Below are 288,358 nucleotides of genomic sequence, written 5' to 3'. Positions count from 1 at the left end.
CAGAACACTAATCACCCTAACATAGTCTACAATTCATGGATATATTGTTATTATTTCTTATCTGTCTTCTTTTCTAAAATATGAACTTCATGAGGATAAGAAGTTTTGTTTGTTTGCTTTATATGATGTATCTCAAGTACTTAGAAGAGTGTCTGACATGTATAAGGTTCTCAGTGACTAAATAAGTGAATTTCAACCCAAACCTTGGCTTACACAATTGTGGAGGCTGATAAGTCCCAAATCTGCAGGGTGGGCCAGCAGATGATGTTGCAGTTCAAGTACAAAGGCAGTCTGCTGGCAGAGTTTTCCTTTGGGAAAGCCAGTCTTTTCTTAAAGCCTTCAACTCATTGGCCCATACACACTATGGAGAACAATCTACTTTATTGAAATTCTACTAATCAATTTCATCCAACAACAACAAAAAAATACATTCACCACTATATTTAGAAGTGTTCTGCAAGATATCTGATTATATCAGCTTAATCAAGTTGACACATGAATTTAACTATCACATCTTCTCTCTGTGTTCATTTTCTCAGTGATCAATATAATTTTCAACTAATTCATTGTCAGTACCCTTCATTTTCTCCATTCTAATTATTTTTCCAACTTCGCGCATTTTATCTACTAATGGCATTGATGGCTAAATTGTGTGCATTTCCTTCCCCTCATTTCTCAAATATTTCTTTTCTCATCGTTCTCCTTATAATTTCACGAGATCACACTTGTATCTTTTCCTTCCTGAACCATTTTAAGTTTCTGAATGATCTTCCTGCTTCTCAGTCACCTCCCTTCACAGTGCCAAAATACTTCTTAAAACACATGCACACACACGCACACACACGCACACACACACACACACACACATAATCTTTGCTCTTTTTAGCTGAAATCTTTTAAAGGCTTGCTAATATCTACAGGATAAAAGCCCCAAATTATAGCATAATATGTGAAGTTTCTTACAAAGAGAAATGTTCTCACCTGACCCTTGTTCAAACTCATCTCTTGCTCCTTCGAAAGGCAAAGACATATTGCCCACATCCCCAGTCAATAGAAAGGAGCTGTTGCCAAGCTACCGGGAACTGACAGTCCTTTATGTGTTTACCTCAGCTTCAGAGGGCCATCTTGCCTAAAAACATACCTTTCCAAGGTGGCCTTGTCTGATGAATAATTTCATTGGAATATAAAAACCTACTCTTTCAGCCCAAAGCTCATTATGGGCCTGGGCAAATCTTTGATCTTCATCTTCTCCTCTATCCATACTAAACATGACTCTTCCCCTTTATAAATCTTGATACTTAATTAATACCCTACATGCAAAACTTGATTGCTACTTCTGCTTCCTGAGATTGCAAGTTACAGGAGTTCCCACTGCTTCTAATGATCACCTGTTCTAGATCCCAGAATTTGATGTACTGTGCTTTCATGGTCCCATGTTTTTAAACACATGCTGTGATTTGCTTGATCAGCTCCACCTACTTCCTAAGATTGAGTTCACTACTATGTCCAATGTGCAGTCTTCCTTTGCTCCTTTGAGCTCAGTTATACTCTCCTTTGTATTCCAGTGACACTTTGTTTCTATTTAATCATCTAATAAAATATACTAGATTAGTCAGTATATTTCTTTAAATTGAAGAAGACAGAAACTTAGTTTCAATCTGATTGAAACAAAAATGGGACTCCACTGGCCTTAGGTACTGGGGCTGATTCTAGGCGTGGCTGATAGTAAGGGCTCAAAGAGTGTCATCAGAGTGCTAGATTGCTTTCCACAGACAGAACAAGTTTTTTCCATGTGAGTCCAAAATGCCTGCCTAGCCAAAGACTCACTCCATGCCAGCTTTCTTTCTCAGTGGAAAGAACAAGAGTTTTCATTCAATAATTTTGACATGAACGCCCCAGGGAAGACTCCAGCTTGGGTCACTTACTTACCTTTCAACAAATTGTTATGATCAGAGTCCTGAGACAGATGATTTTCCAGGACTAGAGAACAGGGACAGCTCAACCAAACCACATGGAGTATGTCTTCATAGAGCAGCAGCAGAGGAAGGAGAGGCTCCTCTGTAGGTAAAAATAGCACCTATTTGCTACACACTGTGATTGTGATATTTGGTGAAAACGGAGAGGCAAAATTCTACTGGGCTATCCTTAAGATTCTGGGCTTTCAAGTCATTTATATCCATTGAAACATAAGATAGATTTCCAGTGGATTGAAATGAAATGCAGAGAGAATACTCTTGTAGTTTATCAGGCAGAATACAACAGAGAAAATTGATGGTACCCCTGGGGTCGTGAGAACAAGACACATGCTCTCCTTGAGAGAACGTAATTTCCATTTTGCAAAGCTCTGCTGAACAAAAACAAAGAGGATGATAAGTTTTAAATATAGAAATCACTACACATTAGACCTCCCCTTGATTCACTAGCAAAATATTATGATATATAAGTACACATAAGAGAAAATCAGAGAAATAGTGAAAAAACAGATATAAAACTGGAGAAAAGAAGGCATGAAAGAAAATTATATAAGATTTAACTGCTGGGGCAGGATTGTGGCTCAGTGGTAGAGCGCTTGCCTAGCATGAGTGAGGCACTGGGTTCGATCCCCGGCACCATATACAAATAAAATAAAGGCATTGTGTCCATCTACATCCAAAAAGATATTTTTTAAAAAAAGATTTAACTGCTTACTTGATAAGGACCTCCTAATCATATTTACCTGACTAATCATTGGACCATACATTAGCTAGCATGTTAATTAGTACACACACATACACACACATACATATAATAAAATAATAAGAGAAAATACTAGGAAGGCAAGATCAAACCAGTGATTTAATCATATAAAACTCCATTCACTGGCATGGAGAACCACCAATTTGATTTAGAGTCTACAAAAATCCTAAAAGAAAGGCAAAATACAACTTCTAGCATGCAGTTATTCAGAAGAAGCATAATCATGTGTGACACTATCACAATAGTGAATCACCATATTATCATAAAGAGCTGAATGCTATAATAGTCACTGTCCTAACTGACAGCATCCTTAAACACTCCCTGTGATAGCAAAATTATTACTGGCAGCCCCAGGTTCACTCCACATGAAAGTCCATGTAAGTACTGATGATGATAGAGAACTTTGGTGGATGAACTTGGTCTAAACTTTTTTTTTAAAGAGTCTAGCATTGTTTGGGAATCTGGGGACCTTGGTCTGAAACCATGCAGTTGGAGGGTGTTAATTACTTCCCTAACACTTACCAGTGTGTAAGGTAGAATTGATTTCATTTTCTCTTTTCAGAGACGATGCTTGACCCAGCTAGTCAGAGCATCATACAGAGGTTTTGTGGCTACTTCCTACTATATAGAATTCAGGCTTCATAATACTGAGCCTCTTTACTTATTTTAACACTAAATCATTTAGTCAAAAACATTTTCAAATAATCATTCCAAAACATATATGACTCTTTACACTTATTTGTATAATGGTTGGTTATTTTTTTTAATCTTGAAGTGGAGGAAAACAGTTATCAAACATGGCTATGCATATTTTGCCATGTAAAACACGCATAGCAGTTTCTAAGCAGGAAAGTAAGAAACTAAGAGAATGAGCAGGGAAGGTACAACTACTTTAAGAATTGCATCTCATTCCTTGGAAAATTGGGAATGGAACCATCATTTGACCCAACTATCCCTCTCCTCTATTTATACCCAAAAGACTTAAAAAAAGAGCATACTCCAGGGACACAGCCACATCAATGTTTCTAGCAGCACAATTCACAATAGCTAGATGCTCTTCAGAGGATGAATAGATTAAAAAAATGTGGCATATATACACACCGGAATTTTACTCAGCAATAAAAGAGAATAAAATCATGGCATTTGCAGGTAAATGGATGGCATTGGAGAAGATAATGCTAAATGAAGTTAGCCAATCCTAAAAAAACAAATGCCAAATGTTTTCTCTGATATAAGAAGGCTGATTCATAGTGGGATAGGGAGAGGGAGCATGGGAGGAATAGATGAATTCTAGATAGGGCAGAGGAGTAGGAGGGAAAGGGGGGGGACAGGGTTAGCAATGATGGTGGAATGTGACAGACATTATCATCCAAAGTACATGTATGAAGACACGAATTGGTGTCAACATACTTTATATACAACCAGAGATATGAAAAAATGTGCTATATATGTGTAATAAGAATTGTAATACATTCTGCTGTCATTTATTTTTTTAAATCAATAAAAAAAGAAAAGAATTGCATCTCAGTTATGCCTAGTCTTCAGAATATCCTAGAGAGTTTTAAAACTATCTATGTCTAGGCTCCTCCCAAGAGTAAATTACATCAAAATCTCTGTGAATAGGAACCAGGCTTTCATACTTGCTGAAAGTTTCCAGATGATTCTGCAGTACAGTTTGAAATGAAAAAAAAAAAAAAAAAAAACTAGCACAAAGCATGTGCTGAAGCACAATGCCATCCCATATGACCTCATAGAAAGAGCTAGGAAACCCCTTCACTGGAAGATTTCCTGCCCTTGAAGACACCTTGAATCTGAAGGAGGGAGAAAATCACAGCAAGCAGCCAAAGTAACTGCAAGCTTGCAGAACAGGAAACAAACCCATGTTCTGACTATCTTTGCATAATACATATAGTCTTTAGATGTTAGGTTCAAAGACAAGAGCCCTGGGTTCTGTTCAACAACCAGCACTTACTAAGTGCTTACAGTGTCAGACTCTGTGTTGCACTACCTAAGTCTATGATCTCGTTATTAAGTTACTTATTGTCTTTAGGAATTGAATTTTGTGGCAGAATTTTAAATTTGTTTGACAAGTTCTTCTTCAGAAGTCTTTTCCATTTTGCTGTGATTATCTCCCTCTTGCTTTGAGAGGACTCAAATGTTTCTCTTACAAAAAGGCAAAGCTAGAAAGTTTAAAAAAAGATTAAAATCTGGAAGTCTTTTATTGGTACTCCCAATGGGAAAAAATAGTTTTAGTGGTCTATAAAATCTGTAAGTCTGGGAACCACTCATTTGTAAAATAACTAATGTCTGTGTTTGATGAATAGCTTAAGAAACACTAATCCCAATTACTCCAAACAAACAAATTACTACAAACACCACAAGTGTTTGTAAAATATTGTGGTTTTAAAAATGTGAAATGTCAGATACCTTTATTTTTCCCCATCATGGCTTATAGAACAGGACAAGTTAAGATTTCTTTTAAAATTTTTAACTACAATTTTATTTTCTTATTTTTATATTTTCTTATTTTAAAAAACTAAGAGTTAGAAATAGTCTTACCTAATACTGCTAGTTGCAAATCTACTTTGCCTGCACAAAACCTTTGCTTCTTAGAACTAAGCTAACTGAAAAAAAAAAGTTAAACATTTTCTTTGGAAATCTCTGGCTTCTCAACTGAAAATCCTGTATTGAAATGTTAGTCTTTATTCTGTATCATGAAAAACCACTTGGAAACATTATAATAATTTTGTTAATTGGGGCAAATATTATTATATTTGGAGTCCCTGTATGAGGTACCTATAGAATATACTAATCTGTTGTGGGAAAACCGAATGTGTATATTTATATGTGTATATATAATTATTATTACTTTTACGCATACTTTTTCTATAATCAGGCCTATCTTAGATTCAGAATGGAGGCTCTCAAAGACCTTAGAAGATATATAGGAACATATCACAACATTGTAAAAGCTATCTATGCTAAACCCCAGGCCAACATGATTCTAAATGGAGAAAAATTAAAAACATTCCCTCTGAAAACTGGAACAAGACAGAGATGCCCTCTTTTACTGCTTCTATTTAACATAGTTCTTGTAACACTGGCCAGGGCAATTAGACAGATGAAAGAAATTAAAGGTATATGGATAGGAAAAGAAGAACTCAAATTAGAACTATTTGCTGACCATATTATTCTATACATAGAATACCCAAAAAAATTCCACTAGAAAACTTCTAGACCTAGTAATTGAATTCAGCAAAGTAGCAGGATATAAAATCAATACCCATAAATCATAGGCATTTCTGTATATCAGTGACAAATCCTCTGAAAGGGAAAGGAGGAAAGCTACCCCATTTACAATAGCCTCAAAAAATAATAAAATAAAATACCTGGGAATCAACTTAACAAAAGAGGTGAAAGACCTTTACAATGGAAACTACAGAACACTAAAGAAAAAATTAAAGAAGACCTTAGAAGATGGAAAGATCCTTCTTCTTGGATAGGCAGAATTAATATGTCAAAATGACCATACTACCAAAAGCACTATACAGATTTAATGCAATTACAATCAAAATCCTAATGACATTCCTCATAGAACTAGAAAAAGCAGTTGTGAAATTCATTTGGAAAAATAAGAGACCCAGAATAGCTAAAGCAATCCTTAGCAAGAAGAGTGAAGTAGGGAGCATCGCTATACCAGACTTTAAACTATACTACAGATCAATAATAACAAAAGCAGCATGGTATTGGCACCAAAATAGGCTGGTAGACAAATGGTACATAATAGAGCACACAGAGACAAACCCACATATCTACAGTTATCTTATATTAGATAAAGGTGCCAAAAACATACATTGGAGAAAATATAACCTCCTCAACAAATGGTGCTACAAAAACTGGGAAATTCATATGCAACAAAATGAAAGTAAACCCCTCTCTGTCACCATGCACAAAACTCAACTCAAAGTGGATCAAGAACCTAGGAATTAAACCAGAGACTCTGCACCTATTAGAAGAAAAAGTAGGCCCAAATCTCCATCATGTCAGATTAGGCTCCAACTTCCTTAATTAGATTCCTATAGCACAAGAATTAAAATCAAGAGTCAATAAATGGAATGGATTCAAACTAAAAAGCTTCTTTTTAGCAAAAGAAACAGTCACTGAGGTGAATAGAGAGCCAACATTTTGGGAGCAAATTTTTTCCTGATTGTTTTTATTTTGCCTGCCTGCCAGTCTTGCCTATATAATAAGCAAGGTAAAGAATAAAGTGTTTAGTTTTTTCAATATATAGAAACAGAAATAGTCACCAAACTTAACAGCTTAACCATGCAAACATCAAGTGAAGTCTATCAGATAAAAATATTTATGTCCATAATTTAAAAAGTGCCTGGCTTAGAATAGGTGCTTCACATAGTTCAAAAACTGCCTGAGCTAGTCTCTGTGAATTAGACAGGTGTGCAATGCCTTATCAGTGTTTGTTGCTGTACAGCAACATTATGAACGTGATTCATGTCCAGTATTTTCTTCTGTTCATTTCTTTGTCTGATGAACCAATTAATCAGAGTTTTCCATATTTTGTTAGAGGAAAGAATTATAGAGACAAAGGTTAAAAATGGACCCAGCAATTCTTACTCCAAAGCAGAAATTCTGACTGAATTCACACAAATGCCCCAACAGTCCAGTCTATCAAAGAAGATAAAGTTAAAAATCTATTTATCTCAAATCCTGGGTCTCCTGGTTTCTGGTAAGTACAGAGAAAATCTGTCTCTTAGCTTATGAATTGTAAATCTATTTTATCATTTTGATTACTAGATGAACAAATCAAACTTTGTGTTTTGAAGGTCAATCTAATGAATGTTAGTGACATTTTTTGGCAGGTTCATGGATTCAGGGGTCAAAAATACATATTTTCTAAGTCTGGTTTCCAAAAATTAGTTGTTTGTTCATGTTATTTGCTCTCTGAATTAAACATTTATTTATGTACAAATAATAATACCTACTGTTCAAGGTTACTGTAAAGATTAGTTGAGTTATTGATCTGTAATATTCTGGGTACTCAGAATTAGTTTACTTTCCACTTTTTCTTGTCAATGACCTCTTGATGATAGATGCTTCACTGTAACAAGAACGCTGTGACCTATTTCAATGAAACAGAAGCACTGATTATGAGGGAGAGTTTAGAGAAAGCATTTAGTATACTTAAAACAGAAAAAATGCAAAATAATTGTTGTTTTGCAAATTTGGCAGTGAATCTTTTTAGCAATGATGAGTTCTATGTTCAGACCTGACCCATGTCCTCTAGTTTCTACACATAAAGCTAACACAAATCTCCCACTTTCTTCTTTGCTCTCCACTAGAGCCCTAGACCAAATAACCAAATAACCATTATGTCTCATTTGGAGGATCCTAACTGTAGCATCTTGCAATATCCTTGCTGGTTACCTGGTTTCCACTCTTGTCTACCCCTCTGAAATCTATTCTTCAACACAGTAGCTACAATGCTTTTTGTAAGGCATAAATAAATTATTGGACAAGGAGTACTTTCATTGTCCTTAGGAGAAAATTCTAACTTTCCTCCAAGGCAATAAGAGCCTTACATAATCTGGCCACTACTGCATTCTTTGTCTTCACCTTTGAGTTTTCTAAGGCTGACAAATGACTACACACTCAGTGACTTAAAACAACAGAAATATATTCTTTCACAATCCTGGATCCTAGATGACCACATGAGGTGTGAATATAGTCATGGTTCCTCTGAAGGCTCCAGTAAAAATCTTTTCTTGTTTCTTTCAGCTCCTCATGGCTCCCAAAAATCCTTGGCCAGTGTCTGCATATTTCCAATCTTTGCCTACCTCCATTTTTCATGTTACTTTTCTGTCTCTGTCTTATGTGTTCCTTATAAGTTTATATTCATTGAATTCAGGGAGCATTTTAATTCAGTACGATCTCATCTTGATCCTTACTTTAGTTATAACTTAAAAGACCTTATTTCCAAATAAGGTCACATTTTGAGACTCTGAGTAGACATGAATTTGGGGGACACATTTCAACCCACTATAATTTCGTAGGATGCTTTCTTTTAGTTATTGTATTCTAGCTATTCTGACCTTTGAAATAGACCCAACTCAATCACTTCCTCAGGATTCTTCTTTTTCCCTTTTCCTCCTAAAACATCTTTCTCTCTGAATTTTGCAATCAGCTCTGCTTGACATTCTACTTAAATATCATTTTTAAGGAGACCTTCCTTGCCCTTCACTATTTAAATAACTCCTATGTTAGGAGCGCTTTCTAGATAACAACTCACCAATCACTTGTTATCACATTAGCTTGTTGTTCTTTGTTGTAATTACAACTTTCTAGAAATTTTTTAAACTTATTTTTACTAATTTATTTATTGATCTGTTTTACTAGCTTTTTTAAAATCTTACACCATTCTGTTTCAGTAGAATACAAAATACATGATTAAAAAAAAACTAACACCACAATTTTCTTAATTGTATCCCTTATATTTGTTTCAGTAATAGAAGAACATTTGTTGAAGGAATGAATGACCAATGAGGAGAAAGTATGAATTGTGGGTTAATTGGCCTGGATCTTAATCCTGACTTTACCATACACTGGTTAGGTGACACACAGCCTTGCTGGTTATCAACTCATCTATTTATTAAATGATGGGCTGATTCCTGAGTAAGCATCTGATTATAAGATTTTGTTACTACAACCATCAATAGGTATCTGTCTATGTTTTGTCAAATACACAAGACTTACAAATAAAAATAGGAATTATACATTTGAGAAAAGCTTTTTTTCCTGTTGTTAAATTATGAATTAATTAAAAAGTTCTAATTTCAATGTAATGGAGAAAAAAATCTATTTTTTCCTTAAAAGTTGATTATTTGTTAAGGTAACCATTAATTCTGTTTTCTATTTTGCCAGTTGTTTCCTGAGCATATTTCAGATACTTCTGATTTATTAATAACCTAAATCATGGGGATACAAGTGGGATATTCATTTGTCCAGCCATACCATCCAAGAAAGAAAATTTCTGAGGGTGAAACATAGTGATTATAATAAAATTACTAATACCTTTGTGAATTAAAAAGATAAAATTTGAATTATTCTCCTACCTGATATAATTTAACAGCAATTCAGGTTTAAAAAAAAAAACTGTAAACATACTCTCTAGACATTTTGTTTCTTCTTTTTCTTCTTCAGAACTCTATGCAATGAAGACTACCTTAGTACAGATTCAGAATTTGCTTTCCAGAGAAGAATAGAAAAGAAACTATTTTCTGCCCTAAGTTGACCTCCTCCTGGAACAAAACATCAGTAACCACACTCCCCAAAGGCAGAAGAGCATCAGTTTCAATGACTATTTCCATGTCTGCCACTGTGCTCATTATCTGACTAATAAAACTAATTTTATTGCAGCCATTGAGAAGAGATAATGTAGGGCCTTGAAACATAATAGCTGATCCTAAATCCAAATGTGTTTTATATCCAGAGCAGCTGTGACCCTCTTGGCTATCTCTGAGATGTATGAATTCGGAAACTCTATTTTTTTACATAACATATTGAAATTTTCATCTCAACAATAACAATTTATAAATATGCCTCATATCCTTGGTGGAAGAGCATATAATTATTCAGCTTACATATAAATAATGTGACTTGTCCTAAACTGTTCATACTCCTTCATCCAGCCTCCATTTGACCCATGGTGTTTGACTGGACATTAGCCAACATGCTGAACGGTGTTTGATCAGGCAAAGAAGCTTTTTCTTTGTGAATTGATCCGGTTTTGATATTTTCATTTGTTCTTAGCAACCACATGGCTGTATATACTACTTCAACATAGTGATTAGAGATTAATGACACAGTTGTAGACATACCTAGTTATTCTCTAGAATCATATTTTATAACATCATGGTGAACCTTAGAGACTGAAAAGAAATATTTTTCAGTTATTTATTTAATGATTAAAAATAACCTTCATGAAATGAGAATTGTAGGAGAAGAGGAACATACAATTCCATATATTGAATGATTTAATTTTTAAAGCAAAGCATTAAAGTGGAAAAAACAAAATTTTAAGAATCATAAAACTACAAATCTATCTGCACCTTCTTCCTCCTTCTTCTCTCTTTTCTGCCCATCTTTCTTCATCCTTTCTTCCTATTTCATATCTACATAACTAAATATTTTTTTTTACCCTTTGCTACTACTTAGGATGCATTTTTTGAAGTGAAATTACTTGGTCACAGAGAAAACACAAATTTTTTGAAATTTCTAATCATTGATTTTACTAGTTTGGTTGGCAGCGACTATGGCTTATCAGCCATGGAACCTACACAGAGAAGCCCAGATCCTTGTTTTATAAAGTCTATATCAATAAAAAAAATCAGTTACTGAGAATTATTTGGGGTCTAGCATAGTCAAGGTATTGTGGAAATGCAAATGCTCCTGAAGGAATTTTGATTTGTCTATTTGAGACCAACTGAGAATATCTCATTTGAAAATTTTTAGCATGGTATGGATTAGGCAAATCAATACCCACATTCAGTCCAATGGAGTTTCTGACTTGATTATTAATAGAATCAATACTTCTTGAAATATGCTTAGGAACCAGTTTAAAAAAAATTTTAAAATGGGACTGATGATCGCCTTTTGCAAAGAATAGACATAGATTAAAAATCAGTGCAAGTATACTGATGCATCCACCCTCTTAATCTTACAACTCTGAGGACAGAGAGATACTTGCTTGCTGAAGGTAGCAAAAGTTACTTTTTTAGTTATTATTACGACAGCTAAGTGGGAAATCTTAGGGCCATTAGCCCTATCCATGACCACTTCTATAACCTAGCAGAGCAGAGCACTCTGACCTGAATTGATCACTGTACACCATTTCTTCTCTGAATCCTCTACCAGGAGGGAAATAGTTCCAAAACCCTAACTGGAAAGCTTGCCTCTGTTTTTTCCTCTCTTCTATGTATTTGTTGCAAAAACGTTTACTATCTTTCTTCTATGAACATAACCTTCTATTTTCCCACACTCTATTATTCAATTTATTTAATAATTACCAAGATAAAAACATTATATAATCAGGGCCTACCATAGGTAGTAAAATATCAATTTATATATATACATATTCAGAAAATAAAAAGTCCGTGAAGGTTGGAATCATCCTGGAAAGCTGAAATAAAAGTGTGAGTCTGTCTAGAGTCTGACATACAGACAACTCCTAAGAACAAACTGTTAAAAACAATGAAAGGGTGAATGTTACCGAAAGTAGATAGTACAGGAACACTGCACACATAGCCCACATTTTCCTGAGGAATGAGGAGCTACAGTTAAATGGTATGTATACATATAAGAATAATTTCATTGACTTAAATGAATAATAAGTTAATTTAAATTAATTTGAAATTCATGCAAAATTTGATTTGTTGTTTAATGTATACACAATATACAACAGTCAATTTAGTCAAAAGACTGAAAGAAGCCAGTTTAACAGAAAAACATAATCTCAATTTCTCGAGTCAGAATTCTCATTTTTTTTCACACAAGGGAATAAAATGATTAACATCTTTTAGATTCTAGCAGTGTAGCAATCTCAAATAAATACAGAGTATAAAGGATGTTCAGCTTGGCCTTTGACAATCTAAATGGATTTTTAACTTACTTTGCCTGTAATGAAATTTTTTATTACCAGTTTAAAAGACTATTTGCTTTATCAAGAATTTGAAGTGGGATTTTTATTCACTTTAAACATTTTATCCATTCTTTGAGTGTTTTATTTATAGTAAAATTTATTAATTGCGAGTATGTGATTTGATAACTTTTTAAAAATTAATTTATTTATTTTAATTAGGTATGTATGACAGCTGAATGCATTTTGATTCATTGTACACTACTGCAGCACAACTTTACATTTCTATGGTTGTACATGATGTGACATCACACTATATGTACAGTCATATGTATACCTAGGGTAATGATGTCCATCTCATTCCACCATCTTTCCTGCTCCCATGCATCCTCCCTCACCTCCCTCCCCTTTGCCCAATCAAAGTTCCTCCATTTTTCCCATGCCTCCCTGTTATGGATCAGCATGATTTCATCTCACACCAGTCACGCAGCTATGAAGAATACAGACAACAATAAATATTGGCAAGGATGGGGGGGGGAAAGGCACACTCATATATTGCTGGTGGGACTGCAAATTGGAAAAGCAGTATGGAGATTCCTTGGAAAACTGGGAATGGAACCACCATTTGACCCAGCTATCCTTCCCCTTGGTCTATACCCAAAGGACTTAAAAACAGCATACTACAGGGACACAGCCATATTGATGTTTATTGCAGCACAATTCACAATAGCTAAACTTCAGAACCAATTTAGATGCCCTTCAGTAGATGAATGGTTTAAAAAATGTGGCACATATACACAATGGAATATTGCTAAGCATTAAAAGAGAATACAATTATGGCATTTGCAGGTAAATGGATGGAGTTTGAGAATATCATGCTAAGTAAAGTAAGCCAAATGTTCTCTGTGATAAGTGAATGCTGATTTGACAACTTTCTAATACAATTGTGTAACTACCACCATAATCATGACATAAACACCTTCACTATGCATAAAGATTTCCTCATTTACTTTTTCAGTCAATCTTTTTCACCACCACTCCCAGGTACTTGGAAACCACTAATCTACTTTTCTTTCATTGCAGTCTCACCTTTCCTAGAATCAAACCTAAAAAGAAACATATGATGTGGGATCTTTCATGCTTGGATTCTTTCACGGAGCACCCTGATTTCATTGTTCACTCATATTGCTGCATGGTCAGTCAAGTAACTTATTCTTTTCATTACTGAGTAGTATGAAGACATGAAAAAAATACTTAAACTATATATAAGCATCATCATTATGGTGACAATAAGCATATTGAAGCACCTATATTAAGTCTAAAAGAATTAATTCATAGTCCTATTTGCAACTAAATCATCAAGAGATGAACTCATTTTTATGGCAAGGAAATCACCAAAAAGATTACTTGGGGCTAAACAAATTTATCTTAATTTCTATTACTCCTCTAGCACAGACATATCTGGGTTTTGATATTGAGTTAATCTGAAAAAGTCTCTAGGGCTTCCAGTATGTTTGTTTTACTTCTAAAATGGTTTAACAGCTTTTAAGAAATTCTTTGGATTGAATGAAAATGCTTTTCCTAGGAATAATAACAAACTCATTTATCTTTTTAATTGTTTATCCTGCTGTTCATGTTAATTAGCAGAGACATCTATGCTTACCTACTGTTTTAGTCAGCTTTCTGTTGCTGTGAAAATATACCTGACATAAACAACTTAAAAAGAGGAAATATTCATTTTGGTTCATGATTTCAGAGGTTTCAGTCCATGGTTGATTTACTCCTTTGTTTCTGGACCTGCAGAGAGGCAGAACATTATGGCAGAAAGACATGGCAGAGCAAAATTGCTCAACTCATGATGGCAGGGAAGAGAGAGGAGGAGGGGATGGGGCCAGGGACAAAATAAATCCCTCAAGAGCAAGTCCTCCATGACCTACTTTCTCCAACTAGTTCCCATATTCAACTGTTTCTGCCTCCTCCCAAAAGTGCAATCAGCTGAGAACCAAGCCTTTAGTGCATGACCATTGGGGAGACACATAAGATCCAAACCATATGTACATTTTATTTTCCTTTATAGTTTAACCTTTTCTTTTGCTAATGAATTTGCTTGTAGTAAAAGTATATGCCAAGATTTCATAGAGAATTAAACTGTTAGGCAGCTCTGACATCATGAAACAAGAAATACAAAATAAAAAATGCTTATCATGAGAAAAAAAAATAAGCAAGTTTCAAGTGATTAGTACCCTTTTAGTGTCCCTTCTTTGAATTTAAAAACTTTTAGATTCAAATACTATTCTGTATTGTAGGCTAAAAGAAGGATGTAAATACTGAGTTTTATTTCATTTTACTAAAGCTATTATAAAATCTAATACCACTCATTTATAAAATATGTACCACTAAGAAGCTGATAAATAAATTAAAAATAAAATAAATATTCAAATATACCAAAAGGTGACAGAAAATTGGACACAAATAAAGAAAAAGCAAGGGGGCAAAATGCAAAACAAATAATAAAACAGTAGCTCTAACTTCATAAGAACCAATTACTAACTTCATAAGTACCAATTACTAACTTCATAAGTACCAATTACTTGGTGATCAGGATAGCTGAAAATGACAAATTCAATAATGCTACCCAAAAGATATAGACTTTAAATGTAAAGGCACATAGAATTGGAGTAAATAGGAAAGCAATATGCCATACAAATATCAAGCAAAAGAAAGCTAAAAGGCTATATTACTATAAAAAAGTAGGCTTCAAAACAAAGAGCATTATCAGAGAGAGAGAATTTCATAGAGATAAAGAGATCAGTTTAGCAAGAAGACATAGCAATCATGAATGTGCATGCACCAAATAATAGTTTCAAAACACATGAAGCAGAAATTAGCAAAATTAGAGAAGTAGACAAATCTATAATTTGAGAGTTTAGTGTTTTTTACCTCAAACTGATGAAACAACAAGACAAAAGTTTAATGAAGACATCAATGATATTATCAACACTATTAACTGCCTGATCTAATTGATACTTAAAGAACAAAACACTGTAATTATAGAATACATATATTTTTAATTACATATAGACTATCATGCACAAAATTAACTCAAAATGGATCAAGGATCTAGGAATTAAACCAGAGACTCTGCATCTAATAAAAGAAAAAGTAGGCCCTAATCTCCATCATGTGAGGCTAGGCCCCCACTTTCTTAATAAGATGCCTATAGCACAGAATTAAAACCAAGAATCAACAAATGGGATGGATTCAAACTAAAAAGTTTTTTCTCAGCAAAACAAATAATATGTGAGGTGAATAGGGAGCCTACATCTTGGAAACAAATTTTTACCCCTCACACATCAGACAGAGCTCTAATCTCTAGGGTATATAAAGAGCTCAACAAGATAAGCACCAAAAAAAACCAAATAATACAATCAATAAATGGGCCAAGGACCTGAAAGACGCTTCTCAGAAGAGGATATACAATCAATCAACAAATGTACAAAAAAATGCTCATCATCTCTAGCAATCAGAGATGCTAATGGTATCTTAGAGTAGTTTTAATGTAAATTAAAACTACTCTAAGATACCATTTCACTCCAGTAAGAATGGCAGCCATTACGAAGACAAACAACAAAAAGTGCTGGCAAGGATGCGGAGGAAAAAGGTACGCTCATACTGCTGATGGGATTACAAATTGATGCAGCCAATTTGGAAAGCAGTATGGATATTCCTCGGAAAGCTGGGAATGGAACTACCATTTGACCCAGCTATTCCTCTTCTCAGACTATACCCAAAGGACCTAAAAACAGCATATTACAGGGACACAGCCACATCAGTGTTTATAGCAGTATAATTCACAATAGCTAAACTGTGAAGCCAACCTAGATGTCCTTCAGTGGATGAATGGATAAAAAAAAATGTGACATTTTTACACAATAAAGAAAATTACTCAGCAATAAAGAAGAATAAGATCATGGCATTTGCAAGGAAATGGATGGCATTAGAGAAGATTATGATAAATGAAGTTACAAATCCCCAAAAAAACAAATGCCAAATGTCTTCGCTGATATAAGCGGGGGAGGGGGATGGTTCAAAATGGGATTGGGATGGAGAGCAAAGGAGGAAGATTACTTCTAGATAGGGAATAGGGGTGGGAGGGAAAGGGAAGAAGAAGGGAAATAGCATGGATGGTGGAAGGAGAGGGTCATCATTATACAAAATACTTATATGAAGAAGTGAATTTGATGTCAACATACCTTATATACAATCAGAGATATGATAAATTGTGGTATAAAGGTGTTTTAAGAATTGTAATGCAAAAATAATAAAAATAATAAAGCTCATTTATAATGGCATAAAATGGCGTGAACATACTTTATATACAGAGTTACGAAAAATTGTGTTGTGAATGGATAATTATGATTGTAATGCATTCCACTATTATCATGTATGTAAGAAATTTTTAAAAAAAGAAAAAAAATTATATATGGACCATTTCTTAAAATAAAACACATGCTTCAATTAAAATCAAACAGGACAATTCTCTACTTAATTACATAGGTAAAGCAGAAATCCCCACCCCCTCTTCAAATACCAATATTAAAGTGTGGATATGGAGTAGCTTGAATTTTCGAATATATCTGCTGGTATTAATGTTAAATGGTACGACTATTTTGGCATGTGTAAAATTTAAAATATTCAAGTTGGTCATTTAATGTACATAAAGATTAATCAGACACCTACTATCAGAAGCAGCCATTCCTTCTGAATTACTTGGGAGTAATAATGTTGGTGAGAACAATATCAACTCTTTTGGCTCTTGTCTTGCTGATGCATCTCTGGGTTACTCCTTTGCATGAGTGTATCTCTATCCCTAGTGGTCTCTCTGCAAGTAGGAGCAGCATTGAGATCTTGGGACTGCAGCATACCCAAGCCTGAGGTATCTGAAGCTCAGATAGGTGGGATAGAGACTGGGTTTGCAAGGACTGATATGGGTTTGGTGATCCCAAAAGATGTCAGAGACAGGGTTGAGAAACTGTTGAACTCCGTCCGACAGAGACAGTTTGTTTTTCCAGCATGATTTATTATATTTTTTGATTCACTAATCTCTCTACCATATTTGGAACAGGATGTTTTTTATGCATCAGTGTGGTGTGGAGGACAATGGTACATGAATGAATGGTGTTTAGCATCTTTGTTATAGTCTTCTGTCATTAATTTTTTTCCTCTTTGTTTGTGTTCTTCCTCTCTATTATCTATTTTCTTTCCAACTTTTTTCTGACCAACAGCCAATCTCTGTTGGCTCTTCTTCTACTCCTCCTGTGAATTTTTTCTTCTAGCTTCTCTCTTCCTCCTTCACAAATATTGCATACTACTCTTCTCTGTTCTCTCATCCACCATTTGAAATTTTAAATTGTTTTAACAAATATTCTGTTTGTACTATAGATAGTTATTGAACTCATCATTTTGGCTTAATGAGAGAAAGCTGTAGATGCCTTAGTGGGAACTATTAGATTTAAAGCTATATATTGTGTACACTGGGTGCTGTTGATATTGTTCTCACCAGTAAAGGTGAAGTACTGAAAGCCTTCAGGAACACTATAGGTCTACAGAGTGGAATTTACCTGGCCTTAGATCCATACTTTTAGATGGGAAAACACACTAACAACATGAAAAACTAGGGAATAAAGCTCTCCAAACAAACCAAGATGCTTCAACAACAGAAGCCACTGATAACACAGTAGAAAAAATGTCCAAAAAGAAGTTCAGATTGCATATAGTTAAATGCATAAGCGAAGTAAAGGATAATATAAGGAGTAAAATCAAAGAAAATATGCAGGAAGTGAAAGACCAATAAAGAGTTAGAGATCATGGAAAAAAAAAAAACAAGCAGAAAACCTCAAAATGAAGGAACCAGTAAACCAAATTATAATTCAATAGAAAGCATCACCAAAAGACTAGACCACTTGGAAGACAGAATATCAGATAATGAAGACAAATATATAATCTTGAAAGTAGGGTTGAACATGCAGAGAAGATGGTAAGAAACCATGAACAGAACATCCAAGAATTATGAGATAACATGATAAGACCAAAATTAAGAGTTATCAGAATAGATGAAGAAAAAGAGATGCAAACTAAAAAAATGCATAATCTTTTCAATGATATAGTAGCAAAAATTTTCCAAAACCTAAAGAATTGAGTTGAAAATCACGTTCAAGAGGCTTACAGTATACTAAATGTACAAAACTATAGCAGAGCCACAACAAGACACATTATAATGAGAATGACCAACACAGAGAAAAAAGATAAAAATCTTAAAGTCTATGAGAGAAAAAAAATCAAATTATGTATAGGGGGAAACTAATTTGGATCTCAACTGATTTTTCAACCCAGACCCTCAAAACTAGCAGGTCCTGGAATAATACATTTAAGGCTCTGAAAGAAAATGGATGCCAACCACAAGTTTTATATCCAGCAAAACTAAGTTTCAGATTTGAAGATGAAATTAAAACACTCCATGATAAACAAAAATTAAAAGAATTCACAACTAGAAAGCCTACACTACAGAACATCCTCAAAAAAACATTCCATGAGGATGAAGTGAAAAAAAGAAAAAAAGTGAAAACCAGCAAAGGAAGGATCTATACTAATGGGAAATTCAACCAAATGAGAAACTAAGACAAATAAAAAAACCAGAAATAAATCAAAATGACAGGGAATACAAATCATATCTCAATAATAACCTTGAATGTTAATGGCCTAAACTCATCAATCAAAACACAAAGACTGGCAGATTGGTTTAAAAGCAAGACCCAGAAATATGCTGTCTTCAAGAGACTCACCCCATGGGCAAAGACATCCACAGGCTGAAGGTGAAAGGATAGGAAAAAAACATATCAATCATACAGACTGTGTAAACAAGCAGGGGTTTCCATCCTCATTTCAGATAAAGTAGAATTCAAGTCAAATTTAATCAGAAGAGACAAAGAAGGACATTTCATACTTGTCAATGGAAGTATATATAAGCAGGACATAACAATTATAAATATTTATGCCCCAAACAATGGAGCATCTATGTACATCAAACAAATCCTTCTTAATTTCAATAGTCAAATAGACCACAGTACAATAATACTGGATGACTTCAACACACCTCTCTGACTACTGGACAGATCTTCCAAACAAAAACTAAATAAGGAAACTAGAACTAAATAATACAATCAATAATTTAGACTTAACTGACATATATAGAATATTTTATCCATCAATGAGCAATATACTTTCTTCTCAGCCGCACATGGCTCCTTCTCTAAAATAGACCATATCTTATTCCACAAAGCAACTCTTAGTAAATACAAAAAAAATAAAAATAAACAGAGATAATACTCTGCATTCTAACAGACCACAATGGAATAAAATTAGAAATCAATGATAAAATTAAAAATGGAAGCTACTGTAACAAATGGAGACTAAATAATACATAATTGAATGGTGACTGTATAGTAGAAGATGAAATAAAAAAATTTCAAAGATGAAATAAAAAATTCTTAGAGGTAAATAAGAACACTGATACAACATATTAAAATCTCTGGGACACTATGAAGGCAGTACTAAAAGGAAAGTTTATTGCATTGATTGCATTCATTAAAAGAATAAAAAGTCAACAAATAAATAACCTAACACTACATCTGAAAGCCCTAGAAAAACAAGAACAAATCAACACCAAAGGCAGTAGAAGAAAGGAAATAATTAAAATCAGGGCTGAAATCATGAGATTGAAGCAAAAAAAAATTGAAAAAAAATTGACAAAACAAAAAGTTGGTTCTTTGAAAAAATAAAATAGATAAACCCATGACCATGCTAAAGAAGAGAAAAAAGAGAGAGAAATCAAATTACTAAATACAAGACGAAGAAGGAACTATCACAATGGATACATCTAAAATACAGAAGATAATTAGAAACTATTTTGAAAATTTATACTAATAAAATAGAAAATATCAAAGACATCGTCAAGTTTCTAGAGACATATGACCTACCCAAACTGAATGAGGAGATCATACATGATTTAAATAGATCAATTTCAAGTAATGAAATAGAAAATGACATCAAAAGCCTACTAACCCAGAAAAGCCCAGGACCAGATGGATTCTCAGTTGAGTTCTACAAGACTTTCAAAGAAGAATTAACACCAATATTCCTCAAAGTATTCCATGAAATATAAAAGGAGAGAACCCTTCCAAACTCATTCTATGAAGCTAATATCAAAACTAGGAAGCTAATACCATTCTATGAAGCTGATACCAAAACTAGACAAAAACACATCAAGGAAAGAAAACTTCAGACCAATATCCCTGATAAACATAGATGCAAAAATTTTCAATAAGATTCAGACAAATCACATACAAAAACATATAAAAAAGATAGTGTACCACAATCAAGTGGGATTCATCCCAGGGATGCAGGCTTGATTCAACATATGGAAATCAATAAATGCAATTCATCATATTAATAGACTTAAAAGGAGAATAATATAATCATCTCAATATATGCAGAAAAAGCATTTGACAAAATACAGCACACCTTCATGTTCAAAACACTAGAAAAACTAGGGATAGTAGGAACATACCTCAACATTTTAAAGGCAATATATGCTAAACCCAAGGCCAACATTATTCTAAATGGAGAAAAATTGAAAGTATTCCAGCTAAAAAGGATGTCCTCTTTTACCACTTCTATTCAACATTGTATTTGAAACTCTAGCCAGAGCAATTAGACAAAAGAAAGAAATTAAAGGGCTACAAATAGGTAAAGAAGAGCTCAAACTATCACTATTTGCTGATGACATAATTCTATACCTAGAAGATCCAAAAAAAAATCCACCAGAAATCTTCTAGCACTAATAAATGAATTCAGCAAAGTAGAAGGATATAAAATCAACACCCATAAATCAAATGCATTCCTATAAAACAGCAATGAATACACTGAGAGAGAAATTAGGAAAACTACTCCATTTACAATAGCCTTAAAAAATTTAAATACCTGGAAATCAATCTAACAAAAGAGGTGAAAGACCTCTACAATGAAAACTACAGAACACTAAAGAAAGAAATTGAAGAAAACCTCAGAAGATGGAAAGATCTCCCATGCTCCTGGATAGGCAGAATTCATATTATCAAAATAGCTATACTACCAAAAGTGTTACATAGATTTAATGCAATTGCTATTAAAATCCCAATGAAATAGAAATAAAAAAGCAATCATAAAATTTATTTGGACAAATAAGAGACCCAGAATAGCTAAAGCAATCCTTATCAAGAAAAGTGAAGCAGGAGGTGAACTTAAACTATACTACAGAGCTCTAGTAACAAAAATGGCATGGTATTGGCACCAAAATAGACTCTTAGACCAATGGTACAGTGCTGAGAGCCACAGCCGAGTCTGTATGGCTCCTGGGCATTTTGCCAACAGTATTGATTGACAGGCGAGGCATTAATATCCGCCTCTGCCACTAGTTTTGCGTTCTTGCGCTATTTTGGACTTCTTGCACTATTTTGAGTTCTCATGGGGATTTCCGGGGATTTCCGGGGATTCCCCGGGAGTTCCCATTGGTTGGCGAAGTGCAGGAGGAGGGATTTCCTGGGGAGCTATTTCCGGCTGGGGGTTCCTGCAGGAGCCCAGTGGCTTTTTCGGGAGGATTCCCCAGGAGTGTGTGTGAGGTTTTTTCCTGCAGTTAAAAAATAAAGTTTGTTCCTGCTTCAGTGGCTCGTGATTTGTGCCCAGCCAGACTGCGGCAGTACAGAATAGAGGACACAGAGACAAACCCACATAAATACAGTTATCTCATACTAGACACTGTGACCAAAACATTCACTGGAGAAAAGATAGCCTACTCAACAAATGGTGCTGAGAAAACTGGAAATCCATATGTAGCAAAATGAAATTAAATCTCTTATCTCTCACCCTGCACAAAAATCAACTCAAACTGGACCAAAGACTTGGGCAGTAAAACAGAGACCCTTGTGCCTAATAGAAGAAAAATAGGCCCAAACCTTCACCACATCAGCTTAGGATCTGACTTCCTTAACAAGACTCCTAAAGTGCAAGAAGTAAAATCAAGAATCAATAAAAGGATGGATTCAAATTAAAAAGTTTTTTTTTCTCAGCAAAGGAAACAATAACATGAGGAGAGAGCATATAGATTGAAAGAAAATCTTTACCACATGCACCTCCAATAAAGCATTAATCTCTAGAATATATAAAGAACTCAAAAAACTTAACACCAAAAAAACAAATAACCCAGTCAATAAATGGGCTAAGGAACTGAACAGATACTTCACAAAAGAAGAAATATAATTGATCAACGAATATATGAAAAAAGTATATAAAATTTGTAGCATTTAGAGACATGCAGATCAAAACCACTCTTAAGATTTCATCTTACTCCTGTCAGAATGGCAATCATCAAGAATAATACAGGCAACAATAAATGTTGGTGAGGATGTGGTGAATATGGTGCACTCATACATTGCTGGTGGGACTGCAAATTGATGCAACCACTGTGGGAAACAGTATGGAGATTCCTGAGAAAATTGGGAATAAAACCACCATTTGACCCAGCTATCCCACTCCTTGGTTTACACCCAAAGGACTTAAAATCAATATGCTATAGTGATGGACCATATCAATGTTTATAGCAGCTCAATAAATAGACTATAGAACCAGTCTAGACTAGGTATCCCTCAATAGATGAATGGATAAAGAAAATGTGGTATATATATATTCAATGGAATATTTCTCAGCTTTAAAGAAGAGTGAAACTATGGCATTTGCCAGTAAATGGTTGGAGTTGGAGAATATCATGCTAAGTGAAATAAGCCACTCCCACAAAACCAAAGGCCAAATGTTTTTTCTAATATGTGGAAGCTAATTCACAATAAGATGGAGGGCACCAGGGAAGAATAGTGTTACCTTATATTAAGTAGAAGGAAGTGATGGAAGGAAAGGGGAGGGGATGTGAGGATAGGAAAGATAGTACAATGAAACAGGCATTATTGCTGTATGTATATATGTGACTACATGACCAATATGATTCTGCAATACGTATACTCAGAAAAATGAGACATTATATCCCATCTAAGTATTATATATCAAGGTGTATAAATGTATTCTACTGTCATGTATAACTAACTAAAACAAAAAAAATTAAAAATATAGTAGACAGTGAAATATTCAACAAATAAAAAATATGTATATTTAAAGAAAGTTTTTAGTAAGCTGTTAAAAATCATTTGTGAAACATTCCAGAAATCAAAGAAAAAACAGTAGCTAAGAAAGATGACTACCTACTTGGTAGTCATCCTCAAAGATCAAAAGTACTCCTCACAAACATGGAGAGGATTTCCAAATTCTTTAAAGTATGGAGCGAAAGTATTCAAAACTATCCCTCGGATATATTCTGTATGTGTCCTTATATATGGACAAAATGGGGTACTTTAAGAAAGGGAAGAAATTACTCAAGGTGGAGGGGAAAGAAAGATAATAATATTTAAAAAAAACTAAATTAAGAGATAATTTGTTAAGAATGAGAGGGGTAGATGGATCCTTATGTGTTCCTGGGCTCAGAATTGATCCATTTTCTCTATTTAACACCCCTCTATGAGGTACATTTATATCAATTCATCTTTACTACTGTCTACATCATGGTGATTCCTCTATTTATATGTGTATAAATTCTCATACACATATACACAGAGATAGTCCTGTTTATATTTTTCTGTATTTATATATGACTTTTTCTCTAAGTGCTGGACATGGCATCTGTTAGTTTCTCAGGTAAACCTGGACTTCTTAGAGATGTCTCAAATTTAATATGTTCAAAACTGCATACTTAAATTCTGACAAGTGTCTCTCCAATCATTCTTGTTCTTCCTCATCTTTTTATGACACTATTGGTTGATTTTTTGAGCCCCAACTGTGGACACCCTCCTTCATTCCTCTCTTTGTTTCACTACCACTACAACATGAATTTATCAGTAAGGAATTGGAACTTGCTTGCAAAATCTGCCCATTTTTCTCCTCCACCACTTTTATGTATGAGATTACATGGTAGATATGGGATTAAGCTGCTAATATCTCTTATCTTCACTCTTAACAACTTTGTTATTCTCTCAGATTCTATTTTTGCATTTCTTACATGCTCTACACAGCAGATAGCTACTTTAAAAATACCAGTCAGATCTTGTGTCTCTCAGGCTGATAATCTTCCTGTGTCTTCCCATTTCACTTAGATTCAAATCCACAGTCTCTACTATGGGCTTTTGATGTTCTGCTTGACATCATCCATCCCTGACTCTCCACACTTGTCTCTTACTCCTCTGTCTTTTCTCATACTCCTGAATATTTAATCACATTTTTCTACCTCTATGACCCCACAAAACTCTTTCCTCTTTGTATAGGCTGCTTCCTCAGGAAGACAGGCTCTCTCCACTCTCTCCATGAGACCCAGCTGATTCTCCCAGTCTCAACCTAAATTTTCACCACCCCCATCTTTTCTCTGACATTGTTTTTTTCTTTTAAACATTTATTTTTTATTTGTAGGTGGACACAATACCTTTATTATTATTTTTTTTAATGTAGTGCCAAGGATCAAACCCAGTACCTCATGCATGCTAGGTGAGAACTCTTCCTTTGAGCCACAACCCCAGCCCCTCCAACATTGTTTAAAAGAGCACTTCCTTATTGTTTTCTGTGTCAATCATTAGTATTTTTCTACAGTAGCATTTATAATCTTCACTATTGTAAATGTGTGACTTTGGCTTTTGGTCCATCTCCCCCTACCTGCCTGTAAGCTAGTGCCAGAGGACGGTTACTCAATCCACCTCCAACCTGATATGGAGCAAGCAACTCATACATGTTCAGCAAGTAACAACCCTGGTTATTTAGTCATGCTGTAATTGAAGAAGAGCCTGAAATCCTGGAATCAATAATGTTCATACTAATTTTAGCTGTCTCATAACATCAATGACCTAAATAAAAAGATACATTTGCTTATTCTGAAACAAAATTATTTTAGTAAACTTGGGATAACAAAATTTCTCTGAAACATTTTTATGAAACAAAAGACTCTTCAGCATAAGGACAATATTAAGAGTGAAAGACACTCTAGGATACTTAGTGATCATTTCTAGGAAGGAGTTATTCATCTTCAGTGTAGAAAGGACCTGACAAGATCCTTGAAGACATAAAATTATGCAAAGTGAAGCCATTAGGTTGAATTCAAGACATTAAAGCAATATTTAAAAATGGCCCTATTTATGTGTAGGAATAGCAACTTCAGGTTATGTGAGGTGATGGGTAGAATGGCTTTCTCTGCTGTCTCTTTTGGGATTTTGGATAGAATGGGGTCGTGGGAGTGGGTGTTGTGTTTCAACCATTGAAAGCAGTTCCAAACTCTGAAACAATACATTTGAAAAGCCCAATTTTTTCTTGGCAGCTCCAAAGTTAAAAGAGTGTGGGTGGCAGTCGATTTCCCATTTTCATTTAGTGCCAAATTCCTCAGGGTTTGATTTGATCAAAATAGCAGGTAACTTTAGCTAAGTGATAAGTTTAGATGGGGAGGAAGAAGAGAAGGAAAGAACCATATTTTTGTTTTTGTATTGCTAGCAAATGTAGACATCAAAAAGCTATTGATTTGACTAAATGCTTTATAATTGGTTTTGTTAGTATCCACAACAGCTAAGATGCCTGGTTGAACATATGGGTTCTTGTAAAGAAGCCATTAGCTCTGATTTATTCCTTCATGGGTTTAGTTCAGGGTGATAGGACTATTATCATAGGTAGAAGACCTGATTATCTGATTACTCAGACTTCTAATGTGGGGACATTGATAAGGGCACTTCTGTAGCTAGAAGATACTATTACTGAAAGGAGAAGGGAAAAAAAACTAAGTATGACAAAGTGCATTAATGGCCCTACTTTTTTTTTTAACTCTTTCTTATAAATTTTTCCTTTGACATTGCCCTCCAATGACTCTTGTGACTTGTTTTGACCAATGAGAGAGCAGAAAGTGTGGCACAAAGGGGGACTGGAAAAGCCCTCACACAGCAGAGCTGGCACCCCTGATGCTCTTGATCCCTGCCACTACACAAACATGCCCAGACCAGCCTCCTGTCACTCGAAGACCATATGGAGGAGATTCAACGTCCTCCAGACAAAATCGACAGATCTCCAGCCTAATCAGAAACCAAGAAAGAGGCCACTGCAAACACATTACTGACCTAGGTTGACAGAATTGCAGGGTTGAGCCTAGCCCAAATTTTGTGTCTGCATCACGATAAATTGGTGGCTTAGACATGAATGTTTGGAGTGGTTTGTTTTGTAGCAAATACTAGCTGATACATTAAAGAAAATAGATTCATCCTAAGGAGGAGAAAAGAAATCAAGATCCAACAGCTATTTTATCTCTGACTGCAAACCACCAGAATAGTAGGTGTTCTGTCAGTTGTAAACCACATTTGTCCTTAACATCTCAAGGGCTTTAGTACTATTGGAAACTCCTTTGTAAGAGACCTCACTAGAAGTGAGGTCTTTACTGATTGTGTTCTATGCAAAGAAGTCAGGATGTTTCAAGGTTGTTTTAATTAAAGTGCTTTGGTACTTTTGAAGTTTAGGGAAAGGCTATTTACCAGGAGGCTCTTTCCTTTGTGGTCAAGTTCTTGTGTGGCATATTTTCCATAGACTCCCTAGGAGACCGCACTCCAGATTACAGAAATGGCTTCGACTGAGAAAAGAAAACATTAAACTGTGCCTTAAAATTTGCTGCAATATTTCTCAAGGACCATTACTTTTCTTTTTTAATTCAAGAAAGCAGGTGTGAGGTTATGGAGATAACTGGATTTTAAAAAAACAAAACAAAACAAAAGTCTATACTGCTTCTTGGAAAAGTACCTTGAAGCATGCCTTCTAACAATGCAGCAGAGCATGGGTGGCTGGGAGAAAGCAGCAGATGATAGACCAGCCTGGTACCCACTAAAAAGAATCCTGCAAAAGGAAAATAATATTCCTCAAAAAACTATCCTGGGTGAGCTACAAGTAGTAATTTGGTATTTCTGTGGAATTAAATACAAAACTTTAAAGAATTTCTAAATCCATGTAAAGGAGTCATACCCAAGAAAGAGGCTGCTGCAGACATGAGATACTGAATCTGGGATGTTTTACACAATGCAGGGAAGGCAATCCAGAAATGATAGATATTCTCCAATAGCCCAAAAACATAGTCTAGGAGGAGATCAAAATAGCAGGAAATACTGCAACAACATCTGCTGTGCAGAGCACAGGGATGAATGTATGTGGGCTCAGAAGCCTCCTCAGTCACATTTGCAGACACTGTATAAAAGTCAAATGTGTTAGAAATTCCATTAATTATGCAATCGGGCAAGTGTCTGGATGGTGACTAATAAGACACAGGAAATTGTACAACTATCTTATGCACAAAGTGGCCATGGAGGGATTCTTCTCAGGCAAATTTGTTTAAAACTTCAGTTTCAGAGACACCAAAATGACTGGAATGATTTCTATCCCTTTTCCAGGCCATGAGAATTACTAAGATTCATTGCATTCATATTGTGTGTGCAGGCACTCTTCTGGCCTTCTCTGTGAGGGGATTCAAGGGTGATGCTGCCATCATTTTCTTTTTTTTTTTTTGCTGAGATTTTCCCTCTTAGTTTCCCTTACTCATTTAAGTTCTGTTTTCCAAATAACTTCTGAGTTTTTGTTTTGTTTGTTAGCTTTGCTTTTTGCTGGTGTCCTTCCTTACACATGGGCCTCATAGGGACTTTCATCCAAACCATAGAAACTGCTTATCAAGATATGAGCTATCAGGAAATAATTGAGACCAATGCCTTGGAGATGAGAAAAAGAAAAAAAAAAAGCAAATTCTTTGATTATCTTGCTTACCGCTCAGAGAATGTTCCCAGGACACAGTGTATCAAAGAAGACGGAAGAAGTAGCCTGATGGCATCCAGAGATGAGAAAAAAAAATCTCGGATACAAAAGAACAAGTTGGATGAGAACAAAAAGAAGATCAGAGAGAATTATGTAAAGCTCTAGGAATCTGCAGAAGTCTCCTTAAATTAACCAATTCAGATTAATAGCAATCAACATATATGGGTAAGGAAACTAATCAAGGCTAAAGGAGGAGCCATGCCAAAGGATGAGGGAGAACAGTACCTGATGCTCAAATAGGGAAGGAAATATTACCTATTCCCATTCTTTTAACACTTTAAGGATGACCTCATAATTCTAAGGGCACGGGGAAGGACTGGAAATGAAATATACCAAATGTACCAAATTGTGTTAGGTCTATGTACAAATATACCACAATGAATCATGAATCATATATATACACATACATATCATATAGAGAGACATATATGTAAATTATATATATTATATGTATATATTTATTAGAATGTAATAGTAATAACTGAAGGGAGATCAGTGGAGGAGAGCGAACAGATCAGGAGGAAGAAAGTGGGGAAGGAAAGGAACATACTGGGGCATGAGTTTGATCAAATTATGTTATGTGCCTGTATGAATATGGCATAAAGAATCCCACTGTTATGCATAATCATAATACACCAATAAAAAATAAATAAAAAATTATTCTAAGCTTATGAAATAGAACACTGAGCCCTGCTTCAGTAAAAATAAACTGTAGAAAAAAGACTGCTGTGGTCTTACCCCAAAAATCTTTAAAGCAAGATTTGAAAAAAGCAAACTATCTCCAAATAACTATCTCCAAATAACTAAATGAATTCTAGATAGGGCAGAGGTATGGGAGGGAAAGGAGGGGGCAGGGGATTAGCAAGTATGGTAGAATGTGATAGACATCATTATCCAAAGTACATATATGAAGACACGAATTGGTGTCAATGTACTTTACATACAACCAGAGATATGAAAAATTTAGCTGTATATGTGTAATAAAATTGTAGTGCATTCTGCTGTCAATTATTTTTAAAAAATTTAAAAAATAAAATAAAAAGAATGTGTAAAGAGCGAGAGTGGTTATTGACAAATAAAGACAATACAATAACTAGAAAAAAAATAATTTAACCATGTTTTTTGCCCTTCATTTCTTTGTGAAGATTTAGATTTCCATCTATTAACATTGTCCTTTCACCTGAAGGACTTCCTTTAAAATTTCTTAGTGTATAGATGCAGTGATAGTAAATTCTCCTCATTTTGTCTTTATTTTTAAATTTTTATTTGGTTTGCTTTTGTATGTGTATTGGGGGGACACTGGGCCTCGTTGGTTTTTGAAAGATTTTTGAACTAGATGAGGACTTCTAGATTGACCTCTGCTTTCAGTACTTTAAAGATGTCCTGCAATTTGCCATGTTTCCAATGAAATGTCATCCTTATCTGTTCCTCTATACATAATATGTCTCTACTGGTTGCTTTAATTTTCTTTTCCCTCAGTCACTGATTTTAAACAATTTGATTATACTATTCTTAGTATGTATGTGTATGTGTGTGTGTGTGTGTGTGTGTGTGTGTGTGTGTGTGTGTGTGTTATTCCTTGTCTCCATCTCATCTTCCTCCTTCTTTGTATCTTTCTGTGTGAGTATATGTGTGCGCATGTATTTGGGGTTCTGAGCTTCTTGGATCTTACATCATCATTATTTCTTCAAACATTTGTCTGCTTTAACTTGTGTCATACCTCTTAGGTGCTTTGCTTGATTTTTTGGTATCATTTTTCTGCCTTGACTTTGTGTAGTCTCTATTTGAATATCTTCACACTATCTTTCCTTCTACAAGACCTACTCTGCTATTAATCTCATTAACCTCATTCAGTGTAATCTTTGTCTTATACATTTTGTTTTCATCTTTTGATATTTTACTTGGATCTCTTTATATCTTCTACGTTTCTGCTCATTGAGTTTTTCCTATACCTTCTTGAACATATGGAATATAGATATATAATTGTTTTAATATATGGTATGCTAATTCTATTTTCTGTGTACTTCATGGGTAAATTTCAATAGATTAGCTTTTCTTCTGAGTTTTTTATGAGTTATATCTACACAACTGTTAGAATAGAACAAATGAAAAAAGATTGATTAATTACAAGTTTTTATGAAGATATAGAGCAATTGGAACTCTCAAACAATGCTGGTGGAATGTAAAATGATATAATTACTCTGGAAAATGACTAGGCAGTTTCTTAAAATGTTTAACATATAACCACTATGTATTTCTGATATTTCACTTCTAGGAACAGACCCCACAAAAAAACACATATGTCCAAACACTCACTTGTATGTAGAAGCTTGTGACAGCTTTTATTTTTATAAAGGGAAACTGGAAACAACTCAAAGGCTCATTAACAAGTAGGATAGGTAAACAAATTATTATATCAATAATTGGAATACTCTTCAGCAACAAATATGAATGCTGCATGAAACAAGATAGATAAATCTCAAAAAAATCACACCATGTATAAGAAGTCAAATAAAAGTAAAATATTATATGAATCTATTTATAGTAAATCCTGGAGAATGAAAGCTGTTCTATGATCAGCAGACCTATGGTTTGCCTGGGGATGAGGTAAGGTACAAAGTTGTGAATGAGTGGAATGACAAACTTTTGCAGATGGTAGTTTAACTAATTATCTTGAATGTAGTAACAGTTTCATATCCATGTAGACATATGTCAATATTTATCAGATTGTATAATTTAAATTAATAGGGTTTATTTTTACATCATTTATATCTCATAGCTGCTAAAAATGTTTTTTTTTTAAAAAAAGACAATACATTTTTTTTCTGTCTTCTTGTTATATGCTCAACCATCTGATGCATATGATTCCTGATTTTTCCTCACCAATGCTCTTAGGATAGTAAGAGAGATTGGTGAGATTGAAAATTCAATTGATACACTGTCTCTACCCTCATTATAATCAGTCTTGACTTTGTCTTCAGCCATATCTATCCCGTTACTGTCAGAGATGATAAACTTTTTCTAAGTCACAGTAGAAGTCTTCTGGTTCTCCTTTCATATTCTTAGTTGTACATTCAAAGTTTCTAATTTATCTTTCCCCCCAACCACACACTCACTAGGGCCATAGTTGGAAGGCAGGTGAATCCCAAATCTGTTACCCTAGAGGTTACATACCACAGCCACCAGTTCTTCTTCCACTTCTCCTCTATGTGCATCTTGTTAAACATTACAGTAGTAATAATTTGAGTATTTGGGAAATGTATCTGGCAGTCATTTTTCTTGGGGAACTTATTGGAATAATGGTTTAGTCCAGCTACCTCTGAAGGTACTCTCTTGATCAATAGGATTTTCAAACATCCAGAAGAACTAAATTGCAAAAGTCAGAGTTCTATTCTTAAACAATTTAATAAAAATACTTTTAAAAACCCCACGAATGCCGGGCACAGTGGTGCATGCCTATAATCCCAGTGGCTTGGGAGTCTGAGACAGGAGAATCATGAGTTCAAAGACAACCTCAGCAATGGTGAGGTGCTAAGAAACTCAGTGAGACCCTGTCTCTAAATAAAGTACAAAAATGGGCTTGGGATGTGGTCAGTGGTAAGTGCCCCTGAGCTCAATCTCCAGTACAAACAAAACAAAACAAAACAAAAAACAGACAAAAAATAGTTACAAATATAAAACGTTTACCTAATTACAAAATTCATTTATTTATTTATTTTGCCTTCTTTACCCTGAATTAATTGATAGCAGCAATGGGAGCAAATGATATTGATAGTTTATAAATATCAATATGGAAATTTTGAGGAGGTTTGTCCTAGGAAAATAAGTTAAATATCAGTACAGAAAGTAAGTGAAACAAAAAATTTAAGTCAAAATAATGTAATTACCTCTTCACAGTCATTTCTACCTCATTTCTAAGGCAAAATGATGTGGACAATAAAGATCATGAGAAGATTCAGGCAATAGCTTGGATATTATTTCCACAGACAAATCTGGAGTTCCTCTTAAATCTTGTTACAATAAGGTCAATTGAAGGTGAATGTCAGGAGGAAGATTTTTGCTTTCCAGAGTAATGAAAACAGGAACTCAAATTCCAGATGTTTTTGGAAAGCTAGATAATAATCATAGATTTTGAGCTTCCAAAAGTGTTGCTCAGTCTCTGGTTTTGTGCTTTGCTTGTAATAAAAGAAATCCATGTGCACAAGGTATATACATCTTTAGCAACTAGCCCCAAATCAAAAGGAAATGTTTTCATTAACATGTGTTTTCCTTGAAGTCAAGGTCATGCCATCTTCTTTGTGCTATGGGAATTCTCAGGATGCCTAGAGACTGATCAGGAATATGGGGTTTTCAATAAATAATGACAGTTGATAATGGTGGCAGGCTGAATAGAGAACTATTCTTGGATTTGCACCTGACAGCCCATGGGTAGTCCAAGTAGCTGTGCTAACTGCACGTGTCTCTTACCTGTTTTTTATGCTCTTCACTCCTGGAGGTGGAGGTAACTGGTTCATTTATCACTTAAGAGCTCAGGTTGTTATGAAGATCATCATCTTCAAGTTGTAGAGGAACTTCAGCTACTGTTTTAGTTAGCTTTTGCTTCATTGTAACCAAATACCTAACAAGAACAGATTAGAGGAGGAAAAGTTCATTTGGGACTCATGGTTTCACAAGTCTTGGTTCATAGACAGCTGATTCCATTTCACAGGGCCTAAGGTGGGGTGGTGGAAGGACCCAGTGGTATTGCTCAGCTCATGGAGGGGTCAGGAAGAAGAGGGCAGGGAAAGGGTCCACAAGGAAGAACAACTCCTCCAGGGTAAACCATCAGTGAGGCACCTCCTCTAGCCATACCCCACCTGCCTACAGTTAGCACCTGCTGCAGTCCGGCTGCAGCAAAATAACCAGGAGGGTGACGAACAACTTCTGTACATTGATACAGCAGGAGTAGGAGCCGTTTATTGTAGGACAGGAGCAGTATTTATACATTCCACACAGCTTATCTTAATTAGCATAAACTAGATACAGCAGTCAACCAATAAGAAATCTCCACACTTAATGGCTCTCTGGCCTTACTTCACAAACCACTCCCTCTGGCATTTTGCCAGGCGCCAAACAGACTTGTTTACAGACTCTAACATTCCCCTGGCAAAATGCCAGGCGCCATCCTGACTTGTTTACAGACTCTAACAAGCACCTAGTCAGTTCAAGCAAACTAGGATGGACTAACTAGGTTACATATCTTGTAATCTAATAACTTTACTTCTGAGAAGAAGAACTTTGGGGGGGACACCTCATATCCATACCATAATGGTTACCAAAAAGGCTTAGCATTATCTTAGTTCAAAATTCCAGAGAAGATTTTGGAATACAAACATTGTATAGTGCTCATCTCTCTATTTTTTATTATGTATTAAATTTGTTTAATTTGTATACCTATACAGTTCCTAATGCCTATTTTCTTATTCTGGTAGTCTAAGTCTCTTCATGTTCTCATTCCACCTAACAATTTCAGCTTGATCTTCTAGTTCTCATTATAAATACCCTAAATCACTAAATAATCTATGGTGATATCATTTCATAATCTTGGTCTTTATGATCTTCCATAGGATGTGTTACCCATTTGATTTGAATTTAGCAATGTGTCCATTAAGTTCACTGGCCATTGCCAAATTTCTCTTAGATTTGCACTTGTGACTTCTTTCCATATCCATCTACTATCTTTATTTTGGCATTTCTCAGAATATATTGGGGAAGCTGTTGTCACATCCATAACCACATCAGTAAAATAATATCTATCTTATAGAGTTGTTTTGAGAAGCAAATGAGTCAATGTGTATAAAAATCCTAGAAGGTTACTATCTTGAGAGCGATTTATAAATATTGGCTATGTATAAAAACTATATAAAGTTATAAAGTAGTGAATGAATATTAATGAAATATATACATCTATACAAAAGAATATATATCTTATGTAACTTTCTACTTATTATGATTTAAATATTTGTTACCACAAAATCTCATGTTTCAGACAATGCAAGAAAGTTTAGAGGTAAAACAATTGGGTTATGAGAGCCTTAACCCAATCAGTGAATTAATCCTATAATAGGGATTAACTGAGTGGTGATTATATATAGGTAGGCCATGGCTGGGTCTTTGAAGGAAATGCCTTTGGAATATATGCTTTGTCATTGTTGAGCAGATATTTCTATCTCTATTTCTTGTAACTGTGTCTTGTGCTGCTTTCCTCCATCATACTCTTTTACTGTGAGGTTATGCCTCAACTTGGGCCCCAAAGAATGGTGTCAGCCTTCTCTGGACTAAGTAAGACACCTCTGGACTAAGTAAATCTGAATCCATGAGCCCCCAAATAAACTTCCTCTAAAATTGTTCATCAAGTCTTTTTTGTCATGTTAGCAAAAAAGCTGACTAAAACACTACTTAAATATTCTGGAGGATTTTTTAAAATTTATTTTTTCTTTGCATTTAAGTTTGGGGCATTTCTATGTACATATCATTAAAATTACTGATTTTTCCTCTGGCCATGTTAATGAAATCATCAAAAGCACTCTTCATTTCAGTTACAGTGGTTTTTATTTCTATCATTTTAAAAAAAATTTTCCCTAGAATTTCCATTTCTATGGACAGAATTTATGTAATGTTGTCTACTTTTACCATTCAAATTTTTAACATATTAGTCATAATTTTCTTAAATTCCCTGTCTGATAATTACAAAACTTTTATCATCTGAATCTGGATCTAATGTTTTCCTGTCTCTTCAGGCATTGTATTTCATTCATTCTTTCTTTCTTTTCATGTGTCTTGTATTTATTTTCTGAAAGTTTGATATAATTTTTCAGGTAAGAAAACATTAGGTAAATAGTGCTTTAATATGATATTTTGTGTTAATCTGGCTAGACTTGGGCTGTTAATTTTATTGTAATGTAGTTATCTGATACTACAAGTTTCTGGTGTTTTTGCTTTAGTCTTCCCAGTTGTCTTTGGGCTTCACTCCAAACTCTGCCTGTTCTTCCAGCTGTAATGCACTGCTACTCTGGATCCTTGTTGATTTAGTGTCATCTTGTGGAAGAGAAAAATTTTTTGTTCTGTAGTATTATGATTAAATCCTAGCTTTTCAGTAGAACTGTGTTCCTGATTGTGACCTTCATAAAATTTCTCAGCTCCATTCTATCTTAGATGAGACACAAAGGATAGAAAGGGCTGTGATTGGGTAATTGTCCTTTTCTTAAATGGAATAAACCTCTGCTAAATTGTTTCCCTGCACCATATGCCTTTATTATGAAGAAAGCTCTGGTCATATTTCAATATTCTTTATTTTCCCCCTGCTCTGCTAGAAGCACAAGAGAATTTTTCTGTTCTTTACTATGAGAACCTGGAGAGAGGTTCTTGGTTGAAAAACCCATGAAAATGATGTTGCTTCTCCAAGACTATGTTCTCCGGGAGTTTCTCATTCCCATGCTAAATTCTTATTCTCGGTTTTCACAGTTTGGAAAAATTATCTTTTCAGTTTCCCTGCAATTTGTGTCTGCTGCAATTTCTGCTTCAAGTAACCAGGTTTAATATATTCTTCTGTCTTTCCAGATTTTGTAGATAATAGTTTTCCCTGTGTCTTCAGTTCTCTGAGAGATCCAAAAAACAGTCTTTGATTTTCAGTTTGTTGAATAAGTTCTCTAGTTATGGGGACAAGAGTGATGACTTCCAAACTATTTATGTGTCAGAGTTTGGTAATTGAGACACTAACTGAATAGATATTTGGAGGTTCTTCCTCTACCATTGATTTTAAAGAAGAGTTTTGGTACTTTGTGATATCTCTTTAGTGGTAATACCATGAAAAGTTCAACTCAGGTCTTTTTTTTAAAAAAAATTAGTATATATTTACTGTGTTTTATATTTCAGGCTCTATTTTATGTTCTGGAGATATACTGTGAGCAAACAGATATGACCTTTTATTTTTCCTTTGGGTCCAAAATTCCACATACACCTGTTCCTGCCAGCTCCTTCAGGTTGAGATTTCTTTACATTATCACGAAATATATCATTTATTCACACCATCCCCTCCCACCAGGGAATTCCCCTTACTATATTCTTCACAACCTACCCAGACTTTGGGGCCTAATTTAAAGTCTACATTCCTCAAGAAGACACAGTTTTTTTTTTTTATTTATAGTAACCAGATGGTAACCTTCTCTCTCTTTGTGTGTATTTATACATATCTATGGAGATAAAATTCAGGGTTGTCAACTTATAGCTTAAGAGTATAATGCTTTGAATTGGGAGATTTCTCAAAGTATCATCTATATTTCAAAACTTCATATATTTTGTAAGCAATTAGGATTCAAGAACCTGATTCTCCTGTTATTATTTATAGGTCAAAAGCTTACATTAGTACAGAGGACATAGTGGAATACCACTGAAGAATTCAGTTACATCCATCACTAGAATCCATAAAAAGCAAAGAATCATGCATGATAATGGCCACAAGTATCAGCCTCTCATTTGTTAATAGTATGTGCTTTTATAGAGATCAAGGTCCATGCTTATTAGATTTTTTTTTTTTTTGCACAATGCCCAGACCTTTGTCATAGTGGTAAACACTTGTCTGTAAAGCTATTGGATGATATCTGAAAGTGTGGATTGTATTACAATCAATCATTTTATCTGTAAAATAATTTATGCTTCTGTCCTAAACAACTTGAACTCTTTATTGTTAAAAATAACTACATGTTTAATAGACATTTCTATAAATAAGTCCACTTTTATAATGCTTTCCATATATAACCAATGTGGTTTCTGCACTATGAACTGTGCAGACACATATGTGACTTGTACTGTTAGCTTAAATTTGCCAAGAAGCGTTCTTGAAGAATGTATGGAATTCCCTTTACCCATAGTCAAACATGTGGATTTGGCATCAATTTTCAGGCCGGTCATATGCTCAGCATAATGGTAGAGGAATGTACCAGATTTGCTTGGGTAAAAGTTGCTCATGCAACATGCATTTCCAAACACCAAAGCGTTTGCAAAATTTACTTAAGTTCATTTTAGGTGTGACAGGAAATCAAGAACAGTACCCCTTCTTGCCTCCTCTAGATTTTGCTAGCACTATGATTCTATGGTAATCATTATGCTATAAACTTCTGTGTTATAAGGGAAGAACTAATTTATCAATGGAATCAAATAAGGACTAACTAGAAATTTCCACATTTGCAATCCAGAGAAAACCTACATATTTTTAAAATTGCAGCAGTAACTGAATTTAACAATTTTTGTTATTATTATATTCAGATGTAAAAATTTAAAAAAAGATAACATGGGGATTTATGTTTATGTGTACTCTCTATGTAATAAAAGATTGTTCATTTATATAGTATTGTTATTAAACCCTCTGAATCAGATTAAATGCTAATGTTAGACTGTGAGACTCTGCCCATATCCTAGAATTCTTGCCATTTTCATTAGTGGTGCATTTTTCTAAAAAAAAAAAAAAAAAAACAAAAACAAAAAACAAAAACATAGCTATTGAGGTCTAACTGTGGGTCAGTTGCCATAGTAGGTGAAAGGATATGACCAAAGCACAGCCCGTACAAATAATGAGCCAGGATGAGTAGAGACTATGAGAAAAAGAACATATAAAATACATAATAAATAAATAATGTGAACTAAAATAAATAAGAGTAAAAGAATAGTGACAGATAAGGTGACATCTAAGTATAAACCTAAATCAAGTGAGGAGAGAGCCAGACAAGCAGAGATGGGAGAAGTATAGTCTGCATTGAAAGAGGGAAAATAAAATACTCTGAGGCCCAAACTTCTTTGATTTTTTCTGGCCGAGGGCAGGGGAGCCTTGCTGCTTCAGGCAGGTAAGCAAGGCAAAGGAAGTAAGCAATAGGATCAGAGAAGTAGCTGTGGTGAGGTCCCTGGAAATCAAAGAAAGGAATTGTGTCATCCCTAGACCCTAGCAGAGCAAAACAGATTTGGCCTGATAGCAAATGTTCATTGAAATGGAAAAAGGGAAAGATATACTCAACCACTCTGTATAAATGACGAAAAACTCAGTGTATAAAATTATCCACTCAATAAGAACGTTAGCAGGCAAAAAAAATAAAGAATGAAATTATAATATCTTGTTCTTTTCCCTATGTTCTATGCATCTATTTTGAATATGCTTTTTATCCTTCCATGTTTGTAGCAGCTTTTACTGTCTGAATAATCACATTAAGCTCTTCCATGATCTACATACAACAGTGGACAACATTTCATCTGCATCGTGATGGATGACTTGCTGTGCAAGGGCTTAGACTCTGTTTGTATTGTGCTTTGACACTGGCTTGTGCTTCAGTCCCCTACTTCTAGAACAGAACAGAGGTGTTTCTGGAATCAAAAGGGAGCAAGCTGTCCAGTTTCTTCTTGCTCAACCTGAGTGTGTGCCTGTTTCATTTATGTAATCAAGATGATTTTTTTTTTTGAGTTCTAGTTTCACTCTGGGTTTTTAAAACAGAGGACGTAGCCAAAATGTATTTTGACATTCTTTCCAAACCTAGAGGGAAAAATATAGGCTTATAATTTAGACAGACAGAGGCTGTATTCTGAATTGTGACTCTAGTTCATGTGGAAACAACGTGCAGGCTCTGAAGTCACACCAGGGACATGCATCTTACAATGTCACTTTCTAGTCATGTGACTGAGAAATTTACTTACATTTTCTGGGCTCCAGATTTTTCATTTGTAAAGCATGAAAAAAATAATATTTCTCCCACAGAATTTATGTAATAATTAACTAATTAATGCTATTTATATAGAGTACTTGAAAGTATCTAAAATACAAGGGTAAAATAAAGATTGGTTAATATTATCACTACCTTACTCACACATGTCCTTAGTCTTACTGTCTGTGACCCTTATCTGAAAACCAGGGGCCATTAATACCTACTGCATAGTTCTAAAAGAGAAACAAATGAGATGAGGCATGTGTTATGATTTGAATATGAGATGTTCCCCCAAATTTCTGTGTCAGTGCAGGAATGTCCAGACATAAAATTATTAGAGTAAGAGAGGTGTGACCTAATCAGTGGACTAATCATTTTGATAGATTAATAATTTGAAAGCACTACTGTATTGAGTGGTAGACATTGGCAAGTGGGGGTGGTTGGAGGAAGTAGATCTCTGGGGATGTGGCCTAGGAGGTTGTATCTTGTTTCCCTGGCTCCTTCTTCTCTCTTTGTAATCTCTGGCTACCTTGAGGTGAACATCTTTCCTCCACCATGCCCTTCTGCCATAATGTTCTGCCTTATCTCTGGCTCAGAACTATGGAATAGGCCAACAATGGACTGAAATCTCTAAAATCAGAGCAAAATAAACTTTTCCTCCACAAAGTTGTTATTGTTGGGTATTTTGGTCACATTGAAGAAACTGAAATTTGTACTGAGAAGTAGGTTTGCTTTTACGGCTAACCTGATCATACGGTTCAGAAGTAAGTTTGTTGGAGGAGTTTGGAAAAGTTTAGAGATGCAGAGCCTGAGAATGTAAGCAGAACTTAATGGGTTATTCTGGTGGATGATCAAAAGATCAGAATGTCAATAGAAGTATGGACAGTAAAGACTGTGCTCATGAGATTTCAGAAGGGAATGAGGATTCTATTGGGAATTGAACCAGAGACAATTTTTATTATATTGTTTCAAGGAAGTACATTTTTTCCAGTGTTCTGAGACTTTCTAATAGGGTGAATTTAATGATGATAGACTAATTAATAAGGCAGAGAAAATTTCAAGGCAGCATATCATTTGTCAGTGGCATGGGTTTTGGGGATCTTGTTTTAGGTACAGAGATATTAAGTCAGCTGACCAGGGACTGAGATTTCTGATATAGTGAGCCAAAATATAAATTTCATCCTCTAAGTTGTTCTTGTCAGTTCTTTTGGTCAAAGTGATAAAAAGCTGACTAACACAACATGTAAGTCACATAGCATATTACCTGACACAAATGGCAATGGTAATACTGAAATTGTTATTATTTGAGGTGACTTTTAAGAATGTGCAACTCAGAATACAGCTCTTTCTCCCTTGTATACATTAAAATTATTCTTATTTGTAATTTCTCCCTTTGAATATGATAAATACTAGATTCTACAAACCAAACTTTGGTCAATTGCTTCCTTTCAATAACATATGTTGAAATGGCAGACCCAGAAACAGCTAACACACCTGTTTGCAAATAAAAATTTCTGATTCAATATATAAGGGGAAAATTTATTACCTATTAGAAGTGGCTCTCCACAGGGAAGGGAAGTTTCAGTGTTACTGCCAGTCAGTGTAACTCAAGGACACAGGGTCTTTCTGTCCTCGACTTGGTATTTGTGAGATTTGTCTTCTAAACAACTGTCCTCATGGTTGGAAGAGGAATCACAAAGAAGCCTAACAATGTCCAGAGGCAAAAGTAGGGACTGGGAAATACATTTCAGGAGTCCCCCCAATAGACGTCCCTTTAGATGATTTTGGCCAGACCTGGGTCATATATTATCTCCAATAAACATCTCTAGCAAGGAGAAAGGTCCACTTTGGCTTGTTAACAGAAACCAGGACTTAACTCTAGGTAGAATCATTCTCCTTGGAGTCCTGTGGGTAATGGGTATATACTAGAACAAAACCAAGGAAAAATAGAAAACCAAAACCAAGGGAAAAAAATAGGATATAGGGTTGACAACAAAGTATCTGCTATAGATGACCAATCAAATATTGCAAAACTACTCATATTATTCTCTAAATATCATTAATGATGAGATCCTATTTTTGCAGGTTGAAAGCACTGACAATCAGCTTGGACAGTAACATGCTCGCATGTTTTAGCCAATAATAGTAAGTACTATATACCACAGAATGGGTGGTTTCCAAGCCTTGGATATTTACAAAATAACCCTGTCTTTTTACACACCCAAAGACAATCAGAAGTTGCAAAAACTCTCCCATGGACATTTCAAGCCTTCTGTGTCAGAGAATTTTGCATTGCCAGTTAAGTTTGGTCTTGCCCTGGAACCAACTTTCCACCTACCAGGATGCTAGTAGAACGTGGGGAGAACAATGCAAGAGGAAAAATTTGTTCCTAAGCTTGTCCTTTCCGAGTAGTAATATTGTTAGTGCTTTAAGAGGGAGGAAAATGCTAGCATTTCTCCTTGCTTATTGAACACAGCCTGTTGTAAATCCATTTTATTTCTCTCATAGCTGTATTTTATTTTCATCTGTGTTGGTGCCTTAAATAAACGTCTGGCAGAGTCAGCTGGGTAGGATTTGATACCAACAGGAATCAATTTTTAAAAAGTAGTTGAATGTGAGGAGTAATACAAAGTAAGAAACTAAACAGCAGGGTACTTACCTTGATGAAAGTACAAACTGTCCCATCAGCATTGACCATACACTGGCTACAAGGACACATTTAGCAACATAGAGTCCAGGCACCTCAATTTGAAATCTGCATTATAGAGTCTTTTATAAAAGTTGTCGTGTGTGTTACTGTCATGTGTAACTAATTAAAACAAACAAACAAACAAAAGTTGTCAAATCATAGGCTGAAGAAAACTCACCTTAAATAAGCATTTACTTACATAGACTGAATTTCTAAAGCAGAAAAACCCATTCTTCCTCATGTTCTTAGGATCTTTTTTTCTGCTATCAATAGTTCGGTATCTTCAGGTATCTGTTATTCATTACCAAATCCAAGGATCCTTTCTGTATTTTCTTTCTTAGCTTCTCTGCAAAATCTCATTTAATGCTTGCATATCATTTGCCTATTGAAGTCTGGACTAAACATATTGGGACTAAATATCAATTTTGCATTCTAAATGGATTGATGGAGCCAATAGACATTGGAAATATGGGGTAGCTGCTGATTTAACACATGGGCATAAGCAGGGGGATTCTACCATCAAGTCCATGGTCTTAAGAGATGAATCTTATTAATTCAGAAGAAAAGGTAGAGATCCACGTGGTGATACTGGAGTTTTATAGAACTCAATTCTGAAAGAAATGACAGGATCAATGTACGGTTTAAGTCATCGGGGTGAAGACACAATAAAAGGGAAGAAAGTAGATGAACCAAAGGAATTAGCGGTAAATACTACAGCAGAAAATTCCCCCAATATAGTTAGAAAATTATGTTGGGGGGTTTGGTTATACTCCAATTCATAGTCAAAATAATCACTTCTCAAAATACAACCACCAGTCTAGTGTTTGAGAAAAAAAAATTCCCCTTTCCTCACAATCTAAGAGTCCCCTTTCCCTCTACAAGTTGGTACCCAGGTAAATAGGAAGGTTCTGAAGAGCTCTATGCCTGAGGCAGGTAAGAAGTGGAGGGGCACAGTCAGGCCCATGCTGCATGGCTTCTATGGTACTGCCCACTCCTGCTATTCTCTTCCTGTCTTTCTTGAGGGCCTTGATATCTTCCCATGCTCCTCTCCATCTCTCCTATGATATAACAGGAGGTCTTCCACTCTCTTCTCACCTTGACAATTTCATTCACTTTTCTGGAGTCAAATCTATTTATCTCATGGCAGCCTATCATCTATGCTGCAGCCCTGCACTTATTTTAAATCACTTTCCCAATGTCTCCACTGAGGTGTGTCTAGATGTTACTGTCATCTCAAGTTGCAATTTTCTTCATCAAAATCAGACTTCCAGATATCCTTATTTCTTCTGACAGTGCTATCTTCTGTCACCCTGTCTTGACACAGCATAGTCTTGGAAGGTACTCCTTTCCTTACTTGTTGTGCAAGATTCTGCTTAAATCTAGATATTCTAATTATTCTGCCTCTCCCATATGCATTTCCTGCTCCATTCCCACAGTCATTACCCATGTTTGGGACCTTACATCTCATGTAGTCAATTATAATTTTCTCCAAACTCATATTACAACCTGTGGTTGCTTTCCTTTCTACTCTGTCCAATGCCATATTTCTGATCACTTCCATCACTTTTCAAAAACAATCATTGTCTTTCCATCTTCACTACCAATACTCAAGGCCATCATCCATTTCTCATGTGTATTATTTAAATAGGCTTTTAATAGACTCTTTACTACCTCTAGTTACCTTGACGCCAATCAAGTTGGTAATCTGTGTCTGAAGTGAATGTTGCCTAAAATCAAGTGTGAACACATGGGTTCCTTGCTCATAGCATGTCAGTCAATCTCTGAATTCCTTATTATAGTTTCAAAGGCCTTTCAAAATGGGTGCTTCTTGAATCTTTGATCTCACCTCTTGCTATCACTCCTAACCTTTCCAGCTCTCCACAACCCTCTTAGGATAGGAACAAAGAGGTAATTAAGAGCAGATGTTTCCTCTTATCAGGCAAGCAGTTCACGTGGGTAGGCACCAGTTTACTTTTTAGCAATTGGCTTGGGGCCACTGTGTAAACAAAACCTCATGCTCTGTTTCCATGATGCCAGAAACAACGTTAGTTGAAAATGAAAAAATTCAGTCAATCATCTGGAGACATCCCAAATATCCAGATGTTTAGCATCCTGTTGACAAAACAGCCAAATGATTGAGAAATAAATTTTCACTTTTCCAGTTAAACTGTTTTGGTTTCCAGTAGTCATCAAAAGGGGCAAACATACCCCACAGATTTTCTTGAGAATATGACTTCCAGGTGGAATTAAAAAACACGAAAGAGCTAAGGAGGAGTATGGACATGGTAATTGTACCTAGAGAACTTCAAAGACAACAAAATCCTCTGAATTGTTGTAAATCTTTAACAGTAATCTGCTTGTTATTGATTAGTGCTGTTTTTATTAGACAATGGAACCATGTCTAGAATCTTCCACAGATACCATGACCTTCGTTAGGCATGAGTCCACAGAAACTGTTCTGAGAAATGACCAAAGTGTCTTTTGTATATGAACTAATTTAGCCACCAGGAAGAATCAGCATTGCATTAAAAGTTCAAAGTTAACATTTCTTGACCTGTACCATATAGCCAAGACAAATTGAAGAGCTAAGGAAAAACTGATCCAACGGCAAAATTTTCTTCCAAACACAGTAAAAGTTATATGTCAATGTTCAGTAACAAAATTTAGTTTTGAGTCACCTGAAGAGAAAAAAAATCAATAATGATTTAACTTCTCAAAATTAACAAGAAAGCAAGAAGATATATTATATCAACCCCAAGTGCTATAGGAAAGAGCCTTAAGAACTATAACAAGAGAGTTATAGGAAGCACTGAGAAGTCATGTGTGAACAATCCTCAGGAGAACCTATGGAGGTAGTTGTAGAAATTGTGTCTGAATCTATTAAAAATGAAGTTAATTTAATTTAATTTTATTTTATTTTGGAACTAGGGATTGAACCCAGGGGCATTTTACCACTGAACTATATCCCCAGCCTTTTAAAGACAGGGTCTTACTGAGTTACTTTAGGGACTCACTAAGTTGCTGAGGCTGGCTTTGATCTGGCAATTCTCATGCCTCAGCCTCCTGAGCCTCTGGGATTACAGGTGTGTGCCACCACACCCCACTAAATGAAGCTTATTTTAAATTGGAATTTACAGAGTCTATCACTGAAGCCTTGCAAGTGCTAGAGACATTTGTTAATGATTTAATGTTATCTGGGCAAACATTACCATAAAGAGAGTCAGCTATTGTGACTTGAGGAATGTTGGTTAAAATTGTCTGCTGCCTTAAACGTGTACTCTCCCATCAGTACATGTGCCATTACTCAATATTTAAATATGGAAAAGTTTCCTTTGCAAAAATTATCACCAGTTGGTTGAAGTTCATGCAGAAAATATTTTCGTTGAACAGAAGAAAGTACTGGGAACATTTTCAAGGTAGGTGGTTAGTAAAACACAATGTAGTAAAGGAGCAGCCTCAAACACACGACTCTCTGTAAAAGTTGAGCAACAAAAACTCATCAAAGTCGGACACAATCTAAGTAGAAAAGTGGTAACTCATTACCTGTCTTCTACTGTAAAAATGTTGTATCCTGTTACATTTTGTGGAAAATCACATTCATGTGTGGTTTAAAAGAATACAAGATTTATTGCCTTCATGTATCCTTTCAGTTCTAGAATTGCCTGATTGTGGTGTAGAATTGTCAGGTCTGTCTGATCTATGCTCAGGAGAGAATTAAGCTTTGCAGGAACAGAACACTTTTCTCTGAAATCACAATGGTATTAAGTTTTAAAGAATTTTGAAGAATTCCAAGAAAGAACATGTGGCCCTGCCTCTATGTAGCAGATGAGGGTAATTTTATTATTTTAGAGGGAAGGCAAAAGTTGAAAGCTTCCTGTGGGTATAAGTTATTCCTTGGGAATCAGGATGTAACTCAGAGCCCTATTAATTTCCATAGATATATACATCCTGTCCACTCATGCACGTCCATAGGAGTAATTAAAGTTTCGAGTGGAAAACATTTTACCACATGGGACACAAATATGATGTTGAGATCAAGTACATGGAATTCATCCTCAAACATTTGGTTATGATTAGCCCCAACTAGTATACAATAAAAATATATTCAAAGAGCAAGGCTGCGTGCCGAGCAGAAGGCTGATAGTTCTTTAAAGTTCTGTTCTATTATTAAATTTCTTCTGCTTTCATATTAAACTTCAATTAAATAGTCTCATTGGTTCATTGGAGTAGGTTTCCATTCAAAATGAACATTTGTCAACAGATGCATTTATAAACAGCTGTGGTTTTCTTTGGGCATATACAGTGTCATTATTCAGACCATCTGGCTATTCTGTGGTGGTGTTTCTTATTTGGGCTCTCTCCCTGACATAATAATTTATCATCTTTAATTTGCTTGATTTCTTCAGAGAGAACTTTTTCCTGCTCTCACACCTCATGGAACGAAAAAAAAGGAAACTGACAAATTTAAAAGGTTACAGGAGTTGAAGAGACCTTTCTACAAAGTCACTGCATAGCTGGTCTGGCTACTATTTTTTCATTTTTCTTTTTACTACTAAATGTACCCTGATGAGAGAGGAAGCCCAACTTAAAAACAGAACAATGCAGCATTAATATTTTTCAAAGAAATTGTTTCCAAATATAAATATTTTCTGGAGTTTGATTTATTTGTTTCTTTAATTTTAGAAAGGTTGGCCACTTCTCAAATGGTTCAGAAACAACAACTTCATTTTTCCAGTGCTTATCATGCTAATTCTTGCCTTTCTTACCAGCAGCTCTAGCCAGAATGGTATAACCATGGAAAAAGAATGGAGTGAATGCCTTTGACTTAAAAACTCGATTCCTGAGCAGCATAAGGACCTAAAAGTATATGAGAGAAAAGAAGCAAGTTCTTAAAATATAGGACATTTTGTGGAAGCAGCTTTTTTTGTATGTTTGTTTGTTTTTTAAATGTGAGATAAATATACACAAGGATTTTGCTAATTGAAAAAATAAAAAAAGCTAGGAACATTCTTACCATAATGTTACTACAAATAAATTATTAAACTTTTATCATTAAAATCAGGTATAAAGTTTCAAGCCAAACTGTACTGGGAAAACAAAATGTTGACTGTGAAATAAAAATTTGCTATTTCCAAAGTGAGGAGTCTATCAATGAACTGACACATGTAGTATGGTAGCTTGATCATTATAAAAAAATCAAAATAAATAATTAAATATAAATAAGAACATTTATTTTCTATAATATCAGCAAATGATGGGAAGCAGTGGGACATGCCTGTAATCTCAGCAACTTGGGAGACTGAGGTAAGAGGATCGCAAGTTCAAAGCCAGCCTCAGCAAAAGCAAGGTGCTAAGCAACTCAGTGATACCCTGTCTCTAAATAAAATACAAAATAGGGCTGGGGATGTGGCTCAGTGGTCGAGTTTGAGTGCCCCTGAGTTCAATCCCTGGTACCCCTCAAAAATAAAAAATTCAGCAAATGTTTACCTTTGTAATGTCAGTGAAATGAGTTAGGAAAAAGTGGCAAAAGTTTAAGAGAATAATTGATGTTAATAGAAAGAACAAAGGAAACAAATTATTTTGATATAAGTAATTTGAGAAACCACTCTTATCATGTATAATATATCATATTATATCATATACAACACAAAGACTGAAACAAATGCTGTTTTGTTACTCTTATATCATTTTACAAATTCTTAAATTACTTGTTAAATAAATACTTTAGGAGGCAAAAAATATGTGGCAACAAGTAAATAGGGGATATTATACTATAATAAGGGAACTTATTGCACTTCTTTCAAAGCTCCCTGGGAATAGTTTAAATACTGGAAAATTCTAGCATTTTCTTGCAAATAACATATTCTATAAAAATTTACACTTGACAATGATCATCAATGGTTGCTAACATCACAAAAAGGGAGATAACCAGACATTATGTGCCTCCCACGAGAACAAAACACCACCTGTTCTAGTCAGCTTTTGTGTGACTGTAACAAAAAGACCTGACAAGAACAACTTAGAAGAGGAAAAGTTTATTTTGGTTCATTGTTTTAGAGGTTCAGTCCATGGATGGTCAACTTCATAGCTCTGGGCCCAAGACAGAATATTATGGTGGAAGGTTTTGGCAGAGGAAAGCAAGTCAGGATATGGTAATGAGGAAGCAGAGAACTTTGTTCACCAGGAACAAAATATACACCTCAAAATCATGCCTCAAGTGAGCTGCTTCCTCCAGCCACACCCTACCTGCTAACAGTTACCACCCAGTTAATCTATATCTATGGATTAATTCACTGAGTGTGTTACAATGATCATAATCTAATATTCCACTTCTGTACATTCTTACATTGTCTCAGACATGAACTTTTGAGGGACACCTCATATCTAAATCATAATACCATCTATGAAGTAATTTTTATAAAAGACATTTGAAACTGACACTTATTAAATTGTTCCCTTCGTCTAACAAATTACATGAAATACATGTAAAATGTATAATATGTGTCCACAAAAATACATGTAAAATGAAATGCATGGGTAGACAATCAGCAAAATCCAGACTGTGTGAAACTCCAGAGAACAAAATACACTCTTTTCAATAAAAAGATAAAAGAACAAAAATAGGTCATAGAGGTACTTATAGATAAACATGAATTTAGGAAATATCACAATCAGTTTCACTGCATGGAATTTATTTGAATTTAGAAGCAGAACGAAAACTACAATGAAATTAATTATAACTGAATATATGATGATATTTAGGAATTTTAGTTTTGTCAGATGTGGTGATAACTTTGTGATAATATTTTATAAAGATCCCATATCTTTCAAAGATGTATACTGAAATATTTAGAGATAAGATTATCTGATGTCTAAAATTTTCTTTAAAATAACTCAAAGTGGTGCTAACATCATAGAGGAGGAATCAAACAAGACAGGCCATAGTAGGTAACGTATAGACTATTAACTATATTAACTATATTAACGTATAGACTATTCTCTCTGCTTTCATGTATGGAAGACATGATCCAAATTAATTATTTTATAAAAGAAATGACTAGTGATATTAGAGAAATGCCATTGTATTACATGCATTTAAACATAGGTATTATTTGAAATAATACATTAATTTAATATACAAAAAATTATCTAAAGAATATTATAGAGCAATTTTAGAGAGTCAGCAGTCAAGATTTTCCTAAATTTGTCTCCAAGCCATCTATAGATACTGCTACCTTCTCCCCACCATGAAGTTTTGCCCTGTAGTCCAGTTCCACTCTTGAACCTTCTCCACTCTGTTACCAGGAAGGCTATCTTCCATGCCTCCTTTTCCTTTTGTTTATGGAGTTTGGGTTAGAGATGTTAAATAAATCCTACAGGCATTTAAAATATAATCACCTTTAAGATAAAATGGAAAGAGCCCAAACCAAACTGTTTACTCTCTCTCTTAACCAGAATCACAGCAAATTATATAGAATTTCCAAGTAAAAAGTCACCATAAAAGTTGCATACCTCCCTCTTCCAAAGTGTTCTTCAGAGTAGTGTCTGGCTTATGTTCCCCCCCTTTTTTCCCCCAAGAGATCTCTTCCAGCCTTTGGCAGCGGTCACTTTTAGAAAGTTCTTTCTTTTGTTGAACTTTCTGTGTTCTCAGAGTTAGGTCTATGGGCTCATCGACTATTTTGTTCCTTAAATACAAGAGCTCAATCACCCCCCTTATGGTAGCACTTCAAATATTTTATGACAGCTATTATTTTGTCTACTCTTAGCTTTCTAACTTTTCTAACTTTTAAAACTATGTCTAGGAGCATATTTTTTAAGACTATTGCTTTTCAGACCCACAGAGACTACTTTTATTGCTCCTGCTATCTTGTAAGAAAACTCTTAGGCAGACCCTGGTGCTGCATTTCCTGTCTTAGATGGGCAACTCCTGTCATTTGTGGATTCCCTAGGATTGGTGGCTATGCCTTTTACATACTTGTATTCCCAGTGCCGCCTTCCAGGTTTTCATTTTCATTTTTAATTATTCTGAGCAGATAAATACAAGTATCCCAGTTATTCCCTCTTTAGTGCTTTCAGTGTGTCACTCCTTTTCAAACATGAATTTGCTAATTTAAGTGAAGTCCAACCAGTATGGAGAGGATTGGAGCCTTCCTTGTTTAACATAGAATATCATAAATCCTAGAATACAGCATGTAATTAGATTAGCACCAATTACCCTACTGTATCTACTCTTGTCTCACAAAAAGAAGCATTTAAAATAAAACCCAATTCTTTCTTTACAAATTAAATCCAAACCATGTCTTTTGAGCTTACATAAGCACAAAAGCATTATTTATTCTTATTCAGATACAAGAATCAGTGTTTAACCATGTTAAATTTATTCTCTCTGGGTCTAACAAATCATCCTTTATGATCATCTTTGATTCTTACACTATTATTATTATATTTGTTATCCCTCCTATCTTGTTCTTTGCAAATTATGAGTCTTTATAAGACAATCTCCAATGTATTGATACAAATTTGCATTTATTCAATGACTATTTATGGATCATCCAATAAATGCAAGTGCTTATTTTAGGCATTGGGTATTCATTGGTGAGCAAAACAGACCTGGTATTGCCCTTCATAGAGTTTACATTCTGTGGTAGTTTTCCAACACTTGCATTCATCATAATAACCTGGAAAGATTGCTGGAATGCAGATTATTAGTACGGTTTCCCCACCAGCATTCTGATGTAACAGTTTTGGTTGGCATAATTTTGCATTTCTAACAAGTTCCTAGATGATGTTGACATTTCTTTTCCAAGGTTACCACACTTACAGAATTGCTGTTCTAAGAAGAGACATACATTTAAATGCCAAAGACTTAATTATAAGCAAATTTCAGTTCACAGTACTGAGGAGAGACTCTTTCGAAGAGAATACTCCAAAGTATATTTAATTCTATATATTGTATCTAAGTATAATAAAAACAATAGGTTGACTTAATTATGGTAAAAGTAATTATCTAATATATTACAGAGAAGCAGAAGGCATGTTAATAGAAAATCAATTTCCCTTTAGATTAATTAGTGAGTCGATTCAATTGAAATAGAGTATTTAATATAATAATGCTACAAAAGTACTATTTATGCAGCTAGAGTGATTTTTTTTCAAAAAGTTAGTTAAATAATATTATTTAATTAAGTTAGTTCTCTCAACTGCGCTGTTCAGAAACTAGTAATTTTCTATCTTGTTAGTAATTTTCTATCAATGTAACTGAAAACGAACAAGTGAGAATCAGAAAGCTGAGTGACTCAGGGAAGAGATCAATAGACAAGTGGCAGAATCTGGACTTGAACTCAAATCTTCACAAGGGAAGAGTCAGCAGTATAAGACAAGCAAAAGCTTACATCTAAGTCACTATCTATCTCTCAGACATATATGTTACCCAAATGTTGAGCCCTTATTTTTGCAAAAACAATTAGGCTTACACCCTGTAAGAGTTAATAGTGCACTGAAAACTTTGGAAACATCCCCTAATCTCAGATCCTTAACTATTTCTTGGAAGAAAACCAAAGAACTGTACAAATGGTACTATCAATAGCTGTGATCTGGCAAGCTGGCTTTTAGGAAAACTCAAGGACTGGCCAACCCAGATGGGACCTATTTGGCTTGTTGAAACATGTTCTCTCCATGCCCACTGCCCAGCTGGCAGGATGCACTGAAGAGATGGGTGGTGGATTTCAATGGTTTAGCATAGGACCCTCCTGTAGCCTTTGTACAGGCACTCTGCTTCCAGAGTGACAAGGACATTGCAGACCTCCTACATTGGTTTATTTGAACCACTCATTGTGCTATCTTGGGAATAAGCTTAATAAACTGTAAATCCCCCTTAATCCTAGGCTAAAATCTGCCTACAGACTATCTAAACCTCCAACATTTATTAGCTCATCAAGTAAATGATTCAGTTCCCATAACCCAACTGGTTTGTCTTTCTTTTTATTCAACAACTCCAAACTTTTTCAATTGGAAATATTGTATTTTTGTTTATTTAATTTCTTGTCTATTTTGAGCCTACCTATCATTCTTATTCTAGTATTTTATAGGTATTTCTCTATTTTGTTATTCTCTCATTTTCTCCAAGATGGAGGCTTCACACCTTTTATTATTTAAATTAAAGTGAAGTTAAATCACTTGCAGTTTAGAATATCATATTATTAACTAAAAAAAAATAAGAGTTTGGATAGTCTATATATTTGGAAGGAAAAGCATTGGTTTAAATGTACAATGACAAAGCAGGCTGAGAATTGTGTTGTCACCAAAACTTAATCCCCTTATGATGGGTATTTGGAGATGGAGCTTTGAGGTCCTTCATGATGGGATTTGTGTCCTTATAAGAAGAGATACCAAAGAAGTTTCACTCTAATTCTCTCCCTTTCCACTCTCACAATCCTATGTCTTCATCCTCACCCCTACTCCCTAGCCCCATCTGTGTCATAGCCAAGTACAAGTCAAGAAGAGAGCCCTTACCAAAACCCAACCTTGCTGACATCTTGCTCTTGGATCTCTGTCCTCCAGAACTGTGAGAAAATAGGTTTGTTGTTTACACCACCTGGTTATGGTATTTTGTTAAGTCTACTTAATCTAAGATACAGGAAAAATGTTTCTAGTAAAACTTTTGGACAAATTATCGCTGCTAATAATAATACTTTTAGATTTTTCTCTGCAAATGGTATAGATTCAATTTGACTGTCTAAAGTCAAATTTTACTGAAATTTTGGACATTATGAAATCATGCTTGATTGTTAATTTTGATGCAGTATACAAAAACAAAACAAAACAAAAAAGTGGGAAAACACCATTCCTTTTTCTGCAAAAAAAAAAAAAAGAAAGAAAGAAAGAAAAAGAAAAAAATCATGGATGTTCAGAATGATGGACAGAATCATAATTAACTAACTTGGATATGCCATTCTTAGAAGTATATAATTTGAAATGTCACACACACTCCACTGAACTACATCTGTGTGTCTTAATAGAACATGATGTAAAGCCAAGTTGTGTGAAGAGTTCTGAGGGTTTAGCAGGATACAGATTGGTAGGGGACCAACAAAGCCATCCTCTAAGTCAGTCAGATGTTCAGATTTCCAGTAAAGGTTCTACAAACAACTCTCCAAGCCCATTGGCAGTCAACGGCCAAAACAACAGCTTCTCTGTTTTCCAAAGCAGTACTTATGTACAATCCATAAACAAACTGTCAAAGACATTGTACATCTGGGCAACACAGTTGCAAAGTTAACTTTGGTTGGAAAAAACCTGCACCCCTGGTTTTAATTTGAGTGGAATTTTGATCAGGGAAAGAATCACACTGTGGGCATTTCCAATGTTTCTATGGATATGTGTAATAGGGCTATGTACTGCCAAACATAGAAGATTCTGATGAATAAAATAAAACAGAGAGAGGTCTAGGAGAGACTAAAAGTTTTGTCTCATGGTCTGTTTACTCCATGGAGCAGTAAGTAGCCTGGAGCATTCAGCATCACATTATAGACTTGGGATTTCGAGATCCATATTAGATAAATAACTTGATAATTTTGTATATTTATTTCCAAAAATTTAGGTAGGCTTTTACCAAGTGGATGATGCTACCCAGTCCATAAGAAACCAGGATCGTGGTGGGCCTTGCACCTTTAGAAAGGAGCATTAAACTATCAAAATAGTTCAAGTCTTCTAGCACCTTTGCTTAGAGCATTTAGAATATTTAAACTGTCTATCTAATCTTTCTGTTTTTCCTGATGTTATTGAGCTCCATTTAAATTCACAGTCTCCAAGCAATGACATCAGAAAACTAAATATCTCCTTCCAGTCATTTTTTTAAGTGAAAAAATAAGCACATTTATAATGGCAGGACTCACTGAAGAGTATTTCCAAGTGTGGAGAAAGAAGAAAGTGAATAACACTCATGATATTGCATAACTGAGCCCATATAAAAGTCAGATTCTTTCCACCATGTTCTTAATCTCTCGTATTTCTCCCCTGAGTAGGCTCCGGTCAATGGCATGACACAGCTGCCTTCTGTTCTGTTGTTGCACTGGACTCTTGATGGTTTCCATCTGCAGCATGGACCACCTCTGAAGTCTACTCAGTTCAGATTACCACCAGACGGAGAGTCTGAGGGGCCTTCAGCACTCAGCTGTCAGCTTCACCCCAGAATTCCTATCCTAACAGTTTTCTTACCATTCTGACACAAGTGTTCTTCCATTTATGTATAGCGGGGCTAAAATGTTTTAATAACCTGAGCTTACGACACTGACTTTTTATATTTGAGTAAAGTTAACATCCAAAATTAAAGGGTAGAAATGGATGAGTGAGAGAAACTGCTCATTTTTACAAAAGTTGAAAATTTGGCCAAAGAGCCACGATTACTCTAACAATAGCTTCTAGTATAAAATGTACTCGTTTGACGAATATATTTATGCAAAATTTACCTGCAATTATTGCAGGAACATAAAAATATCCCTGTGTATGCCAACATTTCACCTGCATTAATTCAGTTTAGCAAACATATAATCAATACAGAATATTGAGGTAGATTCATCCATGGTACCCATGGCTATTAAAGATGAAGGATCAGGAATCCTAAGCATTGATGATTATTAACATCAACTCCAACAAGAAAGACTGATTCATAATACACATATTTTTTCAGTGTCATCATAATTCTCTGCCTTTTGATCTCAACATATCCTGACCCTATCTTAGGCTCAAAGACTGGCTCCAGCCCTGTCTGGAAAATCCAAAGAGTTGTACATTTTCCGGTGAGTCAGGAGGTAAAATTTGTTGTTAATCTTATATCAGCCCATGACTGATATAACAGCCTTCTATCTTGATCTTAATAAGGTGCTCTCCTGAACCCACTTTTCTGGAAACTCTGCTCTCTCACCCCATTCCAATCTTACTTCATTGTCAGGCACCTTAGTTCGTCCAGTTTGAGGGACTGTTTCAGTCCCGCTAGATCCTATATCTCTGTGCAGCACTCATCATCCTGCTCAGGAACTTGCTGTGAAGACTCAAACAATGATTGATAAGTTTCCTTATGTTGTTGGTAGTCTTTGTCCTTGCAATGGTCTCATTTCCTGTTTCCCTGGCCTAACTTTTCACCACAGTGCACTCTAGTGAGTATTTTATGGCATTATGTTGCAGATTATTATCTGCTTATTATCAGGGATCCTATCATGAACCAAGGCTCTCATTCATAAGAGGACAGTTTTACGTTTTGCTTATATCTTTTCCCCTCGCATATAGAACTCCTTGGTACCCAATAGTTCAATAACGTTTGAACAAGTGGGTATACTTCAGAGTCATTTGGAAAGACAAGAAGTTTAATGTGGATAAAAATAATATTTAAGATTTTTTGGAGTGACTACTCTATGTGCCATTCTAAGAAATTGATATGTATTAACTCACCTAATGATGTAAATATACATAGAGAGAGATACTGAGAAATTGAGGCACAAAGAGGTTTATGGTCACGCAGTTCATAAATAGTGGAATAACCATTCACAACCAGGGAATTTAACTCTGCATCCTGTACTGTTAATCTTCATGATGTGTTGCTTCTTGTTGGTTGTATGTAATAGATTCACTAAATTTAAAAAAGTAGACCATCCTTTTTTTTAAAAAAAAATTTAGTGAATCTATTACATACTTTAAAAAGTGACTCAAAAAAGGTTCTCAGAACTGTTACTGAATTCAGTGAACTCCAAAACTCTTCCTTTATTCAGGCAAATTTACAGTGAAGCATTGAGACAAGAGGACTTTGAGAGGGAGAGAGAAGGTCCAGGCTGGGCTACACATTTCTTATTAGGACCCAGTATATGTTAATAAATCACACACAATTGAATTCAGAGGACATCCTCCTGCAACTCTGAGGGTATTTCAAGGAAATTTCCCATCTGGATTCTGTACTGATTCTTTTCATATTATATTTCCCAAAGGATGACTCACAGGAAATTGAGGTTTCTGTGTTTTTTTTTTATGACATTTCTCTATCTTCGTTGCTGGATTTTTTTTAAGATAAGTGGCTTTTTGTGGTTGTATTTGTTCTCATTAAGTTTAAGAAAAGAAACTCACTTTTCAACTTTTTTTCCTACAACTTCTCTAATTATAACAATGCTTATGCCAATATGACAATAATGATGATAGGGATGATGATCCTATTGGCTGTGGTGCACAAATGTTCCAGTAAGGGAAGGTAAGTATGAAAAATAATGGAATAAAAATCTGGATAAAAGATCAGATTGTTGTCAAAAAACAGTCATTGGATAAACATTATGTGTATGAGCTCTGCTACATATTGTGAGGGGTATGACAATATATGGCACCCTCACCTCAAAGAATACACATACTTCTGGAAGTATCAGAACAAATGTCTTCAGCAGGAGTTGAAGTCAGTGAGTGTAAAACAGACACAAAGTGTAATGATGCCACAAATGATTAATTTCAACCGCAGAATCATTTGGAGCCCTCATGGAAGATTTACACTTGAAACAGGGCTTGGGAAATTGGATAGAATAGCAAATTTGTAAAGGTGGAAGTACTAGGAGTGTCTTCCCAAACTTCCATTCTTTTTTCATTACAATACCTTATCTACCACTAAATACAGAATGGTCCAGATTAGAGGCTTGCAAATCTCTCTCCAGTGTCTAGAGTGATGTTCAATAAATAGTATTGAAAAAAAAGTTACAATATATACAAATGAGAGTTCAGATTGGTGAACAATTCTAATTTGAAGATTAAGGAAACTTTTGTGCTATATCACTTATCACATAGAAGTCAGTAAAAAAGGTTTATGAGTATCCATATGATCTACCCACAGGGTAATTACAAGAGATATAAAAAATGAACAAAAATTCAGAGTAATTTTTTTTCTCTGACTGCCTCTCTTAATAGGATCTGAGATGTGAAGAACAGGAAGCATATCTTTATTCATTCAATAGGCATTTTATTCAATACCAAAGTGTGTCAGTTGCTGTATTAAATATTGTAAACAAAAGTGACTGATATGGTTGCTGCCAATTCTGTGCTTTCAAATGATGAGGAAGAAAGTTAAGGGATAACACGTTGAGTGTCCTTAAAATGCTGGGGACTATAAGTATTTTAGATATTAGGGGTTTTTTTAGGTTTTAAAAATTTTGCATAAACATAATGAGATATCTTGAGGAAGAGAATCAAGTCTAAACAAAAAATTTATTTACGCTTCATGTACACTTATAAACAGGGCAAAGGTGACTTTATACAATATTTTTTAAAATTCCATGCATGAAAAAGTTTCAGGTTGGAGAATTTTCCACTGATGGGATGACTTTGGTGCTCAAAAATATTTTTTAAGTTTAAATTTTTTCAGATAAGCAATGCTCAACTTGTTTAAAGTTATGAGACTAATGACCATTAGATAACCTCTACATTTTTAGTTACATAGTAGGTAATATAAATATATTATTTATTTGGTGTACCTGCGCTCCAAGCAAAGCATTACCTTCATTAAATCCTCTCCAGATGAGGATTTAAGGCTTAAATGAGCATAACAACTTGCCCAATCTCATGAAAACGGTATATTTGGGACTAAAACTTGCAGACTCCCAAAACTGTACACTTAGCTGTTCATTACACAACTCTATGGGTTGGAAATAATCTCTTCCTACATTTATGTCTATCTGTGGAAAGTGTTAAATAATAAATTATAAATTTTTAAGGAATAGAGAGAATGGAAAGGACATTTAAGGCAAAAAAAAAAAAAAACCCAAAACCACAAACAGTGCTATATTGAGACTAGGGCACAGGGTGTGTTGGAGAAAAGAGTAGTTAGAAAAAGATACATGATTCAGTGGATAAGAAGCACTGGATACATAAGCTCAGTCAGTGGTCTGTCACCTTGCTGAACCATAGGAGCAACTCGGGAATGTTTAAAATATATGAAAGAAAAAGCTCCTGTCTAGACCAGTTATAGCAATGTCTCCAGTAGTGGGGTTCAGAAATCTGTGTTGTCAAAGTTCCTCTGGTGATTCTAGCACTGTGTTGGGTGAAGGCCACTGAGATGAATGGATAGGTAAACTGAGGGAGTGTGAGCAAGGCAGTGTGGTTGGTAGAGCAGAAGCAGCAGAGTCAGGAGGATGAGGTTCCTCAATAATGAGGAGGGCTTGAATCAAGCCAGTGGCAAGATGGAAGGACATGGGGAACACATGTGAGAGATAATTAGTGGGTAGAACACACAGGTTTGGGAATGCATTTGGATAGGCAGGCTGCATAAGATGGGGGTGGGGATTATAGAGACTCTTCAATTTCTAACTTGGTAACTATTTGGAAGTTAATGCCTTTTATTCAAATGATGAGTATACAACAAAGGGATGATTAACCAAAAGATGGTGAAGCCAAGGGCCTGCTTGTTGTGCTAAGATGAAACGTCAGGGAATTTGTAAAAAATAGGATGCATTGAAAGTCAAAAGAGGTACAATCCCAGCATTTCAGGAAACTTCAAAGCCTGCCTCAGCAACTTAGTGAGGCCCTGTCTCTAAATAAAATATGAAATGGGCTGGGGATGTGGATCAGTGGTTAAGCACCCCTGGGCTCAATCCCGGGTACCAAAATAAATAAATACATAAAGAGACAAGTTGTCAATGGTGTCAGATACCCCTGGGATAAAGAACAACAAGATTTTGTTGAACGTGTTTAAAATGCTACTTTAGTCAGCTTTCCATCGGTGTACCAAGTACCTGAGATAGTCAACTTATAAAGAGAACAGGTTTATTCTGGCTCATGGTTTTAGAGATTTCGGTCCATTATCTGATGCTCTTGTTGTTTTGGGGACTGGGGCAGCACATCATGACAGGAAAATATGGTGGGAAAAAAAGTTCTTATATCATGGCCAGGAATAAAAGAGAGGGAGGAAGAGACCAGGATCCTACTCTCCCTTTCCAAAGCCTGCCCCCAATGACCTAAAATCTCCCACTAGGCCCCACCTTTTGAAGTTTCCACCACTTCCCAATAATGCCAAGCCGGGGATCAAGCTTTGAACAGACAGCCCTTTGGGCAGCATTTAAGAGCTGAAGTACAGCAAATAGAATATCATATTGCTGTAGTTCTTCTTCTGTCTACCTTCTAAGTGGATCCCAGATTTGGATTTATAAAGCAAGGTGGCACAAGAGCAGAACTAGAACAAGACAGTTACTAAGTCGTCGTTCCCAACCCCACACTCACCGTTTTTATACAGTGCTTAGTGGTGCTCAAGATGAAATCCACAAGCCACATTTCTTTCTTTCTTTCTGTTTTACCTTTTTATTTTTTACACAAACCACATTTCTGCTTTTTCCAGCTGCTCCCTATTCAGCTCTACCAGTGAAGGAGACAACAAGGTCACAAAAGAAACAAGCAATTCTCTCTTTATTTTTCTGAGGATAGTAATTATGAATAACACTTCAGAAATTTTTTTCACCCTATTGCATTAGTGTGTGTGCATGTGTATGTGTGTGTGAAATTAGTTTATAATTTCCCCCATGCTTGCAGAACTAGCTTCCTCATGTCCCCCACCCAGCAACACCAGCACCATCTGTCTGGTGCACCCTCTCCAGAGCCATGGGTCCCAAGTCCACAGAGGCCATCACTAGCTGAGCAAGCACCTCCTCCTAGAATATCTGGGTTTCTACAACTGATGGTCCCTGAGTTTGAATGATTCCCACCTCTCCCCTTTGTTCCCTTGGTCCTCGGGTGGTAGCTACTTCCTGCAGTTGATTTGTTAGTACCCTGGAATTCTTTTGCTGTACTTTTCATTATGCATTTAAGAACTTGATAACTAGTTAACAATTCTTTATATTGCATGTTCTTGGTTCAAATTGCTAGTGCTGTGTCCATCTCCTGAATAAACCCTTGCATGGAAATTGGCTCCAGGAGAACAAATCCTCCAAGCTATTTTGGGATTAGTTTGGTCACGTCCTTGAGATTGAACATGGTACTGAGCTCCTTGCCAATGGGAAATAGGATGCTAATTACTCATGGCATGTAGTTGCATTACAATTAATCAGATCACCACCTGTGACTGAGTACAATGAAGTGTCTACTGAAGCAAGAGCCTTGGGAACACACGTGACTATTTTTCTTGACCATTATGAGACTAAGAATACCTAACAAGACTGTGATATGGGATGGACTCTTAAGAGTGTTTATTTATCAAATTCTTACAGCAACCCTAGGAGGAGATGCTGTCACAATCTAGATGAAATCATTTCAAGATTATTCACACATTTTCCTTAGGTTTTTGCTGCACTGTACAGTGGGGTGCCTATAGAATGGAAGTGATAAACACAGGTCTTTAAACTTTAAGCTCAAATCATGGTCAGAGAACCATGGAGCTTTCAGAGAACCATGGAGCTTCCATGACAACCTTAAATGTGTGTCTTATATTTCATTGACATAGAACCATTCTTTCAAAAAGAGTTATACCAAAAATATTAAGTGTGCAGTTTGCAGAATTAAAGTATGTGTTGAATTCATGATCTCACCAAATTTCTCACCAGAAAATTAAGTCATTGATAGGAAGGAGTGGTACTTAGAAATTGAACAACAGATTAATTTGGACTTAGATAAAGATGAAAATCTTACATCCAAGTCACTCTGAGCTTCCCCTGTAAATAGAAGCTGATGGCCTTCCTGTGTATGGAAAGGCAAACCTACACTCTGCATGCCTAGTCACTCTGAAAACATCTGAGTAAGGACTAGGATGTCCATTTTACTGCAGATTAATGTTACTCTGCTATATCTATGAGATCTCAACTTGTTCCATGGGTCAAATTCAAAGTATGACTCCAAGGGAAATAGCTTATATTTGCAAGAATTTGCAAATTATATTAATAAACACCTAGGAAAAATTTCTGAGTCAATTCCAGTAGGGAGTTAGAAAAAGGAATATAAAAATACAACAGGTCTCATTTAGTAATATCAGTGCAATTTTGAAAGATTCTAGATTTAATAAGTAAAGCCAATGAAGTATAAATAATTCTAGCAGTTTCCTTGTTTTGTTGACAGAAATTTAGATTCAGCCATTGTCTGACATTTAGTTATGTGTCGATGGTTGGACTTCTACTATGACAAGACGAAGTAGAAGGAATCTAAAAGGGAGATCAAATGTTGGTGAAGTTGTGTCACATGCACACATTACACCATTCTTCCAAGAAAGCCCAGAAGACAATTCCTCCACTAAACTACTAAAAAACATGTGTTTGTAAAGCTCTGGGATGACTTTCACATCTATAAGCCAGGGATGAAAATGGGAAGCCCCATAACTGATATGGAATTCTTGACTTCCATGGGGATAAAGAGATAATGGCATAAAATAGAACAAGCTTTAGTGTTTAACCATCAAAGACAAGATGAGCACATTTACCATGAAGATTGGCAGTGACATAGCAATAGAATGTTTGGTGTTTTGTTTGTAAATTTTTAAATTTTTTCCAGCTTTATTGAGATATAGTTGACAAAAATTAAATATATACAAGTAACACTTTGAAATATGTGTACACAATGAAATTATTACTACAATCAACCTAATTAACATATGTATCCCCTCACGTTGTTGTTGTTTTTTTTTTTTTTTTTTTTTTGTGTGTGTGTGTGTGTGGTGCTGGAGATTGAACCCAGGGCCTTTTACACGCAAGGCAAATACTCTACCAACTGAACTATATCCCTAGCTCCACATTGTTATATTTGTGTGTGTAGGGGTGTGAATACTTGAGATAGATACTCTTAGAAAGTTCCGAATACATAATGCTATATTATATTAACACTGTACATTTGTCTCCAGAATTTATTGATCTTATAGCTGAAAGTTTATATTTTTTAACCAAGTTCTCTCTATTCCCTGCCCCCAGACTCTTGATAACCACATTCTATTCTCTGTTTCTATGAATTCAACTTTTAAAAGAGTGCACATAAAGTGAGATCATGTCATATTTTTTTGTGTGTCATGTGTGTATTATTTGTCTTAGCATAATGACAGGAAACTTATTTCAGATTATCTACTTTATTATAAATGGTAGAATTTTTTAAAACTAAATCATATGAGTCAGAGCATTTTAATCTTCAGAGATTTCGGACAGTGGTTAATTGATCAAGATGTCCTTAGGAAAGAAGTATACGGACAGTTAAATGTTTCTTGATCTACATGTCAGGAAAAAAACTCTAATGGCCAGGTGGACACAAACGTGACTTGAGTTGGCACAATAGAAAGTAATAGCCTCTTACTTATCTTACAGACCTAAAAAAATTTCATAAATCTAAAGTTTCTCAGTGGAAGGAGAAGTTGGGCCCCTTAAGGAAAGGAATTGCGAAGTATGTTCTGTTAATCTCTGCTATACTTTTCCAAAAGGGCATTCTGTAGATCCCTTGGTACTATTCCCCCAGAGGAATTCATAGGAATTGATTAGAGGAAATGTGTGCTGGGGAAAACATCCAGATATATTGTGGATTACTAGATATGGACTCTGAGTTAACACTTGTTCATATATACCCCAATCCTACTGTAGTCTACCAATAAAAATAAGGGCTTGCAATCAGGTGAGAGATGACAACTAAACCCAAATGCAAATCACTGGAAACCTATAGATTCATAGCTCACCCTGTGGTCATTTCCTCAGTTTCCAAGTTTTTTATAGGACTAGTTAAATTAGATGAGGGCAGTATTATCCCTCTATTGGTTCTCTGACTAATGAAGTAAGGGCCTTTATTGTAGGAAGGACCAATTGGAAATCACTAGATCATTCTCTTCCTATCAGGACAATGAATCAATAACAGTTGTGTCTTTGGGGAAATTGTAAAAATTAGTATCAGCATAGACTTGAAAGTTTCAGGGATGTGATACCTACAATATTCCATTCAACTTATCTGTTTGCCCTGTGCATAATGTAGATGGATCCTGATGAGTGACTGTGCTTATCATAAAATAAATGAGGTGGTGGCTTCAATTACAGTTGGCTCTTGTATAAGTTGTATCTTTACAGGAGCAAAGAATGCAACCCCATACACTTGATTATGCTAATGACCTGACAATTGGAATCATCAGGATTGGAATAGGGTGATAAAGAGGACTGGTATGGAGATGGAATTTTTAGAATATGCATTGAGTATAATGATATTCATGTTACATTCAAATGCTCACCAAAGGACATCCATGAAAATAACACACTCTTTGAATGTCAGTCAACCTCCTAACTAATGCTATGCATGTTCAATGAGAGGAAAGTGGCAACAGTAATAGGGATGAAAGCAATACCTGGCATGCACAGCCTCACCAAGGCTAGATGCCTAGCCTCCCAGCAGCGTGGACCAACACTCAGTGCCATGTATCCCCTCACGTTGTTGTTTTGTGTGTGTGTGTGTGTGTGTGTGTGTGTGTGTGTGTGTGTGGTGCTGGAGATTGAACCCAGGGCCTTTTACACACAAGGCAATTGACTTGCATCTGAGTTCAGCTACTGCTGAACTATTCATACAACTGGTAGTAAACTGATTACATGACCTATTGTATGTTGTATGACTATTCATACAACTGGTAGTAAACTGATTACATGACCTCTTCCCCCTGGTGTGGAGAGGTATGGATTTGTCCTCACTGGAATGGACATGTATTGTGGACATTAATTTTCATTGATGCATATCATGTTTTACCTAAAACCACCACTGATTAATTTATAAAAGACCATTTTGATTTGTCTGGTTATTCTACATGACAGTTCCTCTGGGCCTGGGGGTGGGTAGTAAAAAAAAAAATCAAACCCTCATTTCACAACAAAAGAAGGTCATAGCAGACTCATATCTATAGGACCAATTGTCTTATAACCTTCTCTCTTTATTCTGAAACATCTGGTTCCATATAAAGATCAAATGGGTGGGGCTGGGGTTGTGGCTCAGCAGCACAGCACTTGCCTGGTATGTGCAAAGTGCTGGGTTCAATCCTCAGCACCACATACAAATAAATAAATGAAGTTTATATTTTAAAAAGTCAAATTTCCTAAAAAAAACTGAGTAAGGTACCTGTTTGAAGTACTTTGAAAGAGATGGGGTTTTATCCCATAGGATATGGGTATATGATTTGTACCACATATTTACTCTAATAAGTGGCACCATTTTGGTCAGTATACATGGGTTTGGGAATCAAAGAATGGAAGTCATAATGACTCGAGCAACCCACTCACAGAATTTTCCATTCTATTCTTATAACTGAGCATTGCTGATTTGGAGGTTATGGTTCCTAGACAGAAAGGGAAACTGCCACTTTGCCATTTTAACCTTATCCCCCTGAATCAAGAGATAAAAAAAGAAGTTACTCTAGTGACTGGGGTTATTGATTCCAATTATTATGGTGAAATATGGTTGCTGATATAAAAGGGAGGCAGGAATTTGGTGTTGGGGAATTCTTTGGGAGACCTCTTAATATGTACATGTCCAATCAAAACAGTTAGTGGAAAACTTCAACAAAAACAAAACAACCAAAGATAAACTCACTAAGGATTCAGAGGCTTCAGGGACCGATTTGTATCCCCTAACCAGGCAAAGAAACTTGACTGGCTGAGCTGAAAATGAAGGGAACAGAGTAAGAGTATTAGAAGAGGAAAGTTACATACAAATCTACTCTGGCCATTTGGATGGTACTGTGACTAAATTTAAGGAATTATATGCATAGTCCCCAAATGAATATGCTGGTTATTAACCTTTGTTGACTCTCCATTTTGAGGAGAAAACAGCAAGATCTTCATTGTTAATGAGGATAGTTCCATTGCCTTAGACACAGTCTATTTTGTTGTTGTAGAAACGTGTCAATATGTGTATGCGTAGGGGCTGGGGATGTGGCTCAAGTGGTAACGCGCTCGCCTGGCATGCATGGCGCACTGGGTTCGATCCTCAGCACCACATAAAATAAAATAAAGATGTTGTGTCCACCGAAAACTGAAAAATAAATATTAAAAAGTTCTCTCTCTCTCTTTCTCTCTCTCTCTCTCTCTTTCTCTCTCTCTCTCTCTTAAAAAAATGTGTATGTGTATACTGTATATGGATGCTACATTGTCAAATAAGTAGACTATGTTAGTTATTAAGTTACTGTCCGTCAACTCCAAGTACATGCTTTTCTAGTCTGTTCTGTGAAGATGGGGTCTGTCTCTGTCAAAACTGTTTCTGCTTTGCCCTCTGGCTGTGTGTTAAGCTCTGCCTTAGGAGGGTCCACAGAAAGATTACAATCTTGAAGAAAGAGGAGAAAGAGACTTACGTCTGCCTATCTCCTTTCTGGGGGCTGTTGGTCTGTCATTCTCTGAAAGTCTCCCCAACAAGATGCCTTCATCCCAATTTGGAGGGGTTTATTTTAGTAGAGCAGTAGCTGAACTCAGATGCAGTAGTTTTCAAGACCTGCAAAATCGATCTTGATTATGCTCTCCCTCAGAACTCCAGCACCTGCCTCATAGTAACTCACCCTCAGGGGTGCTGTTACAGGGAGCCCTTTCTTTAAGATCCTCAATGTTAATAACATCTTTCCCTCTCTGGGAGGCATGGTAACACTTTCTACTGTTGCTCTCCTGTCACTTTGTTATCTTGAAGTTCTTTTTACACTTTGATTTTTTGGTCACCAATTTGAATCCAATGTATTTTATATCACATTTGCCCTGCTCTTTTGCTTTGGATTCCTTCTGTTACAAAACCTTAAAGTCTACAGTAATTTCTTATTAGGACAGGAAGGGAACTACCAAAAGAAGAAAAATAAAATAGATCAGAGAAGCAGAGGAAGAATCCTACTGTGAGGAGAGTTGGAAGCAAGAAAGTATTGGAGGTGTGAGAATTGTCTCTGGATGAGAAGGTTTTACATGTTTTTCTCCTCCCATGGCACAGCATGAAATCCCTCCCTTTGACCTTTTATACAAGGCTGCGATAAAGATTCAAATGGCTTTCCAATTCATTCTGGGTATATATTGCAGGGCACCTGGCATGGCAGAAAATAACCACTACTAAGTGACAACCTAAGCGACAACCCATAAAGACACAGATGCCTTTGGAGACAGTAAATATAAACAAATTAGAAAAGAAAGAAGGGGGCAGCATCTATCTCATTTTCCAGACTCAGACTCAGGCTAAACATAGTTAAGGAAAGAGAATTTGTCTGGAAATCTGGGTGTCTGAGCATATGCCAACAATAAGACTGCTGAGGTCCTCCAAAATGCTGAAAATGAGTGATTATTTGTGAATACATTAAATTAAGGGAAAAAATGTAATACTAGAATCAGAACATAATAGTTCATTTTGAGTGTCTATTTAATGTGTAACTTTGAATGATCTTAGATTAAGTTATAATCATACATTCAAACATGTGATGTATATGCAATCAATTTCTTTTCTCTTTCAAATGATATTTTAAGAAGACAACAATGGCCATAATAACACTAAATTCCTAATATTGTCCATGGAGCCCAAACTGGAAACGTCCCCATGGGGAGATCCTCTTATGACCATTTTCTGTTCTTATGAAACTACTCTTTTCTGGAGGGCCTCCAAAATAATAATTGCTCTTTATTCTTAATTCTGCTCTTCAGTAAAAAATTTCCAGTGTATTTTCCCTTAGCTGAATGTCCTATTTGTAAAAAGTCATGAGAAAGGGAAGGCTTATCTTCTGCATACATTTCCTTACTCTAAACACAAACTTCTCTTAAAGCTGCACTTCACTTAGGGTTACTGTAGTGACTATGAATAATGGTCAAGTACAAACTCAGGAAGAAAAATCATGGTGGCTTCCCAATACTCTCAGAAAATCTGGCATGCACCACCGCCCAAGAATGCCATGAGGTTGCTAATGGTGGCACATAGCAACCCCAGACATAGAGCACTTGGCAGTATCTGCCACTCTAGTGCCCCAGATATGTACCATGGTTGACTCACCGTATAAGCCTTGCCTTTAGTGTGGCCAAAATACCTGGGAATGAATAATGGATTGGTTCCCGGGGGACCACAAGGGTGAGTTTGAAGTAGTGCATATCAGTGTAATAAGGAATTGAAGACCACCTGTGACAGGATTAAGTAGAAAACTGGGAAATCATCTCTAAAATAAAATGCTGGAAAGCAAATCCATTTGATCAATGCTTCACCCTACATTTTTCTCCCAGATTGTGATACTTAAAGTCTAAATGGCAGATAAGTCACCAAATATATACACACAATGAAAGAGGAATCAAAACTGAGAAATAAAATTCTTATGAACTCATGATTAGGTAGGCTGCACGAATTTGATTCCTCATTCAGTCAGTCCTCAAACCTTATATTTGATTTGTACAGCAGTAAAGAAAGTATGAATTTTATAGCCCAAGAATGCTTGGGATAATATTTCAGTTTTCTTATTTATAAAATGGAAGTAATAAAATCAAGCTTCATGGATTCTTGGGATGATAAAATATCAATATTTATAGAGCCCCTGGTGGTGTTTAATATGTGTGTCCAATAAAACTTACTGACTCCCTCTGAATAATAGAGAGAAACAAATGATAACACCCAAATTTCCTAAAACATATCCTGGGGATCGACATATTTATAAAATTGGTCAAAGGAGAAAGATTGCAAAAGTCTATAACTTAGTATGAAAGCTTTCTGTGTGAATTTGAATCTTGGGAATAACCTTGATTTTCTATTACATGTGCCTTTTACTGTGAACTTCTTTGATACTTTTAATGTAATTCAATATTGGGTTATAAATTAAGGCATTGGGGAAATTACAATCAAAATGCATTTTTATACAAAGTTGTTAATCTACATAATAATTATTATAATCACTGCAATGATTAAACATTTAGCTGTGGTGTTTATATTCTGGGAAAATTATATTTTAATACTCAAAAACTAACTAGCCATTTCACCTCTATTCAGTGGATGCTAAAGTCTCTTACATGTTTTGTTCTTGCTCATATTCATTCTCTAATAGCCAGCCGATCAGTCGGGTCCAATAGGACCTTCAAGTCTTTCCTAATTCTGCACTTCTAATCTGCTTCTGAGACTTTACAGTTAGAATTGCCTTGGAAACAGACAAATAGCTACTGTACAGGGAATGAGAGGAACAAATATTCCACTGGGCAGCATGCCAGCATGCTTTCTAAAGATCTTCTGTAAGAAAGTGACAATTACTACATGCCACGCATGTTTACGATCTCCAATGAATGAAATACAGCTCTCAAAACAGCACAAATGCCGCGACATTTTTTGTCACAAATATTAATGTCCTGGTTGCCCTGTGCTTTCCTCACTCAGATTTGAATGGAAGGATGCTGACGGTATGAAATGAGGTTAAGGATGAAAGTAACCGAGTTCTTCTTTAGCGTCAGGATAAACAGGGCACTCGTCTCTTTCACTGGTAACACAAACCAGGGCTGCTTTTCATCACTGAATGTTTAACTAGTCTGCCCCACGTCCTTTTCCATTTGTAATTCCATTATTCGTCATGGTAGGTGAATTTTAATGCCTTGGGAGATTACCTGCAATCCCAACAGCTTGGGAAGCTGAGACAGGAGGATCGCAGGTTCAAAGCCAGCGTCAGCAATTTAGCAAGGCCCTAGACAATTTTGCAAGTCCCTGTCTCAAGATTGAAAAAAAAAAAATAGGGCTGGGGATGTGAGTGAGTAGTTAAATGCTCCTGGGATCAATCCTTAAAGACACCTTGATCCTGAAGGTATAATAGTAGCAGACATTTTTATCCTAAAGGGATTACTCAGTCCCACACTGTATTTGCAAACAAAAAAAATAAAAAATAAAAAACTAAACTGAGGCTCACCTTACTTGACATCACACATCAAACCGTAGAAGAATAAGTATTAGAACCAAGACTAAGACACTTTCAATTGTAAAATGAATGACTCTCAAGTTCAACCTAAGTACTCATTTTTTTTTTTTTCTGGGCCAGCATCGAATGTGACAACTTTCAGCAAAGATTATCACTAGACAAATTTCCTGGACTAAAAGAAATAGTAATTTCCCAATCGACCCTTAATTCAATAAAATTTAATGAGCATTGTTTAAATGTCAGTATTTCAGAAATACTATGCATATTCTGTTTTAGGAAATGATTTCCTTGTTAAATGCTTTCACTGGGTCCACATAATAGAACATATTGTTTCTTGCCAGTTGAAAGAACTGGAAATTGGTTTGTTATGCACAAAGAGCTTGAACTTGTTCTAACTTCCATTCTGCACACCAAAATCATGTTGATGTGTTTGTATGTTCGAATCTCTCAAGGAGTCAAAATACATCCTAGGACAGAAGCCTCTTCCATCCCACTAGTATTCAGAAGTATTCATCAGTCAAAAAAATGGATAAGGCATTACTTTACTGAGTCACCTTAGATAAACTTTGTACATGCATGGAATGAAGACAAAAATGTAGCAAAGAAGAAACTACAAATTCATTTGGATGTTATACCAGTGAGATATTCAAGGAAACAGTTCATTAACTTTTAATACCAATCCAAGGTTCTAATATACTTGGAATCTAGTAATGATCCCATCTTTTCTCTATAATTGCTGCCAATGTGTATTTTAATAGGGGAGGTTGGGTTGAGGGTGACAGTGAATTTGGAGGAGGAAAGAGATATATACTTTAATCCTTCTGCAGACACCTGCTCTGGCTACTGCAATGTGTAACTACTAGATTAGTATTGGTGTCGATGACAAGTGATGAATTAGAAGTGGGAAAAGAAGATGGAATTGTTTAAGAGTTGAAGGGCTGGGGTTGTAGCTCAGTGGTAGAGTGCTTGGCTAGCACGTGTGAGGTTCTGGGTTTGATCCTCAGTAACACATAAAAATAAATTTTAAAAAAGGGATTGTATCCATCTACAACTAAAAATAGTAGTCGTAATAATAATAATAAAGAGAGTTGAAGGCTGAGTTTGAAAGTTGGGTTCCTTCTTGACCTAGGGCAGGATTAAACAAATGGCTATGATACATCATCAGTGTTGAGTAGCTCTTAGTCATCTGGAAGAGTAAGACTATGGTTGCTGAAAGAGGAGGAATCTTGACTCAGAAAGGAACAGATGTTTCTGATGGATGGAATGTCTTGAGACATTTTTACAGGAAAAGTATTGCTAACACTCACTGCATCTGCAATTTACATTGGGAAACCTGTGACCACAGGCAACGGGACCTTCTGGATTGCAGCTTAGCATAGTGGGAAAATCAGCCTTTCTGTAGTCTGACAGACTTGACTTGGTTATGTGGTTCTCCTTATGCATTGTAGGCATTTAGGTGGTCACTATTTTGATGGTAGCTATAATAAATGACAAGATCATAATCTTGGTGTGAAGAGACAAGATTCTGTAGATACCCAGGTTATAGTTTACCAAGGAACCTGATCTGTAGAACCTAATGCCATTGGTAAACTGGACTTTTTTGATAAAATATTCAACCCAGCAGGCAATTGAGAAAAATGTGCTCTGATCTGGTTTTTAAAAATGGGAAGACACTAACTAAGGCTGTCATTGGAGGAATACTGCAATGGATACTCTGTCTTCTCCATACCTACAGCCTTACAGAGGCGTGGCCTGGTATGAACAATGTGTAGATCCAGCATAAGCTGAAAATTGTCAATCAGCTACATATTCATTGAGTGGGGTTCCATGAAGGAAGATCTGAGTACAATGTCTCCATAAATGTCCTGATGGTTTACTCTATATATTCTGCCAGAAAAGAAGGGTCCAATAAAGATTTAAGTTGGCTTCTTGTTCCTTAGTTTTGCTGGCAAATACTAGCACAACCAAACTCTTTCACCTCCTCTCTGCTCCATAAAGTCTGCAGGAAAATAGGTTGTTTATTTCAATGGCCTGTGGTGGCCCGAGAGACTTTTTTAGAAATAGTATTTACCCAGATCTTCACTGAATGATTGTATTAGGTACAGTTGAGATGGTCACTCTGCCCTTATTCTTAGACAAATCCAGAATTATCACACTCTTTTTTTTTTTGACCTGGCCTTAATCCTAATCCCACATAGATGTAAATCTTTACAATCTAGGAGTAAAAGTAAGTTTGTGAAAAAGGGACTAATTTGGAATAGCTCAAGGGAAAATGAGTGATAAAAATTTAAATCTTGGTTGTAGTTCGATCATAGACTGAGGTTTTTGGCTTTCGTTCTATTTACAAGTTGTCATGAAACATTAATTATGGTTTCAGTGAAAAAAAAATCATGTACCTTAGGCAAGAATCATCACTGTACCTCACTGTCAGTAGAAATAGTGCTCCAACTTTTTAAAAGAAAATATAAAGTATAAAAGAAAATGTGCACCTTTTCATGATTTACCATTTTTTTTTAAAGTGCATCTAGGAGAGCAATATCTAGAGAACAACAACTGTGTAATTCTTTGTACAGTTTTTGCTTCTGCTGCCAAGAATAACTGCTGCAAGTAAACCTATTTTTTATATTGTTGCCCAATTTCAAGAAGGGAATTATTTACCTTTTAGATCCCATGGCACACAATTGTTCGATGGAGGGGGCGGGGCTAAACATTGCAGGACTGATCCAAGGTAAGAAGATTCTAGAATAGCCAGAAGTGACATTGGACATAAGCCAAATACACTAGGGTATCTTTCATTACCTTTTAAACTAAATTAGATATAGTCTTCTCATGACACCTATTCAGAAGCCATATTTCTTTCTTTGATAAAGTCAGACAGGGAGAATGTGACTTAGTGTCAGCTCTTTGAGAATGAATAAATACTATGAAGATTAATACAGCCTGAAATGTTAGTCATTTCAGGAGTCTCATTTGCCTCTAGATCCTTCTCCTTCCGTTTTCCTAAAGGAATTAACTTTTTAAAACTCCATCATAGATGTTGAACAGCTTTTCATATATCCATTGATCAATTGTATTTCTTCTTCTGTGAAGTGTCTGCTCAGTTCCTTAGACCATTTATTGATTGGGTTATTTGGGTTTTTTTTAGATTAAATTTTTTTGAGCTCTTTATATATCCTGGATATTAGTGTTCTATCTGAGGTGTGAATAGTAAAGATTTTCTCCCATTCTGTGGCCTCTCTCTTCATGTTATTGATTGTTTCTTTTGCTGAGAAGAAGCTTTTTAATTTGAATCCACCCCTTCTATTGATTCTTGATTTTACTTCTTGTGCTTTAGGAGTCTTGTTAAAGAGGTCAGGCCCCAAGCCAACATGGTGAAGATTTTGGGCTTACTTTTTCTTCTATTAGGCACAGGGTCTCTGGTCTAGTTCCTAAGTCTTTGATCCACTCTGAGTTGAGTTTTGTGCAGGATGAGAGATAGAGGTTTAATTCATTTTCCTACATATGGATTTCCAATTTTCCTAGCACCATTTGATGAAGAGGCTATCTTTTCTCCAAAAATGTTTTTAGTGCCTTTGTCTAGGATGAGAAAACTGTATTTATGTAGATTTGTCTCTGTGTATGCTATTCTGTACTATTGGTCTACATGTCTGTCCTGGTCCCAATACCTTGTCATTTCTGTTTCTATGGCTCCATACTATAATTTAAGGTCTCTTGCTTCACTTTTCTTGCTAAGGATTTCTTTGACTATTCTAATTCTCATAATTTCTCCAGATGAGTTTCATAATTGCTTTCTCTATTTCCATGAAGAATGTCATTTTAATTTAATAGGAATCTCATTAAATCTGTATAATGCTTTTGGTTGTATTGGCCATTTTAACAATATGAATTCTGCCTACCCAAGAGCATGGGAGATCTTTCCATCTTCTTAGGTCTTCTTCAATTTCTTTCCTTAGTGTCCTGTAGTTTTCACTAAAAAATGTTCAACATCTCTAGAAGTTAGAGAAATGCAAATCAAAACTACTCTAAGATTTCATATCACTCCAGTCAGAATGGCAACTATAAAGAATACAAGCAACAATAAATGTTGCTGAGGATGTGGGGAGAAAGGTACACTCAATACATTGCTGGTGGGACTGCAAATTGTTGTAACCATTGTGGAAAGCAGTATGGAGAATTCTTCAGAAAACTTGGAATGGAATCACCATTTGACCCAGCTGTCTCATGTTAGATTATACCCAAAGGCCTTTAATTCAGCATACTACAGTGTCACAGCCACACAATGAGATGTTTATAGCATCTCAATTCACAATAAGCAAACTATGGAACCAAACTAAATGTCCTTCAACAGATGAATGGATAAAGAAACTGTATATATATATATATATATTTTCCCTATCAGGCTGGCCAGAATCTTCTTAAAACTATATTGAGATATGAGGTTCTTCCTACCAAATCTATCCTTCTTTACTCGCTTTCACAGGTACCAGTTACTGCAATAGGAATACTCTTCTACTTCTGCTCTCTCTTCATTTATTCTTCATAAGTCTTGTTTCAGGTTGAATTGAGTCCCTAAAAATGATACATGGAGATCCTAAACCCCTGGTACCTGTAAATGTGACCCTATTGGGAAATTGGGTCTTTGCTGATGTAATTAAGTCATGTTCATTAGAGTGGCCCCTCATTCCAGTATAACTCCTGCTATAATATGAGGGAAATTTGGAAAGCACAGTGGGAAGAAGACCATGTGAAAACAAAGGCATGGTGTTTTGATGCCAGGAGTGAAGAAATGCCTGGGGTTACTGGAAGCCAGAACAGATGAGGAAGTCCTCCCTAGAGGCCTTGGAGAGAGCATGGCCCTTCCCACACCTTGTTTTCTGATTTCTGAATCCCGGAACTGTGAGATACAAATTTATGTTGTTTCAAGCCCATTTTGTGATGCTTTATTTCAGGAACTCTGGGAAATAAATACAAGTATCTTCCTAAATACATTTCTTGCATATCTTACCCTGTTTTCACAGTGGAGTCTTAGCCAACTCAAATAGTAACACTTATTCTCTAGATAGGAGATAAAATACAAGCTGATATGATGATCTTTGCATGTGGGGGTAAAAGGTGGAAGGAGTAAATGGATTCCAAAAACATCCACTTCTCCTTAATGTCAAAATCTCACCACCTTTGCTAATTACATCTCACATATCAACTCTTCCATGAAGTCTTCTGTGAAACTTGAGATGAGCTTTTCCTCTTGCAAATCTAGCAGTGTCTTCATAATTGTGGTGGCATACACTATTTGCATCGTGTATTCCTTTTTAAATATATCTTACTGAAATTCCATTTAAAAATCATCAGTTGTTATTTCAGAACTGTTATAAGCCAATTTTATCTAGTCTAACAAATAAATGAGAATGTAGGATTCTGAAATAAGTTCGGAAAGCCTGGAGCAATCATTTGTTTAAATCTTTGGTATGATGTGGTATATTAGGTATATTAAGAATAAGGGGTGGGCTGGAGATGTGGCTCAAGCCGTAGCGCGCTCGCCTGGCATGCGTGCGGCCCGGGTTTGATCCTCAGCACCACATACAAACAAAGATGTTGTGTCCGCCAAGAACTAAAAAATAAATATTAAAAAATTCTCTCTCTCTCTCTCTCTCTCTCTCTCTCTCTCTCTCTCTCTCTCTCTCCTCTCTCACTCTCTCTTTAAAAAAAAAAAGAATAAGGGGTAATGAATTGATAGACTCTTTAAAATAAAGTCTAGGGACTGGGGAAGTAGTTTAGTGGTAGAGCACATGCTTATCATTTTTTTTTATATATTTTTTTTTATTGGTTGTTCACAACATTACAAAGCTCTTGACATATCATATTTCATACATTAGATTGAAGTGGGTTATGAACTCCCAATTTTACCCCAAATGCAGATTGCAGAATCACGTTGGTTATACATCCACAATTTTACATAATGCCCAATTAGTAATTGTTGTATTCTGCTAACTTTCCTATCCCCTACTATCCTCCCTCCCACATGCTTATCATATGTGAGGCCTTGGGTTCACTCCCAGGACCCACCCACCTCTCCACAGAAAGGTCCAATAATATATAAAATTAATGTTTTATTCAGTTAAGTTATGACTTGTTTGGCATATGGTTTTTATTGAAATATTCACATTTTTTCATATAATTTCAAACAAACGTTTGTGGAATAATTAGCCAGGAATTCTAGACCAGGTCCATGAAATAGAGGGACACTCTATGGCAAATACAGGTATTTACACTGTCTGCTTCGCCCAAGCGAGCAAGCTCCTGGAAATAAAAATTAAGCTACTCATTCTTGATATTCTCTCTGCTGGACTATGTATTCACCTAAAATAGGAGAGGAATGACACAGAATATTTGTATTTCCAATAGTATTGTCAGAGTTTATGCTTGAGGTGAATAGCAAACTCTTCCAACTCTCAACACATCAACACATCACATGTTTTTCATTACACAGAAGGTAATTAAAGATCATGTTAAAAATACTATTCATATTAAAACATATTTTCTGAAGGTGAAGTATATATATATGATTTGTAATTATGGCATGCTTAAATATTCAGCAATATGGAATACATTTCATTTATAACAAATATATCCTATACCTCTGATACCCAGTTTTCCTTTTCTTTGCAATGTTTACTTTTGTAAAGTATGCAAAGTATGGGTTATGAATTTTCTCATAAGTAATGATCTATCCCAAAACCATTTTATTAGCTCAAGTTATCAAAAAACTTAAGCTTCCATCTGAAATCAAACATGACTTTCTTAAATGTAGAATTAAGTTTAGTTGGTTTCATGAAGATCAGGTCTAACAGATCTGTGTATATACTTTGAATGTACATTCTACTTCCTCTCTCTTCCAGTAAGAGCTTGGCCTGATGGTTTACTTTTAATGGGTAGAATTTAAGTGAAAGTGACTTATGTGTAACTGCAGAAACTAGGTCATAAAAAAACACTGTGGCTTCTTGTTTTCTCTCTCCCTCTCTCTTAGATACTCATTCAGTGGGAAGCCAGCTGCCATGTCCTAAGAACACTCAGGCAGGGTGGATAGTGGCATGTGGTGAAGCACTTTGGCTTCCTGCCAACAGCTATGAGGCGAGCCATTTCTGATGTAGTCTCAGGCCCTGGACAACAGTAGGACTGCAGCCCCATGTAAGACCCCATGCTGGATCCCTGGTATGTAGAATCATTGCAAAATAACAAATGCCTGTTGTAATTTGCTTGATTTTAATATTATTTAACTAATACAGATTGTTGTAGGAGCTCTCAAGTTTTAGTTTTCCTGAGTTCGTTGTGGATCTTCAAGGAATAGGACATACTATACAGTATATTCCATTTTTTTTTTAACCACAAAACTTTACTCCTCCCCCACACCCAAGTATTTTGAAAGATAGTGCTTCATTAAATATTTTTGGGAAAAGCTCACATGGAGCTTTGATACTTTATAGTCACATCAATGAGAAAGCTGATTCGTCTAGTTAAGGCACAATTTCAAAGCAGTCAATTTAGAGAAATTCAAAAAAAGCCCAGATGCTCGTAGCTTACTGGTGTGCAAAAGTTAAAAACTTCCCTAATCTTTGCTCTTCATACTGTGAAGAGGGGACAGCTACATCTAACTGATGCAAAATTATCAGGGTCTGTTTAAACAGATATTGTTTTGCTAAGAGCTTTTGCCAAAATAATTCATGAAAACTAATGTTGGGCCTGTTCCATAGCTTGGTTGTAAGACTTTATCATGCTGTAAACATCAAGACTTTATAATTCAGCCTTGTCATGGGACAGCATCCACAAATTAATAGGAAATGTGTTTGTGCTTCCTCTGCTGAAACTTTGAAAGAGCATCATTTTACTGAAGGAAATTGCTATTTGAATTTAGATAAGATTAAAACGTTTACAGGCAAACTATTCCATGGCATCAGACAGACTTCTTCTGAGAACATGTGGGGAAAGGCTGAAAAGTTTACATGAGTCTCTAGGTAAAAGGGTCTTGAGAAAAGTTTATTCCTAGGCTACTTATCTCCAAAATTCAAATGTAGTAAAGCAAACCTGTGGCAAGAATAGCAGATTCAATTGCAGTTGAACTGACAACTTCCCTTGGTTATTATGGCTATCCATGGATGGAGCAATGTAAGAATTTTGAATCACAGTGGCTCAAAAGAGTTTTTAATTACACTCAGTCTAAACCTACTCAAGGAACTCTGTGTTTGGTACTGGGATTGAATTAAGTCAACACAGAAGGAGCTGAAGGCAGCCTCCCTCAGCATCAGTTTAATTCCATGGGTGTAATCGTAAATTTGAATTGTCAACTTGAATGGATTAAGATATACCAAGGATTAAGAGGTTTATGGGTGTTTCTAGGAATGATTGGCATGTGGGATATCCAACTGAAATGGAGACTTTCCCAAAGCATGGGCAGCATCATCCAATAGCATGATGGCTTGGATGGAATAAAAGTTGGAAGAACAAGGAAGCAGCAGCAGTTGTAAGCTTGATTCTTCTTAGACTTTTTTTTTTTTTTTATTTTTTGGTGTTGTTGAATGACCTTTATTTCAATTATTTGTTTTTATATGTAGTGCTGAGAATTGAACCCAGTGCTTCACACATGCTAGGCAAGCACTCTACCCCTGAGCCACAACCCCAGCCCTTGAACAGATTCTTGATTGCTGCTACAATCCTCTGAGGATGTCAGACTGTCTCTTCTTTACTCTTCCAAAGCAGACTCTGCCAGTTGTTCTCCAGAAGCCTTTGATCTCACACTAGGGTAGCACTGTTGATCCCTCTTGTGCTGGGGCTTCAGCCTCTTGGCCTGCCCAGCTCTCCAGCCTGCAGATAGCCATTGTGGACTATGCAGCTTCTGGTCATGTAAGCCAACCTAATAAATCCCCTTTCTATAATTATAATTCCTGTGGATTCTGTTCCTTTAGAGAACCCTAATACAGTGGGTTTGAACAAACTAGTAGACAGGTATGCTTCTCTGATGATGGGACTTAGAAACTTACATTTTAAGCAAGTTTCTGGTCATTCTTAGAGACACTGAAGCTTGTCAAACAATACTATGGAAATTCAGTACTTTGTAAGGATATATGCCGGAAAAATGCACGCTTGAATTTTATTTTTTTGACCTATAATGTTTTCATCAACCTAAAATTGGTGCTATACCATTATATTTATTGTAGAATTAATATAGAAACTTTCATAGAGATCACTGGAACTTTGTGTGTGTGTGTTTGTGCGCATGCATGTGTGTGTGTGTCTGTGTAGGTATATTATGTGTAGGTTACCCCAAACCACTTTGTGTTATCTGTACAAAGACCTGTGTTATGATTTGGATCTAGAATAACCCCAAAAGCTCATGTAAGCAATGAAGCAATGTTCAGAAGTGAAATGGTTGTATCATGAAGGCTTTGATATTATTAGTGGATTAATCCATTTGATGGATTAATAATTTGAATGACTTTTTTGGGAGGTGGTGGAAAATATGGGCAGGTGGGTCATGACTCGAAGTAGTAGGTTACTGGGGCCATGGCCTTTGTCTCTCTGTTTAGGGCTATATCTGGCTCTCCCTTGAGGACTAGACCTGTCCCTATCCCTTTCCTATCTCTCTGTGTGCTTCCCAGCTGTCATGAGATAAGCAGCCTTCCCCCATTATTGCTTTCTACCATGATGTTCTGCCTCACCTCTGGCCTAGAACAATGGAGTGAGCCAACCATGGACTTAGAGGTCTGAAACTGCAAGTCAAAATAAGCAATTCCTCTTCTAAGTTGCTCTTGTCAGGTATTTTGGTTATAGGGATGAAAAGCTGACCAATAAACCCTGTATAAAATTTTTATTGTTAGAACTCTGTCCTGAAACATGGATATACTTCCTTATCATGGCCAATAAGAAACAAATCATTGAAAATTTTCCTTTTCATTTTTCATTTTAGCTACCCAGAAACTAAAAGCCACATAAGTGGTTCAGGGTCATCACTTCTCAATTTTTTTAAATTTAATTTCTTTTACCATAGACCTTGAACTTCTGTTCCTATGTACAATTTCTACAATTGTCTTCAAAATAGAGCCTGAGCCCTTGACTCAGATAAATGTGGTATTTGGGGTTGTACACTACAAAGAAACTGAGTGAGGGCAACAAAAAAGTGCAGAGGAAGGCTCTAAGCAAGAATGTGGTCTCCTTTAGACTCTAGCCTCAGCCAAGGCCCACTGAATGCTCCAGATTGTAAATTGTAGGGCAGAAATAGGGCCACCATAAGGCAAAGATATTTGCCTTTTGGTATCCTTATATCAAATATTGACCTTGGGTTGCCCACATTAGGGTGGGGCTAGAGCTGTGTAACCCTCCCTGTGGGTGGCTTCTGATCTGCATCACCTCCAAAAAAGGGTAGAGCTACACAGAGCAGCTAGTGAGGGGGCCAGTGGACCAGCAAAGGCTGCCTGGCTCAGGCATCAACAGAATCTACTGGTGCTGACATGTATTTCCTCATTTGTAGTTTTCTAGTTTACTGCATGAGTTAATTATAATTCTCTTTTCAAGAGAAGACTGTGTCTTGGGGAACATGTGCAAAAATTAATAACACCAAATGAAATAATATTGGCAAGGTTAAAACAATTCACATACTTATATGCTTTGCTGTTGAAAACTGCTTACCATAAAGAAAATGTGCATAGTAATTATTACAGTACCAAGAAATGCCTTGTTAACATTGGGTGGAAAATGTTCTAAGACTTTCTTATTTAATTCAGTTTTTGTTTTTTTACTTGCAATGAAATATGCATGACATACATAGATCTTTCAAGACCAGGTTAATATTTAGAGAGGGATTTTAAAAACAATCATGTCAACTCTACTGACTTTACTTTCTCTTTATTAACATGAAGCATTCCTAATGTCAGATATACCCACATTCATTTCTGTACCTGGGATCATTGACTCAGGCTCCTATGAGTATTCTAGCTCCTTATAGAAGGTCCTCACTGTGGAGATCCAACAAATAGTTTAAATTTAAAACATCCATCTCTTCCTCAAGCTTTTTCTTGCCTTCTCCCAGTTCCATGTTCCTAATCAGAAAAAAGGAGTCTGAGCAGTGTGGTTTTAGGTCAGAGTGCTGTGTGTGATCTTTTAGACTTAACTGCAGGCAGTTTTGAGTCTTTGACTGGCAGGAATGGTGGGGGAAGCTGCCCTTTCCACACCAGACTCAGTGCACAGCTGATGCATTATAATTTTCTGGAGGAGCTGTAGTCAAGAACTCAGGCCCAAGAGCCCCATTTGGAGACCTCTACCTTTGGAGCCTCAGTTGATGCACTTTTTCTCCACTATCATTCAATTTCCACTCCTTGCCCCTTTCCATCTTCCCCACCTGCAGCCTCCCAGGTCTATGAAAAGGCAGAAGCCTTGGGTATAGGATATACTAGTCAACTTCTGTCTTGGTGACAAAATAACTAAGATAAATAACTAAAAAGGAAGAAAGATGGTTTCAGTGCATGGTCATTTGGCCCCACTGTTTTGAGCTTGTGGTGAGGCCAGAACATCATGACAGGGGGTGTATGGTGAGGCAGAGCTGCTCACCTCACCACAGCTGGGAGAGAGAGAGAGAGAGAGAGAGAGAGAGAGAGAGAGAGAGAGAGAGAGAGAGAGAGAGGCCAGAGTCCCAATGTCTCCTTCAAGGATATGCTCCCAATGACCTAACTTTCTTCCACCAGGCCCCACCTCCTCAAGGTTCCATAACCTCTCAATTCTGTCATAGGCTAAGCCTTCAATGCATGGCATTTGGGGAACATTTAAGGTCTAAACGTTACCAGGGCTTTTCTGCACGGAGACTGCTCCACTCATCCATTACTGGTCATTTGACTCCCACCTAACACCATTCTGTGAGAGTGGAACACTGGGGACTTGTGCTTTTCTCATTTGTTCTCTAAGTGAATACAAGATTGATTGCTCCTTTAAATTTGGCTCTTTGTCCTAACTTATCACCCCAATGCCTGGCAGCTGGACATCTTCACCACCCCATTCCAATCAATCCTTCCAGCCTTCATTCTTCTTATTTATATATCGTGTATTACCATGAGTTGTAGCACTTGTGTCCTCATTGGCAAATATTTGTTGATCCCTTGGAACACTCCAGAAATCGCAGTAAACATCTTCCATGTATGTGTTCACTTAAACCACATAATCATCCCAAGAATTGGAACTCACGTTACCTTTATTTTATCTATGAGGAAAATGAGGCATTAGATGTTGAAAAACAACAAAGGAAAATTGTATAGAGTGTGGAAGGGCAGAAGGCTGAACTTAGGCTGGCCGACTCCACATCTTACGGGCTCAGGCATGTTGCACCAATGCCAGAGACCTCTGTTCAGTCCACACAAAACAACACATTAGTGCCTAATCTAGTGTTTTAATTCATATATATATATATACATATATATGAATTATTTTAATTCATATATATATAATCCATTAAAATGTTTATATATCTATCTATAGATATATACATATATATATATATTTCATATATATATGAAATCCAGTGAACTTCTACATATCATGCAGATATGAGTTTCTTTCCAAAGCCTTTTTCAACTCAAGATTCATAGCTTTTCCTTCTTTAGGGTACTCGTAGAACTCCTAGTAGTTCTTTGCACACCTTTTTTTTTTAAATTGTGTATTTAGTCACTTGTCTTCATTTCTGTCTTATCCACGTCTCTCCACTTCCTAGAGAGCTGATATGGATTTGGATTAGTATTTGAAGTGAGTGACACAGTAAAGGCTCTTGATAAATGTCGATGTGGTAAACCATGAGCAGGTAATGTTTAGTTTGCACATACAATGTCATCCTTCATTCATTCATCCCCGAATTGCTCACCTAAGAAACAAGATGGGTTACTTAGATGTCTTGACAGTACTGTGATGTTGTATCTTCCCAACACTGAAACACTTGGTCAATGACAAAAATTTGAATTTGGACCAGACAATATCATTTAGTGAAGTTTGTTTGAAAAATTACTAATAAAATTCCAGAAACATACACTCTAATGTAAATAATATTTTTAAGTGTCTAGGTGTTTTTATCAAAATGAACTATGACAAAATAGAGTACATATTACTCACCGTTAATTATATAGTTCAAAAAGTGTTACCACCTACAAAAGTTGAACATCAATGGAATTAAAACCAATATTCTGAGTTAATTTAAAAATTACATCATGTAAATGACTAATATTCCTTACTGGTTACAGCTCAAATGGTTCAAATAATGGATTACTTCCCAGACTGCTTCTAATGTTGTTTAAGCATGAAAAAGCTAAATTTTATATGACAAAGTCAATAAATGTTCATTTAGCTTTCTACCAATAAAACACACCCACTTACTAGTATTTTCAAATATGTTTTGAAGTTTATTTCTAAGTGAAATTAGAATTGAATTGTAATTGGAAGGCTTTGATAGTATCTACTGTGAGTAAAAACTTGGAAATGAAAATAACAAACCTCTTGTTGACAAAAAGCAAGCATGTGTAGTGCCAAATAATGCTCCCTAATGGAAGAGTTGACTTTGTTTTTTAAAATATTCACACAATTAGTCACTAGCACCAGCTTGTCAATTACTAGAAGTAACTCCTGTTTGTATATTACATTTACCAATAAGCTACCAGAAGAGAACAAATTAATGTGTAGCTGAAAAAAATTGGAGTACCATACACAAAGATACTTCAAACTGTTAAAAACAGTTAAATACCTGCATTTATCTTCATTCATTTCCCATACATTTTTTATCACCTACTAAGTGTACTTTGCTAGTTTCGGGGAATAAAATAGTAAGCTAATATAAATGATTTACAACCTAGTGACATGAATAATACCAAATAAAAGTAGTGATTAATATCTAACCATAAGCTGATTAAAAGGAATAGAATTCTGAAGAGAATGTTAGAAGTGTACCTGAATTGATATCGTATAAGAGATATCAGAGAAAGTGATTCTTGAGCTGTGTTCTGAAGAATGAGCAGGAGTGTGTTAACAGAAAAAGGTTTTGAGGAGTAAAAAAAGAATGAGCATCCCAGGCAAGAAGAACAACCAACATCTACATAAACTTGGGACAGAAGAGAGTAATCCAATAGCCTGAGGTACAGAGAGGTAGAGAGTGATATAAGGTGAGTATGGAGAAGATGGCATAAAGTGGACCAAAAGAGATTTTGGACCATTTGAGAGATTCTGGATTTACTCCTAAAATAATGAAAGGTGAATAGTATATTTAGAGAATGATATGATCCAATTTGCATATTAAATAGAACATTGCAATGACAGGAGCATACAAAAATAGCAAAAATGGAAAGATAATGGCTTAGAATAAGGTAACAGTGATGGAGAGGTACAAATTTAAGTCTTATGTAGGCTATAAGTCATTGGAGCTTAGTGCTAGGTGGACATAAAATGGAGGAAAAGAAAAAGATATCAAAGACAATTTGCTCAGAAGACGGATGGTGTTACCATTATCAGAAATAGATGACACCAGAAGAGGGCAATGGTTGAGGAAAGATGGTGGGATTCTTGGGTGTGTCAAGGTACCTTTTAGAAGTAAAAATATCCAAAGGACTTAAAACCAGCATGCTACAGTAACGCAGCCACATCAATGTTTACAGCAGCTCAATTCACAATAGCTAAACTGGGGAACCAACCTAGATTCCCTTCAATAGATAAATGAATAAAGAAATTGTGGTATATATATACACAACGGAATATTATTCAGAATTGAGAGAGAATAAAATATGGCATTTGCAAGTAAATGGATGGAGTTGGAGAATATTATGCTAAGCAAAGTAAGCCAATCCCAAGAAACCAAAGGCCAAATGTTCTCTCTGATAAGTGGATATTGATCCAAAATGCAGAGGGGGGAGGCATGGGGAAAAAGGAGGAACTGTGATTGACCAAAAGGGAAGAAGGAGAGGTGAGGGGGAATGGGGGTAGTAAAGATAGTGGAATGAGATAGATATCATTACCCAAGGTAGATGTGTGATTGCACATACTGTATGGCGCTACATGGTATACAACTAGAGAAATGAAAAGTTGTGCTGCAATTATGTACAATGAATCAAATGCATTCTGATGTCATATATACCTAATTAGAATAAATAAATTAATGAATTTAAATAAAAGAAGTGGAAATATTCAATGAGAGTTAGCTAGGTGAACCTGGAAGCCAGAGAGAAATTCAAGACTAAGTATAGAAAACATACAGAATGAAGACTAGGTAGGAAATGAGTTTGGGATTAATGCATAGAACTCTTTTGAAGAGACATACCAAATCAAAATAAAAAAAAATAAATTAAGACATGTTGACAAAGTAGAAATGTTTTATAAAGCTAAACTAAGGAAATAATAAATCATTTTATGAATATTAGAAATAGTATAAGCTGGGTTTTATTGAACAAACAGCATTGAGTCAAAACAAAAGACCAGAGTTACAATTCCTGGTTCTTGAAACCAAACCCATCTTTCAGGAAAGAGTAGTTGATGGGTGGAAAAATATCACAAAACAGAAGAGACATTGACCTTTGAGTTGGGGCTGTGGATGCAAAAAACAGGTAGCTCACGATGCTTTCCTTATTAATATGAAAATAAGTTACCTCCAAAGTTTCTATCAAAAGTAACCAGGTTACTGCATGCTACCTTGAAACTGACATATAAGCGCGTTCAGAGCCAGTATGTTTCACTGTAAAAGAACATTTCAGTCAACTCATGCTAAAGCAAAAATCATATATTAATTTTAATAGTTAATGAGATTCAAATAGAGACATCTTTATTCAAAACAAATTTATACTCACACTTTAATAAGAAATGCAAACCACAAATAAGTTATGATTTTATGAGAACATCAAAAATTTAAAGCAATAAGACAGACAAAAAAGTAAAAGTTGATCCAGACCTTTAGTTCCTAAGCAAAACTAGCTATCTCAAGTTTTCAGAATCTCTTAAGTTTGATTTTTGGCATTCCTTGTTCCCTAAGTCTTTTTGAACTTCCAGCTTTAAGAATAAAAAAAATGTATTGAGTTTTGACACAGAGTTAGGTGGAATTTGGTCTATCTTATATGTCACGTGTTCCTTGGAATTTGAGAAAGCCCTATAACTGTGCCCTCCTTTACTTTGACAGCCAAAAAACATGTTATTCAATTCCCTTTTGGTTTCAGAAATTTAATTTTTTCCTGCATTTCAAGAATGATATATTTTGGGGGAGGAAAATAAGGCATGTGGCATAAACCATAAAGTATATAGATCTCCACAAAAAAACTGAAAGTTTTCTAAAAGAATTACTTCTACACTTAGGTGCTGAAGGGTGGATGAGGGCACTGTCTATGAGCCATGTCTAAGAATACAGACTAGAGAGTTTTCAATTCTTTCTGGTTCTAGTACTTAATTTTATTTTTTCAAATGTCCTTTAAGGCAAAACTCTTTACTCTTATATGGGTCCGATAAAAAAATAAACACACTACAAATTCCAGACTATGTCAAAATCCTTTTCAGTGTTCTCCCCCATAGGGTAAACCAAATAAAGTTTGAGATATAATTAATTATCGATTAACTAGGCTTTGGTAAATTTTCCCCAATCCTAAGAATATTGTTGGGAAGGGTTTTCAGATATTTAGGGAACATCAAATTGTTTTAAAATGAATCAGTAAATTTATGAAGGAGACTGACAAGATAAGGAGTCCAATATTTGAGGTATGAGGTCTAAAATTTTGGTTGATGACTGCTTTATGTGAGCTTCTATACTATCAGGATGCTTGGTTTCCTTTTTCCTACAAAAAATAATCAGTTGCTTGTGTTCAGCATTCAGGCTACTTTAGAAGCAAGGTCCATCAGTGATAAAATATTGACATAATGGAAAAAATCTTGGATATATATATTATTTCAAATATCATATTTCAAAAATGAATTTCTAGCATATTTATTTAGATAAATAGCCTCCAAAAAAGAACACTCTGTGTGATTTAACAAAGGAAGCATTACTGCATCAGAAAAATTTCTTGAATATTGTGAATGAAGATGCCACAAAAAGTCAGGCATGAAAAGTGACATCCTATAGTTTGACTTAGCCAGAATCAGATCTAGATTCTCAGCAGCAAGCAGGAGACTCAGAAAATGCTGTCTTTCATTACAAACTTTATTTGTCAATACAATTCACAGTTTATACATGGTGCATTCCACCATATGAACTTTCAGAACAGTTGTTGAGGAAATGGATGTAGCTTTCTTTCTAAAAGAGCCTGACTTCCTAAAATTTTGGTTAGAATTTTTTAGGTTTATAAAAGTACCTTTAACAAGTTAACAGGATATTTACATTTTTAGTTTAAATGTAAATTTTGGAAAATAACTGTCTTATTATTTTGCTTTTTAAAGATCCTGGGTTTATTTTTTTAAGAGTCTAATCTGAATGCCGCTTGTTCAGATATGTCCACCCCCCCTCAAAAACAAAGTAAATCAAGTTTGCAATTATATATAGGGAAATCATTTTCTTTATGCATTTCAAACATTATATATACAATGTACAGCAGATCTGAGTATGAAAATAAAGGAAAGGGTAGTGATTTACTGAGCACAGTAAATTTTTCTGAATTTTCCTCTGAATCCTGGAAACATCCAAAGAATTACAGGATATAAAATTAAACTCAAAAGGATTATCAGCCTTTCTATTTAAAAAAAAATAACTCTCAAGATTTAAATTGTGCTATAACAGCGTTTTCTCTAATGTCAGAGACAAATTCTGCCGGCACTCTGCATTTTCCCATGTGCAAAATCACAGTGATTCCAGTTGCCACTTCTGTTCTCACACCCAGTCACAATTCCAAAGGTACCCACAGAGGGCTGGACTGCGCCCTCCTCTCACTGTATATCACCTCCCCTCGTATGGAAAAAGCCGTCAAGGAAAGAAAGTGATATCAGTCTTTCATATATCAAAAAGCAAGTAGAAACTGGCAGTAAAATGCTTATTAGCAAATACTCGTTAACACATTGTTTTGCTACTTTCTTTTCATCAGAATGAATTTGCACCAACTGTTTAAAATCACCTCTAGTAATACATGTCTGTAACAGCTTTCTTCGGTCAGATATATAAATACATATATATATGTATACATATACGCATATACATGTATATATATATATACTTACTTTCTTCTGCCTTTAAAAATGTATAGTTATTAATAAATGATAAACTTTCAAATATTCCAAAATACTGCCAGGGATAAAGGGACTGGTTGGGAGCAGCCAATGTTACTAGCCTGGTAATTATTACACTGTATGTATGTACCACTGGTACCTGAGTCAAATAAATACTCAGAGGGCCCATCTTTGCACCTCTTTTCTCTGCAGTGCCTTTAATGCTAGAGTTTCTGAGTGTTGCTTCCATGTCTTTCTATTTTGGTATCTATTTCTTCTTCGGGCATCACCACTTCAGTCACTTAACACACTGTTTCCAGCAAGGTATGGTATTCAAAAAGGAGTACTGGGGGGAAAAGACTGCAGAGGGGAGCCTAGGGTGGGGGCAGGGAAGGGGAGACCATACGTTAGCTAGAGAGGTTCTGTTTCTTCATAAGATAAGGCACTGACAGAAAAATTTCTTAGGTAAAAGGCTGCATAAGAATTTCTTGCCATTTACAAAAAGAAATGTTGTCATCCATAAATGGTCCGTATCTAGGCTCAGTTAGGTAGACCCTGAAAAGTTAAGGACTGATCCTTCAAAGCTACATTATTACCAAAAAACAAATTATAATTCATTCTGAGGCCTTATGGCACATTAGGAAAAAGGGGAGGAAAACAGTCTGGCCATAAAAAGGCATCAGACATTGCTTATCCTTCCACTCATCAAAGGAAGTGGACCATTTTACAAGCATCATCAGAGAGACAGTGCTGGCTCAGCATTCCCAATTCTCTTGATGGTACATGACCGTGATGGGTGTATCTATTTGCTTCCCCTTGTGAGCTCATGCACAATTTTTAAAATGCTACCAGCAACAGTCATAAAGAGCAGATAGCAGTCCTCACCTATGGCTACGCCTAAGGCTCTTCCAAAAGAGGGCTATTTAATGTTCTCAATAACAGCAATCTCTTCACCAGCACAGTGTGGCGTCAAACCGTTCAGATAGATACTTTCAGTCTTCAATAAGGGAGGCAAGACGTCCCTCTCACTGGTCAGGTGATTTACTGACAGGGTCCTCCTACAAGGAGTCAGCTCCTGGTTGTGGTTCCCAGCCAGTTCTGCAGAGAGCTTGCGCTTAATGGAGGTGGCACGCTGGAACTTGTCATAAATCTCCACACTGAGCCGCCTCCTGGTTTCTTTGAATTCGGCTGTGACATTGGCTGTCCACTCCGCAGCATGTGCTCGGAACTCTCCCACCTGGAGAACAGAGATCAGGAAGAGATTAAGGGGAGATCAATGACATGGTCAATATCTTGTGTGTTTTATCCTCTGTTCATTTTATTTGGGGGCTTTAGAAAGAAAATTAGAGTAGCTTTTTGTAAATTTGGTGATCTGTCAATGTAACTCTAAAATTAATGATTATCTTAAACACAATACATAAAGTTATATTTTACCATTCTTGTTTTTTTTTGTACATGAATCGGTCATAGAAATTTTGGATGCTATAAATAGGCAATCTCTAAATGCTTTTAAAGCCATTTGGGGTATTTATATATTTTTTGATATGTATGTAACTTGATGAAGTATTTAAGTATAGAAAAAGTCAGTGAGACATAATAAAAGCAGCAAAGAAGAAGAAAAGAATCTGGAATATGAAGCAGGTAACCTGGGTGGGTTACAGTGATGCTGTTTGCTCAGAATATAAATCCTGGTTTCAGAGCTCAGAAATAGTGTGCACAACCCCTTAATGGTCATTTAAGAATTCTCTAATTCCTAAGTAAGCAATACAATATTTGGGTTTTTTTCTTTCAGAGAAAGCAAAGAAATGAGAACTGGTGAGTCTATTTGGATGCTGGATTGGGGAACAATAAAGCCTAAGGCATGATTTCTGAATGAATATTTGCTCAATGTTTGCAAATCTACCTGTCTGAGCTGCCAGTCCTTTGGCTATAGAATAGGTATCTTCACTGTGCACATATAAGAGAATGGCTGAGCTAATGCTCTCCACAGACTGCAAGATCCTACTTGGTGTTATGTAGTTCTTTTCAGAGGATTAAAGAGATCTGTCAAGTGCCAAGCACATGTATAGAGAAGTATCTGCTACAGAACCACGAGCCATGTACAGGTCTTTGAAAATTATGCCTGAACTTTTGTATACTAACATATCATATATGATAGAAATCATATCAATCCCATGAGAAACTTTATAATTACCTTCTTAACTCACCACAATTTAGTCCTTGTGAATATCTCCTAGGTTAATATCCTAATATGTACCCATTCCTCCACTTCTATCACTCCTGCTTCCAGTCTGAAGAGACCCCTGAATTCTGTGCTTCTGTTATTGGCTCTCTCTTGCCTGACAAGTAAATAACTGCAGGTATTTTTATTTTATTTTTCACCTCTGTTGGATTTTGTTTTCAACTTTGGTATGAGAAATGTAATCAATGATTTCTAAATTTATATACTTATCTGAATAATGAAAGGGGACAGATAGGTAAATTTAGTACAACATGATGTGTACTTATGGTTGGATAACCACAGATATAAGTATATGTATATGCCTGTGTGTGTGTGTGTGTGTGTGTGTGTGTGTACATACAGAAAAACAGAATGAAAACTTCAAATATCCTTGGAAGATGGCATATGTCAACTCCTTTATATCCATCCATAATAACAGACTCAAGGTTTTGATGATGTGCTTTTTATTTTAAAAGGTTTTTAAATTTCCTACCTGTATTACCTAACAAGAAGCAATTGCTTGTTATCTGGGTCTGGCTGTGAGAAAAGCAAAGCTAGAAAAATGAGACCTCTGTGGCAAACATAATTGGCAAGAAGCAGCATCTCCTATCCACTGAGGTGACTTAGAGGGAAGCTGCAGGGGAAGAGGTTCTGAATTTCCAGCAATTTAGCCTGGAGATACTTAGTGTTCCCATTAGGTACTTGGTCCAGCTATACTTACGGACTTAAATAATTAAATATTTAACCCTGCTTTTCAGGGACTTAGGTTAGGGAAGCATAGAGGGTATCTATCAGCGGTAACAAACTACAAATCACTCAGATTTGGCTCCCTCTACCACTGAGCTACATTCCCAGCCCTATTTATTCTTTATTTTGGGACAGGATTAAACAAAGTTGCCACAGCTGACTTTGAACTTGGGATCCCCCTGCTTCAGCCTCCAGGGTGCTGGGATTATAGGCATGTGCCACTGCACCCAGCCTATTTTTCTGTTTTCAACCTGTCTTTCTGTTTTGCCTAAGATTTCTTGAGATCAGAGTCACTGGAACATATAAAGCATCTAGTGTTTAATTCATACTTGAGCACTGTCCGTACTGTTTTGAATAATACTTTTAATATAAACAGTAAGAGATTCTGTTGTTTTAGATGAGTTTTAATTTGATTTTAAATTGTTAAAATTAGAGCATAAAGATTGAACTTAAAAAACACTAATTAATGTGGTCTTGGGAAAAATGCTATTTTCCAACATTACTTAATTCTCCTATGTTGTATTATAAGCCAATAATTCTGAGCAGTGTAAAATTTGAGATTTATAATAAAACAATAATTATTGATGAACAGCTGAAAAAGTCCATCTGACATTAACTCCTAATTTACCAATGACTTCATAAAAAAAGAAATTAGCTTGATCTATTTGAGAATTCATAATTTTTTAAAATGTAAAAACACATAGTAATACAATGTTTTCTATGATGAGCTTTTCCTAGTAGGAAGGTTAATAAAGGAAACAAAATAGTCTATATATTTTTTAGAATAAGTGTTTGTGAAAAGTACAAGAATCACAAAAATATTCAATTCATCTCCATGTATAAATAGTTAACCAAAAATAATTACTTCCCAGAACACATCTATCTAAATAAGTCTTGGATCACTGTTTGAACTGATGGACCTAAAATTAGATCCATTCCATTGGCTTTATTTTGGTTACCAGGCTCTTACCTCACAACCAATCCTCCAAAAAGTAGAAAAGCTTCAAACACTCCTAGAACCTCCCTCCCTTTTCTTTGGTAATGGTCTCCACTTTTTTTTTAATTAAAAAAAGGTATTTTTGTTATAAAAGTCACAGACTGCTTATCAAAATCCAAATGTTAATCTTTTTATTTGCTAATTTTCTATCTTCTCTAACTAGAATATAAGTTCTATGCATATCATCAACATCTGATACCTGGTATGTAGCAGACTTCCAAAAAATACATGTTAAATAAACACTGAAAACACATGTACCCTGTTGTATCATATGCCAATGGAAAGAATTAGCAGTTATTTAGCACACATGCTACCATTGGTTTTCCTTCTGTCATTACCTAGTAATCTTTCCTCATCTTCCACCGTTATTATCATTAGTATTTTTGCAAAAAAAGTGATCTTACACACATTGTTTTGCAAATTTTTTTCCCCTCAGCCAATTTTAGTCTTCTTTCTGTGTGCATACTGATTCTTCTACCTCATAGTTTGTATCAGGTTGCCTAGCATTTTCCAGGATGATGGATATGCATAATTTAATCACTCCCCTAATGATGGATATCTGGGTGGATATTGTGTGTGTGTATGCAATCACCTGCACAGGTGCATGCACACATAAGCATTATTAGAAATAACACTTCATTGAAAAATTTTGGACCCATATCTTTACCAATACAAACTAACTATTACTATAAAAACACTGGGTCAAAATACAGGAATGTTTTCCAATTTTGCTTAAGAGGCAGAATAACATGCTAGAGCTAGATCTCCAAGTTTGAATCATAGCTCTACAACATATTCACTGTGTGTCTGTGTTTTTTAATCTCTCTAGCCTCAGTGTCTTCTGGAACATGAGGGAAACAATACAATTCTCCCCAGAGTTGTTATAACAATCAAATCAATTAATATTTACAAAAAAGCAATGCCAAGTATATACTGTACGCAACAGATACATACAAACTTTTATATAATGCTATAACTTAGAACTGCATTACTGGTAAGAGTCTTTCTCATTGTGAGAGCTTATTTGGTATCATTTTCATACTTGGGATTCCTGGCAGCCTCACTACTTCCTTTCTGTATACTCAGGTGTGAACTCTTGCTTTTTCATGGAAACAAACCAAAACCCAACCAAAACAAAACCTAATTGCTGGCATCTGCATCGAACGTCAAATATTTTCATCATCTATTTATTGCAAGTTGAAACTGATGCAGTCATGAGAAAATGGACAAAGAATGAAAACCTTCCTTAGCCATCATCTGAATTTTCTCCAGAAGCCAACTTCACAAAATCACCTTGATCTTGCAGGTTGCTTTAATGACATGCACAAAACTCTCTGTGGAGCCTTATGCTTCTACAAGTTAGTGAATCCTACCGATTAGGAAAAGGCTAAATGTGAAAAAAGCTCAGACTTGTTGGAGTCAAACTTCTTATCTTTAATTGCATTTAATCCCCGGCAGAGGCAGGTATTTTTGTCCATTTGGGGGAGCTTGTTTTTTCTAATTTCTACAAAATTCCCAACGATGTCTGGAGGTCATAAAAGCTGCAGTGAAAATAGTGAGAAATGGGGTGGGGCAAAGTGGAGGATGTTCCTGCTCTATAACTACATTCTGCATGCCCACAAGCATCTAATTTAGCCTCTTTTGAATTCCAGGTTTATTAATATAGAATAAGGATAACAAATCACTTCCCAAGAGAAACACATGAAGTGTATGTGGGTGTGGGTGTGTGTTTTCTTGAAATACAAAGGACTTCACAATTACTAATTACAATAAAGCTAATGCTGCCTGGTCTGGTTCCCAAAGGATACCATCAATTATGGATCATTCCCAAAGACTAAATATCTTTTGGAAGAGTGCAAAGCAAATTCATAGTATATGAAAATCCACCCTATAGCAAATTACATTAGGGTGAAGACACACTACCTTAATTTCCTAAAGATGCTAAAAAGAGTGAATTGATTCATAAAAGTGTGCCTTTGGGCTACTCATACCCATAATAGTATGCACATCCTTTTTTTCCTGCATTTTATCTTTCCACTGCTCTTCAAGATATTGGTCTTAAGTAACATAACTGCTCAAACTCAGACTTTGGAAATAATGAGGAAAGTAAGTTCCTCAAAAAACAAATTAAGCATAAGAAAGAAAAAATATTTATTCTCATTCCCTTAAAGAATTCAACATTTTACAATTGTAATGATATCTTCACTAGGCATCAAATAACAGTGTCCTAAAGTATAGACTCATCTTTAATGGTGATAAAATTGTATATTAAAGCACTAATGGTGCTTTTTTTGTGTGTGTGTTTAAAGAAAGAAAAATAAGTTCCTGAAAAAAAAAATCACATTTATGTAAGCAGACTTTTTTCTTGATTGAATTGTTAATGCTTGTGGTATTCCAAATAAGTAAAGTTAATCCTTATGTGTGCAAATATTGTTTCACTGTTTGTTTTTTTTTTTTTTGGTACCAGAAATTGAACTCAGGGGTGCTTAAACACAGAGCCACATACTTCAGTCTACTTTTATTTTTTATTTTGAGACAGAGTCTCTCTAAGTTGCTTTGGGCCTCAATAAATTGCTGAGTCCGGCTTTGAAGTTGCCATCCTCCTGCCTCAGCCTCCTGAGACACTGGGATTACAGGCTTGCACCACCATGCCTAGCTTCCTTGGATTTTTATAAAAATTCTTCAATCACTTAATCAAGGAGCACTGTATCTTCATATGACCAAGCAATCTACCTCATTAGTAATAAAGCTGAGGATCAAAAAGTGAGTAAGACCAGCCCCTACAGGATCCCAATGACTGTTTCTGCAGCACATACACTTGACTGAAGAAAGAGGTTTCATCCTGGATTCTCTGCAACTTTCTCACCAGTGATCAAGTTTACAAAATAAAGCAAGGAAACAGAGAGATACAAATAGGTGCTTGTCCTCTAGACTACTAGCACTGCTGCCGTCCTGTCACTAAACTTGGTGGACAACTCCCTGTCCTTAACTTGCCTGATGTTCACAGCTGCAAATGGTATTGCTGAATGTTCTGTTCCTTCCAATCCGTTTTTGTCCTTAATTTCCAATTCAGCACATTCTTGTGTCTTACTGTTCAGGTTAATTCTTGCCAATCAACCTTGTACAATCATTTTCTTTTACTGTCCCTTCAACTACTTTTGTTCCTCAGGGTGTGATTCTTCGTCATTTCCCTGGATGATCACATACTTCCAGTTGTGTCAGTTAACAACTACTTGCTGATGACTCATGAATCCATACTTCTCGGTCAAGTCTCTACGATATTCCAAATCTGTCTCACTCACTGCAGATTGAACATCTCAACTCAGATGACTTGCAGGCAGCCCAAGCTCAGCACATTCCCAAAGAAAATAACCAAACTTCTCAAACCCGTTTTATTAAACTCAATATCTTAACACAGTACCATGAAGCAGCAAGTTTCCCAAGTTGAACTTCAATATAACCTCTCGCTCTTCCTCTTACTCCACCTTCCATCAAATCAACCCAAGTCTTGAAGATTTGCCTCTTTTCAGTTTATACTGTCAAAACTATGGTCAATCACCATTTTCTCTCATCTGTCTACTCCAGCAGTCTCCTAAATGGTCTTCCTGACTTAAGTCTCTTTCCCTTCAAAGGCATCCTCTACTCAGCAGACACGATGTGCCTTCATAGACACAAATCCACCAAGTACTTTCCCTTGTATAAAATCATTTGGCCAATTCCTGCTCCCCTCTTGAGAGCAACTCATGTGATCTAGGGCATACCTCTGTTCCAGCTTTGATTCTAACCACCATTCCTCTTAAACTCCATTCTCAAGATTTGGCCTGAACTTTCTTTCGCCTCTCTAAACATGCTACCCTTTCTTTTACCTTCCTTCATTCATTGCTTATCATTCTCTTGGTCTAGAATGAGGTTTCCTGGAGTCCTCTCTGGGATATTTCTTACTTATTGTTAAATTGGACATCCTCACGGAGCCATTTGTCGATCCCCTAGAGTACACTGGAATCATCTGCTATTTGTACCTTTTCTCCTCAGCACACTCTGTATTTTCCTAGCATTATTCTCATAACAACTCATTACAATTACTAATTTAGTTGGTCATCTGGCTTTATGACAGTAGAGAGACTATGCCTGCCACATCATATTGAGTATTCCCAGCTCCTAAAGGAAAGAATATGGTGGGAATTCAGTAATAAATGAATAAGTGAATAAACGGCAAACAAATTGATTATATATCTATTTTGTGGGGCAGAGAGATAGTGGAGATTTAACCCAGGGGTACTTTACCACTGAGCCACATTCCCAGCCCTTTTTTTGATGATAAATTTTGATACAGGGCCTCACTAGTTGCTTAGGGTCTTACTAAGTTGCTGAGGCTGGTCTTGAACTTGTGATCCTCCTGCCTCAGCCTCTGGAGCTGCAGCGATTACAGGAATGCATTATCCCACCTGGCTTAATCGATCATATTTTAAATATATAATAAGGCAAAAAGATTCTCCTTGCTCAATGATTCTCATAAGAAGATCTTGCTTCTCTCTGGAGGGAGATGGAGCCTGTGAAACGTACCGACACATAGCCAGGTCTGTTTATATTATAGGTCCAAAATATGTTTGTCAAAACTAACTCTTCAGTCATTTTGTAGAGTTTATCATCCTCACATGGAGAATCTCATGCCTGTTTCATGGATCTTGTAAATCAGATTTCCTCTTTTCCTCTTCTAATTATCAGTCCCCTAACCATTTCTCTCTCTCCCACCACTCTGCACAACAATACCTGTTAGGCTCTCCCAGAACCCGGACCTTACCATTCTCATGGCATGCATCCCAAGCTAAAGAATGGTTAACAATTTTGCATTAGAGGAACCTTTAATGACTTCTTCATCAACTATGAACATTTACTACAGATCCTATAGATTTTCCATGTGTAAAGTTGACATGATTACAGAGGTCATTCTTTGTCCTGATTTTCATGTTTATTTAATGATTTACTTTTGGAAGTCCCTTTTTATCTATTCCAGGTTAATATTCATTAGAGTAGTCATTAAAAAAAAGAAAAACAGAAAAACTAACATGATTTAAAGAAAAGATTCACTATTTGGGGCTTGAAAATACTTTTAATTTGAAGTGACTAAATGCCTAGTCCTTATCAATTACATTTCTACAGAGATCATTTTCCTCCGGAGAAAGTTTGCAAAATGCTCACTACCTATTTTCCCAGGAATGAAATTATTTTTGAGGAGTTCTTCCTTGTGTTTTCTATTTCCTTCTGATCTACTTTTCAGCCAGGCCTCTGTGACAGGAAGACTCATCATTCTACCAATTTGTTCTTTTGTGTGGTGCTAGGAATTGAATCCAGGGCTGGGCAAAGACTATCACTGTTCTACACCCTCAGCCCTGCTCTGATTTCTGAAAATAGTTTTCAGGAGAAAGTTTCATTAAAAAAGAAAAAAAAAAAGTCCCCTCTCCACATGGTAACAATGGCAGAAGACACTCCTACAGGGGGTTAACTGGAATTAACTTCTGGGTATTAGTTAACATGAAAAAAGTTCCCCAATTTTATACAATATTGTCAAATGAGTTCTGTTTCCATAAAACTTAGCAAACAACCTATAAGACATGGGACGACCTTGCTTTGTTTTAAATTTGCAGCCCAGTTTATCTACGTAAGCTTGGGGAACTCCTCAAATTTAGAATAATTTTAAACAAAATTATTCATTTTTATTACATAATAAATAATTGGTTAATTTAAAGCCTTGCTTTGTATTCCATTTTCAGAGATTGCCTACACTATTTCATCTTATCTTCAGAATCCTCAAAAGCTTTGTCCTCCTGAAAAAAAAAAAATCGTTGGCCCTTCTGTGCCTTTTCATTAGACTGGAAAACACTATGTTTTCTGCTCCAGTTTTTCACCCAGCATACTCTCCCCTGTGAGCTTTGAAATTCCACGATCCTCTCGAGATTTTCTGTTCCAATCATTATAAAAAGAGCAAAAATCCACATGTGCCAATATTTTAAATGGTCTATTTCCAAAAACTGAGTACCCCCAACAACAGCATTAGCAACCACATTAGAATGGAAATCTGTGGTGTGATTTTAAAATGCAGCAACAGTGACTCTGCCAATACTTTGGGTCAGAGAGCAATTCATGCTTCCCTCCCAAGCCCCTTCTACCCACCGTTTTCTCTGAATCACTGCCTTTCTATCCTTTGTTTGTGTACAAGAAATTTTTTTATTGTTTTCAATCTTAGGATCTTATCCTAATTACCACACCTAACCTATATTCTCCATCCTAATTGGGTTGACTCTCTTCTCAAGTTATCTTCAACTTTGAATATAATCGCCTGAGAAAGATAAGACAGTCCCTGTGCTGGATCACCAGTGGATAAAGAATTTCTATCTTTTTCCAAATACCGACATCCCACTTAGGTATTGGGTAATGCTCGTTAGCTGCAACTTTTCTTAAAAGAAAAATAAATAAATAAATAAAATAAAGAATCCTATTTTTGTGCAGATACAATTCCTGTTTTTGATGTGGATAAAGTAGCAGAGGGTGCCTTTTCCCTGCTAAATGTCTTTAAGAGAATCTGAAACAAAGTTGAGCATTAAGATTTGATAATGGTCATTTGGTAATTTTCTTTGCAAGGAATAAAACTGAAGAGGTTTTCTTCATCTGTGACCAATACCTTTTTTCCCATCCTTTTGATGGGATTTCAACTTACTTTTCTCAATGGCCAGATGCTTATGTACTTTAATGCTTTGAGGAATGTTAAATATTAAAATTTAGTTAGCTGAGTTGAAAACATCCCTCTGTTTAAATTTGTAAAAATAATATGAAGCCTAATTTGCATTCCATTTTCAGAGGCTGACTAGACTATAATTCCCAACAATTAACATTTATTCATTTTCTGAAGTATTGACATTTCATTGTATTGTTGAACTGTACTGTGAGAAAGAATAATTTAAATTATTCTCTTTACCAACCAGGTTACAAAAAAAAAAAAAAAGCCTAAAAGGATTACTTAAGTATCACATCATTATCCCAACAGAACAGAAGGTGACATTTTCTTCTAGTTTTCAGAAAAGTATATGTAATATTAGTAGTACCTGTAACCTAAACTACTTTTTTTAGTTAGCTACTCCTCAACTTCCTAATACAACATATATTAACATAATTGCATAAAAATTAAGCATGACAGACCTTAATCTTTTTTAATAAAAACAATGTCAAAAAATAATAATCTTAAAATTAATGATATTATTTTAAGTAAAAACTTACTTCTAAAATATTAATGCATAAATGGAAAAAAATTTAAAAAAATAAAATATTAATGCATGATATAGTGGAGCTGCAAAATCAAACATTTATTTGTTATGGAGTAAACTTATTTTTGATACTGAACATTCATCAAATTCTCCCCACTGGTCTGGAATTAGGGTGTCTGTAACAATTCATTTGATGGAGTCCATCTAACTCATGTACCATCTTACTGTATGGTAAAAATGGGGGACAAGAAAATTCATACAACAGTAGAATAATTTATATACTTGTTATAAAATCACACCACACTGTTATATGACTGAGTTACAGTAACTAGGTATTAGTTTGATCATCAGAACAATGCAGAAATTCTACAGGTGCTACTATCTAATAATGAGGGTGGTGGTGATCAGGGTTCAGAGGTAAATCACCAGTCAACTGTTTAAGATCTCAAAGGTATGCAAAAAAAAAAAAATCAAACATAATAACTGAATGGGATAGAATGTAATTCTTCAGGTAATAATTCTTCCTTTTCTACACAACTCAGCCCCAACAGTTGCCTGGAACAGAACTAAGTAGACATCAGTGCACCGAATTTGGGGAGGGGGGTCATGGCTCCACAGTGGAATGCTGTGGCCTGACCAGCATAAGAGGAATAGCTACACATGGGTGTCAGCTCAGCATGGGGTGTCAGAGTCTGAGAGGAATGACAAGGGAGTCCAGCAAACAGCACTGGAGACCAAGCAGGGTGATGAGGGCATCCCTGCAGGCTCGTGACAGCGGCAGCAGGAGGTCAAGATTGGTTACATACCAGGAGATCAGTTGAGTGGTAACCTGAGAATCACAGGAATCAGGTATTTTACTGTGAGTAAGAAAGAAATTACAAATATAAAAAGCAGAAAAGTAGAAAAAATTCTTTTGTATTGAAATGGAATTGGAGATGTCAACTCTGAACTCATTGTTTTCAAGACAGGGATAGGTATGTAGGCAGGTGATGATAATGATACACAGAAGACATACAGATAGATATAAAGTAAGCACACATGGAAATATGTGTATGGATAAATACAAAATACATTTCTTAGTTCTGTCTACTCAAGAGTGCCTGGGAGAGGCGACTATCACAGCAATTAACGTCCAAATCTTTGTCTCTGAAATACCATTAGCCCCTATTCACTAAAAGAAACTATGGTTGCTTGGAGAAAGGGATAATTTCTCCAGGGCAAGGGCAAAGGCAAGGGCAAGGGCAGAGAAACTGGGTTTGGAAAAATCTAATTTTTCCAAAGTGTAAAGAATTGCTCAGAGAAAGATAGGGATGTGCCAAGAAGATCCAGAAGACAGTTTAAAGGTGTCTGATTAAAGGTGTCAGATGATAACCCATGCATAGGAGCATAAATTCATGAGTCTGTGCTAACATAAATAAATAAATAACAAATTGAGAGCTTGATGAAAGTACCTCCTTACAAAACCCATATTGACTACACAGGGAAAAGAAGAACTTCATGGTTGACAATTCTGGTGGCAACACTTCCAAGTCAGAGCATAAATATTGAAAACACATGCATCTGATAGGTGGCCAGGAGAAGATTTTTTTCCTGTTATTTGGATTTATGTTGGGCATTAATTTATTGGTTTTTATTAAAATTTATTATTTTATATTTTATTGGCATATTTCAGGAGATAGCTAACAGACATGATTACATGTCACTGATTAAACTTCACTGATAATTTCTATATCCCACCCAACTATTTAATACAAAAAAGAATTTTAGCTTTTATCTTAAAAATACATATGGATAAGGCTATAAGAGAGTTCATAAGCCAAAAAAAAAGGAAGTCTACTCTCCTGGATCATTGTTGGACATCAAAAGCACCAGGCAATAATGAGGAAAAGTTTCTCAATTTACCTCCCCTCCCACTCCTTATCCAGAACAAGAAATATAGTTCACCTTACTGTGTCATCATATACTGATGTATTTGAATTAATAGGCTACAGGATATCACCAATGTGGTTAATTGCATAAAACACACACACACAAAAAAAAACCTTTAAATACTAACACTTTTGAAATTCTAACTAATAAAACAAGATGTTGCCATAAAAATCCTATGTTCCAACACACTAATTATCTCGTAATATAATCCTTAAAGAGCCCCTCTGCATATATTTTTCTTAAAATCTGATGACCCGCTCTGCGATGACAAGTGTTTTTTGCAAGATGCAACCTGGAAGATATTTTGAAACAAACCAAACCATCAAATTTAATCCCTGAAGATATGTAAGCTATGTGAAATGATATCAACCATTCAAAAATGTTTTTTGAATGTGTACATGGAAGGGGGATTTCTTAAGTGTATTTGAAAACGTTGCCCTTGTTACATGTGTCCAAATAAAGAATGTGTCACTTATCAGATCATAGTTAACATAACTAGAAGAAGGATTTTGCAAACTGTTTAAAAGTTTCCCGTAGAAAATGTTTCAGATATAGAACATGGACTAACCTTAAATGTCAGGGGAAATGAGTATTTTCTGGCTTTAAAAAATCATTTGCACATTTAGTGAGTGATATCCAGAACTAAATACAATGTGTAGAAGGCAGAACCGAAGATGTACTTCTTTCATTTGGATGTGTGCTTCTATATAAGTTACCTTTCAACCTTCAAGAATTGAAATAAACTGCACTATGAAGCAGACTAGGATTTGCTATCAAAATTAAAAACAAATTACAAAGACCATATAGATCATACTGATATTATTAATTTTGTGAGAGAAAAATGTTTTGTATTATTAATAATTTCAAATAAAATATTTAAAACTATTTCACATTAAATTTTTAAGATTTGTATTCTTGAACACATTTAAACCATGTATCCAACATTGTAGTACAGGAACACAGTAATGCATCCATGAAACTTATAAACAAATATGTATATAGAGGAGGCACATGCTCAAATTTTTTTATTTTTACTAGTGGTGATTCATGATTAAAAAAAAATTGAAGACGACTGGAGAAAAGAAATGGACTGATGCAGGTGAGGAGAGAAGCAGGATGTGTAGTGAGAAGGCTTTTGTACTGGATCGAGTAGGCTAAAATGGTAGTTGTGAAGCATGCATCAAAGTGATGGTATGGAGAAAATCTATAGAGAAAAGCATTTATACATGCTTTGGTCATGGTATCCATAGAACTTATGATACACAATCTATGTAGGTGACAAAAAAATGTATCAAGAATGACTGAAAGAATTTTGGCATGAGCTACTGAATGGACATTAGGTGATATATTTTGAGAACTGACAATAGGATATAGTAGGCATAGGTAATTGGGGTCCCATGAGGTTGATGCTAACTTTGAAATAGAAACTAGATGGCTGATTTATAAGGCATTACATTCCATAGCAGCTCCTACCTTCATCTTGGTGTAATTTCAGCCTCCATGTGATTGACTCATTGAACACAACAGCCTCTCTAAGCTCTGCATCCAGCATGCTCAATACTTTAATTTTTGCTGTAGGTCAACATTCTTCCACATTTTTATATCTTGGACCTGATCTCTGACCAAACTCTAATTTTTCTAGCTGTTTTACACTATTATCTGTACTGGGACTGCACTGAGTTCTGTAGACACAGGTCCACTGGTGCCTTAATCAAGTGGTCCCCTTTTGACGCCTTCCCTCATTATTCTATTGCCCAGACTCATCTACTTGATGTCTTCCAGCATAAAGTGGTTTATGCTCTTTATAAAAACATTATTTGCAGATATGCCTCTTCTATGTTGTGGTTACTAATTTATGTCTACCAAGTTTCCTGTTCTACCCTGGTCATTGAAGGTTGAGACTATGTCTTATTTACCTTTCAATCTCTAGCATCAATCTCAATGCCTGAAATAGAGTGGCTGCCTAACAGAACTATAAAAAATTAAATTATGCAGATAAAAATCAACTGCTTTTTCTTTAAACTATTTACTCTAAATATGTAACAATATGTAACTCAAACATATCAGTGTTCAAAAATCCAGTTTAATAGATAAACTAAAGGAGACTATCTTAAAACTTAAATCAATAAATATAGTTTGTGGTCATTAAACAAAAGCATATTGAAAATTTCATTCCTAGCAGTGCTGGCCAGATGTCTATTTTTTTTTTTAATAAAACTCATGAGAAAAATTATTTCTGCTTTCCAGACTAAGCCAGTCTCTGATCAAGTGCATTACCAGAATAGTGTCAGTGAAAAATTCCAGAAGAGCATCTGGAGAATTTAAGAGTATGAAAAGGAAGGCAAGTCCTGAGTAACAAAGAAGAAAGATAAGAACCAGTTTTTGCTTTAGGTTTGTTTGTTTTGATTTTTTTTTTTTTGGCTATTGTTTTCAGAGGTTAGTGCCCTTATCTCTGAATATATGCTCCACTGATTTTAAAAATACCTTTATTACATTTAAAAGTTCCATAGTAAAATGTCAGGTAAAATATTCATATGGTCTAAGAAGATTCAGAAAACAATTACTTTTCCTTTTTCTGAGGAGAAATTGTTTCTAGAATTTTCTTTTAAAATCTACAATGCATGCTTGTGGATGATCGGCATCCTCTGAAAAAAACTGACGATCCATGAATAACTGCTCACTTTGACACAGTGGTTGAAATGCGGAGGGAGAAGCAGAAACAGAAAACCCAAAGAGATTCTCCAAGAATTCCTTCAGCTGGGGGGAAAAAGTTAAGTGATGTGATTTTACACATTATTTCATGATCCTAGGGGTTTGTCTTTTTCTCTTTTTAACTTCTTGAAATGATTTTAATTAAAGAAAATAAAACTGGAAGGCAGAAAAATACAATCTCTAATCAGCACAGGGGAGCAACTTCATGGGAAGGTTACTGTTAGAGATTCTGATCTCAGTCTAGAGCTGGGCAGCCACCATCAGTGAGGCCATCAGGAAGCTCAGACATGACCATCTGCTGTGACATGTACTGTAAGCGCAGAATTCACTAGGTTTTGGAAACTTATTACTAAAAAATATAAAATATCTTACTCATAATTTTTACTTTATTCAATACTTATACATTACAATGATGACAGCTTGGATTCCTTGTATTAAATAAAATATAATATTAAAATTAGCTTCACCTTTTTTTCCTTTTTTAATGAGGCTATTAGAAAAATTTAAATGCAGGAGTGTTTTGCATTTGTGCCCTGCACTACATTTCTATTGGAAATAGATATGTATTCTATATTCTATTCAGTAGTACATTATATATGTAATCTATCTTTGTTACATATTCTCATACACAATAACATTTATACTAAGTATGAACATTATATTCATTATTTTACACAATGGTATTATATATAATCTATTTTATAATATGCATTTTATACATATTGTTATATAATCATACATAGTGTATTTATGATTCTTTTTTGGAACACTGGTCCACAGAATGCCCTTTCATCGCCATTGTTAAACTGGACCAAATCATGTTGTTGTCTTTTTTATGAATGTGTAGAAAATCTTTCAGGAATAGCCAGGAATACAAATAAGTAAAAGTGGTCATTCATTATTGGAAAATAAGGCAAAGCCAGAAATGAACCCCACATTGCAACAAGCAAATGTAGCAGAGAGGGTCTAATAATGCAGAGTGTTCATGCATGCTGAGCGAGCTCTCACAGCTGCCTTTCCCAAACCAAATATAGCACCGCCAAATTAGTTCTACAGAAATTCTGCTCAGTGAGCGGGACATGCTCTGTCTAACAAGCATGTGGCAGTATTTTAATTAACTTGGCTAAACTGTAATGAGGCTGCCTAAGAAACAGGAAAGAAAGGCAAAAAATAAAATAAGAGGCAATGGAAAATATTGTAGATTGACACAAAGACAGGACTAGCCTCTGACCCTGGAGGGTGCATATGCCCTAAGCCAGTCTCCCCAGCTATGTCCCCTGCTGGCTTATGATTTTAGAATTCGGGGGAAAAAACAGTGCCTCTGAATGTGAGCAGAAAATATGGGAAGTCTCCACTGTGAACAGAAAGTCAAGGATCCACAGAGTCCTCTCCTACCCTTTCAATGAATCCCTCTAAACTGTGTCTGGATGACAGCATTTTGAGCACATGTCACCAGTTGCCTGAGGCAACTGGAGCTGTCCAAAGGAACTACTTACACCACAGGAAAAGAAAAGGACCCTGCTAAGACAACAGAATGAGACAGAAGCCCTTCACTATCTGGCCAGTCTCAGGCAGATTGACTTTCCCATACAACATTTATGATACTGCTTTATGTTTAAGAGAACATGGTTTGAACTATTTTTATTTATACCCACGCAACAGAGAGCAGTGTTATCATAGATTTCTGTTATACCTTGCTCTAGTTATTTTATTAAGTCATGTTATACCATGTACTAAAATAACAAGGAATATTCAGGAAGGTGAGAAAGCAATGAAAAGTTCAAATGCCTCTTCAGGACCACACTAGGATTTTCTGCTTGTTTTTATTTGATATTGATGAAAATTTAAAAAATCCAGCTTCATGAGCTCTTACATTAAACTAAGACAGACTACATGGAATGAGATGGACCCTTTGCCTGTGTCTGATTCTAACATCTCTGGGGCTTATATGAGAGGCTTTAGAAGCTTTTAGAGAGGCTTTATTCTCAAGTTCCCCTCTCACTAACCTCATCTTCTTTTTCTTTAGATGTGAAAAGTTGGTTGCTCAAGCATTTTGCATGATGGAAGGTGAAAAATTAAGGAGAAAAAGAAGTAGGAACTAACTGATTCATTGTTCTGTAGTTTAAAGGTATCCTCAGATGGCTAGGCTCCTCCAACAGGGAACAATCTGTACTTATTTAATTGGTTTGTACAACACAATACCTGAGGTCTTTAATGAATACAAGAATATGATGCTGTTCGTGGTTGCTAAATGTGGACAGATGGAACCTATCTGCAGTAATAAACAGGTTCTAAAGAGACAATGATGTAGAAATATAAATCTAAACTTGTTTCTAGCTCAATGCACAGTATTCAATTAGGGATGAACACAAAGATTCACAAGTAGACGATAGAACAAATGAAATAAAACAGTATATTTATTATAGAAAAAATTCTAAAACTCTTGATATTGCTCAAGAACTTCTGAAGCAACATTTTTGAATAATGTGCCTTTTATACAAAATCTATGTTTTTCATCAGAGAGCCTGGGGTTCATAGATGAGGTAAAAGACCTAGAAACAATTTTCAATTTATAATCCTAAGACTTTGTTTATTTTAAGGAAGTGCTGTGATATGAGATCCAGCGTTAGCAAATCACTATTTTAAAAAGCCATCATTTAAAAAAAAAATCCACAGCTTAATACTCTTTTGTAAGCTTCAATCTGCTTTTTTAAAATAAGGAGAGTGTTCTAACCTAGCAAATGTGTATTAGGCCTCTACTGAAAAACCATTAACAAAGGCATCACCTTTCTACTACACTAAAAGAACTGTATGAAGCCTGAGAGCTTTCCCACTGGCAGAGTGTCTACCTTGGATACAAAGCTATGAAGCACATTTCTATTTCTGATGGCCGTTAGGCTGCAAGATCTCTCTAAAAGCCACAAACACATTTATTCCAGGTAGGCATAAGCATCCCTCCAATCTTTCTCTCTCAAACTATAAAATCCATACAGACTTTATTTTACACGAAGTCACTAAAATCTAGATTAGAATATAAGTGTGAGAAATAGTATCAATATGCCCAGGACCCTTTAGTAGGTCAAGCTGTCCAGGGAGGAAGAGGCAGAACTCTTGTTCTGAAGTTGCGTATTCAGAACTCCTAAGTGGACCGAATGCCATCTCAGAGGCATCTTTTCCAATACAGAACGTTTCTGCTAAGTTCCGTTGGAAGAAGACCTAGGATATTTGAAATTAACCATCATTTTGAAGGCAGAAATTTTGGAGCAAAATATTTGTAATTAAAAATAAAAGCAGATGATGATTTAGCATCATGCATCCAAGGTAACAATATTGTCTAATTGAAGATCTTGGAAAACATACCAATTCCTCTTTGGAAAACCATAAGAAATCAATCTCACATGCTAAGAATATTATTTCTCTAAGCACCTTTCCCTTTAATGAATAAGACATTCACCAAATAATAATTAAAACCATAGTATTAGTTATTTCTATGTGTTTTGGTCTCTAGAAACATACTAGTTATAAACCAGTAGCCCTTTCTGCCCCATGTTTTTCTTCACTTGTGCATTAATTTTGCTTTTCAATCAAATGAAGGCTCTTAAAATTAACAATTTGTCATTTTACATATCTTAGAAAATTTGAAAATATTAAAACCTTTTAGAAATATTCCTAGTGTAGAAAATAGAAACAATTGCTATAAATAGTATTTTACATAGGGGAAGAGGAGTACTTTTTAGTTAGCAGCATCTAATAAACAATAAAAACTGATTATTTTAAAAATAAAACAAAACAACTATAACAAGGCATTAAAAATATCAAGAAATTTCCCATCATAAAACCATCACCTCAGGAAGAAAAATACAATTTTTCTGCTACTAGAGATCAGATTTTGAACTGTATCTAGTTTGAGGTATCAACCTTGTATTGCATCTTACAGGAGTTATTCAAGAATTTTTAAACTATGAAATGTTTCAGTGTGTTGAAAATTTTAAATAGTTTATATGCCAAGCTGCCTAATTGAAGTTGATCATTTCTTAAATATAAATTATAATTTATTAGCGTCTATAAGCATTAATACAGAAAAACTCACTCAAATAAATGCACTTTGATTCAACTAGAAATGAAAAAAATGAATAAAATTAAAGTTTTATTTTTGATTTGTTGGAGAAGGAAACATAGACCTTCCTCTCCCCCCCACCCAGTGTTTGAGATCATATCCAGGCCATCACACGTGCCTGACAAGTGAGCTACATCTCCAGCCTTAGTCCTTCCATTTTTATCACTGAGATAATTAAACATGTTCTCATATCACTGTTCAAAATATGCTAATGGGTCTATCTGGAGCTTTCCGAATTCTGAGCCCTTTTCTCTAAATCCTCTTATCTCTACAGTTGCTCATTCATTCAACTCAACAAGCCCTGGAGTGCCCATTATATACCAAGCACCATTTCCTTCCCTTTTGTAGAGTTGGGAAGAGAGACAATGAACTATAACACACAATAAAGTTAAAGACAGATAAGAAGTTACACATCGGTGAATATGATGGAAATGTAGCGCAGGGCAAGGAGTATCAAGGGTAGTGGGGGTGGGTAGAGAGCTCAATTTTAAGAGGGAATGCCAAGGTTAATGTTGCTGACAACATGTAAATTATGTAAAGACTTGACCCTGGTGGGAAGCACCTTGATGATGGGGAGCTGTCTGTTCAAAGTTCCTGCAACTGGAGCCTGTCAGGCGTACTAGAGAAACAGCAAGGGAGGTGGTAAGGCTGCAGCAGAGTGCATAAGGGGAAAGAGAAGAGAAGAGGCCAGAGTAATGGGGGCTGCATAGTACAGAACATTTCATGCTACTTTATAGACTAATTTGTACTTGGAGGACAATGGGAAGCTACTGAAAGCTTCTAAGCGGAGAAGAGACAGGATGAGACTCATGTTTCCAAGGACGACTGAGATATCTATGTGGAGAATAGATTTTAGAGAAAAGGTGAAAGCAGGGGACTCATTGAGAGGCCCCTGGAATATGTGTGTGAGTTAATGGTGGCACCAGAAGGGATAAAAAGTAAGAAGGGGTTGGATTTTTGGATACATTTTCAGATCGGTGTTACAGGATTGCTTGATAGACCGAATGTAAAACAGGAAAGAAAGAAAGAAGTCAGGGTGCTACATTCTTTATGCAATTTTCTATTAGTCTTAACAATTCCCATTTCTCTGTGCCACTGCACACAAAGCATCTCCTTTTATTTCTATTATAGTTTCTACCCCATATTAATTATTAGGAGATGCATATGTACTCTTACTCAACCATAAATTTCTCCTTGAGGGCAAATGCTATGGTATGACTTTTAAAATATTTTACCAAGTCAAGTGTCTGAAGCCATGGGTCACCCAAATATGTTTGATGAACAAACAGATCAATGACTTTATTGAACATGTCGTGTGCTGTGCCCCTTTTGTGGGTGGTATAATAGTCCCCAACTTGAATACTAGCAACACTACTCAGTGAAAACTTCATTTATCCTATATTAAAAAAACAAGATTATCTTGTTTTTAAATGCATTCATATGTATGACAAACCTTTGTGTTGCAGTTCTTGTGGTTTCAAAAATAGTAAAGCAATTCTTCTCCTGTCCTGGTTATACACCCCTGCTGCTTTGCCTAATAATTCAGAAATATGTATTAAACATTTTATATAAGACATGAGTTAATTTAGTACCCATTAAATTGAATGGATAAGCAGGTTGAATCTAGCCAAACAGCTTCTCAAATGATGGTATAAATGGCAAGATTAAAGATGAATGTGTGTGCTTATATGTACAACTAGATGACATCAATATACCCTCACTAAAAGAAATTACTTTGTCACAAATAAGTTCCAGGAAATTGAAGGGGTCAATGAAAGATGATAAGCCTTGGCATTTGTGATAAATCCCATGAAAAACAACATCGTCTTCAGACCTACAGTCTCCAATTTTACAAATGAATTCCTTCACACTGTGAGACTTCCCAAGGTTCTACCTAGCTTTAGGGTGACATTTCATGCAAAGCATTTTGCTTAGAAGACACCTAAGTACTTATAGTTGTGAAAGACTAAAAGGTAGCAAAACCAGAGTGACTTGTACTGGAGAGATAAACAATTATGAGATGTGAGAAGCTTTTCCACTTTAAATTAAAGGTGAAAGAAGTAGACTTCAGAAGATCACAAGCAGCCTACCACTTTGGTGAGAATGAGAATGATAATTTATCCTTATATCTTTTATGATAAAAGTGATGGTTTTGGTGAGCGTCTTTGTTTGAACTTCTGCTTGATTACTCACAGACATTTAAGTCAAATACCTATCCACTACACTTGGGAACAACCTTACTTTAGGAAGCAATGCCAATGCAGTTGCTTCAGAGCAGGGCCTCCAATATCTCGCTTAATAATTGAAAAGGTTCTCCCAATCTAGGGGAGTGTATATTTGTACATATGTTTCCATTGTGTTGACTGGATCTTTGGCTGGTCTGGCCTCTGCATTCAGAAGAGGGACTATCTAGTTGAATGAATCCTCTGGAGTGATAATCAGACATAGCAACAGGACTGCACTCAGAGGGCTGAGGAGCCAGACAGGCAAGAGTGGAGCTGCTAAGAAGCCAAGAGACTCATGGAGCAGCTCTGCCTGACTGTCCAGCATAAAGCTGTCCTTTGCTGCCTGTCATTCTCTTAAGTCATCCTCAAGCCTTCCATAATGTTGCATGCTGTGCCAGCCGTATATTTGCTGAGGGAATAAAGTGAGAAATTTGTACCCATGATTGGTGCAGTGGCCCAGAGAAAGCTTCAGCACAGGAGAGCAGCTGTGACATGGCCAGGTGAATAGTGGAGAGGAAATCTGGAGTCAGTCTGCAGAGAAGGGGACAAGTCCAACAGGGAGAGAGATGTGTGCAACATGAAGGTACAACCAAGTCTTGTGAGTTGAGATGAGATCGTCTACAGGGTATATATAATCCAAATAGAATTCTGAAAATTTTTAGATGAGTAATGACAAAAAATATATTATAGATGATTTTCCTTAATAAGTAAGTCATACTTTAAAGAATAGATCCTATTATGAATTTTTACTATTTGCAAATACAGTTTGTAAATATAGTTCCTTAGAATGGCAGGTTGAATCAAATGAAATTTTGATTCATAAGCTCAAAAACAGTTTGGTATCAGCAATATCATACATATTCATCTAATAAATTAAACAATAATATTAGATAATGATATCCTATTCTTGTATATCTGATTACTTTGATATTATATATAGGTGTGATGGGACCTACCTTCAGTTAGGTATATAATTTCTAAAAGATTTCTTTCTATAGATTCAGTATCATCAAACCAATCCTAAATGAGTGGACAGATGCAAAGGCAGATGCAGGAGGGCTGAGAGCAGGAACTACCTTTTTACAGGAATAGGAATCTCCAGTTTTCATACAACTTAAAGTTCATCTATAATTTCTTTAAAAAGCAGGTTGAGCCGGGTGCAGGGGCACATGCCTGTAATCACAGAGGCTCGGGAGGCTGAGGCAGGAGGATCTCCAGGTCAAAGCCAGCCTCAGCAACAATGATGAGGCACTAAGCAACTCAGTGAGACCCTGTCTCTAAATAAAATGCAAAATAGGGCTGGGGATGTGGCTCAGTACTCGAGTGTCCCTGGGGTTCAATCCCTGATACCAAAAAAAACCAAAAAACAAAAAAGAACAGGTTGATCCTTTTTACTTCAATTCTTACCTGATGTTCTGATTTAATAAGCTTAAGTAAGGTAAGTGCAGATAATCTAGCTAAGCTTGTTAGAGATTTGGGAGCCTAATATAAAACCAAATATGAAAGTGGCACATAAAGTTTAAGTATCCCAACTTATGATTATTACTTTAATCTTTCCTTGAATTATATTATTAATATAAGTACAACACATAAAATTTGAATCTCCCAAATTATTATTATTTTAACTCTTTCCTCGAATAACACTATTCTTATCATAGCATTATATCTACTTTGTTTAAATTAGACAAATAATGACTATAGTATAGTAGTTTATGAAATTATTTAGAAAAAAGTAGGTTATAATACAGAACAAACAGTCCCCTAATCAAGCAAAGGTTAATTGCTTGTGGATGCTAAGTCCCCAGGCCAGGCATGGACCCAGACAGAGAGCAGCATGCACTGTCTCCTGTGGTGACTGGGCCAAAGGCAAGCAAACTCTTGAGAGGCCCATAAGAGCAATTAAATTTTCTTCCCATTTTCTCCTATGCATTATGCCCATCACTCACTGGCCAGATCTATTCACGTGACTCACCTACCACAAAGGAAGAAGGAGCTGTAACCCTAAGGTGTATGTGGAAGGGAAGACAAATGAAAATATTTCATGAATAGGACTGACACCTAACACTTGTTCTGGAAGAAAAACAGGCATTTTTTCTTATTCTGAACAAGAGATTGTGTGTATGTGTGTGTGTGTGTGTGTGTGTGTGTGTGTGTGTGTGTGTGTGTTTGTGTGTTTATGCATTTGTGAATGTGTGTATATGTGCACATACACACTAGTAATTGGAAGCTGTTCTTTTGGCTTAAATCATGTTTGAAGCAGAGAGAGCTAAGCTTCCTTGATACAACTGAAATGCTCTCCACTGAACCCTGAACAGATCATCACACTTTGGTGCAAAAGATGATCAGATAATTCCAATTAAACTCCAAAATGTTCTCCCTACTCTCAGCCTCAACCAACCACAAACTAACTAACATTGATTTAGAAAAAGTCTTATATGAAAAGGAGCTAAAACCAAATTTGTCTGCTGATCCATCTTTGAAAACACATGGGCTTGTGTTCTCAGCAAACACATTTCTTTCTTTTTTCTTTTCTTTCTTTTTTTTTTTTTTTTGTAAAATGTGATTGATTTTAGCTCTGACTATGAGTAAGCACAATATTTTAGGTTGAAGAAAAACTCTAAGAACAATTTCAAGAGCAAAGTTCATGATGCCAACTTTTCCTGACATGAAATCTTGGAACAGATGACAGTTCTAAAACAGTCAAAAGAAACAGATAACATTATATCTTGGTGCACTAAATCCCTATAATGTGATCTCTAACTACAGAAAATGGAATTACTTAGATCTTTGAGGCAAAAGCTATCAACTTATTTTCCTATTATGTACAAATGAATAGAAAAAATTACTCTGAATTTCTATTACCAGATGGCGTTCCATGAAATACTTGAAACAAAAAGAAGGCATGATTTATAAATAGTGAGGTTCAAACTAAAATCTTATAAAAACAAAAAGGAACCTTCCTACATGTTTTTTTATGTGTTTTTTGGGGACTGAAATCAGGGGCTTCGACCACTGAGCCACAACCCCGACCCTATTTTGTATTTTATTTAGAGACAGTCTGTCTGAATTGCTTAGCACCTCACTTTTGCTGAGGCTGGCTTTGAACTCAAGATCCTCCTGTCTCAGCATCCTGAGCTGCTGGGATTACAGGCATAAACTATTGCATCCAGCTGTTTTTTATGTTCTTAAGGTAGCAACTGAGCTAATTTTACTTAGATCAAAAAAGGGGTAAATTCATGTGAATTCTACTTCGTTTGGAACAGATGAACACCAGAAAATCTGTGGGTGTGATTCAAGAAAATAATTAAGACAATAGTATTCTGGGTTAATTTAAGGAACATTTCAGGTAGAAACTAGTTTTCAAATCCATAGAACATCTAACATATTTGAAATTTCTACACTCATTTTTCCCTGTGCTCTTACGCAGTGTTTTTTTTATTAAATTTTAGAAATACATGTACTCTCGAGGTTTTCTTATTTATTTGTTGTATGCTCACTTATTTCAATCAGATAAAAATTTTAAACATAGAAGTAATTACAGTATCTTATGCTTTCTTTAGAGCAATATATGATAATATATAAAAGATAGTCTTAGAACTTTACAGAATTTTGTGTTTGAGATAACAATTTAATACCAAGTTCTTGAGAGATGCAGGTGAAAAACAATAAGCATTTAATACTACCATGTAGCTTCATCACACACTCTAACCACAGCATCTTCATGTTCCATAAAGGAGGTACCTTTACTTTTATTTTATAAGAAAATGGAGACTCAGAGGAATCTGGTATTATCATATATTGTGAGGTCTGCAGAGCCAGGAAATAGTTGAGTTAGAATTAAATCTCAGCTCTCTGGGACCCAAAGCTCATAGCACTTTTCAGAAATAATGCAAATCATATCCATCCCCTTAAAAGAATGTCAGAACAGATTTCAACATGGCCTTGATCCATACGTAATTAGTGACCACATTAAATTTTTAATGCCCTTCTCTGTAGTTACACAGTGATAAATAGGTCAAATTTGGACACTTGTTCTTAATGAGTTACTATTATCCACAAAAAGGAGGTAGAGGAGGAGGAAGAGGAGGGGCTTAACAACAACATATAACCAACACCTTGAACACCTGGGAGGCAGCACGGCAAAGGGGTGAAAAAAGTAGGGCCAAAAGTCTTCTGGGTTGCTGACCGACTCCTCCATTGCAGAAGTTGTACAAGCATAAGCAAGATACTACACCCTTTGGTGGCTTCCATATTAGCCATCGTCATTTGATAGCTGTTTACTTTAATCATGACCTCATTTAGTATTAAAAGATAAATTACTTAAAGTGTATTCTCTAAGAAAGGTCTTTCAAATCCTATTTTATTTTCAACATATATTTTGATTTGTAAAAATGTCCCTAATACTAAACCCAAAAAGGTTCATGAAATGCAACATAAATACCAAAACTACACAGAGACATAATTTGGAGTCTTGGTTCTGCAGAAATGACTGACCAGAAAATTGACCTAGAATCTAAATTAGATATGTACTGACTCCTGGCAATTACTGTTGCTTTAAAGAATAATTTAAGTCTTATATTGTTATTTGTTCTTTTATTTTTATTCTTCTTCCCAATGGCTTATTTACTAAATAAATAATAACCTGATAAGCTCAGACTAGGATTGGAAAAAGAAGCCACTTTCTCCTTGGCACAACTAGGCAGAGCCAAATGTTGACCAGCAGATGGAAGTAATCTATAAAAGTGTGACTTCTCTATCTTTTCCCCACAGCACAGTGAGAGATACTCCTATTGACAGATAGGAGAAAAGGGTCTTTTTATGTGCCTTCATTTTAATATCCTTTACTTTATTTTTCTCACCCTTTGGCTGAAGCAGAGTTATATGCATTAAATGTAAATCTGAGAAGTTTGACGATCACTGTATTCTATGCCCATAGTCCAACTTAAAATGGTGATTTTAACTACTTTAGGACTATAATAAGAAAAATACCACCACCAAGAAAAAAAAATTGTACTAATCAGTATTTTGCACTTCCTTGTCATATGTTACAAATCAAAGACATTACCTGAAAGTCTGACACATAGTCTTAAGACAAAAGGAAGAAAGGTGGATGGGAGGAAGGGGAGTACATGGCTGGAAAGAAGAAGAAATAGTATAGAAAAAAGCAAAAGCAGGCTATTTTAAGAAATGATCTCTAAGTCACAGGCTAAGCACCTTCTTATTCCAACTCCAATTCCTATCCTAAAGGAAGAAAAAATCAAAATGAATGCAGATCAGGAAGGAAACATAACACCTGTGGAGTCTTAACCAATAGACAGACTGACCTCAAACCCCCACAGGCAGAGTATCTCCCAGCACCCAGTACTGCTTCATCAAATCTAAGCACTTTATTGGTATTTTTCAAAGAATGAATAAATAATTTAGAAATGAATGAGATATTATACAATTCTAATCCCTACCTCCTCTCCAGGCTCCAGGTCTGCCCCTTGCTGGCAGGTCCCACCATCATCATAGCTCACTCCCACCCCACAGACATCCATATTCACCATGTATGCATGCACAAGAACAAGTTTCTCTTAGTTGGGCTGCACAGGCTCCATTTCCATAAAAGCACTGTGAATGTTGCCCCTTGGAATTAGGCTCGATGTACCTAAGAACTACCATATACACATTGCATTGTACAAATTCTACAGCATGATATTTGCACTGTTTTATACAGGAGTGGCAGCCCTGGAGCACAGCTGCGGAAGGAATTCTAGCTACTTTGTTCATATGTTCACCACTATCATTAACACATCTGATCACTTTCACTACCCTCTCTTCAAAACCTCACCTTCCTTGCCTTTTCAACAGATCCTACTATGGATCAATTTAGTCACATAATTTGCTAAACAGTCCTTTGGTGTCTCCACATCACTGAAGGTGTTATTTTGGAGGCCATTTTTAGATCTGTTGTCGACTTATTTTAAAAATCTTTATGAGGTGAATTCATCTATATTCACAGCTTCCATTACCATTTATGTAGTGAAGACCCAAATTCCCAAACTGTCAATTTTCTAGACTTGAATTAATCACCTGGATGTCAAAAACATATCAGTCAATCAAAGTTGTGTCTACAATGAAACGATCTTATTCCTCCCATCTACTCAAAATTTTGTTTTCCTGTATTCTTTCCTGTGTTGGATAATCCTTCCCAATGTTAGAATTGTGTCATCTTCTCTCGATTTCTGCTGAAAGCTAATAAGTTACCAAATTCTATTCCTTGGGTCACTAAATCTTTTTAAAACCCATACTTCTACCCCTCTCTCACTGCCACCACAGACTCTGTTCTCTATTACCTGGATTCCTGAAATAATCTCTCCCAACTGAGTTCTCTGCATCCAGCTCTGTTTCCTTGTAACCTTTATTTCTCACTGCTGCCAAGAGTATCTGTTCTGCTTACTTAAAATCCTCTAAGAGTTCTCTAAGGTTTTAAGCTATTTCAAAATGGGATATAAAATCTTTCATATTTAAAGTACATCTCCTATAAGAAATGATAATCACACATATTCTATTGCAAAATTTCCAGGCTCAGACTGCGACTGTTCTCCAATTGCTAATTTCTGGCCAAGATAAAGAGCAGCTCTTTCACTGAAAGGGTCACTGTCATGATGAGTGAAGTTCAGGGAAGACCAATGCTACTGTCTTCAGGTAACCAACAGAAGAAAACTATGCCTCTCTACATTCCCAGCTCCCTTCAGCATAATGGGGTCAGAGCAGGAATAGTTTTTCAAGGTTTCTTTGCATTAGAATTCTCCAGAAAAGTGCTTTTTCCTTACTTTGATATAAAGCCAACTCTTTAGAGTGAGTGTCTCTGGTTGCATATACATCTCCATACTAAAGAAATAATATAATAAAGAAGTGTTGCTTGGTGCTACATTCACTGTGGCTGGCTCTTTTGCCAGACAGCCTGACAGGCCTGGCAAGCTGTGGTAGGGGCTGTGCTGCTGTTTATCTCGTAGGGACACAGGAACATACCAAACACTGTGGTGCATGGAAATGGATCTGGGCAGTACATCCACATCACAGTTCTCAACCACAAGAAATGTAAACCACAAGTAACTTGAGCAAGGCCTCCGTGTAACGAGGACACACTCTCCCCTGCTTGCTTCTTAAACAAGTGGAGGTATCACCTCCGTTTTGTGGTCACATCTTTTTTAAAAATATTTTTTAGTTATACATGAACACAGTATCTTTGTTTATTTTTATGTGGTGCTCAGGATCAAACCCAGGGTCTTCCACATGCCAGGCAAATGCTCTACCGCTGAGCCACAACCCCATCTTATTTTCATTACACCTGCCTCAGGAAGCAGTGATAGTGTGTTATGCAGAATACCTAAATAATCTTGATCTTCTACATGGAACCATCATTTCCTCAGAGGACAGTACATAGGCTTATAGAAAAGATAGCTAGTTACATTAATCTTTACTGTTAAACATATTCCTACTTCCCATTAGAGCTTTAAACATAAGGAGACAAACACTTTTCAGAAATGCATGTCTCCAGGGAAAAGTTATTGAGTTTGTTATTCTTCATTGAAAATAGCATGTTTCGTTTAAAAATGAAATAAGGCCCCATATGATCAGCTCTGTATGAGCATATTTTACTAACATGGTTAAAACAGATTTCTTTCTGAAAAAAAATGGCATAAGACTGGGATTTTTTTTCATTAGCCTGAATCTTTTCATTCAGGGAATGTATGTGTCTTAGTAATATCACTTGGGAATCTGATTCTTTTTTATATTCTGTACTAGTTACATTTGTGTTCTCTCTCTCTCTCTCTCTCTCTCTCTCTCTCTCTCTCTCTCTCTCTCTCTCTCTGTGTGTGTAGAGGATCCTCAGTTATTAAATTTTTTAGCATTTTTATTTCTAAAAACTGAGAACTAGAAATAGTCTTGCTGGGCTGGGGTTGCAGCTCAGTGGTAGAGGCCATGCTTTGCATGTGTGAGGCCCTAGGTTTGATGCCCCATGCCAAAAAGAAATAACCTATTACTTCTGAAAATTATGAAAAATTTTAAAGGATGGAATATCTCGAATGGTTGAGGCACAAAAAATAAGGAATACATACTGAACAGTCACGAGGCACCAGTTCATCCATGTAAAGATGACAATTAGGTACATTTAGTTGGTTTTAATTTAATTATACCTTTGATTGGGTTATTTCAAAGTCAAAATTATTGAATAATATTTTTATCCATTGCTATAAAAATCTGAGTAGTATTTCATCTATAAAATTCTTGTCCCAAATAATCTTCGGATAAATTATAAATCGTCTTTCCCTTTCTTTTTTCACACTCTGTTGAATTTGTGGCCCCATTCTGCATTTCCCTAAATTGCACTATAAATCAGAAAATACACATCTGCTCGAATTGAAAATTCTATTTCAACTGTCTCAGTCATCCAGAGCAGCTGCAGCTTCAGAGGGTTCACATAAACTTTTGGTCATGCCCTTTACTCATGAGAGCTTTCTACAGATGCAATTACCAGAAAGTACATGTTACTCAAAACACTAGGTAGATGCCAAAAGATTTGTGGTAAGACAAAAAAAAAAGAAGTTTCCTTCTTCTCCATGTTTAATTGGCATGAAAACACACTCATACTTCAGCTGAAAGTCATGGTGATCCTTCAAAAGTGGGCACATGACCTTGCTTTTCATATATACTAAACCAGTTATGCAGAAATATAAACTTCTTTGAAAGAACAGTGTCTTGGCCTGAATTATGTCCTCTCACAATTTATATGTTGAAGCCACAACCCCCAATGTGACTGAATTTGGAGAGAGCAATTTTAAGAAGGTGGTTAAATGAGGCCATAAGACTGGGCCCCTGATCCAATAAAACTGGTGTCTTATAAGAGGAAGAGACACAGGGCTTGCTCTCCACAAATGGGCACAGAGGAAAGGCCATGTGAGGACACAGTAAAAAGGTGCCATCTGCAAGCCAAGGAGTGAGCCCTCGTGAGAACCAACCCTGCCAGTTTCACAGTATTCAGAACTGAGAAAATAAATGTGTGTTCATGCCCCCAGTCCATGGTACTTTGTTGTAACAGCCCAAGACTATTACAGATGGTGATTTCATTACTCTGGAAAAGTGTGCTAATATTTTTTACCAGCTTGTCCTATCACAAAAAAACACTGTTTCTTACTGATGCAGATTTAAAAACTTCAATCAAATATTCTATACCAATTTGATCAAGACTTAATGCTGTCCCCCCATATTATATGTGCCTCAGTGGTTTTCACACTTTATGACTTTGATCCACAGTGTTAGTGGATATGTACGTAACACAGAATATATTTATCCTACACATATGTATGTATCACCAAATAATATTTTTCCTAATTATCAAACTATATTGCATTTGTTCTGGTAAAAGCTATTTTACTTAGGGATAAATTTGTGTGTGTGTTTAAATTCCTTTGAAAGTCACTTTTTTATGGCTGGATGTTTGAGCAGCTCTCATTTCCACTGTTACCCAAAACATATTCTAGCTACAAGTTCCTTTTATTCCTTAGCATATCAAGATCCTTAAATGTGCCCATGAAGTTAGAATACCCCCCTTCCTCTCTCTCTCTCTCTCTCTCTCACACACACACACACACACACTGAACCTGACTAAGGGGAATCCATACTCAGGTCCGTTCAAAAGAAGACTTTTCACACTATTTAAGCTAGCATATCAAGCATACTGTCTTGCTGATTTGTTTAAATAAAACAATTTTGATTTTATGGTACAATTAATATACGGGTTAATACATAGAGACTAAGTTAGTGATTTGCTAGCTGGGAAATATGAAAGAAAGCATTGGATAAATTAAACTCTTGCCAGTAACTATAGGTATCTTGGTATTTATTTAAAACTTGTGCAAATTTAAAATTTGGAAGAAAACTTTTATAGAGAGAAATTAATTTCATTATTAATTATCTAATTTCATTTGGGGCGGGTATGTTTAAAGAACCTGTGCGTGGGGCAAAAATTTGATCCTGGTGTCTTGCAGTCTTCGAATAGCAGATAATGAAATGGAGAAGAAAATTAAAGGAAGACAATGAGTAGTAGAGGCGCTCATGTTACAGATTTGTTATTCTCTCAAAGTTGACTAAGACCTCAAAGTAAAAATTACAGAATTCATTAAAAAAAACTACTCATTCATACTTCAACTTATAGAACCTATAGACATGTAAACAAGAAACTTAAACCAGGTGTGATGGCACACACCTATGATCCTAGGACAGAAATATCACAAGTTTGAGGCCAGCCTCAGCAACTTAACAAGACCCTGTCTCAAAACAAAATTAAAAAGTGCTAGGGATAAAGCTCATGTTAGTGCTTACAGGTTCTGGATTAGACCTTCAATACCACATACACATACACACACAAAAATCAAAATTTAATTTCTAAGGAATAACATTTCAAAACCAGTATTTCAATTTTAATTTTTTAAAAATTTTATCTTAATAAAATTATAATGTCCATTTCTATATGTATATAAGATAAACAAATAGGCATTTTTCTGGAGAGTTGAAATATGTACACAGAGGAAATGACCATAATGCATACGGCTTTGGAATAAATATGTGTGTGGACATATGTGCTCATGTGCACATTTATAAAGTCATAAGAAACATGAAGTAACTGAATAGAGCAAAAACTGTCAGCATTATATAAAACATTTACTATTTCATACTACAGATATCTTTAAGTAAATATTTTTCTTAAAAGAATAAAATTCACTTTGTACCCTTGAGGAAAAAAAGAAAGCAAAAAAAATTAAGAAAATATTTCCATTACATCTTTTTCCATTACAAATTAACCTCAGATCTTAGCATCTGGCACATAAAAGATGTTTAGTAAATATTTTAAGTGATGAATTATAACTCCGATATATTTTTCCTTTGCCTCATACATCAAATTAACACCAAATGCAAATATTAAAAATTTTAAATAATGCTTAAATATTTAAAATGTACATATTTTAAGAATTAACCTTTACTGAATAAACCAAATAGAAGTGTTTTCCACACTTCTTCATTCTCACCTCTTCTTTTGTCTTTTTAGATATCACTCGGAGCCAATCTCCAATCATACTCAGGACAGCAGCAAAGTAAGCAAGCCCTACAAGTATCCAAAACCACACAACAGGCTTGTAGAAGTCTAGATACTCAATATCTGATCCGCCTGTAAGAGAAAAACAAAGTAGAACAAAATAACTTCATATCCCTAAAAGTAAACAATCCAGATATTTGCTAAAATTATCAACTGACCCATGGCTTACATGACATAGAAATCTAATATTGTTATCAAATTGATCCATATTTTTTCTTCACATTGAACTCTCATTTTCACTCATGTTCATCCTTATGTCTTTCGAGATCAGGTGACATAAGTACTTCTTAGTGAGACCTTTCATTACTTTCTGAGTCATAATGATTTTTCTTTGTTCCAAGTTTCTTTTTCATGTTATTTATTGTAATCAGTCTTAACTAATCCAGCACTTAATTATTGCATGTGTATACTAATGTCTCTTTCCATTTCTATTGTAACAAGTAGAAAATAGAGCATATACTTTTTCTGGGAATGCAACTACTATATATTTTTACCTTATTGCCAATAAGTACATGCTACCCAATTGATTTATGACCAAACTGAATAGAAAGTGAGCAACTCCAGTGATGGTTCTTATTTTAAAGTCATTATTACAATCAATTGGATTGATAACCAGTGCCAGAAATAACACCTTCATAGATGGATTGAGAACAAACAGCAATTTTCAGGTAATACTGCCATTCATTATTCTCTAACTTTTCAAAGGAATTCCCATATTTTTCATAAATTTAAATCCCTAGTTCTCAAGGAAGATTTTGGCAAAGGAGGTCTTTTCTTTTACTCTTACCCTTGAGAAACTTCTCCATTTATTTGGTACAAAAACTGCACATATGAAAATCTGTATACATTTCAACACAATCTTTTTATTTTAGAGGGACATTTTAGGTACACTCAAAATTTTTCCTTTATTTTCCTAAGTTATATATACACACACACACATACATACAAACACATATATATTTATATATACATATATGTTTTTATTAGAGCTTTATAGTTGTATATAGTACTTGGGTTCATCCTGAAAAACTCAAGTATTCATTCTTTATTCAACACATTAAAAGTAATACATATTAAATTCCTAATACTAAAATCCTTGCTTATTTTCACTAGTGAAAAATTAAGTCCCTGTCTTTAGAAAATCAGAATTTAGCCTAAGAAAGCCTCACGTGGAAAACCACAATGGAATACATCAAGTAGTGGCAAAAAAAAAAAAAAGAATTAAAAAGTACTATGAGAGGACATTGGAGAAACGAACTGTACTTCTGGAAGAGGGAGAGGGAGAGAAATTGAGTCTTAAGTAATGAATACCAAAACATGGAATATTCCTGCTATGGTTTAGATATGAGGTATTCTCCCAAAAGCTCATGTGGGGGACAATGAAAGAAGGTTTAGAAGCAAAACGTTTAGTGATGAGAGTTGTAACCCAATCAATAAATTAATCCCCTTATAGGAATTAACTAGGCAGAAACTGTAGGAGGTAGGGTGTGATTGGAGGAGGTAGGTCAGTGGGGGTGTGCCTTTGTGGTTTATATTTTGTCCTTGGTACCCTGAGTGCATGCTCTGGTGAACTCCTTCTCTCTCTCTCTCTCTCTCTCTCTCTCTCTCTCTCTCTCTCTCTCTCTCTCTCTCTCTCTCTCTAACTGCCATATCCTGAGTTGATTTCCTCCTCCACAAACACATTTCTTCTATGATGTTCTGTCTCTGGTCCAGAGCAATGGAGTTACCTGTCAATGAATTGAGACCTCTGAAATCATGAGCCCCCAATAACCTTTTTCTCCTCTAAAATTCTTTTCAGGTCTCTTGGTCACAATGATGAAAAAGCTGACAAAAACAATTTCAGTTTGAAAACATATGGTATAGTCAGAGGATTTTTGTAGTTGATAAAACTCGAAATGAGTGGAGAACAGGGAGTAGAAGGGAGAACCCTGGAATTTAGCAAAGTAGGTCATGTCAGATTGTAAAGACTTGATCCTAACACAATGGCAAGTAAATAAAAGGTTGTAGAGAGCTTGATCCTGTATTCGTGTTTGACTCTCTGAGCAGAGAGATCTTAGTGACAGAGAAGGAAGGATTGACAGCAAAGCTCCAAGAGAAACTTTTGTTATGATCTAGCTGAAAATTGTTGTCAGATTTAGGGCAGGTATGGGAAGAGGAGTCAGTTTAGAAGCAGCATTGGAACCAATGACCAATTATTTGGTGTGACAATTGAAAGGCAGAGCTCTCTGATGATCAAAGACCATCACAGGGGAGATAATGCAGTAACTTAATAGAGGACAGGACAGTGACTAAAACAAAGAATAAGGAATGAGCACTTTTGGATCAACAGCATAGAATCTAGGGATGTGTAAACAGTGGTCATGAATTTACTCAATTCATGAAAATTCAACTCACCCATTCAAAAGAACAGCTGATAAATAGCTACTATATATTAAGCACAAATATTCCAAGTGTTACTTACATTACATTAACTATAGTTGCCCACAGTGACGCTTTCAAATACAAGCATTAAAAGTCGGTGGGGGGCATTTTTCTATTAGCCAAATCATGTATATAGACAGAGGTTCACCTTTCTTTTGGGACACACACTAATTTTAGGAATACAGTTTTTAAAAGGGACAATATTGCCTTCAAACTAGAGTTAAAATTTTTACCTTGGGCAGAACTTTATTTTTAAAAATCATTTATGGGAAGGATTAGGGTAGCTAAATGAATTTCAGGATGTTTAAGACTTGGCCCATGGAGGATACAGCTCCACAAATTCACAGAACTGATTTAAGAAATGTGTGTGGAAACCTGTTATATGATAGGCTCACCAGCAAATTCCATTTTTCAAATGTTTCCATTTCAATGAAACCAAAATGACATTTTTTCCAAGTACTTTCTCTTTCAAAAACCAGAAAATCTCCATCCAAATACTTGTGAATCAACACATAAGTTCACCAAGATGTGGATTTTAGGAGAGCTAGTTCATGATCAAGATGACTTTTTATACGTCTTCTTTCTTATAAACAGGATGTTACAGTTTGAAAAGAGTAAATTCACTTAATCACTAAAAGGCCTATATTTGGGTAAAATGTTCTACCCACAAATTTTAGTGGATTCTAAACCTTGGGAAAAAATTGTTTTTCTTTTCTTAATTGCCACTCTTGAAATAACTGGCAGTCAGATGATCTAGGAAAAAAGAATATATATATATATATATATATATATATATATAAATTGAATACATATATAAGTATGTATATACTTATACATACAAATCTCACTTTATACAAATCTCACTTTCTGATATCTAAGACTTATAAATGAATTTCTACATTAATCAATTCACTTGATTCAGGACTCTTACCAAGATTAGCATATCTGCAATGTTAGGATAAGTTTCTAAAAAGAGTTATTATATTTTTAAATTAGAAATTGCTAAAAAATTTATTGACTTTACAATCATTAATTTCCTAGCTACATTCAGAAGACCTATACATGTGTCCTTTGTTTATTATGAATCTAGAGTAATTTCTCTATCCTTCCCCACCACTATCTCCACCACTCTGGTTTTGCTCTTTTGTCTTTCTGAGATTCAGGCTGCAGGATGCTTTGAGCAGCTCTCACCTCTGGGGTTCCCCACCAACCTAACAGCAGTAGTTACATCACAGTTCCCCCCCCACACACACACCCCTTGATTGTCACAGAAAATATACACACAAGTTTTTTTCTTTTCCATTTTAAGAGCTTTCTAGCTGATCATTAGAACATACAGATGGTGATAAAAATAGCAAAGAGGGGTGAAAGTTGAAAGGTTTCAGAAATCTTACAAATGTTTCCCAAGTAGATAAAGTAAGACTAATCTTTCTGAGTCACATGGTATGTAGTAGCCTTTTTTAGATGGTGTCCTCTTTCTCTGATGCTTACAAAAGGAACTCAGCCAGAACCTAATTCAATCTAACAGATCAAACTAGTAAATATATAGGAAGGGTACATGCTGGCATTATTGCTAGGAACCGATAACTCCATAAAGTAGGTTCCTAAACTTTTGCTGTGAACAATCCCCCTACCCAGCATTAAGACAGCCCTTTCCTACCTGGTCCCAAAGAGTCACTGACTAAGGGTCAGAATAGCCCAAGAGGTCATGGGCAGGTACCTCCTAGGGAAGTTTTTCCTCATTCTAGCCCTCATAGTCCTGTATAACCCAGTCAATATGCTCAGTTCAGCTGATTTACAGGATGTTCAAAATCTGATTGGGAGAGAGGAGTGAAAACTAAGGCTTACCAGTCATCTGCACAAATAAAACAATTCCATAGATACTGAGATGAATTGTATTCCCACGACTCACATTTTTTTATGGACCTAGAACAGGACCATTAATAAGCCTTATTTCCAATGCCTTTTCAGTACTAAAGCTGATGACTGAATTAAGCTCACTCAATCTGTTCAGAACTCAAGAGTGAAACCCCGGTCTACACTGATCCCCCCAAATCCTACTTTAATGATTACTTTAAAATAGAGACGTCACAGTCTCAGTTGAGTAATTAATGTGGCAGGTCACACAGGAAAGTATGCAAAGGAGCAAACCCAGGCCTTCCCAGCTCCAAAAAAAACCCACTATTTTAATTGGACCCAGTTGTCTATGCCACCTAGAATCTCAGGCATTATCCTTCTTATCCTTTGTTCACTGCTTAGTCCATTTATGCTGCTCTAACAGTATACTGAAAACTAGTAATTTATCTCTCAGAGGTCTGGAAGCTGGAAAGTCTAATATCAAAGCACAGGTATCTGGTGATGGCTTTTGTCCTGCCTCATCTTATGGCAGAAGACATAAGGTTAAGGGAGACAGCAAGAGGGGCCCATACTCTTCCTTTTATGACAGTGTCTATTCAATCAAAAAGGGTAAAGACCTCATGGCCCAATGACCTCTCAAAGGTCCCACCTCTTAATACAACTACAGTGGCAATTAAATTTCAATCTGAGTTTTGGAGGAGACTAATATCCAAACTATAATATCCACCAGCCCGTTTTACCCATATTGCATAGCAGATATTTAGCTCAGGCTAGAAACACAAAAAGTCCAAACTCTTCTTCTTAGGGTTCTTACCTGAAAGCCCTGTGAGTCTGCGGACAAGCACTATTTTACCAGAAGCTTCCTTACCTTTTCCTGTGTTTACTTCAACAATTTCCAACAGTTGGTCTGTAAAGAACTTTAATATGCAATGCCCTTTCCCTCATATTTAATTTTCTTTATTGTGATTTTTTTGAGTCACAATATATTTATTTAAAAAATATACATCCTAGTTTTAGACAATAATCTAGTCCTTCTGGACTATCCTAAATGCTTCCTCTGGTTTTCTAAAATGCATATGAATTATAGAATACATACATGGACATATAACTTCATCCTAAAGAAAAATGGGTATGTTAGCTTTATGTTACTAAAGCAAAATATCTGAAGCAATTAATTTATAAAGAGAAAAGGTGTATTTAGTTCAAATGTTCTGGAGGTTCCAGACCAAGATCAGATGGCCTCATTGTTTTGGATCTCTGTTGAAGGTGCCAGAAAGCAATGTCAGGGAGAATGTGTCAGAGCAAACTCTCACGTCATGAGCCAGGAAGCAAGACAGATGAGACTGGGTCCTATTATTCTTTTGAAGGCACACTCCTAATGACCTAGAAACCTCACACAAAGCCTCATTCCCCAGTACCTGGAGACCAGGCTTTTACATTTGGAACTTTAGGGTTCACTCATCCAACCCATATTCATGGTAGTCATCCCTTTACGTTTGTCTACCAGTATTTTAGTTTATATACTGAATACTGATTTCGAATTTTTGTTTGATTTTATTTTTATTAATTAAAGCTATCTTGCTTTAATATAGTGTGGGACATTATTTCTCTTGTAGTGTATTTTGTTAAAGTAACTGAATAAAGTGTCTCTGAATTGCTTCAAGAACTGAAGTATCTTTCAATGACACTGTAAAACCTATGTTCTTTTCTACAAATGGACATATGGCTTCAGTACTAAACAATAGCTCACTTACTAAACCAAATTTTTCATATATCAAGAGTCAGAAGAATATAAGGTGATATGGTAACCAAACACGTCTACCATTTGAACCTGTATGTTGGAATTTTAAATTTCAGCATTCAAACAGTGGCACATTTTCTTCTATGTTCTTCATCTAAAATTAGGAAAATTGCTATTAGAAAAACAGCAGTCTCCTGATCACAAAAAGAGGTTAAGACATTTTCTTATTCATCCTTTGCAAAGATGAAAATCTATGGTATATAAGATTAATGCAATTGTTAACCCCTAGAAATACCTTTAAATCTCAATATAGAGTAATTTGGAGTCTTTTTTTTTTTACTCACCTTTGTATAATTTACTTCTTGTTTGAAGAAGCCATAACTATCAATCACTATTTTCCTCCTCACATTTTTTCCTCCTTGTTTCTGCAATGACTCTATATCTCAATCCTGGAATCAAAAATTACTAGCTCTGTGGTTTGTCCACAGTCACGAGGCTTTCTAAACTGTTTGGATCTAATTCCATTAATTATGCAGAAAGATATCAATTCTCCCGTTACTGCCTGAGAGAAAAATGACCAGACCCTCCCAGAATTCTCCTGTATTACAAAGCAGAAAGAGAAGGCTCCTCATTTAATTGTTTCTCCTGGATTTCATTTATCTGTTCCATAAGAAGAGGAACCAGAGCAATCATCACACTGTGCTGAGAGCTGTATTTGACATACAGTATGTGATCACTATATGTCTGAATGAATGAATGAATGCAGAATATAACACATCTCCCTGGCAATTACACAAACCCTCTTTTTGATCAAAGCAATTCTTCTGAGCCCTCCTGTGGTGATGGCAGTAGTAGTGGTGACTATTCTTCAAAACACCTCACTCCTCATCAGGTACTTTTTTTGCTATCTGATGAATTCCTGGCAAATTTTTACTCAGTGCTCTGCATAATCACAGCATGTTAATAACCAGTCTCTACCAGTTGCAAAACTCTTCGGCAACACCAGGTACTGTTTTCTAGTGGCTCTCTGCTAAGAACAACCATTCTGGGAAAAATAAAAACCTGCCATGCATTTTAAACAGAGATTTACATGTTTTCACAATAAAATGCCCTTTAATTAAGTAAGCTCCCATTGAATAAGTCATGTTTTTACAGAAAAGCAATAGTTTGGTTAGTAAAAACTACATTTCTAATAATGATTTTTTAAAATACAATTCCAAAAAAAAAAACTCAGTTCTTAATATGAGACATACAAATATGCTTTTGCCAAGTCAAAAAAAGTGATGACAAATGATCATGGAACTGAAAAAAAATCATAAAAATGTAGTAAAGGTGAGTGTGTCAGGGAGGAAGAGTTCTAACTGGGGAAGTCCCAAATTGTGTTTTCTAGAAAGGGAACACAAGGCACTAAGCATGAAATCTGATTAACCCAATAAGAACTCATTAGCTACATGTTTCCATGAAGAAAAATCTCATCATTTAACCAAATAAACTAAATTTCACTGGTCAGAATTCCAAGAAAATGTATTCGGATGGCTGAATAAAATTTTTGTTCAAATGGAAAATGTGTTTTCACAGTATCAACCATAAGGATTTCTTAGAATACCCAAATTTCTTTTGGCTAAAATTTTGGGGTTTTATTAGAAAACTAGGTAATGCAAAGGACATTGCTTGATGGAAGTGAACATTTGTATCTGGCTTTTTCCTCATTCCTATTACTGCTTGTGAACTAACATGGTTTGGGCAGTGGGCAGGGGGGTTGAGGACTTCATTGGGCAAATTCTAAACAAAGTTGTGGAAATATTTCTTAGCTTGCATGACCCCCTTTAATCCTGCCTGCTGTTACGTTAAAGGAAACACCAGATTCAAAAGGAATTATAAATTGTGTTGAACTAGGTCATTATTTGGCTTTCCTTCAATTTTTTATTATTGTCAACTAATTGTTATTATGTTTTTTACAGTCATGTATGGAACAAGAGAGCAAGTTGTAAAAGCAAGCCTGAATAAACCAAGGATAATTTTTCACACATTTCTTATATGATTAATATTACTTCTTAGATCTTAAAGGAGAAAAGCTGATTCAGATCTGTTTATAAGGCAAGCCTGAGGCAAACATGGGTTAACAATGTATCATCCCAGATTTCTGGACAAATGAATAATAAAACAACCGACATTAAAAACAGAACATAGAAACCAACATTAATTCTCAAATATGATTAGCTTTACAACTAGAAATTTGACTGTAAATCACAGGCACTCATAAAAATCAATCAAGGGACATTTTGTTAAATCATTTTTTATCTCACGTTTTAGGGAACCACAGGGTACTCACTCCTCTTAGCAATGAGGATGTGTTTATTCATATATTTTAAACCCTGTGACCTCCCAAGTCCCTTTTAGCCCCAAAACACTGGTGAGAGGACAAAGGGCTATCAAGAAGAATTAGATACCAATCACTAAGGTCATCTGTGAGCCACTATAACATGTCCCCTGCAGAAATAGAAACGGAAATATAAAATTGAAAATCTGCTGGGAGATCTCTTTATGCAGAAAATGTACTCCCAGCTGGGTTCCTATATTCAGTCAGATACATAGAGATCCCTGAACACAGCCTTTTCATCTGCCCTGGTGGTTTCTAAATGCTTTTGATTGAACATCGTCAGCAGTGGGAAAAGTATTACATGAGCAAATCTAAATATATATGCATTTAAGAATTAGAAATGTGTTCCACTTTAGTATAGTCTGGTGTGGACATGGAGACACATAAAAAAATTAAAAATTACAACATAAGGAATGAGATTTAAAAATACATAGAACAGAACTGTCCTATTTTCTACTCATGGCAAAAGTCTACCTGCACAGACTTTCTTGCTCCTTCTCTGTGGAGGAATACTAGTTCAGAGCCCTGATCTACATCTCTTCATCACTTGCTAATCTTGAGAGGCTCCTAAGGATGACTGCTTTGTTCAGAAATACGGATATATTGCAACCTGTCTCCTAAACATTTACAGATCACTTTCCAAAATTTAATTCTTTCCCTTTAACAACAAACACCTCAACTTGAAAAAATATGTTCTTTAAGATGTCTTCAGAGAAATTGAATATAGCAATGGAACTGAACCCTAATCCTATTTGGAGCAGGTTTTGCAGGCTTTGAGGGCACCAGGTGGTAAGTACACAAAATGAAAGGTAGGATTCTGTTTTAAGATTTATAATCCAATAGAAAGATGAGAAGGTTCAGGTGTGATTAATGCTTCTTGTTATTCCCGAGGGAGTGCAGGGTGGGGGTGAGGGGAATCTCAAAATTAAGTGAGAACAATGTCTACGAAACCTCTAATTGCAAGAAGGAAGGTTCTTAAAAGTAAATAACCTGATATTTCCCAGCTGGAGAACTTGCCTCAATTCAATGGATAATTTCTTTTTCTATTTAGGTCCCCCAGAATCAAAGGCTAATTTTGTGTCCTCTGCTGAACTATATGAGGCAATTCCTTTTCAAAAACCTTACAATATCTGGGTTTTTGTTTTGTTTGGTATCAGGGATTAAACTCAAGGGCATTTAACCACTGAGCCACATCACCAACCTTTTTAGTCTTTGTTTGCTGTGTTTTTTATTTTAGAGACAGTGTTTTAATGAGTAGCTGAGTTGCTAGGACTTTGCTAAGTTGCTGAGACTGGCATTGAACTTGAGGTCCTCTTACCAGAGTCACTGGGATTATAGGTGTGTGCCACCATACCCAGCCAATTTCTGTTTCTCCAAAGATTCTTATACAGGGCACAATATTCTCCCAGCCTTTGCCACAGGAGCCCCCTTGTCTCTTTCCAAAATTGGTCCCTGGGCACACAAATCTGGCTTGTGATTTCTGGAGTACCTGGAACTGAGTTCTATAGTTTCACAAAGAGCAAAAGAGCCGTCCCCGCAAAAAAAAAAAATAGATAAAGAGATGAGTTAACAAACCTGGTGTTCATCAGCCTCCTCTTTAATTTATCTTACCCAGGATTTGTCATTTTAGTCATCAAATTACTATGCAATAATTAGCAATATATATTTCTACCATTTTTAAGTTATTCCCTTTGTAAAATAAAAATTAAATGAAAGCAATTTACTTAATGAGGGTTATAATATCATAAAATCCTGGTAACAATAGTGTTGTTTCTAGATTATACTTAACTGCAACCAACTATCATTTTGCCACCCTGTTCTATGACACTGTGCTATGATGTGGAATTCAGGGTCCCACCAATACACACAAGATTATTTTCACTGAACTCCTCTCCTCCAGCAGTTGAGAGTGACCACTAATAGACCCACATGATCCAGCCAATTCCAGAATGTTGATCTCTTAAGGTGAGCTAAAAACAAATTTTCTTCATCTTCTACAAAACCATCAAGTAAAAATATTTGGTTTTCCCCTCCAAGTCAGTTTATATAGTGGTCACAAATACAATATTATTTTAAGATTCCACCCACACTTTCTTATTTATAATTTTTAGGGTTTTCTTTCTTTTTTTTTTTTTTTTTTAGAGAGTCGCAGACCAAACATACTGGGTTGACACAGTCTGTCAGTAGTTTCAAATAACATACACCATATGAGTCTGTTAACCTAAAAATAAGAAACTTCCACATAATACCTATATATTCCACAATTGCCATAAGACCTTATAAATTCTATTTATAAAATCATAAGACATCCCGAGATTAATGAACCTCAAGTATACTTTCCATTATCAACTGTGTCTTACTTTCTCCAACATTAACATTACTATTTATTTCTTGGGCCAGTTATACATTTTCAAGGAGATAAAGGAAGAATGGGTATTTTAGGACATAAGCTTGTCTTCTTATATGCAGTTAAAATGTCTGAAATTCCTTCTTACTAATTATAAAACTAAAAGTTCTTCAGCAGAATTCTCCTTTCCAGCCCATCCATCATATACAGAGACATAGTATTTCTGACCAAAAGCAAAGCTTTGGTTATGAAAGCATCCCCAGTCTTCAAAGACATTACACATTCCCCACAAAGGAGGGGTTTGCCAGGTTAAATACTAGTTAACAAATCAAGAGAAACAGAGAACTATCAGCCCTCCCTAAGATTTTATAGAACTGCAGAACATATTTTCTCTCCTGAAAACATTTATATAAGAAATTCAGGTCAAGAAAGGAGGGCAAATAGCCAGAAAGAAAAAAACTCTCTTAAAATTTAAATTCTGCTGTTGAGCTGACTCTAGAATGTTTAATAACATAGTCCTACTATGTTTACCATGTTTCTCTAATACTTCAAAAAGGATTTTTTTAAAAGAATGGTTTATATTTGGGGGAGCTGGTCAAAATGATCCATGAGGAACCATTTTCACAGTTATTTTCATAACCAATATTATGATTTACTTAAGGTTGGAGCTGTAACAATACTATTGGTTAATGTAATTAGGAAAATGAGAGTTGAAAACAAGAAAGTAAAATCTAAAAAAGCAATGATAAAGAAAATAATGATTTAAATACATATAAAAGGATAAATCAAAGAATGTAAATAGAAAAATATAGACACTATATGATCTTCTTAAGGTAAAACCAAAAATACCATCCTAAGAACTGACAATTAAATGAGTAAATTCTACATAGAAAAGGAAGTTCTAAGTAGCCAAAAATGTCATCTAAAGTTTGCATCTGATTTTAAAACTAAGGCAAGAGAGGGTATAAGTAGAAAGGGCAAAAGATAAGTTGAACTTGAATTCCTATACTGCTAGGGGAAAAAAATTAAGAGGCAGATGCGTGGTTTCTGGAATTAAGGTAGAAATGTGAAATTCTGCACAACCAGCAATTTACATTTCTTTCACAGAATAAAAAAAAAAATGTGTTCAACCACATCCTTCTGTTTACCTCCAGTATAACAGAGTCACTTTTGTCTTTGCCATTATTATGAATTGAACTGTGTCCTCAAAAAGATGTGTTGAAGTCTCAACTCCCAGGACCCCAGAAGGTGTCCTAACATGGAAATAATGACATCTGTAGATGTCATTAGTTAAGTTGATAGAGTGGAGTACAGTGTGCCCTTAACTCAATGTGATGGATGTCCTTGTAAGAAGAGGGGAGTTTGGACACAGAGACAGAGACAAAGGAAAAGGCCAGACAAAGGAAAAGGCAGAGATGGCAGGAATGCAGTTCTAAGACAAGGATCCCAAGGACTGACAGCCTTCACCAGACACTAGGCGGAGGCAGTGATGAATTCTGCCTAGTGCCTCAGGGATCATGGCCCTGCTGACACCTCCATTTCCAGTTTTCATGAGAAGAACTTTCTCTTATTAAAAGCCACTTTGCTTGTGGTACTTTGGTATGGCAGCCCCAAGGAACTCATGCAGTCATTGTGTTTCATTACAAATCCAGGTGAAAAATCTAACTAGAGGACGTGGGTTAGGAGAGCAATGGCAGTGCCAGGATAACCTACCTGCCACATAGTCACCAAATCCAATGGTTGTTAGGGTGATAACCACAAAATAAATTGCATCCAGGGCACTCCAGCCTTCTATGTGCTTGAATATGATCGCAGGCAGAGCCACAAAGAGGACACAGCCAAACAGTATAAATATGATGGTGGAGATGATGCGAATCTTGGTTTGACTAACATTCCACTTCTAGAGAGAGAGAGAGAAAGATATTGATGGATTTATTATTGATATGCCTACAAAGCTAACCTATACACAGTGAATCAGCAATTGATCATGTTATTTTGTCCCTTTCTATTCTTAGTTTTCAATTGTCTTTGCTTATGAAAATTGGGTAAAACATAACCAACTCAAAACAACAAATGCTAAAAATTATGCTACTTTAATTTACCCTTATGTAGTTTTACTACAGGTTAAATACTTTCAAAAGTATGTTACATTAGCTCTGAGAATATTCCATTTTTTTAATCTGAACTACTTTTGAAATATATCTATTCTATAGGCATACAACTAATTATGGGCCAAACACAATCTAGAAATATACAATAAGAGGAAATTGAAACAAGAATTGCATATTTATAATAGTGTATTGGTAAACATTAATCATGAAACTAATTCAGGTGTACCGTCCTCAGTTCTATGGTTTTAATCTGTACAACAAAGCTATGGGACCTGTAGGCAAGCACATGACTTTAACAACCTTGAAACACAGCTGTCCTCAGAACACCTGTTTTTCTGCCTCCTCTCCAATAAGAAAGTGTAATGCACACTATAATGTATTAAATGAAGGTTGTGCATATATCATCTAGGTATATGTCCTGTGTACAGTAAAAATTATAGATCATCTCCTGTACCATGGGAAAATCACTGAATGTTAGCGTGCTAGAATGTTTTAGAGATAAAGATCTATGAGATCAGATAATAGAAAGGGATCACAGGAGTCTCTCTAGCCACCATGTTCCTCTCATATGTGAGGGTTAAATAAATTCAGGTTTAGAAAGTTTTTCAAATGTGGTTGGTACCAAATGCTGAATCACGACAGCTGGAATAACATCATTATGAGAGCGTAGATTATTTCTTTAATGCATTGACGTAGATGCTACATGGAAAACTTTACTCAGCATGTGACAGGAAGTCAAAAACTTACTGGATGAATAAACAATTCAGCATTACCAAGTTCATGCCACTTGATTAATATAAATACAGGATGTTTTAAATACCTATATAATACCTGTCTTATTCTACTCTAATAGTAAGAATATTTGAGCTAACTTTGATCTTAATTCTGAAACATAAATAAAGCTAAATTTGGACTAGTCATTTAAAGTAAAGACTAATAATTAAAGGTTTTATTTCACCAATAGAGTTACATGTAATTATTTTGTTGAACTTTTGTGTAAAGGAAAAACATAACTGAATAATAATTAAAATGTATTTGTTACTACCAGTAGGTAATTTGCAATCCCATTCTTTATCATAGTCCTCTATAATTTGGTTCAAGAACATAAGCTTATAGGCTGGGGGTGTGGCTCAGTGGTAGAGTGCTTACCTTAGCATGTGCAAGGCTGGGGTTCAAGTCCCAGCACCACAAAAAAAAGAAAAAAAACTTATAATCATAGGTATATCATTTTTTTTCTTACAACATTGATAAAAGAATTTTGTCTTATTAAATTTTTTTCTACTGAATATCATGCAACCATGAGCATTTTCATGTGTACTACCTTTGGTTCTACTGAATTCCTTAGATAGATTTTTATTAATGGCATTACTGAATTAAGTGACATGATGACTTTTTTTGTGTAACTGCTTATTATTACACCCTTCCCAAAGGGGCTACATAAGTTTGGAGTACACAAAGTACTAAAGAGTACACAAAGATACTAAGGCAAATGTTTAAATAACAAATTATTATCAGTCATTTACTACCAACGTTAGGTTTAATTTATCCTGCTGCCAATCCTGAGAGTATTGTCCTATGGTAATTTTACTCATATTATTAAACTGAAAAGAAAATGGAAGTGTGAGGGGGAAAATACATCATTTAAAAGTTTATAGGTAGGAGACAGTATATCTGGAATTTGAACTTAGAATTGTTGGATTACTACTTTGTATTTCCCTGTGTGTAGTTTTGGGTTTTTCTCATATAATAATTGATTCACTCAAATAAGTGTTAATTTGATTAAAATATAGCGAGTTATATGCTAAGAGAGATGCATATAATCTAGTATGAAAACTCTAATAATTAAGTTTTTCTGTCTACCTGAGGTGGCAGAAAAGGTATAATATTTTAAAAAATGAAATAATAAATACATGTAGCTTAAAATCTATGGTACTCACAATAAATGTATCTTCCACTTTGGCAATTCCTTTTCCAAATATGGTCCCTAGCTGATCTCCAACTCCAGCCAACAGAAACCCAAAGAGGGGAATTCCCAGTAAGGCATAGATGATACAGAATATTTTTCCGCCTTCTGTGCGTGGTGAGATGTTTCCAAATCCTTAAAACAGGAAAATATTCAGTTGTTTATAAATGAGTCATTTAAAACATATGACTTCAAGACTGATGATACAGAAATACCCAAATCGTATAATATACCATTTATTAATTTCAAAGTTAATCTTTTTGCATGATATAAATGTTAACATAATTAATATGCAATACTCTGTTCTAAGCAAACACTTCAATAAAATCCAGCGTAGAGCTAATGTTGCAATTGAACTTTGATAAGATGATGAAAACTGAGGTGCTAACACATGCAATGAAGTCCTCATTTTCACCCAGTTTGCCTCCCTCTCACAAGCACTGACAGTCCCGCTGACTCTAAGGTTTTCATTGTCATTGAGAACATACTGAGAAGAGCACATTGCCCTCATTTACAAGCATTCAAATATGCTTAAATTATTTAGATTAAAGCTGAGTAGCACTTTTTAAATCTTTTATTCAAGTGCACGCCACAAAGCCATAACTAAAAACTTTCTAAACTTTTTTGAAGTTCTGAAGATTTGAAGAATTCCCAGTTTTGTGTAAGAATATCAGCTTGTTGTGATTCAAGCAATTCAACTTCACTTTTCTATAATCACAGAAACACTGTCCACACACATACCTGGGGCAGAGAACACCCACTTTTAGTGCTTAGCATGCTTCTCTTGATAGATAATCCTCTTACTGCCCTTCCTATTAAATTAATCTGGGAATTTATTAGTTTTCTTCTACTCAAAAAAGGGGTAAAAATTTTAGATTGGCTTTTTGTTGTTACTTTCTAGTTTTTTGAATATTGTAGTCAGAGATGATGGAATGTATGATTTTTATTTTTTGGAATCTATTGAGATTTATCTTTGTGGTTTTATTATGGTAAATGTTCATATTTGTTTCATTTTTATTTGAAAACAGTATGGATTTTTATTTGTCGAATAAGAATGTATGTATATATGTGGGGCTCGGGTGGGCTAATATTTGGTCATTTTAACCCATACATTTTTCTCCCCATATCATTTCCATATTTCCCTTCTTCCCCTTCAGTTTAGTGCTTATTGCTAATGAATTCGTCTGTGGAGGGATTTTATTTTTAAGTATCCCTATTTATGAAGAGATTTGAGGCTGAGGAAATAGCTCAGCTGGTAGAGTGCTTGCCTCACAAGCACAAGGTCCTGGGTTCAATCCCCAGCACCATAAGAAAAAGAAATTTGACTTTTTTTTTTCCAGGAGCCTGTCATGAAAACACTAATTACTTCCATTTTTTTTGTTTTGTTTTGTTTTGTTATTAACTCAATTCTTTGAGTGAAGTCCTAAACGTTTATGTAGGTGACTTTGTTAAGCTGTTGAGAAATAACTACTAGTCATATTTTTACATTTGAAAGCACAATACAACTCTAGATTGGTTCACGTTTGTAGCTGAAATTTATTTTCCAGCCCAGTGAGCACTTTGGTTCATTTGGTGGCATACAGAAGGTTCTGGTTCAGGCAGCTGAAGTGATGTCTTGGTCAGGCAGAGGAGACTGATTATCTCCTGTTCAGTGTGTACTTCCCTGACTTCCAAAAGCAGCACCTCCCAATTCTTGATGGCAGCTGCCCATTGACAGCTGCTCTATTGTGTCTCAGGACCAATGGTCCACTCTGGGGATGTCTGTACATAACTGTCCTAGAAAAGCTTGTATTCACAGCTTTATCCTGGATGTGGACAGGAAACAGCTTCTCTAACAGTTAAGATTAGCAGTTCCATAGAATTTTAACTACTTTACAGGTTGACTGCCCACAAACCCATTTCTTTTTTTCTTTTTCCCAGTGGGAGGTGGTGGTTGTTCTCCATTAAGTTACAAAATACATCCTGTCCACTTGTGGGAGACATTATGTATAGAAGACATTGGTAAAATCATATGTATAACAGAAGGCAACTTTTTACATATAATGGTTGAATGGATTGAGGGTATTTTGCTGAAGAAAAGAAGATTAGGAATAGGAGGAAGCCGACTAACTGATTTCAACTATTTAAATGATGAAAACATGGAAAATGAATCAGAGATACTCAGATGCTTTGGAGCAAAGAACAGAAGTAATGTGTAGAAGCTGCACAAAGTGAATTCATATTAAGTAACTGCAGCCAAAACATAGTAAATGGCTATAAGAGGTAGGCAGAACCCAGAAAATCATTTCCTGTGCCTAAACTTTTAGACTGATGTTTGTTTTCTAGGTTTCCTTATAATTCAGTAGGCAAATGTACATAAATAAGGGTGATTTCTAATATTGGCTTTCACCATGTGTATAATTGCTTACCCATGTGTTCAAAACATTAACTGATCATCTGCTACTTTCTAGGCAGTATGTTAAACCTTAGGGATGGAACCATGAGGCAGGCAGATTTAATCTCTTAGAGTTTATTATCCAGTGAGGAACAAAGGCCAGGGACCGATACATGTATGTGTGATAGGCGCGTACTACAGAAATTACAGGATGCTCATGGTGAACATGGATTGAGGAGAATGAGAAGCTGCACATAGGATTGAACCATGGCAACCATCTGAAACTTGAGTAGAAGTCACCTAGAAGGCAGAAAGAAGCAGGGTTCATGACAAGGCTGAAGAACCACAGATGTAAAAATCTTAAGAGGAAAAAAAAAAAAGAGTATCTAGCGTCTTTGGGAAACTAAAAGCATTTCAGTTTCATGGAAAGCAGTGGGAGAGTGGCAGCAGATATAGAAAGTAAGGCAACCCGAGGCTGTGTGATAAGCCTGAAATTTGTACCATGAGGACTGGGCCCTCAGGTATACTAAAAAATAACCAGATTTGAGGAGAACAAAGGCAAGATCAAGGAAGATAAGTGCTGTGGTTAGGAGAAATAGTCCCCCCAAATCTAAGTGTTATAGACTTGGTGCCCAGAGTATTACTACTAGGAGGTGATGGGACCTTTCAGATGTGGGACCTGGTGTGAGATAACAAGGGCATATGGAGGGCTTCCTTGAAGGAGACTGTGAGACTCTACCCCTTCCACTCTCTCTTTGGCTCCCTGGCTCATGATGTAAGCAATTTTGCTCTACCACACACTCCTCACCAGGCCCTTGTGACTTCCCACCCTCTGAGCAATGGGTCTACCCCATCTTGAACCAGAATCTCCAAAACTAGGAGCCAAAATAAAATCTTTTCTCCTTATTAGTTAATTATGTCAGGTATTTCATAATGGTAACATTACACACTGACTAATACAGCAAGGAACATAACGATTTGGAATAGGTTGATTTTGATATGCCAAGTGGAATAACCAAAGAAATCCAGTGCATATTATAGATATATGAGTCTGAAACCCAACAGAGAGCTGAGCTGGAGACATAGATTATGGGGTAGGTGAGACACACAGAAAAAATATGTAGACTGAGGAGACAGTATAGAGTGGAACTCGAAGGAAACCACCAACATTTAAAATGCAGAGAATGCAGGGAGAACCTCTAAAGAGACTGGTTAGAAAATGAAGTGTGTTTTCAGGAAAGTTATAGAAAGAGCAAATGTGAAAATAAGGGATGATAAATGCTTTCAAATATTTCTTAAAAGTCAAAGAGATAACTATTAGAGAACATCCAAGGATCAGCAACAAATTGCTTATCAACAAAATGGTCATTTCAATGGACCAGTGGGAGGAGGAACATACAATTAATCTCCTTTTTAAAAAATGTTTTTTGTAGTTGTCAATAGACCTTTATTTTATTTATTCATACGTGGTACTGAGAATCAAACCCAGTGCCTCACATATGCCAGGCAAATGTGCTACCGGTGAGCCCCAGCCCCAGCCCCAGTCCCAATAAATCTCTTTCTGTTTTTCCTTTTCTTTTTTCCTCTTTCTCTCTTTTTCTCCCCCTCTTTCTCTTTCTACTCCCTCCCTTTCTTTCCTTCTTCCTTTCAATTTTGAAATAATTAAACTCACAGAAAAATTGCAGGGATTATCCACAGAATTCTGTTATATGTTAACATTCCCCAACTTTTCCTTATCCCTCTCTCTGCATAAGTACATTCTTTTTTTTTTTTTCCTGAACCATTTCAGAGTAAATTGTGGAGATCAGGCTGTTTCATTCCAACTTTCTTTCCTGTGTATTTCCTTTTTCTTAAACCATTCTCTTAAATATCTACAGCACAATTAGCAAAACCAGTAGAGTGAACATGGATTCAAGATTATCATCTAATTTACAATCCACATTCAAATTCTGAAGTTCTATTAATGTCTTTAGTAACACATTTTCCCTGTTCCATGATCCAATTCAAGATCTTACACTGTGTTGACTAGTATATCTCCTTACTCTCCTTTAATCTCCTGGAATAGTTCCTAAATCTTCTTTCATTTTTTAAAGCCTTTCATGTTTTTCAAAGAATAGAGACTGTTATTTTACAAAATGTTCCTCAGTTTGAATCTACCCATTTCTTCCTCAAAAGTAGATTCAAGTCATACACTTTTGGCAGGAATACATCTTTCTCAGTACATTGCATCTGGAAACACATAACAATGGTTCCTCCTATTGATGGTGACATTAACTTTGAGTACTTGGCTAAGGTATGTCTACTAGGTCTCTCCACTGAGAAATTACTATTCTTTCCTTTTGCAATTAATAAGTCATTTACAGGGAGATTTTTGGGAGAACATGCAAATATTCTGTTCCTTAAATTTTTTCTCACTATAGTATGAAGAATAAACAGAATGCAAATAGTGCTAAGAAGAAAATACTGCGATGAGAAATAAATAGCGTAGTGAGATAATTCTCATTTAAAACATCCCCAAGTACATTATGTTTAGAACAGAGATACTCTTTTAAAAAATATATTAATGTAATTTTTTACTTTATGCTGAACAAAAAAGCCCAGAAGCATCTCCTACCTATTTGAGGAAATCCTAATGAGAAAGAAGAAATCAGAGAGAGAACAAGTAAAGTTCTTGTCCAGCCAGTAACAACTCAGTGGGATGCAGATAACCTGGATATTCTTTTTTTTATCTACTTTGTTCTGAAGATGAGGATGAAGCCTGGAGTCAAGATAAAGTGCCTGCCATGGCTGGCATCCCAGCCCTAGGAAAATCTGGCAGGACCGTGGACTCTGACATAACAAATCTATGCATTTCATCTGTCTGTCTCCTGTCTGCTCTTGCTTACTAATGCCATGGAACACTCTATAACAGAGAAATGTGAGCAAAGAACCTATCCCAGGCAAGTGTGAGGAAGAATCAGAAAGCATGTATCAAGATAATTTAATGAAGAATAAGGTCATTTTGATGACAAAAAGAAAAGCCATGGAATCTTTAACTTTATTTATTTGGGACAGTGAACTATTTCTGTACACTGGGCCAGTGTGGAACTCGACAAGTTCAAATCCATCCCCTGTTCTAGCATCAGTAAGCAAAGTACAAGAAGATAAAGGCCTTGCCAAGTCAGCAATGTGTACTGTTTGGAGATGGGACCTCTGAGCGTCCTGAAAAGATCCAACCCTCTCCTTCATTACCTTCTCCAGATGAATAACGCTGGGAGGTGGGTAGGGCAAGCATTTGGGAATCTTATTCTATCCCATTCTCTTATTTTAAATAAGGAAACAAATGTCTTTACAGTCATAATCATAAGAAGTAACCAGTTTTCAGGAAGTTATCAGGGAAGAAAAATAAATGATACGGCTTTTACTATTTTATTTTTTTTTTATCCTAACTGGTGCATCACTACAAAAAGGCTTTACTCTTTAGTAATACATGCCAAGCTGTCGAGGGAACTCAATTTGATTTGCTGCCATGCAAGTTAAAAGGGCATAAGGAATGATAGCTCTAGGTTATCAGTAAACGAAGATTGAGATTTAGCCTAGAGGCGACCACAGAACATCTTCAGAAAAGCCAACAGAGGATTTCCTCAGGAAATCCAAAGAGAATTCTAGGTCCCTCATCCAAAGAGAATTCTAGGTGTAAGAAAAGCCAGTTTACCCTTCTCGGATCACTAAATGGAGACAAGTCTCCTGTGGTGTATCTGCACTTCATTTCCATTGTGATTATGACCAAGTTAACAGAAGGGAAACCTAAGGGAAGAGAAAGGAGGAATCCTGACAGAATCCTTCTCTGAATGTTCCCCGTTTCATTTTCCAAATATTTCTCTACCTGTCATTATGCTGAGTTCCAAGGCTGAATCTGTACCTCCGAGGAGGCATGCCTCACAGAGCTCATACAACTTCTCAGTGTACACACACATAAAAACAGTGACCTGGTAGTTTTCTGACATAAAGGGCATGTCTAGACCTTCTGAGGGACAAAATGCAGGGGTAGTCTGGAGGATGCCTCCTATTTTCTTCCCTCCACAGATTTACCCCAGCTCTAACCAATCAGTATGGACCCGGGGGGAAGGACTAGTCACCATGAGTAGTTGTAGGAGCTCCAGATGAAAGATAACCTTTGACAAAAAGCGGGACAGTAAACTAAGCTTCTAAATTCCTAATATTTGTGATTATCTGGATTCCTGACCCTTTTCCTGGTCACTCAGCAATACCTTCATGACCACAAGGTAAAAAAGTACTGTTGCAGCAAGAAGATAAAAATGAAAAAAAAAAAACTGTATTAAGTTTGGTTTTGTTCATCTCCTAAACTAAGATGCTTATACTCAAAATCTTTCCCTTGAAGAAAACAAGGTTTTTGGTTTATGGTCTAACATGTGCATAACAGGAAAATGGAGAGAATGACAGTCAATCCAGCTTCCAAAAGGTCTGAGGGAACAGAAAAGATGGTGGACTGATGCACACACCCTTGCAGGAGGTGGGCTTAGCTTGGCCAGCACCCAGAGAGAACAGGAACCTGGAAGGGATCCGAGGAGGCATCCATGGTATGCTGGAGTTCATTTGTGAAAGGAACTGTTACATTTTCAGGAATTTTCCAAGTTAGCTGACGTCATATTAACATATTGAAACCCGGTACAGTGGAAAGAGTCACATCACAGAAATTGGCAAGCACTATAACTCAGGTCTTTTTTTCCTCCCTTCCTCAGCTAATGTTTACCAATACATCATCAAACACAGTAGAGTCAAATTTCAGGAATTGTAGGTAGTTTGTGCCAGAGAACAACGGGAGCCAACCTAGTGCATAGAGGTCAACCTTTGACATTTGAATGACAGGGATATACAGAATTGCTGTCATCTATTCACATTAATCTCAGGTAAGGGCCTTCCATGTTCAGCTACTGTGTTCACTGTAATTAGATCATTGGCCAAAAGCCTGTATGTGCCTTTTTCTGAGTACTCCAAAATAGGCTATGTTTCTGATTAGAATTTATTAGTACCAAAAATAAATAAAGTCCTCTTCAAGCACTGTGTATAGCTGTGATTATATAATTATTTCCACAATCTGTCTTTTGTCTATCTTCTCCATTTGAATGAGTCTCACTAGTATAGAGACTAAATTATTACATAGATAATAGATGATAGATAGATAAAATATAACTCTAAAACCTTGCCTAAGTACGGGCTTAACTACTGCTTAATTGACAAACAATAACTATCTCTTGACTGACTGATTTACACATAAATACAAACTCCCAAAACTTTAGAAAGTAAAGAAAAAGAAAAATTATAGATCAATATAATGTTTCTCTTTGAGAACTGATTTAAAAACAAATCTTTCTTTAAATAATCAATACATTAACAATACATTAACTATCTTTGAAACGGAAATTACAGGGTTTTTAAAAATTTTATAACTTAATGATATATCCTAAAATTGGAAGAATGTTAATAATCTATACATATTTTAAAATTAGAGAGAGCTGAAGTTTATTTCCAAATTAAAAAGTTGTTATCCACAGTTTAAGTAGTTAAAACTATGTGTCAAATTAATGACTGAAAATAATAGAAAGATAGGAAAGGACTCCAGTATTAGTATCTGATAAATATATATCAAATGAATTTCAAAGGTGTTGATTACTCACTAAATAGTGATGGAGTAAGTAATAAGTTACTTAGAAATAAATTAGACTTTATTTCACATTATACTCTAAACATCAGGTAGATTAAATCATCAAATATTTTTAAAAATATGAACATGAAATACTATGAAGAAAAGACAGTAAAATAATTGTATCAATGTAACTACTAGGGTAGAACCATAAAGAAAGTGAGCAATAAATATGACAACACAAAAAAATATAATAATGATGTTCGTATAACCTCATTTAAAAAAGGGGTATAAATACTATGCAAAAGCCATTGAAGAAGGATCCCCATGCCTCTGTTACTGGTCTTACCAAGCCTCTTCTTGATAAAAGAGCTAAGTTTTCATTTTATTTTCAGTGCTAAAGGTGGCCAAGATCCACCATGTCTGCACTTTTGATTGAGATGTTCTCCCAATTAAGCCTTTTACTATAATTATTTAAACCTTGAATCAGTAATCAAAAATATACCTAGTTATTAGGAAATTTCAAGTACTCAACATGATAAATCAATAAGCCTGCAACATGTTATTAGTGATGTGTACTCAAAATATTTAATGAAAGCCTGTGAAATAGTCAAATTTACAAAGGAGTTTATCTCCATTGAAAGAGGTCAGGTTTAATTTATAATAAGCAACAGTTTTGGTTATCCAAAAGTCAAAATAGCATTTTGACTCTCTATGTATGACTTGCTGAACTTAATTGTGTTGAACTGTTTATACTTGTTGGCTGAAGTTTGCATAATTTATTAGTTTAATAGTTCTACCTGACATTAGGCAGTTCATGAAAATCCTGAATTTCTTAGCCATTTTGCAAAGTGTTGGAAGTAGTTAATATTTATTAACAACACGGTAATGATAAAAGCAACAATATACTGAGATTGTATTCACATAGAGCTTTCTAGAGTTAAACACATTTTTTTAAGTCACCTATGTAATTCTAACCAAAATGTTAGAAGAGAGAACTAAATTATTCTAATCATATGATGAGAAGCTTTAGATAAGAAAAAATGTATACTATTGTTTAAATCTGATAAATTCTATGTCCAAAGTACCAAATTCTCCATAGAAAAGTAGAAATCAAATACCACCAACACAACCAGTATAATTTAATTCTGCTCAATGAAAAAGTTTTCAATGAATACCATCACTGTGTTCAATTCTGAGGTCACAAAGATGAAGAAAGCACTATTCCAAAAATTTCCAAATTATCAATAAAATCTACTAAATGTGTCACCCACACTTAAAGATATATAGGTATAAAATTTTGCCACATTAATGAAGGCAAACAAATGGGCAAAGACTTGCTACATCAACAACCAAGGATGATGGTGTGTGTGTAAGAAACATTCCTATGAAAACACTCCACTTTAAAAAGCTAGGACAGCAAAACTTGGGGCACCTATTTACTGTGATCTCTGAAATGCAAAAGCAAGTTAATTTGGAAGTAGAGAATAAAATGTTTTTCTGCTGTCAATCATGGCACACGATTTTTGCATTGTCTAGTAATGTCACATGTCTCATCTCTGCCACCTCTATCACCACTGACTGTTAAGTTAGGCCTAGTCACACGCTGCATCTGCTCAGCAACCACAATTATTCTCAATGTGCGGCATGTACGCCCTGACAGAGCAGATTCACATAGCCTTGAAATAACTCCACACCAGGACAACATAAATACACTGGATCAGGAAATTCTGCAGGGACCCCAGGACTGGGGAGGAGTAAAAAGGAGCATGAAAAAGAGCAGAACAAAAGCCTTCCTTCTCAGCATCAGCCTATAAACACAAAGTCCACAAAGAAATCAGATAAGAAAGAAAGTTGCATACAACCAACAGTTAAATAAATGGAGCAGTCTGAACTAACAGAATAAGAGTAATAAGGTGGAGATGTTTAATAAGTTAATTAAACATTGTTCAGCTAAAATGACTGAATCCTTGCCTCTCACAGCCCAATTTCTACACTCTCATGTTGTGGTGTAAACTGATAAATACAATCAATAAGAGTGTAAGTTATAGGCTATAGATTAGTAAAAAAAAAATATAGATTATAGATTTAAGATTTTGAGAAGTGAGATAAGACAATTATAAAGCAAGAACTGTCACAGACAAGCCTAAGACTCCATTTTGATGCCTTCTATAAAAAAAAAAAAACTGTTACAAGAACTGTTTCTGAGAAACTGAGATGAAAGCTGTTTTCTTATACTATATTGTTTTCTGTACTTTGTACCCCACAAAATGTACTCAACCCAGGATACGGTGGTCTTGGTAGATTCTCACCCCCACTAACCACCTGTTCAAACGCAGGACACAGGCCAGGAAATGGCCATTCTCTCACAGAGCTTCAGTCTCTACAGGTGGGTGACAGACTCTGGCCAGGTAAATAAAGCTCTCTTTGATTTGAATTCGGACTTAGAGTGTTTTCTAAAGCAGCTTCTCATAATACCCAAAAGAGCCAATTTATAGGTTGTAATTCAAAACAAAAGATTCCAATAAAAAGAGCCAGAAAAATCTCTAAGAATAAATATAATAATATATAAGTACTTTATGGATAAAATTACAAAAAAAAAAACTTTTAAATGACATGAAAGAAGATCTGCAGATATTAAACGATACGTAGTTATAAAAGTTTGCCACATTCATGTATAAATATAATTGCAATGAATATCTTGAAAGGATTTTCAGAGGACATTGATGAACTTATATAAAAAAATCCTACTAACAAGTAAAACACCAACAATAGGTTAAAAAATATTAGGAAAAAAAAAAGAATGAAGTTGAAGGACATGTCCTACATGATATCAAGACCTACTTTAGCTATTAAAATACATTATGATTTATAGAATGTGGAATTAAACAGGATCTTGGACAGGGAGACGAAGAGCAATCAAGTATAACAGAGCTCAGAAATGGATCCAAACACGTTTGGAAACATCAGCAGCTGCCAAAAGTGGGAAGAAGATCAACTAGTCAATGAATGGGTGGCACAGGTGACTGCAATGAGATTGAGAAGAGCCTTCAACTCTCTGCATTCAGTTTTACTTAACAATAAAAACAACATGAAGCAAAGTTAAGATGGGATAAAGGTGGATGTGCAGCATTATTCTCTTAACACTCCTACATATTTGAAATATTGCATGATAATAAAAAGAAAAAATACTAGGTATATTTATAGATTAAGGCAGCAATGGAAAATACTAAAAAAAAAAAGGCCAAATGTTCTCTCTGATATGTTGATGAGAACACTACATTAAGCAGGGAGAGAGAAGAATAGAACTTCACTGGATTAGACAAAGGGGAAGGGAGGGGAATGAAAATAAGAAAGATATATAATGAATCAGACATAACTTTCCTATGTTCATATATGAACGTGAGACCAGTGTAACTCCACATCATGTACAACCTCAAAAAGTTCTACTCCATACCCATTTCTTATAATTGTTTTAAAGCTAGAAATAGAAAACTATTGTCTTGTCATGACAAAGAATATCTATCCCAAAACACTTAATATCATGCTTAATATTCATGTACAGCAGGAAGAATGCCCTTAAAATCAGTAAAAAAAAATTATATCCATTTTTACAACAATTATTTATTATTATTCTGAGATTTCCACCAGGCGTAATGACAGTATAATTATTATAAAGAAGACAAGTATGTTAATTGTGGGTGGAATTAAATATCTAGTAAAAACAGAATAATATTGAAAAATGTTAAATAAAGAAAAGCTTGGTACAATAGCTGAATGCTTGATAAATATGCAGAAACCAAAAGCATTATAATGTTTTAGCATTATATCAGATATGCTAAATGAAATGGAAAATATTTATTTTTAATATTAAGGGAAACAAAAATAACATCTAGAAATAATCTTAAGAAATCTGCAAAAACTTTACAGAGCAGCTTGGTCTGGTGTGGAATGGGATGGAGCCAAACAGAAGAGAATAACGTCATTAATTTTTAAATGTATCATTAAAAAATGCAAGATGGATAAGCTGGAAATTGAACAATTATTCAATGAGCAATACCAAGGAAATCAGTTGCTATTTTGAAGGGAAAAAAAATCATTGCAAAAATAAGTATCAGGCAAAGGAGAGGCAGAAATAAAGTAATCAAACCAAACTCTTTCCCTTATAGATCCCATTTCCTGACTTATCTTAAATGCATACCCTCCCATTCCCATTGCTCTTCATCTGTTTCATGCCTAAAACTCATTCCTTACTTAGGTTAGATGTCAATTTCTTCCTGAAGCCATAGTTGTACCCTCACTACCCACTAGAAGAATAGATTTGCCCCCTCCTGCATATTTCCCTCTTCTGAGCCCTATATCACAAGATTGAGGTGATTAGATTTATAATTAAAAGTTCTAAGGTCAGGGACTGTGTCTTAGGCATCATCATCCCCTGGTACATTTCCACTGGATATCTAAATAAACACATGCTTCCCGAAGCTCCCTTTATAGTCTGTGCCTTCCTGCAGCCCTCTCTCCATTCTACTCTGGCAGCTTCTCTTCATAAGTATTGAATTTTTTTCAACGGTGCCTGATTAAGTTTTGGAACTTGGACCCAAAATGTTCTCAAAGAGCTGATCAGTGATGACTTTCATGGAAATGCTGGGTTTAGAAAAAACATGTCACATGAAGATATCCCTATACTGTTGTGACCATTCTAAATATGTGCTGCACATAACTTTTGTTTGCAATTCTTATTCATTAATGGAACTGTTGATTAGTACTTTTCCTTTAAAAACTGTAGACTCTTATTTCATCTTTCTTCCTGTAGTAATTCAGGGTTTTTTCCTTGGTGAATGGCTAGCAGGCTGACTACTATAACATTTCATCTTACCGTTCTCTTTTAATGACAAGTTCCTGTGGATTGCACTACAAACACCTTTTTTTTCTCTCCCTTTCCCTTCCACCTCATGTCTCTGTTTAATGTTAAATCTTTTCCTCCTGCTCTTCCCTCCTCTGTTCTTAGTTGCTCTCATTATATCAAAGAAGACATTTGGCATTTGTTTTTTAGGGATTGGCTAGCTTCACTTAGCATAATCTTCTCTAGTGCCATCCATTTCCCTGCAAATTCCATGACTTTGTCATTTTTTAGTGCTGCGTAATACTCCATGGTGTATAAATGCCACATATTTTTTATCCATTCATCTATTGAAGGGCATCTGGGTTGTTCCACAGTCTAGCTATTGTGAATTGTGCTGCTATGAACATCGATGTGGCAGTATCACTGTAGTACACTCTTTTAAGGTCTTCAGGGAATAGTCCGAGAAGGGCAATAGCTGGGTCAAATGGTGGTTCCATTCCCAGCTTTCCCAGGAATCTCCATACTGCTTTCCAAATTGGCTGCACCAATTGGCAGTCCCACCAGCAATGTACAATAGTACCCCTTTCCCCACATCCATGCCAGCACTTGTTGTTGTTTGACTTCAGAATGGCTGCCAATCTTACTGGAGTGAGATGATATCTTAGGGTGGTTTTGATTTGCATTTCTCTGACTGCTAGATGAGCATTTTTTCATGTACTTGTTGATTGATTGTATGTCCTCCTCTGAGAAGTGTCTGTTCAGGTCCTTGGCCCATTTGTTGATTGGGTTGTTTGTTAACTTATTGTATAATTTTTTGAGTTCTTTGTATACTCTGCATATTAGGGCTCTATCTGAAGTGTGAGGAGTAAAAATGTGTTCCCATGATGTAGGCTCCCTATTTACCTCTCTTATTGTTTCTTTTGCTGATAAAAAACTTTTTAGTTTAAGTAAGTCCCATTTGTTAATTATTGTTATTAACTCTTGTGCTATGGGTGTCCTATTAAGGAATTTGGAGCCCAACCCCACAATATGTAGATCGGAGCCAACTTTTTCTTCTATCAGACGCAGAGTCTGATTTGATATCAAGCTCCTTGATCCATTTTGAGTTAATGTTTGTGCATGGCGAGAGGAGGGGATTCAGTTTCATTTTGTTGCATATGGATTTCCAGTTTTCCCAGCACCATTTGTTGAAGATGCTATCCTTCCTCCATTGCACGCTTTTAGCCCCTTTATCAAATATAAGATAGTTGTAACTTTGTGGATTAGTTCTGTGTCCTCTATTCTGTACCATTGGTCCACCTGCCTGTTTTGGTACCAGTACCATGCTGTTTTTGTCACTATTGCTCTGTAATATAGTTTGAAATCTGATACTGCTATACCGCCTGATTCACACTTCCTGCTTAGAATTGCTTTTGCTATTCTGGGTCTTTTATTTTTCCATATGAATTTCATGATTGCTTTATCTATTTCTACAAGAAATGCCGTTGGGATTTTGATTGGCATTGCATTAAACCTATAGAGAACTTTTGGTAATATCGCCATTTTGTTGATGTTAGTTCTGCCTATCCATGAACAGGGTACATTTTTCCATCTTCTGAGATCTTCTTCTATCTCTCTCTTTAGGGTTCTGTAGTTTTCATTGTATAAATCTTTCACCTCTTTTGTTAGGTTGATTCCCAAGTATTTTATTATTTTTTTTTAGGATATTATGAATGGAGTAATTTTCCTCATTTCCATTTCAGAAGTTTTGTTGCTGATATACAGAAATGCCTTTGATTTATGCATGTTGATTTTATATCCTGCCACTTTGCTGAATTCATTTATTAATTCTAGTAGTTTTTTTGTAGACCCTTTTGGTCTTCTAGGTATAGAATCATGTCATCCACAAATAGTGATAATTTAAGTTCTTCTTTTCCTATTTTTATGCCTTTAATTTCTTTCATCTAATTGCTCTGGCCAGTGTTTCGAGAACTATATTGAATAGAAGTGGTGATAGAGGGCATCCCTGTCTTGTTTAAAAAAAAAAAAAAAACACCTTTTTTGTTTGTTTGTTTTAAAGGAGCATCTTTTCATAGAGACTGCCTCTACTCTGGTATCTCAACTCCAGTTGACAAATATGTTGAGGAGGCTCCAAACTGTGTGCTCTGACCAATACCCTAAGTCTTTTCTCCTCCCCAACACTCATGTCCTCAACAACACGATGGTGTTGTGTTTAAATCAGTCACCACTGGCCAGGAATCTCAAGTCTCTCTTGTTCTCACATCCCAAAGCCATCTGACTTTGAAAGCAGCAAGGCAGACCCTTCTCATGACAAACCCTTCCATTCTTCTCCTCCCTTCTTAACATTTCTACCTCCACTAGTTCGAGGCCTTGAAAGAGCCTGTGTTCTTCTCTCACCCGAATCCACCTCATCATAGCTACTTCTCCCTAAAGCACAGCCTTGATATTCTGTAGTTTTAAGCCCAGAAATATTCCAAGATCTTTAAGTGCAAATCACCACTCTTTATGTCCCCAATACTTACTGATGTGCAATTACCGTACATTCTAGTAACACTTGAGTCATCATGACTCACTGAAAAAAAAAATTAGCTGAACTTTTCTGTTTTCCTCCATCTTTTATGTTGCTGGCTCCTTCCAGTTGGCATAGCCTGGCCCTCCGGTTGTCATACTGAAGTCCTGTCTGTCCTTTTAGTCCAGGCATCAGTGCTTCTAATACACAGGCATACCTCACCCTGTCAATCAGCTGGGATCTTGCCTTTTTTCAACACACATGATGCTGTCTAATCCTTTTAGAGGAATTATGTCTGGCTCCAGCATGAATTCTCACCATTTGGCTATAGGCTTTTGTCCCTATTCTAGATCATGAACTCCTTGGGAGTAGCAACTTTATTGTAATCACTCTGCTTTCCTTTCCATATCTTGTGTGGGAATTTGCTTCTAGTAGATGTTCTAGAACAGATGTTGAGTTGAAATGAATTGCATAGAGTTTTATTAATGCCAATATTTTAATTACATGGACATACTCAGATATAGGTAGTTCTATGGCCCTAATTATTTCTAATGCTTTTAATTTGACTCAGGATGACAAGGAAAAACAAAGTTATTGATCCATACAAATCATAAAAATCTCCCTTAAAAGCAATAATTAAGATGCTATTTTAATGCTAAACAATATATGTTACTTTAAAGATACAGGAATAGAGCATAAATAATATAGAAATATATGTGTAGTGCACTGGCCAATACCCTAAGTCTTTCCACCTCTCCAAGACTATGGTGTTAGGTTTAAATCAGTCACCACTGGCCAGGGATCTCAAGTCCCCCTTGTCCATATGCCCAAAGGCATATGACTTTGAAAGCAGCAAGGCAGACCCCCTTCTCATGACAAACCCTTCCATTCTTTTCCTTCCTTCTTAACACGTCTACTGCTAGCTCCAGGCATTGAAACAGCCTGTGTTCTTCTCTCACCCCAATCCACCTCATAATAGCTACTTCTCCCTAAAACACTTTTGTTTGCAATTCCTATTCATTAATGGAACTGCTGATTAGTACTTTTCCTTTAAAAATAATAGACTCTTATTTCATCTTTCTTCCTTTAGTGATTCAGGGTTTTGTCCTTGGTGAATGGCTAGCAGGTTCACTACTGTAACACTTCATCTTGCCATCCTGTTTATTCTCTTTTAATGACTCTTTTTTAAATTTCCCATGGATTAAACTACAAACACTTTTTTTTTTAAATGAAGCATCTTTTCATAGAGACTGCCCCTTTCTCTGGTATCTAAACTCGAGTTAACAAATATATTGAGGAGGCCCCAAACTGTGTAAAATATAGGTGTTGGGGTGAGAAAAAGAATAGCAGATATTCAGGAAATGCTCAATTGGCAATATAAGAAGAAAAAGATTTTCAAAAATACAAGTGAACAGCAATCACATCTTATCTGTTTAAGAGAGCTAGTCAAAGCCATAGTTATGTTTGAGGGGGAAAAAAAAACCCTAACCAAACACTGAAGAAGAAATATAGTTCTAGGAAATTAAGAATTTGAATAATGTTTTGATAAAAAATGTGTTCATTTCAGAATTTCCACACTTTGTACTCTCACAGGTTTTAAAACAAGGATGCACACCAGAATCACATTTGAAACTTAACTCTCTACCCACCAGCAAATAAATTACTGTTTTTTTCAATGGGAGAGGAGAGAGATGTACATATTGTATTTTAAAGTATCTACAGAAGTGATTCATTCTTACACTGCTGTAAGATATGCAGACTATGGATCTAAAGCTATGTTATATATAACAATTTATATAATATATAACATATTTATACACATAACATATGTTTTATATATAACATATTTATATAAATATGTTATATGTAACGTATTTCCCTTTTCTGAGACATATCACAAGGCTGTGATGATTAGATTTATAATTAAAAGTTCTAAGGTCAGGGACCATATCTTTAGCATCATCATCCCCTGGTACATTTCCATTGGATATCTAAGTAAATACATGATTCCTGAAGTTACCTTTCTAGTCTGTGTCTCCTTGCAGACCTGTTGGGGTATGTAAACAAGTCAAGATTAGTTTGCAGCAAACTAACGGGGGGGTGGGGTGATGAGCAACTTGTGAAGGTTGATACAGCAGGAGTGGGAGCCGTTTATTGTAGGACAGGAGGGGTATATATACATAACTGAATACACAGCTTAACTTAATTAACATAAAGTAGATACAGCAGTCAACCAATAAGGAATCATCTTAATTATTACACACAGCTTAACTTAATTGACATAATCTAGACACAGCAGTCACTCATTAAGGAATCTCTATCATCTTAATGGCTCCCTGGCGTTACTTCTCAAACCACTCCCTCTGGTAAAATGCCAGGCGCCATCTTGACTTGTTTACGGATCCCAACACAGACCTCTCTCCATTCCACTCTGGCAGCTTCTCTTCATAAGAATTGAAATGTTCAACAGTGCCTAATTAATATATATTGGGGGTTGGGAGTAACAGGGATTGAACCCAGGGCCACTTAACCACAGAGCCACATCCCTCAGCCCCTTTTATTTATTTATTTATTTTTATTTTGAGACAGGGTATTTGCTAAGTTGCAGGGCTTCGCTAAATTGCTGCGGCTGGGTTTGAACCTGCAATTCTCCTGCCTCACTCAGCCTCCTGAGTCCCTGGGATTACAGGCATGTTCCACCATGCTGGGCTTCAAGCTTTATAATCTTAAGGGAGAGGCTCCTTAGGAAACACAGAGGAAAACTTCAGAAGCAGTAATTTGGTTTAGTCTCAAAGTAACCTTTGGATAATTAGCAGAGCTCTTCTAAACTGGCTATGGCATAACTGTTTTCCTGTATTTTCATTACCAATAATAAAATATACAAAATCATCTTCATTACCAAAAAGAAAGAAAAAGGCAAAAATCATTATTAAACATTCACTCTCTCAATGAATGCCAGATAAAGTACTAATTCCTTATATATTATACTTAATTATATTTAATTTAGCTTCCAAAACAATCCTGTGGGGTTTAAATACAACTAATTATCCTCACTCTCTGAATGTGAAAACTGAGGTTTATCAAAGTAAAGTCATGTGTTGAAGGTTAAACAGTTACTAAGATCTAAATTATTAACTCAATTGCTTAGAGCAAGCTTTGGGAATCAAGGCTATAGCAACTGCTTCTCAAACTCAACAGATTTTCCTCACTTATATAACCAACGTGTGTATATATCCACACCTAGACCTGTCATCCTGCAAACATTTGTTTTTTTTTTTTACCTAGTTAGACTGGAAAAAAATGAAAAGGTGCATGAAAAATCATGTATCAATAAAAGTTACTAAGTCAAAATGTTGTTTTGACATATTGTGTTAACTTTAATATCACCAAACTTCCTCTTGGCCCAGATACTGGGAGCCTGCAGTTCAAACAGTATTTCACAAGATGGCTCCCTTGCTATTTTTAGGTGCAACTTACATAATAAAATCCAACATTACAGCTGTCAATTTGCAAATCTATAGAAAGCTGCATATTTCTTAAGTTACTTTTAGAATGAGCTTCTACCAAACATTTTTTTGCTCACAAGATGAATTTATATAACCTACAACTACAGCTTAAAGTTGAGGGGAAATTCCCAAACAAAGGAATTTTGCCAAAGAACAGTAATGGTGTGTCTGCATATTATTTCCTAATTTCCCTAGTTGATTCATTTCTGGAACTGCATGAGGATCTCAAAGACCTTCTCAGTCCCCACATGGCTTTCACAGAGAGAGCATCTAACTGTTCTACCAAAGATTCTAAGTATTTAAGGAGATGCACTTTTGATGAAACATGAGCAACAAATATTGGCAAACTAATTTTTATGAATTTCAAACCGATGAATAGAGATCTGTTCAAGGTATAACGAAATTCTATTTCTACAAATGGCTTTAAATTCATCTGCTATTTAAATGCCTAATGATACAATTCTCTTCTTATCCCAAGAAGTGAGGAAAATGATCCAAGGGTAATAAACAAACAGCCAACTATTCCTTATTAACAAATGTTAGTACCTTATGTTTTTCCATGTATTGAGAAAAATTACAAATCAGAAATCCGAACTTCTACATAAAGCATTTCCCGAAAATCACTTTAAAGATTGTTGTTAAAAGATTTTTCTACAGGAATTTCATTTTAATTTGATATTATATTTCTGAGCATAGCATCAAACAGTAAACTATAAAAACAGTAAACAAAGCTGGATGAATTATAAGCTTTAATCTAAAATTTTAAATTAGCCAGGTACAGTGGCGCACGCCTGTAACCCTAGTGACTCAGGAGGCTGAAGCTGGAAGATCACAACACAAATGGCTGGAGATGTGGCTCAGTGGTTAAGTTCCCCTGGGTTCAATCCCCATACCAAAAAAAAAAAAAAAAAAAAGACAGAAAAGAAAATCATTAAAACTACAATTTTTCTTTCAACTTGCTCTGCAAGTAATATATAAGATAAAGTAAAGGCAAATTTTATGTTTTTTTCATTTCAGAAACTTGAAGCTTTTTGGACCAAAGGAATCAGAATTGCCAAGAAAACTATGCTGTCTTACATTAATAATAATTTTTCTCAACACACAAACGTATTTTCAAGTATACTGAAAACAATTTAGCAATGGTTAAAACTACGGGCTGTAGAGCCCCCAAATATGTAATTGATTCCTAAATCAGTCACTCTGTCCCTGATAAGGTGACTAAATCTCCCTGTGCCTCAGTTTCACCACCAGTAAAACAGCACTGAGGATACTAGAATATGCATGAAGAATTTAGCACATGGGATACAGTCCATGAGTACTAGCCAGCTAAGGTCACTTTCTCTGCCATAAAGCTTAAGTCAGGCACTACCACTGATGCTGATAAAAAAAAATAACCATGCTAAAGATGGGGATGTTAATTATGATGGTGTGTTTTCTCCTGAAGTATATTTAAATTAAGGAGGAACTAAGCCAACATTCTCTTTGCATATTCAAATTAAGTTTTCATTTATTATATGTGGTATGTTATGTTTGGGGAAATTTGACAGAGAAACTATTTGTTTTACATTTTAATGCTCAGAGGAAGTTCAGCTTGTTTACTGGCTTTATGGTTTATTGTTTGATGCCAAGTTCAAAAATATAATAACAAATTATACCAGTGTTCCTATAGAAAAGTCTTTCAACAACAATCTTTAAAGTGTGATTTTCAATATGCAAGGTAAGAAAACAGCTACTTGATATCTAATAAAATAATGAATGGAGTCAAGTGCTCCAGTCACTGCAGTTCACCTGTCTCTCTCTCAGCCAAAGAGGCATTAGCAACAAACAGTAATTCTCTATCTGCTCTTCCGATAGAGCTACTTCAATTTCTCTCATGGGATCGCCAGTTTCTTGTTTGAGACTGTACTTCTGTATTCACAATATAAAGTACTGTGAATTGAGGGGAGAAAGGCTGCTGAATTTATTTAAAGGAAATTATGAAACATAAGAGTTGGAATGGGCAATAGATTTCCAACATACCACTACACAAATATGGAAAATCAAGACTGAGAAAAGTTGAAGTATTGATAATAATTAGGTATCATAGCTCAAACAAGATACAAAGTTTTCAAATATTGACTGCTGATATGTCATAGAATTTCACATGAAATTAGGGTGTGAGAAACTGTCTTGGGGCAGTAATTCAAAACTCATCAACTATTGTCAGTCTTAGACAAGAGGAAAGATACATAACTAAGGAGACACTGAATTTGAGTGATGACAGCTGAAACTGGGTCATTCAGAGTAAAAGACATGTCACTAAAACCACTAAAGAGTATCCATTCATCTCTAGTATGGGATCAGACAACCTTGTGTTCTTTTATTTTGGATATTAAATATCTTCAAACCAAATTGTTTGTGTCTTATATTTTAAAAGATACACTATAGATAAAATTACATTTTATATGCACTTATGTATCTGCACACTTAAACATTACACCCTCAACATCAACAAAAGTCATGCCATTGAGTTTCAATATCACACAATTTCCCAAATGTGGTAAACATAGATACACATCACTGAATTCAGTATTTAAAAATCCAGTAAAAAAGAGTGTTGGAAGCTGTATCAGAGAGATAATCTTGTGCTTTTCAATTATTTGTAAAAAGTATTTTTCCAAAATAATAATTTTTACTCATAGTAACTCTTTTCCAAAGAGAACAGTCGTACAGTTCTTCTACTTAGAAAGGTGGATCATAGAAGCAAGTTTCTAAACCATTAAAAGGAAGAGACAGACATCATCCATTCTTGCAAAATACTGGTAAAACATATATACACTCGATTTTCAATATATGATGCAAAACAGGTCTATTTCACCTGGCCACTAGAGAGGTCAGAAGTCAGAGGTTAAAGTGCCAGCACTGCAGCCAGGACCTACAGGTTTAAAACCATAATGTTTTGAACTTGCTGCATGACTTAGGCACACTGTCCAACCACTCGATGATTTACCCCCAAATGAGAATAATGGCAGCAACTGCTTTATAGAGTTGTTGCAATGATGATTTTTTTAATAAAGTAGTTTGCTCACCCAAAGGGAATGTCTGAGACCTCCAATAGTACTGAACACTATTTGTTCAGTTTTTTCCTATGCACACTACCTGTGATTAAATTTAATTTATAAATATGGCATAGTAAGAGATTAGCAACAATAAGTACTAATACAATAATGATAACAATGTATTCAAATAAGTTATATTTAAAAATATGAATTATTTCCAGAGTTTTCCATTTAATTTCAGTCAGTGGTTGACCGTATAAAACTGAAATCACAGGGAGTAAAACCAGAGAAGGAGGGACTACCGTATACATAAAGCACTTAAAACAGTAGGTAGCATAAACTATTAGCTAAGAGACCATTTAAGAAAAATCTTTCAGTCTGTTGCTGTAATTTTCCGGAGTGCTCAATGTCTCTTAAATTTTATAGGTTTTACCAGTCTACACATCTTATCTATTGGTGTCAAGCAAAGACCCATCTAAAAGTACAAATAATCTACTCTATAACTTGCAAAGGATATTAGCCTTTTCATTGGTTCTGTCCTTCCTAAGGAAATTCTGGCTTTATGTGAGGAATTTCCTTTACTGTCTAGAGTTGATTTGACACAATTCCTCAGTGAGAGCAGAATGAGTACCATGAGCCTCAGACTTGGGGGAAGATGGTGGGAAGATCCATCCCTCACCCTCTGCCTGAGAAAATGTGACCTGAAAAAATGTAAAAGGAACTCAGTGCTGATAGAGAATCTATTATGAGCAAAGCACCATGGTATGCTTGGCACGCTAGACATTTTTTTTTTCTCAGTTAATTCCCAAAGTAACACTCTAGGAAATGTGTTTTTAAATGTATCTATACCAAGGATTGGGATGTTTAAAGGCAAAGCAAAAGTGGGACCACCAGTGTTTAAAAGCAGCTCAAACCCCTGCCTATAGAAACAGGTGGCTTCCCTTACACACAGACCACCCCACCATCCCGACCCACCATACACATACATACATGCAGGTATATGTGCAAGTGTGTACACACACACAGCACACACTAACAGATCCACTCATCTGTGTTTATACATGTCAGAAATTCATTAGTTTTAAAGAAAGGATTCTAGGGAGGTGGGAAGCTACAAGGTAGTTCAAAAACTACCATTCCACACCTGCACTAATTCTTTATGGGTTTGCTCACTTAGCCTTGAAGGGAAGTACAAGCACTAAAAAAGATGATTATGAAAAAGTTTGGCTCTGTCTTATATGTGAATTTTTAGTGCATTTTCTCCTTTCTAGAATCTGTTCACAGTGAAAGTGTTTCTCGAATTACATCATTTACAATGAATTTAATCTATTCATAAACTTCATCCCACAACTGAGACATTAATGAGGTCAGCAAGAGAGCCCCCAGGACAATTCAGAACCACAGCTAGGAAACTGCAACCGCCTTGTTTCCAAAACCACTCAGAGCCTAGGGAGAGGGCATGGGAGGATTCTCCACTCAGCAGAAGACCACGCACTGAAATGTGCTAACTTGGAACTCACAATTACTATGCTGCTTCATCAACTGTTTAAATGGACTGGACTTCTGAGACCCTTAACCCCATTCCATGTCCACAGGTTAGGAACACAAATCCAAAGTGAAAACAAATTCATGTTGAAAACTTGAAAGGAAATGTCATCTTTTGGACTCCACTAAAATTGTTCCTTCCACTTCCAGTCTGTTCCTGGTCTATTTTATTCCCAAAGCTTTATAACTAACACACCACACACTATATTATTTGCTTTCTTATTAAGTTCCTCTCTAGATTTTGTCTGTTAATTTGATGTTCTCTAACCACCCAGAAATTGCTGCATGAAAGCTAGGTAAATATTTGCTGACTGAACAAATGAAAATTGGTAGACTATAGGACGCTTGAAAATAGGAGAGAATATAATGATATCTATAAAGCTGGGGCTTAAAGTCAACCAAAAAATAATGAATTCACTGGAACTTAAAGACAAAGTAAAGAAAATGAGACTGGTAAGAACATAAATTGGAAAAGAAACAGTGTACAAATGTAAAATTATAACCTATGTTCCAGATAATTAAAGAGTAGAATAAAAATGACAGAAATTCTAATCAGTGCTGCAGGTTACAGAACATAAAAGACTTCCCAGAATAATAGAACAAATAAAGGTGAAAACAGTTTTTAAGACTGAAATGATGGAACTGAGAATCGAGCAGTAACTTAAAAATTGTTGGTGGCCCTGAATATGGAAAAATAGAATTATCAGAATAGGCTAATCTAAAGTATAATTTAAAAAACACTTTTTCTAGAAACAAATAACTAAATTAAGTGAAACGAGTGAAAGATTAAAGGGAAATCTCTAAAAAAGAACATAAAAATGAAAAAATGTGTCGTTTTGAAAACTAGTCATCAGTAAAGAAAGAAAAATCAGAGTGATCACAACGTCTCCTGGGCACTAGCAAATGCCAAAAGACCATAGAAATAGAGTTGTGATGGGAAAAATTATGATCCCAAAATTTTGTATCTAAATTATCTTTCATGTGCAAAGCAAGAGAAAATCATTTGCAAATATGCAAAAATTTTTCAGACCCATGTGCCTTTGAAAAAGTATCAGAGGATAAGATAAATCAATTGTGAGACAAAGTTTCAAAATGCCAAGATATTTAAATGACAGACACTTCATTTCTGCACAGTTTAAGTGACACATTTTGGATCCTACATAGATGATACAAAACTTGAGATAAATGGATCACCTTGCCTAGAAAATAAGTCAACAAAAATTTGTCTTCCCTTTACAAAAGTAGTATAGTGTAACTAGGAAGAATTGTACCAACAAGTAGATTAAGTGATGACTTTCTATATGTTTGAAGTTCATATTACTACTTTATTTTTATTGTTTAATTTGAAAGTCATTGAATGGAAATTAGAAAATCCATGAAGATCATGTATACTGGCATGTTAAGTATCTCTAAAACCAGTGATTATATATGATATCAACAATGTCAAGCAGATACATAGTAGCATTAAGGAAAAATGGTCAGATCTAGTGATTTTCCTTTTTTATACATTTTGGTATATTTATACTTTAATATTATCACATATTACCACATGGGAAAAAGGATATACCTATATGTATACTTTGATTTTTAAAAAAAAAAAATCTCATAATCATGATTTTTTTAAAAAATCACAGTAAAATTACTGTTAAAAAGTGGTACCAAAGCCAGGCATGGTGTTGTATGCCCCAAATCTCAGCAGCTAGGGAGGCTATGGCAGAAGGATCACAAGTTCAAGGCCAGCTTCAGCAATTTAGCAAGACCCTAAGCAACTTAGCAAGATCTTGTCTCAAAGTAAAATATAAAAAGAGTGGGAGATAACTCAGTGGTCAAGTGCCCCTGGATTCAATAACAAAACAAAACCAAAAAGAAAAACAAAACAAAACAAAAAAAGGTACCAGATAAAGAATGGAATTGTATGTATAATTTAAATATCCAGCACAGTTCTGTTCATAGTGGCAAACAGCGAGCAGTCATGAATAGGAGATTTAGGGGATTAAAGAAATTATGACAGATCCTTAAAACAAAATTCTAGGTAGTTGCTTCAATAATAAACCAAGTCTTCAAGAAATGACAAAAATTTTTCATGATTTCTTATTATGTGGAGGTACCAAATTACAGAGCAAATTTCTCTTGCATAATAAAGACACATAAACTGTGTCACACATGCATACATAAGCACAAATGATATCTAGGTTGATAACAAAAATGGTATCAGTATCCATGGCTCAGTCTATAGGAGATGAGAGACAGGGCAGGGGGTCAGACTGAGGGGAAGGACTTATCTGTCATGCTACATATCATGTCTATATTCTTTAGACAGCTTGCTTGGTTCTCATCTGTTTTTTAATTCATGCACATGTCTTTTGTATTGATTTTTAAGTGAAAGCATACAGCATTTGACTTCAAGTGAGCTACCATTAATTCCTCACTATTTTCATACCCAACACTGCCATGTAAAATTGATATCCTTTCTATATTGACATAAGAAAAACATCTATCTTGAGTTGTCTCTATTTATAGATCCTTCCTAGAGTTGCCATGAATTTTAAAAGGCAGTTAGCACTATACATCTTCAAACTCTCAGCCAACATTTGTAAAAGTCGACCAGGAAACATTGCTTAAAGACAGAGCTTATCATTATCCATATTAACTGTGTCTTTATCATAACAACCTCCTACTTATTGTCATGAACTGCAATTTTAATCCCTGACTTAGCCCCCAAACAACTTATTGACTTATTTTTCCAGCACTTAGATTTCATTTCCTTCAATTTTTTCATCAAATTCTGATTTTGTTTTTTAAACCCAGGATGTCATAGATTGAGATCAGTAGCGCTCCAGTTTTCTAAAATACAACAGATCTCACCGTGCTTACAGAAAACAACTCAGAATCTGTAGGAAGTGAGGAGAACTGAAAATATCTGACACTATAATATCACTCAGATCTAAACATCACAAATAGGCTTTCTAATTTTTAAAAATGCATTTTCATGTGGTCTCCTGAGCATTGGAGTCAGCTCTCAAAGCAGTCATATAGTGGTGGCATCCACCTTACGACATGGCTACAATGTTTCCAATGCAGTGTTTTTTCTCAATTTTTGAAGATCCACAAAAATAACATTTTTTTTCAAATTCCATCCACTTTTAAATTATTTTAATTAATTTATTTATTCTAATTAGGTATATATGACAGCATAATGCATTTGGACTCATTGAACACAATTGAAGCACAAACTTTTCATTTCTCCGATTGTGCATGGTATGGCATTGCACCATATGTGCTGTCATACATGTGCCTAGGGTAATGATGTCCATCTCATTCTACCATCTTTCCTGCACCCCCTCCTTTTCCAAAAGTTTCTCCATTTATCTCACACTCTCCCACCCCATTTTTATGGATCAGCATCCACTTATTGGAGAGATCATTCAGCCTTTGGGTTTTGGGAATTGGCTTACTTCACTTAGCATGATGTTTTAAACTCTGAAAATTTAAGTAGAAATTATTCAAGTAAATGGTGCTAAGCATGGCCTTTTTGAAAATCTGTCATGCACTGTGGACTCTCCATAAAACATAATTACAGACCCTGGAAGCTTATCTAGGTATCTTTCAGAGTTCATAGAAATTAAGTCACAAGTCTGATCTGAAACTTTATTAAAGAAATGAAATGCAATCTGTTCTTAAAAATGATCAATTTTATTTGCATCCTTAGTTATGAAGCATTGTTAAATACATTATCTTTTGAGTTTGCATAAAATTCCATAAGACTGCACATGCAATTATGGTTAAGCATCTGTTAGAAAGTCATTTAGGCTATTTATGTGAAGAAAACAACTCAAGAAAGTTCAACAATCTGGTCAAAATCACACAAATGAATAAATATTAGGACCAGGATTCAAATCCACACCTTCTGTTTACAAATCTTACTCTTTCCCCTTCTCTTTCATTCTTTCCTTTAGTCCAGTAACTGGCAAACTGTTTCTGCAAAGGGCCAGATAGTAAATACTTTCTGCTTTGGAAGCTCTCCGGTGTCTGTTATAGCTATTTGATTCTGCCATTATAGCATGAAAGCTGCCAAAGTCAATACAAAAACAAATGGGTGTGGCTGTGTTCTATTAATTACACAAAAGAGGTGGCAAGCTGGATTTTGTTCACAGGCCACACTTTGTTGATCCCTGCATGATTTTGCTTCTACACAGTAAGTGAACTAAGCCTTTTCATTTATTTTTCTAAATAGTTTGAATGTTTCAACATCATGATTTTTAACTTGTTAAATGGTCACTGCCACAAAATCCTAACTGCTTACGGAGTCCCTACATAATATCACCAATAACAATAAAATCTTTGCCAAAAAAAAAAGACATTAGGAGGACTTTACATATTCTTCTTTTTTCTTTTTCTTTCTTTCTTGAGACGTATTCACTGGTAAAATCACTGTCTAGGAAGGTCTTTTTTGGAACATCATCTCCCTCAGTAATGCAATAGGAGTCAACATTATGTGGGAAAAATAAAACTTTTGCAGTTATAGAGTCACTGGGACATATTCTAGAAAAGCAAATTAATACATAAACTATATTTTCCTATTAAATATTATTGAGTTTAAATATTGAATAACATTAAAGGAAGGTAATCAACTAGTAGATCAGCTTTAAAAGAAGTTATAATAGTCATCTGGGCTGTCACCATATATGCTGTTTTTTTCTGAGTACACAGTAGGATTGTGTTTCCCCACATATGCTCCTAAAATTGGTCTGGTCAGTGTCAAATGAGTCAAAAATATCATGCACACTTGTATGAAGCTTGATTAACCAGTATGCATGTGCTCTACAACCTCCTTACTCCCACTGATCAGGACAGGAGCCAGAGAGAGGAAGCATCATTGGCAGAACAAGCACAATGAGCAGAGACCTCTTGTCTATCACACGAGACATTCAGTGTGAACAAAAAGAAAACTCTGATTTTGTAAAGTCACCAAAATGTGAGAGATTGTCACAGAAAATAACTTAGCATATCCTTCCTAATATATTGACCGATATGGACTTTCAAAAATTATACAGAAAAGAGGTTTGTACTAATATCGATTTTTACTATATCAACACTTCAAGATGGCATTGCATGTTATTTTGACAATCATATTTTGGGTTATCTCTGTATCATTAAAATAATCAGTGGGTACATTGCATTAAGCCAAACTAAAAATTAACTAGGTGAAGAAATCAGTCAAGTCTTATACAGCATTGAAGAAATAACTGGTTTGAGAATGAATCTCGTTATGTTTCAAATATATTAAACACAAATGGTGTTGTGAAAACTGAACAGCCATATGTAGAATAATGAAACTGGATCCCTATTGCTCACACTGTGCAAAAGTCAAATAAAAGTGCATCAAAGGCTTAGGAATCAGACCAGAAAGATTTCACTGTTAGAGGAAAACATAAGGGCATCACTCCATCATACTGGTGCAGCCACCAACTTCCTTAACAAGATTCCTAGGCTCAAGAAATAAAAGCAAGAATCAACAATCAGGATGCCATCAATTTAAAAAAAAAACAAAAAACTTGTGCACAACAAAGGAAACAACACCATGAAGAAATAGTCCAAAGAATGGGAAAAATACCTTTGTCAACTACTTCTCTGACAGGTATTAGTGTCCATGTATAAAAAGAACTCAAAAAGCTTAATACTAAAAGAACCAAATAACCCACTCAATAAATGGGCAAAAGAACTCAACAGACATTTCTCAAGAGAAGAACACACATGGCTAACAAATATATGAAAATATGTCTAACATCACTGGAAATCATGAAATGCAAATCAAAACTACACTAAGATTTCATCTCACTCCAGTCAGAATGGCATTTTTCAAGAATATGAATAATTATAATAATAAAAAATGCTGATGGGGATGTGAGGAAAAGGTACACTCGTTCATTATTAGTGGGACTGAAAGTTAGTACAACCACGGTGGAAAGCAGTAGGCAGATTCCTCAAAAAACTAGGAATGGAACCCCCGTATCACCCAGGTATCCCACTCCAAAATAACAAAAATCAGCATACTATAGAGATACAGCCACACCAATGTTTATAGCAGCACAACTCCCAATAGACAAATTATAGAAACAGCCCCATGCCCATCAATAGATGAACAAATCAAGAAAACGTGATTATATGCACAATGAAGTGTTTATTCAGCCATAAATGGATGGAAATGGAGAATATCATGCTAAGTGAAATAAGCCAGGTTCAGACAAGCAAGGGTCAAATGTTTTCTCTCATATGTGGAAGCTGTAGCAAAATAAGGGAAAAGCGGGAGGGGGGGGATCAGATAGCCTAAAGATATAGGAAAGATTAGTGGAATAGAAGAAGTTTTGAAATTGAGAGGGAGGAGAGACTGAAAATAGGAGGAAATATGGAATGAATTTAACAAAATCACACTATGTAAATGTATAGATATGCCACAGTTAATTCTACCTTTCTGTATATTATTAGGCACTAATCAAAAATAAATAAATACACAAGTGAAAGGACGATCAATTGAGTAGAGGAAGGAGAGAGAAGAGGTAGGGAAAGGGGGACACTTAGGAACTGAAATGGGAGTAAATCAAATTCCATGCATGTATGAGTTTGTCAGAATGAACCCAACTATTATTTAACTATAATACTCTAATAAAAATATATTAAATAAAATATTAAGTCATGTGAAGGAAATAATTGAAAAAATTTAAGAATTAATATATATTGATAATAGCTTTAAGAAATGGTGTATTTTTTTCTAACTATTAGTGAAATAAATAAATGCATAAAAATACTTTTGGTTTCCTCTAATATAAATATTTTCACATATTTAATCTTATTTAACCTTTACAACAATTCTGATCATGAGAAATACTGGCACAAATTGACAAATGAAAAAAAAATTTAAGGATGAAAGAATTGTGATTTGCTTAGATATACAACCCTTGCAAATGAAAAATCGAAAACCCAAATTTAGGTTTTCTAAAATGAAATCTAAAGTTCTTCCATATCACTCATTTAAAAAATTCTGGAGAAATATTCTTATTCAAAGCTTTGTAATTGAAACTAGTCTCTTTGAATATGTACAGCACATTATTTGGCTGTAGTATAATATTAATTAGGTCATGTTTACAATCCCTTTTGGTATCAAATAAAATTAAAACATAGTTTCATTAGGTTGTCCACAAGTACCCCTGAAATTAACTACTAAAACACAAATTCTATAAAAGGTAGGTACTTAGTACTTATTTCCCACCCCTCATTATATTGTGATTTATAAGAAGAAATACAGAGTTAGGTCTTCATCCCCAGTTCCTGGCTCAGAGATCCTAACACCCTGATAATTCTTGAGAAATAGGAGTGCTAGGAGGATCTTTGGCTCTAATGATTGGTCTTTGACCCTGGTTTTGACATAGAGCTGCTAATCTCTTGTCATTTCCTGGGAGACAGGAGTCTTCATTTCTAACGAAATAGCTCTTCATGGGCTCCTGGATGGGGACTGGTCACCATAAAGGCAAAACCATGATTTGAAGCTTAGGAACTTCAGTTGCATGCCATCCTTGAAGGAGAGGAGAGGACCTGGAGAATCAGTGTGTTGTCAATCATGCTTGCATGAGGAAGCCTCCATAAAAATTACCACCCTACAGAGTCTGGGAGCTTATGTATGGGTTGTTCCACTTCCCATGCAGATGCTGGAAGACCCACCCTTCTCTTGGAGAGGACAAGGGCACTCCATGCCCCTCCCCACATAACTTGCCCTACGTACCCCTTCATCTGTCTGCCATCTGGATCTTTTGTAATGCATTTGTAATAAACTGATAAATGTAAGTAAACTGTTGCCCTGAGTTCTGCAAATGGCTCCTGCAAAGGTCAAACCCAAGGAGGGGTTCATGGGAACCTCCAGTTTACAGACTATAGGTCAAAAATAGAGGAGGCTGGGACTTGTGCCTGGGCCTAAAGTGGGTGCAGTCTTGTGGGTCTGAATCCTTAATCTGTGTAATCCTACACTAACTCCAGGTAGACAGTGTCAGAACTGGACTGAATTAGAGAATACCCTGTTGGCATCTGTTGGAGAACAGCTTGTGTGTGACAGTGGACCGGGGGGGGGGGGGGGGGGGGGGGGGGGGGGGGGGAGGTGCTCAGAGGTAAGTGGTTAAAGTGAGTGAAAACAGTCAATTCACTATTTTTCCTTCACACCCTTCTTTCTTTTTTTTCTTTGTTGCTTGCCTTGGATAATTGCATTCTTTGTTAGCATCTTCAATAAGGGAAATCTAAGCCTAGAGGGAAGGTAGACATATCAATTAAACCTGGACACTTGTTTTGCTGTTTTGGTTTTTAAAATAAAGTTCAAAAGGCAAGAAGTTTAAAATTAGTAATTAATGTGCATCTTTTGGATGACTGTGATTTTCAATAGTTCATATTGTCACTGTTCCCCCTAGTGATATGTTAGAGCCAAGAGCTGGCTGCATGAAACTCCTTTTTCTTTAGAATTAGTCTTACTTGCATTATGCTTTACTTCTTTGGTAAACATTATGCAATATTTACAGTACTATATAACAGTGCCAATTTTCCAAGAGTAAGATTGCACAAGTCTAAAAAAAATTCAAGGATAAAAAACAGAAATGAGGAAAAATGAATATGTACATAATTACTAGCTAAAACTAAATAAGCCTGGACAAATGTCATTACATTCCTTCGTTATCAAGTGGAACACTTGAGACACTCTCAAAACATACTTTCCTGATAGTCACCTCACCTAGTTTTGGCCACATTCAGAACAAAACTTGCATACGTGGTGGTTGGTCGGATGCTCTATAAAATCTTTAATCTAGGACAAACAGCACTGCATTTCAGAGGTTAGGCAGGGGAGAGCAAGGGAAAAAAAATAGATTTTTGCATTTATTCAGGCCATGACAATTACTTCCTTCCAATGTTTTGGTTAATTTCAAGATCATGACAGTTGACAGTGATTTCTTTCCAGAAGATTAAAATATGTTACTGCAAACTTTTCAGAAATATGCAGAAATATAGGAAAAAATGTGTTTTTCTTCCAGGATACAAGCAATTCATAACTTGAAAAACCCCTAGATGATGATGATGATAATGCTAGAATCCGACGGCCAGCTCTCCTCTTACTGAAATTTCTACTAGATCTATACTCTACTGTTCTGAATTCTCCTATTAAAAAAAGAAAGAAAAAATTATCTAATTCCTGGGAAGGTTATGTCCCTAATGTTTCCCAATCCTTTTCAACCAGTGCAGGACTGAATACTAGGTCCTCTGATTCGAACCTCATTTTTGCCTGATATAACATACATTTGCAAAGAGAAGAGAAGATGACTAATCTATGTCATTACTGGCTTAGGCATCTACAATACAATTTATGAAATAATTCAGATGTGTCGCCCATCCAATATAATTTTGCGCTCAGTAAACTTAACTTCCATCCATAGGCGTTTTCTCTGACAAATACATTTTAACTTAGAAAATAAATAAATCTGCATACAGATTTTGAATGGCAGGAACATATGTTAACATCTTGAGATATGTTTTATTTTTATAAATTGAAGGGCATGGGAAGAGTAACAGAGAATCCAAGACCAAAAACAACTTAATTTCAACTTCTGTATTTCAATTACACAATACTAGAATTAGATCTTTTTTAAAAAAAATTATCATCTTCTCTAAGAAACTGGTACAAAGGGAAATGTAATAACAGAGTCAAAGCAGAAGGTCACCTTGCAAAATTATTTGCCTTTTGAGTTGTCTGAAAGAGCCCTTAACTTTTGTTTAAAATGGACTTCCAAAACTCAATACACAGTTCTCTAAGGGACTAGTGAAATGCCACGGAGTTATGAGTGTATTAAATTAACAAGTTAGCACTCAACACTCAGTGCTACAGGGAATCTTCCCCTGGAGAAATGGTGACTGTCAAATTCTACATCATTGCTTCAAGGCCATTCATTTCCAAGTTCAGGTACGAGTTTTGTGGTCATCCAGCTGGCCTGAAAACACTTGAAATTTTTCTTCACTTTTAAGTTATAGTCTCCTACTACATCCAACAGAAAATAAGATTAAAGTTTCATAGTTCTCAACATACTCTGTCTTTCTAAAACACACTGCCTTTTATCTGGAATTACTTGTTAAAATTACTCCAAACCTTTCATTTGCTTTTTCTCTTTTTTTTTTCTTTTTCTATTTTTCTATTCCATTACACATTATGCCATACTGGAGAAATGTAAGTTTGCAATAACTCTGTGATCATTATCATAGTAGCTTTAGCAATTCAATCTAGCTAAAAGCAACTTGAAAACCCTAGTGGCTAGCTCAAAATATAGAAACAAAAATTTAAAAGATAAGTAAATAAAAAGCATAGAGGCTGCATAACCGAATTTAGTCTCAAGTGGTAGAAAATAAGAGTTCTTCATAAACATGAGAAATGTTACGCCAAGGGGATGTTTTCCATTTGGACGTCACAAGAATGCTTTGGGATCTTACAGTCACTGCTGACCACAGTGATGTCCTTGTTATTTGCATCCTGACACTCAGAGATCAGGACAATTAAGTGAGTCACTTGGACAGATTCTGACTCTGCATTCCAGTTTATTTTCCATTGTGGAAAATTTTATTATTTTAATTATAATTCTATAAATTATATTAATTATAAGTATATGCTAGTATAATTAGACATTAACAGAATATATCATTTTATTAATTATAATTTTAACACCCTCCGGTAGTAAAATTATCTTAATTTTTTTCTAATCCTTAAACTGTCCTCAAAATCTAATACTGTTGTCCATTACACTCTTCCAACGGAAAACCCCAGAGTTTTTCTCATAAGAACTGATTTCTTATGAGATAAAATATAACTTAAAATTTGAAACATTAACCTCCACAAACAACTTGATATTTAAACACTAATCCCCCAAGGCATGATTCCAAGAAAAAAATAGAACTTCATCTGCAGACTTTCTAAATCATTTCTCTATCCACTATTTACCCTTCTCACTGCTCTCTTCTTAGTATCAGCATCTTCTGTTACACGGATAAATGAAATAACATCCTTATTAGGCTTTTCCTCCACCCAGTTCTCTGACACCACATGGGTACCCAACAACCAATTAAATTTGGGAGGGGCTTTTATGCTTTGGGTATTAGATGTCCTCCAAAAGCTCATGTGTGAAACAATGTAAGAATGTTTAGAAATTAAATAAGGGTTATGAGAACCTTAACTTCATCCGTGAATTAATTCCCTAATAGAGATTAACTGAGTGGTAACTGAAGGTAGTTAGGGTGTGGCTGGAAGAGGTGGGTCATTGGGGGCAGGTCTTTGGAGTGTATGTTTTCTCCCTGGTGAGTGGAGTCTCTCTTTCTCTGCTTCCTGATTATCATGCCCTGAGCTGCTTTTCCTCCACCACACACTTTTGCTATGATGTTCTGCCCCATCTCAGTCCCTGAGGACTGGAGTCAGCCATCTATGAACTGAGACCTCCGAAACTGAGAACCAAAATAAACCCTCCCTCCTCTAATTGTTTTTGTCAGGTCTTTAGGTCAAAGCAGCAAAAAAAGATGACTAAAATAGATCCATGACCTACAGGCTGAGGACTCAGTTGTATGGGACTGCCCCATGTCAGGCCCCAGCTGCAAAAGGCAAGCCCAGGCTGCCCACACTTCTGCCCAGCCAACTCCATATTCAAGAGTTCTCACAACCCCTCTGCAGGTTGGATAATTCCCTCAACAGACTCAGAGAACTCAGGAAAGCACTGCACTTGCTAACTCTGGTTTACTATAAAGGTTATACCTCAGGAACAGCCCAAAGGAGAGATGAATAGGGTATGCACACAAGCGTGGAGAAAGGGCAGTAGAAGTCTTGAATTTTCCATGCCTTTCCCTAGCACACCACTATCCTACCTCCTCAATGTATTCACTCACTCCCAGAATAAGGATACTGATGCAAAGATGGGAGACTTTTAAGAGGTTGGTGATTAGGTCAAGAAGTCTCTGCTCCTATGACTGGATCAATATCATTATCATGGGAGTGGGTTTAGCTCATTTCTCTCCTTCCTCCTCTCTCTCTCTCTCTCTCTCTCTCTCTCTCTCTCTCTCTCTCTCTCTCTCACACACACACACACACACACACACACACACACATGTGCACACATGTGCCCACACATGTACCCACATACACACGCACACAAAAAATCTGCTGTCTTTCCACCATATGCCATGGAATGATATACAGCAAGAAGGCCCTCGATAGATTCAGCCCCTCAATCTGGGACTTCCCAGCCTTCAGAACCATGATCCAAATAACCTTTTATTGTTTATAAATTATCCAATCTGTGGTCATCTATCATAGAAGTAAAAAAATAAAATAAAAACAGACTAAGGCAGTTTTTCTGGTTATTAGCCCCATTCTAAAAACATCCAGGAGCTCATGAGGAGTCACCTCATTACTACAAACTCAGGTATGGTGGAAAGGGGCTCATGATGAATAACAGAGGACATTCCCATCACTCAGAAAATTCTGAGTATTTTAAGAATTCTGTGCCAGGGACCTGGGACCCAGACAAATATATTTTTGTATTATATGATTCAGTTCCATTTTGGGTTGCTATAACAGAACACCACTGATAGGATCATTTATAAAGAAAAGAAATATATTTGACTCATAAGATACCATGCAGGAGACAGTTAGGAGAGAGAAGCCAAACTCAGCTTTTGACCAGGAATCCACCTCTTTGATTAGAAAGCCACTTTCACCATAATGGCATAAGTCAATTCATGAGGGCTGAACCCTCTGATTCAATCATTTCTTCGGTGTCCCACCTCTTGACATTGTTGCATTGGGGATTAAGTTTCCAACACATGAACTTTGGGGGACATATGGTTTGGATTTGAGGTATCCCTCAAAAGCTCCTGTGTTAATGCTTGAATATGCAAAGATGAAATGACCACATTATGAAAGCTGAACCTAATTGTTCCTTTCTAGTTTGAATGGACTAACTGGGTGGTAACTGTAGGTAGGTGGGGTGTGACATTCCCTGGAAGAATGTAGGAGCAGTGTTCTTCCTTTGTGACCTCCAGTCACAATATCCTGCCTCTTCTTGGGACCAGAGCGATGGAACCAGCTGAGTATGAACTGAACTACTGAAACCATGAGCCTCAAATAAAATTTTGCTCCTCTCAGTTGGTCAGGTTGACTTTTTGGTCACATCGACAAAAAGCTGACTTACATGCATAGATTGTACGCCATACTTCCTGTTGGCCTTCCTGCTTCCGCTTTTGCTTTCTGAATGGCAGCTGAAGTCACACCACAGTTCTCTCTCCTGGTTAAATCTTGCAGTGGCTTCCCACCAAATGCAGAAAGCCAACATGACGTACTGAGTCCTACGTGCTCCTACTCATCTTGCTACCCTCACTTCTTCCTCTTGCTCCCCTCCCTCCAGGCCTCCAGGGTCCACCACACAACATCACCTGTTCCTTGAACATGCCAACATCCACCCTGTGCCCTCTGACTGAACTCATCTTTCCTCTCTCTGTACATAGCTAATTTCTTTTCATCCTTCAGGTTTCAGATTAAATGTCACCTCCTCAGAGAGTTCTTGCATCAACCCCTTCAGAACAACTCCCACTCCCTGCTCTGGTTTCTCTCTATTATTGCACACGAGTTTCTTTTGTTGTATATACTGCAATCATTCATGGTCTTGTTTATCAATGTTCCCATTGGTCATTTATCTTTATGACCCGAATGCAAGCTCCAGGTGGGAGCAGAACCACTGTGCATTTCTAGTCTGGCTGAATGTAAGAATAAACCAACAAAAATAGAGGGAGCAAAAAACAGCTAAAATAAAGTTTCCTAAAATAACACATAAAATTTGGGCTGTTTTTTTTTTTTTATTATTGCCTTTCTCTTAATAGGAACGACTAGTACTCTCTATGAATTACAAGTGTGCTGCCTAAATATTCATTTCACTTTCAACATTTTGACTTCTCTCTCCTCATTCTATTAGTCACCAAGACCAGGTGATCCCTGCATCTAATTCTTTTGGTGTTTTGCCTTCAACACCAGCTCCAGTCTCCCAACTGACACTCTTATCCCCCTCCTGTAGGTCACAGCAAAGGCCTTCTCTTTCTTCTCTTAGCTGAGCTATCAGTTCAACTTCTCCTCTTCCTGACACATACGTCTTCTAATGTCACTGTGAACCTTTCACTTCACTTTCCCAGAAGATTCATGTTCTATCTTAGTATAGTAAGTACAAAGATCCTCCAAAATTGAATCATATTTACCTACTTTTTCCCATCTCAAGCAGTCAATAATATTTCCCACTACTTCTTTAAATAATTCCTTTGGTCTCCTCAAATGCTTACCTTTCTATCCCCCAAATATATCCTGTTCATTACTCATTCTGGATTTTTGCTTCATCATGGCACAGATGGGGATGGGGGGCTGGCACTTCCCCCCATTCATCAGCTGAAACCAAACATTTTCTTCTGAATACAGTTCAGTTCTAACATCTTCACTTCAGCCTCCCCTCTCAGTTCCACCCACACGTCCTTGCCTTCTTTCTCAGTTCTTATAGCACTTAAACAATTGTTCCAGGCAACATTTGATTATACAAGACTTACATTTTGTTCTCCAGTTATTTCATATGTGTAATAGTTTCATATGAGACTGCAAGCAAGGACTGTACCCTTACTTCCTAATATTCCCAGCAGTGGAAAAAGTAGTGCTGATCCAACAAGAGCCTCTTACATTGATATTGATTTGCATGAACCTGAGGATGAACCCCTTCAACCGTAACCGTTCCAGATAATCTGCAGACCACACCGACTCTTACCCGGTCTCTCCTGCATGTCTCTCAATGTCTGAAATGTTCCCTTTCCACCTTCATTTACCTGGCAAATCCCTAATTCTCTTTCCATTCTCAATGAGGACAACATCTACTAAGGAAAGGCAAGTACCCTCTGTCCATTCCTTACATACTCCCCTACTCTGATATCTATGGAAAGCGTCACCCTATACATTCCATTAAATGTTCTTGATTCATAGCACCTGGCACACTATATTATAAATGTCTATTAACCCTCTGGCTTCCTAGACTAATTCATGTGCTATTTAGGGCCAAAGAATTTATCTTTTTTTTTCTTTGCAGCAGCAGAGCATAATATTCTATTGATTGTTGAAAAAATAAATGAACAAATAAATTGATAACAAAATCTGTTTAAGAAACTAAAAATTTAGAGCCTAAATATCACTTGAGTGTTAAGAAATGCCCAATATATCACATTCATACCACTTAAGATGGCTATTTGTTTTTCATTCCAAAAATAATCCTTAAGCCCCCACCCCAATATGTAACAGCACTGGGGAAACAGAAAAGACCCAAACAACTACAAATCCCTAACCTCTCAGACCTTCATCTTTCTAGTTGAGTCAGACAAGCTCTGACAGCTGGAAACCACAGATGAGTTCCAAGCAAGTTTCTGCAATGATGCTAAAATGAATGCCAAAATAGTGGCAATTTGAAAGGTGAGCAGTAGTTAAAATTGGATCTACTTTAAAGGCAGAGCCGGCATAGTTGGCTGATGAACTGGATATGGGGTAGGATAGAAAACAACAGTCAAGGATGGCTCATATTCTGTAGGTATAGAGAATAGAATTTGTGAAAGGTTTGGAAAGAACATATAGATATATGAAAAGTTTCTGTAAAATGTTGTTTTAAATTTTAATATGCAACAACTAACCTTCCCTTGGGCATATTTTGAAAGAATAGCAAGGGTCACATTTGCTTCTTAGACAAATTGATAAAATGGAACAAAAAGACCCTGGACAATTGTTAACAGTCTAGCTCCATGAAGCACTGCCTGTACTAAGTACCCTATAAAAGCCATTGAAATTTGTTTACTATAAGTCTCCCAAATACTATTTTTAAAATGACCAATTCAATGTAACTAATACAATAAGTTACAATTTCTATGACTTCTAACAGACGCTTCAAAGCTCACACAATTATTATCATTAGCAATATTAATAATTATACCTTAAATTATATGGAACCATAATTTAGATGTCAAATGGACACATGATAGAGGCCAAAGCTTAAGTTTGTCCTAAATCATAATCTAATACAAGGTGATGTGAGAGGGTTTTGACCTAGGAGTAAAAGCCTATGGAGTAAGAAGTCCCCATACGAGTGACTCAGAGTGACTTAAGCCACCTAAGACTAAATACTGAAAGAAACAGTGGGAGATTTGGGCTGTAAGGCAGCTACTTAAATAACCCAAATAATCAGCTACTGTGCTTAATGGCTATAATTTGGGGTAAAGCTGGTAATAATGGTTTATTTTTTTTTCATGCATTGAAGTATATGTCTGAAAAACTTACTGAATCTGGGGATTTAAACAACGAGACTGTTTATAAACATATGATGCAACAGTAAGTCTGTATAATGACTGAGTCTCTTGCAAAATAATTTAGTGGAGGTCATGATGAGTTATAACTTGGACTCTGGAGTTTTCATTGGGCAGAAACAAGCCATTCTCACTCAAGTCTGTGAGCTCTCTTTTTTTTTCCCTCACAGACTCTAAGTAGTTTACACAATAAATAGTTATTTCCATGGTAGAAATGGCCAACATGTCTAAGCCTCAAGCTTAACCCTATTATTATGGTTAGAAATCAAGGTTGCCCTTCTTCCAGATTTTCACAGCCACACAACTTTTGACCTAGCTGATAGAAACGTAAGAGTACACCGTTTCCTGACCTCCTAACACAAGCAAAAAATCAACATGCTAAGATATGTATTTTGCTGACTAGTGATACAATGCACAGGGGCACCACGGTGGATTCATACAATGGCAACCACTACAGATTCCTGCCAAAGAAAAGAATTTTAAGCCAGAGTTCACCCCTATATTTTCCATGTTCTCTTATCGAGGACTTTGATATAAAGCACAGATTTAAAAATTTCACACACTTTATCATTGATGAATGACATTACAGAATATAATTGAAACTTTCAGAATCTCAATGTAATCAGTCCCATGACAGAAATTCTCATTATTAGCACATGCAGAAGGGAAGAACTTCCCTTTTCACATAGATTTTTCTCCCACCTAAACATCATTCTTAACGGTGACAAGTGAACTTCTTTCTCCCTTCTTAAAAGTTATGTTTTAAACTCACCCCTTCCCTGAGCAGGAAAACAAAAATCTTTGCTAAACCCCACAGGATGGCAAACATTAATTCCACCGTGGGGTCTGCATTTAATCTATTCTGGGACATTGACTGATTCACAGAGAGAAGACATCTTCTACATGTACCCATTCTGCTGTGTGGAAGGTGCTAAATGCAAGCATGATAAAGCTCAAGGACAAAGTCATGATCCCTCTGTGACCCTTTTCAACATTAAACAAATGGTGGGATTAGGAAAAACCTCAGGGGCCTAAATGACTTTGTTTTTCTGATCCTTGCATTTTGGTGTGAACTTTTTTTTATGTTTATGCCACTGATAAAATATAACATATTAAAAAATGAACCATGAAAGAATCATACACATGAGCATGTAATAACACTCAGTTTGTTGAAATGAAGAGTTAAAATTTACAAATTGAAAAAGTTGATATCAAAGAACTTCATGGAAAGAATACTGAAACTGTAGTCAAATCCTTTCCTGCAACACTAAAGAAATAAAGACACACAGAAAGTTAAAACTACTTGTCCTAAGAAATCATTGTTTCAAGCCAGTCTTGACATTACTATGCATTTGTTAAATGTCTCTACTGTGTTGCTCCAGAGTTTCAGATTTATTTTAAATATAACTCGGCGTCCAAAAGCAATGACTAATTCATTTCTATGACTCCTCTGTTCAAAATTTCAGGACTCTTTTTCAGAACCATTTTATCACAATCTAGTTTTCTACCTTAGGAAGACCTTTCTTCCTCAACTATATAAATAAATTCAAACAAATGAATTTTAGGTCACAAACTATACCAAAATAAAACACAAAATAAGTTGTCTCCTACCTATGGTTGTAATAACAGTGCCAGCAAAGAAGAAGGAACTTCCCAAATCCCAGTGACTGATTTGATTGGAGGTGTTTCCTAAGGGTATAATCCCTGCATTTATTGCTGCCACTATTTGCTGCAAGTTTAAAAAGAAATTTATCAGTGCACATCAATCACAGAGAGGCATCAAACAGTATCAATCCCACCCCAGAAATGACTAGTTAGACAAAGAGAATCAATTTTAAGGTTTTAATTTTCTATTTAAAATGAAAGTAGATATTAAAACTTCACAGTAAAGAATTTCATAGCAGTTCAATAGTAAGAAAAATACATTTGATATCAAGTGAATGGATCTGCATGAACCTTCTAATAAACAATGGGTACAACTAATGTGCATTCATATCATCAATTAACATAGTGGCACGTTGAATTAAACAACTAAGTATATAACAATGTTCTCTAATAAGCACCACAGATTTGTTAAAATTTAAAATATCAGATTGCAAATTACAATTAAATAACATGTAGTAGTTTCATCAATAAAGAGTATTTCCAAAGTGGTAATCATTTCAAATGTTAAACATATGCATCCAAGACTGAGTTGTCTATAATTGAAGTGACCATATATTAAAAAACTCTTCCCCCTAAAAAAACAGCCTAAGTGGAAAGAAAGAAGAAGAAAGTAAAAAGCATAGCAATTTACTGTCAAGCTTGTCAATCCAGTTAGATTTAGATTTCTCAAATTTCAATACATTCTTATTAATTGTATAGCAATGAAAATCACTAAAGATTAACATCTGCACTATTTAAATAGGGACCATTAAGATCTAATTCTTCTCCAACTATTACTGAGGGGTAGACAGAAAGATGACATTATAATCCCTTCTTCAATCATCAGATGTTGGAGAAGGAGAGAAGAAGATACTAAGAAGAAATAATAAGAAAACATATGAGACGAAAATGTACAGAAGAGAAATATACAAATTATAGAAGAGGATATTTCTGTTGTAAATAGAGTTTTAGAGGTCTTTATCATTTAATTTTCAGATTTTAATATCTGAAAGAGTTTCATTGAATAAGTAAATAAAAGATCAAGAAAAGAGTGACTGGATTAGTTATTTAGTTATATAGTATAATGGCAAAGGGTCATTAAGTACATTCAGAAAATGGAGATAGTTCCCAAGAAAGTGACTAGAAAAAAAAAGATGGAAAAAATCAGGAAACCAAGAGATGAAACAAAATTTCAAATTTCATTTCAAGCTGACTCTTACAATATCTGATTTGTATTCATCTGTGAATGGAAACTCCTATACTTGTGAAAAAAATTAAGACACTATGAAAATGCATTGAAAAGATAATTAAAACTAAACATATAATTCCTGAATCCTGAGATAACCCCAGCTCCTGTTAAAACAGTATAGGTATATACTCAAGGTAGTTTGATATGCTTTCTACATAGTTGGATCTGTGAATTATAGTTGGATAGTTGGATTTGTGATATGAAATGTTGCATTCTCTAATCTTAACATGATTCCACTGCATATTTTCTTTGTCATTAGCACATTTACATAATCATGGTCCTATATGTAGATGCATATGTTGTTCTAAAATTTGTCTCATTATAAAAAAAACATGCTGTTTTGGATATATTTGTGTATACATGCTTTCTATTTCTGAACACTCCCCCAGGAGATATTGTTAGAAATAAATGTGCCACACTAAAGATTATGAAGGCACCTGAGGTACAGTAGCAAACAGTTATCCAAGGAGGGTATCACAACTGACCTCCTACAATTTATGAATGCTTAGCAATACCTCTAAAATTAATAACATGTTATCTTTACAGGACTAATGAAAATGTTTACCTTTATATATTGCTTATTGAGAATAATATTGCTTAAGTATGCTTCCTTTATTCTATGTTAAATGTACACAAATGGACACACATAGATACCCATGTACACAGCACACAATGAAGCGAGTTTTGAGAGAGTTCATTCTGTTTACCTCTCTATGGTAAGCTTCATACCAGATAAGGCAGTTCTCACTTCATTATCCTCCTTTCAAAACATGTTCTTTACAGTTATTGCCTTTTTATTCTTGCATAAACTTTACAATCATTTAGTTAAATTTTATAGAAATTTTCATTTCCATGGGTTTAATATATTTTCATTGAAACATGTCACATGTTTTAAAATGGAAAATATGTAAAACCTATAAATTAAATAAGGAAAACTAACATTATTATAATAGCTGAACTTCTCACCAATGTACATGGCATGTTTCTCTACAGCATTTTAACATATTATATATAGATCTATACATTTTTATAGGTATTTTCTTTTTCCATTTTAAATTATAATTGTTTATTACTATTGAATATATACATACATCTCATTCATCCTTTTTACCAGCAGGTCTCAAATTTGATATCTTAAAACTGCTTTGTAGTTCCAAAATTTATTGAAGACTTTTGTTTATTGGATAATAAGTATTAATATTTACCATATGTTGTAATTTCTAATTTTCAAATGTGTTGATTAATTCATACACAAGTAAAAAGCTCGTGTAAGTAATCTACTTTATGAAAAATAATTGTTTTCCAAAGCAAACAAAATATGTAGTAATAAGACAAGCAGTTTTATAATTTTATAAAGGATTATAAAGTCTGGCTCATTAGACAACAATTCTATTTTAATATATGCTTCTGCATTCAATCTGTCAAGATAGCATATCACATAGTCTCTGGAAAACTGCAGTGCACCTTCATAAGACAAAAGGCAGAGTGCTAGCCCACTATGGACAACGAAAAAACATAAATACCTTAGTATTATTAAGAAAATAAGGTTTGACCTCATCAAACCTCTGACAGTGTCTTGGGGACCACATTTTGAGAATCATTGCTTAATACTAAGTAACTCATTATTCCCTTTTATTTGTGTGTTTGATTTCAACTCTACCTGTAAAACTAAAACTAAATAAGTTATTACTTACAAATCACGACATTTAATCTCATCTTTCAATAGCTACATTTTATTACTTTTCATTTCTTACTGCATTGTCCAGTTTTTCCAGAGCCAATGCTAAATAAGAACATTAAAAGCAGATTCTTTGTTCTTAATCATATAAAATCCTCAATGAATGTTTGATCATTTAATATCTTCACTATTGGCAAGAAAATGATGTTTAAATACATTCTGAGAGCAGATATGAAAAAGATAAAACTTAAAAAAATAAAAATGCCTTCAAAAAATAATTTAATTTAGCAATAACCATATATGGGATTTGACAGGTGAAAAGATGAAAATTATTTTATTTAAGCATAAACCAAATGAAAATCATAGGTTCATGTACTCTAACACTAGGAAAAGCATAGCTTATATAGCTAAATAAATAAATCAAGGTATCACAAATCTGAAAGGGCTGCTTATGATAAGTCTGCTATTGGCTGGTTACTCTGGAAGAAAGAGCTTCACAGCTAATAAACATGGGGATGCCACACCTTTGCATGTGCTGGCAAACACTGTAGGCATAAGCCCCAGGAACACTAGGGTGTCACTCCCAGGAAAAGCTAACACTTTCAGTAAACATCAGGAAAGAGGAAGGTTTAGACAGATTGTAAATGCATACATAGTATATTTTAATATTTTACAGACATTTCTTTAACACATTAATTTATTTTTAAAAAATGATTATTAGTCTATGGTGACAAACAAGAGCAAAGCAACAGCCAAGTAAAAATATAAATGATAGAAATATAAATGAGAAAAGGGAAGGCAAGTCTTCAGACTTTACCTAGTCAATTAAATAGAATTGATTATCTTATTGGCTAAAGCAAGCAAATTTTGCCAACAATTAATTTAATACAGCTTTTATGGCCAACACCATTATTTCATTTTATCCCCTCCCAAGGGTGGAGGGTGTAGCTCAGTGGTAGAGTGCTTGCCTAGCATTCAGGAGGTCTTGGGTTCAGTCCCCAGCACTGAAAAATAAACAATGGCTTTTATTTTGTTCTTTCCTTTGTCAATGGTGAGGTGCAATGTTGCTCAGTTAGATACTTGAATAAAGTCCACAGATTATTTAAATTCAAAAGCAGCAAATCCAGAGCTATAACCAGAAATGGCAGTGTCTGGCAATGTGTGGGTTGTAAATAGGCATGGCAGAGCTGTGATGATTGAAACAGAGGCTTGAGATTAAACTAAAAATACATCAAGTCACTATGAGAATGAATCTACCATAAGGTCTTTTCTCTAGTTCTCATAAATTTGTTTTATATTTTTGAACAAAATCTCCCAGTCAACATCCACAGGAAACTAAATGCCCTTTCCTACACAGACTTAGGACTCCTCAATTTCATCCTTGATTCAGATATCAGAGCACTTAGCAAATGTCTTCAGGAGAACTGTTTCCAGTTGTGCTGTATCACATGACTAAAGTAACATGATCACTTAGTAGATAATAAAATTAACTTTTCCTTTAAAAGAAACTTTTGTGAACAATCATGTTAATGTTGACAACTGATGAACAGGTTGATTTCTTTGGGTTAAGATAAAGAAAATGTGCATTCCTATGCATTTAATGCTAATAGAGGATTACTTCAATTGTTGATTAAGGAAGGGCTGCTAAGACTAAACCCTGAAAATAGTACAAGATGATGTTGATTGAATTTACACTTAATTTTGCTCTTCAGTTTATAAACAAATATATAGAGTGTACACTAAGGAAAAGAAGTTGATTACAAGGTTCTGGTTAAGAACAGAGACTTCAACTTAAGAGAGGACTTAGAGGCTTACAAGCACTCAGATGATAAAAACAATAATGCATAAAGGTAATTACAAAAAATCTTGGTTTCCATGACAATAATGGCTTCAGATTCAAGGCGCAGAGAGCTCTGCTGTGAATTTGTGCATTCTTGAATTATAAAAAGTTGATCTCTCTGTGTCCTCTGGCCTATTGGAACTATATTCAGCTTTAACACCAAAGTTGATAAGACACACTACTTTGAATTATATACTAGCACTAATGAAATTCCAGGAAATTATGGACAATCATAAAATCTTTCCATGAGTCCAATGCTAAGAACCAACTTTATGTTTGTTATGTGGTATTAGAATGACTACTTTTTCATAAAAGGAAAAAATATTGGAAATTGAGCAAGCTCTGGAAGGCTGAAGGATGTATTATTTTCAGAGTAATCTTATAGTGGATCTGAAAATACGTGACACCAACAAATTCTAATTCCACTCCTTTTTGGAATATTCAGTTGCTCGTGTTCCTCAAAACAACACAGAATGTTCCAAATGTTTTCTACAAAATCTTCTTATTAAAATCATATTCAAGATTTCGTTAAAATATACTACCACACCTATAATACTAAAAGTTGAGTCACAATAATTTGAACATATTAAATGATATTCTGAACTGCAGGTACAAGGTGTCAACAACCAATTATGTTACAACAATGATGTGTGTATAACTGATCCAAATGACAAATTTTTTTAATTGAATATTTAAGAATGTTCTTATTTTTTCTCCTTTTCCCCATTATTTCCATTTATAATTATACTGACACCTGTATAATCATACCATTCCTCAAAGAGTAATATAGGTATTGTCTTGCCAAAAGTATGTTAGGTATGACCATAGATCTTCATTTGAGACAATATCATTGTAGGATATCAGTTCCACCTTGAGAGCAGCTAGTCTTCAGAAATCCAATCACACATCTACAGTACAATGTCTGACCATTTCAAACACGTAAGCAAGGTTACTTTGAAAAAGTAGAAGAATGCATAATGAGAAAGACAAAATAATAAATGATGCTCTTGTCAAATAACTTAGTGAGCAGATAATTAAAGGTGTCCTTATGATTCATGTTTACAACACAAAAATAGTCATCACTCATCAACAACAGTCTCCTATGAGTTGTTGCTAGAGGCTGCAGGATCCTCATGCATCTCACTTTTGACCTCTGGCTATGTGTCAATGTTCCATACTCCCAGAGGACATGACAACTTTGAAAGGTTCTGCTAACAAAACCAGAGACTATCTCAAGATGGGCCTTACTCTTCACAGGCTCAGAATCCACACACAGCACAGGTGGAGTCTTGGTAACCTCAACTGACATGTTTGAATTGTTGAGGATCCACACTGGATTATCCATTTCCTAAGCTTTAAAAAAAATTATTGGACATATTTATCTGGAATGTTATTTATGGGCATAATTTACACAAGAAGCATCTCTTCTCTTATCGATGACAGGTAGAAGTCTCAATCACTGGGGCTACTTCTTAGGCCATTATACATATCAAATTAGGTTCCATCAATGGGCAGCAGCATACGGCTTGACAGTGAATTTACACAGAAAACTATCCCATGACACATCCTTTGTACCACTAGGAATAAGCCCCAGAATCCAGACCTATCTTCTTTTTTTTGGTTCTTTCTCCTTTCACAATATTCTGGAAATTAAAACAATGACATAGGCTTCCTTGAATAAAATGATATTTCTGTTAGAGTGCCACTCAGGACATGATATTTCTGTTAGAGTGCCACTTAGGGCAAGGGAGCACGCAATTTCTTGAAAACCACATTATATCAGCACATTGCTCTTTAAGAATATTTCATGAGAAGTCTTCAGGTAATGCATATAGCACATTCAACCATCTAAATTGCTGAACTCTGAGCATTTGGGGCCTTTGAAATGGCATTATAATATCAGCATACAAAAGGATGGTACTTGTGTTTTGATGAAGAGTGTATAATAATATACCAGATTTCATTGCACTGTGGTATTTATTATTACAGAATTAAAGCCAATTCCCATAACCAGAAAATTGATAATGGATCAATCTGTTAAGACTTTGCTTACAATTCTACAGTGAAGAGTATGTACTTACTAGGTTAAGTTAAATCTTATGTTGCTGAGAATGTTACTTCCTGAAAACATAAACTAGCTGTTAATTCCTTAGTGGAAACTCAAATTCTGTTCAATTTTTGCATATTTCTGAGAAATCCAGAGATACTAGATAATAAAGATGGTTATATTTTGTCAAAGTGAAATTTTACATTGATGAATTGACATCAAACATTCATACTAATTAGTATGCATTTTAACCTAATTGAAAAAAAATAAACTTATAACAGGAAAAATAGAGATAGCTATATAAATCCAAATAGTCAACAACATCCCCAAATTACATCTTACAATTAAATAATTGTTACAAGTATTGATAAACATTATGTTTTCTAAATCTTACATCAACAATACTTCTTCTTTTATAAAAAGCATAGTTCTGATTTCACACAGAGAAAACAAAAGGATTAATACTTTCACATTTTTTTATACAACATGTGTCAGCTGCCACTATATTTAGAAACCGGGAAAGAAGCACATTTTCAACTTTTCCCCAAAGTATATTTTCTAATTAAGAAAGGTAAAATATAATAATATTTTTAATCTATTTTTTTTTGTTGGAAACAATTTGAGTCAAAATATATTTCATGTTTTTTTCAAAAACGGTTTTAAAAGTCCCAGAGTATATTTGCAAGTAAAAGGAGACCTAAATTTAATCACACATATATTAGAAACTTCTTATGAAAAAGCAACCTTTTTTTAAAAAAATGAAATTTAATTTTTACAACTTAGAAAAGAGAGTATTTCCTTCAGGGGAGGTTTTTTTTGGTTTTTTTTTTTTTTTTTTTTTTGGTGCCAGACTAAAATCTGCTGCCTTACCTTCTCATGGTGTTCCTTCTATTTAAGGATTATGCAATTGCATGTCAATGCTATTTTTACAGGCTAATGAAGTGTACAGCTTTTTTCTTGTTCTTTTGAAAGTGTGAATTTACTTCCTATTAGTAGAAACCAAAATTTAAAATCTAAAGCAGGGAACAACAGAGTTGGGGGTGGATGATATCAAAGGGCCAGAAAGCAAAAGGCGTATATTCTGCTGGGTATGATAGCTATCTGGGTATCTGGTCATATTTACTTGGGAAGGTTTTTTGATCATAAAATAGTGTACAAGTAATTGGGTATTTTGGAAAACAATACTAAACGGACAAAACAATCCCTTAAACAATTTTTTTTGCAATATTCATATATTTAATTTTGTTTTTTTGTAGTTGTAATAATCAAATGTGTTCAACAATTTTCACATAAGCATGTTCTAAGCATCTGGAAGTTTTTAGAGCTTTAAATGACCACAATATCTCACTGAGTAGCTACCTGCAATATGACATGATCATGGCTCTATCATTGAATAAATCTGTATAATGGTGTCCCAGGGCAAGTGACCATTTACAGAGTTATTATAGAGAAGATTTCATACATCAGACAAGAAATGAACTTGAAACACTAAAATCCTTTCATTCTTTGAGCCTGAATAAAATGAGCACATTGTGAATAGTAAAGAATAAAATATGGTAAAGAACCTGAGTCCTTGCAAATCTGAAAGATCCAGAAAAATACATGTGAAGCAAGCATACTAAAACCTGCATTCGGGCTAGGGATGTAGCTCAGTGGCAGAGCACTTGCATAGCATGTAAGGCACTGGGTTTAATCCTCAGCACCACATAAAAATAAACAAATAACAGAGGCATTCTGTCCATCTACAACTACCAAAAAAAATTTTAAATAAAAAATAAATAAAACCTGCATTTCTCCAGTGGTGCATTTTCCCTTGAGTCTTTAGGGATTCCCTAGTAGAATATGAAATAATATTTTATAGAAATGTTAATTTTTGCCAATGTTTCTGGCCACCTTCTACCCCATCCGAATGGAGGGAAAAAAGATTAGTAAGGGAAAAGAAGATCATGAAGAAAGAAGGTTTTCATATAAAACAAAAAGGGCAAATAGAAAGAAAGACAATAAAGTTTATTTAAATAGCAAAATAAAGAGTTCTAGAAGAACAAGATAGGAACTTAGTTCAATTTACAGTCACTTTATTTTTCTAGAAATTTCCTTTAAAATAAATTGTCTTCAAAGTAGAATTTGAATAGGTAGGAGACTGAAATCAGGGATACAACATCTAAGAAGATATTTTTATACTCTTTGCCTAAGGCTGCTACAATAACCAATATATATTCACACAGTATGTTTTTAAGACCTGAATTTCTAAACTGATGAGAAGAAATAAGCTAAAGTGTGACAAAGAGAGTTTACTCTGTCAACTACCTGCCTCCATAGTTTCTAAACTTGAAACATTATGTTGGTTTGTTCCAACAGAAGGTAACTGATGTCTGCTCATTCGATTTTCCAATATATTCTTAAGCCTTTATTTTCATATCAGATACAGTTTAACCCCCCAAAAATGTTTTATATCTATATAAATGTAACTATAGTAGAAATGGTTAAGAAAATTATTCAGTTTCCATAGAAAGACAATCTTTTATAATTATAAAAAAAGATAAATAGAGGGGCTGGGGCTGTAGCTCAGTGGTAGAGCGCCTGCCTCGCACATGTGAGGCACTGAGTTTGATCCTCAGTACCACAAAAAAATAGATAAATAAAGATATTGTGTCCATCTACAACTAAAAAAAAAAGTTTTTAAAAGACAAATGCAGTTTTTTTGCCTATCCCATCTTCAATATATAACTAAAGAACTCAGCAAAGATTAAAATTTTCATGCTGTAGATACACACACACACACACACTCACACACTCACACACACACACATCAAAGTGATCAGTTACAAACTGATATTTGAATCAACAAACTTCCTACAACCCAAATTAGTCATCAATAAAAGCCAAACACCACCCTACTGAAACATTCCAGTGAGAGTATGATAGACAGATCCTGTTGGAGGCCACATAAAATTTATGTATCTCTCACTTCAACTGAGTTGACTCATTGCCATTAATAATCCCACCAGAAATTTCTCTGCTTTCAGATTCCAGGTAAAATTTCTTAATATACCGAAGAGGAAGTTTACTAATGACTTGCTAACATTATGCAGAGAAAAGGAAGTCTTGCAAAAACTGTTTTAATATGTTTATACTTCTTGGCTCAGTGTTACAAAAAAAATCAAGACAGCAAAAATAATATATGAGTAACTTCCCCAAACATAGTAATTCATACCCATCCTGTCAGCCACTTTGCTTTCCTTCAAATTTCCCCTGACTTTCTCAATTACATTCTCAAATACTCACTACAGATGGCAGATATTGAAGTGGTTGAAATCCATTTTGTTGAGAAACAGAAACCTTAAAGAATTTCTTTCAATTTTTCAAGCCAACAAGAACGGCAGAGGTACCCCTTGACACCTGTCCAGGAATTATTTCACAAAAATGCAATTAAATGCTTCCCTCGGGCACCTCTCAAGCTGACATGAGAGTGTCACACCATAGCCGTCAGCACTGCAGACAAGCTTGGCACCTTTCCTGGTGCTTTCCACGATAGTCCCTCACATAGGCTGTATTGTTCATCCTCCCTCACAGGAGACTCTTGCCAGTCACAAGAGCATTTCGGAGCACAAAATCCATGAAAGAGAAGATGCCCTAAAATTCTTGACAGACATGAAAATGGTTGGTCTTCTTTGCTGAGAGGTCCAGAATATGAAGATGTCTCTGCCAGGGAAGTCTCTAGTGGAGGACCAGTCCAACACCTGGAAGGACCCAAGGTGGGCCAAACATCCTCAGTAGATTTCCTGTCCCCTAATTCTCACAACCTAAGAATGTGCTTATGCTAATGAAACAAACAGGAAGCATTTAAACTGCAGGGAGCAAGAGAATAATAACAACAACAACAACTCAATATATTAATGCATAGTCTCTGAGGACCCAGAGGAGGCATGGAAGGATAAGAGTACTGGCATTTGGAGATAACCAAATATACCTGAACCATATTGAAGTTTTCATTTTAAACCACCTTTGCATTTGGTGGGTGTGCTTTAGTCAGCTCTCTCTCTGTTTACGTTAATTATTTGGACCCAGCAGTACAATTCCTGAGGGGTTTCATCAATAACCGGTTGAGAATTATCTATATAGTGTCACTTAACAGAAATCAGATGCTAATTATTTCTTTCATAAAAGATAAGGCACAGAGAGCCTAAGCGGACTATTAATTCAAAACAAGTGAAAACAATAATTAAAATAACTTGGCAAACTAGTGTCAGGACTTGGAGTTATAATTTTGACATCACTAATCTCTCCCACCTCAGAACATACCTCTTGGCCTCTTTCCTTAGCTCACAGAAAACCACACGCTCTCGTTGTCCTCCCCGCTCCCTGATGGCTCCGTATCACGTGTGAGCCTACACTTGTTTTCTTCTCCATGCATCCTCACTTGGAGGATTTCATTTAAACACAAAGCTTTAAATATCCTCAATAGGTTGATAACTCTCAAATGTATTCAGCTTGTACTGCTCCCCCAGCTGGATGTCTGAAAGGCAACTCAAACTAATCATGTACCCAACTGTACCCTGGAGCTCCTCCTTGAATCTTGCTTCATCTGGATTTTTCCCATCTCTTTAACTGCCAACTTTATTTTTCCAGTTCTTTAAGGAGAAATCTATGAATCATCTTTGATTTTTTTTTGCATATAACTCACATCAAATCCTATTGGCTTTACCTTCAAAATATCCCAAATTCCATCACATCCATTGATTTCATCTTTATACAGTCCATCAACATCTCCCACTGGGTTCTTGCAGCAGACTCTCATTTTTATCCCACTACATTCTATTCTTCACAGGATATCCACAGTGATTCCAAGCCATGTGCCTGACTCCTTTTCAAGTTCTTTCATGGTCTTTCAACTCATTCCAAGTGAGATCCAAGATCTCTTACAAAGATGTACAAGGCCCTACAGTAACTGAGCCACTGTTAACCTCTCTGTTCTTTTTTCATACTAATCCTCCTTTCAATGATAACCTCTAACCTTGTGGCCTTTGCCAATAATGTGCCTGCCTCTAAGGTTTTATACTCAGTCTTCCTTCTACCTAGAATCCCTTTCCCCAGTTATTCACTTGTATGTATGTATAGTTTTTTTATTGTCTTTCAGAACTCTGATAAAACATTTAATTCCCTTATCAGCCAATTTCATTAGCTCAGGTATTGATTCTTTATCATGCACTCATACTATTTTTTAGGATATTTGAAATTACATTATGTACTTATTAGTTTACTGTTTTTTACAATTATAAGAAAATGACCCGAGTTGCTCATGACATTTATCTCAAAGTCTCAAAGAGGTGCATTCATTCAGCAAGATGGTAGAATAAGAAGTCCCAGATTCTCTCCTACCCCTTAGAGATATAGAGTCTACAATACACAGAACAATTCCTTTTGTGAGAAATCAAAAGCCAGTTAAGAGCCTCCTGCCCCCAGGGATAAATGAAATCAGCCAAATCAAAGTCAGCAAAAAATGGTGTGGTGTTGGTGCTCACTTGTTATAGCCATCCCCCTACACAGCCCTAGCTCAATGTAGTATAAGAAAAAAATCATCCAGAATCCAAATTCTCCTTGGGGAGAGAAAAAAAAACTGAAATGTATTTCCAACATGAAGACTTTTCAGAGGGCAACCTAAGGAACTAGTTTCTGTCTCACCCAATTCATACTCAGAGCACTGGGTGGATATGACATACTCCAAAAGGTCAGGGGCCACTAAGAAGAATGAAGAGATAGGAAACATGTGGTAGCTCCAAAGAACCTGTACTATCTAGCACATGCATAAACCAGAGGGAGTGAGGATTACAAGCTCCCAGAGGGGGAAAAAAGAGTACATTTTTCTAATTAGTAACTTAAATAAACCAGTCCAAAGGATACACACCCTCTAAAAAGATTGAAGAAGTCCCCAGAAGCTTAAATCAGACTTTTCTAAGATTTTTTCCTGTAAAATCAAGCATTTATATATTGATAGAGGTAACTTTTTTTAAATGTGCAGGGACCATCATGAATGTTACAAAGTATATAAAGAAACAAGGAAACAGCCCAATCAAAGAAATATAAGAAACCTCCAGAAACTGATGTTAAAGAAACAGATGCATATAAATTACCTGAAAAGGATTCAAAATAGTCAGCATAAAGATGCTCAATGACCTTAGAAAAATAATCCATATATGAAATGAGAATATGAACAAAAAAATATATATATATAAGAAAAAAACAGAAATTTTGTAGTTGAGGAGTAAAATAACTGTGTGAAATTTCACAGGTTTCTACAGAAGACTTGACCAAACACAAAAAAGAATGAGTGAACTCAAAACACAGGCCAAATAATATCCTATCAACAGAAGATAAGAGAAGAAAAGGAAAGGAAAGTAAGGTTAAAAAGGGAATGAAAGTAAAAGAAAAGAGTAAGTAAAGAAAGCTTCATGAGATATTATCAACTGGATGGATAAATGCAAAATACTAAAGGTCATTTTTAAAAGCTGATGGCAAGCAATATATTCAACAGTGAAAACATGAAATCTTTTCCTCTAAGGCCAGGAATAATGCTAGGTGGTCCATTCTCACAACTTCTATTCAAATAGTACCAGACTACTAGCCATAGCAATTAGGGAAGAAAAAAATAAAAAATATTCAAGTTATAATGGAAGGGAAATTACTTCTGCTCTTAGATGACATGATCTCATATTCAGAAAACTCTAAAGACCTTTAAAAATACTATTAGAATCAATAAGTAAAATCATTAAATTTTAGGACTCAAAATTAACATAAAAAATCTGTTGTGTAACTATACACTGACAACAAACTACCTACAAAAGGACATTAAGAAAACAATTCTGTTTACAATATCACTGAAAAAATAAAATATATAACAATGAACTTAACCAAGGAGGCAAAAAACACTTATACAATTAAAATATAAACATTGCTAAGATAAATTAAAAGTAACACAAAATAAATGGAAAGATTTATCATATTCATGAGTTGGAAGACTTAATTTTGTTAAAATGTCCATACTATCTAGAGTGATCTAAAGTGTCACTACTGTAAGCTCTTCAAATATCCCAATTGCAATGATATTTTTTACAGAAATAGAAAAAAAAAACTAACATTCATATGGAACCATAAAGACCAATAAATAACCAAAATAGTCTTCAGAAAGAACAAAGCTAGATGCTCAGACTTCTTGATTTTAAAACATATTACAAAGGTACAAGAATTAAACGCAGTAGATAAGCTTCCAATAAGATGCTTCAGGGAATTTCATGTCATCAGGAATATTCAAATTATAACAATGAGATACCACTGCACACCTATTAGAAGGACCAAAACCTAAAACACTGACAACATTAAATGCTGGTGAGGACAGGAAAGAACAGAAACTCTCATTCAATGTTCACGGAAACACAAACTGGTATATTCACTTTGAAAACAATCTGCAATTTCTTACAAAATTAAGCATAGTAACCCAGCTATCCCAATTCTCAGTTTATATCCAAAGGACTTAAAATCAGCATATTACAGTGATACAGCCACATCAATGTTTATAGTAGCTTAATTCATAATAGCTGAATGATGGAACCAATCTAGGTACCCTTCAACAGATGAATGGATAAAGAAATTATGGTGTGTGTGTGTGTGTGTGTGTGTGTGTGTGAGAGAGAGAGAGAGAGAGAGAGAGAGAGAGAGAGAGAGAGATGGAATATCACTCAGCCTTAAAGAACAAAATTATGGCAATTGCTGGTAAATGGATGGAGCTGGAGAATATTTTGCTAAGCAAAATAAGCCAATCCCCAAAAAACCAAAGGTCAAATGTTTTCTCTGATAAGCAAATGCTAATTCACAAGGGGAGGGGAGTTGGGAAGAATAGAGTTACTTTAGATTAGGTAGAGGGGAGTGAAGGGAGGGGAAGGGGTCTGGGGATAGGATGGATAGTAGAATGAATCAGGCATTATTATCCTATGTACATATACAACTATACAACTGGATGAATTCTACATTGTGTATAACCAGAATGCGAAACTATACTCCATTATATATAATATAAAAAATGAAGCATAGTTTTACCATATGATCCAAAGATCATGCTCCTTGATATTTACCTGAAGAAGTGAAAACTTATTTTCACCCAAAAACCTGCACACAGATATGTATACCAGCTTTATTCATAATTGCTGAGACTTGAAAGCAACCACGATATTCTTCAATAAATTAACAAGCAGTAAACTGCTGTACATCAGAAAATGCAATATTATTCAGTGCTACAAAGAAATGAGCTATTGAGGCCGTGAAGACACCGAGGAAACTTAAATGGATATTAGTAAGTCAAAGAGACCAATCTGAAAAGGCCACAGGCTATGTGATTCCAACTGTATGACATTACAGAAAGAGTGAAACTATTGAAACAACTAAAAAGACCATTTTTTTTACAGAAGTTAGGGAGTAGTGAAGTATGTTACTCAGCTTTTCATCACTGTGACAAATACCTTAGAAAAATGACTTGGAGCAGGGAAGATTTATTTGGTGCAAGGTTTCAGTAGACAGTCAGCTGCCTCTATTGCTTTGGGTCTGATGCCAGACAGAACATCATAGCAGAAAAGTATGGAAGAGAAAAACTGCTTGGCTCATGGCAGTGAAGAAGCAGAGAAAGAGAAGAAGGGACCAGGGACAAGATATAGTCCCCAAGGGCCTGTCCCCAGTAACCTACTTTCTCGGACCATGCCCCACTTATCCACAGTTTCCACCACCTCCCAGTGATGCAGCGACATCAATGTTTATAGCAGCTTAATTCATAATAGCTGAATGACAGAACCAACCTAGGTACCCTTCAACAGATGAATGGATAAAAAAAATGTGATTGATATATATATATATGTGCATGTGTGTGTGTGTGTGTGTGTGTGTGTGTGTGTGTGTGTGTGTAAATTAGTCCACTGATAAAGTGTCTTCATGATCCATTCATTTTTTTCAAAGTCCTGGGGACTAAGCCTTCAATATATGAGGTTTGGGGAGATAGTCCAGATCCAAACCATAACATGAGGGATAAATAGAGCACAAGAATTTTTAGGGCATTGAAACTACTCTGTATGATACTGTAATGCCATTACACATTTGTTCAAACCTGTGGAATGCACAACACCAAAAGTGAACTCTAAGTAAACAATGAATTTTGGTAGATTGATCAACTATAACAAATGTCCCGCTCAGGTGGAGCATGCAGGTAATGGAGGAGGCTATAAATGTGTGCAGATGGGGTATAGAAGGAAAATCTTTGTACCTTCTGCTCAGTTTTGCTGTCAACCTAAAAATGCTCTAAAAATAAATTCTATTGACAAGTTAAAAAGTAAAAGAATTGGGGGGATAAGAAAGTTAAAACTATTTCTGAAACAAAAGATACCATATGGTAATGGAATACACACAGACATATGGATCAAGTGAACAGAATAAAGAGCCCAAAATTAAACCCACACATATAGACTCAAATGATCTTTGATAAGGTTGATAAAATCACATAACAGCAAAAGGACCATCTCTTCAACAAATGATGCTGAAAAAACTGAATAGTCACATGCAAAAGAATGAAATTGGACCCTTATCTTACACTAGACACACAAAAAATCAACACAAAATGGATTAAAGATATAAACATCAAGACCTGAAACTACTAAAATTCTGAAAAAAAAATAGGAGAAAACCTTCATAACTCTGGTCTTGACAAGATTTTCTTGGATATGGCCCCAAAATTTCAGGCAACAAAGTCAAAACTAGACTAACAGAACTACATCAAACTAAAACTTTTCTGTGCAGCAAAGAAATATTCAACAGAATGGAAGGAAAGACTGTGAGAAAATATTTGTAAATCATATATTTGATGAGGTGTTGATATTGAACTTACACAACTCAATAACAAGAAACCTGGTTTTGGGATAGGATTATGGCTCAATAATAAAAAATAAAAAAGAAACTTGTTTTTTTTAATGGGCAAAGGAGTTAAATAGACATTATTTTAATTTTTTTTTAGTTGTAGGTGGATACAATACATTTATTTAATTTATTTATATGTGGTGCTGAGGATCGAACCCAGGGCCTCCCATGTACTAGGCATGTGCTCTACCTCTGAGCCACAATCCCAGCCCATTAAATAGACATTTTTGAAGAAAAAAAACAGAGAGAGAGAGAGAGAGAGAGAGAAAAGATATAAAAATGGACATACGAAGGTATTCGAAAAGAGGCTCAGCATCACTGATTCTCAGGAAAATACAAATCAAAGACACAAGAGATAATACTTCACATATACCCCTTAGGAAAGCTCTCATCAAAATAATGGAAAATTATAAGTATTGTTGAGGATATAAATAAATGGGAGTCCTTGTGTATTGTTGGCAGGAAAGTAAATGGTGTGCTTTCTATTGAAAAGGTAGAAGTTCTCACCAAAGACTACAAAGAAAACTATGATATGACAGAGCAACCCCACTTCTGAATTCAGAAGAATTCTAAATAGAGTCTCAAAGAAATAGACTGCACTCCCATGTTCATTGCAGCACTCTGCACAATTATCACAAGGCAGAAATAGCCTAAGTGTCCACTAGTAGATAAATGGATTCAGAAATCTCCATCCAGGACTATAAATGAAGCAAACTATAAATGAAGTAAATCATATGCTACATATAGATAACCTTTGAGGACATAAGTTAAGTGAACCAGACACATAAGGACAAACACCCCATATTTCTCCTTGTGTGAGATATCTAAAATGGTCAAACTCAAACAAGCAGAAAGTAGAACAGTGGTTGTCCAGGGCTGCTCAGAGGGAGTGTTACAGTTAGTATCTGGAAGTGCCGGCTTGTGTGCTAAAGGCTTGGTCTCCAGCTGGGGGCGCTATTGTGAGATGGTGGACACTTTAGGAGGTGGGGCCTAGTTGGAGGAAGTCAGTCACTGGGAGCATACTCTTGAAGAATCTGTTCGGATCCTGGCTTCTTTCTCCTTCTTTCTTGGCTTCCTCTCCACCATGAAGGAAGCAGCCTCCTCTATGAATGCTTTTGTTGTTCCTCACCATGGGCCCAAAAGCTCCTGAGACACAATGGACTGAAACCTCTGAAACTTGGAGCCAAATTAAATTTTTTCTCTTTTTATGCTGATTCACATCAGGTTTTTTAACAGTGACGGAAAGCTGACTAGCACAAGGAAAAATGGAGAAACTGCTGTTCAGTAGGTAGAGAGTTTCCATTCATAAAAGATGCAAAATTTCTAGAAATCTGCTATAAAACAATGTGCCAGTCAACTGTACCGTACCATATACATATAATTTTGTTGACAGGATACATCTCTTATTTTATATATCTATATTTACTACAACTTAGGACCAAATTAAGTGCCTAACATAGGACAAAAATCTTAAAAACTAGTAGATCCCCAAACTGGCATACTATAAAGCCATTAAAAAGAAGTCTATAAATCTATAGCTAAAGATATGGATATATATTCATGACTTTCATAAATTCAGTCAATCACGTTATGAAATAATATGTATAATAAAATATAATTTGGAAAAAGAAAAGAACTCATAGTCCTACACTGTGCTAGGCATGCAGTAGGCACTGAATAAATGTTTAATAAATATTTTTAATTCATGAGATTTTTCACTTTACAAATTTTTTTTTAAAAAATTCTAAGTTGCCTCACTTCTTTTTACTAATGCATGTTGCATTTATTACCCTTAATCTCTGAACTTAAAAAAAAAAAGTCTGTCTGCAACTTCATTTAGCAACTTTAGGTAGAAGGAGCTTCATGAAGACACTACCCATTTTCATTTTCTTTAGGATTCAAAAGGATTCCCCATAATCCTAAAATTCTGAGATTTTTTTCACTCATTCATTCAGCAATACACAGAAGGCAGCCAGCAACCATAGCAAGAAAACTTGAGAAAATACATGCAAAACAATGATTCACGCCTGGGTGGCATTTGGGGCAGACTGCCACTCTGCAGGACAAAGAATTCAACATATGGATTACTTACCTCAAAGAAAGAAAAAGTGTTAGACTAGCTAGCCTTGATCCCTGAAAGATGATGTTATTTATAAAAAACAGAAGAGAAAAGAAAGGGTGGGGGAAAGGAGAGAACAGGAGAGCAGTACAAGAGTTTGGGAAGGTAGAAGTCATGGATCTACTATTTATTCTGTCACTAACAAGTAGCATGCTCTCAGGAAAATGATCCAACTGTTTATTTTCTGAGTCATAAAATGACAGGTCTGATGGAAAAATATTTACTGTAGATCCCAAGTTCCAAATTCAATCCTACGTTCCAAGTCCATTCCTTAGTCCATTTGAAGGAATATTCTATTCCTTCAAAATATATCATGATAGATTTTGCTAATGCCATCTTATAATTCTCTGCCTTTCTGATGCAGTTGCTATTTTTGCTTGTTTTATTGATTTTTTTTGTTTGCATTCCTTTCAAACGCAATTGCACACATGTCAGTTTGGTTTATATATAAGGTTAACTCATTTTTTTTTCTTCTTCTTCTTTAAGAATAAAAGAATCTCATTAGATCTCTACAAAAAAAAGCTTATCTGAATCAATTTAATCCTGCATCAAGGAAGAATTACAGTGAATAAGACAGACACATGCCGACACAAACACACATACCAGCTGTCTATGGATCAGAAAACTCTATGTAGTGAAATAGTGAGTAATGGAGAATAAAGCAGGAGTTCTTGTCCTGTCAAAAAAAAAATACTGATTTGCATAATAGCACAGTACAGCTGTCCAAGAAAAATGTGCCCCAGGAATGATATAATTATTATAAAATAACATAATTTACCATTTTAATTAAACCAAATTATTTAAAATTACCCTCACGAAATAGATTTTTTTTAGGCCTGCTCAAATCAAGAGCCAAATGTCATTGTCTGATAAAACATCTTGCAGAAATGATAACTATAACTAATGTGAAGCTTTGGAACTTGATAACTAGATTGAAAAAAATAAAACAATTATATGATCATTTTTAGTGGCGTGGAAGTCGTAACATGTCCAGAAACATCAATCATGTACAAGGTTTTTAATAAAAAAATGATTTTAAACAGTGAAATATACATCCTTCATCCTAAAACAGATGTTAGGAGATTTATTTTGAGAAAATAAAAAGAAAATAAAGGGTTTTACCACACAGAGCCTAGGCACGGAAACCACCCCAAAATTATGTGTGCTCTCAAAGTTTATCTTAGTCATAAGGAATCTCAGGCACAGTGACTTTGCCACCATCAGTTCAGAATCCTCAACCAGGCATCTTACTCTCTCCCTATATCTTTCCCAGAACTACACACATGACTTCAGACCCCTCTTCTGGAAAGTTTTCTCCTCCCCTGTTATTCCAAAGTTTGCCTGCCCCCCTCAGTCCTCTTTCTTTAAAATTCTTTACCAAACCCACTTTCATTAAAATTTCTCCAACTACTCTAATCTTATCCCTTCTAATCCCCCAACAAGGCCATCGTCTTAATTTACCTGCACAATCACAATATAATTTTCTGTTTCTTTGTAAGGTTTCCTGAATGTGGATGGCCTACTGACTTCAAACCTCGACCACTTATCAAGATCTACGAGTCTGTGGCCTGCCTCCTTCAACAACTTATCTCCTATGGCTTTCCTGTCCACAGGACAGTTGGCCCAACTACATCAACATTGATACAGTCCCACAAGACTCTAACCTAGACATATGTGCTCTCTTCTCTGCCTGAAGCACTTTCTCCCCAAAATCTTCATATGACTGACTCTCTCTCAGAGAAAACATTTCAGAACATGGCCCATCTAGGGGAATCCCAACCCCGACCCTTCTACCTCCTTAGGACCCTGTTGAGTCTTCAGAACATTAATACTTCCCAAAATAACTAGACTGAATGCTTATCTGTAGTAGTTTTCCACTGGCATAGCAGCTTCCTGAGAACAGGACTTCTGTTTAACTCTGTGTTGTGCCCCATGCTTAGAAAAAGGCCTTTCAAAAACAGAACTGAAGAAGGGATAAATAAAAGGACTTTTTACTCCTTGCTTGGAGATAAGTAGCTCTTCCCTGTGCAGTATGGTGGCACACACCTATAATCCCAGGGGCTCGGGAGGCTGAGGCAGGAGGATCTCAAGTTCAAGGCCATCCTCAGAAATTTATTTAGGCCCTAAGAAACTTAGCAAGACCCTGTCTCAAAATAAAAAACAAAAAGGGCTGGTGATGTGGCCAGTGGTAAAACACCCCCGGGTTCAATCCCCAGTACCAAAAAAAAAAAAAAGAGAGAGAGAGAGAGAGAGAAGAATAAAACATGAGTGGCTCCTCACACCAAGTATCTTACCTCAGATCTCCACAATAGCTAACTTGCTATCTGAATATCATAGATAAATGCAAAAATGTTTCTGATAAATGGTACACAAGACAAACTCACAATGAGTCAGATTCATAAAATTAGGCTACAAATGAATACCTTTTTTTCTTTTATGAATATGTCATTTTGACCAATGATTAAATTTCATTATGTCTTCAAGAACTTTGACTAGTAAAAACTGGGAATAATGACCTCCATTTTTGTTAATATATGTGATGGCTTATACGAGGCTTGGGACAAATGGGAAACAGCAGCTGCCATCTTCACCTTCTGAGAGGCATGAATCAAACAGGTACTCTAAAACAACCATCACCCACCCCTAATACATCAGGAAATCGAAAACATCTGCAACAATCTTTAAATTTCTTTATGAACGGTTATGCCAATAACGTTGCAAATTTTATTTGACCTGAAAGAAGCAGAATCACCCAAATAAGCTTTAGAGTCAGGACTAAGAGGGCCTCTGCCATTTTCACTGGCTTCTTCTTTGTTCAAGAAACATCTAGGAAAGGTATGTCCGGTTCATTCTGTGATGTGTATCTAAGAAGAACGAAATTAAAAATAAAGGAAAGATGGAAGACCTAGGTTCTACTTATCTGAGATGCTGCTATATGAAACAAAGCTGTCCACTAAACAACATAATTTGTAAACCTCTTCCACAACAATTTTAAGGAAAATAGGACCTCCCTTTTATGGCTAATGAACAAAAAAATATAATAATTCTAGAGCCATCTAATAAATATACTTCTCCTTTCTGGTCCATTGGGGCTTGTCAGACTTGTAAATCTGTTTGGGTGCCCATCCTGATGGCATCATTACCCTGCTGAGAACAACAGAACACTACAGACCCTGGTGTGGAGATTCCTGAGTTAACAGAACAGAACCTCTAGAAGGTCTTATCTCTGAATCTGGAGGAGAGTGAGGTGGATTATCACCAAAATGTGTAAATAGATACAAACCAGTACTTCTGTACTCTCAGAGTCCCTGGTACCATTAGTATCATGCTGGTACAGAAACCACAATGAAACCAAATGTTTTCAAATAACCTTTTATAGCATATGAACAAGAGTAACAGGAAAGTAGAATCTTTCATTTGCCCAAAAGGAACATGGCCTGTTTTAGCAATTATGAGTTCCTGATGAATCCCCTTCTTCCTCCAAGAGAATTTTAGTAAAATAATAAGAACAGATGCATAATTATAGAAGAGTAACTTTACAATAGCCAAGAAAGTATGCTGGGACCTTAAAATGGAAAATTTAAGATTAAAAGATGCTCTTAGGGAAAATGTGCTTCAATACAATCCATGTGGTCATGTGATGGTGTCTATTGAGATCCCCCTCTCTTTCCTCCATCCTGCCAAGTTACCAGAAAATACATTATATGTTATACTTACACAAATTTCTGGCAAATTCTGATTCCTTAGGTACCTCTCAAGAAAATACAAACATTTTTCACTCAGTGGGGCATAAATTCTGGCACTTTTGCTCAATATTACTATAGAATGAGGGTACACTATCTAGAGCTTCCTCACATTTAACAATCAATGCTAAGGAAATCCAAATTTCATGAGAAAAATGTAAAAGCAAAACAGAGCAAAATCACATCAAGAACAGTATTTTGAACATATGCAGAAGTCTAAATAATCATGGGGAGAAATAAAACAGTTCAGCAGAGAGAAGGGCTACTCTACCAAATAGCTCATGCAAAAGCCAAAGCTAGAAGAGGACAATAAATCTGCAAAATGTAAGTGGTCATAAAAAGATCATCTGCCAAAACCTGATAAAAATTGATTCCTTGTATACTTGAGTATGGCTGTTCCCAGATCTATAAGAAAGGCTTCAAATGCTTTACATGAGGTAGATATGTGTATATATGAATGATGAGTGTAAATCTAGTCATCTGTTCTGCCATGTTTTCATTTAAAATTGAAAAAGGAAACACTAAAATCTAGAAATACCACCGTTATCTTTAAGACTGTGATGTGCCCAATGGCCAGTGAAAATGTTTAAATCTCATAATCTAGGGGAAAGAGACACAAAAAGGACAGCAGAGGTTCATCCTGGACATGTGAAAACTAACAGATTTGAGAGAAAGTAAGCCACACTGCACTTTTCAAATTGTGGTCTCAGTAACCTGGAAGAAGGCTCAAGGGTTGCCATGACGGTCTGAGGTCACTGTTCAACAGCACCAATACACAGAACCAGAGGCATTACTAAAAAGATAATAGGAAAGCAAGCAAGCAAGCAAGCAAGCAAGCCACTCTTGTGCTAAATTTTGATTCCTTCTTTGGAACACTGCCCACAGTTCTAACTGACACTTACCAAAGTTTTAACTGAGCAGAATGCAGTTCTGAAAAAGGACAACTAAAATAATCAAGGGACACTATAACTGCCAAGAAAGAGATTTAAAAACAAAATGACTAGAAAGGCAAACACCCAAAACACATCTGACCATGGACTACAAAAACAAAGAGTAGAAAGGGAATGAGTTCTAGGTAGAGATAAAAAGACAAGGTCGCCATCTTTAAAAGGGAATGACATGACCTCAGTCACAAAACTCATTAGAAAAAAAATGGCTTGACCCTTAGAAGTTGCCATGTTCAAAAGATCCAATCAAATAAAAAACTTCATTAAGTGGAGTGTGAGTCACTTGTGTCAAGGGAAAGTACAGGCTGAAATAAGGTTAAATTCAAAACATTTAGATTAAGTAAGCCTATGAACATTAGATCCATGAGAGAGTTTCCATAATATCATGATCTTTGGAGTACCGGCCTCTATTTTAAAGCTATGGCACTGTTTTTATATATCCCTTGGTACCTTGGTTAAGAATAAAAATACCAAGCTAAATGAATGACTGTTGACACAGCCATGGTATTCAAATGCTCCCCAAGATGAAAGACAGAGAAACCGCTCAAAGTGATGAAAAGCATCATCTCACTCCCTTACTGATAAGGATATCACCTAACCTATGTGAATATTTAATTAATAAGAAAATAGGAGTGAATGGGGATTCCTACCACTATTTTAAAAAATAAAGACCTGAGATCATCCACTTACAAAGAGAAAAGGTTGGTTTTGGCTCAGGCTTGGGAGGTTCTAGCCCATGGTTAGTTGGCCTGCTTGTTTTTGGACCTGTGGTGAGACAGCACATCATGGCAGGAGCTAGTGGAGGAGCAAAACCACTCACCTCATTGATAGGAAGCAAAAGAGAAAGAGACCAGGGTTCCATAATCCTCTTCAAGGACAGGACTCAAGTGACCTAAAGATCCCCACCAGCCCCACCACTCTATATAGATTCCACCAGCTCCAGATAGGGTTACCCTGGACATCACATTTTTAACACATGGCCCTTTAGGGGACATTTTAGATCCAAACTATAGTAAGGCCCTAGGCCACGCCAATGAGAATCAGAGCAGAAAACTTCAACGAAATGCCTGAAAGGAACTACTATTTATTCCAATAGCGATATTATTCCACAAGTCCTCTTGTGCAACGCCTCAGGTTCTATACCTCCCTGCATGACTTAGTATGAGAATGAGCCACTTGGACCCAAGAAGAACAATGAGGAGATGTAAACTTATTCTACCAGTCCTCAAATTCTAAACATCCCTTTAAAAGAATCATGTAATAACCTTCAGAATTCTAGCCAACTATCCAAAAGGAATTGATACCTTCTACAGCGCTTTCGTGAAAGTTCTGCAGAAGACAGCATCATCAGAAATGAAAACAAGTGCACTATTGGTCTTATATCCCATCCAGGATCAAAACCACAAGAATGAATTCAATGAGGCAGCAGAAAAAAGAAAATCATATGATTTTAGATGATGCCCCCCCAAAAACCCTTTTCTTGATTAACATTCACCCACAAAAGGAGAGAGACAGCCCACAACAAAATAGTTGTTAAATTTGTTTTAAGAAAAGGAGAGGAAGGGAGGGAGGAAAAGAAGGAAGAAGGAGGGGAGAGGAAGAGAAGAACAGGAAGAATAAAGAAGAGAAGAGAGAGGAGGAGGAGCCGAGAAAGAACATGGCTGTAAATCTTCAACTGGGAAGAAAGCCACAACCATTAGTTTAAGAATGTTTACTTCTCCACCACCCAACTGGTGGAGATTGCCTTTACATGTTTTTCCAAAGCATTTCCCTTAGTGTAATCACATTTTAGTCTATACATGAATATATAATTGGTCAAATTTTAATCATTATCCACAGATTAAGATAACTACTCTTAATAATTGCAGATAAAGATTTTTATAAACACATTGTTAGGTGAAAGCCCTTTCCTTCTCAGCTGATCTATTAATTACACTGTTTGCTTTACATGTGGAAGCAAATCTCAAAGACACATCTCACTCAGACACTGACTTATCTATCCTGGCCCCACCCTGCTATCTACCCAAGCTCCACCCTCAGAGAACACAAAGCAAGACACTCCCTCTGTGATGAAATTTTAAAAATTAAAAGTGTTCAGACAAGGAAAGATCATGACCTAGGATGATTCTAACATGCTCCACCCCGGCAGCATTGAACGTGATGCGATCAGAGTATCTCAAAAGCATCCATGTATCTGCTGCAGAAGCTGCCAGTTGAAGGAACTCTACAATACATACTTTGGTTTGCCTTTATGCCAAAACATTTTCTTAAAATGTGTTATGCCAGCTTATGACTGTGTTGCCTATCTGAACATTTGAATTCAGAAAGGCCCATGTGGTGAAGATCCTTTGTCTCTCTACTAAGGCTGTGTAAGGTTCCCACAGATAGCCCTAAACTTTCTGCCCAGCACAAGGGGAGATATGAGTTGGTAGCCCTCTCTTTTAGGTCCCCTCAACTAAAACCTTCATAGATCTTATCTAAAAATGAGACTTAGGGGGCAAGGGGAACTCAGTGATAGATCTTGTGCTTAGCATGCATGAAGTTTCAAACCCAGCACCTAAATAAATAAATTCATAACTTAGAATATGCCTACATCATCCCCTTTGTAATAGTGAGCAAGAACTGGAGTCTGTAAGAAACTTCTCAAAAGAAGAAACACAAATGGCCAAGAAATATATGAAAAAATGTTCACCACCTCTAGGAATTAGGGAAATGCAAATAAAAACTATACTAAGATGTCATCTCACTCCAGTCAGAATGGCAGTGACCAAGAAGTGAGTACATGGAGGAAAAGGTACACTTGTACATTGTTGGTGGGACTGAAAATTAGTACAACCACTCTGGAAAGCATTGTGCAGATTCCTCAATAAAACTAGGAATTCAACCACTGTATCACCTAGCAATCCCACTCCTTTGTTTTTATCCAAAAGATCTAAAATCAGCATACTGTAGCAATCTAGCCATTTCAATGTTTATAAGCAGCACAACTCGCAATAGCCAAATTAGGAATTTACCCAGTTGCCCATCAATAGATAAATGGATTAAGAAAATGTGAGATATGTATATATGTGTGTATACACACACACACTCACTCACACACACACACACACACACACACACACACACACACACACACAATGGAGTTCCACTCAGCCACAAAGAATAATGAAATAATGGCATTTGCCAGTCAATGGATGGAAATGGAGAAAATTGTGCAAGTGAAATAGCCAGACTCCATAAATCAAGGGTCAAATGTTTTCTCTCGTATATGGAAGCTACTGGATTGATCTACTGATGAAGTTAGAGCCCATAATCCAATCCCTTTCCAAATGTTCCACCTAGGAACATTGCCAACCTTTCAACACAGGAGCCTTTGGGGAAGATTCCAGAAGCTTTTGAGGGAATATCCCCCTTTCCTTGTCACCTTCCCAGTCGTGAGAAACAGTCTGATCCAGGAGCCATTTCGCCTCTTTCTGACCTACAAGGTACCTTTGTTGCTTCATTTTCCAAATGTGAATTACAGTATGCATGACTAAGGATGCAGGAATCAAGTAATCTATCTTCAAGTACAAAACAGTATATAAATATGTGAAGAAATGCAAACACAGAAGGTATAATTCTAAGAGCCCATAGAGCCATTATCGTAATTACTATTAATAGTTCTACATGGGGCAAACCTCAGTCTAATACTGTCTATTTGACCGTGCTTTACATTTAAGTCTGACTTTTACCTTCAACTAAATAAATGGTCAGTCAAAAAATATATAAAAAATGTATCACATGTATGTGCAGAATAATTTCCCTCATTCTTAAATAATTATCCCATCCAACAAGTAACTTCCTAGATATTAATATTCCATTCAATCACATCAGATTGAGAGATATTTTATCAATGCACAATATGTTTAACCAGTTAAACCAGTTCATCTAGTGAGCCTCCATATATTCTTTAAAATTAAAATCCTTTCTAACAACGTCCATGCTTTATAATAAAAACCTAAATTTTATTAAGGAACTGTGCATGAAAATATCTCAATTGTTTCTTGATTTGCAAGAAAAACTATATCACTTTTAACCCTTTCATTCTGAAAATCTAGAGAGCAAAAACATATGGGTAGGGACTGGAAACAGGAATGATTTATTCCACTTAGAAAGCAGCACGTGGGAGAATCCTAGAAAAATTCTGGAAACTGACAAAGCCTTTCTTCAAGACCTGCATATTATCTCCATTTGGCAGCCCAATCTCCTCTCCTGAAACTCCCACCTTTGAAGCACAGACAGTTCCGTGGCACCCAGTTCAGGCAGCGAATCAACCCACACTGTGAGGTTAATATACATCCAAGAAGGTTACCCATAGCACTGCTCACAGGTGCTTTTTCCCAAAATTAACCCAAAGGGCATAAAGTATGTGTAGGATATTTAGACACTTTGCAGATTATTTTTATGTCCCCCCAAATTTATATTTTATCCAAAGAGCTAAACAAAAAGAGTAAAATTACTGGTAGAAAAAGAAAGCTTTTTTCATATTGGGGATTGGACCCAGGGGTGCTTTACAACTTAACCACATCCTCAGCCCTTTTTAGTTTTTTTATTTTGAGAACAGCCTCTCTAAGTTGCTGAGGCTGGCCTCAAACTTGTAATCTTGCTATCTCAACCTCCCAAGATGCTAAGATTTCAGGCATGTGCCACCATGCCCAGCAAGAAAGTATTTTCTAGATAACGTATTGTTGTTCCCATGATAAATTAATAAAAATGATTACACTCTGCTTAAGACTAAAGCCAAATACTTCATATACCTGGGTGCTTACACCAACTGGACTGACAGTCACCAAACCACTGTGTCCCCATCATTCAGTATCACTCACTACTACCTGCAGTCAGCTCTCTGCCTGCTCTTCACACATCAACCCGTCCCCTATGCCCCTGGGAAAGCCATGACCCAAAGCATAAATGGGCTCCTCTACTCACACGCCTTCAATAGGACCCATGCTTAGGTATTTTTCCAAGTATCTTTTTTAAAGGATACTTAAGAGCAAAGAAAAATGAAACTTTTGGAGATCTGGGTGCACAGGGTAATGCAGTTCCCTAAAATAAGAGCAATGTCCTTGAAATTTCAGGTTTTGAATCAATTGTCCACTTGCTTTTTGAGTTCTATTTCTCAGCACCTTCTACATGTGGAGTGATCTTGGGATATCACTAGAATCCCTACTCATCTCAACCTACACTCATTCTTCAGGAGATTTCAGCCAGTATTTGGACTTGAAATGCCTCCTAGTTTGTGGTGACCTCCAAATGTACATCACCAGAAGAGCCCCTCCAAGTTCATATGTGGAGCTTCCTACTCGAGATCTTTTCTTGGACGTCCTAATAAGCATCTCAAATTTAACATGGCTGTGCTGGCCTGGAATCAACCTGAGCTATTTTGCTAAAGTACCCATCACAGCCACTGTTCTTTGGCAAGAGCCCCAGACATTCTCATCAAGAGTGCTGCTTTATGACCATGGCTTGAGGAGTTGCAGGAGGGTGGTATCACCCCACCACACTCTTTATTGATAACCGTGTGATGGGATGACTTGCACCTGGTCTCACTTGAGACTCCCAGAGAGCTCTACCACCAAGACTTATATCATTATGACCGGCAGGGTAGAAAAACCCTGACTAACATAAGTGTTCATGCACACATAAGTGGTTCCTGATCTGAGAGAGAAGCATGTCCTGGTGTGGCAGGGCAAAGGGAGGACCCAGGAGCTGTCCCTGGCTTCTCCAGACCCCTTGTGGTCTGGCAGCCTTTGCCTGTGATATTTCATCTTTATTTGGGTGCTGTACTGTAATTTCCTCATTTTCATGCAGTAAACTGTGAATCTGTGAGCACTTTGATTTGGTGTTCCATAAATCTTCTTCAATAACTGCAACCTGTCTGACACTCTGAATGCAATAACCAAAACCAAACTCCTGATATTATTCCTCAGATCAGCTCTCCCTACACTCTCCACCATGTCAGGAAAATAAGGACCAAAATGGGGGGATTATCCTTGACTCCCATCTCTTGGATTGCACATCTCGTCCATCAATAAGCCCCACAGACTTTCCTCCCCAAATATACTCACAATCTGATTGCATCTCACCACCCTCACTGCTACCACCTTAGTTCAAGGGCCTTCTTCTCTCACCAGGATTATTACAACAGTTTCCTAACTGCCTGTCCTGATACCACCCCCACATTTGTGCAACCTAGTCTAAACACTGTAGCCAGAGTGATCCTGTTGATGTGCAGCCAGAACAGCATACTTACATGCACCAAATATTCAAAGTGCTTATTTTAACTTACAAGACCCCTACATGAACTGGCCCCCATTACCTGACTGATGTCATCTTCCACCACTCCCTCCCATTATCCTGGCAGGAACTCACACCTCAATAAGGGCCTATGTCCAAGTTCATGCTCCACCCAAGAGTTAGTCCCCAGATGGCCTCTTGGTTGGTTTCCTCTCTTTAGAAAATCACCCTATCAGTGACACTTCTCTAGTGATCTGATTGAAAATTAATCACCAACACCATTCAACATTTCTTATCCCCCACCAATGCTTTATTTATTTTCCTGAAACTTACTACTATCTAACATACTGTCTTTCCCCAACAAAATATAAGCTCACCAAGGACAAGAATTTTCATGTGTTTTATTCTCTATAGTATTTTAGTGCTTAGACAATGTATCTAGTAGGCATTCAATAAATGCTCTTAAATGAATGAATGAATATAGAATTACATTAAACCATTTTTTTTTAAGTCTAGTGTCATTGGCCTTCTAGGAAAGCCAGGTTGATATATTTATCCTATAGTTCCAAGTATCCTCTGATACACAACTAACTGCCCACTAGGGCACAATTATTCCAAGTAAAAAACAGGGCCAGGAGGAAGCAAATCTCCCTGGTACAGAACAAGAAGCCAGGGTTTACCTGCTAATGTCCCTCCTCCTCACACCCAGGTCACTCCATGCCTGTACCGCCTAGACCGTCCCCTGCTCTTATCTTCCCCAGTGCACTCTGATGCATGCTTAGAATCTAATCTCCTTTCACCTCTTCTTCTTAGACTTCCCACCTGTTATAAAGTGGTTAATTTCCCCTCGGTGTTCCAATCTGTAGCACCCCAGCTCTGATCTTAAAGCACTTCTATTGTAACTACGCTTATCGCTGTCTCCTCTGGTTGACTGTGAGGGTGAATACCTTAAGAGAGACCAGGGTTTTTTCCATCATTTTATTTGGCTCTGTACCCAGCAAAGAGGTCAACACCTTGGAGGTCCTGAATAAAAGCCAGTGAATGGACCAGAATGAGAAGGACTGGTGCAGAGAGAATATAATCCCCTTGGCAGGAAGACGCCAAAGATCTAGACCTAAGGCCAAACGGATGCCCTTGTACAAACATGTCTTATTCTTTACCCGAAAACAGAGAAAATATCTTCCAGGCCTAGATCCACAAGGAGTGGGGCTCACATTAGAAAACAAAAGACAAATGTCCCATTAGGTATTTTATTATAATGCATAGATCATAGATTTTGCACTATATTTTAAATCCCAAAATTGATTCAGCAAATCTAGAAACAACTATATTGACGACTGGGTGTGTCTCACCTCACCAGACCTCAACTGGTTCACCATATTCAAACAGAATGCTGGTGATAATCCTGCTGTCCAGGAAGAACATTAAAATCCAGGTTATATGATCTCCATGTTGGAAAGAGATAGCATACATCATTATGAAAATAAGACTATAACTCAATACTCATTACAGCCTAATACATGGGATAATAGGGAACTTCTTTTAGAGGCAATAAATATGAGAGCTAAGTGCTTAAGCTCCAGAGTCTGTTCACCTAGGTTTGAATAACAGTTCTGCCACTTTGCACCCTGGAATATTAAGTTCCCCTGCCTCAGTCTCCATATAAGCTAAGTGCAAAAAAAAAAAAAAAAGAAAAAAGAAAAACAAGGAACTTGCCTCATAAGATTGTTTAAGAGAAATTATACATGTAAAGGGTTAGGGGAAAAGCCTTACACATAATAAGTGCTCATTAAAATCTGGCTACTGATAATAGTTACTTATGAGTCTTAAAACTTAAAAAGTTTTCATGTATGTTTCTATACTGACATCATATTAGTTTAAATGTAGTGGGAGTTGAAAATTATACTGCTCAAGATATCTTAGGCCAGAAAAGATATTTGTATCTTCCTATTTCTGCCCTTCCTTGACCTTTGTCTTGAAGGGCTGATGGAGGCATGCAAAGGGCAGTACATAGAGTATACACACAAGCTCCTATCAGAGGACAGACAGTTGCTGTCATCTGCCTTCATGAATCAATCTCTGTCACCCTACCCTGTGATAACCACAGCATAGAATCAGGTTTCTATAGTTTGCCCAGAGGTGTACTTAATAACTAGGGGGCTGGGACCAGGTTAGGCTAACTGCACTTGAGGTTGTACTTCTCTCTGACCACTCAACCTCCCCAAATTTCTTTTCCACCAACACTGGGATTGAATGACTGACCACTCCAACTATTTCCCTCCTCCAGCACCAAAAGAAAATAAGCGGAAAAGCAGCCGAGACTCCTAGGTCAGATGCCAGATGGGACCGCTCACCCTGTTAATGCTACAGGGGGTAAATCACTTGGACTTTCTGCAACTTAGATTCCTAATCCTTAATGCTGTGATACCACAGTCTAATATAGACACTCATGAGGTTTTAAGGGATGATTGAATGGGAAAATAAGTATGAGAAAAAAACACTTGGAAATTTAGGAGAATCATATGAATAAAATGTAATTCTAATAAATGATGACTAGCTGGGTGGCCTTTCTCCCAACTTACATACTGACCTTGTTCCTTAAAGCCAGAACATTATAAAGATTTCCTTTATCAAAAGAAATTATATCCAAAGAGAAAGAAAATTAATGCTTTAAAGTTGTGGGGTTATAAAGATGAGTGACATGACAATAAAGAATAGTTTCTGCATTGAAAATTACTAAGTAAGCACAAAAAATGTAGTAATACTCAATCAGCAATAACTATGATTAAAGCTAAAATGGATTGCCCATTCATAGTAGAAATAAAAACATCGGGTCATTTTTTTACCCATGGTTCATTCCCATTGCTAAAGCAAGGTAGGAAAAAAAAATCAGTATTCACCACTAGATTGCCCTTCCTCGCAATGGCCTTCAAGCTATTTTCAAAGTTCTGAATAAATCTGGTTAAAACTTGACAGTGAGATCATTTTCAAATTCACACAATTTCCTTTTTTTTTTTTCTTTTCTGTCCAAGACCAATCATTTCCCTCCACATGCCAAGAATGCAACTACCTGAATCAAACTGCTACAACCCAGGAAAGGGGTAAAGGAGACAGGGGAATTGTATCAACAAGCAAACTTAACACTCTGAGGACCATGGTACTCTCTGTAGATTATCCTTTGGAAGAAGCCTACTTGGTGGGTATTCTATCCCTACTCTAAATAGATCATTTATGGCTTAAACCAAAAAGTTGCTGCTTCAGGTGACACCTCTACTAAGCTCTCAAACAGAGCTTAAAACACATCTTGTCAAATTCCAATGTTTAGGCTTCTACCACTGCTCCATGCCATCAAGACAACCAAGATCTCTTCTAAAACTTAAGGGAAGTGGGAATTCTATAGAGGGATGTATTCTCTCCTAGGATTGTGTAGCACAAAGAAAGAATGAAGTGAAAATAATCTTACAAAGGACCAAGGAAGGGGATAGCTGGGACAATAATGTAATATGAGTTGGCGGTTTTCACTGTCAAAACTGAAAATGTCACTAACATCTAAAAATAGTAAAGAATTTGGTATATAAGTATGTAAAGGGTCTTTTCAAAACATAAGTCTATGTGTAAATCTAAAAAATAAAATATTAAAAATTTAAAACATTAAGTCAAATGCAGAAATGTCTAAATGTGGCAGGAGCTCAATAAGGGTCAGATAATATTAGCTCTAACAGTTTTCAAAAAAACTTACATTAAAAAAATGCATATAGAGTAGACATAGAAAGGGCTTAGGTAGTGTTAGGGGAAACCACTACAACCAAAATTAGAGGAAAAGTCCTAGAAACAACAAAAAAGGATGAAAATAAAAAAAAAATACATCCCTCAGTCTACTATTCCCACTCATTCAAAAAACAAACCTAAAATAAAGAAGTATGCTCAGATGATGTCTCATAGATCATTTCAGTCCAAATGGAATTAAACCAGGTAAGAAAAGTAGGTTCTACAGGAAAATATGTGTGTGTACAATTAAAATGTCCTTAATAACCAGTCATTTCTCTCCTTTATCGTGCTCTGTTCAAGACTACAATTTTTGGTTTGACCAATAAACTGTTTTATGCAAAAGAAATCTACAACAAAAAATATAGTCATCTCCAAGAAGCCTACCTGAAATTTATAAATCATTTTGGGATTAACTTTTAAAATAAAATTTTTTTTCATAATGTAATTGCCCTGCTATTATCAATTAAAACTGAATTAGTTGTAATTCAAAAACTATTTTTCTGTGTGGCAATAAACTGCCTTTCAGTTGGGATTTACAGAAACAATAATTAATCACTTGTCCCTAAACACTTTACGCAGGGAGTTAACAGTTACACCTTGGCTAGATTAAAGAGGTGAGTGACAACTTGTTAATCACAAGGGATGCCCATCTCAAGAGGGTCACACCAAAAATGCATCCTTTCCATCTTAAGCTGGCCACTGCCCAGGTGAAAACTCTTTTGTTTTTCATTTACCATGGCAATGCTTCTCCATGGGCAATGATCCACCTAACCACAAGGACCTCCAGCAGGGTAACCCCATGTCCACAGGTGTGCACTGGCCGTTCTGAGACAAGGAAATGAGAAAGAATTCAGGAAGAAAAAAAAAAGGAGGCAAGAAATAAATACAGAAGAGCAAGAGGAGCAGAGAGAATGAGAAAGAACAGTGGGAGAAGAAATAAAAGAGGAAGGGAAGATAAGCAGGTGAAAGAAAGGAATGAGAAAGGAAAAGGACAGAAAGATTGGGGGAAAAGTCTATGCTAAGAAGCAGAGGTGGAGTAGGGCTCCTTCATTCTGGCCAGCAGGTGCACACTGGCTCTCTCCCCTACCCTTTACTCCTTTGAGGGGGAATGCAATAGCAATTTCTCTGGTGCCATTACCTGGATGAGTTCGTCCAGCTCGGTGGAATTGACACAGGAGTGTTGGGATATGAATGTCTGCTTCTGGATCACAATGGTGGTCCTCTGAGAAATCTCCTGAGGCTGCTCCAATGCTTTGAACACGGTGGCTCCGATGATCAGATAGAGGACAACCACCAGGAAAATCGTGGAGACCGTCTTCCATTTCATAACATTAATGGCCGTGTCACTCTCCACCCGTGAAGCAAGCACTGTGGGTTTCGTGGAGAAGGAGAGCCTCGGTTTGGAGTTCTGAGCTGCAGATTTAGGATCCAGCAAGTCAGGTGCCGCCACTGACAACAACAGAGAAGGAGGGTTAGGCGGGAGGAGATCAAAGGGGAATGGGGCTGTTGAAGGGATCAGCAAGGGCTGGCTGAAGAGCTTGCTCTCCTGGAAGCTCTGGAACCTAACCCAGAAGCACTCTTATTGGATCTCCTGCAGGACCTTATAAATGGGTCCAAGGAAAAGGGGCTGGGTCTTGGTTCCTTGCTGCTATTGGTGATCCAGGTGGAAGGAAGAAAACAGGAGTCAGACCCAGAAACTTAGGAAAATAAGAGGATGCCTGAGGGCTTCCTAATTAATTTCTAATTTTATATCTGCCCACTATTTGAGTCAACGAAAACATACTAAACTTCTAGGAGTTCATGGTCATGAAGAAACCTAATGGCTTATTCTTGTTCTCAAGAACTTCATAGTGCAAATGATGGATATAAAGAACACCTTATTTTTGTTATAAATTTTATTATAATAAGGAATTGTGTTGTAATTGCATTAAAAATTATTTACAATCAAAACAGTGCTGCTAAAAAGAAATCAATCTTGATTTTCTCATAAAACAGGTATGAGTAAACCACTCAGTCCAATTTATTTGTTTGTTTGTTTGTTTGTTTCACCCAATTTCCAAAATGGGCTCAGTGTGAAACATCACTATTTATTTTCTGACATGTTTAAAAAATAAAAGTTATTGCTGACCCTTATGGCACAATGTTAGGTAGAGAGAAATAAAGACAAGTTCCTTCAATTTCTACCTCGAGTAACTTCAAGATAAGAGGAATTTAAACCTTTGCTCACACCTGAGTCCCTACATGCTCTGTACAAAACTAATTGCTCCATTAGAGCGTGTTTACATGCTCTCTTACAAATTCCCGTATATGCTGAGGTGACTCTAAATTCATTTATTATTTATCTCAACTGTTCAAAAATATCATTAATGGATTTCTTTTTAGAAAATACAAGAGCTGCTAGACTTCCACTTGCTAAGGGAAAAATAAGCCATCCATTACAGAACATTAGCTTAGAAAAGCAGCATTGAACTAAAAAGGGTTAACAGAATGGCTAAAATATATGGAACTTAAAAACAAAATACCAACTCAAATAGAATAGTCAATTTAAAGTCTAACGTTGTTATAAGTAATACAAGTAATACCGTTGTCATGTATATAATGTAGGTTTTATTAAATGATTACTTAATCTAAAACACACTTCTAGGTAACTATACAAGAAATCTCATGGAAATGCACACAAATATCCTACAGCCACCTGAGGATAAGATGCTCATAAAGAGTGTCAATTGTAAAACAGCTCCCTACTCTGCTCTCCTACCTAACATTGTGCGTTAAATGTAGGCTACCATAATGTGAGTTCATAAAATACATCTTCAGTTGCCCATCAAAAAGAAGCTTTCCAAACAAAGCCGTTTGAAGCCCTAGACCTAAGTAGTATTGTAAAATGATGGCAGATGACACAGGCTCCCCAACCAGGAAAGCTCAGAATAGTTTTGACATTGGAGAGATGAAATCAGAGCTGTGATTGAGGACACCCTAGCCCTGGATCCAAGTGGAGATTCCACTTGCATAGAGCTCCTCAGAGCAAGAGTTCAACCTTTTGCACACAAGTATGTACAGGTTTCTCTCCTGATGCATCCACCTGTTCTGAAAAACCACAAGCTAGGAGACACCTTTATATTTAAAATTAGTACTGGGCATGTGTTTAATGTTTTGATTTAAAACAGACACACACACACACACACACACATTTTCTAATAGAATGCTCATAATAGCTAAATTCACTGTTGTCTGCAGTCTCAGCAGCACCTTCCCCTAGCTGCTTAGTAAGTCTGAGAGAAAAAAAAAAGTCATAATCTAAAATTTAGCCAATTTTGGAATAAAAATAATAGAAAATTACACAGAAGCTCCACATTATCTCCAAGCTTTCCAAGCCGCTCCTCCCCACATCTCTGTGCTCTTGCCTTTCTGATTTTTCACATCACTGGTTTGCTAGCCTGTAGAATTGGAAAACACCAGGACTGTTTACCTTGAGGCTATCAAATCTCAACCCAAAATCCCACTAAGACATTGTTATTATATGTTTTGAGGAAAAGAGGATAGATTTTAAAAACATATATATATATATGTTTTTAAATATATATAGTGTGTGTGTGCCAGTGTGTTTCTGAAGGAGTTTAATCTTTTTAAGCTCCTGTTTTATTTTTTAATTTTTTAATTAGCAGAATATATATAATGCACACTTGGCAGACAGAATGGACAGAAACTGGTGTGATACCTTATATATATACATGGTTGATATAGGCTGATATTTTATATCAGCCTTTTCTCTGGATCTAATATGGGAAATCTCTGGGTTTCCATATACCCCTTTTGAAGAAGAGCTGACCCTTCCACACACTCTCAGTTCCATTACTACCCCCACTCCCAGCACAGCACACTCTCCTGGTCTTCCTGGGCTCCCTTCCTCACGCTGATATGTCTTCGTTCTCGTCGCAAATGACCACCAACCAGCAGGAGAAATGAGCCTTTTTTCAGCACCACTGCGTGTCCCACCATGCAATGGGCAACAAGTGTGACGAGGGTCACCATGCAACCTGCCTGTCCGCTACTCTCAAGGGTTGACCCTCCTCCTCCATCAGAAACTCTCCCAACGTGTTCCAAACCCATACCCAAGGCAGATGCAAAGACCCCAGGCGCCAGCGGGAGTAGGGGGGAGGCGGGGGGCAGAAGCCGCCAGGAGAAGATCCGGGAATGGGTTTGCCTCCAAATCCAGATAATGATCCAACACTTTGGACAGAAAACGAAGATCAGAAACGTCCGCTTGCTGCGAGGGGACATCTGCAGCCCTCTTAGGGCTGGCTGGGCCGGAAAGCGCGAGGCTGGGGGGTGGCGGGGAGCGTACCCGGGGGTCTCACCTCCTGCTCTATAGCCAGGTCTCTCCCGCGAGGCGCTGGGAAGCATGAGGCATGCAGCATTCAGAATGTTTTTTGAAAAAGATGGACTTGAAGCTTTTTTACAAACACGCCATTGTACTCACTTCTTATTCAGAGACGGGCTGCTGCGCGCTCCGAGCTGCATGGGCAGGCATTTTCCCCGGCTTTGTTTTACAAGGTGGGGAGAGCGGGGCTGGACGCGGGAGGGGGTGTGGAGGGAGCGTGAGAAGAAACGAAATCGCGGGAAGGAGGGGACACGGGCTGGCTGGGCAGAGGGCGAGGCTGAGGCCAAGTTGGGTTCGGGCTCAGCCGCCCCCGCGCGTGCCTGCGGCCGGGCCCGGGTCACCCAGAGAGCGCGGGCGACCCGGGTCCCGCGCCGGCCAGCAGCCGCCGCCGCGGCGCGCTCAGCCCAGGGCTCCGCGCTGGCCCGGCCTCCGCGCGGCGCGGCGCGGGGGCGGTCGGTGCAGCCCAAGTGGCCGAGCGCCCCGGCGTCTTTGTGCGCGAGCCTCGCTCAGCCCCTCTTCGCATGTCTTTGTGTCTCCCCGGGCAAAACCCTCCGTGCCCCGCGGTGGGGGTGTGGCACGGTCTTGGCGCCCGTGGCTCGCCGCCCTCCGCCGCTCGCCCTTCCCGGCTGGCTTCTTCGCCCCTCACCGGCTCCTTTCCCTCCTTTCAGAACTCCCTCCCCCTCGCCTCCACCTCCCTCGCTGTCTCCCCGCCTGAGCTCGCCTCTCCGCACCCCCTTCTGGCCCAATCCTCGCCCGCGTCGCCCCTGCTGGTGCTCCCTTCCAGAGCCTGGCTCAGCCCGCCTCCCCGCCTGGGGCACAGCTCCTTGGCTCACCTGCTGCCTCTCCCCGTGTCAGCCCGTTCCACTATTAAACGCCCCCCCCCCACCCAGCACGCACACACACACACACACACACACACACACACACACACACACACATCTCCTCATTCTCTCTGCCTGACATTCATATGCCCCAGAGTTCCATCCAGTCTTCTTTCAGGTCGGGCGCGGCAGGTGGGACCTAAGCTCTGGAGCGCGGATACCCAGACCTTTGCAGGTGGGCATCTTCCTCATCTTCGTGCTCCCCCTCACCTGGCCAGGGTGGTATAGGGATATGCCCTTCATTTGCGCCCTGGAGTCGGGGAGATTTGAAGTCCTACCCTCTTACAGTCTGCACCAGGAAAAAGGTATTAACTCGTCACCAGCAATCCCCACTACACCTCCAAGGGTGATTGAGATGAGCCTGGAGCGCCATTTGGCAGAATGTCCCTGGCCAGAAATGACAGGGACTACAACCGGAGTCAGGGTGAAGACATCTAGGAGTGCAGAGGGGGAAAAAGAACACCCTTTTTGCCCTGGACACAGGTTGCTAAAGGCTGTCCTTGGGAGCCTCCGAGTGGGAAACCTCTGACCTCAGCTGGAACTCCAAGTTCCCAGTCCCCTTATCCCTTTCAGGTGCCAGTTTGACAGGTACAAACCACGCCCAGACACGAAGAAGGCAGCTCAGGGAACTTGTGGCAACAGGGATGAGAGAACGACGGAATCCCCAGAAGAAGAGAATAAAAGAAATTAGATGCTGCCCTTTTAATAGGCGAATCCTCTCACAGCACACAGGATGTTGTGGAACTTCAATCCGTTTGTAAACTTTCTCTTCCCACTTTCGCTGCAGGAATTCCCTGCTGACCTCCATCCTCCCACCCCACTGCTATGTATGAGTTCATCTTCCATAACTGCTGCTCAGCCAGTTTGGATTATTTTCCCAATTAACAAGGAGTACTTCCTAGTGAAAGGTATAGACGTGACTACAAAAAGAAGCTTATGACTCTTTTGCAAGACTGTCCCATCATCAATAATAAAAACATTACATTATTATTTTAGATTCTAGACTAGATTCAGCACCTTCTTCCCTATTAAAATATATATTATCCATCCTGCTCAAATTGAAGCAAGTTTTCTAAACTTCTGCTCTCCATAGTAACACAAGTCCTTTCTAAAATGTGAATCTAATCTTTCCATTCCCAGAAACTTAAAACCCTTCCAAAGTCTCTAGGTCACATATAATGTGCTTCAGGATCTAGCTTTTCATTCCAGCCCTTTCTAGATATCATCACCTTGCCTTGCACTTTCCCCCACCACACACATACCTCACACCTTACATGACTAAGGTATTTGCCCAAGAGAAACAGGAAATGTGTTCATTCTCTTCCCCCTTCTCTCCCCCCCCAACACATATACACGCATGATAAAAGATTTATTTTAAAGAATTGCCTCACATGATTATGGATGCTGGCAGGTGACTCTCAAATCTGTAGAGCAGTTCTGGCAGACTGGCAACTCAGGCAAGACTGGATGCTTCTGACTGGAGGAAGAATTTCCACTTTTCTAGAAAGACTACCTTTTGCTCCTAAGTGAGGCCCACCTGCATTATCTAGACAAATCCTCTTTCCTTAAAATCAACTGGTTGTAAATATTACTACATCTGCAAAATATCTTCACAGCAACACTTAGATCCTCATTAGAGTTTGACTAAATGACTGGGTATTAGAGCCTAGCCAAACTGACATAAAATTAACCATCTCTGGTATTATTGTCCTTCAGATTCTCCATGCTATCAAAAGTTGTCTCAGAACCCTGGAAAATGAGGTGTCTTACCAGCTATTTCCCAATTCACCTTTTTTTTTTTTTTGGTTTTGTTTTGGTACCAGGGATTGAACCCAGAGGCACTTAACCTCTGAGCCACATCCTCAGCCCTCTTTATTTTTTATCTTTTCATGTTGAGATGGTCTTGCTCAGTGGCTTAGGGCCTCACTAAGTTGCAGAGGCTGGCTTTGAACTTGCCATCTTCCTGCCTCAACTTGTACTTCTATCTTTGCGCTGTCACAGTGTGTAGTGCTTTGTTAAACTAGATTGTAAGCCTATAAACCACGTTTCTCTGTTCATCATGATCTATATAACTAGTGACTGATGCTAAATAAGTGTGCAGTAAACATCCAAATGATAGTATGATCACTAGTAAAAAGCTGACATTATCATTCACCTGGTCTTCCTCCAAGAATTTGAGACCAGGATAACACACACACACACACACACACACACACACACACACACACACTTTGATCCCTTCTCAATGGTCTACTATTTACTACAGTGGGAGCTTGATGAACAGTTTAAAGATGCCTGCTTGTTATTTATGTAGGTCTGTATAGTGCTTCCATTTTTCCTTACTCACAGCATGTAGGTCTCACCCCCAATCTCAACTGCTGAGTTTTTACTTTCTCTATGACTTCATATGTAAGAGTTGTTTTCCTTCATGCATCACATGTATGTAGGATGCTTGAAGTGGGGGTAGGGGTGAATGAGAGGTTTACATGGAAAAGAAGGGAAGGGAAGAACAAGGGAAGGGGAGGGAGACTCCACACTGTAACAGCAGGAATCACTCCAACAAGCCAGAAAGCAAAGGTGCGGCCTCAAAAATAATTTGAAAAACCAAGAAACCAACCAATCACACTGACTCCAGTCCTGCTTTCCATTGCAACCCCATAAAGTCCCCATCCTTCAGTACTCCTGCTCATTTAAGATCCCTCTTGTGCCAATACATTCTTATGGTGTTTGAATTGAGAGGAAAAAATGAAGTAGACTACTTTGTCTATCACTGAAACTGGAGCAACAGGGAAGTGGGATGGATTATCTTGTTTAAATTTATGCCTGCAATGCATACAAATCCCATCAAAAGTTCAATAGAAAGGGAGGATGGATTCTATTTCTTCCATGTTGCAGGATTACTGAATATCCCTTGACTTCATTTTAATAGATAGGAAAATCTTAAATATATTAATAAAGAGCTTTAGCTTCCCAAAGTCTATACTGCCCTTATTCTAGTGCTTTCAGATCCAACTAAGCACTGTGAGATCAAGAAAAACTCATTTTTATGTTTATTTTGCTTTTTGACCTTGGCCTATTAAAAATGCCATAATGAAAAAAATAAAAGTAAAAAATAAGTATATCACTTTTTTTTCATATTCCCAAACATATCTGGGATTTTGGAGTCAAAGATTTCTATGGGTGACCTATCTCCACCACTTCTTAACCATGTGCATTAGAGGAAGTCACTTTATCTTTCTTACCATCTGATTCCTAACCTATTAAATAAGGATAACTCACTGAATTCACAAAGGCTATTGCAAAGATCATAGTGAGGCAATCATGTATTTTTCAGTTTCATATTACTACACTGAAATGTTAGGGAAAATTAACTTATGAAGAGAAAAGTTTTATTTTGGTTTGTAGTTCTGGGGGTTAATCCAAAATCATGTGGCCCCATTCTTCAGGCCTCTAGGAAGGATAACACATCATGGAGGGAGCATGTGACAGACAGACTGCTTATATCATGAGCCAGGAAGAAAACAATAACAATGGGATGTGCCAGGATTTCACAGTGTCTTTTCTCTGGGAGGGAGGACACACCTCCAATGATCCAAGGAGTTACCCAAAGACCCTCACCTCTTAAAAGTACACAGCACTTCCAAATACTGCCACCCTGAGGAACAAATCTTTTATGCACAGGCTTTTGGGAGACAGTTAATATCTGATCTATGGCAGCATTTATGTATTCAATATTATTGATTCCCAAAGGAATTTTATTCTCTCCTTTGCCTGTCATAACCCCATAAATCAGAGAGTTCCTGAACAAGTAAGACCACCAAAAAATTCCAATTCTGTAATGAATTTTGCAATTCATTTAATCTTCTGGGTAACATCATCGCACAGATAAAAGAAAAGGAAGATTAATTCACCTCCATCCAAAAAATATTTACTGAGTGACTACTGCATACAGGAGAACTATGGTTAAAGCAAGGGCATTGCCTTCAGAAACTGTGTGACCTAGATAGAGTAGGTACTGGACAAGTATAAAATTCAAATTCTGATTAAGTGACCTAAAAAGTTACCAGGTACTATGAGAGTACTTGGTATTAGAAATTCAGAGAAAACCTGTCTAAAGAAGCGGCACTGAAGTTGGTCCCGAAAATGCACATACTGTTGAGCATTAAGCATAAGAAGCATAATGTATGCAAAGAGGCTTCTCAACAACAAGCCTGTAAAAAGACTGTAGTAGAAAGCAGCTAGGAGAATCTGGAGAGCTCAGAAAGCAAGGATTGCTGGTGGACAGTGATCAAGCCAGAGATGTAGGGAGAGACCTGGTCTTACAGCTTCTGGATTTTAATGAATGGGGTATTGATGAATATTCATCACCAAGAAATCTCATCAGACATTTTTTAAAGAATTCTTCTGCTTGCTATATGGAGAACAGAAAGAAGGGAAACAAAAATATAGGGGAACAAAAAGTGTAAGCATATGAACTTAGACATTATAACTCAGTTCTAGATGAGAGAATCATGGTGATTTGGATGGTGGTATCAAAGACACAGAGTTGGAAGATCAGTAGGACTTGTGATCCATGGGGCATGGGGAGTGGGCATGATGGAGAGGGGTCATTTTCTTAGAAGCTCTACTCGACTGCAAACTCAGTCAAAGAGGACAATATTGGCAGCACTTTGTCATACATACAATAATTATGTATGACTTGGCCTCTTCTAAGCACCTACCTTCTGCTTTCATGGCTGTTGGATTTCTTGTGAGACTCATCCCTGATTGCAGGTAGAGTATGCAAGCTAGGTTTCAGCCAATACAGTCATGATTCCCCAGCCTCTTGACTGGTTCAAGCATGGGCCTGTGACCCACTCAGCCAAAGGCACTTGTGCCAAAATTTCCTCTCTCCACCACTGGAGACTTCTGTTCTCATCCAATGACTTTTAATGTCTTAGAGGCTTCCATTTGAACAGGAAAGGAGAAGACACTTGAGAATGGAGCCAGCACAGAGCAAACCAAACCAAGATCACCAAGTGCAGGTGACAACATTTAATCAGACACCTATATCATGCCACACCTTGAGATACACACATTTTATTTTTATATAAGCCAGTTTGGGTTGAGATTTCTGACACTTGTAATCAAGAGCCCTAATTCAAATACTGCAATTCCAGGAAGAAGAGGAAATGAAAATAATTTAGTTTTGTGAAGGTCTTTAACGAGTCATTGATTCCTGCCAACTAACATTCATGCTCTTGTGCTGTCCCCACTCCTTTCATTTGGACTATATATACTGACTTAATTCTTTTTAATTTTTTAATTTGTTCTAATCAGTTATACATGACAGTAGAATTCATTTTGACACATCATACAAAACTGGAGTATAACTTCTCATTCTTCTGGTTGTACATGATATAGAGTTACACAGGTCATGTAATCATATATGCACATAGGGTAATAATGTCCAATTCATTCTTCTATCATTCCCACCCTCATATCCCCTACCTTCCCTTCACTCCCCTCTGTCTAATCCATAGTACCTCTATTTTCTTCCACCCTTATTGTGAATTAACATCTGCATATCAGAGAAAATATTTGGGCTTTGATTCTTTGGTATTGGCTTAGTTCACTTAGCATAACATTCTCTAGTTCCATCCATTTACTGGCCAATTCCATCTTCTTTAAGGCTGAGTAATATTTCATTGTGTATATAAACCACATTTTCTTTATCCATTCATCTGTTGAAGGGCACCTAGATTGGTTCCAGAGTTTAGCTATTAACATTGATGTGGCTGCATCACTGGAGTATGCTGATTTTAAGTCCTTTGAGTATAAACCTAAGAGTGGGATAACTGTGTCAAATGGTGGTTCCATTCCAAGTTTTCTGAGGAATATCCATGTACTGCTTTCCATAGTGTTTCTACCAATTTGCAGTCGATATATACTGGAACTAATTATATTGACTTAATTCTAATAAATAGAATTTGGCACAAAGAATGCTCCTTCCAAGATTAGGATATAAAAAGACTGCGGCTTCCCTTTTGTGTGCTCTCTTTTAGCCCTCTCCTGTCTGGAATATGGTTGCCTTATTGAAAGATAACCCTGTGGAATGCCCTACATGAATAAGCCTGGGAGGAGATCTCCTGAAGTCTTCCTGAACTTCAAAGCAGATCCTTCCTCGGTCAAGCCTTGAAATGTCTATTGCCCCATGCAATACCTTTGGTAGAATCTCTTGAGAGACCCTGAGCCAACATCACCCAAATAAAGTGCAGATTCATAAGCCTCAAAACTTTAAATCATAAATGTTTCTTGTTTTCAGCTGCTGAGTTTGGGTGTTACTTTTTATGCAGCAATAGATAATTAATGTAGCCTCTAATAAGAGTCAAATTCTAAGCAATCTTATAAAATGTCAGAGCCAAGCTATGTAAATTAATATAAAACAGCAATTCCTCAAAGTTCAAAATTTGTTCATTTTAAAGAATTAATATCTTCTAAATTAGAATGTGCCAATCAGAAGGTAAGTTGGAAATCATTGTTAGAAATGGAAAAAGGAATTATGAGGTAGATGCCCCATACAAGTATGAATACAGCAGAAGTTCTCAAACTTGAACAGGCATCAAAAATATCTAGATGGCTGGTTAGAACACAAATTGCTGAGCCCACCCCCAGTGTTTCTGAATATTATGTCTAGGGTGGGGCTTGAAAAGTGGTATGAATAATAAATCCCAAGATGGTGCTGGTGCTACTAATCCAGGGACCACACCTTGAGAACCATTAGACAAGAGGTAAGATCCAGGCTCCCTCTGCTCAATAGCTTACAGCCAATGAAACAGTTTCAACAATGGTGATGTCTAGATGGCAACAGAGTTGGCAAATCATGGCAGGCAATGGCACATATCAACATCCACTCTCAACCATGAAGTGAGACGTTCAAAAACCTTTCCATTTCCAACGTCACTTACATGTCATATGTCATTGAAGGTATAACAAATATATTTATTCACTAATTCAACTGGAGTTTAATTAAACATTTACAATGTATCAGATATTTTTACAACATTTGGGACTTAGAGCAGTGAAAATCACCATCTCCTATCACAATGGAGCTAATATACTTAGGAAAGAATGACACTAGTGAAACTATGTTCATATCTATTCAGCAAAACATCACTGAATTACCGAGAGAGTTTCAGATTCAAGTGCTTCACCGTGAAGGAAGGATCAGATGTCATTTTACCAGAATTGCAAAATTCATCAAAACTGGCTGGTTCATTTATAAGAAGAAATGTAGCCCTAAGATATACAATACTCAGAATTATCTTATACAGTAACTTTGCGTACTTATTTACTTTGAAACAAAAATACACAAACATACGTAGGTAAGTTTTTAATTGAAATATTTTTTTAATAATTGTGGAGTACTTAGTCCAATATTATCTCATTTTAGTGTTGAAAATTCATGTAAGTCAAAGCACCTGTTTTCCACATAGAAAGATCAGTGTTTTAATTAATGTATACACAATAGTTATTAACTGGTAAAAAAGCTAATATTAATATTCAGTTTTCCCTGATAGGGAATAAGAACATTATGAAGGGAAAGAACCCTTATAACAGGATACTCTGTTAGAATAAATTCAGAAAACGTTCTCATTCATCTGATACACAAAGAATTCAGGGACAATATCCTTACACCTGTCAAACATGAGTAGCATAATAAACTATCACCAGGAAATGGACATTAGGCTGGTACATATCCAGATGTCAGTATTTTTCTACCTCTGATATCACAGGTCAATCCTCCACTGACAGTGAATTCATTAGATAATTTTTTAAGTCTGTCTATATTAAGCAAGCCAATTATATCAAATGTGCTACATTTTAAAATCAACCATAAATCCAGAGAGAACTAGAGCATTTTCAATGTTTCTTGAGGGTTTTCATTACCTAATGAATTTTTGGCACATCCCGTCCTTTAGTTGAAACTTGTATTTGTTGTGAACATTGCCCAGTATAGCATCCTGCCTTCACCTGAGACCGCAGATTCTGACAGTACTGACTGTGGCTTTGTGAAGAACAAATCAATCCAATTTCCCTTCTAAAATGAAGTCACACCGCTTAAAGGCAATAAAGAAGCAAACAGAGAATGTCAGTATTTGGAATCTCCTAAAGATATTTTTTAATGTGTTCAGTAATCAAAGATGTTGACTTCACCGTACATACAGAATCTACTTTCCCCTTATCCCTTTGTGTGTCTATGATTGAATGAGCACATAAGGCTTGCCTAAGGCTACTTGCTGAATTTATGGAAGAACTGAGATTGAAAAATTCATGTATCACCCCAGGATGTATTTGTTCTATAAGAAAACTCTAAAATAGAGAAGAAAATGGATTTTTATTGAATTCTAAAATATGTGAAGGTGGTCATGGGATTTCCCCCAAACCCTACAAAGTGACCAATGCAGAACTGCCACCATCACTTTTGCCTCATGGACCATCTCTTCCTGGGGTCTTTTGCCCCTGGCCCCTTTCACTGATCTCCAATCCATTTACCACACTGCAGCCACATGGAACTTAAAAAAAAATTAAGTTGTGTTGAATCCCTAAATAAAATCATGCATGAGGCTGGGGTGGTGGCTCAGTGATAAATAGCTTGCCTCACATGCATGAGATCCTGAGACAAGAAACTCTGTAAGAACAAATTCAGAAGACATTCTGGGTTCGATCCTCAACACCACATAAAAATAAATAAATAAATAAATAAAAGATATTTTAAAAATCATGCACTTCAAGTTTCCCATTTCCTTCAGGAAAGACCTTACAATGTCATTGACAACCCAAGGCCCCGAATATCCTTGCTTGGTCAATAAGAAGAACAAGAATTACAACATTAGGTAATATCTATCGAGGAATTACTGAGCCAGGCATTCATTTAAACCACTTCATTACTATTGCATTTAATTCTCATTAAGAACTGTTAAAACTAAACACTGCTATTATGTCCAGAGATGCTAAGTGACTTTTTCAAAATAACATAGTTAAATAAGTCAATACACCCCTGCCACCTAGGGCCCATCTCGCCAGGCCGCCCTTTTCTCTCTGTGGTTCAGCAATTGTTTGAATTCCAGTTTCTTCAATGTATCCTACTCCCCTCATTGTTCCCCTAGAGCCTTTGCACATACCAGCTCCTCCAGCTTGGACCATGCCTGTCTCCTTCATTGCCTGCATAAAACTTCTACCCATCTTTCAGACCTCAGAAAAAACACACCTTCTTCAGAAAACCGCACCCTTGCCAGCTCCAGATGAGGTCAGTCCTCGTGCCCCAGCACACTCCTGCAGCATCCCCTAGCTTCCCTTCATGACCCCATCAGCTGTAACACCTAGGTACGCACTCAAGATGTTATTCAGTAACTGCCTGTCTTCGTTTCCTGGGAACGTTGCAATGACGTTAACAAAAGCCTGGATGGCTAAAAACAACAGAAATGTAGGTCCAGGTTTGGAGGCCAGAAGTTGGAAATCAAATGAGAGTAGGGACTGGTTTTCTCGCTTTCTCTTACAATTATTAGGGCAAATCTTTCCTTGATTCTTCTGGCTTCTGGAGTTTGTTGGCAATCCCTGATGTTCCTGGGTTTGTAGATGCATCACTCTGCTGGCCTGGCTGTCTTGTCATGTCACTTTCCCTCTGAGTGGTCTCTCTGTCCAAATTTCCCCCTATTTAAATGATTCCAGTCCTACTGAATTATGGTCCATCTTAAGAAAAAAAAAAAAAAACCTCATCTTAACTTATCTCTGTAAAACCCCACTTCCTAAAAGGGTCACATTCTGAAGTACTAAGATTAGGACTTGAACTTAAAATGTATTACAGGAGAATACAATTCAACCAATAATTGTCTATAAGACTAGAATGAATTCCAAGAGGAAATGGACCCTATCATCTTATTTGTCGGGCCAGTATCTTACACACAAAAGGTACAAAATCCAGTGTTCATTAAATGAATCAAATTCTATTTTTAAGAAGTATCATTGAAAAAAAATGCAGCAGTTAATCAGGCCTCAGGTATGTATATGATGTGGGTACAGGTGTTGAAGAAAATATTCCAGCTAGCTTACAGCCAAGCGAGAATGTAGTTTCCGTGTGTTAGACTTTCCGATTTCAAGAGAAATCATATATTCAAACTGTTTTAGAAGAAATTTTCCAATGGGAGCAATTATATCAATTTTTGAATTGAATAATGTTAATGGGGAAAAATAAATAAATAAATGCATTTTTAAGCTGAGCATGGTCTTGAAGCCACTTGATATAGCCTCTGTGACAAGGTAACACCAGACGCCCTGTGAGGTCATATCTGAAATAAAATGCAATGATTGTATTCACTGGGCTGTATAGCACATGTTCAAAATTCTCTCTCCTCTCTCTCTCTCTCTCTCTCTCTCTCTCTCTCTCCTTGAAACAGGGTCAAAGTTGCTTAGGGCCTCGGTAAATTGCTGAGGCTGGCCTTGAAATTATCATCCTCCTGTCTCAGCCTCTGGAGTTGCTAATATTACAGGTAAGCACCACTGCAGCCAGCTTCCAACATCTCATTTTAATTGCATTCATGCAGGGATAGCACTGACGAGGTTCTCCCCTGTAGCTCAAAAATTAAGGAGTGTCAAAAACCAAAATAATCAAAATAAATAATATTTTAATATAATATTCTGGAAAGTCAACCCTAATGCCAAAAATTCATGATAAAGATAGGATCTGATCGTGCCCTGACCTTAGTTCTAGCTCTGCTTGCCTGTTTGACTGATATTTACCCTCCCTACTGGATTACTATGTGAATGTAAGGCAGTTACTGAAAAAGGTTTATTCTGGCTCACAGTCCTGGAAGTATCAGTCCATTATTTAGTGACCCTGTGGCTTTGGGTCTGTGGTACCACATCACGGCAGGAGCATGTGGCAGAGCAAAGCTATTCACCTCATGGCCAGATTACAAAAGAGACACAGGAAGGGGCTGGAGTCCCACAACACCCTTTAAGGACATGACCTCAATGACATAAGACCCCACACTAAGTCCTCCTTCTTAAAGGTTTCACCACCCCAGGGCTGATGACCAAGTCTTTAACACAGGGGCCTTTGAGGGCTATTCCAGATTCAAACTATAGCCATTGCTATCTATGGAATCAACAATCTATTGTATCTGTTTCCCCTTGAAGTTCCAGGTAGTTTAATGCATAATGGATGAAGCAATCCCCCGACCCAGCCAAACTTCTGTACCCAAATGTGCATTGTACTGCAATTTTCATGAAGTGTAAGTCCCTTCATGACTTCTCTAGATCATCTGTTTCCTCTGAAAATATCAAGAATTTCTTCTCCTATAAAATGGTGTCTCTCACTTCTGATGCAATCATCTTAGCTATATTTTTCTCTCAAACTTCTGCTTAATACCTACTCACTTCTGCCGTACTGCCAGAAACTTCCAACAGGACCCGGTTGCTAGCCCTGTGACAGCCAACTCCAGTTCAACGAACACAGGTGAGTTACCATGGAATGCTCTTATGTGGATTCAGCAATCAGTTTGAAAAACACATCTGAAGTGTTTTGAGGCTTAATCACACAGAGAGCACTTCTGACCTTTCCTAAGCAGCCTCTCAAAATACAGACATTCTCATCCATCATTACCACAACCTGTCTCTAGGAGATTTTGTGCATGATCTGGTAATATTCCAGGGCAAGATGTTGATTCAGGGTTGTCACAAGCCTCTATCAGACCTGGAGAATCACAAGAAATGTTAACATCACACCAGAACTAACAGCCAATTATGCAAATATATTTACAGAGTGTCAAAATGGCCATTAAGAAAACCATCACAGAAACTTCACTACTACAAAATCCTGGTAATTATTATTTAAATAAGAATATGAAATGATCAGGAAAATTTAGGGGATCCCATGTTCCTGTGGAATCTGTTCTTCATACAATAGAAGATGAAAGAAACATAATTAGGATTTTTGATTATATTAATGATTGGTGAGATTGATTTATTCAGGACAGTTGTGAAATCTTCCCTGTTATTTACTTTCGATAAGCTTGATCATAACTTATTGTGTGCTGATGCACATACACGGCATCTTTTATACTAGTGTGCTTTTCTGTATATATATGGCTTCCTCTACTAGACTAGGCATTTCGTCTGAATTCTTTTTGATTTCTTAGCACACATAGTTGGTATTCAAACATTAGTTGAGTGATATAAAAAAAATGACCACCATTACTCCAACACATACAAAATCAGTTCTTGTGACTTCCAAAGGATTCAATTGTAACAATGCTATTTAGTATCAAAAAGCATTTAATTCACATGAAGGTACTGTTGGTACTTTGGAAGTTATGATATTTCCTCCATGCCCTTCATTATCCCAGCAATTCTATTAATATATATTAATATATATTCACATGAAAGTTAGCACATGTATGGGTGAAACAGTGAAGTTCCTAGATTTCAATTCAGGTTCAGCCAATTACTAGCTGTAAAATAGCAATAAAAATGTCATCAACTTTATTATCTTAAAGGCAATGACACCATCTTTTTTCTTTTACCTTTATTTATTTATTTTTATGTGGTGCTGAGGATCAAATCCAATGCTTCGCATGTGCTAGGCGAGTGCTCTACCACTGAGCCACAACCCCAGCCCATCAATTTTAACTTGTAAATGAGACCTAAAAGAGTTAATACTTGAAAGGTGCTTATGACAGTGCTGACATATAGTCAAGAGCTCAACAAACATTAATACACTATAAATTTCACCATCACTACTGACAGCACTGAACCATGGAAGGAGGGCAGGAGATGGGTCTGAGATAAGAAATGAAAACAAAAATGAAGAGGCCAATTATGTTCTGGAGCTTGGTTAAGCAAACACTTGGAAGCTGACTGTTAGGAACCAAATGAGCAACTGCAATTCAGAACATAATTAGATAATTCAGGTTGTAAAAGAGGAAATCAAATTCCAGCTCCTTTGTTCTAGAAAAAAAGAGAACTCTTTTTTCATAAGCTCTGGTGTAGGGGTAGTCATAGTCCCCACTAGAAGGGACCCTACAAGGATGAGTAGGTGTGTGCCAATTTGGTTAGAAAGGAAGACAGTAGGAGTTTTACAAGGCTACACTAGCCAGCCAAAAACAGACATAAGGGTCTATCTTTATTGTTCTCTATGCTACGATACTACAGTCCCACCTTCTCTACCAAGCATATGCTGATTTCCCTTTGACTGTAGCCCAAAGCTTTGAATTGTTGGTATCTGAAAATGTGCCTTAAATTGTGTTAATTTCTAGTTCCTTAGCAATCTAGATTGCTTTAAGAACTCCAGGTGGCTTTCCTTTTTTATGTTCCTGGCCCTGAATATTGAGTTTGGGGTTTAAAAAAAATAAAAACCTTTACTGTATTTTCACAGCACATAGTAGGCCTTCCTAACATTTCATTGTTATCAATATTATTTTCTGAACACATAAAAATTTTCTTTTGTCCACAAACATGTTTTTAGTTAAAGTAAAACTTTTATAACCCCAAGTTGTTGGTTGCTAAGAGGACAGTACATGCAAATAACATAAACTCAGTAAGGGCCCCAGAAAGGGTGTGTGCCATTAAGCTAACAGGTGTAATATGTATTTACTTCTTGTGACTCATATTGTACCTGTTCCCTGTTGGCAGGTTTATCAGGAAGCTCTCTTATCCCTACCACCCCCGTCTCACATTATGCTTATTTTAATTAAAGCTGAGATGTCAAATATTTACTGGTCTATTTTTAACAATTGTTGGTGAAAATCTGTTAGCCACCAAGTGTAGCTATTAATAGAACAGACAGTATTTTTTTCCTATTGTATCTATCCCAACACAGTGGAATGCCACATTTTGTGGTGGTTTTTCTTTGGATGAAAGTTAGCTGGAAAAAAATTGTTTAGTGTTTTCCGTTAATATTTTCTCAGAAAGGAGAGCCAATAGGGCATTGTTAGGATTCCAAAATCCCTTGATGGCCTTCTTGGTAACTAATTGTAGTGTTTTTTGGTTTGTTTGTTGGTTTGTTTGTTCATTCATTTACTTTTGTTGTTCCTGTTTTTCCTTTTTTTCCCCCTGGAATAATGGATGGCATGTGCACCACTTTTCAAGTCTTCACATACTGTAACAGGAGATTGCTGACAATGTTGTTCTGAACTCCAGGTGGCTTCTTCATGTTCCTGGCCCTGAATATTGAGTTTGAGATTAAAAAAAAAAACTTTACTATATTCCCATAGCACATAGTAGGCCTTCAATAAAAATTTAACCATTGCTATGGTTTGTATACGACTATACCAAAAACTCCAGATAATGTTTGATACATACATGAAAGCCATCTCTATAGAGTATATTTTCTAGCTGGGAAGACAATATTTCCATGAAAAAAATATAATAAAACATAAAGACTAAGGGACCATTTAGGGAGTATCTACTAAGCACATAATAAACATTTATTCAAAGAGATTCTATGGAAGCATTTGCTAGGTGTATTTTGATGGCCTCTCATTGCAAATGCTTTGTTTGCAACTGTTCAAAACAGGAAAGTAGTTTATTTTTTAATTCAACAAATATGACCTTACTTTTCCATTTAGTCTGGCATAAATTTCCTAAATTTTACTGGGAAAGAGGCATCATAGAGTCAACCATTCTTTTGAGAAAACATTGCATATATGAATGTGATTACCAACAATGCATTGAGGGAATCTGTTACATCCCTCTCTCCCTCGGACAGTGACTTGCTTAGGGTAGGGACCTTGTCACCCTCATGCTTATACCTTCAGTGTTCAACACATGGTAGACTCTCAGCAAATGTTTGTCAAAATGAGCTCAAAATAGCCTTCAACCATTTGGCTCCTGGGCACCTAGTTCTCAGAGAATGAAAACATTAAAAAATCATTAAAAAATTTACCTGTAGTCAGTAGCCAGATGCTCTCTATTAAAGATAGATCTTTAGTTTTGAGGCCCTGCCTGTTTCAAAAAATGCATTTCATATTTCTCAATTCATGAATTTGATACTTACGTTCATTTTTTTTGGTTTATTTATTTATTTTTATTTTGTTTTTCATTTCTTTTTCTGAAAATTTAGCTAAGGCTAAGAACGAATGAAACATTTCTTGGAGAAATTTAAAGAGCATGTGAATTTCTCTGCAATTTCTGGTTCATGGGTGTATGCACCTGAAGACACCCAATCCAAACCTCAGAAACTGATTAAAAAAAGATGGCAGCCACGGGCTGACAACAATCTGTTTAACAGAAGACATCGAATATATAACAACTTCACCAAAATGCTGCAACATTCCAACAACACAAGAAATAAAGAGAGTATTATGCAAGAAAATATTGACAAGAAGAGGAAATCAAACTCTGAAATTACAAAGGAATTTAAGTACAAACAATATAACTGCCAGAGATAGATTTCCACCTGGACACTTGAACAATAGAAAACCACCCTCAGTGAGATATGGTCTTAATGTTTAAGAAAAACAGCCTGCCCTCTATCTCTAACCTCTACAGATCTAACCAGCGATTAATTTGGGGTTTCCTTTCAAAATATTATGAAGGGAGAATTTTCTACCTGGCTTTGTTCTTTCACATTTTTTCCTATGTTCATTTAGCATCTGGTCTCTTAGATTCTAATGCATCCCAGGACCCTCCGTTGTGACACCTTACTAAGGAAAAGTAGGCATTATCTTTTCTGTTCTATTCCCAATCAAAAGTGGCTTGTTCTGCATACTACTTTTCAGAGGATCCTGGGTAAGAGACAACTGGCTAACACAGTATGTGACCTGATGATGGATGCTTCTTTCAGACAACACATGCACATTTAATGGAGGCCTCGTTCCCAGAATTTAATGGAATCATTATTAGCACAGTTACTCTCTGAAGAGGCAGACATATTAAGTAGCAAATCTAAAATGCAAGCACGCATGAAGATGTGGATGGGGACTGATCAAGCAAGATGACCTGTGACTTTACCATTTTTCACCTGGATTACTGCAAAGTCTCTCAAGTCCATGACCCTGTCTCTGATACTCTTTTTATTCCTGCTGTGATCAGACCACAGATCTGATGACAATACAACCCTGAGAATGTGACAATAGCTTCCCACAGCCTTCATGACAAAATTCAAGCCCTTGGCAAGTAATACAAAGCTTTTAGATTGCACGAATGCCCAGCTACATGTCCTACCTTGCTACCTACCACAAACCATGGTTTCCAGCTTTGTTATCACTCACTGTTTCCCCAAATGGACATGCTTCCTCAGGTTTCAATCCCTTTGCATAAGCTCTTTGTGCTCCTTGACCCAAATGCATCTAGTCAACGTTACTCGACCTTCAAAACTACTCCCACAGTTGAGCATCACTTTCCTTCTTTTCTTCTCTCACAGGAATCTTTCTGGACTCCTTCTAGTTCCAAGTTCATCTTTATTTTATTCTTATTCCACTGTTGTATGTACTCATTGGGTTTCTAATATGTTTACCCTCTTTAAAGTCGGGGTCTATATCTTTCACTTCTTAATCTCAAAATTTCTGGCTGGCACCCAACATATAATGGGCATAGTAACAAATATTTAAAAAATGAATAGATGAATTAGGGATCAAACTGTTTAAAAAAAAAAACACCAAAAGCTGGCCTTCAGTCCACCATCTTATGTGTACAATGCCCTAACCATTATATTAATAGCAATAGCATTGCTATTATTATAGCATTGTATTGCATTAATAGGAATATAATAAACTTAGCCCATCCCACATCTAACTGTCATGACTACCACTTTAATGGTTTCATAGTAGAATTCTTTTTCTCAAATTTTTAAAAATATGTTCTAATTAGTTATAGACTCTACACTTGTCCTACCTTCGCCCAGAGGTCCCTTTTGGAAGACTGATGCCACTGTCATTTTCCCAGTGTGTTCCATCTACCTGTCAAAACCCAAGCTGAAGAATGGCTAAGGGAGTAGCCTCCGGATTCATCAGGTTTGCCTCACAGGCGGGCCCTGGGTCTTGCTCTACAAAGTGGTTACACACTGAAAAACTGAGGGGCGGAAAAAAAGAGTTGTAGCTATTCAAACCAGTACCTGCTGTCTTTGTTTGCTGGCCAGCACCCATCTCTTCTCTTTAAATTAAAGCCCAGACTCTTATCTGTGCCTTTGGTTTCCAGCATAATGCTTTTATTCCCTGAGAGTAATTTCTGGCCTTTTGAACAGGCTTAGAAAATTAACTCTGTCAGAGGCCTGTGTGGTACTTAATGAAAGCCATGTATTGGTTAGAACAGAAAGGGAACGTGTTACCATTATAATCATAATATTGTGTTGAAGATTGTAGTAGCTATTATTATAGCGTACAATTCCATCAAACTGTTATAATTTATTAATAATTTTTGGAGTTTTAACTCGGTGATTAATTAAAACATCCACAATGCCAAGATGATTTCCTTTTAAAAATAAGACAAATGAAATTCACTAATAATTTCTTTTTTATCCTACCTACCCCTTAACTATATCCTAAAAAGTCTGTTCCAACAGAAACAGCCTGAGTCACAGCATTCCAGGCTTACTCTCGGTTATTAAAACTAATTCCAAGGACAGTCATCTTTTATTAGGAAAAAAAATACTTTTGGAATATTAATTAAAAATTTATTTCCTTTCTTAAAATCCATTCAGTTATCCAAACTAATTCTTTAAATATTTTTATATGAAGCCTTCAAGCAATAGTGCTAGTGAATTGATTATTTTTAAATCCAGAAGACTATTTGCATATTGGGTAGACATCACAAGTTTTTTTTTAAATATAGGAACATGTGATGATCTTCTTTCTGAACAACAACAACAAAAAAAAAGACAAAACAAAAGACAAAGAATGAAACTTTTTGACAGGTACATTGAAACTCATTTTGGAAAAATTAGCTATATAAATACTAGAAAGTTTCACATTTGGAACTGATTTTAAAATTTAAAGGTTTCCACATTTCATTCTTTCTACATGAAAGCTGAAAGCAAGAATTTCAAAATATTTCATGAAAATAAACAAAGACAGTATCATTTAATGGTCATAATAAGTAGTAATGAAAAATCTAGAATACTAAACTTTTATTCTCATAAAAGATAGCATCTTAGTATTTCTTAGTGGATTGGGTGATACACCCAAGGTTTTGTGTATAAATAGAAGTATTTCTATCAGAAAAATGTTCTGATAAGTGTATGTCCATCATTAAAACTGTGGTAAAAAAATCATAATGTAAATACATTGTCATATTATATATATGCACTTTAAAACTAATTTTGAAATTATCTGTTCTTATTAATATACAGTGGATGGCTAAAATTTTCCTAATATTCATGTCTTGAATAACATACAACCTATTTAGAAATTATATATATATATAGTTTTCTAGTTGTAAAATCATATATCCCTAAATTTAATATAACCACACATAGACTGATGAACTAAAGAACTCAGATTCTGTGCTAATATTATTAATCTCATATTTTCTAGAGAAGGTGATTTGTATTCAATACACATCCAAGTCTTCAGAATAAGAAATGAGTCTAGGTTCAGCAATGCAGAATAGGTTGCAAAAGTAAATCACAGTATACTCAGGAATGTAGGTAAATACAGATTCATAATGTTGTCTAAAACTACTCTGAACTTCCTCAAAGCTCTTACCTCTATATGGCATATGGAATTTTATTTTTAAAATAGGAAAATGGGTCTGATTAAGTTTAAAAATGCATTTGAACCAGTAATGTATACCAAGTACCTAGGTGTTACTCAGTCCTTGTGGAATTATTGCACTGACCTTTACACTCCCCTTAACCCTTTCAAAGACAGTGCCTAGAGTATGGGAGAAAAGTTTGTATCATCTCTTGGCACCTACTAATTTGTTATGCAATAGCTAATACCCCTGAAACACCATCAGCCTGGTCTCTCCTGGAATGCTTTGCTAGCACCAATTCTTCACCCCTCTGGCCGATATATCTAAAGTCTTTCTTCTCTGTGAATTGTGGCCCAGACCCTGCCTGTTCACTCAGTCTCCTCTCAGCTCCTGCTAGCTGACACTGCAAACTCTTGGAGTCTCTGCCCAGTCTGCAGGTCTGCTGGCTGCCATTCAGAACCCATACCCTAGGGAAACTGAAGAAGGTGTCCTACTGCCATGAGGACATCTAAATGTCCAACCACGCTGGTTTGCCCTGTCACCTGTGCTGGGTCCCTAGTCACCCCCCTCTCACCTTAGCTCTTTCTTCACTAAAAGGGAGCAGATGCCAGAGGATGTCTGCCATCACGTTCCCAGGCTTGGGTAACACATGTCAGTGGGCCTGGTGTGCAGACCAAAAGAGAAAAGAGATACATTTCTGACTTTCTACTTCCCTCATCTCCTTTCTCATTCATCTTCCTCTTGTTTACGACTAAAACATATGGACTTTTCTTACTTCTTTTTGTCGTCACAGATTGCTCATAAATAAAATTCTGTGATCTGGGTTAGCCAGACCTCATGTTTTGAATTGCTCAATGAGAGTTACAGAAATTTTGAAAATCCTTTGTCTTTCCACAGTCTTTCTGACTTGGACAGCTGTTGATTTGCTGTACAATTCTGGTTTGGAAGTCATAATGTGAATTATGTTTTTTTCTTTCCCTAAAAATCTTAATCTCAACTTCACTGACTTAGAACTGTTTTTACATTGACTTTATTTTTTTAGTTGTAATTGTAGACAGAAATAATTTATTTATTTATTTATTTATTTATTTTTTTTGTGGTGTCAAGGACAGAACCCTGTGCCTCACATGTGCTAGGCAACTGGTCAACCATTGAGCCACAACCCCAGCCCTACGTTGACTTTTTTTAAAAGTGTTTATTTCCTTTGAAATTTTCAATTTTTTGAACTTCATGTTGTTTTGATTAGTGTTGACTTAGCAAAGTTTGCTTATTAAATTTCCAAATTAGGGGAGCAGTGGGAAGACTTTCTAGTGGGAAAAAAAAATTCAAGTACTAGCAAGGATTCTGTACACAGAGCTTGAATCATTAATCCAGCAGCATTCATTTAAATATGCATGAGTTAGTATTTTCTTCTGGACACGTCTCTTGCCATTGGGGAAACATTTTCTGAATAAGAGAGGCAAGAAACTTACTGTTTCCAGGTTGAAATTCCAGGATGGGGAGATATGCACACACATTCATAGGCCCACACACACCAGAAAACAGGAGAGAGAAACAAGAGAGGGTACTGTGACCAAAGAAACTGGGTAACTTTTATAAGGACTAGCGATCCAAAGCCCCTCACAGAATGATTTTAAGCTAATGTTGTTCAAGAAAAGACTAGAGACAAAAAGGAGCCTGGTATAGGAAGATAAGAAAGAAAAGAAACAACCATTCAAAGTACCCTAGAGGGGGGGAAAACAACTTGGCAATTCAAGAAACATGGAGAAAAACAAATATCTTTAGTTGTGGCTTGAGGGTAGATTGCGGGAGAAAAGTAGAATGAAACTGGAAAGATCAATGGGGGCAATTATGTAAGGCTGTGTGAACAAGGAGAACGGGCCTGGGTTTTACCCACAGTACAAAGGGGAGGCACTGGAGGGGCTTAATGGGGGGGGCAGGGATGATTATGTCTTTGGAGAATGATTGAAGGAGGTAAAAATGGAAGCAAGGGTTATTACAGAAATGTGGGCAAAAGTGAGATAATAGAAATAGAAAGTAATTTAGTGCATGTCTTGGAGGTAGAATTAACAGGACTTATTGATGGGTGATGAAAAGAAGAATCAGGAAATTTTTTTTTTTGCTTTTGACCTGTCTGCAAAGTCGTATAGAGTGGGACAACAGCTCCTGCTACCAATAGATAAAAGTGTAAGAGACAATTCTGTTTCTCCTAAAAGGAAAAGAGGGAAAATGTCACAAATCCGAGTGAGTAGTATGTACTTTGGTTGACCAATGATCAGGTAAATGGCAAACATTTATCTAGTTGGTGGTGGGGGCTGGGGGTGGGGGTTATACGGGGAAGAGAGAAAGATGGTATCCAGGGAAAAGGGTTGAGGCAAAGCTTCCTTTAGGTCCATCTGGCATTCAAAACCCTACCTGTGTTTCATGGTTCCATTTTTTTTTCCTTGACATTCCACTTTCCCACTCTGCATTCCTTAGGTTTCTTCTCCATCTTTTTGTCTTATTCTTTAAATTGTTTTAGTTTCACCCTCATCCTTATCACCCTGTCCACAGTGCCCCCATCATCACCACCCTCATTGCCAATATTATTGATTGACTGCTAAATGGCCACACACTTACAGTCTGAAAAACTCCTTGCAACCATCCCAGGAGAAAGCTTTGGGTTTGGTGAGATGAAGCACAGTTCCCAGGGTTACAGACCAGGAAGGATTAGAGCCCGGATGTGTTTTGAAGCTTCAAGGACTGCAGTGGCAGAGCCGAAATATAACATCAGGTCAGGATGGCTTTCACTGCACAAAACCACTAATGTACCAATGCAGACTGAAGCAGGGGCTGTATTTTTTGTTGTCACCCCTGTGAGTCCTGCCTCTACTCTCACACTGGAGTTGTGCTATTTGCAGAGATGGCTCTTTCTGCCCAGACCTCCAGCCCCATCACTCTGTATTTGTGGGACTTTTATCACATGTCAACTAAGGTTATATGTATTTAAAAGATCATTTTGCCTCTCCCTATATCATCCACCAGATATAATTCAAAATTAAGATGTGCTTAAATATACGTATCTTAACTTCATTCCCTCAAAGTATTTGTACCTATGCTTCACTGTTGCTTCAAGCACAGGCTTAAGCTGACTGTTGGGTAATTCATCTGTGTAATGAATATAGCTGGGAAATGACTAGGGGCGGGTTGGGAAACCAGCAGCAATGTACAAATTTAAAAGAGAGTGATTCGGTTAAATAATGAATTGACACAGTGCTCAATCTGAACTAGATGGTGTTAAGGCATTGACAGGTCATCCTTGCAACAAATACTTTAGGTACTAACGAGTATTATTCCTATCCTACTGGTGAGACAGTTAATTTTGCAGGATAGTAACAAATTTCCAGGAATTGGACCTGGTTCAATTGTTTCCAAAGCATCATTGAGCTTCTACCTTCAGCCCATTTTGCCTTAAAAATATTACATGGAGATTATTTCCTTGCAAACATTTTATACTTGAAGACATTTAGATACCTATGATATCATTGTCTTCCCCATTTCTCCTTTTCTAAACCAACTTTGAGATCATCATTGCATTAGAACTTGGTCATAATTCAGCACTTCAGAGAACACTAGTAATATATCCAGTTGCCACAAAACCAGCTATTGTAGATATCCTGATGCCTCTGGTTTTCTATGTTTTTTTTAGTATCTTGATAAGCCACTCCTTCAAGAAATATGACACATCTTTCAATTAAACACAGATAAATTTATGGTGTTAGGCTTTAAATGTATGCTTTGGGATTTGCAATCCACAAGCCACTGCACAGAAAAGAGAAACCTAATCATTTGTGGGGCTCTCAGACAAGAATCCTCAAGGGCAACGCAATGTATGATCACTAGATTTAGATTTCCATGTTCATTCGTTATGCCTGTTTCTCAGGCAGATTCAAAGATAGATAGCAGGTGGCCCAACAAATACTTCCACCAGATACAAAAATCCAACCAGAGGGAAAGGACTTAAACTGCAATGATTGGAGACTAGGAGGAAAGTGTGGAAAGAAGGTGTAGAAAGTAATCTCTGTCTATTGAGTGGGAAGCAGTGAGACTCCAATCAATAGGAACCTCTAAAGGGCATTCTCGGGGCTCACTTCACTTCCTCAGAATAGAAGGAAAGCCCTCCAACCAGGAACTAGTAGAGTATGTCCCTGTCCTTTGGACCTGACTAAGCTTCTGAGAATTTACCTGACATGACACAAGCAGTTCTTTGAGAATGCCTTATTGTACTTCGCTTTAAACCACCGAGCAGGGAGATAGATGTTCCTTTGCTGGTTCTTTTAAACAACGCGTTTCATACTCATGAGGAACTGATGTATGTGTTACCATCTCTGAAATGGAAACACATTCTGAGCCTTTCTAAATCACGCACAGTGCCTGGGAACTCTCAGGCACTGTGTGTCCCTCTGTACACTGATAAATCTTAGATCCTATTCCGCTATGCATGCTGGACAAAGTGTCATAGATATGAACTAATTATTCAAGGTCAGATCTTTCAGAATTCTCATGTACTTTAGATTTCATGATAAAATCTGATATTCAAAGGACACGCTTAAACAAGCAATTCATCTCATTCAATCACCACAGAATTTTAAGTCCATGTTCATTATCCAAATTAGTGGTCTAATGCTTGAATTGTGTGCTGCACAATCAAATTAGTGACTTAAAGATATGGTTTCATGGACATTTTACTTCCTTATAATATTTGGTATCTGGTTAAGACAAGTAGGAACAAACCTTCTGGATGAACACATGAGGGGAAAAAAAATGAAAAACAAAGTACACATGCACCGAGAATAGTTCTTCTGAACAAGCCTTGATTGGTTTGTGTGGAAGAAGGCCAAAAAGCCCTCTCTGTGACTGGAAAAAATGTCCCCAGTCAGGTAATATTTTCCTTGTCTCCACATATTTTTATGGTTTGCATTATCACTTTCTATTTATAGAAAGACACGCTAGGTACCTTGACAGAGAACTTGCAGACTTTTCCTTCTGCAAAAAAAACAAACAAACAAAAAAAAACATCTCACAGTTCATGCCTTCCTGTCCCCAGCAGAGCTCAGGACACGGGTGGGTGTGCATTTTAGCCTATAGAAGAATCCACCATTTCAACTTGTGTTTGGTATTTTTCTTGAGAAGCTAAGTTACACAGAACAGAATATAGCACCTTTTGTACTCCTGTGATGAATTATGTGTTCCTGGTGTGGGGATGGTGCAGAAAACAAAGCAGCCTTTGAGACTTCTCAACCATTTTTTTTCCCATTGGCCTGGGGGCTTCTGCAGTCGTAGCTAACATTTAAAAGGAGCTGTCTATATCACCCTATCTGACCTGGGAGAGAAAGGCTCTAAACTCCCTTTGACAGTCTCCCAATTATCCAACCCTTCTCCACCAAAGCTCATAACATGAACAACTCCAAATTAAGGAAAATTTCAGAAACCATAGATTTCTGCAGTCATGAAATTAACATTCATGGAAACAGCCAAGTTCAAAAATTGTAGACTCGTATTCTATGGTGTCTATGTAAGGTGGAAGCTCATTGGGAGAAAAAACAGCTTTGAAAATTCACAACCTATAAAATTAAAATACAACAAACAGGCCTCTACCAAGATGGAAAATATCTGCCTAGGGGAAGGAGGTTTCCTAGAGCCTGGGGAGAGCAGAGGTGAGAGAGAGGGATGGAGAAAAAATGGCTAAGAAGTTCAGGAGTGCTGGTGGATGGGAAGAGTAACTTAGTATTCAATACCACAGTAGGAAAATGAGAGACAAAAGGTTAACGGCATACTCCAATATAGCTAGTAGAGAAGATTTGTAAATGTTCCCAACACAAACAAATGATATGTGTTTGACATACAGTTATGTCATTTACCCTGATCTAGTCATACACACTATCTACTTATATTGAAAAATCACACTGTTCACACTGTACCTACAAATATGTTCAATTATTATGTGTCAGTTAAAAATTTTTAAATGTCTATCTCATGTTTTCATTCTACCTTTATAATCTAGGAACACAATGCCAAAGAGAAAAAGCCTTCATTGATTTTTCTATTTTTCTAGAATTTCCTGGATATAATGGTGATTTGATTTCAAACATAGAAATATCATTTTTTGAGGTAGATTCAAAAAAATCTTTGAAACATCTTTGTACATTTAACACTCTATACATTTAACATCTTCCCCATGTTTTAATTTGCCTGCCTATTTTATCTCTCATCTCTTTCTTCATTCATTCATTCGTGACTCATTCAGCATATTTTCCAATGTCTGCACTAGGCCCTTGTCCAAATCAGGCCCTCAAACATTCATCAACTGATTAATTTGATTTCTGGTACCTTTCTGCCTACCATCCAGAACACCTAGATAATGTTCTGTGTCTTTCGAAATTGATGTAATGTGCTTATATTCACTAAGGCATCATTTTAATTAATATTGTCCGAATCCCACTATCACTAAGGAAATTGGTGCTGATATATCTGTTCATTCACTGTGACAAAATGTTTTCAAGAACATATTTACATCATATTTAATTCTTCTGCAAGTTATGCCCAGGCAATATTTTCCTGTCATGATGCTGAAATTTCCCCTCCTAAATCTAATAAGAAACCATATTCTTAATGGTTTTCAATCTTTTCCAGGTTCTACCTAAGAAGTTTTGAAATCATGTTTGACTTTATCATCTTAATAATTTCCAGATAATTTAATCCCTGAAACAAAGGGTCTATATGTCATTATTCCATTTTCATAGATGTTAGTTTCTCTTTTACAATAAGGTTGACCTGAAAGTGACCTACACGCTGCTCAAACCTATGTACCTTCTTGGGTCCAAAGCTTGTCACGACAAGTCAGCAAAGTCAATGCTCAGATACATATCATATTGTAAGTCAAAAATTACATCTTTTGATGTAAAATATTTATATTCCCCCATTACCTAAATTATAAATCACTTATTTGTTTCTAAGTTTTATAATATAAAATGACATAACATTTTATTTTTATAAAGCGATTCAGGTTTTAAAAGACTGAGAAATCTGATCTGAACCTATGAATATGGCCAGAGGTCAACAGAACCTATGTCTGTTAATTCTAAGAAAAGCCTTCTCCTAACAAAGCTGTTCATGGTATTTGTCTATAAGTTCTCAGAGTTGAGAGCGCACACATCAGATGAATATTTTATATCAAAAAATTGTCTCCCCTCATTTCATATTCATTTTTTTAAATTTTAAATTTATTTATTTATTCTGACTGTTATACTTGACAGCAGAATGCATTTCAATTCATAGTCCATACATAGAGCATAATTTTTCATGTCTCTGGTTGTCCACAAAGTAGAGTCACACGATTCCTGTCTTCATACGTGTACTTAGAGTAATGATGTCCATCTCATTGTATGGTCTTTCCTACCCGCATTCCCCCTCCCTTCCCTCCCTTCCCTTTACCATAGCTAAAGTTCCTCTATTCTTTCCATGCCCCTGCCATCTCCATTATGGACCAGCATCCACATATCAGAGAAAACATTTAGCATTAGCTTTGGGGGGATTGGCTTACTTTACTTCATTTAGCATAATATCTCCAACTCCATCCATTTACCTGCAAATACCATGATTTTATTCTCTTTTAATGCTGAGTAATATTCCATTGTGTATATATACCACAGTTTTTTTTTTATCCATTCATCTACTGAAGGGCATCTAGGTTGGTTCCACAATTGATCAAATTTGATCTTAGTCAAATATAGTCTACAACACCTGGAAAATATTAAAATAATACAGTACTAAAAATTAAAATTCATGAATTTTATACATACATACATACATACACACACACACACACACACACACACACACACTTCATTCTTTAAGGATTTTTTTCTAGATACGTACTTTTTTATGCCAAAGGCCATCTCTATAAAATGCAAAGCTGCTTTATTCTCAAATGATATTTTCCAAATCAAAACCATTTGTTGACAGAGATTTTTATTCAGCTCAGAGGATAATTCCATTAAGCTCTATTTTCCTGGCTATGACCTAGAATTTACAAATCTGAGTATAGCTTAATATTTGTGAATCACCCCTGTATTATAACCAATTCTTGGTATCCCAGATTTTTCCATAATTACTTGAACTAGTAACATGTGTATTTCCATTCCACAGAAAGCTTTAGAATTCCACTTATTACAATCTGGAGTTGTTTTTACAGTATAATGGATGTCTGTACTTTGCCAGTGGTGAGTCCTTCAGCAAGTAATTACTACAAATTGATTGTACCAATATTAGCATCAAGAGACACATTGACAGAACATACACCAACACTCTTGCAGAATCCATGCATTTGTGAGTATGACAAATTCAGAGGCAACAAAATGGAAAATTTTATTTTTAGATGAGAGTTCAAAAAATAAACAAATAAAACTTTATTGTGAACACATTGGTCACCTTGGATAACTATTGAAGGGCTTGCATTGCTTTATTTAAAAAGTACTCAAGTTCAAAGTATACATAAATTGAAGAAAAGAGCTTCCAGACAATAAGCCAAGAACAGAAATTTTGGATTCTGTCTAAAAAAACAAGCAAAGATTATATGCATATTTGGAGTTATTTATTATGCATTTAGGAAATACCCAAGATATGTATAATCATTTAAAAATCCTTATCTCACTATTACTCACAAGGTCGCATTTTGATGAGAAACAAAAGCAAGATGACAGTTCTCTTTGAATTTTAGTTTGCAAAAGAAAATTGTCACATTCAGAAAGGAGATTAGATCCCTTCAGCATCTCCCGTGGGGACATAATTAATGGTATGAAGACCTGAACAAATTACTCCTCGGCCTATGATTTGGTTTCATATGAGGCCAGTAATGGTTATTTTACTAAAAGTTACTGCCTCATAGTTTAGGTAATCTCAAATTTGATTTTAACTTTATTCATTGTGCTAACTCACAAATTGATATACATTCAACACACACACACACACACACTCTCTCTCTCTCATTCTCTCTCTCTCTCTCTCTCTCACACACACACACACACACACACATACACACACACACACTCACACACAAAAAAATACTTACCCCAGATATCAAGTTATAGAACATCACTGTGGCTGATCATAATCTCCACTTATTGCTCAACTTTCACATCTTCCCATCACATTGTATTCATTTGTAGACTTACTCTGTTAGAATTCTACTTTTTACTTCATGATTTTAACAATCCTTGGTTCATCCTTTAATTAAATCAACTGTGTTACTTTGCGAAGCAACCCTAATTTCTAATATTCAATTTAATAGGCAATATCTAATAGGAAGATCTTATAACAGAAAATTGAGAAACTCATGTCAGAGAATGGGCAATTCAAACCAAGGTCTCCTGATTGAAAAATTCCACGTATTTTCAATTACATAGTTTCAGTGAAGCTGTGAACCCCTACAGGGAAAAGAGCATTTGTTCATGCCTTCATTGTGGTTTAGATCATTTATGTCCCCCAAAGGCCTGCAGGCCAAAGACTTCATCTGCAACCTATAAAGTACCAGGAGCTGGTGGAATCTTGAGGAGACAGAGCCTAATGGGAGGAAGTTAGGTCATTTTGGTACATGCTCTGGAAGGGGATACTGGTTCCAACACCCTCCCCTCTCTTTTTGCTTTCCTGTCACCATGAGGTGAACACACTTCCTCCACCACGTGTGCCCACCACAAGAGGCAGCCACAGGCCCCAAGAAATGGGGTCAAGTGACTATGCTGAAAGCTCTGAAACTATGAACCAAAATAAATATTGCCTCCTTTTAAGTTGATTTTCTCAGCTATTTTGTCACATCAATGGAAAGCTGACTAACATCATCTTATAACCACCTATCTAACGCTCTATGACTAAACATTGTTTAAGAGGCTGTGCTTTTCCTTAATTTACACATCTCAAGGCATAAGTTTTAAACTCCTTGACCTATCTGAAAATCAACAATAGTGAAAAATAATGCCTTAATTCTATGCATCTCCTCAGGTACATATAAATTAAATAATGCAGCCATATTTTAGGGACAAATATCTAAGTATAAAACCCAGCATTTTCAGCAAAATATTATCAGTATCTAACTGCATATGATTTTCTTGAGTGTTCACATTAATGATAGACATAGGAAATTTCCAGATCTCATTTTAGGAAACAAATAAAGTTGTTCTTTATCATCACCTTGGATCAGAATTATTCAAAAAAAAAAACCACAATTGATTTTCATCTCATTTTAGGAAACAAATAAAGTTGTTCTTTATCATCACCTTGGATCAGAATTATTTAAAAAAAACAATTGATTTTCATCTCATTTCATATCTTTATGCTCTTCTGCCAGCTAATACTGCTTAGTACATTTTGTGAATTAGGAACTCCTTGAAGTCCTATGTGTGCTATCATACTTTAATTCTTATTACAACTTCTGGAAGTAGCTTTTATTATTCTCAGTTTGCAGGCAAGAAAACTGAAGCTTACTCAAAATAAACTGCTAAGACATGGCAGCACCACACAAGTCTCAAACAAAACAAAATGGAAAGATGGGATGAGGCAACAGTTTCTGAGTATCTGGTTTCTGAAACCTTGAGCCCTGATGCTGGACATCTAGCGGTTTTCCTGACTCTAGCTGGAATTGAGGTGGTAGATGAGAAAGAGAGCGAGCGTCAGGATGCAAATGTTTAAAAGGAAGTCAAGCCACGGTCCACACCATGGTCCATGTTGGCTGGCTCTGATTCTTGGAGCAACTACAGAGCAGTCTGCACAGAACATGGTCCTTCACCTCGGCAGAACATAGAGGTGGGGCAAAGAACAGTTCCATATCAAATATTTTATTTGATCTTCAAACAGCCTTTATAGGTTGACATGTCTGGTTGATATTATTACCTGGTGTAATGCTGATGGGTACTGAAAATTGTTAGCCAGCTGAGTCCCAATTAAAGATGAAAAAAAAAAAGGTTTGCCAAAGACCTCACATCCAGCAAGAGGCCACGGTATCTGTAAAACTCCCTAAGTACTTCCAACTACAAATGTCATGCCACTTCACAGAGATAGTCTAGTCATCACTTTTAGTGACAACAACTTCCCTACCTCAGAAGCAGAGAACTTCATCAGGTGAGTTGGTCTCTGTTTATATGAAGTTCCAGATTCCCATTTAGTCACACAGTTGTGTAAATTGAAGCTCTGAGAAGTGACTATCTTTACCCATATAAGATAATTAAACAGAACCAGAGTCACCACTGGTATAATCACATAGAATAATGTCTTTAAAGTCAAGCAGGACTAAGTTCAGATTCTCTTTTTCTGTTGAATTAGGAGGGTGATTTGGGCAAGGGAGGTAACCTCTCTAATCAACTGTTTCGCTATCTGTAAAATGGAAAAATTATAGAATTTTCTTTATGGGTTATTTTAAGAATTAAAGATAATAGTAAATATTATGTAGTACTAATGATATATCTTACAACAAGCCTCTAAAGTTAGTGTATTATTATTTTCTTAATAGGTGAAGATATGTCTCAGAGATACATTAAATAACTTGCCCAGTGTCCCAGTTAGTAAGAGGGGAATTCAGATCAAACCACAGATAAGCCCAGCTCAAAAATCTCTGACCTCTACGGTACTGTAATATGAAAGACTTAGCACAGGTACTAGAATATATTTGATCCAGGGCTTCAACTATTTTGCTATGATTATTTTGGCCCATTTCTAAAAATACCCAAAGAAGGGCATTCCATACTGCTCTACCAAGTGTATGGCCAAGTTGCTAAGTCCCTAGTTCATTGCAAATAACTACTAGGAAACTGTAAGAAATCCACTCTCCTAAGAGGTAACAACCTATTATAGAAAAAGCCCTCATTCATTCATCCTCTGCCCAAAGCAATCAGATCTCAGGTTGCTCAGAGCAGATGAGTTCTACAGAGGGTAAATAAAAAATGTTTAAAAAGCAAATTGGATGTGTTGACAGAGATCCAGGTACTGAACAATTCACAGTCTAAAAAGAGAGAGAGAGGGAAAAATAAAAACACTTGTAGAAAGAAAACTTAAAGAGAGAGAAAAAATACTTTATTAAATAGGATTGTCCTAAGTGTTCTTACTCTATTTTCCAGCTTAAATTTTGCGATTACTTTCAAACCGAGTTCCTCTATCAATTTACACAGTAGCTTACTTTCAGATTTCTTCTCTTTAATATCCAATAACATATTATTTGACAATGATCCCTTTCTTGTTTGGAAGATAACGGAAATAAACATAACAACTATGATGGGGTTTACTGGAAAACTGAGAAACAATGTCCCAAGTGAAGGCTGAAGAATTACTATATAACCTAGTGACTTCTGTGATAAGTGGCTATCGAGCTGCCCTTAGTCTTTCAAGGTTAATTTTGTTTTTCGGTGGGAAATTTTATTAACAGATAGAGAACCCTACCTTGCTGGGAGAACTATAGTCTAAATTATGAGTTACTTTCTTGTATCAGGGGCTCATTCAGGTGAGAGTTTTGATTTTAAAGCCTTCTAGATACTCTTAAAACAAAATGATGACTGATTTTACATTTTGTTTTCCTTCAGGTACAAATGGTCGGTCTCTTTTCATTTCTTCAACATTATCTACCCAACCTAATTTCTACCCTAACTGAAATCTTAATTTTCTTCTTTTGATAGCATAATTGTTTCCATGACAACGACAAAAGATATGAGAGTATTCTTTGCTGCAGGTGAACATAATCATAGCATATTGATAAGCCATCTTAAGTTACTATTTTCATGTAAACGACTTCATGAAAGGAGAGAGAGAGAGGAAAGAGAAATGGAATCAAAGTGACACTCAAAAGCAAAAGTGTTTGAAATAAAATGTTTTGGAGTGGTTTCAGTGATGTTAAAGAAGGGTCACATTTGGGGAGAACTTCAAATAATCATACCTCTTGAGTATGAATTGTTCACAAAGAACACTTCTTTAAAATTACTGGAAAAAAATAGCAAAAAGAAGATTCCTTATTTTAAGAATACAATCAATTGAATCAATTTCTATTTCCCTTTGCAAATTAATTGGGAACAAAATCAGATATACAGAGATAAAAATTAAAACATGATATTATAGTAGATAAAAATAATAGTATTTGCAATACTATCAGTGTATGAATCTTTAGACAGTTTTCCAGACAATGTTCCCAAATTTAAATCTAAAGAATAAAGTTTAGAAATAGCCCAGTCAATAAATGGGCAAAGGAACTGAACAAACACTTCACAAAAGAAACACAAATGACCAACATATATATGAAAAAAAATGTTCGACATCTCTAGCAATTAGAGAAATATAAATCAAAACTACATGGAGATTCCAGCTCATGCCAGTCAGAATGGCTTATCAAGAATACAAATAACAATAAATGTTGGTGAGGATGTGGGGAAAAGGGTACACTCATACATTGCTGATGGGACTGCAAATTGGTACCACTTTGGAAAGCAGCATGGAGAGTCCTAAGAAAACTTGGAACAGAAGCACCCTTTGACCTAGTTATCCCACTCTTAGGTTTATACCCAAAGGACTTAAAATCAGCAATACTACAGTGACATAGCCACATAAATGTTTATAGCAGCTCAATTCACAATAGCTAAAACATGAAACCAACCTATGTGCCTTTCAACAGATGAATGGATAAAGAAAATCCACTATATATACACAATGGGGAGGAAAGAAGAGAAGTTCATCAGATTCAACAAAGGGAAATGAAGGAAACGAGGATGAGAATAGGAAAGACAGTAGAATGAATCAGACATAAATTTCCTATATTCATATATGAATACATGACCAGTGAAACTCCACATAATGTACAACCACACAAGAATGGGATCCTAATTGGAACAAGTTGTACTCCATGTACATATAATATGTCAAAATAACACTCTACTGCCAGGCATGGTGGCACATGCCTAAAATCCCCACATCTTGGGAGGTTGAGGCAGAATGATTGTGAGTTCAAAGACAGCCTCAGCAAAAGTGAGGCACTAAGCAACTCAGTGAGTCCCTGTCTCTAAATAAAATACAAAATAGGGCTGGGGATGTGGCTTAGTGGTTGAGTGCTCCTGAGTTCAATCCCCGGTACCCATTCCCCGCAAAATACACTCTAGGGTCATCTATATCTAAAATAACAAATTTTTAAAAAGAGTCTTCTGGGGAAAAAAAGGATAAAGTTTAGATACTAAAATAGAAGATGCTATCTCCTTAACACATCCTATTTTCATTCATATTCAACTCTCATTGAAATAATTTATTTCCTAAGACCTGATCCACCCCTACAACTGCAGCAACCACCAGGCAAGACATGCCCAGAGATATGAGCAAGAGTTGTGAACCTCCTCCATTTGAGACCTGATTAACAAGTCTGAGTACAAGGAATTAAGTGAAGAGGATTTTAGAGAAGGCTTGCCTTCAGAGATCCTTTAACCCCTGAAGGGGGTCAAAGCCTGGTGAGATACAGGGACTCTAGTCTCTGAAGGTTCAAGAAGAGATAAACAGGTGGACTGAATTTTCTCCTTCACTACCAAGATTAGGAGACTATGGAGACTATAGCTGGAAGATGATTCCTCACATCTTGGAAGAGGAATAGCAACCTATATGACTGAACATTTATAAATCTACCTTCTACTACCTCGAGTACCTTTCAAGAAAAATAAATACTAATGATCATTATTAAAAATGTTATTGATCACTATAGATTCTACAAACATTAAAAATAAAAAGGTCATATTTTAAGTGAAGTGACATCAATAAGTTTGATAACTTAGGTGAAACCAACTAATTACCTGAAATACACAAATTACCAGAACTAAAACAGAGAAAAATAGACTTTTTTATACCAAGTGTATTAATATCATAATGCTAACTATTAACTATTAAATTGTCAAATTCATAACTTAAAACTTTCCCACAAAAAGAAATTGAAAGTACAGAAAATGATTTAAAAAATTATTTTATCTCATTTCATGAGGTCAATCTAACCCTTATCTCAAAACCTGGCAATAACATTACAAAATTTAAAGAAAAAGAAATCTGTAAACCAATATATATAATAAACTTAGATCTAGAAATATTTAATAAATCACTAATAATTCAAATAGATAAAAAAGTCAGTCCATCACAACCAATTGGAGTTTATCTCTAGAATAAGAAATTGACTTAACATATTAAAATCACTCAGCATAATTCACTCTATTAAGATAATAAGTGATAAAATTAAAACTTGTTATTGCAATAGATACAGAAAAATCATTTAACAAAATTCCATACTCATGATTAAAAAGAAAAATATCTCAGAAATTTTGTGGATCCTATAACAAACACCAAAACAAACACCAAAAACATCCAAAAACAAACACCAAAATGTTATGGTTAATAACAAAAATAATAACGAACCAGTGAAAATTGATTTCTTTGCCCTGCTAAAATCAGGATATTCATTTTCACCACTTCAATATTTAACTAGGGTCCTAGCAAATGCAATAAGGCAAGAAAAATAATAAGAAGAATTCAGCATGAAAAGAAACAAAGCCAGTCTCTATTATAGATGCTATCTTAGTAAATCCCAAGTTATATAGAAAGCAAATGTTAGAGAAAAAAAGCGAATTTATCAAGGCTGCTGGATACAGGGTCTATCCTCAAAATTAGTTGAGTTTTTATATGTTAGCAACAAACAACCCATAAATAAAATTAAGGAAATAATACCATATCCAATACTCAAAAAAGAAAAATATGAAACGTGAAGGGATAAATTAAGCAAAATATTTGCAAAACCTTCATTTTGAAAACTACAAAATATTATTGATGGATAAGAAATAAGATTTAAGTTTATACAGAGTTGTAGCATGCTTAAAGTTTAGAATATTCAATACTGTTAAAATAAAATTCTCCCCAAATTGACCTGTAAATTTAAAATAATCCAGTTAAAAATCTAAGTAGATATTTCAAGGAAATAGACAAATGGATTCTAAAAGTTATTTGAAAAGAGAAAATTTAAAGACTAGCAAAAACCAAGTTAAGGAACAACAAAGTTGGAAGATTTACATTAAAGTTTTAATACTTTCTGCAAAGCAATCGTTACTGAAACAGTGTAATATTGATCAATGGAACTCAATGGGAAATCCATTGTGAACTTAAATATTTATAGACAATAAATTTTCAAACAAGTCACAAAAGCATTTCAAAGGGGGAAAATGTCTTTTCAACAAAGGACATTTAGAATAATTGAATATTCAAACCAACAACCAACCATGATGTTCACCTCACCATGTACAAAAATCTATTTGAGGTGGATAACAGACTTAAAAGTAAAAGCTAAAATTACCACTTTTCTAGGAAAAAAACCCCAGAAATTTGTTGTCATAAACATTAACTAGCAAAAGGTATCTTACAAAATACATAGCATTAACCATGAAAAAAATTAACCAATTAAAATTCATAATAATTCAAACCTTCTGCTTATCAAAAGGACACTACTAAAGAAATGATTAGTGGACTAGAAAAACATACTTGCTCTACACATATCTAACAAAGAACAAGCATCCAGAACATATAAAGAATATCCAAAAAACATAAAGAACCAAAATACCAATGACAAAGATACAGAGTAACTCTTATTTGCTGCTACTAGAATGAAGAATGCACAACTACATAAAAAGGGGTCTGGCAGCTATTTGTTTTGTGCTGGGAATTGATCCCAGGGCCTGGCACATGCTAGACAAATGCTCTAACCCAGAGCCACATCCCCGGGGTCTGACATTTTTATTATTTTATTTGTTTGTTTGTTTACTTTATACCAGGAATTGAACCCAGGGACACTTAACCACTGAGCAACATCCCCAGTTCCCCCTTTTAAAATTTAATTTAGAGACAGAGTCTAGCTAAGTTGCTTACGTCCTTGCTAAGTTGCTGAGGCTAGCTTTGAACTCACGATCTTCCTTCCTCAGCCTCCTGAAACACTGGGATTACAAGTGTGCACCACTTCTCCCCCCTTAATAATTTTTATAATAAAGTTAAGCACATACTTCCCATAGGAATCAGCAATCTCAGTTTTTCTTGTTAAGTATTTGCATGGGTAAATTAAAAACTATGTTAATTAAAAAAAACTTGCACATTAATGTTTTTTTGGTAGTCTTATTCATTAGCACTCAAAACTAGAAATGACCAGGAAATCATTTGAAAGGTAAATGGATAAGCATACTATGGTCCCATCCATATATAGATTGCTACCCAGGTGATACAACAACATGGATGAATCTTAAGTGTGTTTTGCTGGGTGAAAGGAACCAGACCAAAAGACTATATAAAGAACATCCAAAAACATAAATATGTAAGATTTCAATCATATAAAATTATAAATAAAACAAATCTATAGGAAAAGAAGACAGATTAGAGGTTTCCATTAATTAATTTAGGAAGTCTAGTAAAAAAATGAGATAAAGAAATTAAATATTTGACATAAATATTGGAAATGAAGAAGTAAAACCTTCTCTATTTTGCTCATATGGTTGTATATTGAAATTCAAGAAAATTATAGAGAGACAATTACCATTGATAAGTCTATTTGATGGAATGTCTAGTTATAAAGAAATTCCACTAAAATTGGTAGGTTTTCTATTTTAATATGTTCTTTAAAAAAAGAAGGAAAACATTTCCTTTGAAATAATAGTGTTCATTAAAAAAGAACCTATGACATCTATTAATCTTACTGAAGGGAATAAAATAAAATTTAAAAAATAGAATTATATACTCTGCTCCCAGGTGGAATGAATTAATATAAAAAATTCTAAGATAAGAATATACGTATATTTATTTATACAGACACACACACACACACACACACTCGGCACTCCCAGTAGAATGGTAGTCTTATGAGAAGATTCTATTGTTTTATTTTGTGCAACAATAGTATTATTAGTGTATATCATATATTATATTAATATGATATGCTTTTAATTTTGTGAAACCTTGAAGTTCCTATGAAATGAAAATGCTCATGACTAACCTAAAACAAAAATTAAGGGGATACTTACCTAACCAGGTATGCATCAGAATATATCCCAAGGCTACCAAAAACAAAACAATCTAGAATGGCACAACTATAAAAAAGTCGATCACAGGAACACAGAAAAAAAATCCAGAAGGAGATTGTACAAAGTGAGAATTCAATATTTCACCAGGGTGGCATTCAATTTGAGAGAAGGGGGAAATATTTTACAATATTTCCTTCCAAACTGGGTATCCATCCTGAAACAGTTAAAATAATAAACCTATCTCATGTCAGATACAAAAAAAATAAAATAAAATAAACAGATGGGGCTGGGCTTGTGGCTCACTGGCAGAGTACTTGCCTACCACAGGTGAGGCACTGGGTTCGATCCTCAGCATCACATTAAAAAATGAAATAAAATAAATAAAAAATAAAAGTTAAATCCTTTAAAAAACAGATGGATTAAAGTCTTAAATATATATAATACTGCTATTATATTACTAGGATTTCTTCTAGACAGAAGCTGATAAATAACTGTTGTGTGATAGAAGATATAATAAAGACATTGAAAACAAATTGTAGATTTAGAAAACATGTTTGCAATGCAGATCAGAGATAAGTGTTTAAAAACTATAATTACATGAAGAGAGCTTTACAAATTGACAAGAAAGGGACAACAATCTAATGGAAAAATGAGTAGTGATATAAATAGGCAACTTGAAGACAGACAAATCCAAATGACTAGCAAACCAGTTTAAATATTTTTTAAGTGGAAACTGAAGTAACAGTAAACCATTAAATCTATTAGATGGGCAAAAATGTTTAATAGTGACAATAGCATCACAATCAGTAGGGCCATGAAGGAAATTTATTTTAAACATCGCTGGTGGCAATGTAAATGGGTACAACTTCTTTAGAAAGCAACCTAGCAACATTTATTAAACTTAAGAAATACATAAGCCTTTTAAGCCAGCAATTGTCTCCTGGGTATATACTCAATAGGAAAACCACCACCAGTACGTAAGGATATATAAATCCAGGTGTTTATTGCAGCCCTCTTTGTTGTGGCAGAACTGTGTACACAAAGGGATAAATTACAGCAATAAACAGAACACAATATTATTCAGCCATACCTGCAGACCTGGAATGATTCCAAAAACTATTACCAAGTAAGAAAACAGAAATATACAAAAGAAAATTGTTCAATTTCTGTAGTGCGATGACAAGAACATACCTGTATATGTGCAAATATATGGCTATGTATGTATAGGGGGTGTATATTTATTCATATAGATATATTATATGCCTATGTGTGAGATATGGGAGGTCCTTGTTGGGAACAGTACAAATGAATACACATAAGACCACATTGACTTTTCCTACTGATATACAATGTCACTCAACGTACTTTGTGTAGGAGAAGTAAATACAGGAGAGAGAAGACAAGGAGTAAGGAACAAAGGAGAGAAGAACAAAGGTAAGAAAACATCACAACAAAAAGAAAACATGATAATCTCATATAAAAATATAACAATTTGTGTTTGTTTGCTTATCTTCCAAACTGTAGGGGCAATGGGTAGCTGTATTTATTACCCAGGATGCTGGTCAGGCACTTTACATGTGCCCACTTATTTAACCTTCATGGCACCCCATGAGGTTCAAACCCCATGCCATTTCCAATTGAACACATGAGAAAACGGAGAGGTTAAGTAACTTCCCCAAAGTTATACCATTACTGAGCTCTAGGGCTTGGATTTGAACCCATGCAGTGTAACTCTGAAATATGGACCCATAACCACTATACACATTGAATTGTAATGAATTTGTGTCCAAAACATACCATTTAGCTAAATATACAAGTTGCATTCCGGTAGGATTTTATTTCAGGGAAAAATTAAAAACTTCTATAGACAATTGCTTGAACAAGAAGAAAGAAGTTTTATTCTGTAGGATATTAAATTGGTTAGCTTTGGAGAGTGAGTTGATTAGGAAGACAATAGGAGGGCATTTTTTTTTTATTTATCACTGAAACATGGATGATAAGATCGTCTCTTACATAGTGTACAAAAATCAATGAGTCATTGAGTTTTTGGTTTTTGTTTTTCTCAGGGCTCTTTAATATTTAAGCAACAGTTGTTCAGTGGGAATTTGAAGCATGAGACTCTATATGAAGGAAGTGGCATTTAGTACATGGGTAAACTTTTGAGAAGTCAGAGGAAGGACATGAGAGACAGTTTAGGACAGAAAATTGCAAAGACATCTTTAAACCTATTGCTTCGGGAGCCGACCGTTATTGGATGAAAGCAGTGTTGTACAGTTGGAAGACTGCATGCCAATCTATAGCCTTCGATGCCAGAATTGGAAACATATTATTCACTGTGCAATGAGACTGGGATCTTGTGACACTAGGCCTCTTCAAATTGTGCACTAACTGAGACAGAGGTTAGAGAGTTCAAGACCAATCTCAACAACATGGGGAGACTCTGTTTTAAAATAAAACACCAATAAGGGCTGGGGATGTAGCTCAGTCATTAAGCAGCCCAGGGTTCAATCCCCAGGACAGAAAAAAACAGGTGCCCTAACACAATGAGAAGCTGCCATGGTGGCAGCAATGACACCTACCACTGCCATCGCCAAGGTTCCACTAGTGTCAATCAAATGAACCCCATTTAGACATTGTTTTAGTCCAAGTGGCTCTTGCCACCTCTGTTTCATATATGCCTCACAGTCCCAGTGAGTCCAGAGGCAGTCAGGGCAGGCTGGACCTGCAAAAAGTTCTTGTCCCACTCAGGTCCTTATTGCCTCCTGATGCCCATGCCACCTCTGCTCTTCTAGAAGCAAAATAAATGTTCCCATCCATAATGGGGCCATGCTTCCTTTCTGCTGCCCATTGCTTGGCAGAAACTGTATGTTGGCACCTAGCTAAATTTTCCTAGTACTGGTTAGGAAAATCCCCAGAGCCACAGTATACAGATTTGGCCCTCCTCCTTGTTCCTGTCCTAATGACAAGAACATCAAAATCAGCAGAGTGTAGAGGAGGGAGGAAAAACAAAACAAAAGAAATAGAATATAACATCAAATCTGGGGCGAACATATCTAAGACGATAGCTACATCACATCTAAATCAACATAGCTTTGAGCCACCTCTCCTTCAATGATTATTATTTTTCACTTGGAAAACAAACTGCTTTGCCAAAAAAGCTTATTTTAAAAAATTGAGTTGTTCTGTAGCGTTCCTATTGTTGGTGAAAATAGATGTCAATGCAAATTTAAGAAATTGGTGCTTATTAAAAGATGTTTGCTGGCTGATGGGCTTGGGCTGTAACTGTTGATAGCATGGCCAGCCTCCCTAACTGGGGCACTCAGTTGATTGTTGGCCATGATTGTTGTGGAGTCATTTAATATAAAATGCTCTCATCGTTTTCCATTGTCTAACCACTTCAGTGTAGTTCAATTCAATTCAAACTCTAAAATAATATTGAAGTGACATATGTATAGCCAGGGGACAGATTTTAAAAGGTGATTCATTAAAGGCCACTGGAGTGGCACATTCAGTTACGCACAGCTGGATATGCAGCGGGGCTCTCTTTGTCAGGAGGGGAGCAGGAGAAGGTGTCTGCAGGAAAGTGCTGGATAGAGCCCAAAGAGCTTATGTATTTCCTAGAATAAATCTCCTTTCCTGTCTACCCATACGGGGTGGGAGGGAATGCTACCAAAAAGCCAACTAAGCCTCAGAGAAAGTTCCTAAAATGCAAGAATAGATTTTTTTGGGGGGGGTGGGGTGGGGGGTGGATTTACACAGCTGTTTCACAGTAGCAATAGTTCCATTAAAATGGAAAGCTCACATTTGAGGGCCACCTCCTTCAGTTTCAAAATCTGTAGGCTGTGGAAATCCATGTGTTCACAGCCGTTCTGTTCATGCTGGGATATTGCATAACTTGGCTATTTCTCTTTTCATGTCTACTAATCTCTTTTTACTCATGTGACTCTCTGCCACTGATAAAGTCACTTGCAGATTCACAACCCCCAGGGAGGAAAGAATAAAGATGTAAATCACCGACTTCAGGGTTTTAAAAACCAAAGTCCTTATATAGACATTAAGATTAAAGGCGTAGTGAAGTGTCAAATCTAGAATTAGTTTTTCTTTTCTTTTTTCACTTCAGAAAAAAATCAAGATCATCTGGGCTAGAAAAAGAGAAAAATCAGGAAGAGGATCTGTGTTCTTGGGAAGGCCCAGTGCTTTCCCCCAAGCCTAGGACATCTCAGGCAGTGGGAAGACTATATATCCCCACACAGGTTTGAGAAGAGCCTCTGACTAGGACTCACTGTAGCAGATTTCAATACGGGGGTGCATTTGTTAAATACATCCTGTGCCCTGATCACCAAGGTTGTAGTCAAATATGGATGCCTGCCTGTGTGGTCCAGCCAAAAGAGGGCTGAGAAATCCCCTGTGAACCCAGGATACCACAGAGTGTTACACATGTTTCTTGTCCCTGGAAAGGGGCTCTCAAGAATTGACAATAAAACTTGAAGAAATCGGATGTGTAGTTACAGCTTATAAGGACTCCAGGACAAAAGATATTACGGCAAATACTACCAAGGCAGATGTTCAGAAAGTCCAAGACCCTAGAGGCAAACTGGGATTTGTGAAAATCCTGCATTGACTTGGAAAAGACCATGAAATAATGAAAGACATCCCAGTTGGGTGTATCAGCCAGGGTCTTCCCAATAAACAGAACAACAGAATAGGATGGACAGCTGGAAATGTATCACAGGAATGAACTCATGTGATTATGGAGGCCAGGAAGTTCCACCATATGCCATCTGCAAACTGGAGAACCAATGACGTCACTGGAATAATTCAACCTGAGTCCATTGGCCTGAGAACCCGAGGAGCCAACAGCTATGACTCTCAGTCCAGGCTCAAGGCCTGAGAAACTGGTTGCTGGTATAAGTCACCAAGCCTAAAAGGCTGAGATCCTAGAATTCTGATGTTTAAGGGCAGGAGGAGACAGTTGTCCCAACTCCAGAAGAAAGAACAAATTCATCTCTCCTCTGTCCTTTTGATTTATCCTGGGTCTCACCAGATTCAATGAAGGTGAAGGTGGACATTCCTTATTTAGTCCACTGATTCAAATGCCAATTTCTTCCTGAAATACCCTCATATACGCACAATCACAAATAGTGTGTTACCAGTCAACTGGGTGCCTAACAGGAACCATTACATTGATCCAGATTAAATTTTTACCAGGTGAAAAGGGGAGCATGAAATTAAAAAGAAGTTCACTTTTAGGAAAATCAAATCATATTTCTTGAAGCTTTGAGTTTTAAAACTGAGAATCAGAGGCATTTTACATGATGATGATCTCAAGCAAGATGTTACTTCCAATGATAGATGAAAATTACTGTAAAGTTAAAAATTATGTTCTTACTATCCAGCATTCAACTATCATTCATCAATGAAAACACATGCTCTGTGATTTCTTTAAATTGGATCATTTAAAATTATTGAAATAATTAAGTGTCCCTGACAATATTGAAAAAGTTGGATTATACTAGAAGTTTAGACTTAGACAGACTGAGAGAATTATAAAATGAAACTAAGAGGCTATATTCCAGGTATGACATTTTCATTGGTGATTTATTTAATACCAATGACTTGTCTGAGAATACATGGCAGGAACATAGCATGAAGAAAGCTTTGCAGAATTCACACATCCAAATTAGTACCACTTTTCAACAATCACACTGAAGAATCACTGAGTTCTAAAGGTACTAGTGTTAAAATATTTTTGGAATCCCTCTTTTTTTCTAAAGGTATTAGTGTTAAAATATTTTTGGAATCCCTCTTTTAAAATTAGCTTCTGAAACAGGAGATAAGCCCCACAAGAAAGTAAGTGTCACCATTAGATTTTAACCAATTTATAAGCCATTCAAGAAAAGCAGATTTAAATGTCTTTTGTAGTCAGCCTTTTATCTTTGATTATTAATAATATTTCTGAACTTGATAGATTTATTCAATAGACGTGATTCCAAACACCAAACATTATTAACAGTGTTCACAACACAAAGCTATCCTTAACTAATATTCTCATTGAAAATATTTGGAACATCCCACTTCTGAATAGTAACTAGCAAGCTACCGAGTGACTGGTGAGAGAGAGAGAGAGAGAGAGAGAGAGAGAGAGAGAGAGAGAGAGAGAGAGAAAGAGAGAGAGAGAGAGAGAGAACACTCATACCCATTCAAGCAAGGGAGAAAATGACAGTTAATACCATGAACGTGAGCCAATAGAGCTAATGATAACTTGTGGTGAACGAAATTCTTTTGGACATTTTTTCTAAACACAGTTTGATAAAAAATAGTGACTACTATGTAAAAACAAAACAAACTATTGTTTCAAAGAAAAGCACATGAGAAACAAGACAGCTGGAGTGTTCTACACAGAGAACAAACTTACTGAAAAACAGAAGCAAAAGATAACCTACAGCATCTCTTCCCTCACTCCCCCAAGAAGCATTGTGGACCATGGTATGTCCTCAGACTGATTCCAGCCACACAGAAGGTGAATTCACTAAAATGTGTTCCAAGTGAAGACAGGAAATGTGACTTTGATACTCATGAGCATAATGAGTTTTAAATGTTTAACAATATTAGAATATAGGCACTGATCATTTGGAACAGATGTACCAATTAATGGGCAGGTACCGGGAACAATTGACATTATCCTGGGCATCTACATTAAATATAAATCCTGTTGTTAGGGGGAAAATAGCACCTTCTTACATAAATTAGTATGTTTTTTTTGTTTTTTCTTTACATATGGAGCTCAGAAACAGTTTCTATTGCAATCCGTTTTTGAAGACTTATATACATTGATTGCTTCAGAACAGATAAAAAAAAAACAAGTTATAAATGTAAGTAGCTTTACCTGTTCAGAAGACTAAAAGCCAAATTACATCACTATATTAGGCAGAATCTCTATGAAAAGGGTGTCCCAAGCCAGGTACTGTGTGTGTTCATGCCTGTATTCCCAGCCACTGGGGAGACAGAAGCAGAAGGACCAGAGTTTAGGAGTTCAAGGTCAGTCTAGGCAATATAGCAAGAATCTGTTTCTAAAAAAAAATAGCCTTATAATTTCATTATAGATATAAAAATACATGGATTCTCGGGTCTATTGCTGAAAACTATGCCACATCCAGTTACCCATAACAGTGGAGTAAGGACAAGAGGGCTCATTTTATCATATAATTAGGACACTGCAAATTTTAATGTTATTCCAGAGAGCAAAATCCTATATGACTTGTTTTTTTTTTCCCCCAGCAAGAAAAAAAAAAAAAACTTATTGTGTTCAATAAGTTCTTCCCAGGTCTAGCTAGTTCTGCTTTTCACCTGCAATGGTCCTTAACCTCATCCCTCTTTCTGGGTCTGCTTTTGAATCCTCTAATCCATTGGTCATGTTCCAGCCAGATTTAAAATATACATCAGTACATGTCCCTTCCCTGCATAAAACATTTTAAGAAGATACCATTGTATTTATAATTGAAAGACTAATTCTTTTGCATAGAAACATTGTCTTGAATGATTGGCCCTACATAATCCCCAACCTTAGCAGGAAACTCTCTCCTTTCTACCTACCCAGTCATATAGGACTGAGCTCTTCCATTTTATGGCTGTGTATATACACTCTCCCTTTCATGTAATCTGGATCTTTCCTATATATTCTTCAATTCTAGTAACTCTGAAAGAGGGCTTCACTGAATCTCCAATTAATTATTCCAAAATCCAAAGAACTTTCAGTCCCATGGATTTAGGATAAGGAGTGCTCTACCTGTATCAGATAGTTAAGAAACTCTGAAGACTAATACTAGGTCATATCATTGATTCACTTTAAAAATATTCCTGTTATCTAAAAATTAGACAATTTGATCAGGGTAATAATTGCAGTGAACTGAAATCCATCAAATATTTAAATCCACAAGTTCATGTGATAAGGAAAAAAATAACTAGAGGTTCACAGAAGGGTTTTAAGAGACATAGTTAAACTAAATTGAAGAATGAATAGCAAAGAACCAGTAAGAATGATAAGGGCATGTATCCATGTACAGCTGGAAGAACTCAGTGCTGTGTGAATGGAAGACAGTGGGTAAAACAGCAAGGTTTGTGATGAGGTTGGAAATTATGTAGGGCTATTCAAAATTATATTTTCATTATTGGATTTTGTAATTTTTCAAATTTTGGAATATTTGCATATACTTGATGAGATATCTGAGAGAAGAGAAAAAGTCTACACACAAAAGTCATTTATATTTCACATACAGCTTATACACATAGCTTGAAGGTAACTGTACACTGTATAGTGTACCTGTGTTTTGACAGTGACTCATCACATGAGGTCAGGTGTACTCACTTATGGTATCATGTTGACTCTCAAAAAATTAGGTTTTGTAGCATATTGGATTGGGGATTCTCAGATTGAAAATGTTCAACCTGTATAAGGTGTCTTCTGTGTTTCTTGACCCACATTTGGACTCATGCATTTCTCAAAATGTCTTGACTTTTCTTAGTGGAACCATGACAAAAATCATAATATGGGTGTTGAAGATTTTCATTGCTACAGGGTGATTTACAATCTTCCCAGAACTTTCCACAGGACATATAAGAGAAATATATCTATATTTATATCATACATATTATATTACATATGTTCTCTACTATACATGTTCTCAATTGTGTATATGAAATTTATATATTACATATGTATATAAAATATCTCATTAGTTAATGCTGTTATTCACCACTCAAATTATGAACTAAATAGTTTTTTAGTTAACTTCTATATTTCACCTGTATCTATTTTTTTCCATATCAGAAAACCTGGTTCTCAAAGTCAGGGGAAATGATAAAATTAAAATGAAATTGTTCATTTTGTATCCATGGTACCAACAGAATAGTCTTTAAAAAACAACATTAACATTGTCAATAATATGATTACCAAGAACATTCTGAAGTTTTGTTTAGAAGGTACTATCTCCAACATTTTTCCATTTTTAAGAATTATGTTATATATTATATAGAGAAAGCATATACTTAGAGCATATTCTATTCTTTTCTATCCTCTTTTAATTGCAATTCTAAACGTAACAATATATTTGAGAATCACCATGGGTAGTCATTAAATAAATAAATGAATGCTTTATGTTTAGCAAGAAGTGAGTAAAAGTATGAATTTAGGAATCATCCAGTTCTAGAAGGGAGCCCTGTTTCACTATTTTAAGGGCTCACCACTGAGTCTTGACTGTTCTTGCCTATTTAAATCTCAGCATGAACCCCTTGTACTTCCTGCTGCTGAATTTGATATACCCCTCCCAGTTTCATCTAATGCTCTCAAATTGGCCTGCCATGTTTTTCAGTAATTACCATGAACTATTTTGGTTTTTGCTGAATTGCAGAAACATCATGTGACTGTTATTTTCTGCTTTTTCTCATGTAGACCTTTGAGCATTTGCCCCTGTATAACCAAAAATCGAACAAAGACAAATCCATATATAATTACCAAGTGTGCCATAAAGGAAAATTTAATTTCACTATGAAAGCAAGTACACATGCTTCTTAACTTACAATAGAATCATGTCATGGTAAATCCATCATAAGTTGAGAACATCCTAAGTAAAATGCATCTAATATACTGTATTATCTCTCTACTACTGTAACAAATACCTGAGATAATAAATTTATAAATAAAAAAGGTTTGCTTTGGCATTTCATGATATAACCCATTGACCCTCATGGTTTGGGGGGCTTGTGGTAAGGTAGCACACCATGGCAGAAGTGTGTGGCAGAGCAAAGCTTCTCACCTCATGACCAGAAAGTGAAAGAGAGTGAGGAAGAAGCTTGGATCCCATTCTCCCCTTTGAGGGCACACTTCCAATAACCTATGTCCTCCCATTAGGTTCTCCCTCTTAAAGGTTCTATCAGCTCCTTATAACACCATATTGGAGAATGAGTTTTAATTCATGAGCTTTTAGGGAACATTCCAGATTCAAACTAAGCATCTAACCCATGGACATCATACCTAGACTAGCTTGACTTGAACATGCTCTCAACACTTATATCAGCCTATAGTAAGGCGAAATCATCTAACAAAAGCTATGCTTCATAGCAAAGTGTTAAATATCTCATGTAACTTTATCCCTACGGCACAGGACTATAGAGTATTAGTTGGCTATTTTTGGATTGTGTGGCAGACTGAGAGCTGTAGCTCTCATTACTGCCCAGCACATAAGAAAGGATTACACCACACGTTGCTAGCTGGGGAAAAGGTCAAGATTCAAAATTTGAAGTACAATTTTTACTAAGTGTATATTACTTCTATAGCATGGTAAAGTAAAAAATGATCTTAAGTTGAACCATTATAAGGAGAGGACCATCTCATTCTCAATATTTTTCTTCTTGTGCTCTTTTCCCTGTCTAAAATGTTCTTTCCTTGTGCTCCAACCATTCAAAAGATTAGAACTTTATAGCAGATAGCCAAACCCACTACTCCTTTTTCCCGAGTTCCCAGGCTCATTTATTTCCTGAGAAAGAGTAGGGAGGTGCTTGAGTGAGCATCCAAGATCAGGAAAGGCCCACCATCCCCAGCATTTCTAACATACAATAGAATTATGTCATGATAATGGAAATGGAAAACTAAAATACCGTTATAACTATGTTTCATGAGTCCTAAGAGTTCAACTTCCTATTTATACATGTTAATCCAGGACCTGGAACACCACCCCCAATGTACTCATGTCTTGTCCTACTGGGAATAAACAGTGTGATTTCAACAGTTCTTTACTGGCCAGTGCTTTATGAAGCCATTTGTTTCAGAAAGCTAGACTGTATTGTCTCTGTGTGTCTGCATGCTCAATCCACCCATTATCTTTATTTCTTTTATGTGAATTTATCCTCTACCACTTTATGGGTCCCCATCACCAACATAAAAGTTGAGCTAAATTTCTTTTCAACTAAAACTTTCCCATCAGATATTGCACCTGTTTCTCTTTCTCTCTCTCTCTCTCTCTCTCTCTCTCTCTCTCTCTCTCTCTCTCTCTCTCTCTCCCCTTCCTCTCTGCTTTATTATAGTCAAATATTAAAATGCCAGTGCTCTTTCTATTTTTTCAGCCTCCTTTTGCTTCACCCCTCAACTTCCTACCACCACCTCACTTCTCATTTTCTCAACACCCCAACCATGCGTCTCCTGCCAACACCCCAGTAAAACCAGTCTCTTTCTACCAAATACAAAGGATACTTTTTAGCCCTTTTCTGTATATGATGATGACATTGAATAGAGTTGATCATTCTTACATGTCTTTCTTTTAATTCCCAAAACCATTTTCTCCTAGAGTATCAACGACAGCTCTGGCCATTCTTAGCTTCCTGGTTGACTCTCTTTTTCCTGCTTCCCATTACAAGTTTTTGGTACTGATTAATAATCCTGCAGTCCTCTTCTCAACATGCCTCCCCATACCTGTCTTAGCTACAACTACAGTTAGCTTATAATTGTGAATTTTACCTCCAATTCTAGAGTCCTATTTCCAGTGACCTAAAAAACATCAGACATCTTCCATCTCCGATCCACCTGACACCTGGGGATTTAGCTCAGTGGCAGAGAGCATTTACAAGCACACACAAGGCCCTGAGCTCTGTCCTTGGCCCTGAATTTAAAAAAATGTAAAAAGAAAAAGAAAAAAAAAACAGAGCTCCAATAAGGTAACACCACCTGACACCTTTAACAAACAATACACTCTGCTTCCTCCCTCTCAGTGTATGCATTGAATTCACTTAGTGTGCATTGAGTCTACTATGTCTCAAGCATTTTTCTTGGTACAAAGGAGAACTGAATAGGGAAAGAAATTCCTGTGCTTTTGGTTCGTTCAATCTTGTTAAGGTTGTACACAAATGAGGAATGCACATTGTGGTTTCTTCAGGGTATTCTCTGGGAGCTCATACTGAGTTGCTACACAACAGCACATGTAACACTGTTTTTTTCACCAGGCTCACTTATCCATCTGCATATCTATAGAATCAACTAAAGTAGAATTGTTAGAGACTGTTTTAATCTATTATATTTATTGACGTTCAAGGTTATTTTCCATAAAGGTGGCACCAATTTTAACTATATGAGTAATTTATGAGAACATCTGTTTCCCCACACCTTTGATAATATAGGTCTCAAAGTGGTTTTTCATCTGATTTCACAAATATTTGCATATAAATTAGCTATTGGTCTAATTAAAATTCTTTGGGAGGTAATCTGTTTCCCCCTCTGGCTAATTTTAAGCTCTTCTGCTTATCTTTGATGTTTTATAGATTTCCTATAAAATTTGAAGGTGTGGTTCTCTTTTTATTGGCCTGCTTAATGTTTTATGTATCTGTGGTTGCATGACATTCATTATTTCTGGAAAATTCTCAGTCACTACTTATTTGCATAGTGCCTTTTCCTCTCATTCTCTTGACCTGAAACTCCAATTGAACAGTTAGTGCATGTTCTTTTCTTTTTATCTTTTATGAATAACGTGAATATAAATGCCTTCAACATACTGATTTCAAAACCTTTAGATTTATACCCAGTAGTGACATTGCTGGATCATGTGGTAGCACAGTTTTTAAATTTTTGAATAATGCTTATACTATTTTCATAGAAGTTTTACTAATTTACATTTATAGCAGCAATAATACAAAGTTCCCTTTTCTCCACAGTTTCACCAGCACTACTTACCACTTATCTTTTTCTTAATAATTCTGAAAGGTATGGTGTACAATCTCATTGTGGTTTTGATTGCATTTCCCTAATGATTGATGCTCAATCTGATGATGAGCATTTTTTTTATGTGTACTAGTTGTCCATTTGTATATCTTCTCTTAACAAATGTCTATTTGGGCATTTTGCATTTTTTAATTGGGTTATTTCTTTTCTTGCTTTTGAATTTTTTTTTGATTATTGACACCTTATTAGATGAACAGTTTGCAAATATTTTCTCACATTCCATGCATTGTCACTTCACTGCATTGTTTCCTTTTGCTGTGCAAAAGCTATTTGGTTGGATATAGTTACATTTTGTTTATTTTTGCTTTTGTTGCCAGTACTTTGGGTTCTCATAAAAATAAATAAATAATTGCCTAGGCTATGGTCCTGAGCTTCTCCCCTATGCTTTCTTCCAGGGGTTTTAAGTTTCAGGCCTTATCTTAAATCTTGAATCCATTTTGAATTGATTTTTATATGGTGTGAGATGAGAATTTCATTGAATTATTCTATAGGTTTCCCAGCCCCAATTACTGAGAGATTGGCCCTTTCGCCATTGTGACCATAAATGGGCAAATTTATTACTGGGTTCTCTACTCTGCTCTGTTAGTCTACCTTCTGTATTTATGCCTGTACCATATTGCTTTGATTACTATAGCTTTAAAGCACATTTTGAACTCAGGCAGTGGTAGGCTCCAGTTTCCCTCTTTTGTTCAAGATTACTTATGTGTCCTTACTGTGTGCTTTACAATCTTGTATTTTTCACCTCTTCAATTCCCTGAGCTCCATGCTCTGAATAATTCCTCCAGACTTACTTTCAATCCATTCATCCTTTCTTCATCTTGATTCTGTTAACTGAGTTTTATGCTTCAATGGTCATACTTTTATTGCTAAATGTCCAATTCATCATTGTGATACTGACTCTCAGTTATGTGACCTGTTTCCTTGAGTATTTGGTAAATTTTAGTTGCACACTCATATTTGGTCTCACTTGATCCTGCATACTTAAACTAAGATTGCTTTCATCCAGAAAGACACTCAGGAATTATTGATCTGAACCCATTTGTCTCCAAGGTTTCCACTTGATGAGGAAGACTCCAATTGAGATGATCCCAGCCCTGGTACTGATATTCACCTCCAAGGAAATACTCACTTCTATACTTATTCAATATTCTGGTTTCAGCTCAAAGTTATTTTTCTTTGCTTTTATTTTATTCCTTCTTGAATCTCATCTAGTTTCTACTAATCCATAAGTATATCAGGTAACTTGCGGTAACATTTCAGGTCTATCCCAATAAAGACAAATCTCCAAGGATTATAAGTAGAGAAAGAATCAATGGTGATTAAAGAGAACTGAAGCTCCCTAGGCAAAATGGTGCAGGGAGCATGAGTCTCTGCCCCTGGGATTTTTAACAAAGAAGGAAAATTTTCTACCTGACAACCATGGGTTCATCCAGAAATGAATTATCCATCCCTGTCATAAACAAATGTAGAATTACCTGCCAAAGATTCCAGAGTGTATGTGACTTATGTACACATCTGAATTTTGTTTTTTTGCTTTGTTTTGTTTTGGGGGTGCAAGGGATTGAATTTAGGGGCATTCAACCTCTGAGCCACATCCCCAGCCCTATTTTGTATTTTATTTAGACACAAGTCTCACTGAGTTGCTTAGTACCTCACCATTGCTGAAACTCACTTTGAACTCACGATCTGCCAAAGCCAATGTCTCGGCTTGGCACCAGAATCACGAGCCACCACACACCTTTGTAGGTTCAAACAGCAATTCTTTATTCCCTCTCTCACACCGCCTCCACACAGGTCCAGGGACAATCGCGTTCTGCCATCTCCCGCACAATCCACCTACTACACAAGGCTATCTCCAAATCCCATTTTAATCTTACGAGAACTCAAGGAGAACAAGCAGCAGGAACACCCTAATCCCAGCAATAATCTTCAACTTCCAACTTCCCTAAAACCCATTATCTTAAACTAGCAACGCCTTAAACTCAAGGAGCCGGTTACTTCCTCAAACCTGATCAGCTCTAAACCCGGATCTGCCTTGGTCCTTGAGCAAGGTCACCTTATTAAAGCATGCATGCAATGTCCCATTGAATGTCCTCTAAGCAGCATGGGGTACTCTTGGCAAGGAAATTTCTATGCGTCATTCCTACTTGGTAATGGCCCTCAGCAACGATCCTCCTGCCCCAGCCTTCTGAGCAGCTGGGATTACAGGCAAGTGCCATCATGCCCAGTCCAATGTGTGAATTTTGTGTGGCTCAGAGTCCCTTAGCTAAAAAGCTCATGTGAAAAATAGTTTAGTACCACTGATTTCTATAGACTATGATCTGAGGGTACAAGAAACCATTCCACAGAGAGTAAGTCACAACCTAGTGCATGCAGAGTACCATAGGAGGAAATTATTCTTGGTAAAGAGTAATTTGAGGACAGAACATGAGAGAATCAAATATAGAACAGATATTTCAGATCCCCCCCACCCCCGCCAAAGATATTTCATGCCTGAGACATTAGAAATTAGAGTGAAATTGAAAAGGGACTTTACATTAATTGTGTTTAAATTGTCCAAAGAGAAGTTTATTGATTTCTCTAAAGTTATCCAACTTCCTACTTCAAACCAAGTAATCGCACTAGAGTTCACTTTCATAACCACTAGAAAATGCTATCCTGACTTCCCATATTGTGCCTGAGTGAAGGGGGCTAAAATCTGCCATAGCCCGTCTTGCTCTGATTTCAGAATTTAAAGGTGTCTGTCTTTAGCTGATACTCTTAGGTATCATAATAATATCAAAGCAGCTTGCATCTGTATCATCAACAAGATAGAGAGATGAATTTGAGTTTCTACCAGCCATGGAAAATCCATCTCTTTGAACTCTACCAATTATGTTGAGGATGGCTGTGGAAAAAAGAAAGACACCCTTATCAATTTATAGATAATTTTGTATAAGCAAAACTTCATGACAAGGAGGTGAGATAAGTAGTATTTCTGGCTGGCTGTAGTTTCCTAACTCATACCATATTTGCATTAACATGTTACATAATGCATTTTTGAGACAAGTTCATTGAATTTTGTTGGTTATGCGTTCCACTTACTTTTATTTATGTTTTCTAGATTACTACCCTCTAGATAGAACAGTGTTTTTCCAGAGCTGATAATTAATTTATCTCTATTCATTTAAATGTGACATGTTACCATCCGTACAGTATGAGAGTTTTGAAAAGATTTTTTGAGGCCAACATTATTCTGACACCAAGCAATAAGAAAGCAGTACAAAAAAAAAAAAAAAAACTACAGACTAATACCTCTCATGTTTGTATGTATGTGCATGCTTAACAAAATATTAATAAATTTAATCCAACAGTATACAAAGAAGAAAAATATCTTGCAAGTAAGTGCAGTTAATTCTGGAAATGTAAGGCTGGTTTAACATTCGAAAGTTGATCAATATAATTTACCATATAACCAAACTGCAGGAGAAAAAACACATGATTTTATCAGTAGATACAGAAAAGTCTTTTGAAAAAAATGAAATCTATTGATAGTAAAACTCCTAGCAAACTAGAACTAGATGGGAATTATTTCCTTAACCTGATAAAGAATATCTTAAAAAAAAAAGAAAGAAAGGAAAAAACTACACTATGCTTAACATCATATTTAACGAGGAAAACTTGAGATCTTTTCCCATTAAGATCAAGAATAAGACAAAGGTGCTTGTTCTCAAAACTCCTAATAAACATAGCACAGAAAGTCCCCACTAGCACACCACAGCAAGTAAAAGAAAAAGCCACACATTGGAAACAAATAAATAAAATTGCCCCTATTCTTAGGTGACATGTTATATATTTCAAAACTAAATAATTTCCCAAAAGGAGTTTCTAAAACTAAGATGTAAATTTAGCATATTTATACAGCACATGTCAATATACAAAAACCAACTCAACATATATTTGTACACTGGCAATGAACACTGGAAACAAAAAAATACTTAAAGTGCCATTTACAACAGCTCCAAAAAAAAAAAATACTTAGGTATGAATCTAACAAAAAATATGCAAACTCTATAGGATGAAAAACACCAAACACTGATGAAAAAAATTAAGGAAGAGCTAGATAAACAAATTTAATAAGATGTTAATTCTCCCCAAATTGATCTATAGATTTAATACTTATACCAATCAATACCCCAACTATATTTTTGTAAATACAATCAAGCTGATTCTAAAATATATATAGGAAGGCAAATGACCTAAAAAAATAATTTTAACAAAGAATAATCTAGAGGATTCATAATATCCAATTTCATGACTTATACTAAAGCGATTTTAATCCAAACTATATGTATCAGTGAAATTATAGTCACATAAATTAGTAAGACAAAATGGAGAGCCCAGAAATAGACCTAAAAAAATACTGCAAATTAATTGGAAAATGCTGTGGATAAATTGTAGCCTTTGCAACAAAAGACACTGAAGCAATTGAACATTCATATGAAAAACACATATGTACCTTGACTCATATTTAATCTTATATAAAAATGAATCTTAAATGGTTTGTGGACCTAAATCTGAAATGTGAAATTACAAGTATTCTAAAAAGAAAAAAAATAGAGAAGAATATTTTCATAACTTTGGATTATGCAAAAAATTGAACACTGACAACATGGTACATAAGAGAAAATGATTGCTTGCACTTCATCAAAACTAAATCTTTTTCTCTATAAAAAATGGTTAACGAATGAAAAAGAAATCTATGCAAAATATCTTCAAGTTACAAATTCTATATCTTTAATTTAAAAAGAACTCTCAAAGCTAACAATAATAAAACAAATAATCAGTAAAAGTGAACAAAGGATCTGAACAGATATTTCACAAAGGAAGATATTCAAATTTCAAATAAACACTAGAAAAGATGTTCAATATCTGAAAACCATACTGAGGTACCATTATTTGCTTCTTGAAACAACTAAGAAATAAAAAACAACAAACAAATAAAACCCTTTAGAATAACAAGCGTTGACAAGGATATAAATAACTAGAACCCTCAGACCTTTGCAAAGTAGTGAAGCCATTCTAGAAAACGATTTGGCAGTTTCTTATAAAACTAAACGTACATTTACCATTTGATCTGTAATTGCACTCCTTATTAACCCTAGAAAAATAAAATCTTATATTCACACAAAAACCTGTGCTAAGAGCATATCATATTTAAAATAGCATTGTTCATAGTCACCAGAAATTGGAAACAGCCTGAATGTTTTTCACTGGTGACTGAATTGACAAATTTTAGTACAATACTTCTCAGAGATAAAAACAAATTATAGATACACACTACACATTGAATCAAAAATGCATTCTGTCAAGTGAAAGAAACCAGACTCAAAAGTTTGCAGACCATATGATTTCATGGATATGACATTCCCAAAAATGCAAGGTTGGAAAGATAGAAAACAGATAAGGGGCCCCAGGGGTTACAGCTGGGGGAGGTTAAGACCAAAGGGACATCATGCGGGAATATTTTGGGGTGAAAAATCTGTTCTGTATCTTGATAGTGGTTCCAAGACTCTACATATCAAAACTCACAGAACCATACACACAAAGTTTAGTGAATTTTACTTGATATAAATTTTAAAAGAGTTTTAAATACATGCATACTTACACACAAAAATAATAATAGTAATTTAAAAAAAAAAAACTCTGTCTAACCCTGAAGTGGGAACATGTAACTTTCTGAAAAATAAAGCAAATCTTAAAAACGTGAAGGGAAAGAAGGAAGAGTGCTCAGGCTTGTACTACTCAGAACTCTAAAATGTCCATGTGTGAATAGTCACTGGGTTGCTTGTACACATTACTGTTCAGTTCACTGTGACCTCTAACTAGAGTTTCAAAAGAGCAAAAATGACATAATGAAAACAAAATTCTTTGGCATCCAACTATTTTGTGACCCACAATCACACCTCCATTAGCTGGCTGCACTTAGACTATCTAACCTTAGAGTCTGTCTCTCACAAGACGAATGTATAACAAGGGGACAATAAAGTCTGAGGTTGGCACATGCAGAACCAGAACTTCCCTGACTCATCCCAGAAAGCTAAAAGGTACCTAAGGCCTCTCTTCAATGGTTTCTTCCTGAAGCCTACATTTTCCTGAAATGCCACCAACCGAAAGCATTTTATGCAGAATGTTTAATGGGAAGCTTTTAAAGGGAAAGAAAATTAGGAGCTGAGCTAAAAGAATCTTGCATATACAAAACAACGGATGTAGAAATGTCAACATATTTAATTTTTAAATCACCTAGTGGTTAACTTACAGTAGACGTTTGGCCTCTGCTGCTTTATAGTTTTCTGTTTTTCTCTAGCACCTGTAAACTATAGTCCCTGCAGGTTAAAACCTTCAGTCATACCAAGGAAGACAACTGACGACTGTACTGAAATCATAAGATATAATTATGCCACAAATCTTGAAATCCATGCCCACAAGAGGTAGACTGTCAATCTTTGAGCTGATGCTGTCAATGTTGATTTAAACACACACACACACACACACACACACACACACACACACACACTACAGTTATCCAAATCCATGTCACACCAGCAGCCAAGGAAGATAGCCAAAAGCACATGTGTGGGCTTTGAATACATTGTAAAACAAAAATTAAAAAAAATAAATACACATAAACACCTTCACTCCCTTGTAGTGTCTGGGCTATGATACAAGAGAAGACCTAAAGAATTTCAGACACTCAGGGTTTTCTGCACAACTGATGGAGGCTGAACCCAGTTATACTATGTCTTCTTTGTGTCTAATTGGCTGGGCCTCTGTGAGTGGCACAATACAAATAAGTGTTAGATCTCAAGTTTAAGATACCTATTAATGCATGAAAAAAGCTGATACATATGTTTCTAGATAAAATCAAAGATGATCATAAAGCCACTAAACAAATTATATACTACATGCAAAATTTCATTTCTTGTTATCCAAACTTTTCATTAGAGAATTCTGCCTAATTTCTGGGTTTAATATTCAGATCATGCTGTAAATGTAGTTAATATAACTGTCCTCTCCATTTCAATGGTAAGAACAAATGAAATAATATATGTGGAAATGTTTTTGAAAAGAAAATAGCACTACACAGAGGTAAGATAATATTTTAATAGCCACTGCTGGCGTGCTCTCAAAAATCAGTGATTTTTTTCAGATAGGAAATATAGCAACTAGATTATTTTATATCTGTGATGTGTAAACACTGCTTAAGCCAAATTGAGTTGTAGCATAAGAATGGTGTGGTGGTTCTTCCCAAGTGCTTTGCATGTGTGCTTGCAACAGATAAACACAATAAATTAAATCATCAACATATACTATCCACATAAAATTTTGATTTTTGGAGGCACCATAGAAAGATGTCTTAGGAAACATTTTTAAGATGAACATTTTCAGTCCTTAAATTTTTTTTAAAAAAATCACTTCTGCTGAGAATGACTTTGCTGATTATGGTGGTGTCCTGAAATGTTTAAACAAAGTTTATATACAAATGATGAAAGGGAAAATTCATTAGCAATGGCCAATCCAGTGTTTCCACTGTCTTAATCATCGATGACTTTAGAACGGTCAATAAAATGGATATCAACCATCTAGTATACCTGAACCATTTAAAACAAACAAATGAAATCCTCTGGATTACTTTCAGCTTATGCATTCTGATTAACTTACTCATTACTGAACTTGGCTTAGGAGTCCTGTGAATAGACAATAGATATTTCTATCAAGTTAGACCTTTGGATAACATTTAATACAATTGAGGAATTAGGTTAAATAGCTACAATTATTAGAAACGGAAAGTTAGAAAGGTTTCTAAAGCCCACGTAGTTTAACTACCTTATCATATACTGACTATATCCTAGGAAGTTGGCATAAATTATCTCATTTAATCTTTTTTTTATAAAAAAGAGAGAGGTGAGAGAGAGAGAGAGACAGAGACAGAGAGAGAGAGAGACAGAGAGAATTTTTAATATTTATTTTTTAGTTTTCGGCTGACACAACATCTTTGTATGTGGTGCTGAGGATCGAACCCGGGCCACACGCATGCCAGGCAAGCGCGCTACCACTTGAGCCACATCCCCAGCCCTCATTTAATCTTTATAACAATTCCAAGAAGGAAAATTTGTTAACACATTTATATATAGAGATCCAGAGGCTTAGCATTTAGGTAATTGGCAAAGGTCACACAGTCTATGAGTGACAGATCCGAAATTCCAACACACATGTGTTTGACTCAGAATATTTGCTTTTCTCTCTTTGATAATCTACCACCAGCAGTGGGGAACACATTCCTCTTGGTATAACAAATCTTTGGAGAGCTCTAGCTATAGATCTTTTGATATCAAATAACTAACTAGAAAAATTATAGCATGCCATAAAAATTCAAGGTATCATTTGTTAACAATAATTACATTCTGCTCTTTTCTTGCTGGGGGTGGGGGTTTATCTAAACCTACATTTTCCCTTTGAAGATAATCCTCAAAATTATAATCATTCTACCATACATTACTTACTTGACTTTCATTGAGCATATAGTAATCAAATGCCTTCCCTTTCCTTAAGAAAAAAAAAAAAAACAACAGCCTTAGGACATCTCAAATGTTGCATCATTTCTTGATTGAGATCCCAGTGTCCTGCATAATAAATCCAGATGATTTTAGCCTAAAAAAGTATTCATGCAGATGATATCAACCAATCTCCTAAGTACTAAAAGAACTTTGAGGCAATTCCTACAAACTATCTTATTCTAAATAGAATTATATTCTGATAGATATGCCTGTAGAAATTACCTGTAAAATATACCGCTAAGTAGAAGATGAAATTAAACTACTAAAGGGATAATTTAAGCATATTCATTTTTATATATGATGTTATATGTGATATAATTTAAACTTGCCCCAAAGTTCCATGTAATTATCCAAAAGCATTTTTGATTCATGATAACTGTTGCTTACCTACAGCTTCCATGGGTTCCTACCCAATGGATCCCACCATCATTTCTAATCAGGTGCAAAACAATCACATGTACAGAATTCTCATTTCCAAAGGGGAATGAATTCCGTTGAAGCCATGTCTATACCCAGCCTAGAAAGCATTAGAATTCTAGAACAGTGTTATCAGGCTTCATAAAGATGGAGATGGCATAACTGATGAGTTTCCCTAATCTCTCCAAGACTCTCCCCCTAGATTCCTTTTCTTTGTCCACCTTGGAAACATTCAATTGGATTCCAAGAGTCTTTTCCTCTCCTCAGTTTATTTTCATGTCCCTTACAAGTAAAAGATGACCTCCCTATGGAGGACTTAGCCAGTGTCTTGGCCTACCTTCCAACCCTCAGCACAGGAGGCTCCAAAAGTGTTTATTTCAAGCTCCAGTGCCTCAAACTTGTACTACCAAGACCTTACATACTAACTGGAGACAAATTGATACCTAATTGTTTTATGTACCAAGTTACTCCGAAAGCTTTCTGACACATTTTCAAATAAACAGTAAGTGAGACAAACTCTTTTGCACCTCAAAAGAAAACAATCAAGAATAACAATTACTTGGAAATTCAATTTCTAAAGAAATTTCTTATAAAAGAAAAAAATTTATAATGTAACCTGTTTATTATAATATAATTATAATTAAATAAATAGTATAATTCTTTTTTACATACAATTCAGCCACACCCAGGGATAGGTCCAAAAAATAAAACCCTGATATAAAATAATGACTATATAATCCTGATTTTTTTTCTATTACCCAACACCATAATTTATTCAACATTCAAAAACTAAGTATGCACTATATGCCAAATGCCAAAAATGGGCTTTACTATATTTAATATTTACATAGGGCTATAATTTTGGTTACCTTGATTCACATTTCTAAGAGCACAACAATATTCCTAAAATTATTATTTACATAGAGATATTTAAATAATTTTCAAACAACACTACTTATCAAATAAACTATGAAAACTTAAAAAGGAAAAAAAGCAGGGATTTAGTTTGAGCTATCATATCTTCACTTCCCCCATTGTCAGGATTCTAAGCTATCTCTTCCCCACCACGCAAATAAGACTCACTCAGGAAACAGCTAATATTCTCTCCAAATTACTAATAATATGTGTGAGCCTATACATGAACATCCTGATTACAGGAATAACCACTACATGAAACCAAAGTAAGCATCGTTCAAATCATCAGAATCCAAATGCAATGGAATTTACAGATACATATGTTGATCAATTTTGCATTGCCAGAAGTAATACATCCCACAATAAAAGCCTGATATAACATGCCTATCATATAAAACATTCCCAAATTAACGTGCAATTTATTTCAGTGTTGCAAGGTCATGGAAAAAATTTCAGTAACTAACCCTCTGTTGGAACCACCCAATGAGTTTAATTATAGACTTGTCTATAATGAAGCCTCTACATCAAATTCTTGCTTGGAAATCTACTCAGAATACTCTAGAAAATTTGAAAACAAATAAGATACTTGGTTATTGCAAAGAGACTTACAGTAGAAGCTCCTTTTTGTTCGTGGGTTCATCATTTGGTGATGTTTTCATCAGGAGTCATCATGCTTTTGATCTTTAATGCCGTTCTTCCTCCAAGGTTTCTTGTCCGTAATTTCCAAAACAGAGTCACTTGTACTAACAAGCCATCGTCCCATACTGTTTCCTTTTTTATGTGAATGTTACCCTGTAGATCGATTTCCTGTCCAAAAACACTCAAAATGAACAAGCGCTGCTGTATGCAAGTGAAAATGTGCTACTTAAATCCTCTGTTTTTGCAGTTTGATTCAGGAGGAAATTCCCTGATTAAAATGAGGAATCATGTCCCAGATGTACCAGAGAGCTTAAAAGACAGAAGTTTCTTCCTTATGAATGAACATATCAAAGTTGCCAGCTCATTTATTCTCACTAGTTTTGTGGCTCAAGTACTATTTACACACACAGCATCCATGTGCTGTGTGCATTATGAAGAGCCTCCCAATTGCCACAGTAACAAAATCCCAACTATATTTTCAAATCAGGCTTAGTGTGCTTTGAAGTACATAATGCTTTCCATTCCTGAAAGGACAAAGAGATCTACATTGTCAAAGTTTATTTTTAAGCTCATGTGCTTGCTAAGTGCAGTGGCAAACAGACTTTCTGTGCCTGTAGTACCATTGCTGGAACCTATTAATGCAGACAGATGAATCATTGGCTACATTCCACTTAGGCTTTTATTTTTTTTCCACCTTATCTAAATTGCATTGGTCACAATTTTTAAAATCAGAAATGTTATCGACTTTCTGAACTTGCTTGTTTTCATTTCATCCATACGGAAGCAATGTAAGAAAGGTAAATAAGAGGAAGTCTTTGAGGAGCTTTGGCTGAGATTTTTTAAAAATGGTAATTAAAGGTAGATTTTGCTTCAGGAGGAAGGTTGAGGGACATTTGGGAACAGTAAAAACAACAACAAACTTAAGTGAAGAAGTGAAAGATAAAGATGAAAGGGAGAAAGAGAGGAGAAAAGGTGAGAAAGATAGTAAAAGTCAGCAAAAGAGAGAAAGAGAGAGATTCCATTAGCAATAGTTCTTAACATATTTTCTTATTGTTGGGAAAGAAAATTGCTCTGGTTTGTATAACCCCCTACCAGCCTGCTCAACTCACCAAAATTAGCCCACATGTCATCTAATACCAGACTAAGACTTGTGGAAACACATTATTGCCCTATTAAAGCCCTAACAAAATGCAGCTGAGCAGTGAGCATTAGGTGGTAGGGTGACCCTGAGGTAATACAATCTGTATTATGGAATTTCTAGGCCAAATTTTAGACATCTGGTTTTGATATGGTAATAATGTGATAATATACATTAAATACGAGTGTTCAAGTAACATAATCCTTCCATCTGACTGAAACAATGAATGCTTTTCAAATTGTACAAGAGATAGTTAGATAGGTAGACAAACTCTTAGTTATAGGCACATACAAAAAAATCACACACATACACACACACACACACACACACACACACACAGCAATAGCACATAAATTGTCAGCTGGATTTTGCAGAAATAAGAGGGAATTTTCACAAAGGCCTTCCTGCATGCTTTTTTCTAGACACTCCTTTGCTCAACTGCAGTAATTTGTAGGAGACTTGTCTGAGATTTAGGGGAATGAAAAAGGAATGTGAAAAACAGTCATGATAATTGGACCAGACAAAGATGTGAACCCTGGACCTTTGCTTCATTAGTGCCATCTTGTGCTGTAATCTGATGAAGTACCCAGCCACTGGCAACCTGAAAAAAAATAAAATAAACAGAATCAGATTATCCTTATCTTGTTAAAACTTCATGGAAAAGAGTTTCTGTACTTCAATTTCAAATATTACCATAATATTAGCCATTAAGTAATTGAGCGCTGTAAATGGGGCTAGAGTATAGGAGTTAAGCTCCCTTTAAATTAGCACCTTAGAATCACACCAGTTGGTGGAAAAGTACTAAGCCGGTAGCATTTGTTGACCTTTTACATTTGCACAGGAGAAGGCTGACAGGGTGACCTGGAAGACAGAGAAAGCACATGGAAACTGCTGGGACAAAAATCACTCTGGGTATGACAAATGTTTGATCACTCTGAGGTTGAGAGATAATGTTGATTGAAGGCTCAGGTGTTACAGAAGGGAAAAAGTTTTATAGTGGTGTATTGTGCAATCTATTTCCAGTTACCAAGTATCTACAATGCCCTAGGCTCTGTGCTGGGAACACAATTTTGTATGTTACACATAATATACAAAAATGTGCAAAATGGAGAGGTAGCAAAGATGAAGGAGTGATTGATTATGTTTAGCAAGGTTAAGGTGGATGTCTAAGCTGGGTTTGGGTAGAAATTGGAATTTGCCAAGCAGACAACAGGTGGTAGGACATTCCAGGCAATGAAATCAGCAACTTTAGAATAGTACAGTAATATTACAATATTACAATAGATGAATGAAATGGCTAGGTTATTCTGAAAAGGACAGACACACGGGAATTTACTGGATTCTAGAATCCTAGCAGAATTTGGGAAAGAACAAGCAAATTTGATCCCTCTTACTAGGCTGTGAGAGCTATCTAAAGGGAAAAGCCTTATCTTATACACCTTGGTATCACCTGCACTAGTACATATTGAATGAATGACAAACATATTGCATTGCCTCTCTGACTCCCAGCAAGGGGCATATGAGAACATTATGCCCCAGTAGTATTATGTTCTTTCTCTCAGCAAGGAGTCTCGTTCAAAGTATGTTTGAACATCAAGAATATTCAAAATTTATTCACTCCCTTGTTTCCTCCTGATGTTCAAAGCTCTATGAGTCAGGTGAATGGTATTTGAAAAAGCTGGCACAAAATAAAAACCCCAAGTGCTCTTTCCCGGTTTGAGCCAAACCCAAACCTTTTCAAAGGCGTGAAAACATGCAGCCACATTGGTTTGGTTTTCCTTTCCTGGGCTGCTCTCCTTCCTGGTGCTGGCCAGCACCACACAGAAGTCTTGCGACATGAGCCATTTCCACGGAATTTTAAGTTCTGCCAAAAACAAGAGGGATTGGAAATTTCGTGAGAATGGTTATTCTTAGGAGATTTCCATCCCAGATTCCTAACTCGTGTGGCTCAGATAAGCATCTAAAATGCACTGCCAAACCTTCTGAGGTCCCCTAATGCACTTATTTCCACTCACATTTCTGCATAGAGACCTCAAAGTAACAGTAAATGCGATGGTTTGTCGGAAATATTTTCTGCATGCCAGCCCGAGATCCTCTTACCTATGTGGAAATGGGCTTGGAACGCCACTTACTACACAAACATTGGGTTTGAATGTCCCCAGAACACGTTCAATTTTTAGAGGAGACATATTTATGTTCTCCAAAATCAAAACAACCTATCCCAAAGCAACCCTTCAATTATTTTCTGGTTTTTTGCTTCTGGGCAACTTCAAAATATAATAAGAATATTTTCTTGGCACATTGTTCAGTGTGTAACTACTTTCTTATAGGCTCATTTCTCATGAGAAAAGTCTATCATAAATACAATTAAAATCTCACTAATTGGGAAACTGTAGCAATTAGCCATTGCTCTGTAACACACCTACTCTAAAACACAGGTGCCGAAAACAATAGGTATTAATTACTGTTCACCAATTGGTGGGTCAGCATGATAACTCTGGTCTTGTCTAGGCTCATTCAAGCAGTAAGTTTCATGTTATGTAGGTGACTGATGAACTTGGCTGGATCGTATGATCTTTAATATGGGATGAGCTGACTGCAAGCTGGTACAACATAGCCTCAGCTTGGTGAGTTAAGTTCTCTTTGTGTCTCTTACTTGCACAAGTCTTTGATAACCCTTCAGCAAATATGTCCTTAACCTTGCTTGAGGATGATTTCAAGGCAATCAGAGGCAATAGAAGAAGTGGAAATGTACAAGCTTATTTGAAAGCCTCTGAGTAGACTTGTAAAGGTTGAATTGGCCCAAGTTAAATACAAGGTCAAGTTCAGAGTCAATATAGGAAGGTACTCACTTTCTACATTGGCATGGAAAATTAGAGCCATTCATACCATCAATCAGCCAGAGGCACATTAAAAATAAGAAGCCTGTCATATTTAATTACTTAGACGAACCTCAGACATTATCAGGTCCCTTGGACTATGAGATTTGAGTTAGCTTTCAGTAACCAGAAAGCAAAGGGAAGCCAAGTCCCAAATTGGAGTGGGTAGGAAATGTCCCAAGAAAACACAGGTGAAACACCATAATATGGTGCTTGTGTCAGAGGTTGAGTTGGAAACATGGCCAGAAATAAGGAACATATAATGGGAGCCAAATAAAATCACCAAGTATGGTGGAACCAAAGCTAACAAATGCTAACAGGTTGTTAAAAGATGGAAGATTGGTTGACAACTCTCTGGAGTAATTTTAATGAGGATGGTTGTTTGGGTAGAAGAATAGTCACAGAAGTCATTGCTGTAAGAGATGAGTGATTGAAAGGATTTAATTCAATATAAAAGAGTGGTGAGAATAAGGTAACTAGAAAGTAATATATTAAAAGTACACTGTCCACTCACCTCCAGCCAATGATTTTCCTTGAAGGATGGTGTGCCTAATACGGACAGATTTCAAATTTTTAAAATGAAGACTGAGATTTTGTGCAAAATTTTCTGATTTTTGTTTTCTTTTTTTCTTTCTGGTACTAGAATTTGAATCAAGAGCCACTGTACTCCTGAGCTACATCAAATAGCCCTTTTTAAATCTCTTTTGAGACAGGGTTTAGCTAAGTTGCCCAGGCTGACCTTGAACATGTGATCTTCCTGCCTCAACCTCCAGAGTAGCTACAATTACAGGCAAGTGCCACCAGGCCTAGATTATTTCCTGATTTTGAAAAACATCTGCAGGTATGAATTACCCCAGAAGCCATCAATCTATTACTACAGGTGTAGAGATTTATTTCCCTGGGACAACCTCTGTCTGTGTGAAACACTCTTTACCTTTATTTATTCTGGACCTACATCAACAAATTAAAATGTATGACCTGCAATCAGAACACAAACAATTAGCGCAGAAATGACTGGATCATTCTAGAATTGCTAAGCACACAATTGAAGAGCTCTTGGAAGGATTTTTACCTGTTAAAAGAGTTTCATCTTTCTCCCAAAGAATTCTTCCACTCTCCATTTGGAACTCTTGTGGACACTTGCAAACTCTATCTCACAGTTAATTGTCCCTTATTCTTAAAATCAGAGTACTTTTAACATTTGTCACTTATAACTTTCTATTTATAAGTATAATTGACCTAACAATTTTATTGTGAACCCATACATTATTGATTTCTAGCACACAAGCCATTTTCCTATATAGATCTCTTCCTATAGTGTCTAGGAAATGTAAGATTATAAGAAAATCATAAGATTGAGCACTTGTAATTCTCAGCTTGTTTATCCAAAAGACTATTATCCACACTGTGGTTTTCTGGATTTCAAGTTTATTGATTCAGCTTCTCTGCTTGCATTATTGTCTCCCTGGTGCTTTCGTTTACTCTATAGGCAACCTGGAGGGAAGCTCTTTGAAATCCAGAGATCTATTTTTTCTCCTCTAGGAAGGCATATCTTCATGAGCATCTTATTCTTGGCATTTTAGGATAGATCATTCTGTTAATTTCCAGAAAAGCATGATTTTGCTGCCAGTGGTTAATCCAAGGGCATAAAAATGGATGTAAATATAGCTTTCTTTAGCTGTCAAAGTTAAGTCTTCTAAATACATCTATATTACTCTGTTTTAAGACTCTCAATTGGTTCTCAGCAAATACACTCATCGAAAAGCTCAGCATATTTTTATATTCTATTCTATATATGGTCACATTTGAGGAAGTCTCGTATATTGTTATGATGCTGTTGCTGTATCTGGATAGATTTATTTGTGTTGCATCAGACCCATCTTCTGGTCCTGTCTATCTTCTCTTAGTCTTTCCTGCTTCCCAGATCCTCAGTAGCTTCCTCCATCTCTGCCACTGGACCTAAGATCTAGCTGTGAGTCTGCTGCATGATTTGATTTTAGAGGCCAAACAAGCAACATTTCTGGAATCCCTGGTTTCTCACACTATTTCCAATTGTAGATTCTAGAAGAACATACCACATAGAATAGGATCCAGTTTCCCCAAAGGGACCAGGAGATATAAATTCTTAAATATGGGGAGTCAACTTCCAAGAGAAAACTTTGGCTTGTAGGAAGCAGAAGGTAAAAGAGAATGGGTAAATAAAGGTTGCCTCACTTCTTCTAGAGATTTTTACATAAATCCTAAAGCTTTTTTCTTTTTCTTTCTTTGTTCTTTTTTTTGTTTTGTTTTGTGTTTAAGGGTTTTGCTTTAGTTTTTGCTAGTGAAAAAAATATGCAAAGTTATAAATTTGAATTTTGTAAAATGAAAATCAGCTTTAAACTTTGTGAAGTTATCAGCAAGAACAATGATCCATTAGGAAGGTAGGAGTTCAGAGTCTCAAAATTATATGTAAATGAGATGAATACTTCAAAGACATAACTTGTAGCTTAAACTACTTTTACTCTTAAATTTTGTGGTGGCTTGAAACCAAAATTCTGTTTTGGCTGCAGAGCTAGCAAACAAATTTTAAAAATACATGCCCACTGACAGTTCTTTATGTTTGTGCTATATTATGTAATATTGGGTAGATGATCAGATAAGCTTCTGATGCATTTGTTCTACATCTTCTTATTTAGCAAAATACATAGATTTTGTTTTAGTGACTTGATTTTCATCTTTCTTCTCAATTCTTTAAAAGGGTGCGAATAGTAATTTGTCTGGTAATTCAGTATTTTTTTTTCAACTAAGTCAGCTTCATTTACTTAAGTTTTATGAGATTTATGGATACAGAAATCAAACCATTTGTACTTGCTCATTCTCTATGTGTGAATGAAGTAACATTTAATATCCACTTGCAGCCTATGCAAGAGTTAATATGCTTCAAAACACTGAAGAGTGGTGCCAAACCTCCCCACCTTGAGATAATCCTATATGTAATCTAATTTCAATCACAACTTTTCAACACTACCCTTGTTTTAAGGGATAAAAGCCACCAAACAATCTTTTGATAAGGTATCTTTTTAAAATGGTTGGCCCTTGGATCTTCAGCTGTTGGGGCAGGAGGAGTAAAGAGTGAAATAAAGGCTGAAATGATGTCACCCCCGAAGTGAAGGATAAAGGATTGGGCCTCTGGCCCTCTAGGCCAATAAGGAAGCAATAAGGAGTGTCCTAGCAGCCAGTCCTACCCTTGAGGCCACTGGAGCCTAGCAGGCTCAATCCTTCATCCCACTTCCTTAAGATCAAGCCTAGAGCAGATCAAGTAAAGAAGTGATCTTATAACAAGGAGAGAGTGCCCTGGGGAAAAGGAACAATGTGTTCCTGTGGTGAGCCAGGGTTGGCATGCAATAGGCATTCCATGAAGGTTGTGTTGAATGGAACAACTAATTTTAGCCCCATTTGGCAACTTCTATGTGACACTGCACAAGTCCCTTGCCACTTTTCCACCTTGAGCCTTAATTTCTCCATCTGCACAGTGGGACTAACAATTCTTATTCTCACAATAATTTTAAGGATAGATGCAATAATCACATGACTTTATGAATTCCAAAGTACTGAACAAATTCTGGGATGAAAAGATAGAAAGATATATCCATATTGCTTCTTTGCAAATAAGCACAGATCTTAGAATTTGTCTTCCTCTGACTACCCCCATCATCTCCAAAAAGCACATCTAAGATGAGAACTTGAATATAGGTACTTCGTTTGAGGGAAAGAGAAGAATCAAGGAAGAGGGAAAAACTAATTTTCAAAGGCACTGCTGTAGGCAAATGGGACTTATTCTTGCTGAGAAATAAGTAAAAGGTATATCCATGCCTCTTAAAGTGTTTGCCTGGGGATCAACCAGTGATGCTTTTATCCATCTATTCCCACAGTGACTGTGAAAGGAAGTGTACATATAAGAGAAGATGCTATTGCGGCAGGTGGCATGCAAAGGCCACATGGAGGCAAAAATAAAAGCATAGAAAGAGTCATCAGAGACACTGGGTACCATTTTAATTGCTGAAAAAGCAAGACCAATTTTCTCTTCAGCAGTCTTCTACTTACTGTAGCATAGAAGGTAAACTATAGTATAACTCAGATGTTTGCTGGACCCAATTGCCCCACAGAAATTTTATTGAACTTAACCTTAAATCCAATATCATAGTATTATAATAATCCACAGTCCTACCTACTTCCCACTCCACCCCCAACTTTTAAACCTTGATTTGTGGGACTTTCCTAGGTTTAAATTTAAGGAATCTTTACAGGACACATGTGACCCTGCCTCTCCATCTACCCTTTGGTCCTCCAAATCCACACCCTTCCATGCACAAATGTCCATTTTCTCTCTCACAAGAGGTGTTCCACCTATACTAGACCTTTAAAGCATAGCTTTTCCTAACAAAACTGTGTTTATACCCACAAAAAGTTCTAATATAACCTCCTACAAAAATCTTTTTCTTCCTATCATGAAATAAGAACATAATATTTTCCCCATGCGACTCAATAAAACAACTTTTGAGTGAGGGAAAAAAAATGTGGTCATTTATTTTTCTAAATTATCCCTTGCACAAAATACAATACCCCTGGTAAACTAGCTCAATTCCCCTTTTTAAATGCCTACATAGCTCAAAGAAGTTCTACCCTTTGAAATTATTATATTTATAACTTTTCCTTTGTTTTTATGGCTTTTGATGTACACATCTCTTTTCCAACTAGACTTTAAACTCCAAGGCCAGTCTGGTCTTGTTTGACAATGAATTATTGGCATCTGATCCATAGCCTGGCACAAAAGTAGATGATCAGTACACATTTATTTGTTCAGTGAATAAATGAATGGAATCATATCTACAAGCTAATTAATTTTGTCTTAGATATAAAGAATAAAAGAATGATAGAGGAAAAAACAAAGCCAAATACTGAGCCCAGAAAAATGACATGTCCTGGCCAAGGTCACATGGATAATTTATAGCAGAGTCACTTGAGTCAAGTTTGCCGTGCACATGTCTTCAGACCTCTTTAAGACTAACTTTAGACTCTAATTCATTGTGATGTTGCCTAACAGAACCACTATTACTAATCCAGTGCTTTCTCTCAGAGCCATGTTCTTAACGGGGAGAAATATCAAAGAAGCTTTGCCCCGGCCTTCCCTGGCCTCCTATCTCTCTGTTGAGAGATACCAAATTCATTAACACCTTGCATTGAAAAATGGCACTTTAGATCTATTCTCTTTGAAATCACTGATTTAAAATGTCTCCTTTATTTCCACTGGAACATTTAGTGACTTAAGATAGGGATCATTCCAAGCATACACCAAGAGGCAACAAGGGCAAGTTTCCACTTCTCAAGAACACATGGAACAAACAGTTGCTGTGGGTAAGCACTCACAAGATCCTGTAAGGAAGGGAGTGTCAGTCTCCTCCTGGACTTCATTGGGGGCGGGGGGCGGTGTGGATCCCAGAAATTCATGAACTTGTTAAAGGGAAGTCAAGAAAATCTGCCTTCTTCAACATATGTTCAAAAAGGTCAGGTTAGAATATAAACTTTCATTCAGATATAAGATTCTTCATATTTATTCTTTCTGTGTTATTCTCCCTCCCCTGCCCCACCATCCTCCTCCTCTCTCCCTTTTTCAGCAACATAGAGCTACTGCTCCAGGGTCCATATTGAAAATTCTTCTGGAAAATTTTGGGGGTGGGAGACAGATTTTTTTTTCCCCCTGAGGATCTTCAGTTCAAACTCTACTCCTCAAACTGTTTGCAATTTGTTTTAAAATATAGAGCTCAGATAGGAAAGCCCTGTATCATTTGCTGACCCTTAATATACTTCCAAAAGATATTTACAGATGTTATCACAAGCATTCATGAAATGCAATAAGATTTCAATATTCTACACAAAGCAAGGAAACTCCATGCTCCTAGAGAGGATATAGAGATTATATTTGTTTAACAAGTTAATATTATTCCCTGAAAAGTTGCTTACACACTTTAAGTGGTAAGTCTTCCTTCCAGTAGATAATAAACCTTAACAGAGTCTCTGTAGCATAAATTCCAATTTAGTGTGGCTAAGGTCAATGGCATTTGCTATGAATAGACTTGCAAATAATCTCCAGCAAGTGATCTCCACCTGTGGTCTCTAGCAAGTGAATCCAACATTTATATGCAAAGTTATCTGGAGTATCCTGGGCCACTGGCATTCCCAGAAGGATACTGTGAATAATTTCTCCATGGAAAAGGTGGTCTAAGGTTTATAAGAGGAAAACTATGACAGTGACCTCTGTCTGCTACTACAGAGAACTTTCCTTCATTTTCCTTTCTTCTATACTATACCCTGATTTTTGAAGCCAATGATAAAAAAAAGAACTATAATAACCCAGCTTTGTAACTTGTTCCATATGTTTAACATGCTTCATAAAATAATTCCACATTAGTTTCTCCAGCCTAGTGTTTGGCTGGTAACATCTGTTTTCTCCTATGTTTTCATGATTTATTTTGATGTCCATGTGAACTTGCTCTGTAATAGTAAAAGGAATTTGCTCTGATTCTCTTTTTCTGGAATGTCTCCTTGGTATCTTGCAGACCCATCAGACTTCCTTCCTATCCACACAAGATCAGACAAAACCACTGTCAAGCCCAGTTCTGATGCCTACTAGCATATAAATACAAGTGAGTTGTTTATCCTCTAAACCTCAATTTCTACATCTGTAAAATGGAGATGCTGATAACTGCTTATAGGATTTTCACAAGGCTTACACAGATGATTATATGCATAAAGCACTTTGGTCAGTGCCTGACCCAGAGGAAATATTGACTGCTCTAGTCCTTCAAGATGAAGCAAAACAAAGAGGGTTCCTTTACCCCACCACACCTTTGCTATACTTCCACCATTCATTCACTCAACAAATGGTTCCCAGGAGCCCAGAGATACAATCAGCATCAAGCAGAGCCATACTGGAAACAGAGATGAAAAGGAATCAGTAATACTGATATCTTTATTTGAAATTTTGATAAGTGGTTCCTCAAAATTCTTGCATTAATTTTGACTATTTAGAAGTATTTCATTAAAATATATTTTATTTATATTATCCTTTGGGTTTATCTGTCCCTCAGCCTCAATCACTGACTCCAATTAAATTTCATATCCCAAACAAGTGTTTTGGTTTCTTCATCTATTGCTCGCCCTGGACAAATGTGAGCAGAACAGACCCAGTTCCAGTGCTCATGTTGGTAACTATCAAATGGGAGGGATAGGCTTTAATTAATTGTAACAAAAGTACTTAAATACTTCTCCACTAAAAGTGCATGAGAGTTATATTATCCCTCAAGCCTATCGATGAGTGCACATACTTTTGTTTGACAATAAGAGCTCTTTTTTTTCATTTTTAATAAATGCATATGAAATGCTTACGATATGCCAGGTACCTCTGTAAGTGCTAGAGGGAGCAAAAGAAACATATATAACTTCCACCTTTATGATGTATAAGTTTGACCGTGTAAGACAATAAATAATACAAATAAATACAATAGAACCATATGTAATAGAGTGCTGTGTTGTGAGGAGAAGCAAGAAAAAAGAAAATGAAAAGCAGAATGACACTGCAGCAGAGAGAATTTAAATGTTAGATGAGGCATCAGCAGAATCATGACCCTGGAGTGTTGACTTAGAGGACATGAGGAAAGGAGCCAGTGGACACCCGGAGGGGAAGTCCAGCCAAGAAGCAGCAAGTGCAGAGCCAGTGCCTCAGGTGGACAGGTGCCTGGAGTGTTTAAGAAAATGGTAAAGGGGGTAAGGTGGCCACTGAGCAGGAGTCAGCAGGGATTTGGATCAAAAAGACAACTGAGAGCTGATCAGGAAGAACTGTGTTTGGCACTCTGGGTTAAAGGGGAACTCTCTAGAAGGATTTGAGTGCAGGAACAAGGAGATCTGATTCAGGACAGCAGGACCAGCCCAGAGCTATGTTGAGAATGAACTCTGAGACAAGAGAGGAAGCAGGACCCATCAGGAGGCTCCGACCCACCCCCACCTCCCTGGCCAGGAGGGATGCTACCTTGGACCAAAATGGTGGTGTTACAGGGTCAGGCTGAGCTGGGACAACCCTTGGGTTCTGGTTATTAAGACTCTACTTGAAAAAATTTAAGTGAAAACAGAGTAATAATAAGCAAAGTTTAATAGAAGGAGAAGTGAGGGTAGTATGCACCATGGATATGATAGAGCAAAATGGGAATCTGAGCAGTTTAAGAGCTGATGAGCTGCGGTTTAGAGTGTTGACACACAGTGGTTCTGCATACTGACATCCAACCATAGAGGCTTGCACTTGCTAATAGGTACCTTACAAATAACTGTAGTAGCAGAAGCAGGAGACAAGGCAATGTTGACAGAACAAAACCCCTTTAGAGTCTGTGCTATAAAAGTCCCTTAGCTGTATGAGCTGAGTCCCTAGGCTGTTGAAAAGCTTGTACACATATAAGGAATATAGAATGCATCCTCTAATAGAATTGCACCAACTTCCTTGCCTTGATATACCCCAAGCTTGCTTATGTATAAAAGTAAAAGCCCTCCTGTTCTCAGCACTCAGACTTTGGGAATTATCCTTCTGATCCATAGCACCACTAATAAAAATGTTGCTTCCAGATCTCAGGGCCCTGAGTCCTGAGTCCTCATTTTCCTACTACCTAGGAATTGCAGGGACCACCTCAAAGAAAAGACAGTATGGTGCTCACAGGGCTGGAGTTTTTAAGGAAATTGAGTCCCTTGTTCTTGCCTCAATCTCCCTGTCCCCCTTAATTGGCTTATCACCCTTTGGATAGCCCTCAGCAAGCTTTCTTTGTGAGGATCTCAATATTCTGATTGACAGGGTG

At 36.2% G+C, this 288,358-nt stretch overlaps 2 protein-coding genes across 10 annotated transcripts; one reads left to right on the top strand and one right to left on the bottom strand.

Moving 5' to 3' along the window:
* Nucleotides 1-84,050: 84,050 nt before the first annotated feature.
* Nucleotides 84,051-275,790, bottom strand: Kcnk2 (potassium two pore domain channel subfamily K member 2). 8 transcript variants are annotated; one of them, XM_040277180.2, is made up of 7 exons: nucleotides 275,436-275,790; nucleotides 211,259-211,569; nucleotides 176,473-176,590; nucleotides 134,949-135,109; nucleotides 132,614-132,800; nucleotides 120,087-120,226; nucleotides 84,051-88,041 (listed from the first exon to the last, which is right to left on the bottom strand). In XM_040277180.2, exons 1-7 carry the CDS (start codon nucleotides 275,467-275,469, stop codon nucleotides 87,724-87,726), a joined length of 1,269 nt encoding a protein of 422 aa, XP_040133114.1. In that variant the 5' UTR covers nucleotides 275,470-275,790; the 3' UTR covers nucleotides 84,051-87,723. The 8 variants fall into 8 exon arrangements, with proteins under 8 accessions (XP_040133114.1, XP_077878931.1, XP_040133113.1 ...); XM_078022805.1 differs by lacking the exon at nucleotides 275,436-275,790 and adding an exon at nucleotides 215,593-215,609; XM_040277179.2 differs by lacking the exon at nucleotides 275,436-275,790 and adding an exon at nucleotides 214,479-215,178.
* Nucleotides 213,870-221,656, top strand: LOC144367223 (uncharacterized). Of its 2 annotated transcripts, none has more exons than XM_078022810.1 (2): nucleotides 213,870-215,557; nucleotides 221,427-221,656. In XM_078022810.1, exon 1 carries the CDS (start codon nucleotides 214,523-214,525, stop codon nucleotides 215,459-215,461), a length of 939 nt encoding a protein of 312 aa, XP_077878936.1. In that variant the 5' UTR covers nucleotides 213,870-214,522; the 3' UTR covers nucleotides 215,462-215,557; nucleotides 221,427-221,656. The 2 variants fall into 2 exon arrangements, with proteins under 2 accessions (XP_077878936.1, XP_077878935.1); XM_078022809.1 differs by lacking the exon at nucleotides 221,427-221,656 and adding an exon at nucleotides 215,956-216,372.
* Nucleotides 275,791-288,358: the final 12,568 nt, after the last annotated feature.

This window comes from Ictidomys tridecemlineatus, chromosome 10 (genome assembly GCF_052094955.1).
Source record: "Ictidomys tridecemlineatus isolate mIctTri1 chromosome 10, mIctTri1.hap1, whole genome shotgun sequence".
NCBI classification, from domain to species: domain Eukaryota; kingdom Metazoa; phylum Chordata; class Mammalia; order Rodentia; family Sciuridae; genus Ictidomys; species Ictidomys tridecemlineatus.
Note: the sequence above shows the minus strand (reverse complement) of the source record. Positions and strands in the feature narration are given on the sequence as shown.

Coding starts and splice junctions, on each gene's coding strand:
- LOC144367223 (XM_078022810.1), top strand. CDS start 214,523: ATGAGGCATGCAGCATTCAGAATGTTTTTTGAAAAAGATGGACTTGAA.
- Kcnk2 (XM_040277179.2), bottom strand. CDS start 214,524: ATGCTTCCCAGCGCCTCGCGGGAGAGACCTGGCTATAGAGCAGGAG. Junction 211,570..214,478: donor ACCTGGCTATAGAGCAGGAG/GTGAGACCCCCG, acceptor TGTTGTTGTCAG/TGGCGGCACCTGACTTGCTG. Junction 176,591..211,258: donor AGCTGGACGAACTCATCCAG/GTAATGGCACCA, acceptor TTAAACTTGCAG/CAAATAGTGGCAGCAATAAA.